This window comes from Typopeltis vanoorti, chromosome 5 (genome assembly GCF_054136105.1).
Source record: "Typopeltis vanoorti isolate ZY-2024b chromosome 5, IOZ_Tvanoo_1.0, whole genome shotgun sequence".
Taxonomy (NCBI): Eukaryota; Metazoa; Arthropoda; class Arachnida; order Uropygi; family Thelyphonidae; genus Typopeltis; species Typopeltis vanoorti.
Genome location: NC_143553.1, coordinates 126,768,350 through 126,992,741, shown reverse-complemented (window position 1 = coordinate 126,992,741; position 224,392 = coordinate 126,768,350). Strand labels below are relative to the sequence as shown.

At 36.4% G+C, this 224,392-nt stretch overlaps 1 protein-coding gene across 1 annotated transcript; it reads left to right on the top strand.

The window, feature by feature from the left end:
* Window positions 1–89,382: 89,382 nt before the first annotated feature.
* On the top strand, window positions 89,383–200,272 carry Scsalpha1 (Succinyl-coenzyme A synthetase alpha subunit 1). The gene is made up of 8 exons (XM_090392714.1): window positions 89,383–89,631; window positions 106,214–106,314; window positions 123,258–123,374; window positions 132,896–133,108; window positions 147,225–147,444; window positions 173,527–173,600; window positions 190,698–190,886; window positions 199,484–200,272. Exons 1-8 carry the CDS (start codon window positions 89,589–89,591, stop codon window positions 199,508–199,510), a joined length of 984 nt encoding a protein of 327 aa, XP_090248840.1. The 5' UTR covers window positions 89,383–89,588; the 3' UTR covers window positions 199,511–200,272.
* Window positions 200,273–224,392: the final 24,120 nt, after the last annotated feature.

Below are 224,392 nucleotides of genomic sequence, written 5' to 3'. Positions count from 1 at the left end.
CAGATTGGTCTATAATTTGTAACTGCAGTGTTGTGCTGTTTCAATACTCATTGAACATTGTATGCATAGATTATCCCCAATTTCCCAGAACATTCCCTTAAAAACATGTTTTATGTCACCAAATCCTGTTGCCTTGTTGACATCAGGCTTAGTTAATTCCTCATATAAGTCCTGCTCACTCACAAGTAAGTCATCCTACCCCCATTTCCGCTAGAGGAAATTTTTGGTGCATCATCAGTTTAGCTATCTTCACAGTTGGAATTCTGCAGAATTCATCAGTTCCAATAAATGAGATGACCACTGATATAAATTGATTCTCTCCTTAAATTGTGCTTGCAAGACATGTTTGTTTTTACCTTCCTAACACATAGTGGATATCATCATATATCATTGAAATAAGGAAATACTAGGTAGTATCATCTTTCAGAAGTACTTATATCTTAAAACAAATTAATGAAAGTTTAAGGGGGGGGGGTTAATACCTACAGAGACTATATAATGTTTATGCATTTCAACTATAAAAGAATAATAAATTATTTATTAGACAGTCATTTAAATATTCATGAACTAATCTGTTTTTTTCCCCAGTCATTTGTTTTTAATATTTTAGCAATTCTACCTAAATTGTTTTCTTTTAACATGATTATTAGTGTTATAATTTTAATTATAACACTTTTATTTTTATTATAATCAATTTTTAATAAAAATTATAACAAAAGTATAGTGTATATTCATTAAATTAATGAATTTAATAAATGGAGTAAAGAGCCTCCATAGTTCAGTTAGTAGCTAGTTTCATATGGAGGTGACAGGATTTTTCATTCACAAAAAAAAAAAAAAAAAAAAAGGGGGGGGGGGGGGGGCTGGCCAGATGTGAACACATGCAATTTACAGATATAGCAGATAATATGATAAGATAGCAAGTTTATAAGAAGCTGAATTCTTAGCCATGCAGGCCATTGAGCCTAACATGAAAGGAATGATGAGATAAATAGAGTACAGATTTGTAATTGCACTAGTGGCCATACTGAATTATTATTAATCAATGAAGATGTGGCTTCACTGATTAATGTGTTAATCAGTGAAGTTAACGTGTTAATCAATGGTAGTCATCAGCCACCTTAGTGTGGTTGTTGACTACCATTACAGACTATTGCTCAGAAAAGCCTCAGTTATATAATTAGTCATGATGACACCTTTTGCTTGGAAACTAGGCTTCATACCTATTATAGTATGAGACGAGCATTTATATAGGCTTTGCAACTGATAGGCATATTACACTCACCTTACATTGTTCGTGAAGTATCTTAATTGAAACAAACAGCTATTAGAGACACAAATATTGAAATATTGAAACCATTACTGTTCAACCTTTATGATATGGTTTTTGGATTGCAGTGAAATATTCACTTATTTGTGAATGATAATGCCGGGGTATGGAGGTTTTTAATAAGCTGGAAAGATTGAGGAATGAGTGAGGATTCCTGTTTAATGTAACAATGTAGGTATGAACTTCAGGATCAACACATGGAAGGCTGTGTATTTTGTTGGTGGAATTATACTGGAATGATGATTAACAGACATTTGAAGAATCTGGTGGTCAATGTTCTTCTCAATATTGCATAAGTGATGATTACTGCAATATTATTATTATTATTCAGGCCTCCATGGAGTCAAAAGAGTCATCGTGGGAGACCCTTCCTAAGAACATAAAGTCTGTCAAGATTCATTGAGGGGAGGTCCCCCTTAAGAAACACAAAGTCTATCATACCACTCCTTAAACTCATTGACCGTTCTCGCTCTCACCACTCCATCAGGCAATGCATTCCACGGTTCACCCACCCTCCACGCAAAGAAACCACTCCTTACCCTCTTGCTCACAGTTTCCTTTCGTAACTTCCAGGGCCTCTTGTCATCACTCCTTCCCGCTGTTCAACCAAGCGAAAGAACTCCCCAGTGTCAACCCTGTAACCACCTCTCAACAGTTCAACAGTTTAAAAGTCTCAATCATATCACCTCTCCTCTTCTATCCACCAAACTCTGCAGTCCACATTCCCTCAGCCGATCCTCATAACTATCCTTGTACAGTCCTGAAACCATCTTTGTCATCCGTCTTTGTATCCTTTCCACAATTAATTTATCCCCTTCAAATCCTGGGGTCCAAATCTGAGAACAATAGTCTAAGTGTGGTCTGAGAATGTTTGGGATTGACCAACAGAGAAAAAGGTGTACTGATATACAGTACACCTTTAATATAATGTTTAATGTATAATGCTTTGATCTGATCACATACAAACTACTGCATTCAGATAAGGACTCCAGAAGTTGCTGTGTGATTGCAAACATGTAATCTGCAAGCATGGTAAACAGAAGGATGTGATATGATTAAGACATTTAAGCTGTATTTACCAGATGGATATGGGGAAAAGTTTTCAAATGGTAGAACATAGGGGAAGGGACATGGACACTGAACAATCCCTGGAGGTTGTGCAAGGGAGTGGCAAGTACAAGAGTGAAAAATAGTTTATGCTAGGCAGGTGCAGGATATGGATTGCCTGAGAGGGCAAGAGTGCAGACAGTGAATGAGTTCAAAAATTATTATTATTAACATTAAGCCTTCATAGTCAAAAGACTCATTACATGAAATGCTCACCACACACACAAGATCATCAAACCATGCTTTAAACTGAATTGCCATTTCTGTACTAACCACACTCTCAGGCAACACATCTAATCCACCAGCTACTTTCTGTGTAAACAAACTGCTCTTCACTCCCTTATACAAACTGCTGCTCACATCCTTCTTATACTGCTTCCAGGAATGGCCTCTTGTTCTTCAACTCCATTCTGTGAAAAATCTCTACATTAATCTAGTAACCATCTTATGTGGTAGCCTCATCATCTAATATGTTGCAATCATATCCATCCACTCCTCCTATCCACAAAGCTCTGCAAATGGTATTCTTTCAGTCTGTCTCCATAACCAACATTCAGAGACCTGACACTGCTTGTTCTCTGGAACCTCTTCAAGATATACTCATCCACTTGAAAATCAGGCAACCACATCTACACACACAGTAGATTTGATCCCATCCTTTCCTACCAAATTTCATAAATTTACACTTTGCAACATCAAGTTGTTATCACTACTCATGCAGTTTTTCAGATACTTCTCCTGTAAAACGACAATATCTGTTCTACTCCTCATAGTTCTCCTGAACTGTGTATCATCTACTAACAGCTCCATATTTCCAGTTAAGCCTTTCCTAACATCACTAATGTATAAGTTAAACAATAACACTCCCAAAACAGACTTCTGCAGCACACAACTAGTGACTTGACTCTTTTGTGATACCACTCCCTTCCCCCATACACAACTTGCTGAGACCTATTTGACATTCTACATATCCACCTTACTAATCTAGTATACAATCTCAAACATTTCAGTTTAGTTACCAACTTGTGATGTTGGTAACTAAACTGAGGTTTTTTGATAGTTACCAACTATCAAAAAACCTCTGCAAAGTCTAAATATATTACTATTATTATTAGTAGTAGTATTGCACAGGTATCTCCATGGAGTCCTAGGACTCCTTGTGGGAGGCCCAAGCTATCAACACAATATTTATCATACCTCTCCTTGAAACCATTAACAGACAAAGCACTCGCAACTGACTGAGGCAACCCATTCCATTCATTCACCACTCTCCAAGCAAACAACTTAGTCCTCACACCCTTGCTAACTACACTTTATCCAACTTCCAGAGATGACCTCTTGTTCTGTTCTCTCAGCCAAGTGCTGAAACATTTCCCCTGCATTGATCCTATAAAATCCTTTAAGTAATTTGAATGTTTCTAACATACCCTCCCCCTTTTTTTTTTTTTTGCCTATCAACCAACTTTTGCAATCCATAAACCTTGATCACTAGCCTCTTGATCCTCTCCACCACTTCCTCATCCCAAGAAACCCAGGTGACTAGACCTCAGCACAGTAATCCAGATATGGTTGTATCAAGGGTTTATAAAGAGGAATGATAACTCTCTTATCTCTGCATGTTAGTATGTTCTTCAATAACCAAGTAATCCTGTGAGATACCCTGGCTACTTTAGCAATATGCCCTCTAAACTTCAACTCTCTATCTACTACTTCCCCCAAATCCCTGGCTTCATCAATTTCCTTGAGTGCAGTTCCCTCAGTGTATAACTTTACACTTTTCCACATCAAATCAACATCCATTATGTTTTGCCCATACTGTCAGTCTATTCAAATTGTCCTGCAAACTCTCTATATTACCTTGATTAACTATTACCCTACCCAACTTTGCATCATCAGCAAACAACTGAATATCTCCCTTAAAATTATTTCCTTTATCATTTATGTACAAATTAAACAGTAGTAATCCAAGCAAAGAGCCCTGCAGCTACCCTTTTATACATATTACCAGTTTCCTATCCATCCCCATTTCTTGCAGATTGCATAACAGAGTTTCATGTGGTATCCTTCAAATGCCTTTGCAAAATCCAGCAGTATCATCATGTAGCTATTTCTTTTATCCAACTCAATTGTCATTCTATTATAAAATGTTAGTAAATTACTAAGGCATGACCGACCCTTCAAAAGCCATGCTGCCCCTCATAAAGTATTATATTCTTATCCATCCATTCCTGAATTCTCTTTTAGACCAACTTTTCCAGTTCCTTTAACGTCTCCAATCCTGACTTAAATCCTCCTTTAAACAAAGGAATTATTTTGCCATCGTTCCAGTCTCTTGGGACATTGCCAGAGCTGAAACTGAACAGCCTAGTCAAAGTCATTGCAAGTTTCCCAGTAGATTCTCTTAAAATTCAAGCAATAATCCCATCAAAGCCTACAGCTGTATTTGCATTCAGATTCTGCAATATCCTATGTACCTTCAATTCATCAACCTCTGTTCTCAGATTAGTCTCCATCACATCTCCCATATTCATATCCTTGCAAAATAGTCACTCAGTAGGTTAACAATTTCATCTACCTCTTTTACCTACCATCTGCACTCATTAACGTTATCCTTTCTTAGTCATTCTTCCTCATATTTGCCATGTAACAAAAGAAATCTTTGGGATTTCCTCTCACCTGTTTGGCTAATTTCTCTTCATTATCCAGTATATCATTCTATATGAATCTCCCTTGTCCAATGCATTTGTCACCTTGTTGTAATACATAAGTAATTGCTGAAACAAAACCTCTTTTTAATGAACCTGTGCGAATGCTACTACAATCATCAATTCAATTCTGGATCTAGCCCTCACCAACCTCTTCAACAGCTTAATGACAACTCAGACACAGGTTGGCTTATAACTAATAGCCTCAATCTTATCATGACCTTTATGAAGTGGAACAATTCTGCCTCCTTTTCACTTCTTTGGGACTCATCCTGTCTGAAATATTGTTAAAGGTATGTTTCCGAGGCTGCCATTAATTCATTACCAGAACACAAGGTTATATGTCATTGAATCTTGCTGTGTTATTAACATACAAATTTTTACTTAATTCCTCATATTCTTCCTACTTCCTCACCATCATTCCCTGCTCCATAATACCAATACTATCAATTTCCTCGTGATGTCACACTTATGTGAATAAAATACCTTGATGAATTGCACATTGAATACCTAAACAGCATCTATCCTCTGCAGCAGTTACCAATCTGCATTTTCATCTACCATCATTATCCTACCATAATCATTTTTTTTTTCATCTGTTTGCCATGTATCGAAAAAACTATGATTTTCATTGACTGGTTCATTTCTGCTTATAATGTACATTGGTGTCCTTGCCAACCATATTGCCTTCCTGGCCTGCTCTTTGTTGTCCTCATACAACTGATTATTATCATTGTGAAGTTTCCATAATGCCTCCTTTTTCCAGATTGCATATTTAATCTCTTCATTCATCCATTTTATACCTACTATATTTGACCTTTGGAATACAGTGGGCATTGCAATGTTAAACAGAAACAATACAAAAGATCATTTTTATTTAATGGTGAACAGAGAGAGTTGATGTTCAGAGAAATATTACAAAAAGGAGCAAAGCAGCTCCAAGGATCACTTCATTAGTGAATAACATGTTAACAAGTAGAGATCCTTCTTTATAAGGCTTTGATTTGGTCACATCTGGACTTGTGCACAGATTCCATTGCAAGGATGAGGAAATGGTCGATACATTGAAGGTATATGGGTTACAAAACTTGGTTGACAGACAGAAAAGAGAGATATAATAAGAAATATGTATAAGTACTAAAGTGATTTTATAGTTGATACAGAAATGTTTCAATAATAGCTAGAAGGGATGAGGAACAAAGGGATCTTCTCTGAAAATTGTGTTTAGAGCATAGTTAGTAAGCACAAGAAGACTAGATTCATTTCTTGTGTTGACTGTATCAGTAAATGAGTTTAAGGAGAGGTATTATAGTTATTGTATGAATACCAGTTAGTGTTAGCCTCCCACAGTGCATCCTAAAGACTCCATTAAAATGCCCATATAATAATAATAAAGTAGACTCACATGATGAATTTCACAATTCATGTAGGTCCTGAATAATAGTAATAAAATAATAATTTTAGTACTTGTTAATTCTGTTTAATTTTTGGATCATATGTCAGGAGGAAAACAGAAGGAAAGGGAGGTATTGAGAGGTACTGACATGAATGATAAGTATGATTACTAAATAATTAAAGTTATTTTATAACATCTGAAAATACAGTGTAGTAAAAGCATTTAGCAGACTTCCATTTGACATTAGATAATGAAATATAGGAGATGAGTCTTCTTCTTCAGCTTTTCCCACTTAAGTAGGGTCGCTGTTTGTGGTGAGTCTCCTCCACAACTTCCTGTCTTGGGCTGTAGCCACATCCAAGTTCTTCATCCTCAAGTCCTCCTCCTCCACCATCTCCCTCCATCTCTTCTTTGGCCGTCTGCGCTTCCTCTTCCCCTACATATCCATCTGCATGACCTTTCTTCCCACATACTCTTCCTCCCTCATCATCACATCACCAAACCATCTCAATCTTGCCTCCTGTATCTTTGCTCCTAAGTTCGTAACTTTCACTGTTTCCCTTACATAATCATTTCTCAGATGATCCTTTCTGGTCACACCGCACATCCACCTAAGCATTCTCATCTCCGTTACCTCCATCCTGCTGATGTTATTTTTCCTCAGGGCCACAGTTTCCAAAGCATACGCCATACCTGGTCTCACTACTGTCCTGTAAATTTTGCCTTTTAGATTGATCAGCACCCTCTTATCACATAGCACTCCAGCCATCTCTCTCTCCAGTTCCTCCATCCTGCTTGTATCCTGCATCCCACTTCCTTCTCAGCCTAACCATCCTCTTTCATTGTTGAACCTAAGTATCTAAAGTCACTGAACTTCCTGATGACATTTCCTTCCAGCTCCAGATCTGTCTCCTGGCTGCCATCCACTTTGCAACACATATACTCGGTCTTACTTCTGCTCAGTCTCATACCTCTCTCTTCCAGTACTTTTCTCCAACTTTCCAGTTTGGCTGCCACTTCTTCTCTTGATTCTGCACACAGCATGATGTCATCTGCATACAACATAGTCCAAGGCACGTCTTCTCTCACTTCCTCTGTCACCATCACAATATTAAACAGGAACGGACTTAATGCAGACCCTTGATGCAAGCCAACTGTCACTGGAAAACTTTCTGTCACTCCCAGGCAGGTTCGAACACTTGTCTTCACATTTCCTGTCTGTATATCTTCTGCACCAACCTAACATATTTCTCTGGTACCTTCTTCACCCTCAGACACCTCCAGACTTCTTGTCTTGGCACTCTATCATACGCTTTCTCCAGATCAATAAATACCAGATGTAGCTCCCGTTGCTTCTCTTGAAACTTTGCCATCATCTGTCGTATCCCAAAGATAGCATCTGTGGCCAATCGACCAGGCATGAAGCCAAATTGCTCCTTTGCAATCTCAACCGCCTTCCTCAGTCTTCCATCAAGAACCCTTTCTAGGATTTTCATTGTGTGGGACATCAACTTTATTTCTCTGTAATTCTTACAGTCTTGTGCATCCCCTTTACCCTTGTAGATGGGGACAAGAGTACTTTTCCTCCATTCCTCAGGTATATTTTCCTGTTGGCAAACTTTCATGAACAGGTCCCACAGCAGGTCAATTCCCTCTTCCCCCCCCCCCAGAGCCTTCCATGCCTCCACTGGAATCCTGTCTGGGCCCACCTATTTTCCATTCTTCATCTCTTCATGGCCTCCTTCACTTCCACTCTACTGATGCTCTGCACCATCCCCCCCCCCCCCCAGAAGGCTTCCCATCTTCTCTGTGAGTCCCCCACATTCTCCTCATTCAAAAGTCCCTCAAAGTATATTCTCCATCTGTTTCTTATGTCCACATCCCTCCATAATACTGTTCCTTCAGCATCTTTGATCTACCTCACATGTATGATGTCCTTTGAAGCCTTATTTCTACATTTTGCCAATCGATAAATCTTTCTCTGTCCTTCCTTTGTTTCTAATTGATTATAAAGGTCTTGATATGCACGGCCTTGCCTGTGTAACAACTCTCTTGGCTTCTCGCTTTTTCTTTCTGTCCTCTTCCACTCTTGACTCGTTCCACTTCTGCTTTGCCTTCCTCTTAGCCATCACTGCTTCTTGTACATCATTATTCCACCACCAACCCTCCTCCTGCTCTGTAATCTTTCCGGATGTTTCACCAAGCACCTCAATTGCACAGCTTAGAATTACTTTTGAATTATGTCTCCACCAGTCTTATACACTTTCTAGTCCATCTGAAATCCTCTTTCTTAGGAGATGAGTGTTTATGTATAATGAAATTTATTAACACTATATAAAATGGTGTTTGTTGTATGATGAGCCTTTTATTATTATTATTATTATTGTTCCCTCCATGGAGCTGGCAGACTCACTGTAGGAAGTTCATTCAACTAACAACATATTTATCACACTGAATCTTAAAATTAAGAATTATCTACACATTAGCACAAGAAAAGTATTTATTATTATTATTACAGGCACCAAGGAGTCCTTAGATTCATCGAGGGAAGCTCTAAACATCATGTCAAGAACAACTATTCAGCATTCGCACAATATCTATCATACTTTGCTTTGAACTCATTTACAGTCATGTCACCCACAACAAACTCTGGCAGCTTATTCCACTCATTCACCACTCTCCAAGTAAAAAACCTAGTTCTAACACTCTTGCTCAGTTTCCATTGATGGCCCCTAGTTCTCCCACCACCAGACCTGTTCTGAAAAATTTCCTCTGAAGTAATCTTGTAAAAACCGTTCAGTAATTTGAATGTCTCAATCATACACCCCTTTTCTGCCTATCAACCAATTTCTGTAACCCACAGCTCTTCAACTTGTTCTCGTAAGGTTCATTCCATAGACCATCTTTTGGTCTATGGAATGAACCAGAAGGTTCCTTCTGAATCCTCTCTACTCCTCCCCATCAAGAAGAAACCCAGGGGTCCAGATCTGGGCACAGTAGTCAAGATGGGTCTTATCAAGGCTCGATAAAGAGGAACAATAACCTGCTTGTCACTGCTCATCAAAGTATTCTTCAGTAACCAAGTGATCTGATGAGGTCACTTGGTTACTGAAGAATAAGCATTCACTATTGCTCTACCCAACTTTGCATCATCGGCAAATAACTGAAAAGTTCCTCTCAGATCCTTTCTTATATCATTAATGAACAAATTAAATAGCAGTGGTCCAACAACAGAACCCAGTGACACACCACTAGTCATAGGCCTTCTTTTGGACTTTACTCCTGAATAAACTACTCTATGATATCTCTCTATCAACCACCCTCCTATCCGTCTCACCAACCCTATATCCATCCCCATGTGCTGCAGTTTACTGATTAGAATTCCATGTGGTATCCTGTCAAAGGCCTTAGCAAAGTCCAGCAGTATCACTGTAAACCCATTACCCTTATCCAGTTCAGCTGTCACTGTATTATAAGATGAGCAAGTTACTGAGGCATGATCTACCCTTCACGAAACCATGATGCCCCCACCCCAATATAGTATCTCATTTTCATCTATTATTTAATATACTGCCAGATATTTCAGTATATCTGAAACCTCTGGACCCTCTCCAGATATTTCAAAATAACAAACTATCATCAGTGGCTTGACAGAAAACAGTTTTTTACAAGTTAGAATACAAACAATTGATCATTGAAAATTAGAACGAGCCACGTAATGTAACATCACTAATCACAATATCATTTCACTGAAGAAAGGTACATAAAAGTGCAGAATAAATTACATGTATAAATTTACAATGTCATACAAAAAACTTAATTTATAAAAATCATACTAAAGATATCATTAGACAGATGTAGTATCTAGAAGGTCTTAATTTAAAAAAAAAAGTAATGTGTTATTTGAGTCAAATTTTCCCATACTTTTGACAAGGATGGGCAGTCATTCCGATTCAAGTTAGGGCGTTGAATTCAAGTTAGGCCTCAGCACTCTCTTTGAATAGGCATTCAAATTTATACCGACATCTCTGTAGAAGGCGAGTTTTGGAACAGAGAATGTTGTGGTTTGTCTCTATTCTGTGTTGTGCCAATCCGGACTTATCGGATTTGCTGTGAAGAATATAAGATTGATGTTCTTGTATTCTTTTTTCTTTTTTTCTATAGGAAAAAATATGGGAAAATTTGATCCGAATAATACATTAATTTTTTTTTTTTAATTATGACCTTCTAGATACTACATCTGTCTAATGATATCTTTAGTATGATTTTATAAATTAAAGTTTTTGTATGATATTGTAAATTTATACATGCAATTTATTCTGCACTCTTATGTTTACCTTTCTTTAGTGAAATGATGTCGTGATTAGCAATTTAACATCATACAGCTCATTCCAATTTTGAATGATCAATTGTTTGTATTCTTCCTTGTAAAAAAACTGTTTACTGTCAAGCTACTGATGATAGTTTGTTATTTTCAAACTGAAATATCTGGCTATATATTAAATATACTTTTCTTGTGCTAACATGTCAATAATACTTAATTTCATGTCACAAGTTTCTCTCAAAAGTTGAATCTTAAAATCTTTAATACTCCTTGCATTAATAACACATTCTGCAATTCTTCATGTAAAAAATCTACTCCTCACACCCCCTCTTCACAACACTTTTACATAACGTCCAGGGATGACTTTTGTTTTCCCCTATCACCTTCTACTCTCTTTTTATAATCTCATCTGGATTAATTTGATAAAATCCTCTCACTAACTTAAATATTTCTTTCATATCACCTCTTTTCCTCCTATCCACTAAACTCTACAATCCACTTTTTTTCAACATCTCTCCATAGCCAGCTGTCCAAAGTCCTGATATTGTCTTAGTCTCTCACCTCTGGACCCTCTCCAATGTCTCCACATCACACTGAAAATCCAGGTGACCAGATCTGAGCACAATAGTTCCAAGTGTGGTCTGACCAGTGCTTTATACAGTGGCATACCCATTTCCTTATCCCTACATGTTAGAGTACTTATTAACATAGCAGCACTAGGATGTGCTGCCTTTGCAATACTAGCAATATACCCTCTAAACGTCAGTCTACTGTCAACCATCACTCCCAAGTGTTTTATGTATAGAATTTTAGTATCATTCTTAATTTCTTGAAGGTGTTCTTCTAAATAATAAAAACAAGCAGAGTCTTTAGACAGATAAGAGATAATTTGTTGAAAATGTTATCGTAACCTCCAGAGCTCAGTTGGAAGACCGGTGGGATGTTGTGCCCTTTGATTGGAACAGACTTGAGTTCATTTCTCATCATGATGGAAAGAATTTTTATTCAGAGTTTTCTGTTGAAGGTAAGTTAGCCGATCTCATACAGGCAGGATTTTTTTCTCCTGGAAACTCAGGTTTTTCATTCCGCATACAGGCAAATCAGCCAGAGAAGCTCATACAATTTACAAATAAAAAATACTATTGATGGGCAGTAGATAGTATTGTGTGTTGATAGTAATTAGTGCCATTGTGTGGAGAGAGATAGTGAGTTATATGTGGAATGGAGTACACCCTCCCACGATATGTCCATCTTCTTGGAAGTGTCACGTAATAAATCATAAATAATAATGAACCTACCCAGCTATACAACTAGTTATTTATCTCAATTAAAATACCACTGGCTTCTTGCTTAGCTTGTCATCATCCTAATAATATCTGTGATGAAATATTCTGCTTTGATTAAAAATAGCTTAAAATCATGTACTAGTTTCATTAATTACAAAATCTCTAGATATAAAATTGGCATTTTCTGTGCACTGGATATTGCCATTTGTCCATCTCACTAATGATCCCAACATCATAACTATTATTAAGCTATCATCACTCTAATTAAAATCTTTAAAGCCAACAGGAAGTTTGTTATAATTATTGCAGCACCCCTCTGGAAATGTAGAATTAATTGCAAGAGTTGCATCCTAAGTGCCACAATACTAGCATTACTACATCATAGGCTTCATGTTCACAGCACTCTCTAGTAGTGCATTCCTGTTGGATTTTTTTTTTTTTTTGCTAATAACTTAGCATGCAAAAAAAAATAAAAATAAAAATCCAGTCATGCATCATATTACTCCTCCTATTTATCTTACCAGGCTGCAGTTGTCATTTCCTCAATCTATCCTTATAATCTATATTCCATATTTGAAAAATTATCTTGGTTGCTTGCCTCTGCTGTTTCAGGACTTTCCACGTCACCAAGAAAATTATTTCTAAAAATTGATTTTTAATGATAATCATGATTTCCCAGTGTCCTAATTTTCTCTAGCTCCCATCTTATAATTCTACATGTGTACCTTTCTACCTGAAACCACCACATGTCTACTCTAAATTAAACATGCCAAGAAATTGTATTACCAGACATGCATGTTAGACATAGTATATTTTAAATAATGGCTTCACACATGTAAGAGAAAACTAAATAGAACTTATTACTCCTGTATATTTCGCTCAGCGCTCAGTATGTCATGAGCTTCATTCAGGAAGAAGGTAGAATCATCGGCTACAACATTTAAATTATGAACACAAGAACAAGTCGTATGGCATGCATATAATATCATGTGTCTTAGTCACAGCTGTAGAAATAGGAGGAAACACTATTTAAGTTCAGATATACTCATGCTGTATGACTCATTTTTATGTTCATAATTTAAATACTATAGCTGATAATTCTGCCTTCTCTCTGAATGAATCTCATGACATATTGAGCAAAATATAAAGGAGTAATAAATTTATTTATTTTTCTCTTACATGTGTGAATTTGTTATTAAAAAAATTATTATAAGAAATTATATTCTTTTTTAAATCCTTTATCAAAGTGTAAGCAAACCAAGTTTGCACATGTTGCCATTTTTAATTTACATTATAACCAAGTGAAAAAAACATTTGATATGTCTACTCATTTCCCAAGTAATGACCATACATTTATTTTTCCCTACTGACAACAAAACTACACACTTCTTCATTCATAATGACATCCTCTGATGTAATTATTTAAGTCCCCTATTCTTGGTCTCCTTGTTCCCTCCAAGAGAATGATTTCCAAAAATTATTTCATGCATGAAAATTATCTCTCAGAAAGACAAATTGAATCATCCCCTCCCCCTTCCCATAATGATTACTCTCCTTGCTCTCTTTAAGCATATCTTTGCTTAAATCTGGAAATGTGGAGGAGAATAGCAAGGATCATCCTTGTTATTTCCAGATCTACATAATAGCACCCTATTAAATACTTAGTCTCCCTTACTTCTGCCTCACACATACTCTTCAAAGCCATTTCACATATTTCATCCTGATTTTCTGCTTAGAAAATGTAATTCTTCTGCAATACTCCTGTTTACTTTTTTATTTTTCCTTTTCCTTGGTTGATAGGAGGAAAAGAGGGGATATTATAGAAACATTTAAATTGCTTAAAAGGCTTTATAAGATAGATGCAGGGGAAATGTTTCAGCACTTGGCTAGAGGGACCGGAACAAGGGGTCATTCCTGGAAGGTGATTAAAGGTGTGGTTAGTAAGGGTGTAAGGACTAGATTTTTTGCTTGGAAAGTTGTGAAATGAGTGGAATGGTTTGCCAGAGTCAGATGTGAGTGCTTTGTCTGTTAATGGGGTCAAGGAGAGGTATAATAGATTGTGTGGATAGCTTGGGTCTCCTGCAATGAGTCTTCGGACTCCATGAAGGTCCCCATATAATAATAATAATAAACCTATGCTGTCCATCAAAGAGAATGCCACCGTTGTCTTCTGGACCCTAACCTCCTGATGTGGAGGTTAGTCCTCACTAACCTCCACATCACTTTAACCACAACACCCGACACATAGATTGGCCTATAATTTGAAGCTTGAGTCTTATTTCTAAACATTTACATGACTAACATATGTAGAAAAAGTATAGAATTTATTAAAAATTTCCAATATATTTCATCCTACTACAACTTTTGTGCTCACATACTCCTCATATCCAACACCTCAGTCACTCTACTCATTCTACCTCCAGGAACTTGTACATTCCCTCATTCACCACACCTTTAATAATCAAATCCTCCATACAGTGCCACTTGCAAGTCATTCATTATCTCTTTCATATGGCCATCATTCATTCTGGTGTTCTTCTTCACTTTTCCATATGTAACAACAATTTTCTTCATGTCTCTTCATATATTCTTCTTCTTCTCTTCATCTTCACCAACTTTCAAATTTTGTATCATTTTTGCTATCATTTACTCTTGCTAGCTTATTGTCAGTTGTATGTGCTTTTTTTACCTTGAGTCCTGCTTTTTATCTTATAGTTGTTTTTCACCATCAGTCTCACATGCTTCCTTATTGTCAGTTGCACTCTTTTCTTTGCTATTGGTTTTGCATGCTTTCTTAACAGTTTTGCACTCTTTTTTTTTTTTTCTTTTCAATATCCATTCCACCTTTACTACTCTGATTTGAACAAGCCTCATGGTCCATCAGCATGTTGCACTTACTGCATACCCACCCTCTCCACATAAACATCTGCAACATCTTCTGATGCATACATGTTACATTCACAGCACCATTCCCAAAAAATCTATGCCATTCACTTTGTCTTTTATGCTGACCGACAGTGATCTCCTTTTCACTGCCATTTTGTCCCAGAGCACTAAACAAGGAATACAGAATTTAAAATAATATTCTCTAAAACTCAACACTGCATACCAATCACAAATATTACACATCAACACTTGATCTAAATATTATACAATATTTTCACACACAGTAAATATAAAATTAACTTATCTTGCTGCAGCCCATATAGCATGCATATTTTTTCAAGAAATTATATTGTACTGATCATCAAAATCCAGTTTTGGGTTTTGCATATTTTGTTTTTCACCTAGTTTCATTGTTCTTGACTGATACAAAAAATTCAGTACTTCTGATTGGAAAACCAAATAATCTATGTGATTATTTGGTTTTCTTTGTTAGGCTAGTTAGTTACTGATAACCATGTAAAATTGATCTACAGATTTACAGTAAATGGTTGATGCAGTATACTGAGGGGATGAAATGTGTTTATGGAAAAGGAGGGGGGGGGGGTTCTTGCATATTTATATATGCCAACTGGACATATGTTACCACCTTAGGTATGGAAATAATAATAAATGTTACTTATCAGTTGTAGTATTAGCAATCAATAATGAAATCAAAAATGTTGCAGGAAGTTAGTATAGGTAGATTTATCTACCCGATAATAATGTGAGTGCAGTCTGTTAGGAATGTATTAACTGATAACAAAATTTGAATTTTTTTTTTTATTAATGATCTAAAACACATAATTATTGTGATATGTCATAATTTAAAACTGAAACTGCAAAACATTCCTAGCATTTTGAGAGAGGGGATGAAAGCAAGATAAAAATGATTATGACTACAAAAATATGATATCTTATTAACTTAATAAAAGATAGGATAGAATAGAGAGTAAATATTTGTTAAACTGGAGGAGACTGTATTTTGAAATTATGAAGAGGTTCAAAAATGGGAGGCAAGAAATAGTTTACTAAATCAAGGATCTTACCTTGAAATAATAGTGATCTGAACATATATGTCTATTGTTTCATGTGTGTTAGAATTGAAGAAAACTCATTTAATATCAATAGAACTGTATCTTTCATAAATAAAATGTAAGCCTGGCTTTAAAATAAGATATGCATGGAGTAAGCATAACTCCTCTACTTCTCTAACAAACAAGGAATGATCTGGGCTACTTTGTAATATATAGTTCTAACTTTAACTGCCATCATAGTTCAAAAATTGGGTATCCTGAAAGCTACTTCAGTTTTGCAAATACAGTACTTATTTCTCTTTATCTTACTAATTAATATAACAAGATTTAATGCCTTGGAAGTTTCAAAAGCATTGCTATTTAGGAGTGCTGAATTTTGACTTTAATATTTTTGCCTCAAAAGTGCTAGAAATATTTTTGTGACATTTAATTGTCACAAAAATATTTCTGTTTTGTGACATTTAAAAGTATTATGTGATGCACTTCTGAAATTTATTCTTTGAAAAGTTCATTATACAGTCAGTAAAACAATCTGCTTTGACCTCATGAAACTTGATTGTTCACAAATAATACTGTATATCATAATGCCTTACAAAGGTAAACTTTTAAGAAATGTGAGCATAGCTTTATTAGCTATTAAGTAATGTATATATATATTGATGCATTCATTAATTAATGGTAAAAGTTTTAAGAAAGAGAACTAAAGATTATTTTAGTGTTTTTCACATTCCATTCTGAAAGAGCACTGCACGGTGCATAATGGAACACAAGTTAAAAATCAGGCAAAATGTTTGTGTATGTATTAGTTTTACCTTAAAAATTAGGATAGATATTTAAATATTTACACTGTTCATAATGACTCTATATTATTTTCGACCATCTAATGAATGCAAGATATTAACATAAACTTGTTATACATTGGCCGAAGGATTTTAATAATTGATACTAAGTAAAAAATACCAACAAGTTTCGCCGACTTAGCTTTCCCTCAAGATATTGCTTCTCTTTTCCATCATTGCCTAAAATCTAATTTTTTCTTATGGAATGGAACGATTTACTAACAATTAACAGGCCTAGCGATGGGCAGCCCTCTTCCCTTTGTGCAGATCTCTTTATGGAGAAACTGGAAAATGACATTCTGTCTCAATTAGACCCTAAACCCACAGTGTGGTGGAGGTACTTGGATGACATCTTTATCGAATGGAAAAACACAGAAAAAGATCTTTTTGATTCTCTAACCAAGATTAACTCCTTCCATCACAAAATAAAGTTCACCTTGGAACTTGAGAAGGACAAACTAATTTAAAAAGAAATGGATGGACATATCAGCCTTGCAGTCTATTGCAAACCAACCAACACAGATCGATATTTGCACTTCACATCTCTGCACCACATTTCTCAAAAACTGAGCATCATACATATGCTCAAAAATAGGGCAACTCCCATCACAACAGAAGAAAAAGATCTCAAAGATGAATTATCACATATGGATCAGTTTTTTTTGGATGACAATGGTTATCCAAAAAAAACTGATCCATAAGATACTTTTCTGCGGGCCCCCCTCACAACAACAATCTAAGAAAACACGTTACAAATCCACCATTACCATTCCTTATGCTGGGACAGTTTCTAAAAAGAATGCTACACTCCTCAAGCCACATGAAATATGAGTGACTTTTAAGCCTTTAAAGACTATCCACCACGTTTTAAGATCTCCGAAAGACAGTTATGCCTTCTTCAAATACGGCGGTCTATAACATCCCATGTTCATGTGGATTAAATTACATTGGTCAGACCTCAAGAAGTTTGAAAATAAGAAAAAGAGAACACGTCAGAGATGTAAACAACAACAGAGAAGACAACTCTGGGTTAGCCCTTCATTTCTCGGGGACAAAAAGCTCCATGCCCTATTTAGAAGGAGATTTCTGCTCCCGAAACATAAAAGAAGCTATTATTATTATTATTATTACCACGGGCTACTCCAGGAGTCCTTAGACTCATCGAGGGAGGCCCTAAACATCATGTTCACACAGCTGTTCAACATTCTCACAGTATCTATCATACCTTGCCTTGAACTCGCTCACTGTCATAGCACCCACAACAGACTGGCAGCTTATTCCACTCATTTACCACTCTAAAAGTAAAGAACCCAGCTCTAACACCCCTGCTAACCACGCTCTTGCCCAGCTTCCATGGGTGTCCCCTAGTTCTCCCACCACCAGTCCTGATCCCAAAAATATCATCTGAATTAATCCTATAGAATCCTTTTAGCAATTTCAATGTCTCAATCATGTCTCCTCTTTTCCGCCTATCAACTAGTTTCTGCAACCCACAAATCTTCAACCTGTTCTCATATGGTTCATTCTATAGACCTGCTATCATCTTAGTCACTCGCCTCTGGATCCTCTCAACCTCCTCCCCATCAAGAAGGAACCGAGGTGACCAAATCTGGGCACAGTAGTCGAGATGAGGTCTTATCAGGGCTCGGTACAGAGGTACAATAACTTGTTTTTCTCTGCTCGTCAAGGTATTTTTCAACAACCAAGTGAGTTGATTTAGCTACTTTCGCAATGTGCCCCCTAAACTTCATCTCCCTATCCACCAACACTCCCAAGTCCCTGGCCTCATCAATCTCTTGGAGTACAGTTCCACCAATGTGGTATACTGCTGCTAATCTTTTCACTCCGAAATGCATAACCTTACATTTTGTCACATTAAATTGACATCCATTTTCCTTAGTCCAGAACTCCAATCTAGATAAGTCATCTTGCTAGACTTTGACATCTTCTGCATTTACTATCGCCCTACCCAACTTTGCATCATCAGCGAACAAATGAACTGTCCCACTTAGACCCTTCCCTATATCGTTAATGAACAGATTAAACAGCAGTGGTCCAAGAACAGAACCCTGTGGCACACCACTAGTCACAGGCCGTTTTTTGGACTCTACTCTTGAATAAACTACTCTTTGATATCTCTCCATCAACCACCCAGCTATCCATCTCACCAACCCTATATCCATTCCCATATGTTGTAGTTTACGGATTAGAATTCCATGTGGTATCCTGTCAAACGCCTTTGCCAGGTCCGGCAGTATCACTGTAAACCCATTTCCCTTATCCAGTTCAGCCGTCACCTTGTTATAAAACTTGAGCAAGTTACTGAGGCATGATCTACCCTTCACAAAGTCATGCTGTCCTCTGTACAGTATCTCATTTTCATCAATCCATTCCTGTATTTTTCCCTTGACTACTTTCTCCAAGACCTTGACAACGACTCCTGATATGCTGATCGGTCGGTAATTTGCAACCATAGTCTTGGATCCTCCTTTATGCAGTGAAATTATTTTCCCTCTTTCCACGCCTTCGGGACTAAGCCAGACCTGAGACTCAGATTAAACAACATGGTCAAGGGCACTGATAATTCATTAGCCGCTTCATGCAAGACCCGTGCCGGTATACCATCCAATCCCACAGATGTATTCACATTAAGGTTCTGTAATAGACTATTCACCTCCACTTCATTCATCACAATTCCCATATAAACTAATGGTTCCTTCATTTTTTCAACGTCACCACCTGGATGATATACTTTTGCAAAGTGCGCGCTCAGTAACTCCACTATATCGACTGGTTCAGTGAACTCTTTACCATCGTCATTCCTTCAAATCATTTTGCCATGTACAGTTTTTTTCTTGCTTGCAGCATATTGAAAGAACTGTTTGGGATTCTCTTTTGCTTGCATAGCTAGTTTCCTTTCATAATCAGCTTTTGCTGTTTTTACCACACTCGTTACCCTTCTGGCCTGTACTTTATACCGTTCGTGTGCCTGCAGGTCACCCCTTTCTTTAAATTCCCTCCATAGTTGTTTCTTTTTTTGCAGCTCAAGCTTAATGGTGTTATTCATCCATTTAACCCCTCCTTGTTTCACTATTCGGACCTTAGGTATACAATCAGCCATAACCTCCTGTAAATGCTCTTTGATCACTTCCCATGCTCTATCAACGTCCAGCCCTTGCAGTTGTACACGCCATGGCACTGATCCAAGCAATCTCCTAAGCTTGTCAACCTTGCCAGCACGGTAATTCCACATATACCCTGTCTTAATCACAAATTTCACACCTTTAGCAACCTCCCAGGTCAAGACCTTATGATCACTCTCACCAATAGGTGGCAACATGGTCATATTCATTACAGTCAAATTCTCAGATACTATTACCAGGTCAAGCACTCTCACACCCCTAGTATTTTCAATTACATGCTGTTTCAGATAGTTATCCCTTAATAATTGAATAAAATCCATTTCCTTCCTCACATGTGTCCTCTCCTCCTTCCAATCAATGTTACCATAGTTGAAATCCCCCATAATAATTACCCTCCTTCCACTCATTTCATCAATTTGTTTATGCATACCATCTCCACCATCTATTCCATCACCTGGTCTATAGCAGCACCCAACTGTATATTTAATCTGCCAGTATCAATCTCACACCAAATAGCCTCAAACGAGCTCACTATCCTGCAATACTTCAATTCTCCTTGGCTGCAGTTCATCAGCTATCATCAATAACACCCCTCCCCCAATTTTATTCTCTCTGTCCCTCCTAAACATACTATAACCTACACATTCTATCCCACTAACTATATCATCTTCCGTCAGCCATGTTTCACTAATGCCAATAATCTGTGGCCAGGAAGAGCCAATCAAGGCCAAAAATTCATCCTTCTTGTTCCTAATACTCCTGGCATTAGTATACATGAATTGCAGTGTTCCCTTTGTTCCACCCCTATCTTGATGCGTTATTCTAAATATCCCATTCCCATTTTTTGTCCTTATTGCTGGCTCAGGTACATTATATACATTTTTACACTCAACTGTCTCACTGATGTCTGGATATCCACTTCCCCCCCCCTCCTTGGTAGTTCTAGTTTCCCTGGTTCTGCACATCCATTTTCACTTCATTCAGCAACACTTTTTCCAGTCTCCGCACACCAAGTCCATTCAAATGCAGGCCATCCATCTTGTATAAGTCCTTTCGCCCATCAAACTCATTCCACACGTCCACAAATTCCACACCACACCGTCCGCATAACCTGCGCATAATATCATTTGCGATTATGGCCCTCCTTCTAAACTCCTCTCTGTCATACCGCGGTAACAGACTCACCATTCTAACTCTGTCACTCTTTTCTTTCGCTACCTTTAACAATACTTTCAAGTCCTCTCTCATAAAAAAATTTATCACCTTTCAATTCATTCGTACCAGCCACAATTGTTATTTCTTTCACCCTCTGTTTTTGCACTCTAATGCTCTCACTTACATCCTTAAATTTCGCACCCGGTAAGTACGATTTAGTTACACTCCCATCTATTACTCCTCTTAATAACGAGTCACCATACAACACTCTCTCCTTCATTTCGGAAACTCGCCCACGCTGTTTATTTACGTTAGCCGTCATCCGTCGTTCATATATCCGTCATCCATCATCCTATAGCAGTCATCCGTTCTAAACACAACCTCAATAGAAATCAAGGTTTAATTCTAGGCGATATTTGGAAGACCCTCATAAGATCATTAAGCATGCCAGAATTAAATTTTGCTGCTAATTACAGAACGTTCCTGCATAACAACAGTTGTTATCATATACGCTCCATGCGTTTGATGTATGCGTTCTTCTGTATTTGTTAAAAAATACAATTGTATTCGGTTCATTCCTTCACGAACAGTTTAAGTTGTTTTGTATCTCTTTTATACACCCTGACGAAGCCAGACAGCTAAGTTGGTGAAACTTGTTGGTGTTTTTTACTTAGTATCAATTATTAAAATCCTTTAGCCAATATACAACCCAGTTTATGTTAATTTCTTGCATTTACAATATTCAATAATGTTTTGTTACAAAATGTATTCTTAAATGGTTGTTTCCAGAATTAGTCATCTCACATTTCAACAGACTGGCAGATGAAAAGATTTTCAGTCTGCTAACAACGTGTACTCTCTCTCTCTCTCTTCTCTGTAGAGTCTCTTACTATAAGCATTTAAGTAAAGACTCTTAAGTAGATAAAACACTAAGGATCAATCCACTTCTGTGTTGCACATTCATAAACATATATATGTTGTTATTACTAGACATCTCCATGGAGTCCAAAGACTCGTATTGTTGAGACCCACACTGACCATTTAGCCACATCTGTTATACCTCTCCTTAGACTCATTCACTACAGTACACTCTTGACTGTTTGTGGAACACATTCCAGCCCACTGCTCTCCAAGCAAAAACATCCTATATCTATGCTAATCACACTATTATTCAACTTAGAGGGTGACCCTTCTCTCTCTCTCTCTTTTCTCATATACAGAAAAATTTTTCTACATGCATTGTATAAAACTCTCTTGGTAACTCATGTTTCTAACATATCTTTTCTTGTTGCCTATCAACCAAATTTTATGAACCTTCAATCTCTCCTTATAAGAATCATTCCACAGACTAGTCTGGTCACTTGCCTCTGGATTCTCTCCATCATTTCCTCATTTCTAAGAAATCCATGAAACAAAATCAGTGCACAGTAGTTCAAATGTTGTCTCGTCAAAGCCTTATTAAAGAAGGATAATACATACCTTATCCCCACCTCCCAGTGTGTGCTTTTTTAGCATTCAAGTAATCCTCTGTGCTATATTTTCCACATTTGCAATATGCCCCCTAAATTTAAACTCCTGGTGCATCATACCAACAATCCCATCAATATTTCAAAGAGCTTAACCTTACACTTTGCTGCACTGAATTGGAAATGATAAGTGCACCTAAGTTACAATCTTTCAGGGGTGGAAGTCACATAAAAAAAATAAAATAAAAAATCTTTAAAAGTTATTCTATGCCTACAGTCAATTTTAAGTCCATGATCTCTGAATCAACTTTATTTACCATTGTCCCCTGCAGCTTTGTTCATCATTAAACAAATGGATATTCCTCCTCAAATCATCCCAAATATTATTACTGTAGAAATGAAGAAGCAGTCCAAGTATAGAGCCATGACTACTGGTCATACCTTTTCCTTGATTATACTTCATATATCCCTGGAGGTGTCAAAATAATAATAATAATATCTGTCAAATGCACTCTTGTCCATGCTGCTAACTTCATTCCATATTCATTTTGCATAAAAGATTTCCATGCATTATCCTCAAGTGCCTTTGCAAAGTCTAGTAGTATAATTTTTTTTATATCTACACCACACATAAAAGGTTGCAAAACCTAAAGCACATTAGTGCTGTTTGTGTGTGTGCCAAAGAGGAAGATGTCCTTTATCTAACTCAGCTGTCACTTTATTATAATAAATAAGCTAACTGCAATTGCAAGACCATTCGCAAAGCTGCAATGCCCCTCCCCACAGAGTGTCATATTCCCCCATTCCTGAATTCTAGTTTTAACTCCTCCAGAAACAAAAACCACCACTCTTGAAATGTGAACGGTCTATAATAACTATAATTGCTACATCTATCTTGGAATCTTCTTTATATTAAGGAACTATCTGTCCTCTTCTCGTTCCCTTGGAGAAATGTCAGTGTTAAGACATATTAAACAGCCTACTCTGGGGCATTGCCAAATTCTCTTGCAGTTTCTCTTAATATCCAGGCTACTATCTCAATATTCATTCTGCCAATATATATATTGTGAAATTTACTGTCTGAAAATTAAACATAACATCCTCCTTAACAATCAATCAGAAGAGGGAATGGTTAACAGCTAGAAGATTCTTGTCAAGCTATACACACGCACACATTTTTTTAGTGCCTGGCTGTGTGCCGCGACCAGGATCGGGCAGCTTACCAACTGTCCCAACTAGCACTTTTTAGTTACTTTGTGCAAAATACTCTAAATTCTGGAATCTGTTATAATAAATTACAAATCATTCATGTTCTATAAAAATAAAATTAAGATTTATTGATTGACCATCTATATGCCCAAATCACAGTTTCTTGTATTTTATTTTTATTTATATTCACAGTGAAAAAGGTACTTGCAACAGTACTACATGTTAAGCATGTGATTTTTAATACTAATGACATTTTTAAAAATACAGCTGTAGTATTCTGAAATTTAGTCCTTAAAGATCACTAGATATAGAAGTTTAATAGAAAATACTTCTTATTTCCTCAGGTAACACAGTCAGTTTTGTAATCATTTATCACATTATCATGATTGCGTACCCATTTTCTTCACACATTCTGCATCAAGGTCATCATCACCTTACTGCAGTAAAATTAAACTGCAAACATTAGGTAGTAAATGATTTCATCATCCAGTATGAGACAGCCAGTGAACTTATTGGAGGCCTGAAGTGACTTGAAAAAAATATGCTAATTAAAATTAAAAGAAACACACGTATTAACCACAGTGAAAATTATTTAATTGTAAATATTTCAATATTTGATGATGTCCTAAGATACTTAGGATGAAATATTTACAATTAAATAATTTTCACTGTGGTTAATACGTGTGTTTCTTTTAATTATGATCGCACCACAGGTTTCGTTATTTAAAAAAAAAAAAAAAAAAAAAAAAAATGCTATCTGCTAGAGCTGCTTTTCTGTATTATCTAACTCTTAGCCCATGCACAGTATTTAATGTACTAATAGGTCTCCAACCTTGGTGAGTGGAATTTTCATTAAAAAAAAATAATAATAATAAAATAATTTGAAAACGTACCTATCATGATCCAATTTTTTCCCCTATTTTTAACTACAGTAGATGTTTTACTCTTTCTGTAAATTATACTTGCCAAGAAATTATATTCTTGTTTAATCCTTTACCAAGTAAGCAACCTTTTTTTTTGCTTACACTTGAGTAATGGATCAAACAAGAATATAATTTCTTCACAAGTACAGTATAAGTTACTTTATAACCAAGTGAAAAAAAAAATGATAATAATAATAATTTTTTTACAATTTACTCCTGGTCTTCCTTCAAATTAAATTTTATTCAGATTGATGCACTGTCATTTTCTACCATGTAGATAGCTTTTAGCATTTTTATACCTAAATAATAAGGTAGCTTTTATATAATAATAGATAATAAAGGAAAATACTAGCAGTATATTCACATACATATATGAACTAAAATTATCAATAAATCACTTGCATTTATTGATGAATTACAACATAAAAAAATGAAAGACTGTAATACTGTACTTGGAATAATGATATATAGCTTAAATCATATAACCATTGCATCTTTACTAAAATTCCTGTATGTTAATAATTACAACTTCTGTCTTCTTACATATAACTCTTTTTCCAAATTGTGAATAGATGTCTATTTTTGATGTAAATCATTCTAGTATATGTAAGAATGTATAAACTGTAAAGATTGAATGTATTTTTTAAATAATGGAAAGCTGTTCTATGATGCTACAATAGCACTTCAAATTTTACAAAATTTAGAAATGAAAATTTCATTTATTTGCTTTATCCTATACATATTTCTTATAGAGTAGAAATTTTATGCATTTGGCATGCTTGCAACATCAGATGAATTATAGCTTAATAACCATGCACATTTTAAAAAATTAAATTTGCATTTCTCATTTCTGTTATAAAATATTTGAGCCTAATTTATGCTCAGTGCAGAGTTGCATGTATGTATATATGTGTGTGTGTGTGTATATATACACACACATATATATAAATACATTCATTGAAGGGTGGATAATTGAGGGACTACTATGTATGTATACACGTAAAGTAGTATCTTAATTATCCAACCTTTAAATGAATGAACATTCGATTAACCAATATCCTTGAATGAGTTAGTGTGTCAATTGACTTTACAGAATCATGAAATTGTACTTTCAGCCATTCTGAAGTTATCTGGCTGGCAAATGGAGATTACTGTATATACATTCATTAAGAATTCACCTAGAAAAATATAATTTAACTTTCTTTTTAATTTTTATACACTGTTGGACTCTCAGAATCATCATCATAATAGCCAAGATAAACTGTTTCAGGACTATTTAAAAAAGTAATTGTTTTTTGAGGGGCCAAAACTGTATAATTTATGCCATAGTCATTAATAACAATGTGGTTTATATTCTTGGCTGGGATGCTTTTTTGCCATGTATCAAGTTCTGTAAACTTGTTATGTAAATAAACATTACATGAGAATTGAAGAACATTGTGATGACTAATGTTATTACATCATCACCACCATACCTAAAATACAGCAGACTCATCATGGAAGGTCTTCATTGAACTTTAAATTGATTCATTGTCTCATCATATTTTCAGGCAATGCATTCCACTTATTAACCACACAATGCAAAATAAAAAAAACCTACTCTCACTTTCTTTATTTAGTTTATAGGAATGGCCTCCTGTTCTATCCATGCTATAGAAAATCTATTCCATAGAGTCTTGTATCTGGTAACAATTTAACAGCAGCAATATCTGAGTGTATTCCAAAGGTGAAAAACCTAAACAATGCAGGAGTAAGCATGAAATTTGAAGAAGGAGGAGGTAACACAAGATGAATGTTGATGGTAATGATCATTAATCATTGCCATGTAGAGGAAATAGTTGAATTATTCAATGATCAGTTTATCAGTGTATTTCATCCTCGTGAAGGCAACATCAGGAGAAGTTTGAGTATAGAATGTATGGCAGAGGGACTGATGATAAATGAGCAGGAAATATATGAGGAATTAAGTGGACTTGATGTTAATAAGGCTTGATGATTTGACAGTATATCATCACGTGTCTTGAGGGAATACCCTATGGAATTAATGGCACCTTTGGTGCAACTATTTAACATGAGTCTTGCAACTGGGCAAGTCCCAAAGGAATGGAATGGAAGATGGGAAAAATTATTCTGCCTCACAAAGAGAAGGGGGGGGGGGAGAATAAGGCTACAAATTATAGACCAATCTGTATGTCTGGGGTTGTTAAGGTATTAGAGAAGTTGTTAAAGACTAGGGTTCAGAAGTGAGTTGATAACAGCAGTCTTCTTTATGATGCGTTTGTTAGGGGGAAGAGGTCATGTTGCAGCAATCTGCTTACATATTACAACAAGGTAACAAACTCACTCGATAAAGGAGATGCATATATGGTGGTCTACTTGATTTTTCAAAGGCCTTTGATAGACTGCCACATAACAAGCTGGTAGCTAAATTGAAACAGGTTGGATTAGATAAGACTAGTAAGTTGGATAGCTGATTATCTGTCAGACAGGTATGAACAGGTTGTATATGGAGGAGTGGTATCCCAAAAGAGGAAGGTCACCAATGGAGTGCCACAGGGTTCTATTTTGGGACCATTATTGTTTGACTTGTACATCAATGACATTGGGACCGGCTTAACTGGAGATGTGCAGTTGTTTGCTGATAATGCAAAGTTGGGAAGGGCGATGAGTAACAGAGAAGAGATTGTGGCCTTGCGGAAGGATCTGAATAGACTATGTGAGTGGACAAATGATTAGAGCTATCAGTTTAATGTTGCAAAGTGCAAGGTCTTGAAATTTGGTAGGTGAGGTTGGGATGCAGAGTATACAATTAATGGAGAAATTTTAATGTAGGTGGAGGAGATGAGAGATCAGGGAATGATGCTGGATAGAGACTTGAAGTTTAGGGGTCACATGGCTAAAATTATAAGAACATCGCACTGGATTATGGCAATAATGAGGAGGACATTAACATGCAGAGGCAAAGAGGTTATGGTTCCCCTGTATAAGGCTTTGATTAGACTACATATGGATGACCGTGCACAGATTTGGTTGCCTGGTTTTCAGGGGATGAGGATGTATTGGAGATGGTCCAGAGAAAGTTTACTGGTTAGTGTCAGGTCTATGGAATGTCAGATATGAGGAGAGATTAAGGGAATGAAACTTATAGAGCCTTGTGAATAGAGGAAGAAGAGGGGATATGGTTGAGACATATAAGTTGGTGAGGGGTTGTTACAGATTAATGTGGAGAAGGTATTTCAAGCATGGGAAGAGATCAGAAGTGTATACTATATTGACTGAATAAAAGGAAACTGATGAGGCCAGGGATTTGGGTGTTATTGTGGACAGCGAGTTGAAATTTAGAGGCATATTGCAAAGGTAACCAAAACATATCAGATTATGTGGTGGTTGAAGAACACACTAACAAGCTAGGATAGAGAGGTTATTGTTCCCCTACATAACACTTTAATCAGGCCACATCTGGACTATTGTGTATAGATCTGGATTCTGTGGGAATAAAAAAGGCGTGGAGAGGATCCAGTGGAATGGCGCTTTATTCTGTTCTTTCATGCCATGTCAATGAAACTTTCCATGTCAGTATAAAATCCTTTAGTAACTTATGTTTTTATCATGCCTGCTCTTTTTTTTTTTTTGTCTATCAAAGGCTTTGTCACCCATAGACCTTCAGTTTGTTTTGTCCTTGAAGGCAGTATTCCATAGAATTATCACAGACTTGGTCACTCAACTGAAGTTATCCCCAAGGAATTCAGTCAATCAAATCCTCACACATTATCTATGTTCAGATTTCTGTAGATGTTGCTTTGATTCATGTCAAAGTTTCTGGAACAAAAAACTATGCAGACATTGGAATGCAAATAAATAATTTACTAACGGGAATTAATATTTTCAATGCATTTAGGTAGTTTGGTATGATTAAGATAGTTTCTAACTTCTGGAATGTCGAGCATGAGGAAAGATCGAGAAGATGCAACTTGCAGAGTCTGGTGGACAGGAGGAGGTGGGAAGATATGATAGAGACCTACAAGTTATTAAGGGGTTGTTATAGGATCAATGCTGGAGATGTTCTACAGAAAATAGTGGGATATCAGGAGAGAACCAGAGGTCATCCCTGGAAGCTGTATAAGGAGGGTGTGAATAGGGGAGTGAGAAGCAGGTTTTTTTCATGCAGAGTTGTGAATGATTGGAATGCCTTGCTTGAGAGTGTAGTGTCTGCAGAGAATTTGAGTGTGTTTAAAGCATGGTATGATGAGCTGTGTGGTTGATAAAAGGACCTCCTAGATGAGACCTCAGACTCCATGGGGTCTTGGGTAATAATAATAATAATAATTTCATTAGCTCAATCTAGTATTATCAGAGACAATTTAACAATACACAACAATGAAATGCCCGAGAGCAGTCACATGCATTGAGGGCAAAAGCAGTGCTCTTTGTGGTAAACTGCTCTATTTACTTCATGCTCACAAGTAAATAGAGCAGTGTGCCAAAATCTGTATAAGATATCTATGCACGATCTTGCATTTATACAAGATCATAGACCTCTGCAACATCTTACATAGATTTTGCCACACTGCCCTATTTACCCATCAGCATTAATAACAGGAATTAGCACAAAGAACACCACTGTTACTCTACATATCTGTATTGTCCTTGTTGTTGTTATCCATGTCATTTTGTGACTTCACTGAGTGTGTATTGTTAAATTGCCTCTGATAATGCTAGCTTGAGCTAGTGAAATGTTAGCTTGTAAATAATGAATTTTAGTTAAATTATTTATATTTATTTGCATTCCAGCGTATGTAATTTTCTAATCCTGAAACTTTAACATGAATCATCTACATACAGTAGTCCAGATGAGGCTTGATTAAAGCCTTATAAAGGGGAATAACAGCCTCTCTGTCCATTCTTTTCCCATGTTCAACATACAAGTAACCAGTTTTGGCCACCTTTACAATATGTCCTCTAAACTTCAACTCCATGCCTATAATAATCTCCCTCTCCAAATATATGGCCTCGTGAATTTCCAGTGGTCCAGTTTCATCAGTATACTAAGCAGCTTATGATCTCTTAATACTGAGTGCATTACTTTACACTTGGTCACGTTAAACTTGTAGCGCTTTGCCCATACTGCCAGCCTATTTGTCATCCTGTGGTATCTCTTTATCATGTTCATTGACTTAAATAGCAATAACCCAAGCACAGAGTCCTGTGGTGTATACACTAACTAGTCACATCTTCTTCTGTATTCATTTCTCCCATATACTATTTGATGTCTGTAAAATCACTAGCTTCATATCCATTCCTATTTGCTCCAGTTTATATAATACATTTCAGTGCTGTTGTCAAATACATTTGCAAAGTCCTGCACTCTCAATGCATAGTCACTTCCTTTATCCAAGTCAATCATCACATTATTATAAAAAGTGAAGAAATTACTAAAGCAAGACCCACCATGGTGTCTGTTATAAAGTATCATATTTCTGTCCATCCATTCCTGAATTCTACCTTTTACCAGCTTCTCCAGTGCCTTAACTGCAACCACCACCATTGAGATACTGATTGGTATATAATTTTCTATTTCTGCCTTGGAGCCTCATTTATGCAACAGAAGTACTATATCTTCCTTCAGCTCCCTAAGGCACCTTCCCATAATTGAAACTTAAACACTTGGTGAGAGGAACTGCCAGTTATCTTTCTCATAATACACAAGCTGATATACCATCTAATCCCATGGCTATATTCGTATTAACATAGGTATCGCTCCAATTCATCTACCTCTGTTCTCATATCAGTCAATGTAACATCTGTTACTGGAATATCTCCACCTAGATGGTTACACCATTATAAAATGATCATTCCTCAGTAACTCAGTTATTTGCCTGCTTCAGTTACCTACCATCAGCACTTGTTAAAATCATCTCTCCATTGTTGTTCTTACTTTCATTCACCACATACTGAAAGAATTCTGAGATTTCCTTTGGACTCATCAGATAACTTCCCCTCATAATTAGCATTGGCCTTCCTTACTGTACTGGGAGCATTTTTGTACTGCTTGTGAGCTTGCTGATCACCTTTCTCTTTAAATACCCTCCACAACTTTATCTGCAACTCCTGCTTAATGATGCTGCTCATCCATCTTACTGCTATCTGATTTATCCTTCTAACTGTGGGTTTACATTACTTCCATGCACTGATAACATCTTGCTCCTCTAGATCCTTATGCCATGGCACTTCAAGTTGGTTCCTTGATTTGTCATAATCAATTAACTGAAAATTTTGCATGTGCAATCTCCCAGGTCCAGACTACATAATCACTCTATCTAGTTGGAGGCGATGTTTCTACCTTTGTTACTACTGAGTTCTCTGATACTCTCATCAGATCCAGCACTCTTATAGTAGTAAATAGTAAAAAATATTTGGTCTTGAGGCAGTGATTTTTTGGATTCTTTCAGAATCCAAGAAACTCAAGACCAAAATACAAAATAAACACATTTAATAAAACAAAAACAATATATATATATACACTTCAAACAATATTACATAACTAACTACAAATTTAATTGGATCCAAGGCCTTTTAAAAACAAACTTAAAGACTAGACTAAACATTTTGTTTTCACAATGACAAAATGTTCATAGCCATTTTCATAGGATCCTTTATCATCACTTATGTAGCACACATTAATTCTTCCTAACTGAATTCTGTCTTTTTTTAGTAGAAATAATAGTTAGATCCGGCGTCCTTAATCCAGATGAAACTTCCTAATCAGAGTTTTCTCGAACATTCCTTTAGAACGTAAATAGCAATTTCTTCTTTTATTCACTAATGAACAGTCTTAACTCTTCCACTTTAAAAAATTCACAGTTCTTCTACGATTCCTTTTTCGGAATCTACTATAAATCTTCCAATTAGCGTTTCCTCGAATATTCCCTTTAAAACATTATAGCAACATTTTCTTTTAATTATCAATACTTATTCCACTTTGAAACTTCATAGTTCCGCGATTCCTTTTTCGGAATATACAGTATTATTAATTTTCTCCGACTGTCACATAAAAAACTCAATTTTCCCCGAATCTAAATATCTGCCGGTTTGTATTCTAATTTTCTTCGCAACGCTATCTTGTTTACTCTCCCGTTGCTTCGATACCAAACCCTTTCTGTCAGCTGTCAAACTTTTCGGCGAGCATGCGCACTCCATGAAAGTGGCAAGCGAGAAACTAAGTATAATGGCTGACACGTTGTCTCCGTTAGCGAGGAGAGAATGTCTTCATAAAACACAAAACTTATTAATTAATTATAAAACACATTAATTATATGAAGAGCCAAAGCTTCAATTCGGCGACGTGAACTTATTTAAGTTAAGGGATATTACATCCCATATTGCTTCATAGCCGAATAAGAAACTCAAAGAGTTTCATGCCGAATATAGAAACTATATAAAGTTCGGCGAGTCCACGCGTAAGCAAATACCTGAATAGTGCAACATCTGACCCATTTGGTAGTGCTACACTGAGGCAACTCATAGTAAGGGTGGAACAAACTCCGATCACTATTATTGGTAATTACCCATAATGTGAAACCCAGCTCCTAGGAGCTGTATTACTGTTCTACATTATGAGAGGTTGAAACCCAGACTGGTTTCAACCGTTATTGAGGTCTCATCAGTGAGTAGGTAGATCTAGTAATACCAAGTCAACAAGAACAACGTTACTGGCTTGCTGGGTGAAGCATAAAATGCTTTTTATTTTCCCCTTTATCTGTGTCGAGAATCTTGATGGGGGGGGGGGATTGTGAGTCTTATGCTCGCACTTTGTGAACTATGGAGTTAGCTCTGTTCTGCTGAAAGCAGGATTATCTTGGATCTTTTATTTTTGTGATGGTCATGTTCACTATAACTGGAAGCTTGTCTGATTAGTGGGTTGGTATGAGAGTGTGCCTTGCTGAACTTTTCTGCATGGTCATGAAGGAGAGAATGGATGTCAGGGGGTTCCGGTTTCTCTGTGGATCTGCGTGTTTCTGACGAACCATGGGGCGTCCAAGATCATCCGCAGGCATTTGTTTTGTATCCTCTGTAGTTTCCGGATGTTAGATTTGGATGTGTGACTCCATGCCGGGGATGCATATGTGATTACTGGTCGTATTACCATCTGATATAGTAACAGCTTGTTGCGTTTATCCAATTTGCTGTTGCGATTGATCAGGGGATAGAGTTGGGCTATGGTTCTGGATGTCTTTGTGCCTATGAGCTTGATATGGCTGTTGAAATTTAGGTTTTTGTCTAGCTGTACTCCAAGGTATTTGGTTTCTGTCTGCCATGGCATCTTTTTTCTGAGGAGTTGAATATCATCTTGGATGAAGGCTTTGCGTCTGGTGAATAGTATAGCTGAGCTTTTGACGGGGTTTACTTGTATCCTCCAGTCGGAAAACCATTTCTCTAGCTTTGTGATGGTATCCTGGAGATGACTGATCGCCAGGTGTGGGCATAGAGATCTTGTCGTTATGGCTGTGTCGTCAGCATATAGGGCTGTGATGGTAGTCCTCAGGTTCTGTGGAATGTCAGCCACGTAGATTGTGAAAAGTAAAGGAGCCAATAGAGATCTCTGTGGTACTCCTGCCAGGATTTGGTGCCTAGTTGAGATGGTCCAATTTATTTTTATCTGCATGGATCTGTCAGTGAGGTATGATTTTATTAGACAGGTAAGGTTTGTTGGAATGTTGGCCTGAATGAGTTTGTAGAGTAATCCTTGATGCCATTCCTTATCAAAGGCCTTGGCAATATCCAGAAAAACTGCAGCTGTGTGAAGTTGTATCCTGGAGTGATATGCTCCACTAGTCTGTATTTGTTGCACTGTGCTGTGCATACGGCAGAAGCCAAATTGTTCGTTTGGAATTATTCCTAATTGGTCTGATTTTTCTTGTAGTCTTGAAAGGATAATTTTTTCAGCAATCTCTCCTAGGTTGGAAAGCAGGCTTATTGGACGGTAGCTTTGCGGGAGTTGTGGATTGTTTCCTGGCTTTTTTATTGGTACGATGTTGGCTGTTTTCCATGCAGTGGGGAAGTGTTGTATCCTCAGTATTGCATTGGTTATGTTAACCAGGTGTATAATAGCCTTTCTAGGAAGTAATTTGATGATTCTGTAAGAAATTCCATTTGGACCTGGAGCTTTTTTGTTATTTAAATGTTTTATGATATTGGTTATTTCAACTGGAGTAGTGAGAGGGGTGATGCTGTCTGGTTTGTCTTTGGACTGTCTTAAGGTACGCTTGACCTGCTGGTGGACTTTATATATGTGGGCGATGTTCATATTTTCATATGATGGGCTGCATTGTTTTTCTAGGTTTTCTGCTATTGCTTCTGCTTTTTCTTTATCAGTGTGCGCCATTCCATGAGCAGTTTGCATGGGGGGTAAGGGGTTGTGTTTGGTGTGCAGGATCTTCAGAAATTTCCATATTGTGTTATCTTCTGGGTTGAGTGATGATAGTTTATTGTCCCAATCCTGATTCCTGTGGATTTGAAGTGCTTTTCTGACTTGGTTGTTCAAGTTCAGTGTTTTCTTGTCTTGTGGTATCTTTTCCTTGCTTTGTTTTTTGTTCTGATGAGGTCCATGATGTTTTCTGGGAGCCAACTAGTTGGGTGGTTGGTTGTGGTTTTGGTGACTGCTTCTAGTGCTTTTTTAATTTGGTTTGTTACATTGCTTACTGCTTCATCTATTTCTTCTTTTCTGTGGATGATGGGTACAGGACCAATGTATTCTGGTAGGATTTTAGCTAGCCTATCCCATGATATGAAGGTGTGCTGGTGGGCCAGTTGGTCTTGCGTGCCAAGTTTGATCAGGATTGGGTTGTGGTCAGATGATAGTTCACTGATCGTCTCTAGTTTGTATTGATAACTGATGTTTCTAAGGATAGCTATGTCAAGTATATCTGATCTGCCATGAGGGCTGTAATGAGTGTGCTCAGTGGGTCCTGCTACCACAACTGAGTTAAGTGTTGAATAGTTTTGTAGTATGCATCCACTTCTGTTGTTGGTGGTGCTGAACCATGCTGTGTGTTTGGCGTTCAAGTCTCCTGCTATGATGGTGGGATCTGTGGTGCCAAGGACTGCATCCAGGTCTGCTGTCAGTAGAGGGTTGCTTGGTGAGTTGTAGGCAGCAAATATCTTGAGGCTTCCAGCATTGTTTGTGTGGACTTGTATTCCTGTGGTCTCGAGGTTTGTAGACTGTGGGTTGGATATGGGTGGTGGATGTACGGTTTGATGTAGATGGCAGTGCCTCCCCCTCTGGTGCTGAGTCTATCCATTCGGTATGTTGTGTGTCCTCTCACTTTTGGGTTGTTGGCAGGTCTTAGGTGGGTCTCATTGATCAGCATTATGTCCGGGTTGTGTCTTTGTGCGAATTCCTGTAGTTCTAGTGTCTTGTTGGTGAGGCCATTAGCATTCCAAGCTGCAATTAGAAGCGAGTTGGGTTTTACTTTTGTTTTATTCATAGTTGAGAGCTGTCAGTATGGAATGGGTTCCTTGCAGGAATCTCTTTGTGGAGGATGGAGTTGGGTTTGTTCTGCTGAATTCCTGCAGCATAGTGGCTAACGAGGCAGTCAGTATTGCTGTGATGTTGGAACCTATTTGATTGCTTTGCATTGTGTCCTTTGGGCGGGCTGCTTCTGCATAGGTCTTGGTGGAAGGTTGAGCCCTGTCCTGACTTTTATGGATAGGGTTTTCTTGGTTTGATGACTGTGCAGCAGAGATGCTTGGAGTGGTCCAGATTGGGGGAGGTTGGACGGGTCTTATAGTTCCGTGATTTCTGGGGTGGTGGTTGCATCCTTTGTAGTTTGCTGGATGGGGACCTCCACATTTGGCACATTTGGCTGGTGTGGCTATTGGTTTTGTGCATGTAATGGTTTGATGTTTCTCACCACACTTCAGGCATCTGAACTCAGCTTTACACAGTCTTTGGGCATGGCCAAACTTTTGGCAACGATGGCATTGCCCTGCTGATGCCCTTTTCCTGAGTGTTTCTGTTGTTATCTTAAGTCCACAGACCGCAGTTATGTCATAAATTCGTTTTTGTGTGTTCTGGATCTCGACCAATACTAATGGCATCGGTTGTTTATCGGATCTGAACATCCAGCTGACTTTGATTGGTGTTAGGCCCTGCTGGGTAAGGTCTGCCGCGATCTCCTCAGAGGTAATGCCTTCGGTGACACCTTGCAGTACAACCTTTAGATTTTTTAGCTGCTTAGTGCGAAGGTGTGGTACTGTAGTTTGTTGTTATCCATCATTTTTGTTATCCCTCTGTAGTCTGTGACTGTTGTTTTTTGAATTTTTACTCCTCCTCCGTCGGTGTTTCTGGTCCAGGAGTATCCAATTTTATGTTCTCTCAGGTTTCTTGCAACTAAGGTCCATTTTTCCTTCTCATGGAGAATTACTGGGGGACCTTTTCCTTTTTTTCCGGCACTGCTTGTGAGGGTGTTTCGTTTTCCATATGATCATCCTCGATTCTGCGTCTTTTATTCATTTGTTCTTCTGTGAAGACTGTATGACTGTGGTTCTCGGGTGGGGAGATGGTCGTGTTGTTGATCTCTTCTACTTCGTCCTCGGATTCTTCTGATTGTGTGTACAGGTTTAGGAAACCTGGCCATTCCGTATCGAATTTTTTAAGCAATAATTTAAACAGTTTTAGTGCTTGATCTTTGTTTAGATGCTCTAGAAGATCATTAATGTTATCCATGTCTGTTTTATTCGTTATTATATCTAGTAGGTGGTGATTGGGGAATTGCTTATGATCGCAATTAGAAATCCCGCAGGTCTTGAGACCTGCCAGCAGAAATTTTGTAGAGGATATTGCAGATGAAAAGGATTGCCAGCAATATCGAGCGATTAGCTAAATGCGCAAAGCAATAGCATATGAAATTTCAGAAAATGGAGAACGCTTACCTCTATATATATCATTCAAAACTATCGCACTGATCAAAACGAGTCCACTAATACGCAAGCCGCCATTATTGTTATCTTCTTTTTGGCCAAAGAGAAGATAAATCGTAATACCAAGTTTGTAGCAAACAGAACTTACATACCCTACTATGAGAATATCCAAGAAGGTCTCCTAATAAATTATTAATTATATGAAGAGCCAAAGACTTCAATTCGGCGACGTGAACTTATTTAAGTTAAAGGATATTACATCCCATATTGTTTCATATCCGAATAAGAAACTCAATAAATTTGTTTAAAGTAATACAGCTATTCAAATCCGGTAAGTACATAAATTTTTAAATGCATTACATATCAATAATTAAAGACTTATTTTGTAAGCTAGCCAAGTCAATAATAGTTTAATATCCAACGTTTCACTGACTAATATCTGTCATCATTTTCAAAGGAATACACTGGTAGGCGATAGAAAGTAACAAAAACTAGGAAACTAACCGACAATTCTAAAAATTATATAAAGTTATCACTGAACGTGAAACAGTGATATGATACGCGTGTCACAAGTATAACGTTTTATTTGTTGAGATATTTAATTTAATTTTCATGAAAGTTCATTTATTTTTGGTTAAATGATCTGATTACAGTTTTCCATATATCTGGTAGGATTAGGCCTTGATTCTTATTTAAGTTACCTGTTGAACGGGCGACTGTAGCAGCTTCTTTGAAGGTTCTGGAATGGTAATTCTCTTGTATGTAAGGCAATTGACTCATATCCCATTCAATATTATGGTTGGTAGAGGCAAAGTGGGAAGAAAGGCTTGATATATTATGTCTGTTATTCCTAACATAGCCTATGTGTTCCTTCTTTCTTGTTTCAAAATTTCTTGATGTCTGTCCGATGTAATTGATACCACATGAACAGGGTATGCTATAATATGGCAGTTCTCTTCTATTTAGGGCATATGACTCATATCCCATTCAATATTATGAATAGGATATGAGTCATATGCCCTAAATAGAAGAGAACTACCATTCTAGAACTCTCAAAGAAGCTGCTACAGTCGCCCGTTCAACAGGTAACTTAAATAAGAATCAAGGCCTAATCCTACTAGATATATGGAAAACTCTAATCAGATCATTTAACCAAAAAGAAATGAACTTCCATGAAAATTACATTAAATATCTCAACAAATAAAACGTTGTACTTGTGACACGCGTATTATATCACTGTTTCAAGTTCAGTGATAACTTTATATAATTTTTAGAATTGTCGGTTAGTTTCTTAGTTTTTGTTACTTTCTATTGCCTACCAGTGTATTCCTTTGAAAATGCTGACAGTTATTAGTCAGTGAAACGTTGGATATTAAACTATTATTTACTTGGCTAGCTTACAAAATAAGTCTTTAATTATTAATACTAGTGGTCAAGACACAGGTCGTCATAATATTGCATTACATATCATTTTTGACAAAACAATTTCACTAACGGGCACATCGCAATCGCCGACAATGCGTGTTATGAAACTAAAACTAATAAGCATTCTAACATAAACAATACGTAAAAATATTCAGAATTTTAAATTATGGTTATTTTTACAGGTAGATGCTTATAAAAGGCCAATAAATAGTTCCTGGTTAGTCGTTAACTAAAACTGAGCTCAAAGCAGTCGTACATTATTGATACAAGAAACGTTGAAATGAGGCTACATACAGTAGATAGCTTCAATTCATGAAGTACTATCATTGTTACAAATGATTTTTTTAAATCAAAAATTGAAAGATTTATTCATGGTCGTCTTCTATATATAAAATGCCAAAGAATGAATATTACACCTTCAACTTTAATTGATCTCATTTTTTATTTGATGAAATGGGAACGAAAAAAAAACTTTTTTTGATGAAAGGGAACATTGAATTAAGGCTCTATTTAGAGCCTTACATTGAATATATTGAGCTGGACGCATATTCATTCGTTTGGCTGTAGTTGTTATTATTATTATTACGTGTAACCACTCAATCCACCAATTACAATGAATCGCAACTACACCAGCGCCTTCTACTTCCCACCACCACTAGTATTTTCACTGACAGTCGCAAATATTAATTTACTAAAATAAAGGGCCAAAAGGCTTCTGTTTGGAGATGCAAAAATTATAAAAATCAAGTGGATATTAAATCCAGCATTCTTTCAAAGCCGAAAAAAGAAACTACAAAAGTTTCGTTTGAAATTTGACCAGATAGCTTACGAGAATACACTCGCCGGCATTAATGAGTTGCCCTAGACGAACCTTATAGGAGACATTATCACTAAGTCCAAGCGTCCGCATATTCGCCTCCTATTGGTTCATTTTGATAAGGTTTCACTGGCCTGACAGCTGTTCACACTAGTTGATTTTTGTCAGAGACCAGACAGAAACCTGAAGAGAGCGAAAACTCTTTCAATACTAAGGAACTTGAAACGTCCAAGAGGAGAGAGCTTACGGGAACACACTCCCCGGTATTAGGTTCAGCTAAGGCAACTCGTAAATGCCGCTAGTGTATTGCCGTAAGCTCTCTGCACAAATTTCATAAGAAACTTATAGTTTTTGTGACTAAACTTATAGTGTTGGGCTTTAAAATAATGCTGGATTTAATATCCACTTGATTTTTATAATTTTTGCATTGCTGAACTGAATGGAGACTAATATTAACACAAACCCAAAAGAAAGAATATCCAAGTCATCCTAAGGAATAAAAATCATTGGACATCAGTTGTTACTTCACTCCAAACTCTAGAAATATCATTTACGAAAGCCACTAATACAGAAGGAATTCGCATCCAGCCAAAAACTTCTGCCAGTTACAGACAACTAACAAAATTTCTGGATAATAGCAACCTATCCTACTACACATTTGCACTGAATAGTGAAAATAACCTTAAACTTGTGCTCAGATGGGTGACAGTCTATTAGAACAGATGAAGTACAAGCAGATCTCCAAAACAAATGCTTCAGACCTACAAAAGTCAGCCGTATGCGTAGAGCTGCTAAAACCCCCATATTCTCTAATATTGGTAGAGATCAGTAAAGACAAGAAACACATATACGATCTTCAAACTTTTAGTGATTTAGTCATAAAGACTTAATCACTAAAACATAAACAAACAACGACTCAATAACATCGCTGTTAAAAGTTTGGCCACTTACAACGCTGCTGTAAAGCAGATTTGCTTTACAGCAGCGTTAAATGTGGTGGAAAACACGAAACTAATAAATGCCAAAAACTCGCACACAACCAGCAAACTGTGCAAATTGCGGACGTTCACACCCCGCAAACTATAGGGGCTGCATAGCATTTCCTCGAAACCAAAAGAGACAACTCCAAACCAGCAAACCTATACAAGAACGCACATCCTCCCATCAAACCACAACGGACGGAAGGACGAATGCTGAAGTAATAAGATCAACCTACCTAAAAGACCCAAAGCCAAAACCAAACCAGTCACAGCAAAACAACAAACCTATCCTACAGAATATAACAAGCCACATAGGAGAAATGCTTGCTCAACTCCGGCAAACCAACCCAACTCAAGAAGCCAATGATATCATATTAAGACAGACACAATCACTGCTTGTTGAAATCCTTAATGGATAAGGCTAATAGAAAACCTAAATCATTACAGATTGTCAGCTGGATCGCACACGGACTATCCAACAAAATGCAGAAACTACAGGAGTTTGCAGCAGAAACCCAAGCAGATATCATCCTTATAAATGAATCACACCTTCGTCCAAGTGACAAAGTCAGAATCAACAATTATAGTACACTATACAGACAGATCTTATGCAAGAGTAGCAGGCACCGCCATCTTTGTCAAAAGAAAAATAAAGTATAATACAATAGCCGAACCCCAAAACAGAACGCATAGAAACCACAGGAATAGAAATACATATGGAAAAGGCAAACGGTATCAGGATATTCGCAGCCTACAATCTTCCAAATAAAAAAAAAACTCCTATATTCAGATCTGGATGAAATACTAAACGTAGGTAGAGCAGTAATCGTAGCTGGCGACTTTAATGCCAAACATTCCACATGGAACAGCAAAAACTCAAATATCAACGGCAGACTACTGAATTCATATACCATTACAAGAAACATGACAGTAACAGAACCCACAGAACCTACACACTACGGAGCAACCGGTCGTCCAGATGTACTTCATATAGCAATACTAAAAATATTGCGTACAGCTATCAAATACAAGCAGTTAACAACTTGAGTTCTGATCACAACCCCAACATATTGCAAACTAGGCGCCATACAAGATCTAACGGAAAACGCTACCACCTTTACAAACTGGAAACAATTACCCTCAGCTTTCCAGGGTAACATTGGCCCAGTTCCACATATAACATCCACTGAATATATAGAAAAAGCAGTGAAAACCTTTGAAAAGCAAATACTAACAGCAATATCACAGGTAACAAATATAACCAAGTGTGCACCACCAAATAAACTCCCAGAGGACATAAAGATCTAACGGAAAACGCTACCACCTTTACAAACTGGAAACAATTACCCTCAGCTTTCCAGGGTAACATTGGCCCAGTTCCACATATAACATCCACTGAATATATAGAAAAAGCAGTGAAAACCTTTGAAAAGCAAATACTAACAGCAATATCACAGGTAACAAATATAACCAAGTGTGCACCACCAAATAAACTCCCAGAGGACATAAAACATCTTATCCGTGAGAAAAGCAGATTAAGAAAATAATATTACAGAACAATGGATCCGCAGATAAGCAGGCAGTTAACAGAGCAACAAACCACGTTCGGTTTGCTCTAAAGGACCACCGAAACCAACCTTAGAATAACAAAATACATCACCTGAACACAGAGGATCAGTCATTGTTCGAAGTAATATGATCACTTCGTTCGAAGCGTGACCCACTTCCTCCAATCCAAGATGAATATAGAGTCGCCTGCAATGATGATGAAAAAGCAGAAGCATTTGCAGACAGCTTAGAAAGACAATGCAGCCCCAATTATACCAATATAGATATAAACTTCATAAGAAAATACACACACAAGTGCGTAAAATTACTTAAAACGCCTCATTCCAATCCAACCCCAAACCCGTGTCATCATCAGAAATATATGAGATCATAAGAAAACTAAACAGCAAAAAGGATCCGGATGGAATAACGAACACGGCTCTCAAGCTATTTCCCCGTGAAAGGGTTATGCATTTGGTAGCCATCACTAAAGCCACCCTTTTGCTAAATTATTTTCCAGAGCGATGGAAGCTTACGGATGTCTCTTCCTAATTCCAAAAGCTGGAAAATGTACACAATGTCCTCAGAATTATAGACCGATCAGCCCTCTATCATGTGTAGAGAAGATAACCAAAAACGCTATACTCACACGAATTCAAGAGGCAATAGATACCAACCACGTCATACAAGACAAGCAATTTGGCTTTAGTAAATATCACACCACAACTCTTCAAATTTATAGAGTCGTTGAATACATCATACAAGGATTCGAATGGCACCACATGCTAGTGCAGTCTTCCTGGATATAACACAAGCATTTGATAGATTATGGCATTGTGGTCTAATTTTTAAACTACACCAAGTAGGATTCCATTACCACTAATTCTACTTATCAAAACTCAATGGAATCAGATCCACAGAGAGGAGAGTAACGGCTGGAGTCCCTTAAGGCTCTTTGCTGTCTCCCCTACTGTTCTCCATATACATGGCTGATCTTCCCAAGTTGTTCCGTCCATCACCCCTCTCTATTCCGATGACACAATTATCATAGCCAGATTCCTCCGTCCACATCTAGCCTGAAACAAGGTGCAGAGGGCAGTCCACGAATTAGAGAATTGGTACAAAAAATGGCGTTTTGCAATCAACCCAGGAAAACACTCTGCAGTATTTTCACCAGACGTAATGTAGAACTGAACCCAAGCATACAAATGTTTGGAAAAGTCATCCCTTGGTACAGCTCTACCAAATATCTAGGAGTTCATCTGGATAAACGCCTAAATTTCAAAACACACATAAATAGTGTCTCTACCAAAGTAAGTGAGACTATTACACAGCTATATTCACTTTTGAATGGAAACAGTTTCCTAAACATAAACAACAAAATTCTCCTCTACAGATCAGTGATAAGACCTCGGATAACTTACGCCTTACGAAATTGGGGACACACGTCTAAATAGAACATCCACAGATTACAAACAATCCAGAACAAATGCCCAAGAATGGCATTTAATGCTCCTTGGTTCATCAGAAACCTCTAGTTACACCAAGAAGCCAACCTTCCAGATATCAAGACCTACATGACAGGCATTGCAGAAAAATTCTTCACAATCACAGATAATCACCCAAATCAACTAATTCAACAGGCAGCGGACTACACACCCTCAGATCGTTTCAAATATAAAAAAAACCGAAATCCGCCATCGCAAGAGAAAGCTAATATAGCTTACAATGCTCACAATGAGCTACCAAATTACCCACAGTAGTCCCCTCATACACAAGCTAAAATCAGAGAAGGCATGAAGAGTCAAGGACTCGGTTCATCTCCCAAAGAAGTTCCAAGTTCCTTAGTACTGAAGAGAGTTTTTGCTCTCTTAAGGTTTCTGCCTGGTCTCTGACGAAAACCAACCAGTTTGAAACAGCTGTTAGGCCAGTGAAACCTTATCAAAATGGACCAATAGGAGGCTATTTTAGGGACACGTGGGTAGAGCGATAGCGTCTACTATAAGGTCCAGCTAGGACAACTAGTAAATGCCAGCGAGTATACTCCTGTAAGCTATCTGGTCAAATTTCATACAAAACTTTTATAGTTTCTGTATTCGGCTTTGAAATAATGCTGGATTTTATATCCACTTCATTTTTATAAGAAACATTCATGCTGACGGCAGGATTCGAATCTGTAGCCTTTTGGCTGGAGAGCGGATACTGATATAACAAAGCATGGTCAATACAAAGCACTACACTGCTACTGTCTTTCCATTTCTAAGGTTTGATAGGTTTAAACATCATTAATTCGTTATCAATGCTTTTTGGAAGAAAGTTATATGCATCTTAAGTGAAGTTGTAATCTTGTTCACCATTCTTGATTTTTATTGTCTTAATTTCGATTCTTGTCGTCGACTGACTGACTAAGCCTTTCTTCAACTGCTTCCTGAGTAAGTTGATCTATGGCATAGGTAACCAGATGGAGGCAGTTGTCTGCCGTATTTTATTCCTTATATTTTATTCCGTATTTTATTATATATGCCGTTTGAAGATGTCACATAATAATATTAATAAAATCATTGATAATCTTCGATCAGCAGCTATCTGTGATTGTCTAAGATTGAAAATCAGCTTCCATCAGTTGGGCTAAAACGTTGCCCTATTCTCTTTTGGAGAATGAAAGGCGCTATTGGACTTTAATTTTGCTTTTCAAGTATGTGTCACAGCACACTGATATGCATAAAGTCCTCATTCATGTGTGTATATATATTTTCATATTTGTAAATATTTTATTCTGTGTAGCGCTGTGGAAAAGCTTTTTCTCTTTGGAAAGTTCCAGTACCATAGCAGTGAAATCATTGAATGGCATATTACATAAACATAAACGCAACATTTTTTTTTCACTATTTTTCACGTTTTTACACATATCAACCGATATGTAAAATTTTTTCACATCAGCACAACATGGAAAAATGCATACAACAACAAAAAATTAAAATAGAAAAAACACCACATTCAATTATAAAAGCAAGAATGCAGATAAAAAGCAGCATATTTTCATGTGCACTGCTCTAGGCTATCCTAAGACGGACTTCACTTCAAGTGTAGTCACCTGGAGGAACTTTTCTATGCCTTTCTTCGATCTTCCAGAGTTGGTTGAACTCTACCACGAGCAAAAAAATTTTTTCTTCCATAAACTCAAGAAAATTTACCGTAGAACCCCCACTATTTCAGACAATAACATATCCTTTTAGGAACCAAGAGATGGCAGCACTTGTTTGCCAGTCTCTTCATTAGTTGCTGCTTATAATTAGTGATACACTTGGGCCAGCTATCTCTGATTGGTTACCAGTGGAGATTGAACTACCCCTCAGTCTCCAGGAACTAGATTGGTATACATGACAGCCCTCGCTTACTCCCTATAAGGGAATAACAGCCATTAACTCAGCTGATAGTAATAAGACGTCGAGGATGTATTTGGGGATAGGTAGATATGTATGGTAGTATACTTTTGAAGTACAGTAATGTGTGAATATGTGTTTTTGAGCTTATAGGAAGGGACAGTGGGTGTACTTTTGAATTTGGGCAGAACGGATTTTGAAGTGGGGATGGCGGGTGTACATGACATTAGCCACTACAATACATGTAGACTGCAGGCCAGAAGTGTTTGATTTTTGGTTCCCGCGTTTCTGGTATACTATAAGAATGTTTTGTGTTGTTTTTTTTTTGTTGTTGTTTGTTTGCAGTGAGGTGGTGAATTCTTCATTTTACTGACTTTAAATGGTTAGTTACTCTAAGGGCCATCAGCGAATGGAACAATTAATCTCACCAACCTGAACAAATGACACCCCAAAAATATGAATATAAAATAACACCAAAAACTTCAGTGCAAAGAGACAAGCAATTCTGGAGTGCGACCTTCAAGATTACCCCAACACATTTTTGTGCCACATTAAAAATGTATACCCATCCTACCTACCATCTAAAAAAACATATTATGTTGTTACACACCTGCTCTTACACTTACATCAACAAGACATTTATGTGCGTTCCCCTCAACAAAAAGAAAAAAAGAAGAATGTACATCACATTTATAAAAAAAACTGCAATCCCTAATATAACATGCACAAATATAAACTCCTCTAGAAAAATTCCATTATATATATATATAATGTATATATATATATATATCTAGAAAAAAAAAATATATATATATATATCATAGTTCGAATGACTATATACCGAGAATGAAAAAGAATAAGGTTTAATGTTAAGATACTGCTAGTTTCGTTGAATAAATCAACTTCTTCAGGTATCACACGCAACGAATTATATATATATACTGTATATATATATATATATATATATATATATATATATATATATATATATATATATATATAGTCGGAGCAACGATGAAACTAGTTGTGATGTATTAAAGGTTTTTGTTATACTTTCTCGGGTTCTAGTCAGTTAAATTTATTTTCATAAATATTTATATATATATATATATATATAAAGAATAAGGTTTAATGTTAAGATACTACTAGTTTCGTTGAATAAATCAACTTCTTCAGGTATCACAGGAAACGAATTATATAAAATAACAGAGACATGGTAAAATTACATCAACAGTTCGAGTATAAAAGATAATAGTACATTTTAAAACAGGAATGCGTGCTGGAATTCCAATTGAAGTTGACTACGTGTGTGAGCTGTCACGAGTGCGCCAATACTGGACAGTGGCAATGTGTGCGTCAGAAAGATTGCAACTAAGGCTGTTGTTAATATGGAATGAATCGAGGGATATTTCTCTAGATTCGATAATCTTTCTTTGGAGTTCATCATAACACACATGGATATTAGACGTTTGCGGCCAGTCTACGAGGTGTTGGAGACCTTCATCCCAGTTAATAGAGAACAGAAAAGGGCGACAGAGCGCTGGCCCTGGTACTATTGTAGGATATGTCTCTTTGGTGTTCTTCCATACGTAAAAGAATGGATTTAGCTGTCTGGCCGTATTATGGTTTGCACATTCACACAAAATATTGTCGACTCCTGAATGCTTAATAGTCAAATGTTTCACTTTAGGTCTACTTAGCATGGAGAGAAGTTTTGGAAACGTAGTGAAGCAACTTCTAATGTTATTTTTCTTAAGAATTTTTGCCAGTTTTGGGGAGAGAGAGAGAGCTGATGTATGGCAACGATATAAAAGCTCTTGGGTGAGAATCTTCAATAGCAGTTGAGCGATGAAAAGAGAAAAAATTATCAATCTTTTTAAGAGAGAAACCATTGTAGACAAAAGTCATTTTTAGTAAATAAAGTTCATTTTCAATTTTTGTTTAATCTGTGAGCAAAGATCTGGCTCGATGTGCCAGGGTTGAAATAATACCAAATTTTTGCGGAGGGTAGTGATGGGAAGAAGCCTGAAGGTATCTGTCTGTCTGTGTGGGGATTTTCTAAAAATGGAGATTTTGATATTTTCAGCGTATCTCGTAAGTTGTAAGTCAGAAAGGGGAGACAGTCGTTGGATTCCAGTTTGTAGGTAAAATTGATTTTCTCATGAAGCTTTTTGAGGTGGTCTAGAAAAAAATTGAGGTTGTTGGCACCGTGTTCCCAGATGAGGAATACATCGTCTATATAATAATACCATATTCTGGGTTTAAGAGTTGAGGAATTAATTGCTTTTTCTTCAAAATCCTTAAGAAATATATCAGCAAGAATCAGAGAGAGCGGATTGCCCATAGCCAATCCTGAGTTCTGTTTGTAAATCTTGTTTTCGAATTTGAAGTATCCTGAATTTACACAGTGAGAGAGTAAGGAAAAGAATTTCTTTGATAGTTTGTTCTCGAGAAGATGGAGGACTTCTTGAGTAGGGATATTTCTCTATCCCTCGATTTATTCCATATTAACAACAACCTTAGTTACAATCTTTCACACACACACACACACACACACACACACACACACACACACACACACACACACACACACACACACACACACACACACACACACACACACACACACACACACACACACACACACACACACACACACATTGCCACTGTCCAGTAATGGCGCACTCGTGACGGCTCACGCACGTATTCAACTTCAATTAGAACTCCAGCATGCATTCCTGTTTTAAAATGTACTATTATCTTTTATACTAGAATTATTGATGTAATTTTATCATGTCTCTGTTATTTTATATAATTCGTTGCCTGTGATACCTGAAGAAGTTGATTTATTCAACGAAACTAGTAGTATCTTAACATTATACCTTCTTATTCATGCTCGGTATATAAGTCATTCAAACTAATATTTTATAACATCATCTACTGAGTAAATATGAAAGATGATATCAATTTTCCTGATGAAGGAATTAAATTTGCTAATAAAAAATATCAGAAAGATCTCAGGACCATTGGATTATTCATTAACAGACTAGTCTTTCTTAAAAGGTGTAAGTGCCATTCTATCATTCCCCGTTTTATTAATTTTAAGGAATCATTAAAACGGCTAGAGCTCAAAGAATTTACCACACAGCTAAATTGGAGCGTTTATCTGAACGCATGTTTGATACCAAAAGTAGTCTAACTGCTAATTTCTCTAAGAAAACCTCTCTTGAAATCCATTTATCTAATTCTCTAGACACTTCATTTTGGAAAAATTTGAAAGAAATTAGAGCTCTAAAAGCTTCTAAAGCGCAGAATACAAATAAAATTAATCTCATCAGAAAATTTGATTCTCTAAAATGTTGGCAGGATTGTCCCACATCCCATCATAAATCTACCTTTTTAAAAAAAGGTGTAATAAATAATTCTTCCCATCCACTTTCATGACAGAAGAAAGTGTACTTGCTAAAGGTTTCAATTTTGTTATCGCTCCTACTTCCATACTTAAAGAACTATTCTTACCCAAGATAGAAAAAGTAGCATCCTTATTACCAAACCAAGAAGCAAACCCTCTTCGTATGGAAGATATATTCACCATAAATCATGCAAGACCACCATCTGACAACATTTCTCATTCTGAAAGATCAGCTATTAAAAACTTAAGAAATAATAATGACATCATTATTCTCCCTGCAGACAAAGGGAATGCTACTGTCATCTTAGACAAATCTAATTACCATAACAAAATTTGGAACTACTAAACACTGACACTTACTCTGAACTAAATAGTGACCCTACAAAAGAACTGCACAATAGGACCAACAATTTACGGAAAACCACCTCGCAGTTACCAAGAAACATTCGTCTTTCCCTGAGGTCGATTCATCCGCTAATCCCACGATTATATGGACTCCCGAAGATCCATAAATTAAACTCTCCACTCAGACCAATCGTTGAAGGCATAAAGTCCCCTACTTACAACCTATCTAAATACCTCGCATCCTTTTTAAAAAGCCTGTCTGGAAATTCCCTTTGACATATAAAAAATTCAGTTGATTTTGTGTCCAAAATCAACCTCAACAAATCAGATTTAATAGCAAGTTTCGATATAGTTTCTCTCTTCACGAATGTACCTACTCAAGAAGTCCTCCATCTTCTCCAGAACAAACTATCCAAGAAATTCTTTTCCTTACTCTCTCACTGTGTAAATTCGGGATACTTCAAATTCGAAAACAAGATTTGCAAACAGAACTCAGGATTGGCAATGAGCAGTCCGCTCTCTCCGATTCTTGCTGATATAATTCTTAAGGATTTTGAAGAAAAAGCAATTAATTCCTCAACTCTTAAACCCAAAATATGGTATTATTATATAGACGATGTATTCCTCATCTGGGAACACGATGTCAACAACCTCAATTTTTTTCTAGACCACCTCAAAAAGTTTCATGAGAAAATCAATTTTACCTACAAACTTAAATCCAACGACTGTCTCCCCTTTCTGACTTGAAACTTACGAGACGCGGTGAAAATCAAAATCTAAATTTTTTGAACCCCCCCCCCCACACACACACATATACCTTCATTCTTCTTCCTATCACTACCCTCCGCAAAAATTTGGTATTATTTCAACCCTGGCACATCGAGCCAGATCTTTGCTGGCAGATTAAACAAAAATTGAAAATGAACTCCATTTACTAAAAAGGACTTTTGTCTACAATGGTTTCTCTCTTAAAAAGATTGATAATTTTTTCTCTTTTCATCGCTCAACTGCTATTGAAGATTCTCACCCAAGAGCTTTTATATCGTTGCCATACATTAGCTCTCTCTCTCCCCAAAACTGGCAAAAATTCTTAAGAAAAATAACATTAGAAGTTGCTTCACTACGTTTCCAAAACTTCTCTCCATACTAAGTAGACCTAAAGTGAAACATCTGACTATTCAACATTCAGGAGTCTACAATTTTTTGTGTCAATGTGCAAACCATATTACGGCCAGACAGCTAAATCCATCATTTTACGTATGGAAGAACACCAAAGAGAGATATCCTATAATAGGACCAGGGCCAGAGCTCTCTAGCCACCATCCCTACATTGGTTGCCCCTTATAATTAGTGGTAGTCTTGAGTCTGCTATCTCTGCCTGGTACTGAGGGATATTGAACTGCCCACTCGGTCTCCAAAAGCTAGATAGCTTTAAAAGCCTTCGCCTAGTCCCTAAATAGAATAAAAGGAATTAGCTGATGAACAAAGAAGAACACAATAAAAAATAATATCAAGAAACCATACCAAGAAAAAGCATGTAAACAATTAATTCAAAGCAACTTTAGTAAAATATAAATATATTTTTAAATATGAATATAATTAAATTTATTATTATTTTAATATATACTATATAGTAAATTTTTATAGTACCATATATATATTATATGGTACTATAAAAGCCTATACGGAGCCTATACGGAGTAAACCTTATCCCTACACTGTCCGCTACAGATAACGGGGAATATGAAAAGCATTCTTGCTTCGCCCCTTTAAGCCAGTCCTTATAAGGACTATCAAAAAAAAAATCAGCTAACGCCTTTTTATTCCCCGTATACGGGGAGTAGGCGAGGCCATTTAGCCCTATCTAACTTTTGGAGACTGAGTGGGCAGTTCAATCTCCACTGGTACCAATCAGAGATAGATGGCCCAAGGCTATCACTAATTAAGCGGTACTCAGTGAAGAGAGACGGCTCAAATGTGCCGCCATCTCGTGGTCCCTAACTCTAACACAATATATTTAATGTCTGAAATAATGTGGGTTCTACGGTCGATTTTCTTGAGTTTACAGGACGAAAAACCCGAGTTTCCGGGAGAAAAAACCTGCTTGCCCGTGCCAGAGATCGACTAACTCGGGAACCGGTCGAAAAAAGGCTTAGAAAAATTTCCTCTAGTCGTCGACTAGACTCGAAACCAAGTCTTCCTTCGTGCGGCCAAGCGCGGTGGTTGGCAAACGCCACATCCACTGAGCTACACAGGCACTATTATATAAGGACTATATATATATATATATATATATATATATATATATATATGGTAGTTTTTGTTTATATAAAAAGCTGCTTTGTTTTAATGTAGTAATAAAAATTATAAATCCAATATTATCGTCTTTTATTAGCCTATACGGAGTAAATTGCCTTTTAGAAATATCTAACTTGTCAGAGACAGACAGTTCAATCTCCACTGGAAGCTGTGGAAATGGAACTGAAGAAGAAGAGAAAAAACGCTACGTAATGGTCTCTAACAATGTATTTATTTTCTGGCATATTTATTGTGGGTACTAAGGTCGATTTTGTTGAATTTATGAGACGAAATATTCGAGATTCTGGTAGAAAATATCCCTGTTTTCTGTGCCAGAGATCGACTAGATATGAAGAATTAAGGCGAAAACAGGTAACTAGTGGTGTGCCGCAAAGTTCAGTGCTGGGACCATTACTATTTAATTTGTTCATTAACGATATGGGAAAGGATCTGTGAGGAGCTTTTCAGTTATTTGCCGATGATGCAAAGCTGGGTAGAGCAATAGTTAATGCAGATGATGTCAACATTTTGCAGGATGTTTTGGATAGATTGGCAGTCTGGGCAAATGAGAATGGATGTCAGTTTATTGTAGCAAAGTGTACGGTTATGCATTTTGGGGTGAAACACTTAGCAGCAGTATACCACATTGGTGAAACAGTACTCCAGGAGGTTGATGAAACAAGAGATTTGGGTGTGTTGGTGGATAGGGAGTTGAAGTTTAAGGGGGCACATAGCAATAGCGGCTAAATCAGCTCATCAGATCACTTGATTACTGAAGAATACTTTGATGAGCAGAGATAAGCAAGTTATTGTTCCTCTTTATCGAGCCTTGATAAGACCACATCTTGACTACTGTGCCCAGATCTGGGCCCCTGTGTTTCTTCTTGATGGGGTAGAGAGAATCCAGATTCGAGTGATCAAGATAATATCTGGTCTATGGAATGAACTAGGGGCTATCCATGGAAAATGAGTAAGAGTGTAGTTAGCAAGGGTGTTGGTACTAGATTTTTTACTTGGAGAGTGGTGAATGAGTGGAATAAGCTGTTAGAATTTGTTGTGGGTGCCATGACTGCAAATGATTTCAAAGCAAAGTATGATAGATACTGTTCGAATGCCGAATAGTTGTTCTTCATATGATGTTTAGGAACTCTCTCGATTAGTCTAGGGACTCCTTGGAGTTACCAGTAATAATAATAATAATAATAATAATAATAATAATAATAATAATAATAATAATAATAATAATAATAATAATAATAATAATAAATTACTGTCTGATGTAGAGAATAAAAATCAAACTTGCCATGAGAGCTGTAGCGAACAATCAAAAGGGCAGTATGGGGTTCGCGAGCCGGGATTTTTCCACCAATGTAATATGACATTGGATATTTCATTGCACCAAAGTGTGTATTCTTACACCTACTAAATTAAACTGATAGCGGTTTTCCAATGCCGACACTTCCAGCTTAATCAAGTCTTCTCCTACTACTGCATGTCATTCGCATTCCTGAATAATCTACATATTTTTTCATCATCAAGATTATTATTTTATAATTGATCAAGGACTTGCTGTTCTTGATCAAAAGGACATGTAACGTCAGAAAAGCCGACTGGACAAGGTTTACTCAAATATTGGAGAGCCTCTGTCAAGATGAACCTGGTTCTGGAAACGTTGACAGAAAATTACAAATCCTTACTTCACACATCAATAATGCTGCCAAAGCAACAATACCAAGAGGCAAACAGAAAAATACCTGGATACCATACTGGGAAGATCACAATATTGATTCAATAATTACAGAAATAGACAATATCAATGGCCAATTCAGAATTAATAAAACAACCGATGAATACAGAAAGAAATTAATGGACATAACATACACAAAATAGAGCAGGAAATTTGCAAGTGCAAACAAGAGAAACGGGCAGAGCATTGCAGTAACCTTGATCCAAGAATAGATAGCCAACACTGAAACATTATTAGAATCCTAGACAGCAATATCAAAAAAAAAGAGCACCAACAGAAAACAAACTTCATCATAAATGCTGGGGAATAAGCTATTGCAGATGAAGAAATTACAATCACACTGGCAAAAAAACCTATTCAAACAACTTCAAACTTCACTATAACAGAGATGACAAGACCCTCAATAAACTCGCAAGTAAAATACTAAAACAAGCAAGAACGTACCAAACTAATGACATCTTCTCCGAAGAATTTAAAGTAAGTGAACTAAATTTATCAAGCGAGAAAACTGCACCTAATAAATCTAGTAATAATCTTATCTTTGGTCATAGGTCAAACACCTTGGCGAAAACGCCAAAGTACAACTTCTGGACATTCTCAATACCTCTTGGCGAACAGGAAAACTTCCAAAAGAATGGAAAAAATCAGTTATTGTGCCCATCCTGAAACCTGACAAAAATGTTGCGGAATGTCAAAGCTATAGTTTAAATTTAAGTTCAGTATAACCTATCGCATTAACTAGCATACTCTGTAAAATTACTGCAAGAATCATACGCTCCACCACGCTTATGCACCGGCTGAAAAAAAATAAGAAAATCAACTACTACCAAACTTGATATAGGGCCAGTCATTTGACAACAGATCAATTATTCCACTTCTACCAAACAATAATAGACTCATTTCACGAAGAACCAAAAAAAAAAAAAAAAGACAACTGCCACATTCTTTGATATGACTGCTGCTTTCGATCGTGTTTGGATCAAAAAATTAATACAAACAGTACATGATAGTGGAATTACAGGAAACGCTTTAATCTGGATTGCTAATATTAGAAGCTACCAAAGCGATCATATCTCCCTAAAAACTTATGAACATTGGAATCAAAAATGCAAACTTCACAATATGATGACATTATCAGGAAGGAAATAGGTCTTGATCAGCTAAATGCCCACATAAACAAAGAACCTCTATTTTTCAGTCCTTTACCTTCAAATACCTCCATAATTCTAAACCTTACTTTGGTTCCTTTTTTGTACAGAGTACAAAAAAGGAACCAAAAGAAATAACCAAAAGAAAAAGGCTTAAATACAATCAACCTTATTTCATTCTCCAAACAGGTTATTTGTTATACCGATGGATCGTCAGACCAATATGATTAATGGAGGCGCTGGTGTTCTCCTTCTACTCCCGAAAGGTGAAAAACTTTCAATAAAAGTTGGATCTGGAAGAACCGCTCCCAATTTTACCAGCGAAGTTTACGCAATAAATAAAGCACTTGAAGCCTGCTTAAAATTATCATCATCTAAACAATCTGAGGGAATTATAATTTACAGTGACTCAAGATCAGCTATGGAGGCAATCAAAAATGACAATACCAAGCTCACACAAGACACCCATTAACTCTTAAATCAACTAAAGTGTTTAAGAAAAAGTTGCATTTTACAATGGATTCCTTATCATGTAGTTATTGATTACAATGAAGCAGCTGATAAATTAGCAAAAGAGGCCAGAGAACTCAACCAACACCCTCACATGATAACTCTTGCTGATGCTAACGCTCTAGCAAAAGCTAAACTAATTCCACTGAAATCAGCGATACAACATCAAATTCCCGAAATCAATGCTGACAGAAAGACCTCCACCACGATAGCAAGACTACGAACAGGACATTATAGAAGAATGAAGATCAATACAGATGATACGAGAACGTATAAAAACTGCAACAACTGCCCCAATACTGAACTGACACCCATTCACATCTTTACCTGTCCGGCAATTACAGCAGCCCTGCAAGAAACAGATCCTAATCCTGAACAACAGCTGTATACAAACAAAATCACGACATAGCCAAAGCAGTTCAAAGAGCACACAGAAACATCTAAGACTCTTCAAAGGACAATACAACAACAACAACAACAACCGAACAACAATGAACCAAAAGTCTGATACCAGGGGGTTAATCTCTGATCAACTGTCATCACTTAGAGTAGCATCCATCATGCATAACTTTTTCATGTCATATTGCCATCCCCTTCACCAAGTAGGTAGTTTAGAATCCAATCTCATCAGCTTCTGAGCGCCAGCTGTCACTAATCAAAGTAATTGCAAGCCACAGCATATTCACCAAGGCATCAAACTTAACACCTTTTCCCCTTATACTCCTGGTAATTGAGAACAGACAATAAGTTACCTCCATGCTTTTTTTTTTCATGGTGTCTGAAAATATTTAGTGTGCAGTGGCTCTGGCAGGTTCAAATAAATGGTTGCTACTGATACTAGATTCGATCACTACATCAACCTGATGGAGGTCAAATGAGTAATCATCGTCTAATACTTTAAGCATTCGATCATCAATTTGGCAGTGGTGAATGGTTAATCTCATGAGAGTAATAACCAAATTTATTGAGCTATTTCGAGACAGCGTCCACAAGCACCATGTGTTAGGGAATGAAATCTAGATGACAGTGTTGGATGTGCTCGTAGTGTTAGTGGGGATGGGGTCCGATTAAGGGCACTGTTTTGTCTCTGGCTGGAAACAGTGAACAAACTGTACTGATCTAGGAAGCAGCTATGTGTATGGATGCTGAAATACAAAGCAGGAATTTAAGACCAACTGTAGGGAAATACTTTATTATGTCTAACAGGTATCATTTTCTGCTTGGGAAAAGTTCTGGCATTCAGTGTTTCGGAAGGATTAAAATTCGCTGCTTGGAAAGTCAAAGGACATTCCCATGGGCAAGGTGATCATGCCATGTACGAGTCAAGTGAATGCATTATGTCTGTGTGAAATGTATGCTTGAACCCTGTGCAAAATCTGAGAAGGGTCTTAAGTGACTTTCCTCATAGTCAACATAGACCGGTATTAATTTACATTGGCATTTAGATTCCATTTGTAAGATCAAAGCCTATCCCATACTGGAATTTTAAAAAGGCTGACTGGAATAAATACGCAAATGAACTTGACAAATGTATTCGCTGAATATCTCTAATAAGCAGTAATTTTCATCGATATATAGGTGTAGTCCTGCTTGCTGCCAAGAAAAGTATTCCTAGAGGTATTAGTCATAAATATATACATGGTTGGAGGGAAGAATATGAATTACTTTATAATGAATATCAGATAAACAATGACCCCAAAACAGCAGACGAACTCCTAGAAAACTTGGATATATGCCGAAGGAAAAAATAGGTAAATACAGTTCAAGGTATAGACTTTACTCATTCCAGCCGTAAAGCTTGGAGCCTTCTTAGGAAACTTGGTGGTAGTGCTCCTTTGATTAAAGAACACCCAACACTCACCCCAGATCAACTAGCTATACATATTGTTAATATATCACGTATCCCAATCAATAAAAAGCATACAAGATATATAAAGAGAAAATTAAAAGAATGTAGCAAGTCTTCACCTATAACTTCAAATTTTGCACAACCTTTTACGCAGCAAGAAGTTGAAGCAGCCTTAAAGGAATTAAAGCCTGGTAAGGCTCCTAGTTTTGATAACATTCATCCATTGATTAATCTGGGAAGAAATGTAATATTATGGTTAACAAAGTTCTATACTGACATTCTTACAACTGGTAAATTTCCCACTATTTTTAAAAAAGCAAAAGTACTTTCACTTTTAAAGCCTGGTTAGCCTAATCAAAAACCGGAAAGTTACCGACCTATTATTCTTCTCAGTTGTTGTTATAAACTCTTTGAAAGACTTATTTATAATAGAATAAGCTCCACAATTTTTTAAAATGTCCCAATTGAACAAGCTGGCTTCAGACCAAATCGTGGGTGTTGTGACCAGGTTCTCTCTTTGGTAACTCACATAGAAGCTGGTTTTCAAAACATCAGCAGCATTTATTGATTTGTCAACAGCCTTCGACACCATAATAAGCCAAAAGGCTATTTTACCGGCGACATAAGTTAAGTTAAAGGGAGATGGTAAATCCCATTTTATTTTATAGCCGGGTACGAAACTCGAATCGAACTACAAAACCTTGATATTCCAGGTCTACCTACTCACTGATGAGACCTCAAAAAAGGTTGAAACCGGTCTGGGTAGTGACCTCTTCTCATAATGTAAAACAGTATATATATATATATATATCTCTTAGGAGCTGTGTTTTACATTATGAGAGAATATTAAGGTTAGTGACGGAGCTTGCTCCACCTTTGCTTGTTGTTGCCCTGGTGTTGTACTACCCAAGTGATCACTTACACTTGGGCTCGCCGATAGTTTTTTCGGCATGAAACTCTATGGATTCGATGGATTTCGATCCGAGTTTCGTACGCGGCTATAAAATAAAAGGGGATTTACCTTGGACACCGTTTGGAGACAAGGTCTTCTATATAAATTATATAAAATTATCCCATGTAAAACAATAGTCCACATTATTAACAATATGCTAAGAGATAGCAGATTTTTAGTGACTATAGGTAATAAAACTAGCAGCGAAACGAAGTTAAATAATGGACTGCCACAGGGATCTGTTTTATCTCCGTTGTTATTCAATCTGTATATATTTGATCTTCCCGTCACTACGTCAAGGAAATTTTGTTATGCCGACGATTTAACAATAACTACACAGCATAAATGCATAAGTCGTACAGAAGAAATTCTAAAAGCTGACTTAACTATTCTGGATGAATATTTTAAAAGATGGAGACTCTGTTTAAATGGGAGCAAAACGGTAATATCTTGTTTTCATCTAAATAATAACTTGGCAAATGTGAAACTAAAAATTGAACTGAACAACGCTATACTTCCATATAATGCATTCCCTAAGTACTTAGGGGTCACAGTTGACCGTTCTTCCACTTTCTGGCAACATCTTTCAAACTTGGCATATAAACTAAGGACACGAAATAATATCCTACGGAGACTCTGTGGCACTACTTGGAGTTCTAGAGCATCTACTCTTCGGACAACAGCCCTTGTTTTGGTATTCTCAAGTGCTTAATATTGTGCTCCTGTGTGGCTAAATAGCCCTCACACAAGGATTATCAATTCTCAATTGAACAATACCTTAAGATTAATTACAGGCTCTATTAGATCGACCCCAACATATTGGTTGCCTCTTAGTTCTGATTGGCATCAGAACTACGTAGAATGAATTGTTCAGTCCGTGAATTCTAAAAAATTGCTGGTAATCCGAACCTACCTATTCATCAAGATCTCCCAACGCTTAACGTCGATAGATTGAAATCTCGCCATCCATCACTACGAGCAGCAGAAGAACTAGTGCTAAATAATTTTAATTCTTTATCAAAATGGGAAGAAATATGGAAGGAAAATACGAAAGAACATTTGGATAACATCTTTAAAGGTGATCAAATCATCACAGGATCAGATGTACCTCGCAAAAAATGGACGGTACTAAATAGAAATCGGACAAATCATGGCCTATGTGGAGCTACTCTCTATAAATGGAATAGACAAACATCTCCAGAACGTGACTGTGGTGCTCCACGACAGACTATGCAACTTATTGTAACAAAATGCATCTTTAATGCTTATCAGAATGACTGGAATGACTTTTTACAAGCTGCTCCTGAAGCTGTGACCTGGATTACGAACTTAGATCTGAATTTATAATGATATATATGTTTCTTTTCCTTATTATAACATATTAAGACTTTTACATTTAACTCTTATTTTAATTTTCTAACTTCTTGGATTAGATCTGTGTTTTCCTTCAAAGTTTTAACTTAAAATATTTTAAATTCTACAATTCTGTTAATATATAATGACATCATGATTCTCATTTTAACATCATGTTTTTGCAATGAGCTATGTATGTATGTATGTAAGTATGCTTGAAGGGAACTGACGGGGTTTGAAAGTTTGCTATGTTGCAGGTTTATCTGTTCGGAAAATTGTAGACAAATTGGGCCATCCCACATCAACAATCAGTCATAACATATCTAGATGGATGCATAGGGAATCAACTGCAAGTGCTACACGCGATGCACGACTCACCACACTCATAGAACGACCGTAGAGTGCTGCAACGGATAATATGTAAAACCACCATTCATTGGCCAACACGTTGAATGCAGAGTTCCATGCATCCACTGGAACACAAATATGCACAAAAACATTCAGAAACGAGACCCACAACAAGAATTTCATGGTAGGAGCGCAATATGCTCCCATAACACAGCTTTCCAAACTTTTCCACGTCCTAAACTTTTCCATGATGCTGCATGGTGTTTCGGGTAATGTGTGTGGGGGGGGGAGTTTGGAAAGCTGTGTTATGGAGCGAGGAATCACGCTACACTCTCTACCGAGCTGATGGACCGGTGTGGCTGTGGAGGATGCTTTTTGAACATATCTTTCGTATAATGCATAACCCCAGCTATGAAATTCAGAAATGACCAGGTGAAACCGTTGTCCTTTTTTTTTCTGGTTTCGCCTCAGACTTGTTTGTGGTGCCATGAACGTTGAACTTCAAGAAGTATCTCAACAATCTGAAGAATGCAACGCTTCTTATTACTTTGTGGAGTTTCTAAGGAACTCACCATTGTCTAGCTCAGCAAAACAATTCAGTCTCTTCATATTGCTGCTGTAACTGCAGTCTGTGGAAATCAAAGTTACCACACTTGACTCACCACACCACACAATGTCACCTTTCTCAATCCTATAACATGTATGGCATGATCTGGAGCGTCGAGTGACGTAATGGGATATCCGATTCACAACAGTTCAGGACCTCATTACATGCCTACAGGAAGAATGTTGCAAATTTCCTTTGATTGCTATTGTACACTTGGAAAGTATATTAAGCCTGTGTAGTGAATGTGGCGTTTGCACACCGCGGTGCATGACCGCACGAAGGAAGACTATGTTTCGAATCTAGCCATCGACTAGAGGAAATTTTTCTAAGCCTTTTTTCGGCCGGTTCTTCAGTTAGTCGATCTCTGGCACGGGCAAGCAGGTTTTTTCTCCCAGGAAATCGGGGTTTTCGTACCGTAAACTCATAAAAATCAACCGTAGAACCCACATTATTTCAGACATTAAATATATTGTGTTAGGGTTAGGGACCACGAGATGGCGGCACTTGTTGAGCAATCTCTCTTCACTACATGCCGTTTAATTAGTGATAGCCTTGCGCAAGCTATCTCTGATTGGCTGCCAGTGGAGAATGAACTGCCCACTCAATCTCCAAAAGTTAGATAGCGCTAAACGCCTTGCCTACTCCCTATACGGGAATAAAAAGCATTAGCTTAGCTGATTTATTATTATTATTATTATTATTATTATTATTATTATTATTATTATTATTATTATTATTATTATTATTATTATTATTATTATTATTATATACACTGCAATATCAGAACACAAAATACTGACAGCAAAACACTAATGTCACTATACAGCTTTGCTAAAACATTATTTCGATGCCAACTACAGGACAATCAGAAATACCCAGGGGCGAGTTCTCCATGCTTGCTGTGCTTGCTGCGCAAGCTGATTAATTGAGAAAGAAGTAATATTTATTTGTTAATAAATGCATGTATTTATAAGCATTCCATTTAGTCATTTATTTTTGTAGACAGAAGACGTCTTAAATTTGTGCGGCATTAATTGAGCTTTGCGTTGTGCATCGAAGGCCGATGTTTGCTTGTCTAGTCAAAGCTACCTTGGTTTGCTCGGTTGTAGAAGCTTCCAGGTCCTCACTACAGCACTGTGATTTCATATGCACGCATAGCCATTTCCACTCCTTTCATGTCGTCTTAAACACAGGCCATGCGTAGTCAAAGTAGCTCTAGCCAGTGAGCATCAGCCAGCCTTTACAAGTGTGTGTGTGTGTGTGTGTGTTACTTGTGAAAATTACGTTACAACCAACTTTTCATGACGATGTTATTGACCAGTTCATAAAGAAGAAACAGTAGAGTTGAATTTGTATTCAAGTAGCTAAATTGAAAAAGATAAAATATCATTTGTAAAATAAATGTATTTGTATGATTAAATGTACATAAATTTCTAAATACAGTATATACTTTTAAATGGTCAATAATTCATTATTCTGCTAATCAGACTTCAATCGCACCTCCCACTCCCTGAATGATAACAAGAGCACGCATGAATTTCAAGACCAGCATTCTCCCATTGGAAATACATACCGTATAACAAGACCTTAGACAACTAATTATATCACATATAAATACAATAATCACTTCAGAAAGGGCACACGAAACTTCTACATTCCAGACATGATAAACAAATTACCTTTTGAATACAGAAACCTTACAAACTACAATAGCCTGAAAAGAGTGCTAAGGACATACTATGAACAAGAAACATGCACCCAAGAAACATGCACTTCAAGCTTCCAGTTCAGCAACTCATCAAGACATTCCAAGTTATCACGTGTGCGCACGTGCGCATGTGTATATGTGTATGTATGTGCGTGCGTGCATGGCTTGCGCAAATTTCACAATCAATGGTTGCAGTGGAAATCAAACCTATTAAACATATTGATTTCGTAACTTCCCAACACAGCAAACAAATCAATAAATAATAACTAACTGGTGTCATCCTCAGATAAGCTTACAAATAAGCTTTGAGGATGAAAGCTGAGAAATTATCTAGCTAAAGCCAGTGAGCTTCAGCAGCGTTTACAAGTGTGCATGTTGCTAGGGAAAATTAAGTTACAACCAACTTTTTATGACGATGTTATTGACCAGTTCATAAAGAAGAACCGTAGGGTAAAATATCTTTTTTTTAACTATTAAAATTTATTTGTAAGCGTCCTATAATAGTATAAAATGTTGAACAATCATCTGTGTAACCTAAGAGCAACAGCTCATCCAGATTGCGATATCCATAAAGTTACAAGAATTTATGTAATTCATTTTCATTATATACATATATGTACATTCATATAATACACAAAATTACATATTATTATAATATAATTACATAATAAAAACGCACATGCTAATACAGAGAAAGTTGCATAACAATTAATTGGAACAAAATAAAGCAGTTAAATAGCATTAAAATTTTTATGATCTTTGAATACAAATATGCTAAAAAGCAATAATTTATACAATTATTTTAAACACAGATTCCTCATTTCTGTAGGAAAATAAATACTCTTTGATTACAGTTTTGCATTTGTTTGGGTTAGTTTCATTTCTTATTGTTAAAGGTAGTGTGTTGAATACTTTTGGCGCTAAATAAGTATAATGTTTGTGTATTGCTTCTTTATTTACTATTCGACTATATATTTTAGGCCCTTATGTCTACTAAGGAAAGTATCTTGTTTGATATTTATGTATTCGTTGTCGTTTTTTATTAATTTTATGAATAATAGGACGCAGGATGCAGAAAGTATATGGTGCAGAGGGTGAAGCTTGACACTTTTTTATATTCCCTGTTGTCTGTTTTGGGAGCAGTGATGGAAGAGATTTGTGAGCTATTTTAGCATGCCCTGAGTGGGCAGAAGTGGGTTACACGTCGTCGAGTGTTTGGATGGCTTTCAGTCTTTTATGTTTCCAGTGATCATTAGCGTCATAGTTTCTGGCTTGTTGTATTAGTTAATTTGGATGGGTAGATGTCTTCATAAAGAATTTTTCTGCTAGGGAGCATAGTAGTGGAGAGATGTAGGGGATATTTATGTCTCGGTGGATCTAGGAGTTCATTATGAACCACGGGGCGTCCAATATCATTCGCAGGCACTTGTTCTGTAGTCTTGAGGGTGTTTGTCTTTGAGGTATGGCTCCAGGCTGGGGAGATGTATATAATTGTGGGACAGATTACTGTCTTGTAGAGTAGAAATTTGTTTCTTGTGCTTCGTTTGCTGTGTCTGTTGATCAAGGGGTACAGCTGGGCGATAACTTTTGAAGCTTTGGTGCATGTGTTCTTGATGTGGCTGTTGAAGCATAATCATTTGTCGAGAAGTATTCTGAGGTATTTTGTTTCAGTTTTCCAGGGAATTTTAGAGTTGAACAAGGTTATGTCTCCTTTGGGGGATGCTTGTCTTTTTGTGAAGAGTATCGTTGTGCTTTTCTGGGGGTTTAATTGTAGTCGCCAGTCTGTAAACCATTTTTCTAGATTCAGGATGGCGTCTTGTAGTTTTTTGGTTACGAGATGCGGTTGGCGGGATTCGGCTAGTATAGCTGTGTCATCTGCATAAAGGGCGATGGTGGATGTGAGAGGATTTTGAGGGATGTGTGCCATGTAGATGTTGAACAGGATCGGGGCTAGCAGTGATCCTTGAGGAACTCCAGCGAGGATTTTCCGTTGGGTTGAGACTGTTTCATTGATTTGACTTGCATCCTCCTGTTTGAGAGGTATGATTTAATCAGGCATATCATGTTTAGTGGAATGTTTGTGATGATAAGTTTGTAGAGGAGGCTTGGTGCCAGATCTTATTAAAGGCTTTTCAGATGTCTAGGAAGACGGCTCCTGTGTGCTAATTCCAATTAAATCATGTGGTGATGTATTCTACCAGCCGATGGATCTGTTGGGTGGTTCTGTGATTTTGACGGAAGCCAAATTGTTCTTGTGAAATGATATTTACTTGGTTGACATGATCTTGGAGTCTGATGAGGATGATTTTCTCTGCTATTTTTTCTAAGTTGAATAGCAGGCTGATGGGACAGTAATTTTCAGTTAGATGTGGGTCTTTGCCTGGTTTGTGAATTGGAATGATGTCAGCTATTTTCCATGACTGGGGGGAAGTGCTACCTTTTGAGGATGGAGGTTATGATGTTTGTCAGATGTGCTATGGCTTTGTGTGGTAGTGCCTTGATTACTTTGTTAGTGATGCCGTTGGGACCTGGGGCTTTTTTGATCTTGAGGTGGTTGATGATGCCAATTATTTTGGTAAGTAAGGTAGGAATTATAGGGCTTGGATTGCCATCGGGACGATTTACTGTGAACCTGACTTTACAATGGATCTTGTATACATGGCTGATGTTTAGGTTCTCATATGCAGTACTGCATTGTTACTCTAGGTTTCTTGCTATGGCTTCAGCTTTGTCAGCATCTGTTTATGCAAGGTGCTGTTCTTCTTGAAGAGTAGGGTAGGGATTTGTGCTTGTTCCTGAGGTTGTTTAGGATTTTCCATATGGAATGATCTGCTGCGGAAATGGAGGTGATCTTGTTGTCCCATTGTTGATTCCTGTGGTTCTGGAGAACTGCTCAGACAGATTTGTTCGGTCTGTTGAGGGTTGTTTTGTCCTGGGGAGCACGTGTGTTGTGGTATATTTTTCTTTGTCTGTTTTTTTCCTTATTAAGTCCATGATTTCTTCCGGGAGACAGATGTGTTTGTGTGTAATCGTGGATACTGTGACTGCTGTTATGGCTTTATTGATTTGATTGGTGAGGTTCTTTATTGCCATGTCTATTTCTTCCTTGGCTTTTATATTGGGAACCGGACCAATGTATTCTGGTAGCACTTTCCTAAGTTTCTCCCAGACAATGGAGGTTTGGGGGGGGAGGTGACTGGTCTTTGTTCCCTAAGTGAAGTAGGCTTGGGTTGTGATCTGATGATAATTCATTCAATGCTTGAATGCAGTACTGGTATTTGATGTTGTGTAGGATGGCGATGTCTAGGATGTTGGCTGTGCCAGTTGGGCTGTGGTGGGTTGGTTCAGTGGGTCCTGTTACGACAGCATTGTTTAATCATGTGTAGCTGTATGGCCATTTTTATTTGTAGTTCTGCTGTTCCAGGAGGGATGTTTGGAGTTTAAGTCCCAGCGATGATGATGATGATGGATTCATTTATGCCCAGTAAAGCATCCAAGTCAGAAAATATCAGGATCTTAGCAGGGGAGTTGTAAGCGGCATAGATTTTAAGTCTTCCAGTTGAGTTTGTGTGGACTTTGACACCGGTGAGTTCTAGGTCGGAGGTTGGGGAATTGAGTATTTCATCGTGCCTGATGCAGTTCCTGATAAACATGGCTGCACCACCACTTCTGTAGTCCAGTCGGTCATTTCTATACAGCATGTAGCCTCTCAGTTTTGGATTGTCTGCAGGTGTTAGATGAGTTTCAGTAATTGGGATGATGTTGGGGTTGTATCTGTGAGAGAATTCTAGAAGCTCCAGTTTCTTGTTATTTAGGCTATTGGCGTTCCAAGCGTCGTTCTGTAGTGAGTCTGGGAGTAATCTAGTTTTGTTCATTAAAAAGCATTGATAAGATGGTTTGAGTTTCTTTTACAAATCTTTTTATGGAGTTTGGTGAACGGTTTGACTTACTGAAGCATGTTTGCCGATGAGGCTGTGATGACTGCTGTCATGTTTGGAAGTATTTGGTCCTGATGGATATCTTTGGATGGGCGGGTTACTTCAGTGTATATCCTGCTTCGACGGTGGCTTTCCAGACTGTTGGTATTTTCAATTTGTGAGAGCAGGTGTTTTGTTGTCTTGTAGGGTGTCAGGCAACTGGGGGAGCTGTCAACTCTGGTGCCTGTGGACAAGGTTGAGAGATCTGTTTCCCTTTGTTGTCTAGTTTGTTCTTAGAGTAGTGACTGCAGCTTCTGTACTTTGTCGTATGGGGGCCCCCCCGCAGTTCGCGCATTTGACTGGCGAGATCCTTGGTTTTGAGCAAGTTGCTGTGGAGTGGTTTTGTCAACATTTGAAATATATGGAGTCTGCTCTGCAGAGTTTCTGTGCATGTCCGATTTCAATCGAAGGTAAGTTAGCCAATCTCATATGGTGGTAGCAGGGTTTTTTCTCCCGGAAACTCGGGTTTTTCATCCCGCATACAGACAGATCGCTCCATCAGAACACACGCAATTTTCAGAAGAAAAATAAATAAATAAAAAAAAATACTAGTTGTGGTGGGCGATAGATGGCGTTGATGGAGATGATTCGTAGTAGAAGTTCGATGTAGTGGTTGAGACAATTGTAGGTATCCTCCCGCAATGAGTCTTCGGACTCCTTGGAGGTGTCAGGAATAATAATAATAATTATAATGTCCGTATTTCTGACATCTGTGGCACTGGCCCGACGAGGCTCTTTTCCTTAGGGGTTCAGTTGTGATTTTCAGACCACAGATCGTTGTTATGTTGTATATGTTCTTGTGTGTGTTAGGTATCTCTACGAGTACTAAGGGCATTGGACTCTTGTCGGCCCGTAACATTCTGCTGACCTTGACAGGTGGGAGATCGCGGAGGTGGAGGTCTTCGGTTATTTTATCTGTGCAGCTGTTTTCTGTTACTCCCCTGAGTACAACGTTTAGGTTTTTCTCTGACTTCAGTGATCAAGTATGATATTTAATATCTAACTCATCCATGGTTTTTGTGAGGTGTCTGTAATCGCCTACTGTGGGGCTGGATTTTAACTCCGTCATCGGCGTTTTTTGCACATGAATAGGCAATTTGGTGGTTTTGCATAATAGGCCTGAGGGCCGTCCATCGTTCTTTTTCTAGTACAATTGGCGGGACTTTTACATTGTTGGGTGTGGGGAGGTCAGTGTTGGGGGCATCCCCTTGTTTACCTGAGTGTCCGCTGTTTTACGCTTTTTTCGAGCATGGGTTTCTGTATGGTCCTTTGGTGTGGGAGAAGAGATTATCAGGTTCATCTTCCCTTCTTCCCCTGGTGTTGAGTTGTCCCCTTCTGTGGAGTCATCTGTCGCTGAATATAGGTTTAGAAACCCTGAGCACTCTACCTCAAATTTCTTCAACAGTTTTTTGAGAAAGTCGAGCGCTAGCTTCTTATCCAGAGATTGGACAAACTCATCGGAACTTAAACTGTTCATGTTTAAAAGTATTCAAATATGCTTACCCAAGAAATATATATAATGGCGAAGAGAACGTGCAAGAGACGGGAAATGGCATCAAAATTCAAAAATCTTACCTTGTACTCCGCTATCAAAGAAGATTCACAAAATCTAAAACTTACTAATCACCACTGAAATCAAAAACATTCTTCACAACAACAACCATCATGCTGGTCTAACTAATCGAGTTTTCCTGTCAAAAAAACTCAACTTCGTATTCTATCATGTCCTTATGGATTAACAGTACCATAGTACCCTGTAGACTTATAAATATCTAAGAGTTAGCATGTTTAGTATGGTGTATTTATTACAAATTGCAGTATCCTTATATTTGTTTCTAGTTAAGATTTTAATTACTTTGCCTAAATGAACCACACGTAAAACCACAGTAATAGGTTTTTTAATATGTAAATATTTCGACCTAAGTGTCTTAGGACATCGCCAGCACAGTTGGGAAAAATAATAGAAATAACATTCAGATAGGGCGCATGGATTCAATGGAATCGAAATGCGTGCAGCAGCGCTTTAGCGTAAAAAAAAGGAAAAAAAAAAAAGAAAAAACATCAGATTATTTAGGTTACATTAAAATTAAAATTGAATTATTTTACACAATTTTGTGTGACAATTTCCCATACTTTAGGAATAGCAGGACATCATTGAGATTTAGATTGGGTCTGTGAAGTTTAGCTTCAGTACTTTCTTTATATAAACGTTCATGTTTGTATGAAGATCTGTGTAGAAGTTTGGTCTTTTCCCAGTGGATCCTATGGTTTGGGTTTTCAACTCCGTGTGTTGGGAGAGGCCGGATTTCTGCGGCTTGATGAGACGGATGTGGTCTTGATGTTCAGAGATGCGTTTAAGAACAGATCTGCCTGTCTTCTCATAGGTGGGAATTTGTCTTTAGGCGAAGGTAACAAGTTGTAGATCTGGTTGATGGGTTTGTAGTTCTTTTTTTTTTTTTTTTTTTTTTTTTTTGAGTGTCGCTCTGAGATGCCTTTGACATACGGTATGGGAGTCCTATGAGCTTGTTCTTGTCTAGGTTAATGTACGGAGAAGTGGCTGATGATTTTTTGAGTAGTTTTAGGAATGTATCCATTTAGAATGGTTTTGTTTTTGATTATTTCCAATTTTTGTTTTAGAGATTCCTCAGAGGAGCAAAATCTGTGTGCTCTGGTTACCAGTGATTTGATGATGCCAAATTTTTGAGAAGGATGATGAGCAGAAGAGTTGTGGATGTAGCGACCTGAAAAGGTCGGCTTTCGATAGACAGAAGTGGAGATGGAACCATCTTCTTTTATTTGGATGTGTAAATCCAGGAAGGAATACCCAGTGGAGATTCTTTTACTAACGTAAATTTGATGCAGAGGTGAAGAAGGTTTATTTTATCTAGAAACAGATGTAGCTCTTGTTCGGAATGACCCCAGACTGCAAAGACGTCATCGGCGTAACGTAGCCAGATTTTTGGTTTGGGTTGAAACGCGAAAATGTTTTCTTCGAGATCTTCTATAAGCAGATCTGCCAAGTTAGGTGATAAGGGAGACCCCATAGCTGTTCCCTCCTCTTGCTTGTAGATATTTTCTTTCCAAGTGAAGTAACCAGAAGTAATTGTAAATTTCAATAGTTCGACAATATCAGACGGAAGTCTATTTGAGTTAACAGGTCCACTGTTTCCTTATGGGGAATATTAGTGAAAAGGGAGACAATGTCGAAGCTAATTAGCATGTCTGTTTCCAACAGTTGAGTGTCTTTTATTTTAGGGTGAAACTCTGTGGAATTTTTAATTGATCAGTCTCAGTGGCCAATGTGGGGATGGAGAAGGGTAGATAAGAATTTTGATAACTTGTAAGTCTCGATGCTAATAGAATCAACGACGGGTCTGAGTGGGACGTTGTCCTTGTGAAGATTGAGTAAACCGTATATCCTAGGAGGTGTCGCGTTTTATGTCTTGAGGTTTTTTTTACAGTTTCTTCATCAAAAGAAGTTGTTTCATCAAGTAGCTTGTTCAGTTTCTTGAGCTCTCTTTTTTGTGGGATCATAATCAAGTTTTGTATAAGTATTTCGTTCTCGTAGTAGTAAATTCATTTTCCGGTCATATGAGTGAGTATCAAGAACCACAGTGGTATTTTCCTTGTCGGCTCTGGTGATGATTATGTTTTTATTATGTTTCAAGGAGATAAGAGTTTTTAATTCTGATGGTGGAATATTTAAGTCCAAAGGTTTGGCATCAAAAATTATTTTTGCTATTTCAAAACGAAGTTTGTTGGCTTCAGTACTGGAGAGGTGACCTATGTTTCTTTCGATGTTGTGTATAAAATCTAGATAAGGAAAACATTTTGGAGGAATGGTAAATTTATGACTTCTTGTTAGAACATTTAATTCATCTTCTGTTAGAGGAGGGTTAAATAAGTTAACTACCCATTTTTCGGACTGTAATTTGTTGGTATTTTTCTTCGAATTGGAAATAATCAAAAACACAGTCATTCTAAATGGATATAATCCTAAAACTACTCAACAAATCTCCAGCCACTTTTCCAAACATCATCCTAGACAAGCACAAGCCCATAGGATTCTCATACCTTATGTCAAAGGCATCTCAGAACGACTTTCAAAAATTATGAAAAAATACAATCTTGCTGCGACCTACAAACCCATCAACCGGATCTACAACTTGTTACCTTCGCCTAAAGACAAACTCCCACCTCTGTTACTACCTGGCGTGTACGAGGTATAGGCTCCTGTAAATGGTCGTACTATGGGCAGACAGGCAGATCCGTTCTTAAACGCATCTCTGAACATCAAGACCACATCCGTCTCATCAAGCAGCAGAAATCGGGCCTCTCCCAACACGGAGTTGAAAACCCAAACCATAGGATCCACTGGGAAAAGACCAAACTTACACAGATCTTCATTCAAACATGAACGTTTATATAAAGAAAGTTCTGAATCCCTACTTCACAGACCCAATCTAAATCGCAATGATGTCCTTCCCATTCCTAAAGTATGGGAAATTGTCATACAAAATTGTGTAAACTAATTCAATTTTAATTTTAATGTAATCTAAATAATCTAATGCTTTTTTACGCTAGAAAGCGCTGCTGCACCATTTGGATTCAATTGTATTCATGCGCCCTATCTGTATGTTATTATTATTATTATTATTATTATTATTATTATTATTATTATTATTATTATTATTATTGTTATTATTATTATTATTATTATTCCTGATACCTCCAAGGAGTCCGAAGACTCATCGCGGGAGGACATCTTCAACTATCTCTACACCTTACCTCAACTACGAATCAACGCCATCTACCGCCCACCTCCAACACCACCACAACTAGTAATTTTTGTCTGTAAATTGCGTGTGTTCTGAAGGGCCGATTTGTATGTATGCGGGATGAAAAACCCGAGTTTCCGGGATAAAAAACCCTGCTACCTCCGTATGAGATCGGCTAACTCACCAGTATTGTTCCCAACTGTGCTGGCGATGTCCTGAGACACTTAGGTCTAAATATTTACGTATTAAAAAGCCTATTACTGTGGTTTTACGTGTGTTTATTTAGTCATGAATTCTCCACAGGTTTCTTTATATAATCAACTTTAATTACTTTATGCTGAATCGAGACTAAAGGTTTCAGCGTAGTGCGATAGATTCCTCCCCAACTGAATATACCATATTGTAGTGTGCTTTGAATCCAGGTAGAACATAATATTTTTAGCATATTTAAATTTAAGAATCTGTTTAGGTAGTAAAGTCTGTTTAACATATGCTTATTTTATCCTTACTTACTTTTACTTACTTTATTTATGACATCGGTAATATGTGGTTTCCAGCTTAAACTACTATCAATTTTTAATTCCGAGTAAGTTATTACACTGCCTTTTGCTATTTTTTGGCAGTTGCAATTTGAATTTGTCCTGTAATTCCAATCATCCCAAAATAATTGTGCCTATTTAGTGTTTGAGACATTCAGACTAAGTTTGTTTGACTGGAACCAATTTGTTACTTTCAAAAGATCAGCATTCACGATGGATTTCATTTGTTTGGCTGTGTCTGTAGAGAAAATTAGTACTGCATCATCTGCAAAAGGATTTATTTTACTGTTTAGTTTAAGACTGCAGATGTCATTGATATAAATATTAAATCAAATTGGTCTCAAGACAGATCCTTGTGGTACACCGCAGTCTACTGTTTTGGAACTGCTATAGCTGTTGCTTATTTTTACAATTTGTGATCTGGCATTTAGGTAATTTTTGAACAAGTTTAGGGCAGTACATTGTATTTCTGACTTCTAATTTTTTTTATTAAAATTTCATGTGATACAGAGTCAAAAGCTTTGTGTATATCTAGAAATAGTAAATTTGTATTTAAGTAGCTAAATTGAAAAATATAGAATATTATTTGTAAAATAAATGTTGTAAATATATGATTAAATATACATAAATTTCTAAATATGTATATAGTTTTAAATGTTCAGTACAGGTAACCCCGTAACGCGATACGGTCTACAAATTGTAGTAACTCTTGTTGAACGCGGTTTTGACAAAAACACAGTCTAGAAATTGTAGTAACCCTTTATCTTTTCATATATTTTTCATCGCGCGAATTAAAAATCAAATTTTATCTTCGTTAAATTTGTGTCTGCCCTTATATAGTGCAGATAGTTATTAGTAGCGAATTTATATTAGGGGAACACTCTTTAGCACGCATTTGCTTCAATTGTATACCGAGTAAAGTGTTTATTATTGAAAATTATCTTCGATTTCCGCCAGGAAAGCGCATTAAAATCATAAGTGTGTTATCTCAACAAGGTTAATAGGGAGACCTGTTCTTGATTTAAATGAAATTGGACGCCCATAACATGAAAACATAACGTGTGCTTTTAAATGCTTTTGGAAACATAATGAACGAGTCTGTGCTTATAATAATGCTCAAGAATATATGTATTGGTTTTAAAAATATAAAAATGTGACCCTTAATATTACTACAGTAACGAGTTCCCAAGAACAGAAATGAATCAAGTACAAATGAATTAAATAATGACAATTTTTTGCTATATCTGAAGATGTTACCAGCATGCTAGTATATTTGTTCATTAGTTTGGAATTAAAGTGCGACTGTCAGCATTTGGTGATTTAATATTTCAGCAATATAAAATATGCATTCGTAACTTAAATGAACAAATATGTGTGTTGTTGTTGTTGTGTTTTCCATAGTGAAACAAGTTGATTATACGTTAATGCAATTCTGTTTAATTATTGTAAAAAAAGTGGGGAAAATTGATATACTGTAATTAATTATTTTAGAAAATTGTCCAATGCTACCTATTGATATTGTTTGAGTTATCTGTAAACATTCTTAATTTTACTACAGTAACAAGTTCCCAAGAACAGAAATGAAAAAACTTTTGCACAAGCATGGGAAATCATATCCATATGCTACAATAATAGTAAGGAACAAAAATAAAATCCACTTTTCACTTTATTTAATTTCTGAATGTTATATTAAAAAAAAGACAACATTGTAAATAATATTACAGTCAAATGAAATGTGTAAACGTAAATTTACAACTAGGTGTCATTGATGTGTTATGCAAATTTAAGTAAGACCATATATATATATATATATATATATATATATATGTTTTTTTTTTAAACATAGATTTAACGACTAAAAACCAACAAACTAACAAATCTATTGAACAACGTATAGAAGAGCATAAGAGAAACATCTCTTACAAAAGATCTCATGCAACTGCATTAACCAGTCATGTTCTTTTTTTCAAATAATCTTAATGATGATCAACAGAGCCACTCCTTTCGGTTTTCAGTAATTAAATTTATGTTTTTAAACTGTATCACAACTACCGAGTAAAAGCCGATTAACACACACACACACACACACACACACACACACACACACACACACACACACACACACACACACACACACACACACACACACACACATGTGTATATATATGTATATATATATATTTTTTTTTTTTGAAGTCACAGTGAATTCTCAAATTCTCAAACAATTTATTTATTTCACCAGACCAGAAAAAAACACTTGCACTAAATTCTGACAACACACTATATTATAATATAGTGTAAAATATCCAAATTCTAACAACTGTTAGAATTTGGTTATTTTACAGAAAGAAAATAGACAGAAAACTTTTATGCTGTTTTCAAAATAAAGAGATGGTATATTTTATTTTTTTTTCAAACATTTGTGCATGATAAAAATTTAAAAACATGTATCCGTTACTTAAAATTACTAATACTAAAGAAAAAATAAATAAATACAATAAATTTCAGGTACAGAAATAGGTTAAGAGCACAAGGAATCGAATGTAAAATTTATAGTCAGAGAAGGACAATCAGTTATTATTATTTTTTTTTGCTCAGTTATTCTGATTAGAATTATATGTATTGGTTTAAAAAAATAAAAATGTAACGCATTAATTTACTACAGTAACAATTTCCCATGGGAACGAAGAGTTCCAATCTAAAAAAATTCTAAAACGATTTCTCATCTAGGTACAACGAATTTGTGACTGGAAATGAGACATATCTTTAAGATAAGATTGATGAGAAATCTACAGTGTGGGAAAATAAATTCACATACAATTTATTTATTTATTTATTTTACTCAGTTATTATGTTAGAATATGTAGTTAAACTGAATTTTAAAAGTATAATTGAGAAAAATAACCAACTAATTTGAAGAAAATATATATATAGAGAGAGAGCCATATCAAAAACTGCATCGCGAGCTGTGAAGTTACCGGTCGCTGGTGGATATTAGTAATGAAAAAGACACGTTGAGTTTAAGCCGCTCACTATCGTGGGGAAAAAAACATAACATGATCCCAATGCGAAGGAAATTAACGAAGAGATTCAAATGGACAGAAAATCTAAGGGAACAAAAGTCAACTGGCTTTTAAGGTGATTTACAGAACTTTCGTTCTTTCAACTCTTGTGATTTGTGTGTGTTATGCTGTGGATATATGTTATAATTCAACTGTTTTGGAATATCTATTGGCATTTAGAAAACCTCGTTAGTTCCAAGATGCCCCATTCTGGAAAGAATGTAAGTTAATATTTTTTGTTTAACTTAAACATAGCAAGTGATATTTGTGATTTCAATAACCACTGCTCTTATGATTTTGGTAAGCGCAATTCTAATATTGAATAGTTTTTTTGTACATACATTAGTGTATCACCATGGGTAGACGGTCGGTCGGTTTTCAGAGAACTCCCTAAAGCTAAGTATAATTTTGAGTGAAAATTAGAATATAGGATAAAATCATAACGTAATATTGCCTAATTTTGTTAGCTTGTTGTGTCTGTGTGGTTTTAGTGTGAATTCCGTTATTTAATTTAGTGTTTAACGATACGTTTCATAGATTTGAATATGACGCCAATGCGACGTAAGATAATGGCATTCAAAAATACGACGCCATTGTTCATAAACTATAATGTGAGAGAGTTTGTCCAATGTGATGTATGTGTGGGATGTATGCATTCCCGAATGAGGCTGGAGTTTGGATTGAAAGTGATAGTGGTGAGAGAATGTGCAGAAAGTATAAGCAAAGTGAGGAGTTGAAGTAAGTGTCAGGTTGTGAGACAGTTATGGTTGAAGAAAGCCAGAATGTGAGTGAAAATAGTGGCTTGATAGGGAATTGCGATGTACAAGATGGCAATGAGAGCGATGATCAAAGAAAGAGTGAAAGCAACTATATATATAGAGAAAATAGTTTGAATGATAAAAAAAAATGAGGAATTATTTGTAGGAAGTGAGATCGCTAGGTTGCGCGCAGTGATACAAAATGCGCCGCGGGAATTAGAGCACCTGCAAAACCCTTTCCAGAGTGATTCGGCTAACGTAAATAAACAGCGTAAGAGTGGGAGAGTTTCTGAAATGAAGGAAAGAGTGTTGTATGGTGACTCGTTATTAGAGGAGTGATAGATGGGAGTGTAACTAAACGGTACCCACAGGGCGCGAAATTTAAGGATGTAAGTGAGAGTATTAGAGTGCAAAAACAGAGAGTGAAAGAATTAATAGTTGTGGCGGGTACGAATGAATCGAAAGGTGATAAATTTTTTATGAGAGAGGACTTGAAAGTATTGTTAAAGGTAGGGAAAGAAAAGAGTGACAGAGTTAGAATGGTGAGTCCGTTGCCGCGGTATGACAGAGAGGAGTTTAGAAAGAGGGCCATTATCGCAAATGATATTATAAGCAGGTTATGCAGACGGTGTGGCCTGGAATTCGTGGAATGAGTTTGATGGGCGCAAGCACTTATACAAGATGGATGGCCTGCATTTGAATGGACTTGGTGTGCGGAAACAGGAAAAGGTATTGCTGAATGAAGGGAAAATGGATGTGCAGAACCAGTGAAACTAGAACTACGAAGGAGGGCCGTGTGGATGTGCAGACTAATGACAAAATTTGGGAATGGGACATTTAGTATAACGCATAAAGATAGGGGTGGGACAAAGGGATCACTGCATTTCATGTATACTAATGCCAGGAGTATTAGGAACAAGAAGGAAGAATTTTTGGCCTTGATTGGCTCTTCCTGGCCACAGGTTATTGGCATTAGTGAAACATGGCTGACAGAAGATGATATAGTTAGTAGGATAGAATGTATAGGTTACAGTGTGTTTAGGAGGGACAGAGAGAATAAAATGGGGGAAGGGGTTATTGATGATAGCTGATGAACTGCAGCCAAGGAGAATTGAAGTTGTATTGCAGGATAGTGAAAGGAGCTCATTTGGGACTATTTGGTGTGAGATTGATACTGGCTGAATAAAATATACAGTTGGGTGCTGCTATAGACCAGGTGATGGAATAGATGGTGGAGATAGTATGCATAAACAAATTGATGAAATGAGCGGAAGGAGGGTAATTATTATCAGGATTTCAACTATGGTAACATTGATTGGAAGGAGGAGGAGAGGACACATGTGAGGAAGGAAATGGATTTTATTCAATTATTAAGAGGTAACTATCTGAGACAGCATGTAATTGAAAATACTAGGGGTGTGAGAGTGCGTGACCTGGTAATAGCATCTGAGAATTTGACTGTAATGAATATGACCATGTTGCTACCTATTGTTGAGAGTGATCATAGGGTCTTGATAGGGAATGACCTTGGGAGGTGGCTAAAGGTGTGGAATTTTCGATTAAGACAGGGTATATTTGGAATTACCGTGCTGGCAAGTATGACAAGCTTAGGAGATTGCTTGGATCAGTGCTATGGCATGTACAACTGCAAGGGCTGGACGTCGATAGAGCATGGGAAGTGGTCAAGGAGCATTTACAGGAGGTTATGGCTGATTGTATACCTAGGGTCCGAATAGTAAAACAAGTAGGGGTTAAATGGATGAATAACACCATTAAGCTTGAGCTGCAAAAAAAAGAAACAACTGTGGAGGGAATTTAAAGAAAGGTTTGACCTGTAGGCACACGAACGGTATAAAGTGCATGCCAGAAGGGTAACGAGTGTGGTTAAAAAAGCAAAAGCGGATTATGAAAGGAAACTAGCTATGCAAGCAAAAGAGAATCCCAAACAGTCCTTTAAATATGCTGCAAGCAAGAAAAAAACTGTACACGGCAAAATGATTTTAAGGAATGACGATGGTAAGTAGGTCACTGAATCAGTCGATATAGTGGACTTACTGAGCGCGCACTTTGCAAAAGTACATCATCAAGGTGGTGACATTGAAGGAACCATTAGTTTATACGGGAATTGTGATGAATGATGAAGAATGAAGGAACCATTAGTTTATACTGGAATTGTGATGAATGAAGTGGAGGTGAATAGTCTATTACAGAACCTTAATGTGAATACATCTGTGGGATTGGATGGTATGCCGGCACTGGTCTTGCGTGAAGTGGCTAAGGAATTATCAGTGCCCTTGACCATGTTGTTTAATCTGAGTCTCGGGTCTGGTTTAGTCCTGAAGGTGTGGAAAGAGGGGAAAATAGTTTCACTGCATAAAGGAGGATCCATGACTACGGTTGCAAATTACGACCGATCAGAATATGAAGAGTCGTTGTCAAGGTCTTGAAGAAAGTAGTCAAGGTAAAAATACAGCAATGGATTGATGAAAATGAGATACTGTATCGGGGATAGCACGGCTTTGTGAAGGGTAGATCATGCCTTAGTAACTTGCTCAAGTTTTATAAATTTATAACAAGGTCACAGCTGAACTGGATAAGGGTAATGGGTTTACAGTGATACTGCTGGACCTGGCAAAGGCGTTTGGCAGGATACCACATGGAATTCTAATCCGTAAACTACAACATATGGGAATAGATAAAGGGTTGGTGAAATGGATAGGTGGGTGGTTGATGGAGAGATATCAAAGAGTAGTTTATTCAGGAGTAGAGTCCACAAGACTGCCTGTGACTAGTTGTGTGCCACAGGGTTCTGTTCTTGATACCACTGCTGTTTAATCTGTTCATTAACGATATAGGGAAGGATCTAAGTGGAACAGTTCATTTGTTCACTGATGATGCAAAGTTGGGTAGGGCGATAGTGAATGCAGATGATGTCAAAATCTTGCAGGATGTCTTGGATAGATTGGAGTTCTGGGCTAAGGAGAATGGATGTTAATTTAATGTGACAAAATGTAAGGTTATGCATTTTGGGGTGAAAACATTAGCAGCAGTATACCACATTGGAGGAACTGTACTCCAGGAGATTGATGAGGCAGAGACTTGGGAGTGTTGGTGGATAGGGAAATGAAATTTAGGGGGCACATTGCAAAAGTAGCTAAATCAGCTCATCCACTCACTTGGTTGTTGAAAAATATCTTGACGAGCAGAGACAAGCAAGTTATTGTACCTTTGTACCGAGCCTTGATAAGACCATCTCGACTACTGTGCCCAGATTTGGTCACCTCGGTTCCTTCTTGATGGGCTGGAGGTGGAGAGGATCCAGAGGCGAGTGACTAAGATGATAGCAGGTCTATGGAATGAACCATATGAGAACAGGTTGAAGATTTGTGGGTTGCAGAAATTAGTTGATAGGCGGAAAAGGGGAGATATGTTTGAGACATTCAAATTGCTAAAGGGATTCTACAGGATTAATTCAGAGGATATTTTTGAGATCAGGACTGGTGGTGGGAGAACTAGTGGACACCTATGGAAGCTGGGCAAGAGTGTGGTTAGCAGGGGTGTTAGAGCTGGGTTCTTTACTTTTAGAGTGGTAAATTAGTAGAATAATCTGCCAGAGTCTGTTCTGGGTGCAATGACGGTGAGCGAGTTCAAGGCTGATAGATACTGTGAGAATGTCGTATAGTTGTGTGGACATGATGTTTAGGGCCTCCCTCGATGAGTCTAAGGACTCTCTGGAGTCGCCGAAAATAATAATAATAAATACATTAACGACTTTTTATGTCTAAATGTTTATGATTGAGGTACACCAGCATATAATTAATTATCAGAAAATGACTAAATGCTGCCGCCATCTCAACTCTAAACTAAAACTTTCCATTCTAATCTATTGAGAAGAAACGTAAATATGTGTGGGGGGGGGGGATGAGTGCGTGTGTGTGTGACGTTTTATGGGGACATCAGCATATAATTAATTATTCAGAATGTATAAACGCTGCCGCCATCTCGACTCTACTCTAAGAACTCCCATAGTTTTAACAGGAAAAAAACCCTATTTTAATTATTTTTTTTTAAAATATCATTTGGTTTTTCTCTTAACTGTAAACTAAAATTACCAATAGCTAAACATTTTGTAAAAAGGATAACGTTAATTAGAAAAAGTAATGAATTTTAAGATCTTAAATGTAAACAAACCAAAATATTCGATGAGTTATGTATATGAGAAAAAAAAAGTGGGTGTTTGAGCGGACACCAACATATAATTAATTATTGAGAAAAGGTCTAAACGCTGCCGCCATCTCGACTCTACTCAAAGAATTCCCATAAATCAGATAAAAAATATCAAATTTATTGGAAAAGTCGTGCCGCCACCAATAGATGACCATTCAGAAAACTTGATGACAACGACGGATGCTTGTCACCCTGGGAAATTCCAAGATATCTTATCTCTAAAAATCACCTACAATTCCATAGCCAAACCAAAACACCAGGTGATGTCACAGTGACATATGTTCCCCAGAAATTTCTAAACACATAACGTCTGGATTCCTTATCTCTAAATGCACCCACAAAATTGAACACGAACCAAACACACCATGTGATGACCCTGACAGAAGGGGGCCTAGCGAAATTCCAAACATTCCATACTCTATCTTATCACTAACCATCACCCATAATGCCATATGCAAACCATTTACTTATCTACAGCACACTTCCAGGACACTGACGTCGCTTCACCCTACCCCTATTTTGTTTAAAGTGTCCTGCCAATCACACCACGAATCCTTCTCCACTAATAATCTTCCTTTTCCATTCAAAACAGTAACGTCCCTTTTTTACAACTAACAAATTATGTCACTTATTTACAACTAACAAATTATGTCACTTATCTTCATCTGATAACAACACGCATCACGTCACGATTCCTTATCTTATCTTGATCTTGTCAGAAGCCATTCCCATAATACTACCATTGTCAGAACAGACATCAAGAGAAGAAATATTCAACAATATAAAACATTTATGCATCAAAACAAGCTTCATTGTAAAGGTTGTGTTGAAATAAGCATGGACAGAGCAAAAATCTAAAAAAGGGCTGGTTTCAAGGATTCAAGCTGTTACACCAGATATAAAGTCGACACACGGCTGCATACACAGGGAGGCTTTGACTACACATATGATTTCTACAGACCTAAGAAAAGTTCTGAATGAAGCTGTAAAAATCAAAAATTATATTAAAGGCCATGGAAAAGTCCTAGTTAATTTATTTGAACTTTGGAATGAACTGCAAGTTTTTCTTGATGAAAATTTTGAATTGAAAACACATTTACATAATTGGAAATGGCTCAATAAATTAGCATTCTCGGCAGATATATTTCCTGTATTAAATAATCTTAATTTGCCATTACAAGGCAATGAAATTTCTATATTTCACGTCCAAGATAAAGTGAATGCCACATTGACAAAGGTGAAGTTATGGCAAAAGTGGGTTAGTAATGTAAAAGTCCATCTCTTCATGAAATGCTCGCTACTACAAATGAAAAAATTGATGATGATGATGATGATGTGAAAATTACAATCATTCAGCATTTATAAAACTTAAATTAATCTACGTGGAAAAGTATTTCCCTGAACTGGACATTAATGTTGAGTGGATAAGATACTCTTTCAATATCAACAAATCTATGCCAAATGGTCTGTCGCCAATAGCAGAAGAAGAAGAACAACTCTCAGAACTAGCTTTTGATGGTTCCCTAAAAATAAATACAACGAGAATACGTTATCATCATTTTGATTACAAGTAAAAAAAAAATATCCTGAATTAACAGATAAAGCTCTAAGGCTCATTTCCCCATTTCCAAGTTCATATCTGTGCCAAATTGGATTTCGGACCTTGTAGATATTAAGATGAAAAAGAAGAACTGCATCTGAGATTGAAATTAACAACTATAGAGCCAAATTTTCTGAAATTTTATACCACCATAAGCAATTTCACTCCTCTCATTGATGATAAATTATTTAAATTAACTAAAAATTTAAAGTACCTTTATAAATTTTGTTGTATTAAAAAGAAAGCATATTTTTTGTTTATATGTACATCTAAATTCAAATAAAATAGACATTTACAATGGAATATACTTTTTTAATTTATTTATATATTCATTTATTATTACTATTATGATAAGGAGGTACTTGGTATATAATAACAATAATAATAATAATAATATGGTAAGGCCTTTTATTCCCGTATAGGGAGTAGAGGAGGCCGCTTAACCCTATCTAGATTTTGGAGACTGGGCAGTTCAATCTCCACTGATAGCGAATTAGAGATAGCTAGCCCAAGGCTATCACTAATTAATCGGTACGCAGTGAAGAAGGCATCTAGCAAGTGTCGCAGTCTTGTGGTCCCTTACCGTAACACAATATCTTTAATGTCTGAAAATAGTGTGGGTTCGACGGCCGATTTTCTGTAGTTTACAGGATGAAAAAACCCCGAATTTCCGGTAGAAAAAACCCGCTTTCCCGTCCCAGAGATCTACTAACTCGGGAACCGATAGGAAAAAGGCTTAGAAAAGGTTCCTCTAGTCGGCGACAAGATTTGAACTTAAGTCTATATTCTGGTAGTTCAGTGCTGAGAAGTACAAACACCACTTCTACTGTGGTACACAGGCTCCAGCTACTTCCTCTGAAATTAAATTTTTTACATGATTTATTTTATTTCTTTCAGACCGCCCAATACTAGCGTCCTTGAATTTTAAATACTGTTTATGATTTCATTTTAACATCTGTAGTCCTGTGAAAAATGGTGTTTGCATCCATAGAGACCTAAGCTGATCGAATAGCGACAGTTAAGTTCGATTTTAGTTGCTAAGTAGAGAAACTTTCAAAACTCTTTCTTTAACACATTTTAGTCGATCTCCGGCACAGGCAGTGTGGTTTTCTCGTGCCAGAAATTCGTGTTTTTAATCCCACATCTCAAGAAATACGACTGTAGAAGTTATCACTGACTATTACGTGAGAGTAGATACCCTCCCTCAATGAGTCTTTGGACTCCCTGGAGGTGTTCACGTAATAATAATAATAATAATAAATTAATGACTATACATCATGCATTACATCTACGAAGTGATGTTAACCGGTTGTATCTAACAAGGAGAACAGGTGGATGGGGTCTGCTGCACTGTGGAAGAAGAAGAAATTAGATTAAAAAAATTACATCGACAATAGCTCTAAGCAATTGCTTCAAGCAGTTACACAAGAGTGTCTTCTGAAAGCAACAGGAAACAAATCCGATTACAAAAAGCAACAGGAAAATAACGGATATGTGCGCTGGAAAAATAAACCTTTGCATGGCCAATTTCTTAGAGATATTGAGGATAAAATTGATATGAACAAGCCATGGCAATGGCTACAATATGGATATATTAAAAAAGAAAGAATATGATTTATTCTAGCAGCTCAAAAACAGGCATTACAAACGAATGCAATGAAAGCAAAAATTTTGAACATCAATAATAACAGCAAATGCAGATTATGCGATCGGAAAGTTGAGACTGTAGAACATCTAATCAGTGCTTACAGAAAATAGCTCAAACTGACTATAAATGCCGCCATGATCAAGTGTGACCAAAATAATTCATTGGCATGTATACAAAAAATTATAAAGCTTTCCTACTTCTGATAACTGGTGGCAGCATAAAATAGAGACAGTACTGGAAAACGAAACAGCAAAAATTGTCTGGGACTTTCGAATTCAAACTGATCGGCATTTGGAACACAATAGACCTGACATCACAATTATCGAACATCGACAGGTTTGGATAATCGATATCTCAGAACCCAGTAATAACATTAACAACAAAGAACTGGAAAAAATGACTAAATATTGAGATCTGGCAATCGAAGTTGTCCAGCTGTGGCTTAAACACACCAAAGCCATCCAAATAGTTATCAGTTCACTTGGTGCAATTTCAAAGAAGCTATGCAATTATTTACAGCACTTAAACATCAACGAAGTGACTCCATATGATCTACAAAAAAAAACATTACTTGAAACAGTCCATATGTTACGACGATACCTGACAGACTATTCTTAGATTCTTGATAGAATCTGAATTGTCCTGTATCACCGGTCAAATTGTTGTTTAAATGATTGTTCAATCTTACTTCAATAAATGCTTAAAGGAGGAAGACTGGCTGCCCGGTGGTCGTGGTCGTCGATAAAAAGTTACATCCACCTAATTTCTTTGGAATATGAAAAGATCTTAGGAGATTTTTTTTTTTATTTCACTCTATTCTGAATACAGAATGAAAATATGTGGCACGTTCACGTGTATATATGTATATACAGTGCTTTTCTTTCTGAAAAAAAGGTGTTATTACAGCAACTTCCACACTTTCTATCCTCCGATATACGCTCTTCGTCTCGCTTTATTGGCGTGATTTGTGCGCTGCACTCTCCTTATGATCGTAAATCCTTTTTCTTAATGACATTAACTGTTGTTTGCAAGATTCTCCAAAATGACTGATTTTACCATGTGACCACTCCGCTGAAATTTTCGTTCCCATGTGTTTATCTACCACAAGACTTCCGACATCACAACAGGCTTTGCTGCTCAACATTTTATTCTTGACATACAGCCACTTGTTTCTCTCACAGAAGTCATTTTCTGCAAAAATGTCCAAAAATGAGCCAAGCATTATCAGAAGCTGCTTCCTTTTGACTACGTGGATCTTCGTCTTGGTTTCGTGATCCTCTTCACCAAGTTTATTTTCGGTGTTAGTTTTCTGTTTTACAGGATCACAAGTAGATTCAACGATTTCTGCTTCTTCAGCCTTATTTTTATTCTCATTGGCATAAAGTAACTACTTATTTTACTCATTTTGTACATTGATTGCACTGATTTAACTTAGATCAATTCAAAACTCACGTGAACACCTGCCTGTTGCAGAGTGAATATTATTATTATTCCTGATATCTCCAAGGAGTCCGAAGACTCATCGCGGGAGGACATCTTCAACTGTCTCTACATCTTACCTCTACTACGAATCAACGCCATCTACCGCCCACCTCCAACACTACCACAACTAGTAATTTTTGTCTGTAAATTGCGTGTGTTCTGAAGGGCCGATTTGTATATATGCGGGATGAAAAACCCGAGTTTCCGGGAGAAAAAACCCTGCTACCTCCGTATGAGATCGGCTAACTCACCATCGATTGAAATCGACCAGATAAAGATTCCTCCCGTCGCGACGAGAATCGAACTTAGGCCTATTCCAATCGAAGGGCGCAATGTACCGTCGTTCTTCCAATTGCGCTACGGAGGCGCTTAGAATTGATAAACCGATATTGGAAGCATTCGGAAGTAAACACAACTTCCTGTTTCCGGTTACGTACCAACCTATGAAACAGGAAAGCAGGTTATCAATTTATGAGTAATCTTCTTCAGCTTTCCCACTTAAGTGGGGTCACTGTTGATGATGAGTCTCCTCCACAATATATCAAAACTGAAAATTCAATTCGCTAACACAGTACCACCTACCGGAATATTTATAATACATTTTGCTGTCAATAAATCTCAAATTTTTAAAAACTTAAGAAAAAATGTGCCGGTACAGCGTACCGCCAAAAAAAACCCCTATATTAATTTATATTTATATTAATTTATTTAAGGATTAACAAACCGAGAATAAGTTAGAAAGCTTTAATGATACAACTAGTTTCGGCTTATATGGCCTTCATCAGATATCTTTATAGTTAGAAGAAACAATAATAAAAGACTGAAGCTATTAAGAAAACTGATCCAAAACGGGAACTACAAAACCGTACTAACAACTTACTACAAAATACTACTGAACTTCCTCGTGTACGTCTCTCTACGCTCCCTTCATCCACTTATACCACCTATCTATGGAGTTCCAAAAATACATAAAGAAAACACTCCTCTTCGCCCTATTGTCGAGGGTATTGACTCTCCAACCTACAAACTATCAAAATATCTTGCAAAATATCTGATGTCTTTTTCTAATAAGTCTTCATCGTTCATCAACAACACAACACCTCAGATTTTGTATCTAGCATTGAAGATTTATCCATCAACGAGGATGATATTATAGCCAGTTTAGATATTATTTCATTATTCACAAATGTACCAACTGAAGAAATATTAATATTATTAAAGAATAAATTATCCAAAAAAATGGTTACTTTATTAAAGCATTGCGTTCAATCTAGCTACTTCCGATATCAAGATACAATCTATAAACAGAACCAAGGCTTGGTAATGGGAAACCCTTCCCCCCCCCCCCCCATTCTGGTGAATATTTTCCTAGAAGACTTTTAAACAAGAGCTATATCTTCCTCTTCATTTAAACCAAAAGTTTGGAAACTCTATGTAGATGACGTTTTTATTATATGGAGTCATGGTGAAAACTCTTTCACGAATTTTCTTCATCATCTAAATAACCAGCATCCAAATATAAAATTCACGGCAGAACTAGAACATCATCACTCCCTTCCTTTCCTGGATATAAAACTCTCATGCTGTTCGGGAAAATTTAGAATCTCCATGTACAGAAAATCAACGCATACTAATAGATATCTTCACAGTCTTTCTCATCATTTTCCACCACAGAAACTCGGAACTATTTCCACTTTGGACACAAAGCTTGCTCTATTTTAAACGATCCAGATGAGCTTCAAAAAGAAATTAATCACTTCTCACATATTTTTGAACAAAATGAATATCATAAAAGAACAATTAAAAAATTTCTTATAGATCCTCTAGGCACCACAATACAGAAACTCTCAATTTCAGGTAACATCTAAATCCCATACATCAGTTCGGTCTCCCAAAAATTGGTAAAAGTCCTTCAAAATTACAACATCAGGATGTTCTTCACCACTCTTCCAAAAATCAGATCTCTTATAAGCTATCCTAAACCTAAGCATCATAATCTAAAATATCCTGGCGTATATAAACTATGGTGTGACTATAATGTTATGGTCAAACTAATAAATCTGTTGAACTTCGCATGGAGGAGCATAAAAGAGACATCTCCTATAAAAGATCAAATGCTAGTGCCTTATCCAACCATGTTCTCTTCTTTAACAAACCTCATAATAATTTTTAAGGTCACTCAGTTTCCTGGGATAGATCTGAAAATATTTTCCTTTGCAAGGATGAATTTGAATGAAAGATAGTGAAATCGAGGGAGATCGTCCTTAATCCTGAGAATTTGAACAGTAATTTGAGCTATCACATCCCTGAGACCCATACTATTCAATACTGGCGTTCTCGAGAGTCTACTACCATGCATACAATTAACAATGGCACGTAAATAGAACAACTGGAAATTTAATACAATGTTTTTTATTTTTAATTATCTAATACAATTGATTTGTGCTTCTCAGTTTTCTTAATATCTTCTGTCTTTTATTATTGTTTCTTTTACCTACAAAGATACCTGATGAAGGTTATAATAAGCCGAAACTAGTTGTATCATTAAAGTTTTCTAACTTATTCTTGGTTTGTTAGTCATTAAATATCTTCTCAAATGTATCACAGTAACCGAGTCAATGCTCATGAATATATATTTACCCTATATATATAATATAATATAATATATATATATATATATATGTATATATATATATATATATATATATATATATATATATGTATATATATATATATATATATATATATATATATATATATATATTATATTATATTATATATATAGGGTAAATGGCCTATATAGGGTAAAATATATATAGGGTAAAAGTTATATAGGGTAAATGGCCCCGCCTACTCCCTATATGGGAACAAATAGGTGTTAGCTGATTTTTTTTTATATATATATTAAGGATATATATGTATATTAAGGATACCAAGTAATCTTATAAACTTGGTTTTTTACTCCTTCTCCCAAGTAAGCAAAACAGTTAAGTTTGCGTCTGAACTTAGTTCAAGTCTAAAGGTAGTGCAACACCAGGGTAGTGCAACTCGTTGTAAAGGTGGGTAAAGCTCTGATCATTATTCTTAGTATTTCCTAATGTAAAACATCTCACTAAGAGATGATATATACTGTTATACATTATGGGTAGTGCCTCCCCCCACCCATAATGTATAACACCGTTTTTTTTTTTAGGAGACCTCAAAAAAAAGGTTATAACCGGTCTGGATAGTGACCCCCCACCCATAATGTATAACAGTGTACATCTCTTAGTGAGATGTGTTTTACATTATGGGAAATATTAAGAATAGCGATCAGATCTTTATCCACCTTTACAACAAGTTGCCTTGATGTTGCACTACCTTTAGACTTGAACTATGTTCAGGTGCAAACTTTACTGTTTTGCTTACTTGGGAGGAGTAAAAAACCAAGTTTATAAAATTACTTGGTATCCTTAATATATATTATCCCCAAGGTAAAAAACTTTTCATATATATATATATATATATATATATATATATGTTAAAGATACCAAGCAATTTTATAAGCTAGGTTTTTTAATCCTTTTTCCCAAGTAAGCAAACAGACAAGTAAGTCAAGTTTGCGGCTGCACGTAGTGCAACACTAGGCAACTCGTTGTAAAAGAGGAGCAAGATCTGAATACTTTCCTTAGAATTTTCCCCTAATGCAAAGCAGATTTCCTTGCGTAGATGTATGATGCTATGCATTAAAGTAATGGTCACTACCCATACCAGTTTTGACCTTCATTTAGGTCTCGTCAGTGGGAGCCAGACCTAAAAAATGCCATGGGTGAAGTAATACAGAACTTATAAATATTTATAAGTAAGTCGTATATGTATATTTATATATACAAGTAAGTCACGTTTGCGGCTGCACGTAGTGCAACAACTCGTGCAGCCGCAAATTTGACTTACTTGTCTGTTTGCTTACTTGATAAAAAGAATTAAAAAACCTAGCTTATAAAATTGTTTGGTATCTTTAACATAATATATACCCAAGGAAAAACTTTTCTGCATATTACTCTGGTCCTGAGATTTTTATTTAATGAGGTCAAAGCACCTTATGACAACTTGTTTAGGTAAAATATTTATAAGCTCCGTATTACTTCACCCTCGGCATTTTTTAGGTCTGGCTCTCACTGACGAGACCTCGATAAATGTCGAAACCTGTATGAGTAGTGACCATTACCTTTATGCACAGCATCATACATCTCCGCAAGGAAATGTGCTTTGCATTAGGGGAAAATTCTAAGGAAAGTGATCAGTGCCTACTTCACCTTTATAACGAGTTGCCTAGTGTCGCACTACATGCAGCCGCATACTTGACTTACTTGTCTGTTTGCTTACTTGGGAAAAAGGATTAAAAACCTAGCTTATAAAATTGGTTGGTATCAAAAAATCAACTAACGCCTTTTATTCCCTAATAGGGAGTAGGCGAGGCCTTTATACCCTATCTTGCTTTTTTTGGAGACTGAGTGGGCAGTTCAATCTCCACTGGTAGCCAATCAGAGATAGCTGGCCCATGTCTATCACTAATTATAGCAGCCACTGATGAAGAGGCTGGCAAATAGTGCTGCCCTCTCTTGGTACCTAACCCTAACAAGATATGTCACTGTCTGAAATAATGTGGGTACTACGGTCGATTTTCTCGAGTTTACGTGACGAAAAACATGAGTTTCCGGGAGGAAAAACCCACTTGCCTATGCCAGAGATCGACTATCTCGGGAACCAGTCGAAGATAGGCTTAGAAAAAGTTCCTCCAGTCAGCGACCAGACTAGAACCTAAGTCTATCTTCAAGCGGCGAAGCGCAGAGGATGCAAGCGCCACTTTCACTGAGCTACACAGGCTTGGTATCTTTAACATAATATATACCCAAGGTAAAAAAACTTTTCTACACACACACACACACACACACACACACACACACACACACACACACACACACACACACACACACACACACACACACACACACACACGTGAGGACCTGTGTAGCTCAGTGGATGTGGCGTTTGCATACCACGGCGCTTGGCCGCACGAAGGAAGATTTGTTTTCGAGTCTACTCGGCGACTAGAGGAAATTTGTCTAAGCCTTTCTTCGACCGGATCCCGAGTTAGTCGTTCTCTGGCTCGAGCAAGCAGGTTTCCCCTCCCGGAAACTCGGGTTTTTTTGTCCCGTAAACTCAAGAAAATCGACCGTAGAACCCACATTATTTCAGACATTAAATATATTGTGTTAGGGCTAGGGACCACGAGATGGCGGCACTTGAGCCGTCTCTCTTCACTGTGTGCCGCTTAATTATTGATAGCCTTGGGGCCATCTATCTCTGATTGGGTACCAGTGGAGATTGAACTGCCAACTCAGTCTCCAAAAGTTAGATAAGTCTAAATGGCCTCGCCTACTCCCCGTATATGGGAATAAAAAGGCATTAGCTGATTTTTTGTTGCTATATATATATATAAGAATTGAATGACTAGAACCGAGATTTAAGTAAAAAAAGGTTTTAATATTAAAACACTACTAGTTTTGAATAGTAACAGCCTTCATCAGGTGACATTATAAAAGAAAGAAGAAAAAAACACTACACTGAACAGAACAGAACAGTTTTAAATACAACCACAACGTTTTAATGTTAATTATGTATAGAGACTATGATATTCTTGGTTTATTTAAGCTTCGGTAGTTTAGAGTGTTTTTACTTTCTTTTATAATGTCACCTGATGAAGGCTGTTACAAGCCGAAACTAGTAGTGTTTTAATATTAAAAACTTTTTACTTAAATCGCGGTTCTAGTCATTCAATTCTTTTAAAAAATGTGCATGTTATCCTAGTTAATGATCGTAAATTCATATATATATGTGTGTGTGTGAATGATCATTAACTATTAAAGTTAACTATTAACATTTACTATTAACTATTAAAAAATAAATATATATATATATTTTATTTATTTAAAAAAATTTTTTTCCCCAGCAAAGATTCCTACTTGGTTATTGTTATTCTTCTGTGTATTCTGGTAGTTATATGTAAAAAACGAGTAGCTCATGATACAATAATTTTTCTTACAACAATTCAGACAGTTCTCAATTTCTCAAAGTCAATATTCAGTTATGACGTCCAGAGCGTAACAGAGCAATTAATGTTTAAAAGCAGTAACATTTATCTACAAATGTTCTAAACTGCTCCTAGAACATTAAAACTAGATGCATCCCTCGAGTAAGCTATATGATAACAGACACTTATATTCCTTCTAATCAATCAAATACGAAATGGATGCTTGTTCTGTGTGGAATTGTGGGTAGAGAACATGATGGCAACCACCATAACTATGTTTGTGAGGCAGGTTATAGGTACTTTTCAATATTTCAATGTATATGTTTGCTGTTGGTTTGTTAAAAAAAGTAGCTTAGAATAAACTTTTAGAAGATTTGAGAATATCATTATTACGATCTCTTTGTTAACGTTTCAGCAATGAACTCTTCATAGAATGACAAGATTCTTAAGTATTTTGTTCTTCGAAAGAATTAGACGACCTCGACATGAGTGCGAGGGCAAAGATCACGAGTTAACGTTCCTGTTATGTGATTAATATTCTTTGTTGGCAGTCATCTTTAATCGAAGATTCTAAAACTTGCTTTTTTTTTTTTTCGATGGTAGATGTGCATTTATATTTCGAATGAAAAAAAAAAACTGTATTCAAATCAGCTCAAATTAAATATCTGGAAATGCTGATTTTTTTTAATATAGTGAACAGACTTAAAATAGTGAATATGACTTAAATGAAATTTAAAACGTGCACTTATTTTTTCTTGGCACTTTGGGTGATTTTCAGAGTAAAAATATAACTGCAGTTTGTTTCTGGAGAAATCATTAAAAAAAAAAGAACGAAAGAAACCAGGTGTACTAGCATAACACATAAATATCGTGTTGTGATACTTATATGTTATGGCAATGTAGAAGCATAAACATGAATATCATAACAATATTACAATTTTAAGCATAATAACTACATTTCATGCCATAAATAAGCTTAAATCTGTGTATATTCAAAGACTCATCAGTGGGAGGACACTCCACTCAGCTCACCATCTACATTACATTATTTTCCATCTACACGTGTTCTTTGGCCGATTCACCTGACTGTGGGATGTAAAACGTGAATTTCTGGTTTTAAAAATTTGCTAGGTCTGTATGAAATAAGTCAATTTACCTTCAGTTGCAAAAAACCGATATAACGATTCCTTTCATCATGATGAGAATCGACACTGAATAAGTCATTTTCAGCTGAAAGGTGCAGTGCTTCCCAGATTCTTTCAGCTGCACCACAAAGTTGCTTATCATAATGCAATTCTAATTTTTTTTTCTTTGTTCTTTTGTGACTCTCACCACAAAAGATTGGAAACCTATAATACATTAGTACCATGTGTGGACTAATAGGTTTTATAATAATAATAATAATGGTGTCTCCATGGAGTCAGAAGACTCATTGTGGGAGACCATCCAGTACACATTAATCATTATTCACACAGTACCAATCATACCTCTCCTTAAATTCATTTATAGATGAAGCATTCACAACCACCTCTGGCAATGCATTCCACACATTCATCACCCTCCAAGCAAAAAATCTAGTCCTAACACTCTTGTTAACTACACTCTTACATAATTTGGAGGGATTACCCCTCATTTTCTTCACTCCTGCACTGTTCAGAAAAAAAGTCATCAGTATCAATCCTATAAAACCCTCTTTAATAATTGATATGCTTCTATCATATGATCTCTCTCATGCCTATCAGATAGTTTTTGGAGCCCACAGACCAATCTATCCTCATAAGAAACATTCCACAGATCTATAAGAATTTTTGTCATTTGCCTCTGGATCCTCTCCACCATTTCATCATCACCAAGGAATCTAGGTGACCAGATTTGTGTGCAATAGTCCAGATGTAGTCTTATTTATGCCTTATAAAATGGAACAGTAATTTCCCTATAGGTGCTTGTGTTCTTCAAAAGCCATGTAATTCGATGTGCTGTTTTGGCAGCATTTGCAATATGTCCTCTAAACTCTTTGTCTACAGAAATGCCAAGTCCTTTGTCTCATCAACTTCTTGCAGTTCAGTTCCATTAATATAGTACACAGCATGTGATCTCATCCTCCCAAAGTGCATCACCTTAAACTTAGCCATGTTAAACCAACCACTATTTACTTTAAGTATGCTAGCCTGTTTGAGTCATGCTCCAAGATTTCTACATCACTTTTATTGACTATAAATTAATGATACCAAGAAATTATATTCTTGGTTTCATCCTTTATCCAAGTGTGAGTAAACATAGTTTGCAAAGTAGCCTAGTTGTGAAGTTACTTCACAACTGGGCTACTTGTATATAGAGGCTAATGGCTTCACATCAGTTGCCTTAGTATCCCATAATGCAACACACACATATCCTTGCAAACATGTATAATGCTTTGCATTATGGGAAAGGCCACTACTCATACCAGTTTCGACATTTATTGAAGTTTCATCAGTGGGAGCCAGACCCAGAAGTGATACCAAGGTGGAAGTAATACAGAAGAAGAAGAGCGATAATCAGTGAAAGTTGCTGAATGTTTTTCACTTGGTTATACTATAAATTAAAGATTCCAAGAAACTATATTCTTGGTTTTGTCATTTATCCAATTGTAAGCAACCAAAGTTTGCATGTGAAGTAGCTTCACGACTGAGCTACTTGTATATAGTGGTTCCCACTGATGAGACCTCATTGAAGGTCGAAACCAGTCTGGGTAGTGGTCCTTCCCATAATGCAAAGCATTATACATGTCCGTAAGGATATGTGCATTGCATTATAGAATAATAAACTATTGATATAATGTAATAAGTAGCCCACTCATGAAGTTACTTTACATGCAAACTATGCTTACACTTGGATAAAGGAGGAAACCAAGAATATAATTTCTTGGCATCTTTAATTTATAGTATAACCAAGTGAAAAACATTAAGCAACTTTCATTGATTATCGCTCTTCCCAATTTTACACCATCAGCAAGTAAGTGGATATTTCCTTTCAAATTATTTCCAGTATCATTAATGTACAAATTAAATAACAGAGGTCCAAGTACTGAGCCCTAAGTACACCACTAGTCACCTGCCTTCTCCTGGACTCAGCTCATCCTTAAACCACTTTCTGATATCTATGCATTAGCCACCCTCTAATCCAAATCACCAGCTTCAGATCCATTCTCATTTGATCCAATTCATGCAACAGAGTTCTGTGTGGAATCCTGTCAAATGCTTTGCAAAGTCCAGCAATATCACCTAGTAATGATTTTCTTTATCCAACTCCTGTTACTTTATTATGGAAAGTAAGTTACTAAGGCAAGACCTACCCTTCACAAAATCATATTGCCCGTTATAAAGTATCATATTTCTGACAACTCAGTCCTGAATTCTAATTTTTATCAATTTCTTCAAAACTTTAACCACCACTCCTGATATACAAGAAAGGGCTGAAAAGTTCTGATTAAAAAAAAAAAAAGTGATATTAAAGCAACTGATATAACCACAAGAAAGAACATATGTTAATCCTGATATTTTATCAAATTGTAATAATTTCTTCTTTTTTCTTTTAGGATATATAAAAAGACATGTCAGAGATTTTGAAGAAATTTGAAGACACAGAGGTATGGGCCATTAAGTTTTTCATGCGGCAAGAAAACTCCACAAACTGAGATTCATTAAACTTTGTGTGAAAAAAGGGACTTGCCCTAGCATATCCAACAGTTGCCAAATGGGCGGGCAAGTTTAAAACTGGGCATCCTGAGACAACAGATGCCCCCCCCCCCCCCAGGTCAGGAAGACCTTCCACAGCAGTCACACCTGAAAAGATTGAATTGATGCTGTGCATGCCATGATCCTTGATGATAGACGAATATCAGCCAGAAACATTGCAAAGACTCTGCGGATATCCAGGGAATGAGTTGGGATTATTATCTACCAACATCTGGACATGCAGAAGTGCTCAATGACATTTTTCCTCACCAACTTCAGCATTAGAAGAAGACAACATTGAGGAATTCTATACAGATTTGCAAAAAGCAGTACATCAGACATCAAGTCGAGATCTCCTAATTGTAATGGGGGACTTAAACACAAAAGTAGGCAAAGACTGGGATACCTGGCCAAGAGTAATCAGACAGTTTGGGTATGGAGAAAGCAATGAACATGATGAAAGACTGCTAAACTTCTGCTCAAATAATAGACTAACAATAACCAAACTCTCTTTAAACAAGCAAAACCCCAAAGAAAATGGACATGGATATCACCAGACAGATAAACAAACCAAGAATATGATAGACTTCATTATTATTGTAAACCAAAGATGGAAATTTAAAAAAAAAAAAAAAAAATCAGCTAATGCCTTTTTTGTTCCCATAGAGGGAGTAGGCAAGGCATTTAGCCCTAACTTTTGGGCAGTTCAATCTCCACTGGTAGCCAATCAGAGATAGCTAGCCCAAGGCTATCACTAATTAATTGGTACACTGTGAAGAAAGTGACTAGCAAGTGAAGCCATCTCGTGGTCCCTAACACAATATTTAATGTCTGAAAATAGTGTGGGTTCGACGGCCAATTTTCTTGAGTTTATGAGAAGAAAAACCCGAGTTTTCAGGAGAAAAAACCTGCTAGCCCGTGCCAGAGATTGACTAACTCGGGAACCGATCAAGAAAATATTTAGAAAAAATGTACCTCTAGTTGGTGACTAGATTCGAATGCCTTTCATCGTGCTGTACTTGTGAAACTGGATGTATTTGATAATCCGGTTTCACAAGTATAGCCATTCTGGTCTTGCAGCTCATGCTCTGGATACACGCCACATAATACGGTGGAAAAAAGCTACAGTAATACACCGTAGCAAATACAAATTTGAAAGACTATTTATGGAATCAGCCTCAGCCCTAAGAAAGTCTCCAAACCTCAACAAATTTGGTTGTATGCGACTGCCCCAAATTTGGGAGGCTTACATCAGCAGACCTTCAGCCCAACGGCCAAGAACACCTACTTAGTCCGCTAGAGGGCACCATCAGGACTTTTAGGAGAACAATAACTTCATATCTTCATTCCCAGTTACTGTGTTGTAGTGCCTACGTGCACGTGCCTTTTTTTTTTGTAAGTTCCTTTAGAAGATGGCAACATGACATTGCCGAAATATCGGAAAGTATTTATTAAAGTATAATTTAATTTACATCCTTAACTACGTTGAATTCCTTAAGTGTTTTAATAATGCATAACCAACGTATAAGCCTGTCTATGAGAATATATCAGAAAATAATTCACAGAGCCATTTTATAGTATTTGGCCCGCTATTAATCAGAAATTCAGGATCGACACCATCGAAGCCTGGGGCCTTGCCTGCTTTGATATCTTTTATGACGGCTTTTACTTCATCTATAGTGAAGATTGAGGCATATTGTGAGAAAGCATGGGCATTTATTTTTAAAGCTCTAAGTTCTTTCCTAACTTTCTTGGTATGTTCACGGTCCCTAGGTGCTCTTGACATATTAACGATTTGATTAGCTATTTTCTCAGGGGAGATGATTTTGCTTTTTCTTTTAGGTAGATTAGTTGTGGATAGTTGTTGGAGAAGATTCCAAGCTTTTCTACTTGATCGTTTGAAGTCAAGGTTTTCAGTCGTATCAATCCATTTTGTTTTTCGAGATGAGTTTAGGCTATGTAGTAATTCATCTGCTATTTCAGGATCTTCACTTTTCAGGAACTCTCTGTAGAGATGTTCACTCTCTTCATTCCATCCAGGGACATAATCTTTTCTGTAACTTCTAGGGAACAAAATTTATCACTGATGCTAAAGTCATATCTGCAGCTGAGGACTGGTTTGTGCAACAAGGGAAAAATTTTTTTCTTAAAGGATTGCAAATGATGCAGCAGCATTGTAACAAATATATAACACTTTGTGGAGATTATGTAGAATAATGTGTTAAGTTCCATGGTTCTACCTCAATTCCTTCATGGTGATTAAAAACAATAAATTACACGATAACCACAGTAATTAACTTTAATGAAATGAAAGTACAGATGTTTCGTACTGAAAATAACAGTACATCATCAGTTCGTAGAAACAAGCAAATCAAAGAAAGGGATACAAGTACAGCAGTCGGTGGTTTACCAATTAAAAGCTGGTACCATGTGTTAGAAATTAATATTAATAAATTATTAATAAACAAATTATTAAAAATATTATTAAAAACTATTTTTGATGGTTACATAAATCAAAACGATCACCTTGAAAAAGTAGAAGACTTTGTATACCTTGGATCACACATCTCAGATTCCTTAACAGACATTCAAACAAGAAAACAGAAAGCACTGCAGTTCCACAGAAGTCATAATAAAGTATGGAAGTCAAGCCTCATCTCAAAGGAGACAAAGATTTGTCTTTACAATTGCACCTGCCAGTCTATCTTTCTGTACAACTCCCAGACCTGGAACATCTCAACAAAAGCAGTGACCAATATTATAAATAGCTTTGAAACTACTTGTCTAAGAAATATCCTGGATTACTCTTGGGAAGACCACATCCCAACTCTATTATATTAGATGAAACCCAGCAAGATCCTCTAGTCAGCACTGTTCAAAGATACCAAATAAAATGGCTTGGCCACCAACTCAGACATCCACCCTCTGTACCCTTTAATGCTCTGGTCCTCTACACCCCTACAGATGGGGAAAAAAAAAAGAGGCAGACCTTGAACTCCATATTGGAAATACAGCAGCAATATTCTCCCCTTTTCCCCCCAACTCTGCATCAGAGATCTGTCAATTAGCATATGACTGAGAAGCCTGGTTTTCCTTCACGTCATAACTTCCAAGTCCTATCTCAGTGTACACATACTACTTATTTGTTTTGATTGGTTTCTTTATTTATAATTGTAAGATTATAAATAAAGAAATAAGATGTTCATATTTAAACCTGATTCTATGGAGAAGACAAGCTTCATCCCACTGGATACTGTGTTTAGTGTCAAAAAGTCTACTCTGGTACAACATAGTATTGACACTAAACACAGCCTGGAACTCTTTTTCCGGAATACTCTTGGGTTCCTTTATCACATTATGCTGAATATCAGCAATGTCAGAAAATCTTCGTCCTCTTAGCACAGTCTTTAATTTTGGAAACAGCCAGAAATCACAGGGAGCTAAGTCGGGTGAATAAGCAGGATGACCTAATTCAGTAATAAATTTTTTGGCCAGAAACTTTCTCACAATGAATGTACTATGAAATTGGCTCATTGTTGTGATGGATGATCCACTTGTCAGGCCATAATTCAGGTCTTTTTCTCCAAACAGAATCTCGTAAACCTTTTCAGCACCTCTAAATAGCATTGTTGGCTGACTGTACCTGTTCAATCAATTCATAGTGGACTACCCCCCCCTTGTGATCAAAGAAACACACCAGCATAGTCTTGAACTGCAAATATTGACATGCATACTTTTTTTGGATGTGGCGAACTCTGGTATTTTGTTTCAGGATAGTACTGGAAGCACTGCATTTCATCATCTGTAATTACTCTCAGAAACATCTGCTTATTTGCAGAAAGATCAGTTGTAACTTGAAGCCGCTGCTGCTGCTGTTCGTCTGTCAAGATCCGAGGCACAAACTTTGCAGAAATTTTTCGCATGCCCAATTCTTCAGTCAAAATTACCCTGACTGTTTCTCAATTCATTTGCAATTCATCAGCCATTAATCATACACTTAATAGTCTGTCAGACCGTACCAAATCTCACACTCCATTCACATTTGCATCTGTCATTTTTGTTTTTGGCTGCCCACTTCTGGGGTCGTCATTCACATCTTCTTGCCCACCTTTGAATCTTTTTCAGAACATCCACACCATATGCCACTTTCAACAGCTCCAACGTTTCAGTAGCAGTTTTGCCGATTTTCACACAAAATTTGATATTAACACTCAGATCTCTATTGTTTTTGCAGTAGCCAACTAGCAAATGGCTCTATCAGCTTGAGGTTTACATACGCATTAGTTAAAACATGTACAAAGATGATTACTCACGTGACTCCAACCAAATCACCACACGGACGGCACTACATGGCCGTTCAGGGAATTAAATTGTCACACCCCATATCCTTAATCTTAGCAACTTCCTCATAGCTCAATGCTTTCACCTGCTTCCTTTCTGATATCAGTGATCTCTTCTAGTTGATTATAAATCCAATCCACAGTTTTGCTGACGACAGTGTACTCCACATATTGCTGATCTGGTCCACTGGGTAGTTAGCATAACTGCTGTTTCATCAACAGGCCTGTTCTGATCTCATTGTGGACATAAATGTTGTGAAATTAATAAATAAATTTATTAATAAATTTATTTATTAATTTCATCACTCAGTCAGGCCTCCACTAAGCAGGGAACTACCATTCTCTGCTTAGTGGAGGTCTGAAATAGTTTGAAAAATTTCCTGATTATATAGCCAGTAACTTACCTATGGTACTGATACTAATTTCATGGGTGGGATTATCATAAAACTGTTTCTCAACAGCCTTACTTTTGACAGCACCCCAGGCAAGATAATTCATTCTTTCTTAGCATAAAAGAATACTGTTCTCATATTTGGGGTTGTGTTCCTAAAAATGGTTGACCCAGTACTGAAGAGAGCAGTTAGGTTGCTTAATGACTTGTATTTCACCAGCCCTTTCCATGCTCTTTCACATAAATGTTGTTTTCGCTGCTTGGGTTTTCCACAAATATTTTCATTCTTACTATTCATTAGAATAGTAAGAATGTCATTGGGAATTTTCCCACTCTCCTTTGAATCTATCAAAATGTATCTTGTAACTACTCGATACTGCTTCATCTTTCAACTCCCAACTAAAATTTTTTTCTCTCTTCGTTCATTCTTTCTATCATTTTATTTTGCCACACACTCCTTTATGTATTTCCTAAAGAGAAAGTACAGTTGACAAGTCTTCAAATCTAACATGAACAACTTTCTTATTTTTCTACATTTCTGCTTGTCCACAGAAGCAATGTACTATAGATTGAATGGGATTACCATTAACAAAAAAAAAAAAAAAGTGTCATTTTTATCGTATACCACTTGTTGAACACAGGAATGTGAGCATGATAGGATGATACAGAATTTTTGTGAATACATGTACCATTTGCACAAGTGTATTTGCTAAGGACAAATTCATGACAGCAACTGACTTTCATTTTGCTATTGTTTTGTAGGTTAAGATATACAATTGGGGCTATTTACTCAGTTAAATAGTAGACAGTCCTAACTACTCTTTCACACTCATCTTTTTTGTGTGGTTAGATAACTGTTTCCATTTTTTCGATGATTTAAATAATTTTTGCTGGATGCAAGGTATTCATTCCTGATTTTGCTCAACATTCCTGTCTATTTTTCAAATCAGATGTGCCAGCTGTTCAAGAACCACTTCCAAACTAAAAATACAGCATACTACAAATATTCATAACCAAATTTCTTGCAAAAGAGACAAAGAAGCTTTCAAAAACTTGAGATAAAAAAAACACTTCCAAATCTGACTTTGAGAATGACTAAATGCAAATTGGGATAACATTGGATCATGACATCTGGTCCATGACCATTGGTTACAACTTTTTTGTTTTCATGATACTACTTCTTTCATATTCAGTATAGGAGTGGGAACATGAGATAAAGGTGTGACCATTGATAACATAAAAAAAAAGACAGTCATCTCATACTGAATCCAAAGTAGTACTTTGTTGTTGTTTTTTCTCTCTCTCTCCTGCCTCTCCACTTTTTGTCTTTTTTCCAGAAACATGTTAAAAGAATTGCTGATTCCTGACTAGTCTGAGTACCAAAAAAAAAAAAAAAAACTTATGTATATTATTTCTGGGAAAACTCCTATGTTAATAAAAAAAAGTTAATAAAAACATAAAATAATTATCATCATTCATCTCACTTCTGTTTAACTTTTATCACACACACACACATCCTCGATCTATAATAGGTTTTACAACCTCTTGTGTATGGGAATTGATATTTAAAAAAGAAAGAAAGAAAAAAGAAAAGCTCCTAGCTGTACTCAAAAATAAATGCCAACTATTGTTGCCTGCTTTGCTTCGGTTCTACATACATGCTCATTTTTTTTTTAGAATTTTTCTGCATCTTAGGGAGTAGCACTTCTCCAACTCATTACAAAGAAAAAAGAAACAAGAAAAAGTTTGCCATCAAACCATAATGGAAGTCATTAAACTCAAATCTTTTGCCAGCTGGCCATGTTATAATTTACTTAATCACCCAATATGATTTCTAATGTGGAGCTTCTAACATGTATCAGCCACCTCTGGAAATGCCATAGAAAGGTGTATAGAAAGTTAGGCAGTCTCTTTTTAACATTTTTGATAATTTAAGTTCTAGATATTGACATATAGTTGAAGTACTGCATAGAACAGAGGATTGAGTGAATAGGGTTCTCTATGGCAATCAAAAATGGGATTGTAAAGGATAAGCTTTACTTCAGCAGTCTGTGTGTGTGTTATGACAAGGTACTGGATAGGAATGAAAGGCCTTATATATGGTAATGTTCTTGGACTGTGTGCAAGTATTTGATAGATTGCCCATTGGCAAGTTGGTATATTGCAGAGAAATATAGGAATGGATAAGAGATTATCTGAATGATAAGCAAGTTATTAAACTCAAAACCATGTATGGAGGGAATAAGATATCTTCCAGTAGAGGATGGTAACCAGCAATGCATTGCAGTGATATTCTTTGACCATTACTGTTCAACTTGTTTGTCAGTGATATTTCAGGTTGATTGACAACATAAATTTTTTTGCTGATAATGGAGAGTAATAAGGAGCAATGAAAGTTAGTCGATCTCATATGGAGGTTGCAGGGATTTTCCCTGGAAACTTTGGGTTTTTCATTCTGCACACAGACAAATCAGTGATGATTTACAAATAAAAATACTAGTGGTGGTAGTGGGCAGTAGATAGTATTGTGTATAGATGATGGTGGTGACATTCTGTGTAGTTAGTGGATTAAGTGGTGGAGATGGAGTTGTGGAGAAGAGTTCCCTTCCTTGATGGATCGTTGAACTCCTTGGAGGTATCATGTAATAATAATAATGCTATGTTTTCCCTTCATGAATATATAAAGTTGCATCATGAATGGATGATTGGGATTACTGTTTTAAAGTTAATAAGAGCAAAATATTGTATTTTGAAATGCAGTGGTGTAGGGCTCTATATTGTATTGGTGGAACTATGCAGGTGGATGAAATTTGTTATCTGAAGGTGATGTTTGACACATGCCTGGAGCTCAGAAGGCACATTACAAGTATTATAAGGACTACGCTAATACATTGCTACTATGATAAGCACACTGACAAGTAAAATTAAGGCAGTGGTTTGCTGTTGTATAAGGTGCTGATTAAACTATAAACTTTTGTATAGATATGGTCATCTGATTTTCATTGCAGTGAAGAAACTCGAGAGAGAGAGCAAAGACTGACTGGAATAACATTAGGATTCTGAAATGTTGGCTATGGAGAGATATCAAGGCAGTATATTGTTTCCACTCTTTAGGATTTCAAGTTACAGATATGATCCTTGCTGTAATGAAGGACTTCATTTCTCACTCCATTCACAATTCCTTCCTCACTATATAATATTTGAAAGAAATGTGCCAAGGCAGTCTTGAATGTTTGTAATTAACTGTAGGTGGGAGATGAGTTTTATTGCCTAGTGTGGGATCATCACCCATCTTATTGGAGACTCGCAGAAGTTCCGTGCTTGATCTCTAGAGCAGGGTTTTTGGATTATGTAAAAATAAATTCAAAAAATATAAAAATTCTTAGTCAGCCCATAACACTAATGCTCTGTAAGTTTACAATCTCTCATGGGTGGGAGTTATATAAACAAAAAATAAAATAAAATAAATCTTGGCTAATGTGCAAGTATGCATCAATTGCAAAACAACCATCAATAAATCCAAATCTGACTTTGAAAGAGTTAAATGCAGAAACTTGCCTCTGTACAAATGACAGTCTTGCTTTCCAGTCCTTTGCAAAGGTCATTGATCTCAACCTTTGTTCATTTGTGCCTCTATACCTTTCACTTATCTGGATAGAACTCTATAACAACATCCAAAGACAGGCTTCCTAGCATCTTTCTTCTCCTTTCATCTACATTAACAAATCAGTTACCATCATTTATACCAGAAATAGGTCTGTTGGTCTTTCACCTGAAAAATATCAGAAGGATTGTAATAATCTAGATACTAAAAAGTCTTCCTGTTTACTCAATAGCATCCATTGTAATCTCGTGCTCTTTTTTACACCTGTTTGTCCTTTTAGCACACATAAGCAAGCCTATATATTCAGCCTATTCCAAAAAAAAAAAAAGAAAAGAGACGAGTCTGTCATCCAACTATCAGCAGGTCATTGCTCTCACCTCAATCCTCTTTGGAATTAATGGTCAATTTCTTCACTTCCTCGGAGTCTACCAGTTAATCAGTTAACTGGTAGACTCCGACCAGTATGGCTTCTTTTCCATAGAAAGGTTTTGGGAAACCTCTGCTTCTTTTGATATATCCAAGGCATTTGATTAGGTTTAGCATAGACCACTTCACTAGATTGCCATTCTGTGATCTGTCTTATCATCATTTGTAAGTGCATAGCCAGCTTTTTGTCTGATCGTTAACTTCATGTAATGGTTGAAGACTTTCAGATTTCTCTGCCTTTGAGCATTCCTGACGAAACAGAGCATTCATGAGGGCATGAGTGCTCTGTTTTGTCACCCTATACATAAAATGACCTTCTGTTGCTATGTCATAATAAAAGAGGCCACCATGCTTCATCACAACAAATACAAACTTGACCCTTTAGAATTTGCAGCAGACTTAAAAAATGCAGCCTAATCTTAATAAATATGGTTGCATTAAACTTCCCAAAATTTGGGAAACTTTAATTCTTAGCCCCCCCCCCCAAAAAAAAAAAACATCTAAGGCTAGCCAACAGCACTGTAGAGGACATCCCTCATCAAATTTTAGTCTTTATTTATTCTACTTCATTTCTTCCACTTATTGTTTCTTGTGTGTTATTACAATTTTAGCATTGTTTTCCCTGATGATGTCTCTTTGACTGGGATGAAATATTGAAATTGATTAAACTTCAATGATTTCTCTTTGTGCTGTAAATTATTCCATTAAAGTGCAACACGAATGTAAACCAGCACCTAAGCCTGAATATGTGTTTATCATATAAAAGAAGTTGATGCTTATACCAGAATTTCAAACTTCCTTAAAATAACAGGGATGATCAACCTAACCAAGTTCAAAAACACAAAATAAGAGTTTCTAAAGATATGTGAATTGTACCATACAAAGTTCTTGGCAGAGCTTTGTATGGTAAATATTTCACTTTATGGAAGTGAAATGTATACTATAAAAACTGCAAAAAAAAAAAAAAAACACACACACACAGGGTCAAAAAAAACACCTAAAAGACCTAAAAATTGACCCAATAATGCATAAAATATACAAATACAGAAAGCATTGGATCAAGTATGTTGAAAAATTTGACAGTTCAAGATTACCTATAAAAGATTTTCTGATACCACCCAGTTAGAAGTCAAAGTAATCAAGAAAAGGATCTTTTGTACTCATCCATTCTTATTTGCCAAAATTCTCAACTCACTATGCATATTTTTCATTTCACTTCTCATTCTGATCAACTTATTTTTCAAGGCTTGCATCCTGGCAATTATACTATCTGTCAGTTTATCATCCGTTTCTTTCATTTCTTCATTCCGACATTTCTTTACTTCCAATGTCACTCACTTTTGTTTCTTCAGATATACTTTCTTTTGCTTTTATAGTTCCACCTGCTTCCATTCCGTGATTCGTATGGGTATTTGCTCATGTGATTATGCACTATTTCATTTTATTGTCAGCCAGTTTTGCATTTACTGATAACTCATAGTCCAATAGAATATTACACTCTCGACATTCATACTCTCTTTGGTTTCTCTTCACAAACATGCTCTTCACATTCCACCACATATACATGTTTCATTTACAACCTGTACCATCCTCGGAAAGTCCACACTGTTAATTATGTTTGATTTTCATGCAGCCCGATTTTCTCGAATTCCTAATCTCATTTATACTGAAATTTTGTCGTTGTTCACTGCAAGCTTCAAATATAGTAAAAATAAAAGCTTGTTTGAAACACACTAATCTCCACAATCACTTAGTTATGCTAAGCTATAAAAAAATAAAAACTACACTAAAACACAAATCCAAATTGCTATTTTACTACAAAGATAAAACTTATCTTTTCAGCAGCAGCTTTCACTTAGTAGCACTTACAAATTGTTAAAAACAAAAACCATACATGTATCAAATGACACAGAAGAGGAATGGGAAATTTTGAAACAAATTCTGACAAAAGCAGCAACAGAAAGTTTAGGAATAAAGAATAAATGGAATAGAAAACGAGGACTATGAAACTGGGACAAAGAAATAAAAAAGATAACAAAAAAAAGAAAAAAAGGGGAGAGAGAGAGAGAATTACCAGAAATGGCTAAATACCAAGACAGTAGAAGCAAAAATAGAGTACAAAAGACACTGCAATTGCAAAACGAGAAGTAAGAAAACAACATAGAGAGAGGTGGAACAATTTTGTAACAGAACTGGAAAAAGGATATAGATAAGCTACAACCAATAACTTATAAAATAATAAAATACATGAACAAAGAAATAATCATATCTTATTTTCAAAATCTCAGGACTAATGATGAAGTAAAATTTGATACAATACAGAATAATCTAACTGAAAATATTACGATATTTTCAACACCATTGAATCATTTTCATCAGTGAACATCATTAAGATTAGAACTATGACTGCATATATTTGTGAAAAATGGATATGGAAGGTTCTGTGAAGTTTGACTTTTGACCACATGGGTCCCACATGTTCTCTATGCAGTATTTGGGATCAGGTTTCCACACTGTTATTTACAAAGTTTCATTTTCTCACTGATATCTCTTCTTTATAATTGATTATTAATGTGCTTCATCTTCACAGTGACATTTTTCTTCCAGTTTTTTTTGTAATTGCCACCATTTTTTTTTTTTTTCCACTGTGCATAAGGTCAGATCCTGTCAGGCTTGTACATGTGATTCAGGGTTTGTGCCTTCTGACTTTGCTATTCACACTGATATGAATGTCAATCTGTTTGTCAGGGTATTGCAGGTCACTTTCATTAAGCGTGGGAAGTTTCATTCCATCTCTCCATGTAAATGTGGCCCCAAAGCAGTGACACTTGAACAATTTTCTTGAGGTCAAAATTGCATTGTCCAATGAACCTGCAAATGTCATCCTTTAGTATTATATCAGTTTCTAAATGGAAATTTAGAATAATGGTGTTGTACTTTTTATTTTCTGCCTCGATTGTGTCTTGAATTGATGAAGCAATGAGATTGCAGAGCTTGCTAGTGTTGTCTGTGGTAATCATGTTAGCTTCAAGACGCTGATTGTGGATCGCTTTGAGCTTTTTTGCTGTTCAAGGCTATCCATATGCCTTGCCGAGGTTTAGGAATTTTTAATGCTGGAGAGGCACAGGGGGAACAGATAAATGGCTGGCTTGAAGTTGCTTGGGAGTTTGAGTTCACTCTTTCACCTTTCGTCTTTCTTGTTCATTTCCTTCTGCATGTATTTTCTATGAGTATTTCCATAGCCAGTGTTCATCAGAATTAACATCAGCAATTCTCCAGCCTCTCTTCTAATCCTAACAACTGCCCTTATGTATTTCCTAGAAAGTACAATCATATCTTAGGTTGTCATCGAAAGTGAAAAAGTTCTTCTTTCTTTCTTTTCGATCAACCTTTTGTTTGGAATTGCCATTTAAAAAAATGTATTTCATCACACAGCTAAGAAACTAGTCACTTATACTTAAATGAAAACATGCATATCGTAAAATGTTTTACAATATGCATGGTGTTTCTATGGTAAGATGTTTTATTGTCTTAGGTATTCTCTGCTCAAAACAGTTGGATTGCTCAGATATAATAGTTAAATAACTGTAATTCAGAACGATTAAATATCACACCTTTATTAAGAAATCTGTTATCAGAAAATTAAACACATTTTTGTCCTTATTCATTTTATTTGAAATTAATTTATTATTATAATAAGTTTAGTTTAATCCTTTATCCAAGTGTGAGCAAACAAAGTTTGCACCTGAAAGTATCTTCAGGACTGGGGTAAGGTAGTATAACACCAGGCAACTCGTTGCAAAGGTGGAGAAAGCTCTGTCATCACTCCTATCTCAGTATCTCCCATAACGCAAAGCACATCGCCTTGTGGATATGTGTAACTTTGTTTACTCACACTTGTATAAAGGATTAAACTAAACTTATTATAGTCTAACCAAGTGAAAAATAAACTCTCAACATCTTTCTCTGAATCCTGAGTAATTTAATGATAAGGTTTTACACCCTTTGGCAACTCCTATAGGTTAGGATGACCTCTCATTGCTTCTGCCTTTGTGTCTCCACTACTGGGCCTGACTCCCACTGACAAGACCTCAATAAAGGTCGAAACCGGTATGGGTAGTGGTCCTTGCCTTAATGCATAGCATTACACATATCTGCAAGGAGATATGCTTTGCATTATGGGAGATACTGAGATAGGAGTGATGAGAGAGCTTTATCCACCTTTGCAAAGAGTTGCCCGGTGTTGTACTGCCTTACCCCAGTCCTGAAGATACTTTCAGGTGCAAACTTTGTTTGCTCACACTTGGATAAAGGATTAAACTAAACTTATTATAGTCTAATCAACTGAAAAATAAACTCTCAATAATTTATTATTTTATTTTATTTTATTTTTATCTTACCTAGCAAGACATTTTGGTGTAAGGAATTGCTATTCTGCAACAAGAGCCAATCTAAAAATTGGAAAGAATACCAAAGTTATCTGCCAAGGATTTACTGGGAAACAAGTAAATATATATTAATTTTTTAATTTTAATTTTAATAATTTTTAGTTATCAGAAATTCAAACCATTGTAATCATTTATTTTTCTTCTCACACAGATGCTTATTCTGTATATTTTAGTACCTTATAACACATTATAACACAGTATTTAAATACATAAAGAAAATGTGCCATTACGTCCCATAGTGGATGGCATTGATTCCCCCACATACAAATTAGCTAAACATTTGGCCAAAGAGCTCACACACTATACTGGCAACACACCATTACACATAAAAAACTCAGTCCACTTCAAAGCCAGCATAGAAAACCTTACACTCCAACATACTGACATAATGGTCAGCTTCGACATCTCCTCCTTATTCACAAATGTCCCACTCAAGGAAACTTTAAAGCTAATCCAAGCTAAATTTTTCCCCCGATATCTCAGCCCTATTTCAGTTCACAATGAACTCGGGCTATTTCGTTTGGCAGGGAAAATTCTACAAACAAATAGAGGGGACAGCCATGGGCTCACCACTCTCCCCACCCTTGGCCAATTCCTTTATGGAGACCTTTGAGGAAAAAGCCTTAGCCTCTGCCCCACAAAAACCAACCATATGGCTTCGCTATGTTGATGATGTGTTCGCTATTTGGCCACATGGCTCTGAAACACTCCTCTCCTTCCTTACACACTTAAACAACCAACACGCCAGAATCAAGTTCACCCTGGAAAAAGAGGAAAACAACTGCCTCCCTTTCCTAGACACACTAGTCACCCGCCAGCCTGATGGAACTTTAGTTTTCTCAGTTTACAGAAAACCCACCCATACAGGCAGATACATCCACCAACAATTCCCCCCCCCCCCTCACAACAATATGGAGTGGTAAAAACACTATACAACAGGACTAAACTAATCTGTTCTAACGACATAGCCCTTAACGCTGAACTAAATCACATCCTCAACACTTTCTCAGCCAATGGCTATCCCCCCCAAAAAATCCAAAAAATATTAAAACCTACAAACCACATCCCCCCTCCTCCCCCCCTCCACAAAAAAGATTACTCTAAATCCATCACCATTCCCTACATCCGAGGCACCTAAGAAAAAATTACCAAAATTCTAAAAAAACATGACCTCACCTCCTGTTACAGGCCTTACAGAAAATTGGCATCCCTTATCCACTCTACCAAAGACCAACCACTTCCCCTAGACCTACCTGGTGTATACCAGGTCCCTTGCAGTTGTAAACTGTCGTACTTTGGCCAAACAGGCAGGACAGCGAATATCAGAATTTCTGAACACAAGGACTACATCCGGTTTTACAAGTATAGCCATTCGGGTCTTGCAGACCATGCTCTGAATACTCGCCACAGAATATGGTGGAAGAAAGCAACAATAATACACCGGAGCAAATATAAATTCGAAAGATTATTTATGGAATCAGCCTCTGCCCTAAGAAACTCTCTAAACCTCAACAAATTTGGTTGTATGCGACTGCCCCAAATTTGGGAGGCATACATCAGCAGACCTTCAGCCCAACGGCCAAGAACGCCTACTTAGCCTGCCAGAGGGCACCATCAGGACTTCTAGGAGAACGATAGCTTCATATCTTCATTCTCAGTTACTGTATTGTTAGTGCCTGTGTGCACCTGCCTTTTTGTAAGTTCCTTTAGAAAATGGCAATGTGACATTGCCGAAATATTGGAAATATCTATTAAAGTATAATTTAATTTATATTCGGATCTACGTTGTTTCAATTCCCTAAGTGATTTAGAAATGCATAACCAACGTATAAGCCTGTCTACGAGAAAAAGAAAAATATAACACATTATCAAATATGGCTTGGTTTGTGATGATGATGATTGTGATTATCATTTTTTTTTCAAAGTCACATAGGAACTTTCCACTTGTGGTTATTTCATCACATTTCCAAAGAGGAAGGGTGGGGATAATTGTCTGGTAAGATATTCTACAATTTCTGTAACCTTACATTTATAAGAATTGTATCATATGAGGATAACCTGAAAAGTTCTCAGCCTAACAATGTAAAAACAAATTTATAATTTCAAAATTATTTTTATTTTTCAACATAATCTCCTTTAAGACTAATACACTTATTCAAATGATGCTCCAGCACCATTATCCCGTCCCTGTAGTGGTTCTCAGTAAGATCTGCAAAATACCCCTCTACAGCTGCAATCACCTCTTGATTCGAAGAAAAACACTGACTAACAAAGAAGAGTTTTAGGAAGAGATAGAAGTCAGAGGGAGCCAAATCTGTGGAATAGGGTGGATGTTCCAACAATTCATAGTGCAGATCCCTTAATTTTCCCATTGCCAAAACACCTTTGTGTGCAGGTGCATTGTTCTGATGAAAGATGATTTTTTCTTCTGCAAACCGGGTCTTTTCTCACGGATTTTTTCATCTAGTCTGGTTAAAAGATCAGAATAATATTCCCTGGTTATTGTTTTACCCTTTTCAAGATAATTAATAAACAAAATACCTTTAGCATCCCAAAACACCGATGCCATGACCTTTCCTGCTGATGGAACCGCCTTTGTCTTCTTTGGCGCTGAACAATCAGCTTCTGTCCACTGTTTTGACTGCTATTTGGATTCTGGTGTATAATGGTGAATTCAAGTCTTATCCATAGTAATAAATCGATGCCCAAAATCAGTTTTATTCTTGTTAAAACATTCCAAGCACTGTTCAGAAATTTTCATGTGAGTGTGTTTTTGATCTGCTGTGAGCAAGCGTGTCACCCATCTTGCGCAAAGCTTTTTCATTTGCAATTCTTCATGCAAAATATATCCTGCACATTCTTTTGAAATGCCTATGGTCTCGATAATTTCACACACTTTGACTCACCGGTCATCCAATGCCATATCGTGCACTTGATCAATGATTTCTGGTGCTACACTTTTTGGATGTCTCCTCCACATGGATCATCTTAAAGACTGGTACGGCCACGTTTAAACTCGGCAGCCCATTTCTTAATTGTGGAAAACGAAGGAGAAGAGTGCCCATAAACTTTTAGGAACTTCAAATGAATTTCTTTTGGTGTTAAACCTTCATTTTATAGAATTTTATAACTGCACGATACTCAATTTTATCCAATTCAAGGGATACAGACAACACTTTTGCTTCAGACAGCAGCTGTGTAAAACAAACTACTTGATAGAATGACTTGCAATTTCACATGGATGCTTATGACAGATGTATCCAAGTCTCATCCATACCAACTTAGAAAAAAAAATTATGCCGATAGTGTTGCCATCTTCTATGGTCGAGGCCGAGAACTTTTCAGACCACCCTTGTTTCAGAGCCCCCCTAGTATCACTATATTATTGTTGATAGTGATATCAGATGGTTCAGGACACAAGAGTGTACAGGGGATTTGAAATAGGAAGTGATCACCATTTAGTTTTCAGCAGTATAAAACTGAATATCATATTGGAAAGAAAAAGCATATAAGAAAGTCTTAAAAAGAATAACTGTTCACCTCTGAACAGTTTTCAAAGGTGAACTGTAGATTCAATACGTGAATGTTATTCAAGAAAAAAAAAAATCAGAGTTCAAAAACATGAACCAAACCTTGAAGACTCATTGGCAGACCCTGAAGAAAAAAACATTGACTGACTCAGCCTGAAAGGCATTCAGTGAGGTTGTCTGGGCAAGGATAGAAAAATTAAAACTGCATGATAAACTCAGGAAGTTAAAAAGTACTCAAGGACAAGAAGAAAGCATATGGAAAGTTCATGGCAACTAAGCCAGCTTATGCTCCAAGAGAATATAGAGCAAATTGTAAGAAAAAGAACTGTATAAAACTTGTTAAACAAAAGTCATGGGAAATCTTTGGTAAGAACATAGAAAATAAATATCAGAAAGGTAGCAAAATATTCTGAAAGAGTACTGTAAAAGGAATCAGAGATAATAAAGATGACATTTTATTTATTCGTATGGGATCCCCTCCCATCCCCCCCTTGTCCTTTAGGATGGGTTGAGCCCTCCTAATGAGGGATTAAGTATGTACATTATGACTGTAGAACTGTGTGCGTTCATAGGGCCTGTTTGCCTGTTCTGAGGGACGAAAAACCCTGAGTTTCTGGGTTAAAAAAACTCTACCTCCTTATGAGACAGGCTAGCTCACCTTTAATCAAAAGAGACCAGATAAAGGTTCCTCATGTCATAGATGGGAATCAATGATTTCTCAAATGTCTCAAGATGGTCTCAAAGACCCCCCCCCACCCCCAGTCTTTGAGACCAAAGGGCTCTGTCTATACTGACTGAACTACAGAGGCTCTATAAAGATGACATGAACACTGAAGATGTTCTAGTTGTCTGGAATATTTGAAAGATTTCTAAATGAAACAAAACAAAAGGTACAAACCACTCAGAAAATACAATCAGTACATATCAGTACTTGAGGTACAAAGAGCTATCAAAAACCTGAAATGTTAAAATTCAGCTAAAGTAGATTGACATTCAGCAAAAAAAGCTTAAATATTATCATCATCGGTTGAGTGTACCTGATATGTACACTCAACCGATGTTTAGACTACTATATCACCATTACATGATTAAGTTTACATTATTATTAATCTCCATTTTTTAAAGAAAAATCCACAATTTTTCTCTAAATTAGTCTATTACTTGTCATCACTCCAATATTTTCCTATCTAGCATTTCATTCTTCTTCTAGGGCACTTCTGACTGAATCAATCCATCTAGACCTTGGTCTTCCTCTAGGTCTCTTTCCTGCCATCTTGGCATCAAACACCTGTTTTTGCTAACCTTCCTTTCCCATTCTGTTTAAGTGGCCATACCATCATAGGTTAGCTATCATCATAGTTTAGTTAGAGAAACCTGAAGACCTGCACTGGATGTGTTTAGAAGTACATCATCTGCGTAAAGCATTTTTTTTTTCATAATGTGCATCCTTGTCTAACCCCAGATTTTACATTAAACTATTTTCCTGTATTATCTTCAATTCTAACTGCTGACTTACAACTTAAATATAGAATATGTATTGCTCTGTGTAATGTTCCATTTATTCCATATAACTGTAGTGTTTTGAAAAGATTTTTCCTGGGCACCTTGTCATATTCCCATGCTTTCTCAACTATTTGTCGTAAAGTTAAAATCTGATCTTGACAGCCTCTATTTGGTCTAAACTCAGATTGCTCTTCTCTGAGTTTCTCTTCCACAATTTTTCTCAAACTCTTTTCAGGTATGTTTGCATAAATCTTACCTGGAACACTTGTTTAACAAACATGTCAAGATAAAGTCCTGAAGGTGTGGATAGTAGTATTTGGCATTGTGCTTAAGGTGTTAGTGGGATTACTGAGATATCGAATCCATATTTGGTTGATAATAGCAGGATTCTCAGAAGGTTAGCATAGATTTGTTAAGGGGGAGATCATGTTATCAACCCGCTTAAATATTACATCAGGACAATGATGCATTGGATGGCAGAAATGCATATATAGTGGTAGATTTCTCAAAAGCCTTTAATAGAGTGCCACATTAAAAGTGGTATTTAAACAATAGGATGAGATGCTAGAATTCATAAGTTGGATAGAAGATTGGATGTCTGATATTTATGAAGCTTTATATGCAGGAGCAGTACCTGGAAAGAGAAAGTCACTGATGTATCTATTTTAAGGTCCATTATTTGATTACCTTAGAGCCGAGATGGCACATGCACCAAAAGTGACACATTGGATGATTAGAAGTGGCACATTTATGCAAAAAGTATTAAACAAAAATTGATTTGTAGAAAAAAAGCTAAAACTTAGTAATTATTTTTAGTGATTTTATTGTTTCATGCACATCTTTCTCACATTCACTTGTTTGATCGTGAGGAGCCAAGCATTAATAACAGCAGTACGTCGCAGGTTTTTGTCAGTCGGTTTACATTACTTTTATATACTTAATTTTTCGAAAATTAAGTCTTGTTTTTACATTCAGCTACCCATCACAGTGCAAAAGAAAAAGAAGGTGATAGTAAGTGTGAATTCAATGATCAGTGGGGAAATGAGTTCTTACGTATAGCAAATCTGTCAAGAAAACAGTTGGCCACATTGTTCGTGAAAACACTTTCTCACATAATAAAATACATGACCTATGTAAGCAAAGTGGATATTAAATCCAGCATTATTTCAAAGCCAAATGTAGAAACTATGAAAGTTTAGTAAGGTAAGTTGGCCAGAGAACTTACAGGAGCATGCAGTACCTATGCCTTTTAAGTAGTCCGCACTAAGGCAACTTGTGAATTCTGGGGAGTGTATTCCCGTAAGCTCTCTGGTCAACTTACCTTATGAAATTTTCATAGTTTCTACATTTAGCTTTGAAATAATGCTGGATTTAATATCCACTTTGCTTATATAATTTTGCATTGCTGAACTGAAGCCTTTTGGTTCTTTATTTTAGTAATAATAGACACCAATATAAAACACATCAGACTGGAATAGAAGGAAAACTGAAGCTAGTGTTTGGGTCTGAATTAAGGAAGAAATTAAAATAAGATGAAATATGAATCAAAGATGCCTAGTAACTTACAAATGGAACTGATTGACTTGAAAACAAATTCATTATTGAAAATGAAATTTCATGAGCTTCCTTTAGTCCCAAATTCTTCCAACATATTTAATATCTGGTGATTATTACCCTGTGAGTATTTGCCAGAATCAAGAAAATTTGTCCAGAGTTATATCTGCTGTTTCAGAATGACATAGATGTGAACAAGCATTTTTAGCCATGAAATTGATTAAAAACAAAATGAGGTCGCCATTGACTGATTCAAATTTGAAGAATTCTCTGCTGCTTTCAGGAACTAATTTAATTGCAAACATTAAAAGCTTGGCGAAATCAAAACAGGCCCAAAAGTCTCATTAAGATAAGTAACGTTTATCTTGTTTTATATTAAATCAATATATCATGTCTATATTAACATAACTTACAGGGAGTTTTTAAGGGTACAAGAATAGTATGGCGCATCTGCGCTCGTACGTGAAAAAATTAGCACATGGAACGTAAAAGTTTGGTCATCCCTGCCTTTGAGCCTCTGTAGCTCAATTTGTTTCAATGATTTCAATTTCCTTTGGTTGGAAAGATCTGGATTCAAATGATCTGACACAAGGAACCTTTATCAGGGCTTTCCAGTCAAAGGTGATTTAGCCAGTCTCATGGAAGTGGAGGGTTTTTCCCTCAACAAAACTCAAGTTTTTTGTTTTTTGTCCATCAAAACATTCAAACTGGCTCCCATTAACACATATCTACAGACATAGGATACTAAGTTCGAGATGGAAAAGATTAGAACCTCGCCATCTTATCTTTCTACTGCACATTATGGATCTCGGGGTAGAGAATGCAACATGTACAGTAGGTGGGAATATCATGAAGTAAATATTGTAGAGTTGAATGCCTTCCTTGATGACTCCTTGGAGGTATCATCTAATAATAATAATGATAAGGGACCTTCAGATGATTTTGAATGGGGACCTGAAATTTTGGGACCATGTTACTAGAACTGTGAGGACAACACTAATGATGTGGCAAAGATGAAGAGGACATTGATGTATATAGAAATGAATAGGTTATTGTTCTACTCTACAAGACCTTGATAAGTCCATATGTGATTACTTTGCACACATTCAGGGCTGGTCTGAGAGTATCTGATGCCCCAGGCAAAGAAAATTTCACCCTAATACATTGTCTCTATATATATATTCTTTTCCCAAACTGTGTAGCAAAATCTGGTGCCCTCCCCCCCAAAGCTTAGCGCCCCTAGGCGATTGCCTAGGTTTGCCTAATGATAAAACTGGCCCTGCACACATTCCATTACCTTGTGTTATCACGGTAACGAAGATATTTTGGAAAGGATCCAGAGATAGATTCAAGACAGAGTGAAGGAATGCCATCATGGTTAGTGGAATGCATTCTTTAAGTTTGCATGTAGAACCAATTAAGCTTAAGGTACACTGTTTTGTATATGCCATGAAGCATGATGAATCTTCAACTCCATGAAGGTGGGTGATGATAATAATAATGTCTATAATCATCATCATTATTATATATTTTACTGAAATATTAAAACTAAAAACACACAAAAAAAATTGACTTATATTTAATTCATTTTCATGCAATATTTAATGAAACAAGTGAATAACTCTAAAGTCCAATCCAGGTGAAACAAGCTTAAGATTTATCCCAACCACCATAGCAGATAAAGTACGTTTGGAAACATCTAACATTTTAAATTTAAATTAAACAGTAACTAGCAACTTAACAAAATCTGAATTGACAGCAGTGAAATCACTAAAATTAAATCCAGACATCGTAATTACTAGAGCCGATAAAGTCATTCTAAATTGAACTACTTATTTGGAAAAAATGAATTTAATAGTCTTGGACAAGAGCACCTATCAGCTTGTTAACTATGACCTTACCAATCGAATAAAAAAGAAAATGGAGAATCCACTTAAATCAGTCACCACATGGCCCGAAGATACCATTACAAAATTACCTCCACACTACTCTTGTTCCCCGAGAATTTAAGGTCTACCAAAGATTCACAAACAAAACACTCTGGCCGATAGTCAAAGGTATAGACAGGACCAATTATCACCTAGCCAAGAAACTATCGTCAACACTCAAGGAGTTGGTGGGTCATTCCCTCTCCTATATTAAAAACACACAACACTTTGTAAACAAAATCAAAGATATCACACTGAAAAAAGATGATTTATTAGTCAGTTTTGATGTCTCTGTCCTCTCTACAAATGTCCCAATCAATGACACAATCCTTCTATTACAGGACAAATTCCTTCCCGATGTTACAGCGCTCTTTGCACACGTACTACGTTCTGACTATTTTGTGTGGCAAAACACTTTACCTACAAAAAGAAGGCACAGCCATGGGCTCACCATTATCCCAAATGTTCCACATAAAAGTATACTTTTACGTGGAACATTTTGAGCAACATGCTCTAGATTCCTCTCCTTTAAAACACAAAATCTGGCTTAGATACGTTGATGATGTTTTCGCTATCTGGCCCCCATGGCCGCCAAACATTAGACACTTTCCTTATTCAAAAGATATATTTCGGTGATTACACCACATTTTTTATTATTTGGTTATACAAAATACTGAAATAATAGTTCCCAACAAGTTTCGTAAATTGTAGGATTTACATCTTCAGGGGGTAAATAGTATAACTTAAAGTTTAAACAAGAGAATTAATAAATACAAATCATAACCATCTGGCTATTCATAAACTCAAATAACAGAATCTGTTATTAAAGGTAGGTGTCCCTACCTTTCCTAAAACCTGCTTGTTCCTCGGGCATCTCTGCCTCAACTTTGGCCTCAATCCTATTTAGCATGATCTTTAATAAAATTTACTTGCATGAGATATCAAACTAATAGTTCTATAATTCTTGCATGCCTTCATCTCACCTTTCTTGTGTAGTGGTATGAAAACTGACTTCTTCCAGTCTCTAGGCCATGATCCTGTCTCCTATATCCTTGTAATCAATCTATGAAACACTCTTATCCCTCCATCTCCTGTGGCCTTAATTAACTCTGCTGGGATTTCATCTGCACCTGGGGACTTATTGCTGTTGAGCTGCTTAACTGCTCTTTCAACTTCATGCCTAAGTGGAGAAGGTTCCAAATCAAAATTTTCTTGGTGGGAGGACTCCACATTTTTTTTATCCACTCTGCTGTACAGTTCCTCACAGTATTCTTTCCATCTGTTTTTGATTTCCAACTTTTCTGTTAGTAATGATCCATTCCTGTCTTCGATGACATTCAATTTAGGCTTGAACTTGTGCTTTAAGTCACGAACTAAATAAAACATCCTTTTATAATTATGCCTTCTCATCTGGAACTCTATTTCTTCACATTTATTAGTATAGAACTTTTCCTTATCCTGCTTGATGGCTCTTCTGATTTCTCTATGTAATCTCTTGTATTCTTCGGTCCCTGTGTCTCTTTGTTTTTCCAACCGCCTTCTTTTGATTAGTTCCCATGTTGAATCTGATATCCATGGGTCTCTTGGTTTTCTTATTGGGCCGAGATACATCTTCGCTGTATCCTGTATTATCATCTTGACTCCTTCCCAAAGCATTTCTGGTGAGATTTCCTCATTGGTCTCCAAAAAATCATCCAGCCGAGTTGATGTTTTTTCTGTGAATCCACTAGGAATTACTCTAACATCCAATCTAGTGGAATGTGCCTGACCTGGAAGTCTTCGAAGTCTTAGTCTTACTTTGGCTCTTAAGCTGATGGTCTGTACCACAATCTGCTCCAGGACAAGTATGCACATCAGAGATGCTGGTCTTCCACTGCTGGAGAGCCAGGATGTAATCAATCTGGTGCCTTGACCTATCAGTGTTGGATGTCCAAGTATAGGTCCGTCGTGGATGTTTCTGGAAGCAGGTATTGGTAATAACTAATCTGTTAGCACGGGCAAATTCCAACAGTCTTTCACCATGGGTGTTACGTTCACCCAGACCAAACATGCCACACTCCGTCCTGACTCTCATACTCTTTCCCACTTTTGCATTTAAGTCTCCTAAGATGTACAGTATGTCTCTCCTTGGTAGGCAGTCCAAAACAGTTTGCAAGTTTTCATAGAATTCTTCACTCTCTTCTTCAGGCCTATCCGTGTAGGGTGCATAAACTACCACAATTGATACATTGGTAGGCTGAGCCTTAAGTCTAATGGAGAGTATCCTATCATTAATGGAGTTGTAACCAAGAAGGCTTCTTGCCTGAGTTGTCTTCAGTATCACAGCTACCCCCATGATGTTTTGAGTCACCACCTGAGTAACTAGCTTACCATCCTGTCTTTTGAAGTGACCTTCTCCATTCCATCTGGTCTCTGTAATTCCCAAGATGTTAATTTTATACCTATCCATCTCTTTACAGACAATCTCAAGCGTACCCATCTGTAAACCCCGGACATTCCATGTACCTATGTAAAATTCCTTTCTAAGATTAATCTTATACATTCTGTGTTGCTCATTCACGGTATCACTGACTTTTGATGGAGACTGTAATATACTTCTCGAACAGGACCCTTTCCCAAGCCCTGAACGTGGCTCTGATTATTCTGCGCGACAGCCGATGCAGCATGAGATGCGTTATTAGGCACAAACATAGTAGCATTTTGGAGTGAAGTCACTGCAAGAAGAAAGTGGTAGGGTTGCAGAGTCAAGGGTCTGTCCAAATTATTAAATGAATTAAAACAAGTTGCTACTTCATATTTCATTTATTTATAATATAATGCTTTCTACATAAATTTTATAATATAATGAACGATATGACAATTTAATGTGAAGATTGGCCTTGTACTTCAACTACGAGACTATCAATATTGACGTTAGTATTACTTAAGGATAATCACATAGAATTTTCGAGGTTTTCGTCCGTTATTCTTGTCCGAATTTTTGATTTATTGTATTTCATCCTCGAAAAAAACTGTTCACAAATATATGTGCTGCCGAAAAGGCAAATGATTTTTCTTGAAAAGGCGCATAAATTTGTATATTTTTCTTCCACCAAATAAAATTTATAAAAATCCATCAAAGCAATATTCTTAAATTGTGATTTTAACACTAAATCCGCCTGAAGCTCAATAAGTTCCATCTGTAAGTTTTCTAGCACATTATTTACATCAGCATCCATCGGACGAGCAAATATAGCGAATGTGGACTCTTTGTTTTTGAAGTCCGCAAACCGTGTATCAAATTTCTCTATTAGTGCCTTCTGTTCATCTCCATAACAATTATAAGGGATGTTTTTATAAGTTGCTAGAGTGGGAAAATGACAACAATTTTTAGCTCTTATCTGACTTTCTGACGATCTTAGTTTATTACAAAAAGCTTTGACATGTCCATGCATTCATACCAGTTGTCCTTGTTTTTGTAATTTAAGATTCAGTTCGTTTAGGTATCCGGTGACATCTACAAGGAATGCTAAATCACACACCCACTCATCTTTTACTTGGTTAATTGTGTTTCCTTTTATGTCCATAAAATCTGTGATGTCTTGTCTCAGATCGTTTTAACATTTTACCTTTACTCAACCACCTCACTTCACAATAATAAGACACATCTTTATAATCCAAAAATAGGTCTGCCAAATACTCCTTAAATTGGCGGTGATTAAGTGCACGTGACTTAATAAAGTTAATACTGGCTACTACAACTTCCATAACATTTGTGAATTTAATCGATTTTGCACACAGATTTTGTTGGTGGATAATGCAATGAAAATTTGTTAAATTTTCCGGATGGATCTATAGTTCTATTGCTCTTTCATGAACTATTCCAATAAATCCCTTCTGTACACCAACCATTGCAGGGGCTCCATCAGTGCATATGCCAGATAGTGAACTCCATTTAAGCCCAAATCTCTCGAAGACTGTGTTCACTGTTTCAAATATATCTTCGCTGGTAGTTGTTCCTTTTAACAGCTGAAGCGCCAATAATTCTTCTGTGATGTTGAAATCCGCATCAACGGCTCGAATAAATATTGCTAGTTGTGCTGTGTCAGAGGCATCGGTGCTGTCATCCAAAGCAATTGAAAATGCTTCCAATCTAGCAATCTTCTCTTTTAAACTTTTTTGATATCATCAGCCATAACTTTTATCCGTTGGACAACAGTACGTCTTGACAAACGAATATTCTCAAAGTCTTTTTTTCTCTTCAGGACATATTATACTTGCAACATCCAGCAGACATTCTTTGATAAATTCTCCTTCACCAAATGATTTAGAATGCTTAGCGATTTTTTTGCTTACCACAAAGCTGGCTTTGACAATGCCGTGGTGCTGCGTTCTTTGCTTGTTGAACATTTGCTGCTGGGTATCCAAGTTCTTCTTCAACTTCTGTATTTCATCTTTTCATAGTTGTCTATCAATTTTTGGGTGATCTGCATGTCTTGAAGTAAAGTGTCTCTTCAAGTTATATTCTTTGTTGACGGATACGGATTCGTTGCACAGCAAACATACAGGCAAACCTTTATTCAGAATAAAATAATAATCCTTCGTCCAGTTGTCTTGAAATTGACGATTCTCTGCATGTACTTTTCTTTTTTTTTGCAATAACCCCTGACATTGTCCCAAATTTATAAGCGATATTCAGAACTGTCAAACAAAACTGTCTTCTACACCGCAGGCACTGAACAGAACACAACATCAATGCAGGCACCGAACAGAACATAACATCAATGCAGGCACTGAACAAAGCACAACACCAATGCAAGTACAGAACTGACACGTTGTAACACGTTCACACATGCCGCTAGTCAAAGTAAGAAAGAGACCTTGGTTGGAGAAAACATAGTGTGAAAACATAGCCGGTGGGCCAGGGGTTGCCCATATGTGATCTAAATAATGTGGACAGCCCAAATTCCACTGGTCTACCATTTATAAAACATCAGAACTGTGTCCTCATGTCATCCAGATAATTCTGATACTAAATTGCCATTTAGTACCAGAATTATCTGGATTATGTAGTTCAGTTATACTGTAGTTTACTATACTACCACATTAGATCAACTTGTGTTCTTTTGTACATACACACACACACAGACTTGATGTGAAGGTTGAAATGTTAAAATAGTCATTTTAATGTGAAAGTTAAAGTAGTTGGGTCCACAAAATTTATTACACTGAGTAACGATGATTTTTTTTTTTTACTTAGTGAAGTGTAAAGTGAATATTTCACTTTATACTTCACTCAGAAGATAAGAATTGCTACACATAAAAAAATATTATTGAGATTACTAATGATAAAAATGTGAAATAAAAAAAAACTAAAACTGAAAATTGGCTAGAAAACCGAAAACTTAAGTGCAATATCAAAAGTGAATTGTAAAACAAATAGTCACCTCTCACTATGTATACCATTATATTGAATTCACTTGCTATAAGATACTGAAATGATTGGCCATAGCCTCACAGCATTATTACTGTTCCAAAGGAAATTCACTATAGCAACTTTTTTACTATAACGAACTATTACTTTGGTCCCTGCAAGTTTGCCATAGTGAGAGTTGAGTGCAATACTTTTTTGTCTGCTAAGCATAATTTTTAGTAAAGAAAGCAAGTTAAAGTAGCACAAGATTGTGCCTTTTCATAAGGGAAGTGATAGAACTCAAGCATCAAATTATAGGCCTATCTGTGTGTCAGATGTTGTGGATAAAGTGTTGGAGAGGCTGGTGAGAACCAGGATCCAGAACTGGGCTGACAGCAATGGTATTATCTTTGATAGACAGCATGGATATGCTAAAGGGAGATCATGCTTTAGTAATCTACTTATTATAATAAGGTGACGGCTTCATTGGACAGAGTATACTGATACACAGGCGTATACTTGGTTTTTGAAAGACTTTTGATAGTGTACCATATGATAAATTGATAGTCAAACTAGAGTGGATGGTGTTGCATATTAGATTAGTGCATTGGATTAGAGATTGGCTATCTGATAGGTATCAGCAAGTTGTGTATGGGGGGGGGGGATCCTGGAAGAAGAAAGTCACTAGTGATGTGCCTCAGGGGTCTGTTTTAGTGCCATAGCTGTTTAACCTGTATGTTAATGATATTGGTGAGGATTTGGATGGGGATATTCAGTTATTTTCAGATGATTCAAAGTTGGGATGAACTATGAAGAGTAGAGCAGATGTGGCCTTACAAGAAGACTTGAATAGATTGAGTGAATGGGCATGGAAGTGGGGAATGCCAGTTCAATGTTGCAAAATGTAAGATTTTAAAATTTGGAAAACAAATGTGGGATGTAGAATTCATGTTTGGTGTGGATATATTGTTGGAAGTGGAGGAAATATGAGATCTTTGGGTATTGGTGGATAAGGATCTAAAAACTTAAGAGGACACTGCCAAATTTGTGAGGACAACACAATGAATTCTAGGAATGAGGACACAAGAGTGTCCTCATTCCCAGGACTGACTTACAAGTCAGTCCTAGGAATGACTCTTGTTCCATTGTATAATGCTCTGATTAGGCCAGACATGGCATATCTGTGTCTTTTTTTCATTCAGCCACCTGGTTTCAAAAGGATGAAGAGATTGGAAAGGGTCCAGTGGTGACTGACTAAGGTAGTTTCTGATCTCTGGAATGTCAAATATGAGGAAAGATTGAGAAGATGCAATCTACTGAGTCTAGTGGATAGGAAAAGGGAGGAGGAGTGATAGAGACCTACAAGTTAGTAAATGGGTTGTTATAGGATCAATATTGAAGAGGTTTTACAGCAAACAGTGGGAAAACAAGAGGTCATCGCTGGAAGCTGTATAAGGAGGGTGTGAACAAGTGAGTGAGAAGCAGGTTTTTTGCATGCAGAGTTGTGAATGATTGGAATACCTTGCTTGAGAGTGCAGTGTCTGCAGAGAATTTGAGTGTGTTTAAGGCGTGGTATGATGAGCTGTGTATGACAAAACGACCTCCTAGATGAGTCTTTGACTACATGGGGGGCTTAGGGTGATAATAATAAATATGTAAAGAGGCAATAAATAATCATACTCTATATAGATAACAACATAAACAATCTTGTTCCATATAAATTTATTTACTTAACTCTGGTGGCAAGGGCAAATTAAATAAATTCTGTATGTGAGAGAAATCAACTAAAATATCAGACTTGCGGAGTTATTTATATGATATTGTCCATGTATTGTCCAAGCCAATTTCAAGATTTGGTGTGAGAGCTTATTTAGAAATAAAACAGCTCCAAAAAGAATTAGAATGAAAAGCATCAGTGGTATATCCATGTTAAAAATAAAGATCTTAGAACATATAAGAAGACTAGAATCAAAATAGGGTGATGCAGTAAGGATTATTCTTCAAGGATAGAATGTAAAAGCTGATTGCATTAGCAATGTACATGTAATAGACAGTTTGGAAAAAAAGCTTGTAGAAAATCTTAAATGTTGGCTATTATTCATGTTAATTTTTTACAGCATTAACTCACAGCACCACACCCAGCCAAAATATATGTAAGAATTTATTAAACTATTGATGGTTCACAAAAATACTTGTCATAAAACACAATACTCTTATTATTACACGAGCACCACAGAAGCTGAACATTCATCACTAACTACAGTTACTATACTACAGTACTCTCTCATAATTATATAACTCTTAACCATGTCCCATTTCCAGTGTGTTGCATATGGCTGTCATCATTTATCCTGCATTTCTTGCTTTTACACTTGATTGTCATGGTTTGTCATTGGTATGTAGTATTCAAGAAAAATGGGTGTGTCCATATAATTTTTGCGACTATAGCTTATACTAGAATAAAGTAATCTTGTAAATAATAAAAAAAAATTCATAAATGATAATTATGATAAAGAGTAGCAGTATGCAGCGCTGTTTTAATTACATTTTTAACGAGAAATCATTGAAACAAGCAGTGGTATGCTTTTTGCTTAGATTCATTTTTGCGATATTGTTGTTTTCCTTTACTTTTTATATCTGGTTGCTAGTATTAAATTGAATATCTATTAAACCATCTCCACTAACCAAGATGTGATGCCCTTTCATTTGGAAAGTTTGAACTCAGGACTTTCCAAATGAATCTTATGTTAAGGGCCTTTCGATTTAAAGTGAGTTATTCTCATATGGAGCTAACAGGTTTTCCTGCTTAGAAACTGGAGCGGAACTAGAGTTTACCAGTCTTACAAAACTGGTATTCATCCAGAGACCACACAATGAACAAACTTATTGGCTTAGTTGCACTTGTTACTTCAGCTGTAGTTCCATTCATATCTCTATTAAATGGAATTTGTTAATTAAATCTGTTAAGTTTTGTTAAGTAATGTTCTTACTGAAAATTATATGAAATCAATAAATTCTGCATTTATTGTAATTTTCAAATTGTATTTATTTATATTTTACTGTATACAATTTTGTTCATAAATTTTCATTTAGGGTACTTTTCACAGCAAGCAGGCATTAGAATATGGAACAAAGCTAGTTGGGGGAGTATCTCCTGGAAAAGGAGGCCAAACACATTTAGGATTACCAATTTTTAACACTGTCAAAGAAGTAAGTTATGACAAAAACTTTTTATATACATATCGTAATAGTATAAATTAAAAAGTGGTCTCTGCATATATTTGAAAACTAGCTTACTGTATACTGACAGTAAGCTATTTCATCTTTGTAAATAAAACATTCTTTTTAAAGAAAAGACAAGCTTACCAGTGAATAACTTATTTAATAGAATTAATGAATATACTGTTAGAACATTAGACTTCTTTTTTTTATGTTATTCTTATATTCTTATATTTTTTTATATTTACCACCTACAAAAGGCAGAAGAGCATATAACAAACAAACACTGTGAGTGGGCAGGGATAAGGAGTACAGTAGAGTAATCTGTTGATATTCTTGAACTGTTGGAGGTTATAATCCTTTGGAAATGCTTCATGGGAGAGGCTGTTCCACAGAATTGAGGTTGGAAGGAATGAAGGATGACTGAGAATAGCAAGTTCAGTGAGCTTGCAGTTCAACTGTAAAGGGATGTTGAGCAGCCATTGCTCGAGTTCCTATAGATTTGGCAGAAATAGGAGACATAATGGATGCTAGTTTTGCTGAACAGTGGCCATGGAAATATCTGTAAAAGAGAAACAATGCAGAAACTGATCTTCTGTGGGAAGTGGCTGAAGAGAGTGTAAGAGATTTGTCATTAATCAACTGAACTGCTCTTTTCTGAACAGCATCAAGAATTTTTAGGGAGGTCTTAGGTGCACCACCCCAAATATGAGAGCAGTATTCCAAAGTTGGAAAAATTTAAGATTTATACAGAGTAACTGTTTAGCAGAGAAGTACTGTGTTGAGCAGAAAAGGATGCTAAGTTTTTTTGGAAGCTGCTGATTCCACAGAAATGATATGATGGTGCCAGGAAAGGTTTGGAATTAGAGGCAGTTCAAGAAGAGATTTTTGACTTAGCTGAGCATCATCAAAAGTAAGTGGAGAAGATCCAAGATGTTTTTTGTGAGTAAACAAGCAAAACTGTGTTTTGGAAGCATTGAAGTTGACTAGGTTGTGTTCACTCTAATCAAGGATATTGCAGAGATCAGTATTCAGGACACTTATTGCAGATCTTGAAGTTTGAGATTTTTGAGCACTGTATGGCTTGTCATATGAGTAGGAAGAGTGGAGTGTGTTATTGTCAGCTAAACTATGAGCGCATGTCATTTGTATATTCAGGAAGAGAGTAGGTGAAATGACAGAGCCTTGAGGGATACAGGCATTGACAGGGCAGTATGAAGAAAGAGAACACCATCTGCTATTACACGTAAGAATCAATCTGAGAGAAAATTGGCAATCAAATTACACAAGGATGATGGTAACATGTTGAGAAGCTCTCAATGAGATATTATCAAAAGCCTTGGAGATGTCAAGAGCAATGGCACAGGTTTCTCCAAACCTTTCCACGGAATGGGATCAAAGGTGCATGATGTAGACCAGGAGATCTCCTGTGGATCTAGATTGGTATAATCTTTACTGGTGATGACTAATTAGATAGCAGTTCTCAAGGTGTTGAAGAAGTTCTGTTGATAACCTTCTCCGTTACTTTAGACAAAACTGATATGAGAGTAATAGGTCAACAGCTTGATGATAAATATTTCTCTCCTTTTTTTGGGAACCGGTTGTATATGAACTTTCTTCCATGCTATAGGTGGATTCCAGCTGAGTACAGTTCAGTGAACAGATGATAGATAGGTGTTAGTTCAGGAGTACATCTCTTGAGCACAATGGGTAGGATTCCATCAAGACTGGATGCTTTTTGTAGTATCCAAGTTATTGAAGATTATTCTGATGTCTTTCTGTCAGAAGGTCACAGGAGGAATGAGATGCAATATTTTAGGCAAAGGAAGTAATTTACCATGGTCATCGATATAGGAGTTGGAAGGGAAAAATTAAGCCAAGACTTTTGGTGATGTTACAATGCTACCATTAGGGTGAGATGAGGAGGTAGCACAAATGGACTAAAGTTGCACCCAACAGCTTTGGTGAGGGACCAGAAGGTGTTATTACTGCCAGTGGCACAAGCAGCAAGTTTTCTACAGTTATTCTTGTGAAATTTAGTCCTTGCCCTTTTAATGGTGATTTTATGAGTGTTGCAGGCAACCATGTAGACTGTGATGGAAGCAAGTGTGTTGGTCTTAAACCACTTGCAATAGGCCGTTTGCTTCAAGAAGTGTGCCAAGGTAGTCTTGGCACACTTCTTGAAGAACCATGGGTTAGATATGGGTTTTGAATTTTGAACAGATTGTGGGATAAATGTTTCCATTTCATTATAGATTTTTTTTATTTTAATTTTTATTTATATATATTTAAAAAAAAAAAAAAAGACAAGTCTTATAAGCTCAAGGAGCATACAAGCTCATCCAAAACATGCTTTTACCAACATCCATACCCACAGTGGAATTTCAACTCATGGCCTGTTGGTTGGAGAGCGGTCTATTCTTCTGCTCGGGAGAATACACTGCAATGGCTAGACCCTATTCACCATCAAGCCATCAGAATTGCAACTGGAAAATTTTGCATATTGTCTATTCATAGTCTGTATGTCAAGGCAAACAAGCCACCTTTGTTGCTTCAATGCCAATAGCTGTCTCTGTTATATGGAACAAAAATAAAATCCCTGCCAGACTATCTCACGTAGCCAACTATCTTTCGTCCACAATGGGAGTATCTTTACAACACATAACAGACCGCCATAAAACTGTTGAGTTTGCAGATAAAAGCTCTCCTACAAGTTCTAGAAATAGCAATAGATAACATAGCTCAGACACCATCAAACACACTTTCACTGTGGCAATCATATATGCCAGTATGTAGCTTTTTTTTCAGCAGGCTATTGAAATTGTCCACCTCTCCTGTCGTCTACCAGCAGCTCTTTGAAGCTCATAGAATTGAATACTCTGATTTTGTGCTTGTCTGCACAGACAGCTCAAAATCTGAGGACCTATAGGGAGAGCTTCTGCTGTGTTTCCAGACAACATTATATCTGCACAAATTCCACTAGAGTGGAACGACTTCACAGTTGAGCTGTACACAATATAGCTTGCACTAAAATACATCAGATTGTCACTACCAAAAGAGCATCATATATTTGGACTCGATTCTCTTCCGGCAATAAGAAGTCTAGAGTTCCAGAAACATTCATTGCTCTCTTGAATCCAGTGACTCCTCTTTCAGTTATAGAAGATACACTCAGCTGTACGTTTCTATTGAATTCCAAGCTATGTTGGGATCAAGGGAAATGAGGCTGAAGATACTGCATCTAAGTCAGCATGTTTCTAAGACATCCACCATCTGCCTGTACTATACACAGCTTACTGACAGATTATCAAATCAAAACTTCTATCTCAATGGCAGTTATCTTGGAACAGAGAGCTAATAATTAGCTGTTCCAAATTAAGCTTGAAATTAAATTATGGCAGTCTAGCTTGTGCAGAGTTCGAACAGAGGAAGTTGTTGAAAGTTTTTTACCTTGGGTATTTTATGTTAAAGATACCAAGCAGTTTTATAAGCTAGGTTTTAATCCTTTTTCCCAAGTTAGCAAACAGACAAGTAAGTCAAGTTTGCACCTGCACGTAGTGCAAATCTGAGGCAACTCGTGGTAAAGGTGGAGTAAGATCTGATCACTTTCCTTAGTATTTTCCCCTAATGCAAAGCACATCCCCTTTGTGGATGTATGATGCTATGCATTAAAGGCAAGGGCCACTACTACCCAGACTGGTTTCGACCTTTATTGAGGTCTCATCAGTGGAAACCAGACCTAAAAATGCCAAGGTTGAAGTAATGCAGAGCTTATAAATTTTACCTAAACAAGGTGCTTTGACCTTATTAAATAAAAATCTCAGGATGAGAGTAAGATGTATAAAATTTTTTACCTTGGGTATATACTATGTTAAAGATACCAAGCAATTTTATAAGCTAGGTTTTAATCCTTTTTCCCAAGTAAGCAAACAGACAAGTAAGTCAAGTTTGTGTCTGCACGTAGTGTAAGTCTGAGGCAACTCGTGGTAAAGGTAGAGTAAGCTCCGGCCCTTGCCTTTAATGCATACATCTTCGCAAGGGGATGTGCTTTGCATTAGGGGAAAATACTAAGGAAAGTGATCGGAGCTTACTCGACCTTTACCACGAGTTGCCTCAGACTTGCATTACGTGCAGGTGCAAACTTGACTTACTTGTCTGTTTGCTTGCTTGGGAAAAAGGATTAAAACCTAGCTTATAAAATTGCTTGGTATCTTTAAAAGAGGAAGTTTTTCTTGCTTACATCCACGTAGGTCATTGTTATCTTATGCACTCCTTCCTACTGAGGGGTGATGACATGCCTATGTGCAAGTTTTATGATGCCAGACCATTCATCACTTATATTTTAATTTTGCCAATGAGCACAGTCATTACTTTAGCCACTTTTATGATCTGTTTCAACCCTACACACTTTGGCAGTTTTTGAGGCTCATGGACTGTTACCCTAGTTTTTAAATTTTTTATATTGTATTGATCTCTACTATCTCATAAATTATATACTTATTAGGTGAACTTATTGTAAATATACTTTAAAAAAAACCTAGTTTTTAAAAGCATATTTATGTACATTTTATGAATTTATATATATTTTTTTTTATGGTTCCTTTTAAATCTATTTCATTCCTGTTTTTTACATTGCTTTCATTAGCAAAAAGAATGACATAACTAAAAGAATTTCTTTTTTGAGTTATCTACAGAAATTGAAAGGGAACCTTGAGTTCTATTTACTGGAAGAATGGCATAAATCAATTTCTGAGAATTGCTGTAAGAGAGAGAGCCATGATGTCTTTATTGCACTATCAAATTTCAGCTACTTTCAATCTTGTTTCCTGCAAAATTTTGATTTTTACATTATGTCATTCTTCTTGCAAATGAACAATTTGAGATTTGGGAGTGTTGGTCTATAGGGAGTTGAAGTTTAGGGGGCACATAGCAAAAGTAGCTAAATAAGCTCATCAGATCACTTGGTTACTGAAGAATATTTTGATGAGTGGAGACAAGCAGGTTATTTTTACTCTTTTTCGAGCCTTGATAAGACCCCATCTTGACTACTGTGCCCAGATCTAGGTGCTAGGATTTCTTCTTGATGAGATAGAGAGAATCCAGAGGCGAGTGACTGAGATGGTAGCTTGTATGGAATAAACCTTACAAGAACAAGTTGAAGATCTGTGGGTTACAGAAATTGGTTGATAGGCAGAAAAGGGGTGATATGATGGAGACATTCAAATTACTGAGGGATTTTTTCAAGATTAATTCAGAGGAAATTTTTCAGAACAGGTCTGGTGGTGGTAGAACTAGGGACCATCCATGGAAACTGAGCAAGGGTGTTAGAAGTAGGTTTTTTACTTGGAGAGTGGTGAATGAGTGGAATAAGCTGCCAAAGCCTGTTGTGGGTGCCATGACTGTGAATGAGTTCAAAGCAAAGTATGATAGATACTGTGCAAATGCTGAATAGTTTTTGACACGATGTTTAGGGCCTCCTTCGATAAGTCTAAGAACTCCTTGGAGTTTCTCGTAATAATATTGATTTTTATGTATATTGTTTTTGTTTTTAGACCTATGTGTCACTTATTTATTACTTGTTTTTGCACAGCATGACCCTAGATGTCCTTGCACCATTAAACTCAAAAACAAACTTTCTCCTTGTCTTTCTTTCCCCATTCATAGAACTAATGTACTATAACTTGCCCAGTCTGTTGTGTATGGGATCGCCATAAATAAAAAAAAAGAACCCAAGACATACAACTAAATAAATAACCGGAAAATATAAACAACTCATAGAACAGAAAATTTGTTTAAAAAAATAATTTAATGAAGATTAGTAAAATTTTTATTTAACATAAATACAATTAACAAAAATAACTATATACTTTTGGAATATACAAAGAAAGGATCCAGAGTCAACTGATTTACTGTTATGTACACAAAATGATTTGTATATTCATAGGAATATCACTGATTTAGACAAGTCATCTAATAACTGATATGAGACCTAACACAGAGAGTCAGGGAAACTAAAATATATGTGTAAGAGCAACAATGCTATGTATCTGTCTTAATGACAGGAATGTGAGTCATCATGGAAAAGATTATGTAAGGAGAGAACGATTTTGACTTTGTCTTCATCTGGTTCAGACCCATTAAACATGCAAAGATGATGTCTGCATATATAAAGCGCTAGAGAAGAAAAGAGATATGCAAGCTGTCCAACTGTGTCACTCAGACTACAGACAAGAGTATACAAAAGAACATGCATGTTGCTTATTATATCTGTCCACAAATGCTAGAAATATAAAGTCCTAGAGTTTTGTTGCCTTGGTCAATATGTTGGGACCTCAGAATGTAGGCATTAGTGAGGCCTGGTATCAGAATCAGACATACTAACTGGTATTGAATGTAAAGGGTACCAAATTTTTAAGAAGGATAGACAGAATAGAAGATGGTGGGGGGGGGGGGGTGCTGCTAATGATATTAGATGACTTGAAGCCATTTGGTGTGAGGTGGAATCTAACAAGATCAAATACATAGTGGGGTGTTGTTACAGACCTGGTGAATTAGTTGTTAGTTGATGAAGAAATGCATTATCAAATAAAGATGATAGCCATGAAAAGAGGAATCATAATGGGGGACTTTAATTATCCAAACATTGATTGGATAGCAGTAAAATCTCATGAGAAGAATGAAACTGAATCCAAAAGCTGCATGTGACAGAAGGAACTCGAGGTCAAAGAGTTAAGATTTGATTATAGTGTCAGAGGGTGTTTCAATTAAAGATGTAACTATTCTTTCTCCAGTTGATGACATTGATCATGCAGTACTCACTTAGGAAGCGTCTAAGTTTATGAACGTTCCATTCAGGAAAGATTACATGCTAAATTACAAAGCAGGAAATTATGAACAACTGAGGAGTGTACTGAGTTCAGTGCAATGGTATCAGTTGCTAGATGGGAAGCATTTAAAAAATACTTAAATGGAATAGCAGAATGTGTCCTGAGAGTTTGAAGAATAAATAGGGTAGGAGTGAAATGGAGTAATCTTAAGCAAGACATTCATAAGAAAAGGATAATGTGGAAGGAATACTGTGTGCATTAGGATGATGTCTGTTATGAAAATTATAAGTAGCAGGCCTGAAGAGTCACAACTGTTGTATGGAAAGCTAAGTTGTGTTGTTGTTGAGTCTGTTGAAGAGCTTCTAGATATGACTGTGGGCCTTTAGAACTGTTTTGACAATCTGTGGAACTTTGGAGTAGAGCTTTTCTATAGGGTTATTGTCAAATTTCTGTAGAGCAGCAGCAGCAATTGCTGGACAACAATAGATATGGGCAGGTGTTAGTTCAACTTCTGGACATATTTCATAGCTTCTAGTACCGTCCTCCTGAATTTTCATGTATTTAAAATATTCCATCCTTAGTCTGGTATTGATTGTGGTTATTTCTCTATTTTCATTAATTTCACTGATTTCATTCTTCTTCTTCTTGATAGTTTGTTTTACCAATCTTATTTTTGCGACAGAGTTAGCATCAGTTAATGATAGTAGGTGTAATTTTTGAGGTAAGTATCTTGCTTCTTTGGCTAGTCTGTCTGCTCTCTCATTGCCTTTAGTATTTATATGGACTGGTATCCATTGCAGTGTACAGTTCTTATTTTTCAAATTTAAAGTTGTTAGTTGTTCATCAATTTCCTGTGGGAGTTTTGTTTTTCCATTTTTTAATGCCTCAAGTGCAGATTTTGAGTCACTGTAGATGGCTATTCCTTCTGTATTGTTTATTACTGGATTAGAGAGGTACAACTTGAGAGCTGCATGTATGGCTGTTAATTCACAAATGAAGTTTGAAGCTATTATGCCAGCTGTGATTTTGATTTTCATTTCCTCGCCTTCAGGTAGAGTTAGAAAAACTCCTGATCCTCCTTGGTTGAGTGCTTCATCAGATGACCCATCAGTATAGGCAATGACATGATTTAGATTATACAAGTGATGTATAGTGTAAGTCCATTTCTTTTATTTTCATGTTGTGAATCCTTTTTTGAACAAGGTTTTAGGAGATTTAAGTTAATCATTGTGTTTTTTGGTAGTGTATGGTAATCCCATTGCACTAGGATGATAATACAAAGACTGATATATCCAGCTATCGACCAATCAGCAGCTCAGGAATGGTGGTGAACATTTTGGAAAAATTTATTAGGGCTCGCATTCAGAAATGGGTTGACAGTGAATCTCTACTGTGCAATGAACAGCGTGGGTTTACTTAGGGAAGGTCATGTTTTAGCAACATGCTCACATTCTATAATAATGTTACCATTGAGCTAGACTAGGGGAATGGATACACCATGATACTTTTGGATTTTGCTAAGGCTTTTAACAGAATGCTGCATGGAAGACTATTGCATAAATTGGAGAATATGGGTTTGGATTATAAAATATTAGTATGGATAAGAGAATGGCTGACTGACAGATATCAAAAAGTGGTATATGGGGGATGTGAGTCTGCAAGATTTAAGGTAACCAGTGGTGTACCACCAGGATCAGTGCTTGGTCCACTGTTATTTAATCTGTACATTAATGACATTGGGATTTGACATGCAACATACAATTATTTGCTGATGATGCGAAGGTAGGTAGGTTAATTAGGAATGCAGCTGATATGTAGTACTTGCAGAATGATTTGAATAGGCTGGAGTGGGCATGGATGCAAGTTCACTGTCAGTAAATGTAAAGTCATGCACTTTGATGTGATTAGATGTCCAATGTCGTATTATATTGGTGGGATTATGCTAGAAGAAACTGACCAGGCTATTGATCTTGGTGTGTTTGTAGATAGGAAGTTGAAGTTCAGGGCTATGTAGCAAAGAGTGCAAATACAACTCAAAAGATAATTGCAATGCTGAAACAAATTTTGACATGTAAAGATAAGGATATCATTTTGCCACTTGATAAGACCTCACTTTCACAATTGTGTGCATGTCTAGTCTCCTAGTTTCTGTTATTCTGATACAGTGGAGAGAGAGAGAGTGCAAAGGAGTGTGTTAAAAATTATATCTGGTTTGTGGAATGCTAATTATGAAGACAGATTGAGAATTTGTAGACTGAGACACTAGCAAACAGAAGAAAGAGAGGTGATATGATTGAGACTTACAAACTTCTGAAACAATTATACAGGATTTCATTTGATGGAATTTTTAATTTTATGGAAAGTGGGGAAAGGATGTGAGGACATCCATGGAATTTGAGAATGAATGCTGTCAAGAAGGGGGGGTTAGGACTAGAGTTTTTTCTCATAGAGTGGTGCGTGATTGGAATGGATTATCATTGGATGTTGTGCGTGCAACTAGTGTGAATGAATTCAAGAACAAAGTATGATAGCTGGTGCATATAGTATGTGGCCTCCCTTGATGATTCCCTGGAGGTCTCTCTTAATAATGATATTTTCCAGAGGTGCACAAAATTTTTCAGTAGTGTAATTTATCTTTACAATATTCTCTGTCTAAAGTAATTAAATTGACCATGTGTTTTGTAGGCAGTAGAGAAAACTGGTGCTACAGCATCTGTTATTTATGTTCCTGCTCCTGGAGCTGCCAAAGCCATTTTAGAGGCAATGGATGCTGAAATTCCACTTGTTGTGTGCATAACTGAAGGTATACCTCAACAAGATATGGTTCGTGCCAAACATCATTTATTGCGGCAGACAAAGACAAGGCTAGTGGGGCCAAATTGTCCAGGAATTATTATGGTAATATAGGTTGATGAAATGTTATGATTATCTGACTAATTGATTTATTATATATATATATTTTTTATTAGAATTCAATTATTGCAGGCAGATAGTTTAAAAGTACTTATATTTATTTCCATTTGATCTAATTTTTGGAGTCACTTAACTTTTGAGTTTAGGTAAGTAGAAGATCCTCATATATTCTTTAAGGAAATGAAGAGAATCATACCAGATTGTGGTTGTGTGATCTCATACTGCAATATGTGGCCACCATTTTGTTTATTGAATATATGTGGTAATGCCTTGAAATTGGACTCTAGAGCAGGAGAACTAGATTATATAACCTTGGTCCTCCTACAAGGAGCCCTCCCTTGTACATTGCTGAACATGCAATAGGTTTGCATCCTTTTATGAGTGGAATTCACATTATAGATCAAAGAGTGTATAGATCAGGAAATTGATGATAAATAAATTTATCATCAATTTCCTGATCTATACACTCTTTGGGGGTACATATAAGGGAAAATCAGTTAGTCAATCACTCATAGAGCTATACTGACTAATTGATTTTCCTTTTCCATTGTTTCCGACCATAGGTGATGTTGTAGGCATTGTCCACAAAGTATTCCTGGTGAGATTTTTACAGGGTAGTTTGCCATTGCTCCCCCCCCCCCCATTTTTATCTGGGCTCGGGACCGGCATATGACTGGGACATATTCATCACTGTAGTCTATGTGCGTTCAGGGGGCCGGTTTGCCTGTTTGCTGGAGGGAAAACCCTGCTCTCTATACCCAAAACCGGCTAACTTGGCTATGTCTGAGAAAGATCCTTAAGCTCCTCATGTCAGCGACGGGAATCGAACCCAGGACATGCCTTTCCCAGGCATATGGTTGCGAAGCGCATAGCTACTGGGCTAACTGCCCAGTACTACATGATTATTTTTACATTATTACCAATTTCTTATCAACAATTTTCCTCCAAATTACTCTATTATAGCACTCCATTATTGTATTTAATATTTTTTTCTTCTAAAACACTTCTTACTATATCAATCCATCTAGAACTTGGTCTTCCTGTTCTTTTTCTTGCCATCTTAGCTTCAAACACTGGTTTTGCTAACCTTTCCTGTCCCATTCTGTTTAAGTAACCATGCCACCTTAGATTAGCTCTGCTCACACATTCTCGAATGCTAACAATGCCAAGTTTCTTCCTGATATCTTCATTTTTAATATGATTTCACCATTGATGCCATCCATTCACTTCTCTAATTTTTCCAAGAACTCTCATATCTGTGATCAAGTGCTTTATTTCTAACCAGGCTCTCAAATCCAAAACTTAAAACATAAATTTATTCAACTACCTCCCCATCATGCCAGCTTTGCTTATTCCATTCTCTGTTTTCAAATTTAATTTGCCATCTTCACTAAAAACTGTGCCCAAATAGCTAAAATATTTAATTTGTTCTATAGGCTATCAATTGAGAATGCAACTGAAGTTTTCTATGTTCCTGCCTATTTTTATAGTTTTGGCTGTTTGTTGCTGATTTTCATGCCAAATTTATTACAGTTGCAATCATTATTCTTTATCATCTTTGATTCCTTTTACAATACTCCTTCTTGCATTTGTAATCTTTTTCAATAGCTTCCAGAGCATTTTGCCACTCTTCTTATATTTATCTTCTGTATTCTTACCAGTCTTCCTGTGACTTTTACATTTTTCTCTGTATTCTTTTAGGTCATCTGCTGACTTATTTCTTAGCATATTTTGGTATGCTTGCTACTTTTCATGGCTGCTTCTTTAAGTTCTTGTATCTTGTGATGTATCTGATAAGTTTAACTGAAATATGCCACATTTTTATTTCTTGTATTTCATGACTTATGTATTAAGCAGTCTTAATTAGAAAAAAATTGAAAAGAAATGTAGTTATATTAAACATATACCCCCCCCCCCCTTCCATTTACCTTAAAGTAATAGTTACTTTTAATACTCTGTAACGGAATTTAATTTACTGTTGTAATTAAATTTACTTGTCTTTGTCCCCACAAAGAAAATTAATGTTAAGTAATTCATTTCATAAAAGTTGTTGTTAAAATGGGTTGTTACTAGTTTGTGTTGTAAAGCATTACTAACCTCAGCAGTGTTATGTAATGGTAACAAACAAACATGTGGAGTCGGTAATATACTTAATTCAAGTACTGCACTGTATTTTGGCCAATACCAGTGAGTCTGAAACTGTTATGTGCATGTGAAGAGGGGAGATGGAAGTAGAGGCAGAGGAAGAAGAAACTCGTGGCTGGGTAATGTGTGGTTACGAAGTAGCCGAGTTGAAAGGAAAAAGTTACAAGAATGTATTCGGAGGCCAGTGGATTTGTGTTAAAGTAGATATTTCTTTCAATTGGTGTGCGACCACGAGAAGACAATCTAGAAGAATAACTTGAATATTGTTTTGTTATGGCTGGATAACGTGTGGTTACAGGTAGGCATTTTTAAGAACACATTCAGAGACCAATACATTTGGAAAGTATTTTTCAAATGGTGTATCACCATCAGAAGATAATCTAGAAGAAGGCTTCCAATATAGTTTTCATTGTAAGGAATAACAGTAGCTCAAGTTTGGAAAGCAAGTTCCAGCACAAGGTATGTCTACTGTTTGTTTATTATATAACCCTGCATTTGTTTCCTTTCAATGAATGAAATGAAGATGGAAATTTTATCTCAAGTAGAAAGTTGTTTCTTCTAAGCTGTATTACTTGTGACAGTATGTGTATTACAGAATACTGAAAACAAGAAGAAAACTCTTATTAAATTAAGGATAGGAACTGAATTCATGTGATGAAGGTTGTGTTTAGAGAACTGTAGGGCAAACGGTTTATGCTAATGGATATTCTTTTCATGTTTAACTTTCTGGAGTGAAGTAAATATTCCTGAGAAGAATTTGTACTCAAGTTACAGAGATAGGATGTGTTCCTTCTTTTATAATGAATGTTAACTTTGAGCCAGTATAAAAGGATTCCTTATTGAAACTGATTGATTAAATTTCAATTATGAAATCCTAAAGAGAACTACTAAAGGAGTTTGTTTCTTTTGTTGTGGTTTACTCACTGTAATAAAACTCTATAGTTGTTTAATCCTATAGAGGATTACTAAAGGAATTTATTTCCTTTTTCTATTGTTGGATTTTTAAAAAATTCCTGAATTTAAATTTCCAGTTTATGAGTCAGAGAATAAAAGTTGTTTATACTGTATTCTCTTACAATTTTCTTTAGGTAACTAATTATGTTTGTATAATTATTTAATTAAACATTGTTTCTTTTGTATTGCAGTGCCTTATTTTAGAGATAAAGATAACAGAAGATAGTATATAAGTTATAAATATTTTGGCAAAAACTAGTATTGTTTTCAAAGTAGATGAATATATTGGAAGGAAACCAGGCATACTTTTTCAATGATGTTTGTGGTACAAACCCAACCTGGAATTAATCTGTGTGATTTTTCATATGCATGGGAAATTAAACATGAAGCAGTAAACAAAATGGTTTACTGATCTTTCATTTTTACAGTCCTCTATGGTATTCTTATTTTTCTACCCTTGCAAGCAACTTCACCCCTTGTCTGCTTAGCTGAATCAGTCAGTCTTTTCTTTAGAGTTTGCTGTTGAGACTCCAGTGTGTTATTCTTGATTTCAAAATGCTTTATTTCTTCTTGACTACTTAAAAATAAATGATCACTTCTAGTTTCAGTTCCTCTGTATACTCATATACAGAGGAACCAGCTGAAGATATCTATCATCACTAATATAGTCAATGAAGCTTTTTCTTGTGGCTTCTCTCCACACAATTATGTTAGAACATGGTATTAATAAAGACTAGTCCATATCTTAAACAGAAATTCAGCAGGTACTTAAATGTTATCAGCCTTGCCCTTTTCTCCACTTTTTTTTTCCCCCAAAACTTTTCTGGATGGCTGATGGGATTAGTTTCCTATTCTGTTTAGTTCTCAAACAAAGGACCACCTTTTTCATGTTCTTTATATCAGATGTTAACCTCATGACTTGTTCCTTAGAAGAACCTTCTTTGGAACCACATGATCAAAAGTCTCATTGTCTATTTTTCCACTTTGAAGTTTGTCACATAACTACTTGAAATTGTCTTTCAGTCAAGAAGTTTTTTTTGTGTTTGGTGCTGAATGGTGTTGCCTTTCTTTCCTTGATCGTTATTGCACAAATATAACATTCTATGCTTATTATTTATTAGGATCTCACTTATTTAGTCTTTTTTTGTCTCAGTAGCACCAATTATGTCCACATAGCTCTTTTCCAATTCTGCAAGTTATATTTCCTTTCCTAAATAAATATATATGAGATTTTAATCCATGCTCCCATAGAGCACTCCATTACTTTCAATATGGATGCTGAGCAAATAAGAATGGACTGGCAGTTTATGAGTAGATTTAATAAATTGTATTGTCTAAACAGTCACTTCATTATTCTCTGAGAGTATCAGTATAAAGATCACATGCTTTTAAGATGGGCTTTATTAGTATGGTATGGTGGGGTGCCATTTGAATAAATTTATATGGAATAATTATATGAAGAAATAAGCCAATACACTAAGCTAGTGGTATACAAGATAGCATTCAAACCAATTTTAAATTATGGATCTGAGAGTTGGTTTAGAAATGAAGCACTTGAACAAAGATTAGAGACCACAGATATGAAAGTTCTCAGAAACGTTAGGGTCAAAACAGATGGCAACGGTGGCAGAATCATAATAAAATGAAGATATTAGGATAATACTTGACATTGTTATCATTCAAGAATGTGTCAGCATAGCTAATCTAAGGTAGCATGGTCACTTGAACAGAATGGGAGGGGAGAGGAAAGGTTAGCAAAACGGATGTTTGTTGCCAAGATTGTAGGGAAAAGACCCATAGGAACACCAAGATCTAGGTGGATTGATTTAGTCAGAAGTGTCTTAGAAAGAGTTAAATGTTAGATACAACAGTATTGGAGTGCTGACAAGTAACAAGCTAATTTGGAGGAAAATTGTTGATAGGAGATTAATAATAATGTAAACTGCATTTTTCCAAAACTTCTGTATGTCAGGTTGGATTTGTTTCCTGTTCTTCTGTTTAGATCTTGAGCAAGGACCACCTTTTCCATGTTCTTTATATCAGATGTTGACCTAATGATTTGAAAAATTCCTCCACTTCTTCCTTAATAAATTTAGTTTAATCCTTTATCCAAGTGTGAGCAAACAAAGTTTGTGCATGAAAGTATCTTCAGGACTGGGGTAAGGTGGTAGAACAACCGGGCAACTTGTTGCAAAGGTGGAGCAAGTTAACATCACTCCTATCTCAGTATCTCCTATAATGCAAAACACATCTCCTTGTAGATATGTATAATGTTATGCATTAAGGGAAGGGCCACTACCCAGGCTAGTTTCAACCTTTATTGAGGTTTCTTCAGTGGGAGCCAGGCCCAAGTGGAGATACTAGGCAGAAGCATTAGCAAGGTCATCTCTACCTATAGGAGTTCCCAAACAGTGTGCCACCATTTTATTAAATTACTCTGGATTTAGAGAAAGATGTTGAAAGTTTATTTTTCACTTGGTTAGACTATAATAAATTTAGTTTAATCCTTTATCCAAGTGTGAGCAAACAAAGTTTGCTCCTGAAAGTATCTTCAGGACTGGGGTAAGGTGGTACAACACCAGGCAACTCGTTGCAAAGGTGGAGCAAGATAACATCACTCCTATCTCGGTATCTCCCATAATGCAAAACACATCTCCTTGCAGATATGTATAATGTTATGCATTAAGGGAAGGGGCCACTACCCAGACTAGTTTCGACCCTTTATTGAGGTCTCTTCAGTGGGAGCCAGGCCCAAGTGGAGATACCAGGCAGAAGCATTAGCTAGGTGATCTCTACCTATAGGAGTTGCCAAACGTTATCTCAATAGGTAGAGATGACCTTGCTAATGCATACAACATAAAAGGAAAGGATTTCACACATATCAAATTTATCTGGTTCTTATCAGTTCTGCTAAGTTAACAATGCAATGCACGTGTCTGGTTCTCAAATTAATTAGATCAGCACTTCTAGCCTATAGCTTAAAGACAAAGACAAATTTATGCGATCACATATACGTCAGACACATAGTTAGTTTCACACACATTTCAACTCCACTCCTTCAAACATAACCCTTCACTCTTAACAATAACCTTTTAACATTAACAAATGCTCATCACTCTGCATATAACTATTTCACAATAATTTAGAAGTGCAGTTTTCCAACTTCACAACTTTACATTATACTAGCAACTATATAATCAACAGTTCCTGCTCTAAGGTTCACATTCCATAACAATTCTACATTAATCTTACTTGAAACTTGTCTCAGCCAGTTCAGCATTCAAGATCCTAGAGATCGTGAATATAATCTTCTTTCCCGTTAGAACCGCAAACAGACACTACTCCACACAACAACGATACAGCATTCTCAGAGATCGCTTAAGGAACTTCGCGATTGGACTTCTCGAATAGGCCGACACTGCCGTTAAAAATCTCCTGTCATCGTAGAAATACTGCTAGCAAGATATCCTTCCTCCGTCCTTGGAATGACTGGATCTAGGAACCTCTTCAAAGTGACACCGGAACAAGTCAGGAACAGAGAGTGAGCCAGAGCCAGGAGCAGCATGCCTGTCTCCTTTTTATTCTACCTTCATGACCTTGGGACTCCTTCAGATTGAGTTCCCTGGATGTTCTACCAGGGGTTCCTTCCTCCCCTAAGAAATTGCTGAGTCATGACGAGAAAACCCCGTAACTCGCTGACCTTCATGCCTGCCGATAGCCTCAGGTCCACATTTCTAATCCTGTCTGGGCTATCTCTTTGTTTGTACAATTTTGGCGGTCAAATAACTTAGCAATTCTATCTGATATTTTACCCGATTACATAAAACACTAATGAAAAAATTGTTAATTAAACTACAAGTATTTGGTATTGACTTTCTTTCTCAAGTAAAATCGGTATATAAGGATTTTGTACAAAATTCCTTCTATACAAGATTTTACATTAATGTACCCACTTTCCAACCAACAGGCTATGGGTTCGAATCCTGCCATGGGAATGGCTGTTTTTGATTGTCATTAGGTGGGAGATGAATTTCATCACCCACTGTGAGACCACTTCCCCACTTATTATTACAGCCTGAAGTGGCTTGAAAAAGTTCAGTGTTTGGTCTCTAGAACAGGGTTTTCAGACTATTAAAAAAAAAAAAAAAAAATTAAAAATACAAATATATATATTATGATCAATATCAGCGATTATCGATCCACTGCTGGATGAAGGCCTTTTCAAGATTACTCCAGAAGTGTCTGTCCATAGCTCTCCTTTCCAATGTCACTCCTGCAAATCTGATGATATCATCAATCCACCGTGATTTAGGTCAGCGTCATGGTCATTTTTCCTCTTGTGGAATCCAATCCAGTACTTCTTTTGTCCATCGTTGATCTTGTCTTCAAGCAATATGCCCAGCCCATTCCCTCTTCAGATTTTCACTCTTCTTATGGTGTGAAAGACTTGGGTTTGATTTCTTATCCACACATTCTTTTTTGTGATACCAAGCATACTTCTTTCCATACTAATTTGTGTTGTTCTTAATTTTGAATTTCTCTGCATTTAGTGTCCATGTTTCACAGCCATATGTCAATATAGAAAGAATACATTGGTTAAAAACTTACTTTTGTCTTCAGACATAATGGTAGTTTACTTTTGAATATTGAATGTAATTTTCCAAATGCTTTCCACCAAAGCATCCTGAACCTTTCAATTTCGTCCATGTACGAGACTAATGGCAGTCAGTCTCAAGTAGAGTAATGTGGGCAAATATGAGAATGGGGAACTGGACAATGAGACTTATTTGTGCCTATGGTCCCACAGAAGGTTCTACTAAGGTAGAAGTAGAGGAATATTTTGAGGCTTTAGAAAAAGCAACTGACACAATGAAAAATGAAAAGTTGGTCCTTGTTGGGGATCTAAATAGCAGAGTAGGAAATGATTGTGAGACATACATAAATATTTTGGGAAAATTTGGAGAAAAGAGCAAAGTTAATAATAATGGCAAATATCTGTTGGATTTCTGCTCAGGACATGGACTGGTTATTACTAACACCATGTTCCAACATAAAAATGTGCACAAATTCACTTGGAGAGAAGAGGCTAGGAATAAGAAAAGTCTCATTGACTATGTTATTGTTGATAGTGATGTTTTCTCCCTGGTGCAGGACACCAGAGTGTACAGAGGATTTGAAATTGGAAGTGATCACTATTTAGTCTTGAGCAGGATAAAATTGAATTTCATATTGAAAAGAATAACATGTAAGAAAGTTTTAAAGCGAATAAAAGTTAAGCAGCTCTCAGATGTGAGCTGTAGGCTAAAATACACAAAGATTATTGAAGAAAAAATGAAAGAGTTTGGAACAGGAATCAAACCTTGGAGATTCAGTGTCAAACTCTGAAGAAAACATTGATTGATTCTGCCAGAGAGGCAGAATGTGGTGAGGTAGTCTGTAAGGATAAAAAAATCAGAACTCCCTGGTGGACACAGGAAGTTAAAGAGGCAGTGAAGGAAAAGAAGAAAGCATACCAAAAGTTCCTGTCAAATAAGTCAGCTTATGCTCTTAGAGAATATAGAGACAGATGCAAGAATGCTAAACAGTGTGTAAAACTAGCTAAACAAAAGTCATGGGAGGACTTTGGCAAGAATATAGAAAATAAATATCAAGAAGGTGGCAAAATATTCTGGAGGTTGTTGAAGAAGCTTAAGAATGGAGGAAAGAGTGCTGTAAAAGGATTTAGAGATGATAAAGGTGACATGAAAACGGGAGAAAAAGATATCCTTGAGGTATGGAGTAATTACTTTGAAAAACTGCTAAATGAAACAAGCAATGATGACAGCACAGTGGTAAAAAACACTGACCAGGCATGCAGTCAGGAATACATATCCATACTAGAAGTAGAAAAGCCATCAAAGGCTTGAAATGTGGAAAGGCAGCAGGAGTAGATGATATTCGACCAGAAATGCTGAAGTATGGTGGTATAAAAGTCTTACAGTGGCTGCACTGCATAGTTCAGAAGGCTTGGACAGAGGGATGAATTCCCAATGACTGGAGTAGAGCTCTCATAGTACCCATATATAAAAAGGGAAATAATACTGCATGTGAGAATTACAGAGGTATTTCCCTACTGAGTGTTCCTGACAAGATCTATGCAAGTATACTTGAGAAACGGTTGAGAAGAATTGTGGAAGAAAAGCTTGGTGAAGAACAAGCTGGATTCAGGCCAAATAGAAGCTGTCAGGATCAGATCTTCACTTTACGAGAAATAGTCGAGAAAGCATGGGAATATAACAAAGATCTGTATTTAAGTTTTGTCGATCTGGAAAAGGCATATGACAAGGCCAAGAGAGAAGCTATTCAATACGCTGCAGTTATATGGTGTCAATGGGGCATTATATCAAGCAATACTTAGTCTTTATTTGAGTTGTAAGTCAGCAGTTAGAATTGAAGGAAGTACAGGAAGATGGTTTAATGTTAAATCTGGTGTGAGACAAGGATGTACATTATCCCTTCTGTTATTCATTATCTATATGGATCACATTATGAAGGAAAGTGGTATTAAACATGATATCAGAATTGGAGATGTTAATGTCAGCTCTTTTCTTTATGCGGACGATATTATACTTCTGAATAAATCTGCTACAAGTTTGCAATATTCCCTGATTAAAATTGAATAACTGTTGTAATAGATATGGTATGAAGGTCAGCAATAAAAAGACAAAGACAATGAAAATAGGCAGAATCATTGAAAATGTCAACTGTGTTGTGAATGGAGAACCTGTGGAACAAGTAAAACATTTCAGCTATTTAGGCACGATTTTTACTGAAGATGGTAAATTAAATATAGAAATAGACAACAGAATCAGCAAAGCTGGTATGGTGGGAAGTCAATTGAATAAATTCATACGGAATGAGAGAGAAATTAGTCAGAACACTAAATTAGCTATAGAAGACAATGTTCAAACCAGTTTTAACTTATGGATCTGAGAGCTGGGTCAGAAGTAAAACACTTGACCAAAGACTGGAGACTGCAGATGTGAGAGTTCTGAGAAAGATTAGAGGCATGAACAGATGGCATCAATGGCAATATCATATTATAAACAAGGATATTAGGAAAGAACTAGACATTGTCAGCATCCAGGAATGTATTAGCAGTGCTAATCTCAGTTGGTATGGCCACTTAAACAGAATGGGCGAGGAAGGATTAGCAAAACAAGTGTTCTCTGCCAGGTTGGCAGCAAAACGACCCAGAGGAAGACCAAGATGTAGGTGGATTGATACAGTAGTGCTTTAGACGATAGAAATATAAGATCTGATAATGTTGGAGTCTTGACAAGTAACAGACTGATTTGGAGGAAAATTGTAGATAGGAAATTAATAATGATGTTTTTTTATAATTAGAAAAATAGTTTTTTTCATGTAGTACTATCATATCCTGTACACCCCTTGAGGGTACATGGCAGGAATTTGATGATGATATCTGTTGTCCTAAGTATATGTAATGATCTACTTGTTTAATTTCCTCATTATTGATTTTTATTATTTCTGGTCAGACATAGCTGTTGAAACATAACTTGGGTCTTCTTTAGGTTTATCTTTAGGCCAGCTGTTTTGCTAGCAATTTGGAGTTCATGGATACAAATCTGTAATTCATGCATAATTGAAGTAAAGATAATATGTCATCTGCAAAGCGTAAATGGGTTAAATATCTTCCATTTATCTTCAGACCTTTCCCCTTCCCAATCAAGAAGCTTGAATATTTTTTCTAGGTAAGCTGTGAATCATTTTGGAGATATTGTGTTATCTCCAAAATGATTATACCTCTCTGTATTTCCACAGTAGAGATGTTTCCATTGAAATGAATTGCTTCTGTGGCATTAGTGTATGCTGATTTGATGGTCCTGACTTATGGCTCCTCCACTTGTTGGTTTCGTAATGCTTTTAAGTATTGTACAAGTTTTTACTGAATCAAAGGCTTTCTCATAATCAATAAAACCAAGACATAATGATAACTGATATTCATTACACAGTTCAGTAATCTGTTATACAACTTGAATATGGTCCATTGTATTAAAGCCACTTCGAAAGCCTTCACGTTCTTTTGGTTGTGCAAGGTCTAGAGTTGCACAAAGCCTATGAGCTAAGACATTTGTAACCACTTCGTAAACAACTGATAGTAGACTGAATGGTCAGTAGTTCGTCAAGTCTTCTACCTCACCTTTTTTATGTATCAGAATTAGGGTAGCCTTCTTCCATGTTCTTGGTACATCATTTTTCTTCAGGCATAAAGTAAATAGTTTTGCTAAGCGTTTGTAGATCATTTCTCCACTTCCTTTTAGAAGTTCACTATAACTCTATCCTCACCTACAGTTTTTCCATTTTGCAAGCTTTGGATGCTCCATATAACTTTCTAGTAGAATCTGTGGTACTTCAGCTATTTGTCTTCTTCTAAATTTAATTCATCATCCTGATATAATATTGAGTAGAATTCTTCAATTCTTTTTGCTATAGCATATCTATCTCTGGTTATGGGTCCCATCTTGTAGTTTGACTGCAACTATCTGTTTGTTGCTGTTCATCAATTGAATGAACAGCAACATCAAAAAAATGCTGTTTTGGGTTTTTTGAGAGACTACAGTTGTTTTCAATTGTTTGTTGTATGAATTTTCAATTGAATTTTCTTATTTCTTCTGTGATGCGTTTTCTCATTGTTTTGCACAATTCAGTGTTATTCTGTGGGTTATTTGTTTCATTTCTTCATAAGTTGTTTTGTTTCTTCAGAAATTTTGTCTTGTTTCTGTTCTGCGGTATGAGCTATTTCAAGTGAGCATTGTAAAAGATTTTGGTAATAATGTTACTTTCTGATGGATCAGCATTGTCATCTATAATAAGATGCTTAAATCTGTTATTTAGTTCATGTTGGAATATATCTTTTTTAATGTTAAGTTTGTGTACATCTATGTTTTGCTTTGAGCTTCGAAACTTTTTTCTTTTTTGGCAGTTTATTTGAATCTTACTGCATACCATACGATTGTCACTTCCAATGTTGAAGGTGTTTTTATAAAACAGAGCAGTCTTGAAAGATGTTTTTCTTATTACTAAGGATAAAGTCAATTTCATTAGTTTTTCCATGTCCACTTCCTATGTGTTTTTTTCTTGAAAAAAGAATTCATGACGTATAAGTTTTCTTTTTCTGCAGATTCTATTAACCTTGCTCTATCATCTCTCATGCCATATCCATGTTTATGACATGTCTCTCATGCGTTATCCATATCCCCAAATATATATATATATATATATATAAAAATTGATAAAAAAATATATATATAAAATTGATAAAAAAAGAAAAGACAAAAAAAAATGCTACAAAATGTATACTACAGGTTTGCAATTCATGGGTGGGAGCAGTAGAAAAAAAAAAATTGTAGACACTGAATACATGCAAGTATTTATCATTCATGTTATTTGGTGTCTTTTAAGAAATGAACCAACATCTTGTTTTTAAATTTATTTACCTGAATGTGCATGTTCAGAAAAATATTTCTTGGCCATATGCTTTTTCAGCATTACTTCAAAACATCAGATTTTAAAATTGATTTTGTAATTTACTTTAAAAACGTTCAAGCATCCTGAGTTCTTGAGTGACACAAAAAGGTTTATGAAATTTGTTATTTTATTTAAACACTTCATAAAATTTTCAGCTGAAAAACATTTAACAGAATGTAGGCCATTTCTTCTTTGATCTTAATTTGTTATTATACAGGTAGTTTGATTCCTCTAGAAAGAATACCAGACACAATTTTTGGAAGCAGAAAACTCAACACGCACGCGTGCGCGCGCGCACACACACACACACAGTCTGGACTTCCTTGACATTGATGAAGCAGCATTTCCTGAGAAACTGAGTCATTTAGAACAAATTATAATTGGTGTCACATCCTTGGAGTGTATGCATCTATGACTGTTTCTGTATTATAGCCAAAAGGACAATCATAATATGCTTTTCTTTTGAAAAGATCTGCCTTTGAATGTTGTCTAGGATGTAAGAAATCTTTATAAATTCAATATTTAATATATACTTTGTATTTTATTTCATTTTATAACTTTGTAATATAAAGAAAATGTAATAAGTTTCACCTTTTCATCTCTGATTTATCCCAGTTTGCTGTATAAAAATTATTATTTTATGTCATGAAACAATTAGGAAGCACAAATCTATATCATACATACATTTTAAAAGTTCCAAGTTTTTGCTTATAGCTGGCAATTAATTGGTTTCTTTGATTATGAACCAGCAAAACAAGAAGTTCTGGTATTCCACTTGCCTCTGTACTTCTGTTTATCAAGAGCTTGAACTAAAAAGAACTGGAAAAAAAAAAAAATTGTCTGATTTTCTTTGGGGACCATTGGGTGTGATTCACATAAAATATATATATAATGTTGATAGAAACTAACAACATTGTCTGACATTCCTTCCGTTTATATCATTTAATATAATTCAGAATTCTTCAGATGCACCAGCAATTTTCTTGGCCAGTTATAAGAAACTATCTAAAAATAATATGTCTATGTTCATTTTTTATTTTCATTTTTCCTACTTTATTTGTTCTTTCTCTCTGTTACATCTGGTATGTATCTTATATATGTATTGTATGAATCAATCATCATCCTTGCAGAACAAACCTTTATACTTAAGTTTGTTCATGCAAGGTTATACTGTGTTTGATTATTCAGGCTGGATTATATGTGATGTCTAATCATTTTCTCCTTCTTATTCAATTAAAGTCTACATATAAATCCCCTTGCAACAGGGAAAAAAAACATTATCATATCTCAGATCTTGAAGCTTTATCCAATAAAATTCAAAAGATGTTGAAGTTTTGAGTGTTCTGTAATAAAATGCAAAACTGATGTTCACAAAATATTGAGCATCATGCAATTAAGTTTTCAGGCTTATATTTTTAGATAGTTTATGTTAAGATATCTTAAAGAAGTATGCATTTATTTTTTTGATTAGCCAGAAGAATGTAAAATTGGCATTATGCCAGGACATATCCATAAAAAGGGGAAAATAGGCATAGTATCTCGGTCAGGAACTCTTACTTATGAAGCAGTTCATCAGACTACTCTAGTAGGACTTGGGCAGTCTCTATGTGTTGGGATTGGAGGGGATCCTTTCAATGGAACAAACTTTATTGACTGCTTAGAAATTTTTTTAAAAGATCCAGAGACTAAAGGTAAAATTGTTGTGATTTTATTTTGGTTAAAAAATAAACTTAATTTTCAATATATTGCAGCATTTATTTTTTATTATTTTTTTTTATTTGCATAGTAGGATTTATAGGTGGTAGATGATTTTCATCGCCTGATGTGGTATGAAATCTAAAGCAGCATTAAAATGTATTTGACCTCTAAGAAGTGGGTTCTGTACTTAGCTTACTAAACAAACAAAACAAATTCTTGGGTTTGTTCGGGTTTTCCAGGCTTCAGAATGCTCAAAATTGAGTTCAACCAACATAAAAACTCCACATATCAAATGTTGATAAAATGGTATTGTAGTGCATACCAAGCACTACAATACCATTTTTTTCACTGTACTGCTTGATTACATCTGTGTGAACTAGCAGCAAGAGTATCCAGTAAGATCCTGCATAAATTTAGAATCACATGGATATAGTGTGTTATAATAATAGTATTATAATTTCCAGAAATGTTATCTCACCTCTATCAAAGAACTTTTCAATTTATGCAAATGAAACTACATTATAGACAGATCCCTTGATTGATTATAACCATTCTTATCCAGAATGGAATACATTCAATTTATGACAGCACAGAGTTGTGTTAAAATTAACTAATGGGAATAGGTAACAAACGTCATGGAGTTCTAAAAGGACATGATCCACTGGAGTGTCAAATGCCCCCTCCCATTTCAGATATGGCATACTGTGTTGATTTCTCACAGCCTACAGTGCTTAAAGTTTTGAAAGACTTGTCACAAAACAATTGAAACCACACATAATGGGTATCCAGAGCTGAAGACTACCAGAACACCTTCTCATCGAAGGTCGTCATTGTCAAAAGCAGCTGTTGTGTCAACAGTATGCTAGAGGCATGCAAGAGGAGTGAAAAAAAAGAGGTTTTTCACCATCTGTGCACATGGAGATCATGGTGTAGAGCTCTGCTTTTGCTGTTAAAATTAGGACCTTGTATGTATTCTGCAACATTGCAGCTGTTCTGTGCTAGAGACAGTCTTCTAGGACAGTGACACACTGTCCCCTATGTTCTTGGCTCTGAATTATTGGTTTGGAGATATGTAAAACATTACACATCTAGAATGATTTGTGAAGTCACTAGATCTTCAACCCATATGGACACCTGTGGATGTTCTGGAATATGCTAAAAGACTCTCTGCCCTTCCATTACACCTATGATTCCGTTACTGTGGAATGCCTTGCAGCCATCATGGCTATAGATCACACTGATATATCCAACAAAATATTATCTGATGCAATGTTAATTTATGCCAATGTAAGTAATTTTTTTTAATACTTGTGTATAGTCAGCTCTTGCTATTAAACAGCATTATAATGAATTCATTTCATTCACTATAACAAATTCCAGCAAAAGTTCCATAGCATCTCTACTGAAGGAAATTCATTATAACAAGCCTTCCACTATTAAACTATTTCTCTGGTCCGTACAAGTTTCATGTACTGACAGTTCTATCTACTCTGTAGTCATACCCCAAAATGCATATCTCAGATGGTTTTAAACATCCTATTAATCTCTTTCTTTTTACTTTGTAGAAAGGCAGTTCATTTTGTATTCTTTTATATATACCGTATATGTCGGCATATAGGACGACTGGTGTATAAGACGAGGTTATTTTTAGGTTTTAAGCTTATGTGAGTTGTACAAGACGACCCCCAATTTCTTCTTTCTTGTATTAATGCAATGTTAGGTATTGTTATATCCATTATTTTTATATCTATGCATATTCGTTATTTTTTTGCATAGCATAGATTTAGTATTTATGTGAATTACTCTAATTAAAAGTGATTAGCCCCGATTTTAATTAATTATTATTTTTGCATTTTTTTTTTAATTTTAAGATTATTAAAATTGTTATCATTTAAAATCATGGAACCAGCAAAAAGACGAAGCATGAAGCTCGATTTAAAATAATGGTAATTGAAATGGCAAAGTAAACTAAGAACTGTGCTGCTGCAAGAAAGTTTGACATAATCGAGAAGGTGGTAAGAGAATGGAGGAAGAAAGAAAATATTTTAAAAAAATTGACGAAGAAAAAATGTGCGATGCGAACGGGGATCACCTGATGGCCGCAACTGGAAAATCACATTGTAGAATGGGTATTCAAACAAAGGCAGAATGGTTATCTTGTACAAGAAATATGATCAGAGCATATGCACTAAAATGGTCAAGATTGAATCTGGATGAAAGTATAGAATTTCAAGCTACTTCATGATGGTGTAATCATTTTATCAACAGACAAAATCTGGTAATACAACAAAAATCAAAAATTGCTCAAAAACTACCAGCAGATCTTAGCCACAAACTTACCAGTTTCCATAAATTTATTATTCAGTTGAGACAAGAACATAAATTTCTATTGTCAAATATTGGAAATATGGATGAAACGCCTATGAGCTTTGATATGATAAGCAATAAAAGAGTGGAGTCTAAAGGTAGTAAAAGTGTGCTAGTTCGAAGTACAGTTCGTGAAAAAACAAGGTTTGCAATTGTCTTGTCATGTTTGGCTGATGGAACCAAGTTAAAACCAGTGATCATCTTCAAATGTAAAACTAAACCTAAGATAAATTTCCTTCAGGTGTTTTTGTGCATTTTCACGAAAATGGTGTGAAATTATGGATAAATAATGTGTGGAATACGCGACCAGGTGGTATAATGAAGAAACACAGTTTATTAGTATGGGATATGTTTCGTAGTCATTTAACTGAGAATACTAAAAGTCTTCTAGAAAAAAAAAATCACAAAAATTGCTGTTATACTAGGTGGTTTAACTTCTATATTGCAACCACTAGACGTCTGCTTGAACAAACCATTTAAAGATCACATGCAAGAAGAGTGGAATACTTGGATGTTGACTGGTGAAAAATCATTTACAAACGGTGGATCTATGTGTGCTGCATCACTTGATATGTTGTGCAATTTTGTGATCAAAGTAAAAGTAGAGACTGTAATAAAATCATTTAAAAAGTGTTGTATCTCTAATCATATGGATGGTACGGAACTTGATCTGTTGTGGGACACTGATGACGATGAAAATGAAATCAATTCACCAGATTTGAACTGGGATCCATATTACGATCATTTAAACAATGAATCTGAAGAACTATTTTCAACAGATGATGAAGAAAATTAACATGAAAATTGAGCTTAATAATTATTATTTGTTTTTTAAGACTTACGTCTATTGTAATATTTTAAATAAATTAAGTAACAAAAAATTAATCTGATTTGTTTATAAACACTGCCTATTTTCTTATATAATGATGTATTTTAACTACCTAAATGTTCATCCAAGAAATTAAGCTGCCCTTTTTATACTTGCTGTATAAGACGACCCATGATTTCGAGGGGTTTTCTAGGTATTTGAGAGTAGTCTTATACGCCGACATATACGGTATATATATATATAGTGCATTGTTTATTTATATAAAGTGCTTAACTATAAGGAAGTTGACTTTCATCAGGAATTTCCTCAAAACCCTGTTATCATCAGTTTATTTACAACACCAGTTTATAAATGATAAAACAGCACATCACAGCAAGCATATGCACATAAAGAGATAATTTCAGTTTAATGCTACATTATGATCTGACTCAAATCACTGGCTACCTGTCCTGAGCAATACCAGTGATGTATGGTCTGAATTATTTTCTAAGTCTTCCTCCTTTTCATCTCAGCATCTAGTCCTTTAAAATAATTAGCATCTTAATTATACTTCATTTGTGGTGTCCATCAATTATTTCTATCTGCTCTCTTTATAATAGTCTCAAATATACCCCATAGGCTCATGATATTAATGCTATTACTTATTTCTAATTGCTTTTGCAGCTGAAATATTCCAGGTTTCTGCCTCATTGGATATAGAAAGAATAGCTTGGTTGATAAAGTGAAGATAATTCAGAAACTCTAGGATGATGTTTCAAATTTTCTAAATGACTGTCACTGATTTATCTCTTTAACTTATCCACAGTGCTAATGTACAATAGAATGCATCATATATAGTCACATTCATTCTTTATAATAACATCATTCTTTATCACAACAGTTAAAGCACATAAGCTAAAGTTTATCAGAATTTGCAAAACAATTGTATGGTTAAGCTAGTTGTCTTAATATGTAATAAAAGATGAAAAAGAAATTGCCCAACTGGAAACAACTGATGGAAAATTATGGGATGTCAGTGATATTTGAAGTTTTTGATTTCCTTTCTTTAAATGTTGACAGAGTTAAGCATTCCTATGAAGAACAGATGGAAGAAGAGCAAATGGGATTTAGAAATAGCAGAAGCACAATAGATGCAATTTTCACATTAAACAGATTAGCAGATCTTATGAGAGACAAAAATAAAAAACTCTACTGCTGTTTTATCGACTTCAAACAAGTTTTGACTCAGTAAACAGAAGAAAGCTCATTAAAATTCTAGAAAACAGAGGGTTCAACAAATACCTATTAAATTGTATCAAGAATTACAATTCAGAAACACAAGCAGTAGTGAATTACAAAAACATAGAAACAGATCAAATAGCAATTAAAAAAGGAGTTATACAAGGCTGTTCATCGTCACCATATTTATTCAACCTGTACCTAAAAGAAGTAGTAAACAAAGGACTACAAATCTGTGAAGGCATAACTGTAAATGGAAGAAATATAACACACTTAAAGTATGCTGATGACATAGTTATCACTACAGACAGCCACTGTAGTGATAAAAATATCCTGACCAAGCTGCATCAAACAAGTAACAAATATTATATGAAAATCAATTTTAGTAAAACAAAACTAATGGTAATAGGAGGAAAAAGGGAAGCAATCCAAATGAAAATAGGAAACAATAATATAGAACAAGTAAAGCAGTTCAATTACCTAGGATCAATGATCACTGAAGATCTAGACTACTTCAAAACCATCAAATACAGAATCAATAATGGGTGGATAACAATGGGCAGACTACAAAAAATATGGAACAATAAAAGATTAAGCAAAGAACTTAAAGATATATAACACAATGATAATTCCCACAGTATTCTGTGGCTCAGAATGCTGGTTCTTAAAAAAACTTAAAAAACCTGGTTAAATTAATGCAAGTATACCTGAGAAATGGCTAAGAAAAATTGTGGAAGGGAAGCTTGATGAAGAACAAGCTGGATTCAGGCCAAACAGAAATTGTCAGGATCAGATTTTCACTTTTATGACAGATATTTGAGAAATCCTGGGAATATAACAAGGATTTGTATTTGTTTTGTTGATCTGGAAAAGTCATATAACAAGATACCAAGAGGAAAGCTCTTCCAAACGCTACATTTATATGGTTAAATGGGGACATTATGCCAAGCAATGCATAGTCACTATTTAAGCTATAAATCAGCAGTTAGAATTGAAGAAGGTACAAGAAGATGGTTTGAGGTAAAATCTGGTGTGCAACAAGGGCACGTTATCTCCACTGTTATTCATTATCTATATGGATCACATTATGAAGGAAAGCAATTAAATCTGATATCAAAATTGGCGATTTTAATCTTAGCTCTTTACTTTATGCAGATGATGTTATACTTCTGAATAAATCCAGTACAAGTCTGCAAGATTCCCCGAGTAATTGAATAACTGTTGTAATAGATTTGGTATGAAAATCAGCATTAAAAAGACAATGAAAATATGGAAACGTCGAAAACATCAACCGTATCCTGTGCACTGTTAAATCTTGAATGAAGATATTTCACTAAGAACTATCTCATTCGGGATTTATCAAGTTTAAAACACAAAAGGAATATGCTTGTATCTAGGTAAAAATTTGAATAACTTAAAATTCTGTAAAGTAACGTATTTTGACAATTTTGATAAATATATATACATATGAAATTACTACCTAACTTGGTATATTAGCAATGGAAGAAATTACTATTATTATATGAAATTGCTACCTAACTTTGTATATTAGCAATGGAAGAAAGTTTGGTAAATGATGTGTAACCAAGTAGTAATAAAAGTTCAAAGTTCGCGAGCCAGACACCGAGATTAGTGAAATAGCCTCAAGCAGTCACGTATGAACAGAGCACGTAACATGCACAGGGTTCTCGGAAGACACTACAGGAGAAGGCAAGACCTGCACGCAGAAGAATTCAGTACCATATTCAATACCGTGATGCAGAAAGAGTGCTGTTAGGGGTGAATATAAAACAGCTGGAATCCCCCAGCAAGTTTCTCTTGCTCTTGTTCTCGGGTTCTACATAGGTGCCCGTTATTCAAGGGTCGCTACCTGAGTCATTCACGAGGACGAGCGGATGAAGGGTTCAACATAGCGGTGTACAGATGGAGAAAATAGTGGCTAGGTAGCGAGCTAAATGAGTGCATTTTCGTCAGCGTGCCGAGAAAGTCTGTGTAAGCTGATCAACGTGCAGTACCATGTGAACCAACCTAGGCTGAACTATTCCCATCTACACCAGAGAGGAAAGATCGTTATACCGAGATCCAAGCCAGGCCCAGGAGAATCAACAGTCTGGACAAAGAGTTAATATACTGAAGACAAAAAGTTAAAGGTTGAGAGAAAAGCTTGATGAAATCACGGATCTGGTAAAGTACAAACCTTTAGTTATTTTTGTATAGAAAGAAGAGTCGTGTGTTAGAGAACAAGTTAATTTAAAGATAGGACTGTAATATATATTCAAAAAGATGAATGCTTCAGATCTAGTAATGCGATTCAGCGTATGTTGTGAATGTTAATTAAGTTTGATGTGTTATAGCATAACCATAAGCACAGATAATTAAACTAATGCCTGAAGGAAATTGTAGATAAAGGAATTAAAAGGGCAAGCCACTAAAGTTTGATAATATTGTTTCTTGATAAGGTCTTACTGTAAAGATTACAGTTTATTACATATTAATTTCTCTAATCTCGGAATACGTTAGCTTAATTAAGTGTAAATATTTTGCAAAAATGTATAATATGAATTTTTTTTAATAAACCCTTGTGCTTTTACTTAACTTAATTAGTTGCCTGATTTAATGAATCCAATGCACCACTCATAAAAATTTGGACCTCAGCAGAAGTTAATTGTTTAGTTAAGACCATGACTGCAAACAAGGTTAAATACAGAGGGTATTGATATTTGGAAACTAGGTATATGTGTAGAACGATTGATTAAGTGCCTGTCTGAGAGTTCACTCCTTGACAGAGGTTTTTCCAAATCTAAGGGCTCTGGGTGGTGCAGCAGAACAAATAAATTTTCCCAGAACCTTAAGAGGAGGTAACTCCAGATTATTGCAACTAAGAAATTGGCTTTACTCAGAGGCAATTCCGTTGTTAATTTAATTCGCGCACGTGACAATCTAAGCAGCAGAAGTACACATAGATCTCTATAGAACCAAATAAAAGAAATAAGAACAAAATAAGAGTATACAACAGCACCTATGGAACAAGTAAAACATTTCATCTATTTAGGCACAATTTTTAGTGAAGATGGAAAATAAATATGGAAATAGACGACAGAATTATATAGTAAAGCTGATATGGTAAGAAGCCAACTGAATAAATTTATATGGAATAAGAAATAAATTAGTCAAACCACTAAATTAGCTGTATACAAGGCAGTGTTCAAACCAGTATTAACTTATCATACATCACACCTCCAGGGAGTCCAAAGATTCATCATGGGAGGGCATCTACTCTACAACTCTTTCTGTTACTACTCCATCAACCTTTATCACCTAACACCAACGCCATCTACTGCCGACTACCACTACTAGTACTTTCACCGACAATCAGAAACATCCATGCCCACGTCTGGATTTGAACCCTCAGCCTTTTGGCTGGAGAGCGGGTTCTCTAACCACTCGGCCAACCAAGGACTTGGAGACCTTTGTTATGAGAGTTCTGAGAAAAATTATTTCTCTTTCTATATTCTATCATCATCATCATCATCATCATCAAATTCCTGCCATGTACCCTCAAGGGGTGTACAGGATATGACAGTACTACATGAAAAAATTACATCATTACTAACTTCCTATCTACAATTTTCCTCCAAATCAGTCTGTTACTTGTCAAGACTCCAACAATATCAGATCTTATATTTTTATCGTCTAAGGCACTTTGTATCGTATCAATCCACCTATATCTTGGTCTTCCTCTGGGTCGTTTTGCTGCCAACCTGGCAGAGAACACTTGTTTTGCTAATCTTTCCTCTCCCATTCTATTTAAGTGACCATACCACCTGAGATTAGCTCTGCTAACGCATTCCTGGATGCTGACAATGTCAAGTTCTTTCCTGATATCCTCATTTTTAATATGATATTGCCATTGATGCCATCTGTTCATGCCTCTAATCTTTCTCAGGACTCTCATATCTGCGGTCTCTAGTCTTTGGTCAAGTGTTTTACTTCTGACCCAGCTCTCAGATCCATAAGTTAAAATTGGTTTGAACACAGTCTTGTATACAGCTAATTTAGTGTTCTGACTAATTTCTTTCTTATTCCATATGAATTTATTCAATTGACTTCCCACCATACCAGCTTTGCTGATTCTGTTGTCTATTTCTATATTTAGTTTACCATCTTCAGTAAAAATTGTGCCTAAGTAGCTGAAATGTTTTACTTGTTCCACAGGTTCTCCATTCACAACACAGTTGACATTTTCAATGATTCTGCCTATTTTCATTGTCTTTGTCTTTTTATTGCTGACCTTCATACCATATCTATTACAACAGCTATTCAATTTAGTCAGAGAATCTTGCAGACTTGTCGCGGATTTATTTAGAAGTATAACATCATCCGCATAAAGCAAAGAGCTGACATTAACATCTCCAATTTTGATATCAGGTTTAATACCACATTCCTTCATATTCATAATTTGATCCATATAGATAATGAATAACAGAGGGGATAATGTACATCCTTGTCTCACACCAGATTTAACATTAAACCATCTTCCTGTACTTCCTTCAATTCTAACTGCTGACTTACAACTCAAATAAAGACTAAGTATTGCTTGATATAATGCCCCACTGACACCATGTAACTGCAGCGTATTGAATAGCTTCTCTCTTGTCACCTTGTCATATGCCTTTTCCAAATTGACAAAACTTAAATACAGATCTTTGTTATATTCCCATGCTTTCTCGACTATTTATCGTAATGTGAAGATCTGATCCTGACAGCCTCTATTTGGCCTGAATCCAGCTTGTTCTTCACCAAGCTTTTCTTCCACAATTCTTCTCAACCGTTTCTCAAGTATACTTGCATAGATCTTGCCAGGAACACTCAGTAGGGAAATACCTCTGTAATTCTCACATTCAGTTTTATTTCCCTTTTTATATATGGGTACTATGAGAGCTCTACTCCAATCATCGGGAATTCGTCCCTCTGTCCAGGCTTTCTGAACTATGCAGTGCAGCCACTGTAAGACTCTTATACCACCATACATCAGCATTTCTGGTCGAATATCATCTACTCCTGCTGCTTTTCCACATTTCAAGCCTTTGATGGCTTTTTCTACTTCAAGTATGGATATGTATTCCTGACTGCATGCCTGGTCAGTGTTTTTTATCACTGTGCTGTCATCACTGCTTGTTTCATTTAGCAGTTTTTCAAAGTAATTACTCCATACTTCAAGGATATCTTTTTCTCCTGTTTTCATTTCACCTTTATCATCTCTAATTCCTTTTACAGCACTCATTCCTCCATTCCTAAGCTTCTTCAACAACCTCCAGAATATTTTGCCACCTTCTTGATATTTATTTTCTATATTCTTGCCAAAGTCCTCCCATGACTTTTGTTTAGCTAGTTTTACACAGTGTTTAGCTTTCTTACATTTGTCTCTGTATTCTGTAAGAGTAAAAGCTGACTTACTTGCCAGGAACTTTTGATATGCTTTCTTCTTTTCCTTCACTGCCTCTTTAACTTCCTGTGTCCACCAGGGAGTTCTGATTTTTTTATCCTTGCACACAACCTCACCACATGCCTCTCTGGCAGAATCGATCAATGTTTCCTTCAGAGTTTGCCACTGAATCTCCAAGGTTTGATTCCTGTTCTCAAACTCTTTCATTTTATTTTCAATAATATTTCTGTATTTTAGTCTACAGTTCACATCTGAGAGCTGCTCAACTTTAATTCGCTTTAAAACTTTCTTACATGTTATTCTTTTCAATATGAAATTCAATTTTATCCTGCTCTAGACTAAATAGTGATCACTTCCAATTTCAAATCCTCTGTACACTCTGGTGTCCTGCACCAGGGAGAAAACATCACTATCAACAATAACATAGTCAATGAGACTTTTCTTATTCCTAGCCTCTTCTCTCCATGTGAATTTGTGCACATTTTTATGTTGGAACATGGTGTTAGTAATAACCAGTCCATGTCCTGAGCAGAAATCCAACAGATATTTGCCATTATTATTAGCTTTGCTCTTTTCTCCAAATTTTCCCAAAATATTTTTGTATGTCTCACAATCATTTCCTACTCTGATATTTAGATCCCCAACAAGGACCAACTTTTCATTTTTCATTGTGTCAGTTGCTTTTTCTAAAGCCTCAAAAAATTCCTCCACTTCTACCTTAGTAGAACCTTCTGTGGGACCATAGGCACAAATAAGTCTCATTGTCCAGTTCCCCATTCTCATATTTGCCCACATTACTCTACTTGAGACTGACTGCCATTCAAGAAGATTAGCCTCGTATTTTGTGTTGAATACTATGGCTACTCCTTCTTTTCCTTGATTGTCATTGCCTGAATATAACATTTTGTATTTATTGCTCAGAAAGATCTCACCAGTTTTGGTGTTTTTTGTTTCAGTCACCCCTATTATGTCGATCTGGTACTTATCTAATTCCTCAGCTAGCTCCATTTCTTTGCCATTCAGGCTTCTTACGTTGATAGTACCGATCTTTAACTCTGGTGATATTGAGTTGGGGTTTGTTTTCAGATTTGTTCCAGTAGCTGACTTTTCGCTGTTCGCCCTGGTTCCCTGGCGAAAACAACGGGGGCCTTGTTTAACCGGGCGACGCCCCAGCCGGCATGAAATTTTGTCATGTTGTACCATCATTTTTTATTTTGGTTTAACCAATAAGAATACAATTTGGTCGGCTAAATCCCAAATTGCCAGCCCATCCTCGTTCGTTCAGTATCACAGTAGATACCCAACAGGGTGCACCACGAGAAGGTGAGGATTGGACATTAGGTCAGAAGCCCTGGTCGGTTCTCCGCATTCCTTTAAAGGCTATGTGGAGGTCTCCTCTCAGTTATACAGCTTTGACCCTTAAGCACCCCGATTCTGTTGTCTATTTCTATATTTAATTTACCATCTTCTGTAAAAATCGTGCCCAAGTAGCTGAAATGTTTTACTTGTTCCACAGGTTCTCCATTCACAACACAGTTGACATTTTCAATGATCCTGCCTATTTTCATTGTCTTTGTCTTTTTATTGCTGACCTTCATACCATATCTATTACAACAGCTATTCAATTTAATCAGAGAATCTTAAGAATTTGTAGCGGATTTATTTACAAGTATAACGTCATCCGCATAAAGCAAAGAGCTGACATTAACATCTCCAATTTTGATATTAGGTTTAATACCACTTTCCTTCATAATGTGATCCATATAGATAATGAATAACAGAGGGGATTATGTACATCCTTGTCTCACACCAGATTTAACATTAAACCATCTTCGTGTACTTAATTCAATTCTAACTACTGACTCAAATAAAGACTAAGTACTGCTTGATATAATGCCCCATTGACACCATATAACTGAAGCGTATTGAATATCTTCTCTCTTGGCACCTTGTCATATGCCTTTTCAATATCGACAAAACTTAAATATAGATCTTTGCTTTATTCCCATGCTTTCTCGACTATTTGTCGTAAAGTGAAGATCTGATCCTGACAGCTTCTATTTGGCCTGAATCCAGCTTGTTCTTCACCAAGCTTTTCTTAAACAATTCTTCTCAACTGTTTCTCAAGTATACTTGCATAGATCTTGCCAGGAACACTCAGTAGGGAAATACCTCTGTAATTCTCACATGCAGTTTTATTTCCCTTTTTATATATGGATACTATGAGAGCTCTACTCCAATCATCGGGAATTTGTCCCTCTGTCCAAGCCTTCTGAACTATGCAGTGCAGCCACTGTAAGACTTTTATACCACCATACTTCAGCATTTCTGGTCGAATATCATCTACTCCTGCTGCCTTTCCACATTTCAAGCCTTTGATGGCTTTTTCTACTTCAAGTATGGATATATATTCCTGACTGCATGCCTGGTCAGTGTTTTTTATCACTGTGCTGTCATCACTGCTTGTTTCATTTAGCAGTTTTTCAAAGTAATTACTCCATACCTCAAGGATATCTATTTCTCCTGTTTTCATGTCACCTTTATCATCTCTAACTCCTTTAACAGCACTCATTCCTCCATTCCTAAGCTTCTTCAACAACCTCCAGAATATTTTGCCACCTTCTTGATATTTATTTTCTATATTCTTCGCAAAGTCCTCCCATGACTTTTGTTTAGCTAGTTTTACACACTGTTTAGCTTTCTTACATTTGTCTCTGTATTCTGTAAGAGTAAAAGCTGACTTACTTGCCAGGAACTTTTGATATGCTTTCTTCTTTTCCTTCACTGCCTCTTTAACTTCCTGTGTCCACCAGGGAGTTCTGATTTTTTTATCCTTGCACACAACCTCACCACCTGCCTTTCTGGCAGAATCAATCAATGTTTTCTTCAGAGTTTGCCACTGAATCTCCAAGGTTTGATTCCTGTTCTCAAACTCTTTCATTTTCTTTTCAATAATCTTTCTGTATTTTTGTCTACAGTTCACATCTGAGAGCTGCTCAACTTTTATTCGCTTTAAAACTTTCTTACATGTTATTCTTTTCAATAGGAAATTCAATTTTATCCTGCCCAAGACTAAATAGTGATCGCTTCCAATTTCAAATCCTCTGTATACTCTGGTGTCCTGCACCAGGGAGAAAACATCACTATCAACAATAACATAGTCAATGAGACTTTTCTTATTCCTAGCCTCTTCTCTCCATGTGAATTTGTGCACATTTTTATGTTGGAACATGGTGTTAGTAATAACCAGTCCATGTCCTGAGCAGAAATCCAACAGATATTTGCCATTATTATTAGCTTTGGTCTTTTCTCCAAATTTTCCCAAAGTATTTTTGTATGTCTCACAATCATTTCCTACTCTGCTATTTAGATCCCCAACAAGGACCAACTTTTACTTTTTCATTGTGTCAGTTGCTTTTTCTAAAGCTTCAAAAAATTCCTCCACTTCTACCTTAGTAGAACCTTCTGTGGGACCATAGGCACAAATAAGTTTCATTGTCCAGTTCCCCATTCTCATATTTGCCCACATTACTCTACTTGAGACTGACTGCCATTCAAGAAGATTAGCCTCGTATTTTGTGTTGAATACTATGGCTACTCCTTCTTTTCCTTGATTGTCATTGCCTGAATATTACATTTTGTATTTATTGCTCAGAAAGATCTCACCAGTTTTGGTCTTTTTTGTTTCAGTCACCCCTATTATGTCGATCTGGTACTTATCTAATTCCTCAGCTAACTCCATTTCTTTGCCATTCAGGCTTCTTACGTTGATAGTACCGATCTTTAACTCTGGTGATGTTGAGTTGAGGTTTGTTTTCAGATTTGTTCCAGTAGCTGACTTTTCGCTGTTTGCCCTGGTTCCTTGGCGAAAAAACAACGGTGGCCTTGTTTAACCGGGCGACGCCCCAGCCGGCATGAAATTTTGTCATGTTGTACCATCATTTTTTATTTTGGTTTAACCAATAAGAATACAATTTGGTCGGCTAAATCCCAAATTGCCAGCCCATCCTCGTTCGTTCAGTATCAAAGTAGATACCCAACAGGATGCACCACGAGAAGGTGAGGATTGGACATTAGGTCTGAAGCCCTGGTCGGTTCTCCGCATTCCTTTAAAGGCTATGTGGAGGTCTCCTCTCATTATACAGCTTTGACCCTTAAGCACCCCATATATATTCTATATATATTCTATATCCCATATATATTCCATATATATACATTCTACAGGGTGTTCGGGATAAATTTGACAGTTTCGTAAGGAAAAAGAAAATCTTCTTTGTATCTATTAAATTTAATGAATTGACAAAAAAACATTACAGGCAGAGTTAATTACAATACTATCAACAAGATTTACTCAAAATAACCACCATTAGCATCGATCACAGCTTCAATTCTGCTTCGGAACCTCGAACAAGCTGATGCTACAGTCTCCCTGGGAAGGGCCGCAAAAACTGTTTTAATTTTATCCATTAACTGGGCTTTTGTATTACTGGAAGTGCGATTGGTGTCTTTTTCAACTGCGCCCCATACAAAATAATCCATGGGGTTAAGGTCTGGGGAGTTTTCAGGCCAAACATTTGGACTGGTGAAGTCGTAGAAATTTTCAGACAACCATTTTTGACTTTTCCCAGAGGTGTGGCAAGGGGCCGAATCCTGCTGCCATACATACGGCCTACCATTGGCTACCCTTGTTATCCAGGGCTTGACTACAGTTAGCAACTCCACGAACAAAGCCCGAATTCCAATGCCAGGGTTCTTCAACACCTGTTCCTGCAGATTTGCGAGGAATTCTGCTGTACGAACGCAATCAGATCGTCTGCTAGGGATCTTTCTTCTTGCTACATCCTCGTAGTCACCATTGCAAGTCTCTAGTTCATGCCTGATTGTTTTTACTGTATTCAGGGAGCATTGGGCAGCAGTCGTAATATCCTTATTTTGATGGCGGGCACAAATCATCATGATACAAGTTATTTTCTTCCATGATTCAGGTGGGTTCCAGCTATCCATCCTTTCTGACATCTTGTATATGAATGAAGAAGGGTCCAAACTTTTAAATGAAGAGAAGTGTGTGTTAATACATGTAACTTACAGAAAAATATAATTAATTATAAATATGTCAAATTTATCCCGAACACCCTGTATATATATTTATATCCCATATATATTCCATATATATACATTCTATATATATTCTATATCCCATATATATTCTATATTCTATTATATCTATATTTCTCTGTTTTATTTATATTTCACTTGTTTTCTAAGAATTTTCTTTTGTTTCCTAAAGATCTGCATTTTACACAGTAATAAGATGCATTATATCCAATCATTATCAGAATTGTCAACAGCTCTTCTGTCTTATCAATAATAGATATTTCACATATGTTGGTATTGTGTTGTAGATCAACCACTTCTTATAATTCATAGAAGTATTCATTTTTATTCAGGAATAGATAAATTTTTTACTACATCTTGTTTCTGAAGACTGTAAAATATAGTATATAGTTGTTTACAGTCTATGTACTATATTTAGCTACAATTAGTTTAACTAGAGACAACTGAAATGACACTCATAATGGAAAACGCTCCCCTCCCACAGACTATATTGCATTCATGCAAGCAAAACAGATTTATTGTAACGCTATATATAGCCAACTAAGCACATTTGTCCTAACATCCTCTTTCAAATAGATATGACCTCTGTTTATAATGCATTCAGTGGATATAGAAAGCACTCAATTTCTGTAACTCAAAAAGATGAATATGAGAATATATATATATATATATATATATATATATATAAAACTTGAAATCAGTTTGAATTACATTTGAGATATTTGATATCATCCAGACAACTTCACAAATGCTAATTTTGCAAATAAAATTCTACCAAAAAAGTTACAACTAACATGCCATATAAGCTTTGTGAAAATGCAACTTTGAAGCAGCATAAAACACTGAAGCTAGTTCCTTCCAGCAGTTTACACATGTGCAGACACTGTCCACCACAAATGTGTTAATACATGTTAAATAACAATGACTTGAATACACAACCATGTAGTACACCACTGGTAATTCACACCACATTTTTTAATATGTTCAGCATTACATGGATCAAATGGGATGATCTTCCTGATTCTTGTGTCATATTTCTGGAATTATTGTTTTCCACTCTTTTGATTCAAACATTTTTTTGAAACAATATGTATTGATATTGAATACATTTATTCCCATGCGCAAAGGTCATTCAAGACAAGAATCAAGTATTTATCAACAGGCCAAAGCTATTGGTCATATTTTTTATCCAACCCTTTCTCTACCCTGTTTACACCTGGAATGAATTATACAGAGTACTGTATGTACTCTGTATAATCAACAATTGTTGTTCCACAGAAGATGACAGTCTCTCAAATCTTGGGCAGTTTTTGCAGCTGAATTTATTTAAATTAGGATTATCCTGTGGAGCACATACAGATTCTCAGAATAGCCTTTTGTCTTCATTCGGCCTTCATTCTCAGCTTCCAAGGATGCCCTCTTGTCCTTTCCCCCACCCTCCATAAATTGAAAAATGCCATCAATTGAAATCGTGTATGACCCTTTTAGAAGTTTGTAAGTTTCAATCATATCACCCCTCTTTTTCCTGTTTACTAATGTCTGCAGTCTACAAATTCTCAATCTGTCTTCATAATCAGTATGAAGATATCATTTTTAACACTCTCCTTTGTACTCTCTCTCTCCAATATATCAGAATTGCAACAGAAACCAGGAGACCAAACCAGACCTGCGCACAATAGTCCAAGTGAGGTCTTATCAAGTCCTTGTAAAGAGGCAAAATAACATCCTTATCTTTACATGTGAACATTTGTTTCAGCATTGCAATTAACTTTTGAATTGTATTTGCAATCTTTGCCACATTCCCCTGAAATTCAACTTCCTATCTATTAACTCTCCAAGATCCTTAGCTTCATCAGTTTCTTCTAGCCTTATAATACAACATTAGATATCTAATCATGCCAAATTGAATGACTTTATATTTACTGACATTGAACTGACACCCATTTTCCCATGCCCACAATTCCAAGCTATTCAAATCATTCTGCAAAGACTGCATATCAGCAGCATTCCTGATTACCCTAACTATCTTTGACAAATGACATACAGCAAATAGCTGTATGTCACTTGTCAAATCCTTCCCAATATCATTAATGTATAGATTGAATAACAGTGGACCAAGCACTGATCCTTGTGGTACACCACTTGTTACCTTAAACCTTGCAGACTCAGATCCCCCATATACTACTTTCTGATATCTGTCAGTCAGCCATCCTCTTATCCATGCTAATATTGTATAACCCAAACCCATTGTCTCCAATTTATGTAGCAGTCTGCCATGCTGTATTCTGTCAAAAGCCTTAGCAAAATCCCAAAATATCATAGTGTATCCATTCCCCTTGTCTAGTTCAATGATAACATTGTTATAGAATGTGAGCAAGTTGCCAAAACATGACCTTCCTTTAGTGAACTCATGTTGTTCATTGCAAAGTAGAGATTCACTGTCAACCCATTTCTGAATGCGGACCCTAACCAATTTTTCCAAAATATTCACCACCACTCCTGAGATACTAATTGGTCTATAGTTGGATACATCTGTCTTTGCACCACCCTTCTGCAATGGACTTACCATACATTCCTTCCATTCCTGTGGAATCTTCCCTGTTCTGAGACTCATATTAAACATCCTGGTCAAAGGAATGGCCAGTTCAGCTGAACAAACACTCTTTTAGAACACTTGCTGATATTCCATCAGTCCCTATTGCTGAATTCTTATACAGTTTGTGCAACAGCTCTAATACCTCGGCCTCACACACCTGCATTTCTTCATCTAGTGAAGAGGTAACAGTGAGTTGAATGTTGCGTTCACCAGGTTGATAGCTTTTAACGAAATGGGCACTCATTAACTGAACAACTTCTTCTGAATCTGTAACCCTCACACCATCTGGATTTAGAAGAGTTATTCTTTCATATTCATTCTTTCTTTTGCTTGCAGCATATTGATAGAATTCTTGTGGGTTGTCTTTAGCATGCAGATCCAATTTCTTTTCATACTCAGACTTTGCTTTCCATACAACAGTTGCGACTATTCTAGATTGCTGCGTATAACATTTATAATGGATATCATCCTTATGCAAACAGTATTCCTTCTACATCTTCCTTTTCTTACGAATCACTTGCTTAATAAGATCACACTTCCATTTGACTCCTCTTCTATTTATCCTTCAAACTCTTGGGACACATTCTGATATCACATCATTTAAGTATTGTTTAAATGCTTCCCATGCACTGTCGATATTCTTTCCATCCAGCAACCGATCCACTGAACTCAGTGTACTCCTCAGTTGGTCATAATTTCTTGCTTTGTAGTTCAGCATGTAATCTTTTCTGAATGGAACATTCATAAACTTCGTCACTTATCAAGTGAATACCGCATGATCACTGTCACCAACTGGAAGCAGAATAGTTACGTCTTTAACTGAAACGCCCTCTGACACTATAATCAAATCTAACGCTCTTTGACCTCGAGTTCCTTCTATCACATGCTGCTTGAGGAAGTTGTCCTGCAACAGCTCAATAAATGCATTTTCATTCTTCTCATGAGATTCTACTGCTACCCATCAATATTTGGATAATTAAAGTCTCCCATATTACTCTTTTCACGCTCATCTTTTCTATTTGGTGATGCATTTCATCATCACTAGCAATCGATTCACCAGGTGTGTAACAACACTCCACTATGTAATTAGTCTTGTTAGATTGTACCTCACACCAGATGGCTTCAGACTCAACTGCCACATGAAATATTGTTAGTAGTATTACTACAATCAAAGGTCTCAACGCTAACTGGATTTAAGTCATTAGCAGCACGCCCCCTCCTTTCCTATCCTCTCTATCCTTCCTAAAAATACTGTACCCATGATACTCGATACCAGTTAGTAGGTCTGATTTTGATACCCAGGTCTCACTAATGCCTACAATGTGAGGTCACAACATATTGACTAAGGCAGCAAATTCTATCCTTTCGTTTCTGATAATCCTAGCATTTGTGTACATTATCATCCATGGAAATGATACCCACAAGCGCTGCAATCGCTATGGTAAGCTAAAGATTCGTATTTCTCTCTTGATCAATCGGCTGGCCTTTTTAAAAAGATGCAGAGACAACAACCTTATTCCGATCTGCATCAGGCTAAAAAAGAAATTTACGTCCGCTAAGGCACTCCGTATCTATGACCGCACAGAAAAAGCAATGCTTAGAGAACAGATTCAAACAGTCTATCAAAACCTAGCTACAACACAAAATCTGGTTTCTAAATTACAATCAGAACTATTGAACTCTGTTAATCCAGACATTCTACAAACACTTGAAAGAATTACTGACAATTCGGCCAAGCATACCCTGGAAAAGAATAAAGAAAAACTCAAGAAAAAATTCCACAGTTTGAAACAACGGCAAAATATGGCGGCCAATCGCAGGAATCCATCCAATCAGAGGACTTCTTCCCCGAGAAACAACAATGAACAACAAACAAGGGAGACAAGGAGCGACCAACCACCGACAAGTAGGAACCATGTGATTAACCTATCACACCACACCCTGCACAACGGCGAACTTACGTTACTGAATAAAGGACTGAACTACGCAATAGCACCGAAAAAGGTAAACAAATTGGATTTTATCTACCACATTGAAAGAGGCATCAGATCCCTACCTAACAATATAGCAGATAAAATACGACTAGAAACCAGTAATGTCCTAAATACCAAGAAAACCATACAGAACAACCTGACTAAAACAGAATTAGCAGCAATTAAATCATTAAAAGCCAAACAAAACATAATAATAACGAAAGCGGATAAAGGCAGAGCCACTGTTGTCCTTGACAGGTCAACATACATACTGCAAATGAACCAACTAGTAGCCGATTACAACACATATAAAATAGTAAATTATAACCCAACAAAAAGGATAAAGGATAAAACAGAAAAACTACTAAAGTCCATCACTTCTTGGCCACCAGACGGTTAAAAAACTCAAACCCCACTACGCCCGACCGCCCAGAATATATGGGGTTCCGAAAATACACAAACAAAATGTGCCCCTTTGACCAATCGTGGAAGGAATAGACAGTCCCAATTACAACCTAGCCAAGAAATTAGCGGCAACACTCAAGGAATTGGTAGGTCATTCCCCCTCCTACATAAAAAACACACAACACTTCATAAACAAAATCAAAAACATAACACTCGACAAAGACGACCTATTAGTCAGTTTTGATGTTTCTGCCCTTTTCACTAATGTCCCCATCAATGACACAATTCTCCTACTACAGAACAAATTTCCACCCGACATTACGGCCCTCTTTACCCACATACTAAAGTCCAGTTACTTCGTGTGGCAAAACAAATTCTACCTACAAAAGGAAGGTACAGCCATGGGCTCACCATTATCCCCTCCAATCGCTAACTTCTATATGGAAATCTTTGAGCGAAGGGCTCTTGATTCCACCACGCTATGACCGACAGTCTGGCTCAGATATGTCGACGATGTGTTCGCGATCTGGCCACACGGGCGACAAACGCTAAACACATTCCTCAGCCACCTACTAAACAAACAACATGAACGCATACAATTTACCATCGAAATCGAAAACCAAAATTCGCTCCCGTTCCTAGACACACTAGTTACACGTCTTCCTTCAGGCAGTCTATCCTTCACTGTCTACCGAAAACCGACACACATGGGCCAATACATACATGCAAATTCATACCACCACCCAGCACAAAAATATGGAGTCATTAACACCCTTAAAAACAGAGCCACAACTATTTGCTCTAACCAGCAAGCCCTGAAACAAGAACTAAAAATCATTAGTGACACATTCATAAATAATGGCTATAACAAAATTACTGTCAATAAAATACTCTATAAAACCACAACAAAAATGAATCTAGATTACAGTAAAATCATAGCCATCCCATACATTAAAGGGTTATCAGAAAAAATCAACAGAATCCTACAACATTATAACCTCAATGCCACCTTTAAACCACCCACTAAACTTAAAACCATATTCAGCTCCTCTAAGGATCCTCTCCTCCCACTAGCACAACCTGGAGTCTGTTGCATCTGCTGCACCTGTAACTTACCATACATTGGTGAAACAGGATGGACAATCCCTATACGCAAGAAAGAACACATTAGACACATTAAATATAACCATTATGGTGAAGCAGGCCTCTCACGCACTTAACACCTTACACCAAATCAACTGGAAAAGCACCTGCTCCTTACACCACACAAAAACCTGGTACAAAAGAAAATTTAAGGAATCCTACGAAATCCTGATAAACCACCCAAATATCAATAAAAAAGATGGTATGAAAATTCCAAGGATCTGGATGGCACGCATTCAGCCAACCTAATATGAAAGATTCAACATAAGTCAGGACTCTAGCCTGACTTATGTTGAATCTTTCGCTAGTATTAGAAACCATTCCACTCCAACTGGCTGGAATAATGTTAATATATGTATATAGTAGACAACACAAATAATAGGACTCTAGCGTTGATGTATTATTTTTTATTTTTTTTTTCACCAGAGGTCAGGCCAACAATTGTGGTAGCGGTTGGTCAGTGTCTTTAACGAACCAGTTTGATAGTAGTATAGCTTGTTTCTTGTGTATATTTGTATGCTCCAGAAGATGACCTTGACATAAAGGTCGAAACGTCGAATTGTAGATTTTAGTTATATTAAACTAAAGTTTTTATTCAAACACGGTAGTTGTCTCCCTAATTTTCAAAAATACATTCGGATCACCGTGCAAGCTTAAAAGAAAGGATCCCGCATCATCTCTCTGATTATCTGCTTCAACTTTGCTAATTTGGCAGTTAGTTCGTTTTTGTTAACCTCCTCCATGTGTACAATAACCTCGTTAGCAAGGCTAATTTTTTTGTTCTCTACTGCAGTACTTTTTTTAGCATTACATTTCTTGCCCTTTTTTGGCACCATTTTAAATGTATACTAAATATTGAAATATCTTAATAAAATATATGATAAAATACTAAATACACTATAAAACACTAAAATCTACACTAGTATACTACAAAACACTTTAAAACACAATAAAATCAGACTGGGGTGCTTAAGGGTCAAAGCTGTATAACTGAGAGGAGACCTCCACATAGCCTTTAAAGGAATGCGGAGAACCGACCAGGGCTTCTGACCTAATGTCCAATCCTCACCTTCTCGTGGTGCATCCTGTTGGGTATCTACTTTGATACTGAACGAACGAGGATGGGCTGGCAATTTGGGATTTAGCCGACCAAATTGTATTCTTATTGGTTAAACCAAAATAAAAAATAATGGTACAACATGACAAAATTTCATGCCAGCTGGGGCGTCGCCCGGTTAAACAAGGCCACCGTTGTTTTTTCGCCAGGGAACGAGGGCAAACAGCGAAAAGTCAGCTACTGGAACAAATCTGAAAACAAACCTCAACTCAACATCACCAGAGTTAAAGATCGGTACTATAAACATAAGAAGCCTGAATGGCAAAGAAATGGAGCTAGCGGAGGAATTAAATAAGTACCAGATCGACATAATAGGGGTGACTAAAACAAAAAAGACAAATACTGGTGAAATCTTTCTGAGCAATAAATACAAAATGTTCTATTCAGGCAATGACAATCAAGTAAAAGAAGGAGTAGCCATAGTATTCAACACAAAATACGAGGCTAATCTTCTTGAATGGCAGACAGTCTCAAGAGAGTGATGTGGGCAGATATCAGATTGGGGAACTGGACAATGAGACTTGTTTGTGCTTATGGTCCCACAGAAGGTTCTACTAAGTTAGAAGTGGAGGAATTTTTTGATGCTTTAGAGAAAGCAACTGACACAATGAAAAAGGAGAAGTTGGTCCTTGTTGGGGATCTAAATAGCAGAGTAGGAAATGATTGTGAGACATACAAAAATATTTTGGGAAAATTTGGAGAAAAGAGCCAAGCTAATAATAATGGCAGATTCCTGTTAGATTTGTGCTCAGGACATATACTGGTTATTACTAACACCATGTTCCAACATAAAAATGTGCAGAAATTCACATGGAAAAAAGAGGCAAGGAATAAGAAAAGTCTCATTTATGTTATTGTTGATAGTGATGTTTTCTCCCTGGTGCAGGACACTAGAGTGTACAGAGGATTTGAAATTGGAAGTGATCACTATTTAGTCTTGAGCAGGATAAAATTGAATTTCATATTGAAAAGAATAACATGTAAGAAAGTTTTAAAGCAAATAAAAGTTGAGCTGCTCTCAGATGTGAACTGTAGATAAAAATACACAAAGATTATTGAAGAAAAAATTAAAGAGGTTGAGAACAGGAAACAAACTTTGGAGATTCAGTGGCAAGTCTTGAAGAAAACCGTGATTGATTAAGTCAGAGAGAGAGGCATGTGGTGAAGCTGTGTGCAAGGATAGAAAAATCAGACCTCCATGGTGGACACAGGAAGTCAGCTTGTGCTCTTAGAGAATTCAGAGATAAATGTAAGAAAGCTAAACACTGTGTAGAACTAGCTAAACAAAAGTCATGGGAGGACTTTGGCAAGAACATAGAAAATAAATATCAAGAAGGTGGTGAGGTATTCTGGAGGTTGTTGAAGAAGCTTAGAAATGGATAGATAGGATAGAGTGCTGTAAAAGGAGTTAGAGATGATAAAGGTGACCTGAAAACAGGAGAAAAAGATATCCTTGAAGTATGGGGTAATTACTTAGAAAAATTGCTAAATGAAACAAATAGTGATAGTACAGTGGTAAAAAAACACTCAACAGGCATACAGTCAGGAATGCATATCCATACTTGAAATAGCCATCAAAGGCTTGAAATGTGGAAAGGCAGCTGGAGTAGATGATATTTGACCAGAAATGCTGAGGTATGGTGGTATAAAAGTCTTACAGTGGCTGCAGTGCATAGTTCAGAAGGCCTGGACAGAGGGACAAATTCCTGATGATTGGAGTAGAGCTCTAATAGTACCCATATATAAAAAGGGAAATAAAATTGAATGTGAGAATTACAGAGGTATTTCCCTACTGAGTGTTCCTGGCAAGATTTATGTAAGTATTCTTGAGAAACAGTTGAGACGAATTGTGGAAGAAAAGCTTGGTGAAGAACAAGCTGGATTCAGGCCAAATAAAGGCTGTCAGGATCAGATCTTCACTTTACGACAAATAGTTGAGAAATCATGGGAATATAACAAAGATCTGCATTTAAGTTTTGTCGATATTGAAAAGGCATATGACAAGGTGCCAAGAGAGAAGCATTCAATGAGCTACGGTTATATGGTGTCAATGGGGCATTATATCAAGCAATACTTTCTTTATTTGAGTTGCAAGTCAGCAGTTAGAATTGAAGGAAGTACAGGAAGATTGTTTAATGTTAAATCTGGTGTGAGACAAGGATGTACATTTTTCTCTCTGTTATTCATTATCTATATGGATCACATTGTGAAGGAAAGTGGTATTAAACATGATATCAGAATTGGAGATGTTAATGTCAGCTCTTTGCATTATGCAGACAATGTTATACTTCTAAATAAATCAGCTACAAGTTTACAAGATTCCCTGGCTAAATTGAATAACTGTTGTAATAGATATTGCATGAAGGTCAGGAATAAAATGACAAAGACAATGAAAATAGGTAGAATCGTTGAAAATGTCAACTGTGTTGTGTATGGAGAACCTGTGGAACAAGTAAAACATTTCAGCTACTTAGGCACAATTTTTAGTGAAGATGGTAAATTAAATATGGAAATAGACAACAGAATCAACAAAGCTGGTATGGTAGGCAGTCAATTGAATAAATTCATATGGAATAAGAGAGAAATTAGTCGGAACACTAAATTAGCTGTATACAAGACAGTGTCTAAACCAGTTTTAACTTATGGATCTGAGAGCTGGGCAAGAAGTAAAAAACACTTGGCCAAATACTAGAGACTGCAGATATGAGAGTTCTGAGAAAGATTAGAGGCATGAACAGATGGCATCAATGGCAATATCATATTATAAACAAGGATATTAGGAAAGAACTAGACATTGTCAGCATCCAGGAATGTATTAGCAGTGCTAATCTCAGTTGGTATGGCCACTTAAACAGAATGGGCGAGGAAGGATTAGCAAAACAAGTGTTCTCTGCCAGGTTGGCAGGAAAATGACCCACAGGATATAGGTGGATTGATATGGTACAAAGTGCCTTAGACGATAGAAATATAAGATCTGATAATGTTGGAGTCTTGACAAGTAACATACCGATTTGGAGGAAAATTGTAGATAGGAAATTAGTAATGATGTAAATTTTTCCTGTACATCCCTTGTGGGTACATGTCAGGAATTTGACGATGATGATAAAACCAGACAAAAATCATCAACTCTACAGGAGCACTAAATTTGCCGACCAACCACTATATATCCTCGAAACAGAATCCAGAATTTACGTCGACAATCTATAATAGAGAAATATACCATCCTCTTACTGATAAGAGGAAGGTATATTTGATCTTGTTTTATTAGTGGTTTGTAGGCATTTGCTATGTTTTTTTAGAAGTTTCCCTAATCTAAGGAATTGCTGTTACTCGTTTGAAGTGATTTGTATGCTCCTGTTTGCATGTTATTAGGAGATGGTAATAATATTTTATTTTTAGAGGGTTGTATCTGTTACTACTGATATTAATAGCATTTTCATTACGATATTTTTGTGCAGGAAAGTGGTGTGAATTAATATGTAGGTATCTGTTAGTGTGTGTGGGGGGGCATATTTTTATGATCACCATCCACAAATCTGCTGAATAAAATAGGTAGAAACAGTAAGTAGTGGTTCTTTTTTCAGTTTCTATAGAAATTTTATTTTGTGATTTCGCCTGTTTTTTTGTGTTAAAAACCAAGAGTTAATTTTGGTTTAGGCTGTGATACTTTCACTTTTATTCCTCTGAATAAACAAAATGAAGGTGCTTGTGGATGAATGTTATTCCTTAAATTATTTATAAATATAGCTGTTTTTTATATGCAGTTTTGGCTTCTTTTCATTTCTGTAAAAAAAAAAAAAAAAAAAAAATTAAGAATGAAAAGTAATTAATAGATAATAATTTAATAAACACTTATTTGTGAACAGGTATCATCTTAATAGGAGAAATTGGTGGAGGTGCAGAAGAACGTGCTGCAGAGTATCTTAAGGAACATAATCAGGTATACCAATTAAAAAAAAAAAAATTAACTTTTTATTTTGTAGCTATTAACATAAAAACATCTTCCAAAGATTTTACTTTATAATGCATTAAAATATCCATATTTCCTAATGAAAGTGAACTTGTTTTTTTCAAGAGTACAGTGTCTAATACTGATAATTGGAATTATGAGATGGGAGTGTTTTATTAACTAATGCAACAGTTCTGATGGTTGAAAAGCTCATGTTTTGGTAAAGGGATGGATAATACTATATGAGAGTAAAATATCTTTAAATATATTCAAATCAACTTGTTATACACATGCACACAGTACATTCCAGTTAATCAGGGCAGCCGTTTTATTGGGTCAAGTCTGGAAGAACACAAACAAAATTAGAATATAACAAGAATTTGCTTTATTTATTTGGTACACAATGTTGTTTAATTGGGCCATCCAGTAACCTCATTCAAAAATTTAGTACTGATGAAACACGGCTATTTTATTGTGCCACCCTGAATAGTATATTTATAATATACTACAGTTCAGATCACTGAAAGCAATAGATTGTGTGACAAACAAGTATGCTGTTCAAATATGTCATGAACTAGTAAACAAAAGCTGTTAGTTATTGGAAAAAGGGCCAGGCCTCAATGCTTTAAAGGGATTAGAATGGAGAGTTTACCATTTCAGTACCATGCAAACAAAAATACATAGATGTTATTTAAATTTTATAAGAATTGGCATATGAGTTGGGACACAGAATCAAGAAAAATTTTACAAATAGTACAGTTTATGGCCAGTAGTTGGCAAGGAATATGCAACAGGATTATTCAAAACTGTTTTGCTCACTGTGGTTTTAAGCATTTAATCATGGATATGGCTTATAGTGAAAATGAGACATGTACCATATCAAAGAAACTATGAAGCATTTGCATCCATTAACGGTCATCTTCAGTACTATAATGAAGATTTGGAAATTGAGGCATAACATTAGAAGAAAGTGATGAGGTGATGCTCCCAAACTTGAACAAGTGACTACACAGGATGCTAGAAAATTCATTACTGGATCACAACTCTATTTCATGCAGAAAAGCAATGTTATATCTGCACTAAATATCTGTACCAATTTTGTTTTTAATCTAAAAAAAAAAAAAAAAGACAGGCTATGCACAATCATAAACTGCTAAGAAGTGCAAGTATGTTTAATATGTATATAAATGAAATTATTTTTATGGCAAATACTTTACTTCAATTAAAGACAATACTTTAAGTTTCTCTATAAGTCAGTAATTTTGCTATGCAATAAATGAAAAACTTGTATTATGTCTTATGTATATACACTTGACATGCAACTTTGTTTAATTGGGCCAAATTATGCTATTCCCAATGTGATCCAGTTAACCAGAATCCACTGTATATATTAAGAAAAAAAAGTATAAAGGTTGTAAATGGCATAAATAATGGACAGGATGTTGAAGTTTTGCTTTATAATATAGTAAAATTATGGTTTTTACAGTAGATTGACTATTTTGGATTTCAGATACTAGAATATAAAATCAGTATAATATATTATATCAATATAAATCAATTTATATAATCATTATAATATCAATATAAATCAATCTATATAATCAATATAAAATAATAACAAATGATGCATTATACTGAGTCATGTGGGCTGAGAATAGTGAGCTGCTGTACATATATTCATTAAAAAACTAAAACATCAAATATAGAATGTCAGTATGAAACATTAAAATAGCTGCAGCCTTAAACTTCTGTGGCTAATTGGTTCAAAAGACATATTTCGGTGATTACACCACATTTTTTTATTATTCAGTTCTATAAAACACTGAAATAATAGTTCCCGACAAGTTTCGTAAATCGTAGGATTTACATTTTCAGGGGGTAAATAGTATAACTTAAAGTTTAAACAAGAGAATTAATAAATACAAATCATAACCGTCTGGCTATTCATAAAACTCAAATAACCATTCATAAAACTCAAATAACCATTTGAGTTTTATGAATAGCCAGACGGTTATGATTTGTATTTATTAATTCTCTTGTTTAAACTTTAAGTTATACTATTTACCCCCTGAAGATGTAAATCCTACGATTTACGAAACTTGTCGGGAACTATTATTTCAGTGTTTTATAGAACTGAATAATAAAAAAATGTGGTGTAATCACCGAAATATGTCTTTTGATTAAAATAGCTGTTTGTGTAAACAGTTATATTAATATATTTTGAAATATACAAACAAAATAAGAATTTAAGAAAGCTAAGCATAACTGAATATAAAAGCACTATACACTATAAATAGGAAAGTTCAACTTGCCTGGAGTGCATTCAGAAAATTGAAAAGCATTTTTCAAAACAATGATGTCCTACTCTGTTTAAAACGGAAGAGATTTAACCAGTTTATGGTTAAATCTCTTCCTTTGGTCAAGTTTCACAGCATATGGTTGTGAAACTTGGTCGCTAACAAAAGCACTAGCAAATAAATTAACAACTCAAAGAAAAATGGAGAGGTTGATGCTAGGCATCACATTAAAAGATAAGAACTGAAACACCTGGATAAGAAGCCAGACTAGCATCACTGACATCATTCTTCACTAAAATGGAAATGGGCAGACATCTATCCAGAAGAGAAGATGAGCATTGGACCACCATACTAACAAACTGGATTCCAAAAGAAGGGAAACAAGGTCGAGGACGTCCTAAAAGAAGGTGGAGTGATGAATTGTCAAATTTTGTTGAGGAAAATTGGTCGACCGTTGCCAGGAACAGAGAAAGGTGGAAAGAACTGGAGGAGGCCTTCGTCTAGCAGTGGACAGAAAATGGCTGAAAAGAAGAAGAAGATACACAATGAAACAGAAACTTAATTCATATGTGTAATGCTTTCAGTGGGAGAAAATCTTATACCAGACTAATAATATTGTATCACAGCAAAGTTTCCTGGAAGTCAGAAGAGGGGCTATTCGGCTTTCTTTTTATCTCATTTTGAGGTCTTAATTGAATGAAGCAAACTGTCAGTTTTTGTTACTGGTTCTGAATTTGGATATTATTACTGAAAAATTATTTGTACTTGAGCATTGTTCAGCAGCTGATGAATGTATTTACATTTATTTAGCTATGAAATGGTAAAGCCTCTTGTTAGCATTAGTAAAAGAATTACAACAAGATTGATTCTTTCCACTGGAAACCTCAATTCTTGGCACTGCACATTAGTTTATAAATACTAATTTGGATTGATTCTTTAAGAGATACTTGTGCCATGAGAGGTTTCTTTAATGCACACAAAAAAAAACACAAGGAAATGAGCAATAATATTTATTTAAAGTCATATATTTCAGCATGAATATTACATGCCATTATCAGCAGCTGTGATACTTAATTATTATCATTATTATTATCTGAGACCTCCAGGGAGTCGAGGCCTCATCGAGGGAGGCTGTAAATTACTCAACCCAGCTATCATACCTTCCCTTAAATTCATTTACACTAGATGCACTCACTACCCCCTAAGGGCAAACTGTTCCACTCACTCACTGCTCTCTGACAGAAAAACCTAGCTCTTATCCCTTTCTTGACCGAGAACAACCTTAACTTCCACGGATGCCTCCGTGTTCTCTCCCCGCCTTCCATATAACAAAAAATTTCATCATTTGAAATGCTATAACACACATTCAAAAGTTTATAGACCTCTATCATATCATCCCTCTTTCTCCTGTTAACCAGAGTCTGTAATCCAGAGCAATTAATACCCGCAATCTGTCCTCATAATCCAGATATAATCTTTGTAACTCTTCTTTGCACCCTTTCCACAGCTTCTTTATCCCCTTGGAACCCGGGAGACCAAATCTGAGCACAGTAATCCGAGAGTGGTCTTATCAAAGCCTTATAAAGAGGCAAAATTACTTCCTTATCCTTACATGTCGAGGTTCACTTCAGCATAGAAGTTATCCTCTGAGTTGTATTTGCAACTTTTGCTATGTGACCTTTGAACTTTAAATTCTTATCCACCAATACACCAAGATCCCTTGCCTCTTCAGTTTCTTATAGCATAACCCCGCTAACATAATATGCTGCTGGATCTCTAATCACGCCAAAGTGCATAACTTTACACTTACTAACATTAAACTGATAGCCATTTTCATTTGCCCAGATTTCCAGTCTATTTCAAATCATTTTGTAATTGCTGAATATCGGTAGCATCCCTGATTGCCTTGCCTATCTTTGCATCATCAGCAAACAATTGCAAATCTGATGATAGACCCTGCTTGAAGTCATTAATGTATAGATTGAACAATAATGGCCCAAGGACTGAACCCTGAGGTACACCACTGGTTACCTTAAATCTGGCAGATTCACACCCACTGTATACCACTTTTTGATATCTGTCAACCATTCCCCTGATCCAAGTCAATAGATTACATTCCAATCCCATATTCTCCAGTTTATGCAACAGCCTATCGTGTGGTATCCTATCAAATGCCTTAGAAAAATCCAACATTATTATAGTGTATCCATTTCTTTTATCCAACTCGGCCATAATATTTATAAAATATAAACAAATTGTTAAAATATGACCTTCCTTTAGTAATTCCATGCTGTTCCCTGCAGAGTATAGAATGATTGTCTAACCATTTCTTACGAGATCTGTATGCGAGTTCTTACTAACTTCTCAAAAATCTTCACTACCACACCAGAGATACTGATAGGTCGGTAGTTAGACGCATCAGTTTTTTGCATCACCCTTGTGCAATGGAACTATATTACATTCCTTCCATTCCTGTGGTATCATTCCTGAGCTGAGACTGAAGTTATACAAATGTGTGATAGGCCTAGCCAATTCAGCTGAACATTCCTTTAACAAATGGGCAGATATTCCATCTGTCCCTATTGACAAATTCTTATCCAGGTTATGCAAAAGCTCTTCAACTTCATTTTCATGAACCTCTAACCCTTCATCCAACATAGCAGTAGCACTGTGCACCATATTACATATACCTGGTTTATATATCTTAGCAAAGTGAGCACTCATTAACTGAACAATCTCCTTAGCTTCCGACACTCGTGTACCATCTGCATTCAATAAAGTTATTCTTCCACATTCATTCTTTCTTTTGCTTGCGGCATAACGATAAAATTCTTTTGGATTGCCTTTAGCTTGCATGGCCAATTTCTTTTCATACTCCGTTTGAGCTTTTCTCACAATACTCGTTACTTTTCTGGCCTGAGGTTTAAAAATTTCATAACTCCTCTCACTCTTATTTTCACGATACTCTTTCCACATCATCTTCTTCTTGTGGATTTCTAGCTTAATAAGGCTGCACATCCATTTCACACCCAACCTGTTTGCTCTTCGAAGTAATAAACTAGGGATACATTCAGATACCGCCTCATTCAAGCACTTTTTCAAAGATTCCCATACATTGCTTATAATTACAAGATAGAATACAAAGAATGGATTGATTTGAAACAGTAAGAGCTACGTGCTGTTTTGCATAAAGCAGTGCAATGGTATTACTGAGGAAACATTGTATTATTAATCATTCGTTAACTCTATTTAAAAAAAAAAAAAATTAGTGTGCATGATTAGAATAAGACTTTCTGATATTTTAGATAGCAAGAGGCAAGCGTTCCAATTTAAGTTCAGGCAGTGAAGTAAGGTCTCAGCACTTTCTTTAAACAAATGTTCAAATTTATAGCAACACAGATGAAGTAAGCATGTTTCAGACCATAGGATATTGTGGTCTGTATCTAATCCTTGCTGTGCTAAGCCAGATTTGCTCATTTAAGATTGGTGTTCTTGTATTTTTCTACTGAGCATTCAGTTTGTCCAAAGTAAGAAAGATGACGGTCTAGAACCAGTCTCAAAGAACTGATGGACACCAGGAAGAGCCAGAGGAGAATGTTCGTAAGAATTCTGGAAATGGGTTCTGAGATGTCAGAAATGTATGGGCTTGGAACTCAACGTACTGTTTCCTTGTTATTTGAGCTAGGATTAGAGAAATTAAAAAGCTGTTGTGTGCTTCTTTTTCAGAAGCCTTGAGTTTCATGTATCACTTGTTGTTTAAGAGTTCTTGTTGTAATTGTTGAGGCATAGAACAAATAATGTGAGCACGTGATACAGACTGTACTTCACACCACGTAAGCTGCCCTTTAGAACAAGCCCACATAAATAAAATTCACTTCCAGAGGTTTAGTTGGAAAGCAAGCATAAAATAAAAGCCATACAATAAAAGGTACTAATGGGGAAACAATATGTCGATTTGGTGGACATCTCATCTCACACAATTACATATCAAATGAAATGAAACAAAACTAGCAGAAGAATTGGATAAGTACCAGATCAACATGGTAGGCATTACTGAAACAAAAAGGCAAGATATTTCTGAGCAACAAATACAAGATGTTAAATTCAGCAGTGACAAAAAGAGTAAAGAAAGAGCACCTATAGTATTCAAGATTAAATCTATCCATCCATCCATCTTCAGGCCCACCTTTCCTAATGGGGTTGTGGGGACAGCAGCTGCAAGAGGAACTTCCAATGGTCACGATCCTCTGCCACCAAGCTCAGGTGTTCTGGTGGGACTCCCAGACGTGTCCACCCAAGGTTTTGGATATAGTCTATCCAGCGAGTCCTTTGCCTTCTTCGTGGCCTCCCACCCTCTGGCTTGGCAAAGATGGCCAGCTAGGGGAGCCTCTCTTGTGGCATTCTGACCAGGTGCCTGTACCATCGTAACTGTGATCTCTCAACATGGAGATGCAGCGGTTGAGTATTGAGGGGTTTCCCGAATTGCAGAGCTTCTGACCCTATTGAGTCTTGTCAGCCCCGCAACCTCCCCCCTCGAAGGAACCTCATTTCAGCCACTTGGATTCGTGTTCGCATTCTTTCAGTCATTACCCAGCTCTCATCACTACTGAACAGCCAAGCTCCCGAAATATTGTGCTTACTGATCCAATTCGAGTATCTAGCTCTACGTCCCGCTTTCCATCACTCGTGAATATGGATCCAAGGTATTTAAACTTCTCCGCCTGCCTCTGTGGGACTCCACTCACATGTAGAGGGCACTGGGAAGGTTGTCTTGAGACCACAAATGTTTCCGTTTTGGCCACACTGATCTTCATCCCAGCTTCTGCACAAATAGCTACAAACCTATTCAGGGTCTGCTGGAGGTCATCTGTGACGGAGCTAAGTAGAACTAGGTCATCTGCAAAAGGCAGACGTCCAATGCTACATCTTCCAATTCTGACACACTCAGTACCTTGGCTGTGCCTATCAATCCAGTCCATAAATATTATGAAAAGGAAGGGGGTGACAGAACACACCCTTGGCGGAGACCAACGGAGACTGTGAAAGGTTCAGACTTTGTGCTGTTTACCCTGATACAAAACTCTGGGCATTCATACAGGGACTTGATGGCAGCTAATAGTTGACCATCCACTCCATACTCCTGTACTACTTGCCAACTTGCCAAAGCTTATCCTGAGGAACCAGGTCATATGCCTTCTCCAAGTCCACAAAACATGTGTAGACATTCTTGGCATATTCCCAAGATTTCTCAAAGACTTGCCTTAAAGTGAAGATTTGGTCAGTTATGCTTCTACCAGGACAAAAGCCACATCGTTCTTCCTGGAACTTTGACTCAACTATGCTCCTGCACCTTCTTTCCAAGCATTTAGCATATACTTTCCCAGGCAGGCTGAGCAGAGAGATGCCACGATAGTTGCTGCAATCCTTCTGGTCTCCCTTCTTGAAGACTGGTATTATTACGCCTGTCTGCCACTGCTTTGGTGCTCACGCAGATATCCAGATTCAAGATTAAATATGAGTATAATTTTCTTGAATGGCAGATAGTATCAAGTAAAGTGATTTGGGCAGAATGGGAAACTGGACAATGAGATTTATTCCTTAGTAGAACCTTCTGTGGAACTCTGGTTCCACAGAAGGTTCTACTAAGGAAGAAGTTGAGGAATTTTTTGGAGAATTAGAGAAGGCAGCTGACACAATGAAAAAGGAAAAGTTGGTTCTTGTTGAAAATTTCTCAGCAGACTAAGAAATGGTTACCAGACATAGAAACATTTGGTGAAAATTTGGAGAAAAAAGAAAAAAAAAGCTAATAATAGTGGTAAGTGCCTACTAAATTCTGTTCAGGACATGAACTGGTTATTACCGACACCATGTTCCAACATAAAAATATGAACAAATTCGCATGGAGAGAAAACACGAGAAATAAGAAAAGTCTCATTGACTACATTATTGTTGATAATGATATTGTCATGCTGGTTCGGGACACAAGAGTATACAGAGAATTTGAAATTGAAAGTGATCACCATTTAGTGCTGAGCAGGATAAAATTGAGTATATAAGAAAGTTTTTAAAAAAGTCAGAGGTTGATCAACTTTCAGAGGTGGAACTGTGGAAAACATTGAGTCAATGTTTTCTTCAGGGAATGAAATAGTACTGTAAAAGAAATTATTGATAATAAAGCAGACATGAAAACTGAGGATAAAGATATTCTTGATGTATGGAGTAATTACTTTGAAAGATTGCTAAATAAAACGAGCAGTGACAGTATGTACGGTGGTAGAAGACACTCAACAGGAATGGTATCTGGAATATATAACCATACTTGAAGTAAAAAAAGTTGTCACAAACCTGAAATGTGGATAGGTAGCTGGAGTAGATGATATTCAACCAGAAATGCTAAAATAAGGAGGTATAAAAGTTTTACAGTGACTGTACTGCATAAATCAGAAGGCCTAATCATAAGGTCGAATTAAGGATGATTGGAGCAGAGCTCTCTCACAGTACCATTTATAAAAAAAAAAGTCAATAAAACTGAATATGAGAATTATATAGGAATTGCTCTACTGAGTGTTCCTTGTAAGATTTATGCAAGTATACTTGGAAAAAAAAAAGTTAAGAAAAAATTTCAAAAGGGAAACTTGGAGAGAACAAGCTAGGGATTCAGGCCAAATAGAAGTTGTGAGAATTAGATATCCACCTTTAAGACAAATAGTGAAAAAATCATGAGAATATAACAAGAAAAATTGTTGATAAGAAGTTAGTAATAATGATAATAAATTTTTATTAATGCCTATCATAGAGATAGGCATTAATAAAAATTATGCACTGAGATCACTCCATCTGTTCTACTGAATCTCTGCTATTGGAAGAACTAAACAAAATAAAAATTCACTATGTGTATGGCCAAGCTTCCATTCCAAGAAGCCTAGACAGTTATTTTATGGGTATCTCCATGGAGGCAGAAGACTAATTCAAGGAGATCCACACTAACCTTTTATACACACAATAACTATCATACCTCTCCTTAAACTCATTCACTGTCAGGGCACTTACAACTAATTTTGGCAATCCATTTCACTCATTCACCACTCTCCAAGCAAAAAATCTAGTCCACACATCCTTACTAACCTCTTTTATGTAAGAGGTTAGTATGGATGGATGTAGTTTGGCCTCTAACTAGGAGTCACACTCAGAGAACTACCATGTCATTCCTAGTTCTCTCTCTCTAATCGCAACAAGACTTAAACAAGTATATCCTTCCCAACCAAAATCCGAAAGGGATTGAGCTTCCATGTCATCTTATGGAAAAGCCTAAATAGGATATGCACAGGACATGATATCTATGCAGACAGCTTACACAAGTGGGGAAGATCACCTACACCCCATTGTGACTGTGGGACCATAAACCAAACCGTCCGGCACATTGTGGAGGACTGCGGCATAAGAGCCTACCCTGGTGACCTGAGAGACTTTTTTGAGACAGATCCTTCAGCTCTTGATTGGCTATCTGAACTAGACTGATATTTGTATATGTGCATTACTTGTCTCATTTTTATTGTCTGCACAAATATGTATTTATATATTCTGATGTCGTGTTTTTATTATGCCATACGCTAAATAAAATAAATATTCATCACATATCGAAAAACTTCATAGTATTATAGAACCCTTTTAATAATTTTGAAGAGTTATTCTTCAAAGTTGCTACTTTATTAATTTCACAGTTCTTCATAAGAGGTAGGGAAGATTTAGACAGTCAACAACAAATTCTTCAGATTCGGGAATTGCAATCAACTGTTCTTAGAATGTACACCAGATATCTAGTAGAAGGTCTAGGGCTCATCTTTAGGGAACAGGTGACAGCAAGTATGAGCTTCTTTAAAAATTTATACGTTATGCCAAATTAGTCTGCACAAGTTTCTTTTCTGTATAAATTCTTCTATAGCAAACAATTGCAGATTATATCATTCTGTCTACTTTGCTTAATCTCTCCATATTGGAATTCATTTCCTAGCCAAACTGCCTTGTGAACAGAAACAGAAACAAATGCATCTGTCAATTTTCTGGATACTTTTTTCTTGTTCTTCTGCTTTTTTCTCTCTTCTTCTGCAACTTTCTGTGCAGAAGATTTAAGAAATTCATTAATAACCTCAAATGAGATTTACTTGTTTTATGTAATTTTTATTTTTTTAAGTCTTACACATTGAAGGAATGCATCCCAAGTTAGGGAGAGAGGATTTGTTTTTCGATTATTCAAAAAAAAAATTAGGTATCATTTAGTTAAATTGAACATTATTTTCCAGTTTTTCCTGTTGACCATACCAGAAGTTTCCTACAAACTTCCAGCTTCCTAGCCTCACAGGAAATGGATAAACATTTTGTTTTGTTGGTGAGCTAATGACTCAGTTACCTACTCACTTAGCAGTATATAATATGTTTATATTTACTACCTCATATCATTTTACTCATATAATGAGTAAACTTTCTACTAAACTACGTGTATTATTTTAGAAATACTTATATGAGATGGCACATCTTCATAATATTCTATATATCTCGGGGAAAAAAACAAAGATAATGATCCTGCAGTTGGTATAATAGGACAGAGATTTTTGTAAGATATGACTTTAAAGTTGCATTTACTATCAACCATTCAAAATTTTTGACACATGGCATAGTGATATTGCACTGTAAACAACAATTATGTTTGATAGTTATTATTGTATGGGTACCTCCAGGAGTTCAAAGACTCATCGTGGGAGACAAACTATCCATACAATTTATCATACCTCTTCTTGAACACGTTAACAGACAAAGCACTAACAGCTAACTGGCAACCCATTTTATTCATTTGCAACTCTCAAACTGAAAAATCTAGTTCTCATGCCCTTACTAATCACACTTTTACTTGATTTCCAAGGATAACCTCTTGTTCTGTCCCCTCTTACCATGTCCTGAAACATATCCCCCCTGCATCAGTCCTATAAAACCCTTTATATAACTTAAATGTTTCTATCATATCACAATCAACTTCTACAGTCTGTACATCCTTAATCTGTTCTCATATGGAACATTCCATAGACCACTCACCATCTTAGATTGCACACCTCTCCACCACTTCCTCATCCCCCAAAAAACTCAGGAGACTATACCTGAGCACAGTAATCCAGATGCATCAGGGCTTTATAAAGAAGAATAACTTCCTTATCTCTACTTCTTAGTATATGCCTCCTACAATAGCTAAATAATCTTATGAGCTACCATAGCAATATGTCCTCTAAACATCAAATCTCTTTCTACCACCACTCCTAAATCCTTAGCTTCATCTATTTCCTGCAGTACAGTTCCATCAATGTGATACACAGCTTGTAATCTATTTATGTGCATTTCTCCATGTTAAACCAACACCCATTATCTTTTGTCCACACTGACAGCTTGATTCACTTTTACTCTACCTAATTTTTCATCATCAGCAAACAACTGAATATTTCTTTGATATAAATATTAAATAAAATAAAAGAGAGATCCTTATGATATACCACAGTCTACTGTTTAGCATCTACTATAGCTGTTGTTTATTCTTACAATTTGTGATCTAGCATTTAAGTAATTTTTGAACATTTAGGGCAGTACCTTGTATTCCTATAACTTCTCTAATTTTTTTTATTAAAATTTCATGTGATACAGTGTGTATATCTAAAAATGCTTCTAATGTTAGTTTATGTTCATTTAGGGAGGTACAAACTGTGTTTGTGAAGTTTAGTAAAGCATGCTCTGTGCTAAACTTCTGCCTGAATCCAAATTGATTCTTTGAAAAGAAGTTGTTTTTGTCCAAAAATTTCATGAGTAATTTTTACCAATTTCTTTAATATTTTGGAAAACTGGTAAAAGGGAGATCAGTCTGTAATTTTTCAAGTTATTTTTGTTTCCCTTTTTGTAAATCAGTACAACTACAGCCTTCTTAAAAACGTGCCTGTCATCAGAGGATTCCATAATGTACATTTGGCATTCTTTCACAATGCTAGTGTTAATACCATCATATCCTGAAGCTTTGGTTGTTTTTAAGCCAAACTATACCGCTTTTGATTTCATTTTCATGGTGAAAAGATATATGGAGTTATCAATTCTCTTGGAAGTGCAATTCTGAGGAGTGGTTTTAGCATTTTTCAGAATGCTTTCACTGACCATGGCAAAGTGATCATTGAATTCTTCAGCGAATCCTCTGTCTTCATTTTCTCTATTCCTATCAATATCTTTGATAGGAATAGAGAAAACGTATGAGGAGGATTTGTTTGTATATATCTTTGCTGATTAATTTATTCACAAACTTCCATTATTTTCTGGAGTTTCCTTGGCATTTTAGGAATTAATTTCTGTAGTATTCATTTTTACTTTCTTTTAATTTATTGTGTATTGGATTTCTATAGTACTTGAAACTGTGTTCATAATATTGATTGTGCGAATATTTTTCAACTTCTTATATCCTTTATCTCTAATTTTTAGGTTGCGTCTGATTTCCTGTGTAATCCAGGACTTTGTTTCATTCATTTTGTCTATTATTTTAAGTTTGAGTCTTGTATTTTATTGTTTAATATCGCAATAAATTTATGATACAAAGTATCGATATTTGTTTTCGTCGTTATGTCTTCCCTAGAGACAGTGTTCAAGTTACGATTAAATATTCTGGAGTCAATTGTTGTGTAGGGGATGTTTTTTGATTGTACTATCTCTGTGCTGTATACTTGTGAATGCACTTTGATACCAATTGGAAAGTGATCCGCGAGAGGTTAGTGCAGAACTGCTACTTGGATTTTGTTTCCACGTAAAGTTTTCCCGAATACTGATCTGGGCACTTTCTACCACCATTGAATTCTCTCATGGGGACATTAATACATTGTTCGAATCCATGCATGGCAAGTAAATCTAGATAATCTCTCAAGATTATCTAGATTTCTCTATTCCTCAGCAAGTCTATATTCATATCCCCAATTATGAGAACATAATTGGGGATATGAATATAGGCTTGCTGAGGAATTGGAGAAACAGGGCAAACTGTTCTCGTGAAGAGTTTGCCCTGTTTGATCAAGAGAGATATTTGTAATGTACTTCTTCATAGAAAGGGAGAAATAGCATTAAATAGCCTTTCGGCTTATTATCTTAGTGTACTTCTGTACATTTTTTTTTTTTTAATTTTTATTTTTTATTTTTATTTTTGAAATATGATAATAGGCATTGCCCTATTTTTCTGACCACTAGGAACACAATGCATAGCCTCAATATCATCTTCATTATAGGTGATCTTGATTTTGTGCTCAATTTTCTTTGCTATTTCATGCATATTTTTGGGTGGCTCATGAGGAACACCAACAGTTTCCATTTGAACTAATTGCCTTTAGATTTAAGTCATGCACTGTTTCATGAATTTTTTTAAGCTCCCTACACAGCTTCATATTTGCATTTTCTAGTTCAAAGTTCTTTGTTTTAAGTTTCTTAACTTCTTGTGTCAGTCTGGCGACGATAGTCAGAAAGTCATCTATTTTATTCGAGGTATATTCTATCAAACTTCTTAAGTTGTTGACATCGTTTTTTAATTCTATCATTATCCCCATAAAATCTGTAATACATATATTGTCCATAGGCATTGGCTAGCACTGGAATGGCGTCTGTCGTGGAACAAAGAGTTGGAACGCCGAACAGGTCTTTGTTGTCGCCGAATTTGCTTGAAGCGCATTTCCAGTTGTATTTCCCCATCTTTAGAGAGCTTTTTAAATTGGCTTTCGCTGAGACCAGCACAATAAAAATGATAACTACTTTTCATTTATCTGCACACTTCATAACAGACGTGATGTCAATACATGTCTCTTCACAAACTTTGCAGCAGACTGCCATTATGTTAGATAAAGTTTAGTGCTAAAGATAATCCCATTATTTGTTCTAGGTATACTAATCCAATGACGACCGTTGACTAACAGCAGGTTGAATGGGCAATTTTTTTAAAAAAATTGCTTGCAGAGGTTAACTTTCATAGAGCTGAGCATTGCATTACCTGGTAGAGTGCATTACAGGCTACACTTCAGAAATTACTATAATACATTTTTTAAATAAGATAACTAATTAAACAGTTGGTTACTACAGAGTACTATTTCACATGACTATTAGGCACTGCTACACCAAGTGGCCCAGTTTAGTATATGAATTTAGCATAATGTTAATGCACTGTTTAATTCACTATAAAATTGATTGCTATAAGAAGAATTAACTGTTTTATACTCTGGTCAGCATTAAGTCTGTTTCTGTTTAACATTGTGATGGAGGTGGTGACGGAGGAGGTGAGAGAAGATGTGCCTTGGACAATGTTGTATGCAGATGACATCTTGCTGTGTGCAGATTCAAGAGAAGAAGCGAGAACTAAACTGGAAAGATGGAGAAAGTACTGGAAGAGAGAGGTATGAGACGGAGCAGAAGTAAGACAGAGTATATGTGTTGCACAGTGGGCGGTGGCCAGGAGACAGACCTGGAGCTGGAAGGAAATGTCATCAGGAAGATAAGGGATTTTAGATGCTTAGGTTCAACAGTAGAAGAAGATGAAGGAGCTGAGAAGGAAGTGGGTTGGGGGAACTGGAGGGAGATAGCTGGAGTGTTATGCGATAAGAGGGTGCCGATCAATCTGAAAAGCAAAATCTATAGGACAGTAGTGAGGCCAGCTATGACGTATACTATAGAAACTGTGGCCCTGAGGAAAAATAACATCAGCAGGATGGAAGTAGCAGAGATGAGAATGCTTAGGTGGATGTGCGGTGTGACCAGAAAGGATCGTCTGGAAAATGACTATGTGAGGGGAACAGTGAAAGTTACGAACTTAGGAGCGAAGATGCAGGGGCAAGGTTGAGATGGTTTGGTCATGTGATGAGGAGGGAGGAAGAATATGTGGGAAGAAGGGTCATGCAGATGGATGTGCAAGGAAGGAGGAAGCACGGGCGGCCAAAGAAAAGATGGAGGGAGCTGGTAGAAGATGACTTAAGGATGAAGAACTTGGATGTAGTGATAGCCCAAGACAGGAGGATGTGGAGGAGACTCATCATCAACAGTGACCCCCACTTAAGTATTGAGAAGCTGAAGAAGAAGATGCTCTGGTATGCATTTTCCTTAAAAATAAATGTGAAAGTATGTCAAATCAAAACCCAGTACTTTTTATCATGGTTGAGATAAAAATTAGCAAGAGAGAAGCAATTATTGACATTTGTCATTAGTTGCTGTAAAAGTAATTCCTTGAGAAATACTAAAGAAAGCATGTAATGAATAGAAAAAATGAAAAGAAAATGAAGATAAGCTGATTTGATAAGTTGGAAATCTGACTGTGTACAGATACTAATTGTTGGTCATGTTTTTATAGTTTCTTGAGGAAAGTGATTATAATCACTTTCCTCGAGATGTCCATACAGTTAAATTGAGTACTATTAGTACTGAATTCACATGCATAATCTTCCTTGCTGCCTATGAAAGTACCAATGGAAAAGACATATGCTTTAAACATTTATAGAGAATGAAGTCAGTTCATAAGAAAAGGAATTGGAGTGGGCATCAAATTGATGACCTCTCAGTGGTTTGTGTCCTAAGATGGGTAAGGAAGATTGATTAAATATCTGCTCTCGAGTAAAAGTGGCAGAATCCATATTGACAATTTGTTGTTGTATAACTCAAAACCTAGGTGACCGTATGCAGATGTAGGCACCTGCATTTGGAGAATATTGGGAGACAGTTAAAAAGGTCCATTGGCAGTAACCATATCACTGAGCTGCCACTCAGCTTATGTACATAAAAGAAAACTGCTACCAAAAATGTATGATTTATATAGACTTATTGGGTTCTTTACGGGGCATCTTCTCTCCTTTGAAATTAATGCTTTATGATATTCTGCAATTATTGGAATAAAAAAAATGCATTTTGATCCCAATTGTGTTGGATTCCCAGCCACTTTGTAAACTTTGTGATCAAAAGAAATGAGGCTGCAGATGCTGCTATTAAGTTAACCTGTGCTTCTTCCATGTATTGATTGTCAGTTCTCTATATGGACTGCACACACTTAATGAGCATTTATCAATGGCAGTCATCATAGTAGGAAGCACCAACAAATAAATTGCCTGAGAGCTTGAAATTAAGCACTGGAAGTGTAATCAGCATAGAAACAGAAGTTTCCTTGCTAGATTTCACACGGGTCATGGTCACCTTGCACACGTTCTTATATGTAGAGGACTGACAGCCAATCTTTGTGTGAACAGTGTAACACTCATCTTACCATTTTGCATGATCAGGAAGAGTGCCAGCACTTCAATCGAGAATGGAAAGTAATTTTTACCAATTTGGCTGAGCTATATACGCTCAGGCAGATCATGTCAGATTCTGACAAACTACATGAAGTTTTTAATTTTTTGATCACAAATATAATTTATATATAAATACAGCATTGCTCAATTATATGAGAGGTTGGTAGATCAATGTGTAGTACGTTAGTATCGTGTGTGGGTTAAATATACTGATATACTGTAAGTCTGCCATATCCTTGAAAGATATCACTCCACTCACTCAGCAATGGATTAATGGGTATAAGTAAGAGAAAGGGCTGCTCAAACCCAGACATGATTTTAGCCATTTTAGTTCTCTGATAAGTAAAATAACAGTAATAGTGTCATGCTCAGTATAATCATCAGTCACTATCCTAGAAACATTTGAAAAAATTATACTTTTATATTTTCAAAGTTTTCAGTTGGCACATAATTTGATATTTATTTGACAGGGCTCTCATAGCAAACCAGTTGTATCATTCATAGCAGGTGTAACAGCACCTCCAGGTCGGAGAATGGGTCATGCAGGTGCTATAATTTCTGGTGGTAAAGGTGGTGCAAATGAAAAAATTAATGCTCTGAAAGATGCGGGTGTGACAGTTACAAAATCACCAGCCCAAATGGGAGCTACAATGTTACAAGTGAGTAAACTTTTTTTTTATTGCTGAATTGTGAACAGAATATGTAAAACTTATTTTCCATGATAGATAAGATGATATCTGATCTATCAAGCAAATTGGAGGTGTCACGAATAATAATAATAATATTGATAGTGTAACATGTTTGTCTGCTGACTGAATAAGCTACTGTTCTTATCTGATAAGTACATGAAAAATGTTGAAGTTCTAAATAAAGTTTTGAACTTTTATGCTAAAACTCTGGAACATTTATTGCAGCTGGAATGTTTTCTTCTTCATTCTATTTAAGCTTAAACCAAAAATTTAAATGTAATCAGAATGTATACTTTTTTCACTTAATAAAATTACTAAAATAAAAATAAGCTAATAGTAATAAATAATGCATAAATGGAGCATATGTAGTGTGAAAAAGCTGTTGCATTGCAGTTTTTCATATAGATGAGTAATGAACTACTAAGTGCTAAAAATGCAATTTATCATTTGCCTGGTATCTCCACTTGGGCCTGGCTCCCACTGAAGAGACCTCAATAAAGGTCGAAACTAGTCTGGGTAGTGACCCTTCCCTTAATGCATAACATTATACATATCCGCAAGGAGATGTGTTTTGCATTATGGGAGATACTGAGATAGGAGGGTTGGTAGCTTGCCCCACCTTTGGAAGGAGTTGCCCGGTGTTGTACCACTTTACCCAGTCCTGAAGATACTTTCAGGTGCAAACTTTGTTTGCACACACTTGGATAAATTAAACTAAATTTATTATAGTCTGACCAAGTGAAAAATAAACTTTCACCTATCTGATTAAGATTAGGACAGTGGCATAGGGCTTCACATGATTCAAAAAATAGACAATTAAACAAATCTAGTGTGGTGATAAACAGTTGGATGAATATATTTTTATGAAATAAATGAGAAATTCACCAAATCACTAAACTAGTTTAACATGACATGCTTAAAATGATTTTTCAACTTATGCATATGAATTGGATAGAAATAAAATTATTATTATTATATTATTATTATTATTGTTCCGGGCAACTCCAAGGAGTCGACAGACACATCGAGGGAGGTCCTAACATCATGTCAAGAACAACTATTCGACATTCACACAGTATCTATCATACCTTGCCTTGAACTCATGCACGGTCATAGCACCCACAACAGACTCTGGAAGCTTATTCCACTCATTCACTACTCTCCAAGCAAAAATCTAGCTCTAACACCCTTGTCAACCACACTCTTGCCCAGCTTCCATTCCTGGCCCCTAGTCCTCCCACCACCAGTCATATTTTCAATATCTTCTGGATCAATCTTATAGAAACCCTTCAGTAATTTGAATATCTCAATCATATCACCCCTCCTTCGCCTATCGACCAATTTCTGCAACCCACAAATCTTCAACCTATTCTCATAAGGTTCATTCCACAAACCTGCTATCATCTTGGTCACTCGTCTCTGGATCCTATCCACTTCCTCCCCATCACAAAGAAACCCTGTTGCCCATAACTGGGCACAGTAGTCCAGATGGGGTCTTATCAAGGCTCGATATAGAGGAACAACAACTTGTTTGTCTCTGCATGTTAAAGTATTTTTCAGAAGTCAAGTGATTTGGTGAGCTGTTTTAGTCACTTTTGCAATGTGCCCCCTAAACTTCAATTCCCTATCCACCAACACTCCCAAATCCTTGGCCTCATCAATCTCCTGGAGTACGGTTCCACCAATGCGATATACTGCTGCTATTCTTTTCACCCCAAAGTGCATAACCTTACACTTTGCCACATTAAATTGACATCCATTTTTCCTAGCCCAGTCCTCCAAACTATCCAAATCATCCTGTAAAATTTTGACATCCTGTGCACTCATAATTGCTCTACCCAACTTTCCATCATCAGCAAACAAGTGAACACTTCCTCTCAAATCCCTTCCAATATCATTGATGAACAAATTGAAAAGTAGTGGTCCAAGAACAGAGCCCTGTGGCACTCCACTAGTCAGAAGCCGTCTTTTAGACTCCACTCCTGAATAAACCACTCTCTGGTATCTCTCCTTCAACCACCCTCCTATCCATCTCACCAACCCTATATCTATCCCCATCTGCTCCAGTTTACTGTTTAGGGTTCTATGTGGTATCCTATCAAAAGCCTTGGCAAGGTCCAGTAGTATTACTGTAAACCCATTACCCTTATCCAGTTCAGCCGTCACTGTGTTATAAAACGTGAGCAAGTTACTGATGCATGATCTACCCTTCACAAAACCATGTTGTCCCCCATACAATATCCCATTTTCATCTATCCAATCCTGTATTCTTTTCTTGACTAATTTCTCTAAGACCTTGACAATGATTCCTGATATGCTAATCGGTCGGTAATTTACAACAGCAGTCTTGGAACCACCTTTATGCAATGGAACTATTCCCCCCCTCTTTCCACCCCCCCCCCCTCAGGACTAACCCAGGCCCGAGACTCAAATTAAACGAAATGGTCAAGGGTACTGACAATTCTTTAGCTGCTTCTCGTACAACACGAGCTGGTATACCATCCAATCCTACAGATGTATTGACATTGAGATTATGCAATAGACTACTCACCCCCACTTCATTCACCACAATTCCCATATAATCTACTGGTACATTCGTTTCTGCAATGTCACCACCTGGATGATATATTCTTGCAAAGTGCTCACTCAGTAACTCAACTATATCAACTGATTCAGTTACCTCCCTACCTTGGCATTCTTTAAAATCATTCTGCCATGTACATTTTTCCTTTTACTTGCTACATATCTAAAAAACTGTTTAGGATTCTCTTTAGCCTGCATGGCCAATGTTCTTTCGTAATCCTTTTTTGCTTTTCTTACCACACTAATTACCCTTCTGGTCTGCGCTTTATACCATTCGCGTGCCTGCCGGTCACCTTTCTCCTTAAATTCCCTCCATAATTGTTTCTTTTTTTGCAGCTCAAGCTTAATTGTGTTATTCATCCATTTAACCCCTAGTTGTATGATTATTCGGACTCTAGGTATACAGTCAGCCATTGCTTCATGCAAACACTTCTTAACTGCCCCCCATGCACTATCGACTTCTAATCCTTGCAGTTGTACATGCCATGGCACTGAACCAATCAAACTCCTAAGCTTGTCATACTTTCCATCCCGATAATTCCACATGTACCCTGTCTTAATTGAAAATTCTACACCTTTAGCCACCTCCCAAGTCAAGACCCTATGATCACTCTCACCGATTGGTGGCAATGTGGTCATATTTGTTACAGCCAAATCCTCAGATTAATTACTAGGTCAAGCACTCTCTGACCCCTAGTATTTTCCATTACATGCTGTCGCAGATAGTTATCCCTTAATAACCGCATAAAATCCAATTCCTTCCTCCCATGTGTTCTCTCCTCACTCCAATCAATGCGACCATAGTTGAAATCTCCCATAATAATCACCCTCCTTCCACTCATTTCTTCTATTTGCTTGTGCATACTGTCACCACCATGTTTTCCATCACCTGGCCTATAGCAGCACCCAATTGTATATTTTGTTCTGCTAGCCACAATCTCACACCAAATGGCCTCAAATGTGCTCTTTTCTCTATCCTGCAATTCAACTTCTATTCTCCTTGGTGCTGCAGCTCATCATCTATCATCAATATTACTTCTACCCCATTTTATTCTCCCTGTCATTCCTGAACACACTATACGCCTCACATTCAATCCCACTAGCTATATCATCTACAGTCAGCCATGATTCACTAATGCCAATAACCTGTGGTCTGGAAGTGCCAACCATGGCCAAAAACTCTTCCTTCTTGTTCCTAATACTCCTAGCATTAGTGTACATGAATTTAAGACTCCCATTAACCCCATCCCTACCTTGATGCCTTATATTAACTATCCCACTCTGATTTGTTGTCCTTATTTGCTCGGGCATTCTTACATTCAACTGCCTCCTTAAGGACTGTATATCTACTCCCCCCCCCTTAATAAATCTAGTTTCCCTGAATTTGCACATCCACCACATTCAGCAACACTTTCTCAAGTCTTCTTACACCATAACCATTCAAATGCAAGCCATCCATCTTATATAGATCCTTTCGCCCATCGAACTCACTCCACACGTCCACAAATTCCACACCACTCATCATACATAACCCATGCATAAAGTCATTCGCAATTATGGTCTTCCTTTTAAACATTTCACTGTCATACCATGGCAAAAGACTAATCATTCTAACTCTCTCACTCTTTTCTTTTGCTACCTCAAACAATTCATTCAGGTCTTCTATCATTTCCATTTTGTCCCCTTTCAAATCATTCGTACCTGCCACAACAATCATTTCTTTCACCCTTTCCTTTTGCTCTCTAATAGACTTAGTTACATCCTTTATGGTCACACCAGGTTGGTACGATTTTGTCAAATCCTCTACTATCACACCTCGTACTAACGAGTACATACAGCACTCTATCCTTCATTTTGTTCATATTCACACTCATACGTCTATTTTTCCTGTCATACTTTTTATTATTGGCTGGTTCATTCAGTCGGCTTTTGCTCATACGCTCTAGCTGCTGTTTTGCCCTTTGTATCGCACCATTCAACAACGCGATCTCACTCATTGCGTCTATCTCGTCTTTTTTATTCTCAGTAAAACCATTAATACTATCATTCACACTTTCTACATTCACACTCTCACAATTCTCTGGTACAACCTCGCCGTTTCTTGTCATATCCCTATTTTCTTCATTCTGAAGTTTGACAAAAATATCACACTCACGATCCGAAATACTCTTCAATTTCTCATTCTCCCTACAAAATAGTTGATCAAGGACCAGAGACAAATGTTGTGAGCCTTCTGAGAAAAATTAGTGAAGTGAGTGGATACCCTCAGTAGCAGAATCATATTAAAATGAAGATATTAGAAAGGAACTTAGCATTGTTAGCATTCAAGAATGTGAACAGAGGCAATCCAAGGTGGTATGGTCATCACTTGAACAAAATGGAAGAGAAAAGGTTACCAAAATAGATGTTTGATGGCATGTAAAAGACCATAATCTAGGCAAGTACAGGTCCCTTATAACACAATTAATTAATCCCTCGATGTTACCACGTAAATTAAAATCACGTTAATCAAATATAATAATCAATGGTAAAAATTACAATTCGTCCATGATCGATTACTGTATTAATAATTCATTTTATATGATACTCTTTTAGAAAAGATAAAAAATGAATGCCTAGTAAATGTTTAATAAATGCTTGTACCTACATTAGTTACTGCAATTTTTTATCAAAAAAAGTTATGAAGAGTTGTTTGAACAGTTTTAGTTTTTTTCCTATCAGCATAAATTCTCTCTCATAAAGCAAAATGACTCTCTAGACTTTGATAAACAAGTATTCTTCGATTAACATCTGGATCCATATCCATTACTTGCTGCTCAAGCGATTCTAAGCTGTGAAATATTCCATCCAGTTCTTTGATTGTTATCTCCTTTGGAACCTCATCTTCACATTCCATTTGTTTGTTGTCTTCATATGTGCATTGTTGTTCAATTTCAAGATCTTTTCACTGAAATCTTTTGAATTTGAATCCAGTATTTCTTTAACATCTTCTGTATCAACACCACCAAAACCAAGGTCTTCACCAATTGCAACAATTTCTATAACCACATTGTTCACAGAATTTTGAAAACCACCTAGGTCATTACCATTATTAGAATAAATAAAATTTTGCAAAGGTTTTTCCAAACAGCTCTCATGCAGCTAGAAGACACTTACTCCCATGAATCATGAATGTTTTCCATTGTGCGTTTAATGTTAAAATTTTTCAAAAATTCTTGGAGACTAATCATATTTTCTCGCATTGTTGTTTCTACTGCTTTTGAGAATGCCTTTTTAAGAAAATAGGCTTTGAAAGTTGCAATTATGCCCATGTTCATGGGTTGTAGCAATGATGTCATATTTGGTGGAATTTTGGTAAATTTAAAGGCACGTTAATTAAAACTCTTGCCGTGTATATAAAGGGATTGTCACAATTAATTTTGCCATGTTAAGCAAGGGATACCTGTAGTAGCTCATCATCATCATCATCAAATTCCTGCCATGTACCCTCAAGGGGTGTACAGGATATGACAGTACTACATGAAAAATTTACATCATTACTAACTTCCTATCTACAATTTTCCTCCAAATCAGTCTGTTACTTGTCAAGACTCCAACATTATCAGATCTTATATTTCTATCGTCTAAGGCACTTTGTACCGTATCAATCCACCTATATCTTGGTCTTCCTCTGGGTTGTTTTCCTGCCAACCTGGCAGAGAAGTAGCTCATCATAATTATATTCTTAGGATATCCATTAGGAAATGAATTATGGTATAGTGAGAACCCTGCCATTTTTACAGGGACCTGTAAAAATGGCAGGGTTCTCACTATACCATTTATACTATACCATTCTCGCTGTTGTAAAAAATTAATTTCCTTACTGGCACATATTGATCCAGTATACTGTTTTTACAAGAGATGGAGGAAGGTTATCTTATGAAATTTCAGATCTGTTTGTATGTTTAGCTTCATATAGTTTCATGTTTTACCAGAGTGGTTGGCGTATCTATCTGCTCTCCAGCCAAAAGGCTGCAGGTTCGAGTCCTGCCATGGGCATGGATACTTGTGATTGTCAGTGGAAATACTAGTGGTGGTGGTGGCAGACAGTAGATGGCGTTGGTGTAGATGCAATTGGTTGTAGTTGGTGGATTTGAGTGGTAGAGACAGAGAGATGTAGAATAGGTGTCCTCCCTCAATGAGTCTTTGGACTCCTTGGAGGTGTCACATAATAATTATAAGAAGAAAGAAAAAAAGCCTGATGACCTTCTCCTTCTGGATATGCTCATCACTGCATTCATTTTAGATATATTTGTTTCCTGCCACCTTCTTAATGAGCTTTGATTTCATTTGTAATATTCTTTCCTCTATTTTTTTGTTCATGCAGAACATTTTGTCAGTCATAATTATCACCTTGGAGTCCTGAAGTGGCTTAAGAAAGTCTCGTGTAGATTCTGGGTTATGTAAAAAATAATAATAAAAATAAAACTTTAGTCCATCTGTAGTATTGATGTACTACAGATTTACATTTTTAAACACTGCATGTTTAAAAAAAAGTGCATATTTATTTGTTACTAACAAACTATTAAATTAGGCAGATATTCCATAAAACTGATAGTAGTTTCATGTGGATTATCCCAAAGGATTCAGAGAATGCCTGAAATGTTAAATTGGTTTTTCATTGCTCCTGAGTTGTACTAATACTTAACAAGTTATGGGCAGTGTAAAAATATCAAATTCTATATCTCCTGACTTGCATGTGCTATATAACAGTGAACACTTTTATTTCATAAATATGTTTACTTTTATTAGAAATTGAAGCAGAAGACATCAACATTGCATAAAAGATATGTTTTATTCTCCATTAAATTAAAGTAACTAACTGTATTGTGCCACAAAGACTGTTTTTTCTAATATGATATGATGAATCATTTGTTATCTTATCTGAATTTAATATTTTATAGTAAGATTAGCATAATTAGAGATTGCAGGATGTTAGTTGTTGATATGTGATTCAGTTTGTGTGTATTGTATGGATGTGGATATAAATAATGTGCTTGTGGTAGTATACTATTGCTTCATACTATTAATGATAACAAAAAGTTGAATATAATTGGTATATTTGTGGTACTGATTTTGTGCAAATACTAACTTGCTGTGCAAAATTATATTTTTGAATTGAAAGGTTTAAAATATTTGAATATAAATGCATTTCACTATTTATAATTTTATATCTAAATGATTAATCTTGTCTATCTAAAAATAATTTTAATTACATAGAAAAAAGTGGATATTAAAGATCAAACATTATTTCAAAGCCAAATGTTTGTAGAAAATATGAAAGTTTCATAAATTTGACCTAAGAGCTTACGAGAATACAATTCTTGGCATCAGAGTTGCCTTAGCTTGCACTTCCTTGAAGAACACAATCACTGCCCAAGTGTCCATATATTTGCCTTTTATTGGTGCATTTGATAAAGGTATCACTGGCCTGGCAGCTGTTTCGAACTGGTTGGGTCTCTTCAGAGATCAGACAGAAACCTTAAGAGAGCAAAAAACTCTCATTCGTAATTCATAACTCTCATAAGTTTGAAACAGCTGTCAGGTCAGTGAAACCTTTATCAAATGTACTAATACAAGGCGAATATACGGATGCTTGGATAGCAATCGTGTTCTATTAAGTAGTGCAAGCCAAGGCAACTCCAATGTCGGGCATTGTATTCTCATAAGATCTCAGGTCAAATTTATGAAACTGTTATAGTTTCTATAAATATTCGCCTTTGAAATAATAATGGATCTTTAATGTCCACTTTTTCTGTGTAATTTACATCCCAAAATAAAGCCGTATAGCTCTTTCTTTAGTAATTTTAAGTATTTTTAAAAGTAATTTATCATATTAATTATAACTGGTTTCTAACTTGACAAAGAAAAATCTAAAATTGAATTTAAATATTATTTCCAAACCTCCCTACAGTTTTTGTTTATTTATTCATTTATTTTTAAAGGAAATGCAGCAACTTGGACTGGCCTGATTCTCTTGTTGTTTTTGATCCCAGAAATTGTTGCATCCTGTAGGCTGCTTTATTCCTTGGCTAACAATGTAGATAGCACTTGCTGGCAGTTTTTATTGCTTATATATATTGTAGGGAACACAGGCGTTTGTATATATATATAAAAAAAGGATATGTGTTATCCTTGTTTTGAATACTTCTTACAGCCATTGTTGAAGATGGCTGGTGTCCTCAAATGTTTATTTTTATTGGCTTGTTTTCATATAGTTTAAATTAATAGCAGAAATGATATGAATAAAAGGACCAATACTCATTATTAAAAATAAATAGAAAAGGAATTCTGCTTAATTTCATTATTGGCACATGGTGATCCATTATACTGTTATTTTTATTTTTACAAGAGATGGAAGAAGGTTAACTTATGAAATTTCAGATCTCTTTGTATAAGCAAGTACAGTTATAGGTTGACTAGTTGTTTTGCAGTGAGTCAAGGATAAACTAAAACAATTAAAATATTAAAATTTATCATGAAGAAGAAAAGAAATGTATCTTATTATTCATGACTATACTGGGTTCTAATTATCCACAATAATTATCATTATTGTGGATAATGATATTATCATTATCCACAATAAAATAAATAGTGTTATTGATATTTCTTGAAAGGTAGCCTATTGCTCATCCAAAGATTATTAATGATTTTGTTTGAATTTGGAATCACTGGAAATTGTTTGTATGATGATAATGATTTATGTAATAAAAGTTGTTTTTATAAATTTAAAATGCCTCTTTAAATAATTTGGAACTTTTTTTTTATGGAATAGATTTTGATAAAACATCTGCTGAAATTGCAATATTTATGCGTCGAAAAGTGCCCTCTTCATGAAGCACTAATGCTTTATTACCCTCATGAAGAGGACAATGAAGCATTAGTATATTGTGTTCAATTTTAGGAATCGCACAAAGTCTGCAAACAATTGGGGGAATCTTTAACGGGAATAAATGCAGAAATATAATATCGGTGATACTGATATTTCGTGGATGAGCACCACACACCTAGCACACCCGGAATATTAGCATCTGATATATATGTTAAAGATACCAAGCAATTCTATAAACTTGGTTTTAATCCTTTTTCCTAAGTAAGCAAACAAGCAGGTAAGTCAAGTTTGCGCCTGAAGTATTTTCAGGTCTGAGGCAACTCGTGGTAAAGGTGGAGTAAGCTCTGATCACTTTTCCTTAGTATCTCTCATAATGCAAAGCATATCTCCTTGCAGACATGTATGATGCTATGCATTAAGGGAAGAGCCACTACCCAGACTTGTTTCGACCTTTATTGAGGTCTCATCAGTGGGAGCCAGACCCTGAGATGCCAAGGTTGAAGTAATGCAGAACTTATAAATTTTACCTATACAAGCAGGTAAAATTTATAAGTTCTGTTACTTAAACCTTGGCATCTCAGGATCTAGCTCCTGAATTTATTGTATTTACCAAAAGCTTTTTTCTTTGTCATTGATGCATAAATTCATTTTATTATTTCTTAAGTTTTTTTTTTTTTTTTTCATTGTGTTGGGACAAAATATGGCACTATCACAAATTTGATAGTTATTAAAATTTTCTCTTTATCTGTAAAATCTGTTTATCTCGTTAAAACAGTAAAAAAAAATTAAACATTAAAAATTTTTTCACCTATTTTTTGGTGTTGTATTTAAGAGTAATTTCTCCTTTTTTGCACATAAGTGTTGTAATATTTTTCCATTCTTTTAGGATCATATGTTTTTTTTTTAGTAATTTATTAAATAAATATAATTCCACTGGTTATGATTTATGCCCAATATTTTAATAATGCATTATTTATATTATCATTCCTGGTAATTTTCTGTTCTATAACAGTTTAATTGAAGTTAGTGTACAAATGGAAATGATCTCATGAGTTTCTTCTATAGTTTCAACTTCTGCTTTCATGAGATTAACAAATTCAACAGGAGAAAAAGGGGTGATATGATTGAGATTTACAAACTTCTGAAAGAGTCATACAGAATTTCAATTAATGGAATTTTTCATTTTATGGAGGGTGGGGAAAGGACGAGGGCATACTTGAAGCTGAGAATGAATGCCGCTAAGAAGGGAGTGAGGGTTAAATATTTCTCTCATAGGGTGGTGCATGATTGGAATGGATTACCATTGAATGTTGTGAGTGCAAGCAGTGTGAATGAATTCAAGAATAAGTATGATAGCTGGTGTGTGTGTGTGTGTGTGTGTGTGTAGTATTTGGCCTCCCTCGATGAGTCCCTGACTCTCTGGAGGTCTCTCTTAATAATAATATGCTCGTTTAACAATTACTTATGTTCACTACATACAGCAGTACTCTTACTCCTAGAATAGATACTTATTCAAATACATCGAATATATTTTACACTAGCATAGCTGAATGCAGAGCAAAGACATAATGTGAATTGTCCTGAAGTATTTACGTATCGTAAATACTTATCTAAGTACTTTACATATCGTAAGTACTTATGAGTTAAACTTCATATACTTCTTTCATTCGGTACAGTCCTTACTTGATTTCTTAGTCTACACATTAACATTCCTTTTCTTCTGACTGTAGGCATGTTTTTTCTTTCCCACCATTTTCTTTGCCTTCTGTTATCAATATTCTTTAACCTTCGAATTACATTAATTAGCAATGTGGCAGCCTCGGCTGTTCAACGAATGCTTTCTCTGATGAGCTCTCCATGGCGACTTGTGTTGACCTCCTGACATGAGACACTCCAGCAATGGGCAGTAGACTTCACATGGTGGTGGACCCAGGGAAGAGACAGCAAAACACATTAAGAACCTCTCCTTCCGGTGACTGACAGCTTATATAGGCCTGGACTTCACATAACACGCATGAGCATCACTTGATGTTTTCATATTTTGAAATGCATTAATATCGGGACATGATGACATCACACTTCACGTGACACATATTTAATTAACACAGTTTTGTAATAAAATTATTACATACATGGAATTTTTAGTACTTTTACACACAATGACAATTCTTTATATTTTTCCTCATACAAAACTTGTGAAACTAACATGATACAATGTTAATCATGTGAGATTTTGCACTATAGGTTGTATTTCTGGAGAATATTTCTGGAGAATACTTCATGGAGAAAACTGTTCCAGAGAACAAACATAGAACGAAAACTGAATGGGAATGGTAGGTTAGCAGTTGCCCTGAATGTTGGAGAAATGTTGTGTACTGTGTACATGATATGCATATATGTATCATGTACACAATGCATAACATGATTAATAAATAATAATTTATTAATCATGTTAACAAATTTGTTTTGTATCTCATATAAATTCATCAGCATGGGTCAAAAACAATAATAGAAATTTGAATACAAAAGAACAGTGAAACGTGCTTTACAGCTTACATGCACTGTCACCTGTCATCATCTCTTCATTGGACATCCACAGATGTTGTACGGTCATGCTGATGCTTGGTGTTTTGCCACACTAGTCTTTGCCATGTGATACTGTTGTATGGTTTTTCTGTAGGCTTCAACTCTCTGAAGATCAGTCACTCCACACACCATCCATCCATCTCATTAATGGTCTATCCCTTCCTCTTTTTCCAGGGACTTTACCTTCTATTACTGTTCTGAGACATCCTCCTTTCAATGTGTCCAAAGTATTTTAACTTTCTTCTGTCAATATCCTTAGGGAGCCTTAAAGTTCCACTGATCTAACACCCATTCATTTGTATGTCTTTCAGTATATGATATCCTCAACAGATTTCTGTAACACATCTCAAAAGCAGCTATCCTTTTCTTATCTGACTTCTTTAGGTTTCAAGTCTCACATTTGTAAGTCACTGTTGGAGAAACAACTGCATCCAAAATCCTCAGTTTTTTGTCCCTGTGGAGATAGATCCATCCTTCCAGATTTTAGACAAGTCTCTGACTGTTGTTTTAGCCATTCCTAATCTTCTGAACAGCAATTCTTCACATTAATAATGAATCCCAGATACTGAAACTTGCTGACTTCCTCAATTTTTTCTCCATTAAGGTACACTTGTTTCTCAGCAGCTTTCCTATCTGCATTTTCTTTGAGAACCATAATGTTTGTCCTGCTCAGACTGAGCTGAAGGCCTCTGTTTTTAAACACCTAGCAGCTGGTACAAAAACACTATTAGATATATGATATATATATATATATATATATATATATTAAAAAATGAAATTGTTTAATGAAGTTGATAATTTCAAATTCTTTGCTGTATGCTCAAGAACTGCCTTTTATTTTTTAAGGAATATGAGTCTGTGCATTTCTTCTTATCTTGAAGGATGTCAAGAGAAACTTCAGTGATTTTATATATACATATATTTATATATGTATTTCTTGGATTACAATTTAATAGAGCAGTTTGCTTAATAGTTTCCAATCCATGTTAGAGATACTTCGGAGGAGCAGATTTTATCTGCTCTTAAATTTCAAGGACTTTATAATTCTATATTTCTGAGATGGATAGTGTACAGATTGGACAGTAATATGAGCCATCAGATTCATATTGGATAAATCTGTTTAAAATAAGAAAGAAAGAAATAAGATTATCCTCCTGATGATACTTTATCCTAAGTATGTGATTCTAAGAGGTCATAAATTATGCAGAATGGATAGAAACTAGTTTGGTGCTATCTTGCCATATCTCAAGATAGAGACAAGCCTGTCACAGTACCTTCTATCCATTTGTAAATACTGTAACCTGTAAATTCTGTATGTTTTGTATATAAGTAGCATCCTGATTGCCCTGCCTATCATTGCATCATCAGCAAAAAGTTGAAGGTCTTATGTAAAACCCTTCCTTCACTTCATCGGTGGCCACCTATAATTAGTGATATGGGCCAGCTATCTCAGATTGGCTACCGGTAGAGACTGAAATACTCACTCAGTCTACAAAAGCTAGATAGGATTTAAAGGCCTTGCCTACTCCCTATAAGGGAATAAAAGGCATTAGCTTATTATTTTATTCATTTTACACACACACACAGGGTGGCCATAAATTAACTTTCCCTCTTTGGAGGTATCTGTAGCTAAAACTAATACACGGAATGAGACCACATTTTATATTGAGACTTTCTAAGGTGTGGGGAGATGAATTCCGTGAAAAAATGTACCAAAAGTCACCGATAGGAGAAATTGTGGTGCTGGCGAATCCGAAAGCAGTCAAATATTTGCAGTAAACGCAGGTAAAAAGGATTATGCAAATTTTACTGTGCATACGTGACAGCAGCGCCACTAATTCCCCTTAAAAAGGGATTGGGAACATTCAGGCAGTTATTCGAATGACTGACGAGTTGTGCTCAATATGCATCATACCTTGCCTCAGCATGCTTTACTTGTTAAGTTGTTTTGCCTTAAATAGTGCAATGCCATAGTGGCCCTTCGGGAATTTAGAAGGCTTCATAACCTGTGTACAGGTCCTATGTCAGCTGTAGCATGGATAGCTATGATTAAGAAGTTTGAAGAAACTGGATCACTAGGAGTTAGACCTGTCAGAGGACGGAAAGCAGTGCAAGCAGAGACAGTAACAGACGTTGCTACTGCGGTGTTTGACAACACAGTGACCAGTACTGGTCCAAGCACTCATGCCATAGCTCACAAACTTGATATGGTACAGTCTGGAAAATCTTACGGAAAATGCTTCACGTCTATGCGTATAAGTTCAGTCGTGTGCAAGCACTAGCTACTGTTGTACACAAGAAAGGTCAGCACATTGAAAATTGTGTATGTGGTCCAGTGGACCCTGATTCTGATGAATAAAACATTTCCTGTGAGTTCAATTACTGCATTAATTTCTGTGTCTCGCAAGTTGTTTTAGTTTAATTATTATTATTATCATTGTAATGCTCCACATATCCAGCTGGAACGAGTGATGCGGCTATCACTTACACCGTCAAAATGTTGTTATTCCATTTTATCTGCCTTGAATGTAATTATCAGATTGTTTTCGATTCCGCCAGCGCCGAAATTTCCCCTATTGGCGACTTTTGGTACTAAATATTTTCCTCGCGGAAATCATCTCCCCATGCTTTCAAAAGTCTTAATATAAAATTTGGTCTCATTCCATTTATTGGTTTTAGCTATAGATAACTCCAAAGAGGGAAAGTTATTTTATGGCTACCCTGTACATACACAGTGAAAGTTACTCATACAGGTGTATGCACCCACTACAGATTCAAGTGAAGATGAGGTAGAAGAATTTTATAGTAGTATACAGTACTGATAAAACGGACTTTCTTTTGATATTAGGTGATTGGAATGCAGAAGTGGGCGAAAAAGAAGAACGGGGCATCCCTGGAAAATTTGGTTTAGGACAGGAATAAATCAGGAGAAAGGATGTTAGAGTTTTGTCTTCAGAACAGTTGCTTTATTGCAAACACTTGCTTCCAACATAAAAGAAGATTGTACACATGGACTTCACTAAATGGAGAACATAGAAATCAGATAGATTATATTATTGCTAGCAGAAGGTGGAGAAGTGCTATCCAAGCAGCAAAAACACCTGGTGCAGAGTGTGGGACAGATGAATTATTAATAGCTAAAGTTAACCTGAAATTAAAGGCTAAGAAGAAACAAAAGGACAGTATCAGGTTTGATTTAGATCCTGTAAATGAAGCATTTAAAGTAGAATTTGTAAAGAAAAAGTTTGGAGAAGACAGGAAGAGAATTAGAAGAAACAAAACATAGTTATAGAAGCAGCAAAGGAGACTAAGAAGCATCAACTTCAGAAGAAGCGATTCAAAAGCAGAGGAAAGAAGAAAAATGAAACTTCAGAGAAACAAAGAAATGGTTAGCCAAGTGAGTGCAGATTTACAGAGACAGGTTAGAAAGATAAGGAAAAACATCTAAACAAAAGGTGCAAGGAAACTGAAGGAAGCAATATTTTGGGTAGAACAAGAGATCTGTTTAGAAAAATAAATGATGTTACAGGGAAGTTTATCCCTAGATCAGGAGTTGTAAAAAGTAATTCAGGTAAATGTCTGATGGAACAGTAAAAAAAAAAAAAAGATGGAAAGAGTATGTAGAGGATTTGTACAAGAAAGATTAATATCGAAGAATTTGAAAGGAGAGAATTTGTTGAGGATCTATGATAATGAAAAGTGAAGTGATATCAGCAATGAAACAGCTGCCAAAAGAAAAAAGCTCTTGGAGCTGATGGTATGTCAGTGGAATTATTGACAGCAGCTAGGAATGAAGTAGTGAATATATTGACTGAAATTTGTCAACAGCTTTAAAAAATATATATACTGGCCTAGAGAATGGAAAACAAGTATTCGTCCCAACGCAATGCAACAAAATCCAGAGCCTAATTCTAAGCCTAATTAGATCAAGTTTAGTCGGCATTCATAAAAAATATACCCGTCAGACCTCGAACAGAGTTAACGTTACAACATCCAGCATTGTGGAAACATGGCATGCATTAACGTATGTATCGATTCTGCACATTCGGATTTTTAATTTGATGAACAGTTAGACTGCCATAACAACATCTAATGGACTATTTTGAGTAATTTCTCATTTTCTTGTGTTTAAACTTTTAGTTATCTTTTATCCCTGAAGATGTAAGTCAAATGACATACGAAACTTGTCGGGTTTGTTTATCTTTATTTATCTTAATAAACATGCGGTCGCAATACCGAAGTCTTTCTTTTAAGCATCAGTATTCATCGCAATCCCAAAAAAATCAAATGCCAGTGATTGTGATAATTATAGAAAAGTATAGATTTAATTAAACATGCAAGTAAAGTTATGCTGAAAGTGATCCAACAAAGGTTGGAATCCATATGTGAATAGAGAAATACCACAAGACCAGCCCAGCCCAGCCTTTAGGAGAGGTAGAGGAACTAGACACAATAGCAAACATGAAATGGATTATGGAAAGAACAAGATAATTTCAGAAGGAAGTATTCATTTGTTTTCATTATAAGAAAGCTTTTGATTGTGTGTATCACAACAGACTGGATTGTAATGAGATCAACGGGAATACCTGAACATCCAATTCACTTGATAAGAGAGTTGTATGACAAGAAGCTTCAGTTAAAAAAGTCTTTCGAGAAATAGACAATATTCGAGTGGAAAAAGGGGTGCAACATGGTTGTATACTGTTGCCATACCTTTTTAATTAATATTTATAGTGAATATGTTATGAAAATGGCAGATTTAGATAAAGATACAGCTGGAATTAAAATACGTAGATGATACAACCTCTTAGCAGAAACTAAGGAAGATCTGGAGTTGTTCATTGTCGTCGTCCGGTAGCATCCTCTAGCAAGAGGGTTGCAGCAGATGAGCAGCTCTTCTCCATTTCTCTCTGTCTGTCGCTTCCGTCATTCTTAAACCAGTCCATTCCACGATGTCATTAAACCACTCTCTAGTTGGTCTTCCACGTCTTCTCTTCCCCTCAACTTTCCCTTGTAACATAGTTCTTGTCAGGTGTTCAGAAGACCTCTCAGAAGATGTCCTGCAAATCTGGTCTTTCTTTGCATAATATTCTTGAGCAGTGTTCTTTCCTTCCCAACTCGTCTTAAAACTTCTTGATTTGATATTATAACTAATATTTTTCATCTTTCCATAACACCACATTTCCAATGCATTAATTCTTTCCATATCTCTCTTTCTGAGTGTCCATGACTCACATCCATAACTTGCAATACTCCGAACTGTTGTTTTAACTATTCCAATTCTAACATCTATTTTAGTATTCTTGTTTAGTTAAATTCTCTTCATTTCCATAAATGCCGATTTAGCTTTGCCTATTCTATTTCTAATGTCCAACTCTAAAGTTCCTTTTTCTGAGATCCAGCTACCTAAATACCGAAATCTTTCCTCCACATCTCATCTTTACCTTATCTCCTATTTTTCTACACATTATCATTATCTTGTCCCTCATTGTGTTAATTCTTAGTCCGTATTCTTTACAATTCTTTCAACAATTTGTTGTAATCCAGTTTCACTTTCTGCCATCACCACTACATCATCTGCATATCTTAAGTTATTAATGATTCTTCCATTTATTTTTATTCCTTCTTCCACATCCTCAAGTGCCTCTCTGTTCATTTGTTCACTATAAAGGTTAAACAATAATGGTGATAACTTGCATCCTTGTCTAACTCCTCTCACCACCGGGAATTCTACTGTTTCCTGTCCATTTACACATACTGGCGCTGTTTGTGACCAATATAATCTCTTTAAAATTTCCAAGTCATAGCAGTCAATATCAATATTTCTAAAATGTCAAAAAGCCTTTTATGTTTCACTGTATCAAATGCCTTTTCAAAATCTAGAAATCCGAAAAACAACTTTCCACCATGGTTTATAGTTTTCTCCCCAATAATTCTTAGACAAGTTATAGCCTCTCTAGTTCCTCTGTTGGTTCGGAATTCAAAGTGTTCCTCATTCATTTCTTTTTCTATTTTATTACTAACTCTCTCTAAAATTATTTGCCCAGAATTTTTGCTTTGTGTATTATAAGACTTATCGTTCTAAAATTGTTACAGTCTAAAACTCTCGTTTTTTTTTCGAATGGGGATAAAACTTGATCTTCTAAACTCCTCTGGTAATTCTTGTCCCTCATAAATTCCGTTAATAATTTGCCATAACTCTTCCATAACTTTTTCACCTATATTCCTTATAAGTTCTATCTGTATACCATCTGTTCCTGGGTATTTTCCTTCTTTCATCTTTTGAATTGCTAAATTCAATTCCTCCCTCATGATGTACAGCCTCTGCCTACTATGTTCTTTCATTTGATTTTCTTCTCTTTCTCTGTCTTCATAAAGTTTACTTACATATTCTTCCCATCTCTGTAATATCTTCTCTTTTTCTATCAGAATTTTACCTCTTTCATTCTTGATTGCTCCAGTCCTTTGCATCTTTCTCCTTCCTGTCATCATATTAATGTTTTTATAGAAACCTTTTATGTCATTTCTTTCTGCATTTGCTGTTGTATCTTTACTTATTTCATCTAACCATTCTTCCTTTTTTCCTTCTTATCTCTCTTTGTATCTCCTTACTCAAGTCTTTATACTGCTTTTTTTCTCCTCTGTTTTTCTATTAACTAACATTCTTCTTTGTGTTATTTCCCTCAAAATATTGTACATCATCCATGGTTTCCTTCTTTTCTCTCTTTCCTCTTTTTTTTTTTTTTTTTGACTAAATGTAATTCTGTAGCAGTAATTATGCTTTCCTTCAGAATCTTCCATTTTTCATTTATATCATCACTTGCTTGTATATTTCTCTCATTAATTTCTTCCTCTACTTTCTTTGCAAATTCATTCGCCATACTTGGTATCTTCAGTCGTTCCATGTTCCATGCTTTATTCCATTTTTGCTTTTATACCTTTTTTAGATTAATCTTCATCTTAGTTGACAACAATATATGATCTGTATCACAGTCTGTTCCTGAATATGTTTTCACATCTTTTATAATGTTTCTATATCTTTTGTTTATCAAAATATAATCTTACTGATTTCTTCTACTATTTATATCCTTCCCTGGAGCTTTCGATTTTTTAAACGAAGTGTTCATAATTGCTAACTCATGTTTTCTACAGAAATCCAACAACATATCTCCTTTTTCATTTCTCAATCACAATCCATATAGCCCAGCAATATCTTCCTCCCTTCCTCTTCCGATATTTTCATTCATATCGCCCTGTATTATATTATATCTTTTGTTTCTTTACATTTCAAACCCTGTTCTATATCGCCATAAACTCTCTTTGCCTTCTCATCCTCATAATTACAAGTAGGTAAATATATCTGGATAAGTAGAATATTTCTTGGTTTTGCTTTCATCTTTACCACCAAAACTCTGTCTGAGATTTGCCAGTAGCCTTGCATCCTGCCACTCGTTTATTCAATATTATACCAACACCTGCTTGATGTTGCTCTTCTCCTCCTGAGTAAATTATTCTCATTCCATCCTCTGTTCTAAAATCTCCTTTTCCTTTCCCTCTCACCTCAGCCATTCCCAGAACATCTATTTTCAATCTTAGCATCTCCATCTTTACAATCTCCAATCTTCCAGTTTGAAGGAAGGTATTCACATTCCAAGATCCAATGCGAAAATTACTTTTAGCCCTTTTTCCACATGAATACATTTCATCTTCCACTTCTCCACCTCCCGCAGGCTTTAGTAAAGAAGATTCATATGACTGACATGCAATCTGGTCCGTATCCATTCTGAAAAAGATGACCTCCCTGGTAGCCGACTCCGCAGTTCCGGACCCAGGGGTCCCATCCTGAACTGTGAATCGCTCGTCATTTTGAGTGATGCACAGTTCTCCTTGCTGCTCATCCAAACTAGGGAAAAGTAGAAGCATAGTGGTTTCCCGTTGCCTTCTATGCATGAAGAAATGAAAAAAGTAGAAACATAGAAAGATTCACCCCTAGCCCTCGATTACCCTAAGAGCATTAGGGGGAAGGAACAAGAAAGAAGAAAAGGAATAGGGACCTTCCTATAGATAATATAACAGATGTATTTTACATGAAATAAGATGTGGTCCCTACAGCTGGAATTAAGATATGCAGATGATACAACCTCTCAGCAGAAACTAAGGAAGATCTGGGGTAGTTGATTGTATTGAAGTTTAATTTAAACATCAACAAAACAAAATTGATGACGTCTGATCATTTGGATGAATTTATAATAGAGGGAGATAAATAGAAATTGTTGAAAGTTATGATTTACTGGGTCCAGAATCAGAAATGATGGTAAATGTGAAGATGAAATTACAAGAAGGATAGTCATGGTGGAAAAAAGTGATGTTAAACTTGACAGAAATTATGAAAGATAGAGGTGTACGTTAAGCCACAAAAGTTAGAATTGACAAAGCAATAATTTCAGTAGTGTAGTATGATGTGAAAGCTGGATTATTAAGAAGAAAGATAGAAAACGAATTGATTCATTTGAATTATGGGTGTGGTCCAGTGGCGTAGCTAGGGGAGTGCGGAGGGGGAGGTCCGCCCCGGGCGGCACTTTGAACGTTTTTGAACTTTTGCAGTTAATTCTAAAATACAGTCTCGAGAACTCATTTCCAAATATTGAAACACTACTGCGAATTTTCCTCACAATTGCTGTAAGTATTGCTAGTTGAGAGAGGAGTTTTTCTAAATAAAATTTGATTAAGAATTACGTACATTACTATGAAATAGACTTCGCCAATGTCATCGACGATTTTGTTAACAGAAAAGCAAAAAAAAATAACGTTTTAGAATGTTGAAATTAAAGTCTTACTTCAAAAATAAACATAGTGTTTTAATTTATTTCCCTATACGTCGTTTTGACTTGTAGTATTTTTAGTGTGTATTGAGAGGGGAGGCAAACTGAGGGATCGCCCCGGGCGGCAATTGCTCTAGCTACGCCACTGGGTGTGGAGGAGACTATTAAGAATCTCACAGACTGCAAGAATGACCAATAAGAAGGTTTTAGAAAATTATTATTTTATTATTATTATTATTATTATTTCAGGCGACTCCAGGAGTCCTTAGACTCATCGAGAGAGGCCCTAAACATCATGTCCACACAACTATGCGATTACATTCCCACAGTATCTATCATGCCTTGCCATGAACTCGTTAACCATCATAGCACCCACAACAGACTCTGGCAGCTTATTCCACTCATTTACCACTCTAAAAGTAAAGAACCCAGCTCTAACACCCCTGCTAACCACACTCTTGTCCAGCTTCCATAGGTGTCCCCTAGTTCTCCCACCACCAGTCCTGATCTCAAAAATATCCTCTGAATTAATCCTGTAGAATCCCTTTAGCAATTTGAATGTCTCAATCATATCTCCCCTCCTCCGCTTATCAACTAGTTTCTGCAACCCACAAATCTTCAACCTGTTCTCATATGGTTCATTCCATAGACCTGTTATCATCTTAGTCACTCGCCTCTGGATCCTCTCCACCACCTCTCCATCAAGAAGGAACCGAGGTGACCAAATCTGGGCACAGTAGTCGAGATGAGGTCTTATCAAGGCTCGGTACAGAGGTACAATAACTTGCTTGTCTCTGCTCGTCAAGGTATTTTTCAACAACCAAGTGAGTTGATGAGCTGATTTAGCTACTTTTGCAATGTCCCCCCCCCTAAACTTCATCTCCCTATCCACCAACACTCCCAAGTCCCTGTCCTCATCAATCTCTTGGAGTACAGTTCCACCAATGTGGTATACTGCTGCTAATCTTTTCACCCCAAAATGCATAACCTTACATTTTGTCACATTAAATTGACATCCATTCTCCTTAGCCCAGAACTCCAATCTATCTAAGTCATCCTGCAAGACTTTGACATCTTCTGCATTCACTATTGTCCTACCCAACTTTGAATCAGCGAACAAATGAATTGTTCCACTTAGATCCTTCCCTATATCGTTAATGAACAGATTAAACAGCTGTGGTCCAAGAACAGAACCCTGTGGCACACCACTAGGGTTCTGTTCTTGTCACAGGCCGTCTTTTGGACTCTACTCCTGAATAAACTACTCGTTGATATCTCTCCATCAACCAACCACCTATCCATCTCACCAACCCTATATCCATTCCCATATGTTGTAGTTTACGGATTAGTATTCCATGTGGTATCCTGTCAAACGCCTTTGCCAGATCCAGCAGTTATCACTGTAAACCCATTTCCCTTATCCAGTTCAGCCGTCACCTTGTTACAAAACTTGAGCAAGTTACTGAGGCATGATCTACCCTTCACAAAGCCATGCTGTCCCCTGTACAGTATCTCATTTTTATCAATCCATTGATTTTATCAATCAATCCATTCCTGTATTTTTCCCTTGACTACTTTCTCCAAGACCTTGACAACGACTCCTGATATGCTGATCGGTCGGTAATTTGCAACCGTAGTCTTGGATCCTCCTTTATGCAGTGAAACTATTTTCCCCTCTTTCCACACCTTCGGGACTAAACCAGACCTGAGACTCAGATTAAACAACATGATCAAGGGCACTGATAATTCCTTAGCCGCTTCACGCAAGACCAGTGTCGGTATACCATCCAATCCCACAGATGTGTTCACATTAAGGTTCTGTAGTAGACTAGTCACCTCCACTTCATTCATCACTATTCCCGTATAAACTAATGGTTCATTCATTTTTTCAATGTCACCACCTGGATGATATGCTTTTGCAAAGTGCACAAGTAATCAGTCGATTTAGTGGAGTTACTCAGTAACTCCACTATATCGACTGATTCAGTGACCTCCTTACCATCGTCATTCCTTAAAATCATTTGGCCGTGTACAGTTTTTTTCTTGCTTGCAGCATATTGAAAGAACTGTTTGGGATTCTCTTTTGCTTGCAAAGCTAGTTTCCTTTCATAATCCGCTTTTTCTTTTTTTACCACACTCGTTACCTTTCTGGCCTGTACTTTATACCGTTCGTATGCCTGCTGGTCACCCCCTTTCTTTAAATTCCCTCCACAGTTGTTTCTTTTTTTGCAGCTCAAGCTTAATGGTGTTATTCATCCATTTAACCCCTACTTGTTTTACTATTCGGACCCTAGGTATACAATCAGCCATAACCTCCTGTAAATGCTCCTTGACCACTTCCCATGCTCTATCGACGTCCAGCCCTTGCAGTTGTACATGCCATGGCACTGATCCAAGCAATCTCCTAAGCTTGTCACATTGCCAGCATGGTAATTCCACATATACCCTGTCTTAATCGAAAATTCCACACCTTTAACCACCTCCCAGGTCAAGACCTTATGATCACTCTCACCAATAGGTGGCAACATGGTCATATTCATTACAGTCAAATTCTCAGATGCTATTACCAGGTCAAGCACTCTCACACCCCTAGTATTTTCAATTACATGCTGTCTCAGATAGTTATCCCTTAATAATTGAATAAATTCCTTTTCCTTCCTCACATGTGTCCTCTCCTCCTTCTAATCAATGTTACCATAGTTGAAATCCCCCATAATAATTACCCTCCTTCCACTCATTTCATCAATTTCCTTATGCATACTATCTCCACCATCTATTCCATCACCTGGTCTATAGCAGCACCCAACTGTATATTTTATTCTGCCAGTCTCAATCTCACACCAAATAGCCTCAAATGAGCTCCTTTCACTATCCTGCAATACAACTTCAATTCTCCTTGGCAGCAGTTCATCAGCTATCATCAATAATACCCCTCCCCCATTTTATTCTCTCTGTCCCTCCTAAACACCCTACACATTCTATCCCACTAACTATATCATCTTCCGTCAGCCATGTTTCACTAATGCCAATAACCTGTGGTCAGGAAGAGCCAATCAAGGCCAAAAATTCTTCCTTCTTGTTCCTAATACTCCTGGCATTGGTATACATGAAATGCAATGATCCCTTAGTCCCACCCCTATATTGATGCGTTATTCTAAATGACCCATTCCCATTTTTTGTCCATAGTGCTGGCTCGGGTACATTATATACAATCTTACACTCATCTGTCTCACTGATGTCTGCATATCCATTCCCCCCCCCTCCTTGGTAGTTCTAGTTTCCCTGGTTTTGCACATCCATTTTCACTTCATTCAGCAACACTCTTTCCAGTCTCCGCACACCAAGTCCATTCAAATGTAGGCCATCCATCTTGTATAAGTCCTTTCGCCCTTCAAACTCATTCCACACGTCCACGAATTCCACACCACACCGTCTGCATAACCTACGCATAATGTCATTTGCGATTATGGCCCTCCTTCTAAACTCCTCTTTGTCATACCGCGGCAACAGACTAACCATTCTAACTCTGTCATTCTTTTCTTTCGCTACCTTTAACAATACTTTCAAGTCCTCTCTCATAAAAAATTTGTCACCTTTCAATTCATTCGTACCCGCCACAATTATTAATTCTTTCACCCTCTGTTTTTGCACTCTAATACTCTCACTTACATCCTTAAATTTCGCACCCGGAAAGTACGATTTAGTTACACTGCCATCCATCACCCCTCTTAATAACGAGTCACCATACAACACTCTTTCCTTCATTTCAGAAACTCTCTCATTCTTACGCTGTTTATGTACGTTAGCCGAATCACTCTGGAAAGAGTTTTGCAGGTGCTGTAATTGCCCCTGTGCATTTTGTATCACTGCGCGCAACCTAGCGATCTCACGTCCTACAAATAATTCCTCATTATTTTTATCATGTAAACCATTTTCTCTCTCTGTATGGTTACTTTCACTCTTTCTTAGATCACCGCTCTCATTGCCATCTTGTACATCGCAATTCCCTATCAAGCCACTATTTTCACTCACATTCTGGCAATTCTGGCTTTCTTCAACCATAACTATCTCATAACCTGACACATACTTCAACTCCTCACTTTGCTTACACTTTCTGCACATTCTCCCACCACTATCACTTTCAATCCAAATTCCAGCCTCATTCGGGAATGCATACATCCCACACACATCACATTGGACAAACTCTCTCACATAGTTTTTGAACAATGAAATACAGAATAAAAGACAGAATGCTTCTTGGAGGTGATTACAACACTTTTAATTCAGACAGCCGTATAAAACAAACTACTTGGTAGAAAGACTTGCAGTTTCACACGGATGCTTATGAGAGATGTACCAGCTTATAAAAAAGAAATCTTGACGATAATATTTCCATCTATGGTCGAGGCCGAGAACTTTTCAGACCACCCTTGTACATAAAACAAGTTCAATCACAATGCCTTACAATTGATGCTGTGATTCTTCCATTGGTGGGAGCATCACATCATCAAATTATTCTTTTCACAAAAATAATTCTTTTCACCCCAATGACTGGGAATTCACACTATTCATTATAAGCTGCCAGCGTACACCCTGCGTTTTATAGAACTCTCATTTGCACATATTTGCAAATGAGGCATGTGTTACAGCACCACTCTATCAGTGAAAATTTAAATTAAATGTTTTCTTCCCGCCCCCAAATCCCCAGCCTTGCGATTTTCTTTCATGCAAACCCCACTATAATATACCAATTTTTCTGATTTTATGAATTATTGAAGTATTTCGAGACTTATGGGACACCCTGTATATAATAAAAATTATTCTCTTTCCATATAGCAATGTTTCCCAACATGGGGTATATGCTCCACTAGAAAGAAATTAGGAAACGACGTTGCATTCGTCATCTCATCACGCATTTGATAGTCAAAAAGTCACTATTGTCGGCGATAAATTATTGATGTTGCAATCCTGACTTTCTTAGAAAAAAAGCTGGCAACACTGTTAGCCGTTGTGGCTGGTTGGATCTCAATCCCGTGGATTATAATCCCTTTATCTCTAAGAAGGGGTTTATATTAATAAGATATTATTGAGCACCTGGCTCGCCCAATTTAGGGCGGTGTTGGAACGCTTGTACCGACGAGCAGAGCTGCTTTCGGGCGGTTGTGTTTCCACCTGTCGTTTTATCGTAGTTAGATTATTCTTGAATGAGCTGATTGGGGTGAGTAGCTGCTTTGGTGAAATATGTAGAGGCGACTTCACGGGGAAACGTGGGAATATTCTGAATGTCAGCATCTTGGTGAAGGATAGCATTCCTTACAAACTACTGAGCATCAAATATCATACAGAGACATTTGTTTTGGATGACTTGTAATTTTTTGATGTTGCTGGGGGAAGTGTGACCCCCAAGCCGGGTGATTCGTATGTTAAAGTGGGTCTGATAATTGTTTTGTAGATCCTTAGTTTGTTTTCGATGCTGACTTGACTTCTTCGGTTGAGAAGAGAGTAGAGCTGTGCAATTGCGGAATTTGATTTGTTGCAGACATATACGATGTGAGGGTTAAGACTGAGGCGATTATCTAGTTGTGTGCCTAGATATTTGGACTTGGATTTCCATGGAATAGCTGTATTGAACAATTTGACTTCTCTGCTGTCGGATGCTTTCCGTCTTGTAAAAAGTATGGCGGTGCTTTTGTCAGCATTGACATCTGTCCTCCATTTCTTAAACCATTTTTCCAGGTTTGTTGCTGCATTCTGTAATCGCTGTGTAGCTAAGTGCAGCCTTAGAGATCTCGACAAATTGCCATATCGTCCGCATAGCAAGCCATGGTTGTTGATACCGTGTTTGGTACGTCTGAGTGAGCCTTGGGGTACACCGGCAGTGATTCTTTTCGTAGTGGATTTGAGTCCACTTAGCTTAACGTGGAATTTCTTGGAATTTAGTTTAGTAAGGTATAGTGGGATGTTAGCTGTAATTAATTTGTAGATAAGGCCTTTGTACCATACCTTATCAAAAGCTTTTGCGATATCGAGAAAGATAGCTCCTGTGTTTTGCCTCCAGTTAAATCCAGTTGTTATAAACTCTGCTAATCTGTGGATTTGTTGAGTGTTGCTGTGACCAGTATGGAATCCGAACAACTGCTCTTTCGGGATAAGGCTGCTTTGTTCACCTCATCTTGTAGACTGTTGAGAATAGTTTTTTCCGCAATTTTCCCTACGCATGACAAGAGGCTGATGGGCCTATAATTTTGTGGGAATAGATTTCCCTGGTTTGTGAAAAGAGAATTATATCTGCTTGTTTCCATCGAGTGGGAAAGTAACTGAGTCTGAGCATTGCGTTTATGATGGCTACCAGATGCAGAAGTGCTTTATGTGGAAGCGATTTTATAGTATTGTTGGTAATCTCGTCGGATCCTGGAGCCTGTTTGTTGTTAAATTTCTTTATGATGGTATAAACTTCGTTAGATGAAGTGAAATTAATGTTTTCACGGCTGCAGGGATGATATAAAGCGCAGCGAACATGTTGTTGGATTTTCTCGATGACAAGCAAATTCGCATGCGTGTAGTTAGGCCTACATTGAAGCTCCAGGGCATCCGCAAAAGCTTCAGCCTTCTCATCATCTCTGTAAACTATGCTTCTTTCGCCGTGGATGGGCTCTGTGTTGGAATGATTCGTGCGGACAGCTTTAGCCAATTTCCACAGCGAGTTATCCTCAGCTTTTAAGAAACACAGCTTTCTTTCCCACTGTAGATTCCTGAAGTCTTTGAGAGCATATCGCAGTAAATTAGTTGCCCTATTTAGTTCTTGGCAATCCTGATGAGATAATGTATTGTGATAGCGGGGTCTGATTTTATTTTTATTACGGATTAGATTTAGAATTTCTTCCGAGAACAGGTTTGTTTCAGCTGGGGTAGTAACTATGGAGGCTGTAGCGAAAGCTGCCAACACTAGTGCAGCAGTCAACATAAAGGTGTTCAGGTTAGATCATAGCGTCTGTCACTTCTGAAAAGTAAACAGTACCAATTTAACTTTGTGCAGTTTTTGTTGTAGAAACAACGCGGCAAGTTTGTTTAATTTTTCTTAATGTATTGTCAATGTTTTTTATGTTAGCAGGCGTTTTTTATGTAACATTTTTACGTGTTAGTTTTCTGGTTACCTAAAGGTTGTGTACTATCAATTTAAATGAAATGAACACTTTACCACAAATGTATTAGGTTCGTTTAACAGTTGACGACATATACATAATCTCTCATATTTCGTTGTTTCTTTTCTCTGGTTGTGACGGTAGACTTTTAAAATTTTACTTTTTTATTATTTTTACTCATTATCCATTATATGTGTTATTGTATGTGTTTATAGTAGTATAAAAAATTAAAAAAAAATAATAATAATAAATACAGGCCCGTGTAGCTCAGTGGAAGTGACGCTTGCGTCCTCTGCACTTGGCCGCTCGAAGTTAGACCTAGGTTCTAGTCTAGTCGCTGACTGGAGGAACTTTCTTATAAGACCGGTTCCCGAGTTAGTCGATCTCTGGCACAGGCAAGCGGGTTTTTCGTCCCGTAAACACAAGAATATCGGCCCTAGTACCCACATTATTTCAGACAGTGACATATCTTGTTAGGGTTAGGTCCAAGAGATGGCAGCACTTGTTTGCCAACGTCTTCATCGGTGGCTGCTATAATTAGTGATAGACATGGGCAAGCTATCTCTGATTGGCTATCGGTGGAGTTTGAACACTCAGTCTCCAAAAGCAAGTTAGGGTATAAAGGCCTCGCTTACTCCATATCAGGGAATAAAAGGCGTTAGCTGATTTTTTTTATAATAAATACATGTTTTGCACATTAATTTCCTTGTGTAATCCACACATGCGTATATGATACATTATAAACCTATTTTTTTCCTTCCAGTTGCTAACACCATGCATAAAATGAGTGGTGCAAGCAAGAAAAAAGTTCATCAGTATTCAGATGAAGATTTGAAGTTTGGTTTCATACCTGCTGCTCAGAATGAATGGTCACCATTCTGCCTATTGTGCGAATACTGTTTGACCAACGAATCAATGAAAAAAAGTGGTCTTGAAACACATTTGAAGGAGAAACATAGCGACTATGTGAACTATGATTTGAACCAATTTATGTCTCTAAAGGCGACTGCTACCCAAAATCGTCCTCTTGAAGTTAGGCATGGTATTTCTCTACTTATAGCGAAATCAGGAAAAATCATACTATAGGGATGGATTTAATTAAACCAGCAATATCAACGTTTCTCAAAATTCTGGAGAAAGATGACAAAGTTGTCAAAGGAATGCCACTGAGCAATAACGCTGTTAGCAAAAGAATAGATGAGATGGCTAAAGATGAGGAAACACAAGTTTTTGAAAAGCTGAGATCTAGGAAATTCTCAATACAGATGGATGAATCAGCTGTAAGAGAACAGTGAGGCTGTATTGATGGCCTAGGTAATATTTATTAACAATTGTGAATTTATTGAAGAGATGTTGTTCTGTAAAGCATTAAAAACCAAAACTCACCATTACTGCCATTGATATACACACAATGAACTCAAAAATTTTAATTGGTACGTTAAGGTTAAATGTGGCTTCAGTGCTGTAAATGTCTTGTTAATGAAAAAAGAAATCGTCCGGATATCACAAACCGCTGAGATTTGAGATTGAAATTGTCTAGATAAGTAACTCAAATAAAAATTGTTTGCAGCAGAAATCAAGCTCAAGGATCCCATTAACTTGGATTTTATATTTCCGAGTTAAGTTCGATTTTTGTTTTATAATATACGAAGTGTAACATAAAATTTATATTCATTCAAGACAGGCAAATGAAAAACAGTATTACCTATGTTTCCTTTTCATTTGAAGTACCTATTTATATTATACTTTTTTTGCACATAGTTGACTATTATGCTAGAAGGGGGGGGGGACATCAAAATCTTTGAGGCGTTGAGTTCATCGGTTTGTGATTTCCGGACGATTTCTTTTTTCATTAACAAGACATTTACAGCACTGAAGCCACATATAACCCATTAAACCATTCAATTAAAAATCAGAAAGTGGTCGTTTTTCTGCAAATTTGTTGGGCGATGGTGATTTGCTGGATCAAATTCGTCATTATTTGAAAAATAATGATGAATTTGTGAAAACGCAAACGAAATAGTCGATACACGGCGTTGGCAACTTTTCTCGCCTGAAAGGCGAGAAAAATAGGCACAAGATTGTCTAGCGTCTATATTCGGTTGTATTTATATGTGAAACCAAAATTCAAAATCAATTTTGGTACAATAAACAAAAGACGTGTCACAGACGTCTTTGTATGTTAAGGGGTTAAACTAAATATGACGACGGGAAGGGGGAACAGTAATATTCTTGCAAAACTAGCTGAATTTGGGTATTTCGTTTCTGTCTCGTCACAAAAGCCATTGTTCCTTTCATATTGAATGAAGTTCTAATAGAGTCATCATTTTGGATTTCTGGTAGTTTTTCTTGATACTGCATGGCCATAACAGTTCAGTGTACTAGCATTGGCTGATTTATCGAAGATGGAAATCAATTTCTTTTAAATTTGAAAATCTTTCATTTAAATCACAGGCCATTTTCCTCAGGTGGACAGCAATAACAAGTACAATAGCAGCATCAGTTACCTCACACTTAATTAGCCAATAAAATTGGTCACATTTTTTGGCTGAAACATTCTTTTGACATAATTGCAGAAATGCTATGAAGCCAAATATCTTATCCTTTGCATCAGCAAGGGTCTTATATGTTCCTTGCAGTTACTTATTTAACATATCCAGCTTTTCAAAGATATCAAATAGACCATCAACTGCTTGTAGGAGTTTCATTTCAGGTTTGTCATTCAAAAACTCACTAAGAATATCAAATAGTTCCATGAATCTTCTCAGGCAATTCACCTATGACAGCCATCTCACCATGATGTGAAGAAATAGTCTTACATGGTCAGCAGTTTTATCATCACAAAATTGTTTGAAGAGACGTTCACATTTGGCATTAGCTATGATAGAGTTGATAAATTTTATAACTGAATTCAATATCTCATTAGAACAGATGAAAGATTTCTGAAAACTAAATTTTCTCGTGAATAACACAATGCACAAGCAACATTTCAAGAGTGTCATCCTTCATTAATTTTGAACCAACCTGGTTCCACCATAAAGGATGTAACTGAGTCTGTTAGAGAGCAAAAGGAAAGGGTGAAAGAAATTATTGTTGTGGCAGGTACGAATGATTTGAAAGGAGATAAAATGGAAATGATAGCGGACCTGAATGAATTGTTTGAGGTAGCAAAAGAAAAGAGTGAGAGAGTTAGGATGATTAGTATTTTTCCGGAGTCTGATAGCGAAGTGTTTAAAAGGAGGACCATAATTGCAAATGACTTTATGCGTGGGTTATGTATGACGAGTGGTGTGGAATTTGTGGATGTGTGGAGTGAGCTCGATGGGCGAAAGGATCTATATAAGATGAATGGCTTGCACTTGAATGGATTCGGTGATAGGAGACTTGAAAAAGTGTTGCTGAATGTAGTGGATGTGCAAAATCAGGGAAACTAGATTTATTAAGGGGGGGGAGTAGATATACAGTCCTTAGGGAGGCAGTTGAATGTAAGAATGAGTATAATATGCTAGAGCAAATAAGGACAACAAATCAGAATGGGATAGTTATTATACGGCATCAAGGTAGGGATGGGGTTAATGGGAGTCTTAAATTCATGTACACTAAGGCTAGGAGTATTAGGAACAAGAAGGAAGAGTTTTTGGCCATGGTTGGCACTTCCAGACCACAAGTTATTGGCATTCGTGAATCATGGCTGACTGTAGATGATATAGCTAGTGGGATTGAATGTGAGGGGTATAGTGTGTTCAGGAATGACAGGGAGAATAAAATGGGGGAGGAGTAATATTGATGATAGATGATGAGCTGCAGCACCAAGGAGAATAGAAGTTGAATTGCAGGATAGAGAAAAGAGCACATTTGAGGCCATTTGGTGTGAGATTGTGGCTAGCAGAACTAAATATACAATTGGGTGCTGCTATAGGCCAGGTGATGGAACACATGGTGGAGACAGTATGCACAAGCAAATAGACGAAATGAGCGGAAGGAGGATAATTATTATAGGAGATTTCAACTATGGTCGCATTGATTGGAGTGAGGAGAGGACACACGGGAGGAAGGAATTGGATTTTATGCGGTTATTAAGGGATAACTATCTGGGACAGAATAAAATGGAAAATACTAGGGGTCAGAGAGTGCTTGACCTAGTAATTACATCTGAGGATTTGGCTGTAACAAATATGACCACATTGCCACCAATTGGTGAGAGTGATCACAGGGTCTTGACTTGGGAGGTGGCTAAAGCTGTGGAATTTTCAATTAAGACAGGGTACATGTGGAATTATCGGGCTGGAAAGTATGACTAGCTTAGGAGTTTGATTGGTTCAGTGCCATGGCATGTACAACTGCATGGACTAGAAGTTGACAGTGCATGGGAAGCAGTTAAGAAGTGTTTGCATGAAGCAATGGCTGACTGTATACCTAGAGTCCGAATAATAAATCAACTAGGAGTTAAATGGATAAATAACACCATAAAGTTTGAGCTGCAAAAAAAGAAACAACTATGAAGGGCATTTAAGGAGAAAGGTGACCGGCAGGCACATGAACGGTATAAAGTGCAGGCCAGAGGGGTAACGAGTGTGGTAAGAAAAGCAAAAAAGGATTACGAAAGAACATTGGCCATGCAGGCTAAAGAGAATTCTAAACAGTTTTTCGATATGTAGCAAGTAAAAGGAAAAATGTATATGGCAGAATGATTTTAAAGAATGCCGATTGTAGGGAGGTAACTGAATCAGTTGATATAGTTGAGTTACTGAGTAAGCACTTTGCAAGAATATATCATCCAGGTGGTGACATTGCAGAAGTGAACGAACCAGTAGATTATACGGGAATTGTGGTGAATGAAGTGGAGGTGAGTAGTCTATTGCATAACCTCAATGTCAATAGATCTGTGGGATTGGATGGTATACCAGCTTATGTCGTACGAGAAGTGGCTAAAGAATTGTCAGTACCCTTGACCCTTTTGTTTAATTTGAGTCTCGGGTCTGGGTTAGTCCCGAAGGGTGGAAAGAGGGGGAAAATAGTTCCTCTGCATAAAGGAGGTTCAAAGACTGCTGTCGTAAATTACCGACCGATTAGCATATCAGGAATCGTTGTCAAGGTCTAGAGAAATTAGTCAAGAAAAGAATACAATATTGGATAGATGAAAATGGGATATTGTATGGGGGACAGCACATGGTTTTGTGAAGGGTGGATCATGCCTCAGTAACTTGCTCACGTTTTATAAACACAGTGACGGCTGAACTGGATAAGGGTAATGGGTTTACAGTGATTCTACTGGACCTTGCCAAGGCCTTTGATAGGATTCCACATGGAACCCTAATCAGTAAACTGGAGCAGATAGGGATGGATATAGGTTTGGTGAGATGGATAGGAGGGTGGTTGATGGAGAGATACCAGAGAGTGGTTTATTCAGGAATTGTGTCCAAAAGATGGCTTGTGACTAGTTGTGTGCCGCAGGGCTCTGTTCGTGGACCA

Excerpts from the sequence above, each read along its gene's own strand:
- Scsalpha1 (XM_090392714.1), top strand. The coding sequence starts at position 89,589 with ATGATGGCAACCACCATAACTATGTTTGTGAGGCAGGTTATAG. Across the intron at positions 147,445-173,526 it reads AAAAGATCCAGAGACTAAAG|GTATCATCTTAATAGGAGAA; the intron begins GTAAAATTGTTG and ends ATTTGTGAACAG. Across the intron at positions 190,887-199,483 it reads TGGGAGCTACAATGTTACAA|GAAATGCAGCAACTTGGACT; the intron begins GTGAGTAAACTT and ends TTATTTTTAAAG.